The following is a 285,802-nucleotide window of genomic DNA, read 5'->3' as shown; positions in this document are numbered from 1 at the left end:
TAGCAGCCAGGTGCTGCTTATCAAATGCACTTGATTACTTGATCATCAGCAAGTGTGAGCACTTCTACAGAAGCAGAAGTTTTGGCAGTTAGCTCATCTTGCTTCTTCTCTGTAAAAAGAACATTGCAGCACGGCTTAGGTTTGCAAGGCTGCACCTGAACAAACCACAAGACCCCTGGAACAATGTCCTCCGGACAAACAAAACCAAATGATGATTGAGATTGATGAGATGTTTGGTCATAATGTACAGCACAACCTTTGGTGAAAACCAAAACACAGCATATCAGCACAAACACCTCATAGGTCTGGGAGACTATGCTGTAGTCACGCGAGACTTTGTGAATCTCGGCAGTATCGTTAATGGCGGCGTGACTCTATCAGCAAACATTTGCATGATTAGCCTTTTTTTTTCTCGCCAATTTATAACTAGACAGGCTTAAAACTAAAAAAAAATATAGGTAGTTTCTTAGCCTAACTTAAATTATTTTCAACAATCTGGAGGACGGTGGAGAGGACCTGGATAGTTTGCTGCGGTACATCGACGGGTGTTTTGAGCGAGTCGTCATGGGGAAAACAGACAAGACGCCGACTCCCTCCACCAGCAAAGCAACGCCGTCCACAAAAAGAAGCCGCCCAGAAGATTCCCCAGAGGCAACTTCGCCACCCACCACCAATATTGTGGACATTCTGGAGTCCATTAATAACAAATTGTCCAGCTTTGACGCCCGCTTGGCCCTGGTTGAAATCCTTCACAAGGAGTTTCAGGCCCTGCGGGAGTCAGTCGAGTTCAGCCAGCATCAGGTGGAAACACTGGCTGCTGAAAACGCTGTCCTCAGAGAGTCGGTGAATTCCCTCACCGAGGAAACGACCCGGCTCTCAGAAGAAAATAAGAAAATTAAAGAATCGATTATCGAGCTTCAGGCCCGCAGCATGAGAGAAAATCTTGTGTTTTCAGGTATCCCGGAGAAGGCAGAGGAGGACCCGGAGGCTACAGTGAAGGAATTTATCCAAACTCACCTGACGCTCCCGGAGGACGCCGTGAAGACCATCGCCTTCCATAGAGTCCACCGCCTGGGAGGGAAGCGACCCGGAGCACGCAGACCCAGACCGATCGTGGCCAAATTCGAACACTTCAAAGAAAAAGAGCTGGTGAAGAGCCGCGGCCGGGAGCTGAGAGGGACGGACTTCAGCGTCAACGACCAGTTTCCAAAGGAGATTCTGGAGCGACGCAAGGCCCTATTCCCCATCCGGAAGAAGCTCATGCAGGAAGGCTCCCGGGCTGTCATCGCCGTGGACAAACTGTATGTAAACGGACAGCTTTACCGAGACAAAAACACCACGCCATGGCTCAGCTGATCGATCAGGTGATCTGTGTCCATATTAACGTTCTTTTCTGAGTTTTTTTTTCAACTATCTAAACAGTACCATTAAATAGTCTAAATCTGTCTAAGTAGTACCATTAACGCCGACGAGTCAGCATAGTACCGTGATCGTTTGTTTGGTTGTTTGTTCTGTTTTGTTTTCCCCTCATCTAATTTCATTCTTATGTCACTTAGTTCACTTTTTACACGTCTTTTTTCTTTCTGCACTCAGCAATATGTTTACGTCACTTACAATGCTACAGTTTACTACACTAACATACAGCGCAGATGCACACACACCAACATACAGCGCACATACACACGCACACATCAATATAAAGGGCACACGCCAACATACAGAACATATGTACACACACACACACATCCTTAGTGAGCACACAACAGTCCATCAGTTAGTTTAAATATGAGCACACTCAGATTTGTCTCATGGAATGTGCACGGGGCTGGTTCGAGGGAAAAGAGACTAAAAATTTTTAATCGGTTAAAAGACTTAAAAGCAGATGTTGTTTTTCTACAGGAGACACATGTGTCCAAAACATCTGTGCTCACTCTTTCCTCTCCACAGTTCCCTCACACGTACTCAGCCTGCTATAACTCCAAACAAAGAGGTGTAGCTATATTGATTAACAAGAAGATAAACTTTAACATTAGCAACAGTACAATAGACCCTGAAGGTAGATTTATAATACTTAATTTATCTATACAGAATACAGATTTATGTATTGCTAGTATATATGGACCAAATGTTGATGACCCCTCCTTCTTTCATGCTTTGTTCACTTCACTCTCAGATCACTCTGACACCACACTTGTAATAGGAGGAGACTTCAACCTGGTACTTAATGCAGATATTGACAGGCTCAGTACAGCAGCGAGTCAGAGGAACTGGCAGTCTGCAGACATTCTTAAACAGTACATGAAGGATTTTGGACTTTGCGATGCTTGGCGTTCACATCACCCTACTTTGAGAGATTATAGTTATTTCTCACAAGTACACAAATCTCATTCCCGCTTAGATTACTTTTTAGTTAGCAGCTCCATAATGATGGATATCACAGACACTCAGATTCACCCTATCACTATTAGCGATCATGCACCGGTGTCTATGTCTCTGACACAGAAAAGAGTCACACCACCAATCAGGAACTGGAGATTTAATACATCATTACTTAAAGAAGAAGATTTTATTAATTATTTCAAAAAGGAATGGTCAGCATACTTAGAATATAATGATATTCCAGGAATATCACCATGTGTTCTTTGGGAAGCAGGAAAGGCAGTAATGCGGGGCAAAATAATATCTTACTGCTCGCATAGGAAAAATAAAGAAAAAGCACTTGTGTTAGAATTAGAACAAAAAATTAAATCTTTAGAAACTGCTTATGCCGCTTCACCACAAGAACATACAATTATCAGCCTGAGGAAACTGAAACTGGAGCTAAATGAAATAATTGATAAAAGGACACAATTTATGTTGCAGAGGCTGCGTTTGGAAAACTTTGAGCATGGAAATAAATCTGGAAAATTCCTGGCCAAGCAATTAAAACTGAATAAAGAAAAAACAGCTATTTTTTCTATTAAAGACTCGACTGGTATTATTACTCATGACCCACAACAAATAAATAACTCTTTCAGAGACTTCTATGAAGCCTTATATTCACCACAGATTAACCCATCTGATACTGAAATTGAAGAATTTCTTAATAATATAAATCTACCAAAACTAAATGACAGCCAGGCTGCAGCTCTGGATTTACCTCTTTCATTGTCTGAACTTAGTGAAGCCCTACAGCATCTCCCAAATAATAAAGCCCCAGGCCCAGATGGTTTTCCAGCCGAGTTTTATAAAGAATTTTGGTCTGAGCTAGCTCCCATTTTTTTCAGAATGGTAACTCAGATTCAGAATGACCACATCTTATCTCCAACCTTAAACTCTGCTAACATTAGCCTGCTTCTTAAACCAGGCAAAGACCCCACACTCCCATCCAGCTACAGGCCAATCTCTCTCATTAATGTAGATCTTAAAATAATTTGCAAAGCCCTTGCCAAAAGATTAGAAAGTATTACTCCATTTATTGTACATCCAGATCAAACAGGCTTTATCAAGGGTCGGCACTCAGCCAATAATACACGTCGACTGATAAATATAATAGACTATTGTTCTATTAACAAATTAGAGACGACAATCGTGTCTTTAGATGCAGAGAAAGCATTTGATCGGGTAAATTGGAAATTCTTACTAGCAGTTCTGCAAAAATTTGGATTCGGTTCATCCTTTATAAACTGGATCAGAACACTACACAGCTCTCCGAATGCGCGAGTTAGGACAAATGATCTCATTTCACAAAGTTTCAGTCTGCAGAGGGGCACTAGGCAGGGCTGCCCACTCTCTCCCTCTCTTTTTGTAATTTTCATTGAGCCGCTAGCAGCAGCAATCCGTCAAAATGCAAATATTAAAGGGATTCAAACTGAAAATATGGACCATAAACTTAGCCTTTATGCTGATGATGTATTACTTTTCCTTGGGAATTCACAAGGCTCTCTTTTGAAGACTATCACACTGATAGATAAGTTCTCATCTATATCTGATTACTCTATCAATTGGAGTAAATCAACAGTTCTGCCTCTGAATTGTAATTTCCAGAGAACCTCTAGGACCCCACTAAAGTCAGGAAATATTAGATATTTAGGCATAAATTTTTCCGCCAGGCTCTCAGACTTGGTACGATTAAATCATATCCCCTTATTAAAAACAATAGAGGATGATCTCACACGTTGGAACAGTTTACCTATATCACTTATGGGGAGAGTTGCTGCCATTAAAATGATGGTTTTACCAAAAATTAATTATCTATTTTCATTGATCCCTAATAAACCTTCTATTCCTTGGTTCAAGTCACTAGATTCAAACATCTCAAAATTTTTATGGAAAAACAAACCGTCAAGAATAAGCTTAAAAACTTTACAAAAGCCAAAACACAGTGGAGGTCTAGAATTACCAAACTTTTATTACTATTTCTTAAGCAGTAGATTGCAGTATATTTCAAAGTGGATCAAATCCAACTCATTAGACAACCCATGGCTGGATCTAGAACAGGCGTTTTGTGGAAAAATAAAAATCTCAGATTTACCTTTCATTAGTTCCAGTATTAAACATCATAACTGCTATAAAGTCCTTAGTATAAATACCTCTCTGACAGCCTGGTGGGAATTTTTAAAAATAACTAAGTCTTCACTCATCCCCTGTAAACTAACACCCATTTGGAACAATCCAGATATTTGTCAGAAAAAGAAAATGCTGAATTTTCCGTTATGGCGTGATAAGGGTATAAATAACTTAGAACATATTATCCAAGATGGAAATTTTATCACGTTCCAAGAACTTATATCAAAATATAGAATTGGCAACGGTAGATTTCTGGAATATCAACAAGTTAAGTCCGTCCTACAGGGAAGATTTAACCTTAATCAATTGAATCTAGAAATGCCTACTTGGGTAACAGAATTTCTTAACCTCTGTACCCCAAAATTGTTATCAAAATTATATAAATTATTAATAAAAACTGATGATTCAGTTTCCCTCCCAATTACAAAATGGGAGCGTGATCTTTCTGTCAACCTGGATCAAAATTTATGGACAGAAATATGTTTAAATATCTTCAAAATGACTAAAAGACCCCAAATACAACTTGTACAATATAAGATTCTCCATAGAACATACTACACTGGACAAAGGATGTTCCAAATGGGCCTTACACACTCAAACATATGCACCCACTGTACAAGCAATTCAGAGGATAATCATCTACACGCTCTGTGGTCTTGTGTACCAGTTCAGAGATTTTGGCAGAGGATTTGTGAAGATCTATCCACATGGTTTAGCTGTCATATCCCAACTTCCCCCAGACTATGCATCTTAGGTGATGTCAGTGAATTAATTATGGAGTTAAATATATCACACATAGTTCTTACTGCCTTGTGCATCGCTAAGAAGATGATCCTCATGAACTGGAAGACAAAAAATAAACTATGTATTACTCAGTACAGAAATTTATTAGTAGATCATGTTAGTTTAGAGAGAATGTCTGCTTCTTCTAAAAACAAATTGGAGGAATTTGACTCTCTTTGGTTCCCACTGCTCAGCTCCATTACTTAGTGGGGGTGGTGGGCTGCGGGCTCTGCTCCTGATGTGCTTTGTGGGGGGGTGGGGGGGACTCCGGGGGCCTGGGTAGCTGGTAGCCTCCTGGGGCTGGGGTCCTGGGGCGACCTTCTGGTGATGTCTGTGTGCCTGTCCTGGTTGATGGTGGTGGGGGCTTGGATGGTGCTGCCTTCGGTCCTGGGGTGTGGGCGGGGTGCTTGGGGGGGTGGTGCCGGCCCTCGGTCGGTTGGCTGGTCTTCCCTGTATGGCTTGGGGGCTGGGGTCTGGGGCCCCGGCACTGGGGCCGCGCCGGCTCCCGGTGGGCCCCCCCTGGCGCGGGGGGGGCCTCTGCTGTCCCGGCCGCGCCGCCGGGTGGGGTGGGTTGGCCTGACGTCGGGATGTCCGGTCTACGCTTTTGGGGCCCTGGGGTGCCTGCATTGCAGGGGGGTGGGGTGGGGGATGGGGCCGCGGTGGGGTGGTTGGGGGGGACTGGGCACTGCATTTCCATGCCCAGGCCAGTATGTCCTGTCGCCTGTTTGTGTCTATTGTTGAGTGAATGGGCATCTAGGAGGAGCGGGCCGCCCTCTGCGGTGGGGGCGAGGGCGCCAACCTCGGGTGCTGCAGTGCTCCGGGATGCTGTCACCGCGGCCCCGGGCTCACCTCCCCCTGCCCTGTGCTGGGGTGTGGGAGGTCGGGGTGCCTATTGAGCCAGCGGCCAGCTGGCTCTCTTCTTCCAGGATTTTTCCTGGTCATATGCCCCCCCCCCCTCCCCCTCCCCATACACAAACACACACACACACACACACAGAATACACATCACTCACAGATGTAGGATGGAGAGGCCACGTGGAGAGCTGCACCACCACTTGCCTCTCCGTTTTAATTGCACTTTAGTCATTATAACTCACAACACATACACACTTACACCCTGATACACATAGGACCTTTGGGGCAGGCATGTTACTCAGAGGTTGATGAGATGGGCCGCTGAGGTGGCCCCACTCGGATCCTCGTCACTGTCTGTCTCCAAATTTTATTTGCACTTTAGACATGGAGGGTTTTGGGGGGGCAGTGTGGGCAAGCGCTGACGACCAACAGTTGGCGCTTGTGGCATAACTGTCCCCTCAATTTTAACTGCACCCTATACACCTCATTCACTCACAAACATTAACACATAGACCTACAAGTTGGGAGGAGGAGGGGTGGATGGGTCATCTTACACCCCGATTTCTTGCGTCTCGCCCGGGGTAGGGGTCGGGTGGTTCCTTGGGGACCGGGCTGGTGGCGTCCTGGGGTCGCTGTTGGCCCTGGGGTGGTTTCCACTTGCCCCGCCTTCAGAGGGTGGGTAGCTATGGATGAATGTGTGTCTTTGTGTATTTGTCACCGTCTCCGTGAGTATGGGTGGGTGAGTGAATGTGTATGTATGGCATATCTGTGTGTGGGTAAGTATGTATGGGCATGTATGAGTATCTGTGTATAAATGTGTACACGGGTGTCTGGGTGTGTTTGTATGTATGGCTGGACCTGGGTCTGGGCCTTGTGCCTTGCCTCCTGGCCGCTCCTTGCTGGTTGCCTCCTCCCCCCTACCCCCCTGGGATGGGGGTGCCTCGGGGTTCCTGGGTGGGGCTGGGTGGTCTGGCGTGGGTACTGGCCTGCCCCCCTTGGGGTGCGGTGCGGGGCTGCGTTGGCTTCTTCGGCGTGGGGGGGGGCTCTGTGGAGGGTCGGGCGGTCCTTGGGTGCCGTGGGCCCGGGAGCCCTGCCGCCGGCCAGTGCAGGGGGCTGGCCGCTGGGGGGGGGCTGGCTTCTCATCGCCTTGGGTTCCCTGGAGCCCTCGCTCCTCGACTGGGGGGGCTCCGTCTGAGACCACCCTCTCCCGTCTGCTGGGGTAGGTGTGCGGTTGTCTTTGGACTGAGTGGCCGGGGGTCTTCCGGGCCCTTGGTGGGCTGCTGGTGGCCGGGGGTTCTGGGGGCTTTCCGTACCTGCCTCTGGCTTCTGATGGGTGGAGCTGCAGCGTTTTGCCCTCATTGGTAAGTACGTTCCATGACACAGACACAAACATGACACAGACACAAACGCCCACTCAATCACAACTCAACAAAATTGTTGGTGTGCGTAACATGCTTTGTTAGTTTTGTTTTTCACACACAAATTTATTTTTGCAAGTATTGATAGTATTTTTTTTATATGTTAAAGTGATGAAGTATCTGATTAATAGACTTGTGCTCTTTCCCCTTTTTTTTTTGCTCCCTTTCTCTCTCCCTTTTTCTTCTCTTTATTTTCCTCTTCTTCAGCCTGTCAGCTCTGGCTGTTACATAGTATGTGGAAAAATAACTCAGATAAATAAAATAAAGGGTTAAAACAACAACAAGAAGAGCCTATTGAGAACCTATAGAGCTCATCTTGAAATAGCAAATATGTTTGGCACAACAACGCATTCAGATCACAGTTCTGCTTGCAAGATCTACCAGACATGACAGGCTAAAAAAAAAAAAAAAAAAAAAAAAAAAAAAAACACCTCATATTAACTGTCAACCACAGTGGTTGTTATTACAGCTACAGGACCTCGACACCTTGCAATCACTGAGTCGACTCTGAACACCTCTGTGTACTGGAGTATTCTAGAGTCAAATGTGAGGCCATCTGTCCGACAGCTGAAGCTTTGCCAAAACTAGGTCATGCAACAGGACAATGAGCCCAAGCACAGCAGCAAATCTATACACAGAATGGATGAAAAAAAAATCAAGGTGTTGCAATGGCCCAGTTAAAGTCCGGCAACCTGACTGAAATGCTGTTGCGGGACCTTAACAGAGCTGTGCATAAACAAGTACCTGCAAACCTCAATAAACTGAAGTGACACCGTAAAGAGGAGTAGGCCAAAATTCCTCCACAACAATGTGAGAGACTGATAAAGTCATAGAGAATTTACACACTATTGCTTCAAGCTATTGCTGTTTAAGGTGGTTCCACAGCTATTGGCTTGTGGGGTGTACTTAGCTTTCACAGAATGCATCTGCATTTTGGCTTGGTCTTTGTTAGATAAATAATGACATCATATGTTATATGTTGGTGCTCTTTACTAAATTTCATGACCTGGCAAGTACTGGATAATGTTTCATTATGTCCTGACATGTAAAACCTTAAAACCAGAAGGTGTACTTTTTTTTTTTTTTCACCATGACTGCATCTCTTTGTCCTTGTATTTTTAGCCTTTCTTGAAATTGGGTGGAATTTGAATGTTCAAACAAACAGATCATAATGCAGCAAGAAAATGTCACAGAATATGTTTCATCTAACTTATAGTTGTTTGTGGTCTATAATCTGATGTGAATATGATTATTTTATATACTACAACAGACAAATGATAACCAGGACAAATCAGAAAGTAATTTGTCTTTTTATTTAATTGCTACGCTGATAAAAAATGAAGTAAATCTAACATAACTGAATCTGTGAAATCAACAATAAAAAATCAAGTTAGTATCTTTACACAAATATACATAGTAATGAGGTCAAAAACATTTGTTCAAGATACAAGACATTGTAAGTTTTTTTCAGAAAATAAATTGTTCAAGTAATAGGAGCCAATCTTTTTAAGTTCATCCACACAACAAAAAATAATCTTCTTATCTTTACTGCGTTTCATCTGCGTTGTTCACATGACGTTACACAACTTCCGTTTGGCCTCGATGCTGGGGATCTTTACTTCCTGTGGATGGAGTTTACACAGTCTAATACATTTGCCACAAATACGGTTTTAGGATATACTATGACATGCACACAACACGTTCAAAACTGGACAAAGGCTACAAATTCTTCATTGAACGTCATGGAGGTATGTGTTTTTGTCTTTTTCTACCTATTAATTAATATGCTAGGATAGCATTAGTCAATTTGTTAGCTAGCTAACATTACGTGACCTTTCTGCTTTGCAAATAGAACGTCTTTAGGCTCTAATCTTGATTAGGTCCTTATATTATAGACCAGTGTTGCAACATTTTATATATATATATATATATATATATATATATATATGAGCCCCCAGCTATTTAAAGATGGTAATGCATTTCTAAGATAAACATAAGAGTGAATAGTAGGTATTGCTTTCCATATATGCCTTGTATATTATCTTTGCCAATTTATGATAAAATTTTACTATTAAAATTTTCAACAGCTTAAACTAACTATTAAAAGAGTTATTTTGCATTACAAACATGTACAGGGAGGTGATTAGTGTGACTGTCATAGTATGAAAGGTCACATGACATAATGAAATCTATGTTGAAATTAACATATCTCACTTTGCAGGTCCTCTTCCATACCCTCACATCATGGCCAGCAGGGAGAAACACGTCCACTACCAGGGATATGCAAGTTGCTGCATGGACTTGAAGGGGATGAGGAGTTTATCCTCTCAATGAGACAGAGGCTCGATCATTTCTGTCATGACATCTACATGGATGTCTTCTTAAGTTGTAAACCCTGAGGAATGTAGGTTAATATTGAAATGCAATTGATATGCCTTTCGTAAATACATTTTCTCTGCCAATGCAAAATTGACTTAAATTGTGTATGTACTTCACACACACACACATATAGTTTTTTTCCTTTTTTTTTAAACAATCATTGCTCCATGTACAGTGTTTAATAGAATTATTAAATGTTTGCAATAAACTGCCACAGACCTTGTTTCTGCTCACAGTTGTTTTTGAGCCTGATTGGTTGTATTTTATGTTTCCTCTGTTCTATCCGTGGAAGCCACTTTAATCTCAGTGCTTTTATTTAGCTTGTATTTTGTATAATAGCTTGAGCTAGCTACTTGATTCATGGAAGTCGTGTTGAAGCCAGGGAGCAGAACTGAACACATGAGTCAACAGTTCTTTACTCTTTTGCCTGTTTTACATGTCAAATGTTTCTAGAAGATTCAAATGATTCATTCTCCTTTGATAGGAGAAAGTTTGGGGAAAAAGCATCTTTTTTTTTTTTATACGTGCTGTTTTGATTTGCTGTAGTATGTGTTTCTAATCTGATACAGAAAAAAGATCCTGATGGCTTGTAAGCCTTTCCTCCTTTTGTTTGTTACCCCTCTTTTTGCTTTCATACTACACATCTTTGTCAATTGGTCTGGCACTTCTAGGGGAGACAAAATTTCAGTTTTTTTGGTATGTTCACATGATATTTGCATATTCAAAATAAAACAAGTGGCTCAAAAAAGTGATAATTTCTGACATGAGAAATGCTTTTTTTCCCCCAATATCACTCCTTTGCTTATGAAGTTTTTGTCATTATCAGGCATGCAATTCAGATAAGATTGAATACATGTTCAATATGAAATGCTACTTTAAAATAAAAACTCTCATTTTGTTAGGAATAGTAAAATAGTGAATAGAATCTGTATTTGTGCTCAATCTGTTATAAATTCAATAAATTTCACTTTCAGAAATAATTTTAGATATCTAAAAAAAAAATATATGAATACAAATGAAATTAGCTGTAGCTCAGGAGGTAGAGCAGGTCACCTACTGATCTGAAGGTCAGTGGTTCGATTCCTGGCGGCTCTGGGCTGCATGCTAAAGTATCCTTGGGCAAGATACTGAACCCCAAGTTGCTCTCCGACGCAAGCATTGGAGTGTGAATGTCATGGAAGTGCTTGTGTGAATTGGTAAATGTAAACGTGTTGTATAAGTGCTCAGACAGAGTAGAAAAGTGCAGCTAGTCCATTTACCAAACAGTTTTGCTTTACATGTACCTGCAAAAATCAAGTTAATTCTACTTAAGGAAAATCATTAAATACATTTAACAAAATTAAGTAACTTATACAAAGGGTTTTTTTTGTTTGATCTACATAATGAAATGAAGTTGCTTTTACTTGCTAATTTAATTTACAACATTGAAAAAGTTGAGTGATTTATACAAAGTTGATTTTTGCTTAATCTACTTGACAAAATTAAGTTCACTTTACTTGGATTTTATATTTCATAAGTAAGTAAACACAGAACAGTCTTGCTTGATCAACATAAATAAATTATGCAAATAGTTGCCTTAATTTTATTATGTAGATAGGGAAGGATATTTTTATCAGTGTAAGGGCAAGAAATGAGGGTGTATATAATGTCTGTGGTATCATGGTTGATGTTTGTGTGAGGAAGATGTACCCAGAGAGGAATGACAACAATTTGTTCCTGTCATGAAAGTCAAATGCTGACAGGAACAGATGATTTGCATAAACAGAGTACAAGAGCAATAATTTGAGAAAGGATCAAAATAATCTAATCACTGCATAATATATTACCATTACAGCCCTGATAGCATTTAGATTGCAAACATTTATATAAGATGCAACAGGTGAAGTCATGTTTAATATACGTAGTATAAAATTTTGTTTCCTTAAAAGGGTTAAACGCATATCAGTGTGTAGCTTTTGCTTTCATCATCACTAGCACTAATAATATGGCCATCCTATTTGAAATATATACTTAATCTGAGAGCAAGACCAGCAGCAAGAGTAAAACTAACAAGGATAATAGACGTTAGCCTCAGAGTTCATAACTAATATTCAGGAACTGGAAGTTTTACAATTTGAAAGGGTAGGTTTGCAAAATGTAAATACCGGTATGTGTAAATCATCTTGTCCGACAAGCAAGAAACCTCAGAAGCTCCTTTTCATGCTTATGACGGGATTCTTGGTTCTTGACAAAATTGTTTTAAGTGTTTTTTTTTTTAAGCACACCTGTTGAAGCGCTAAGGGCACGCCACATCCGTGAGTTCTTTGCGTTGGATGTAGGATATCAGCTGGTACCATTCCTCAACAGATTTCAGTTATTCTGTATTCCTAAATCATCTACACGCACAGAATCAGACTAGCGTTACTCTTGGCTTTATCATGACGAGCTCTTAAACTCAACACTTCAGAAATCATGCTGTGAGATCCCTTCTAGAAGAAATGTGCTAATTAAAAGAGAGGAGCAGAGACAGAGCACAGCAGCAGTGAATTTGACCTCCATGAAACTGCTTCATGCATACTAGATCTATCAAAAAAGACAAGGAATACATCAAAGTTGCTAATAACATGTGTTTACAATGCTTGGTTTTGACACATTTGCCTGTTACCACCCTTTCTAATAGTGTCATGTGCTGCAGTTGGTTACCTTATATAATAATGGCTAAATAATTTACCCGTTTACACGACACCGGAGTGAAAAAGATGTGTTTCTGAAACAGGGTTCAGAGTGGAGCGTTTCAGAAACGCACCGGCCTGCGTTGTCGTGTAAACGGTTGAAAACGGGGTGATTTGAAAGCGGGTGACTCGCATATGCGCACTATGGTTGGCCACAGTTTTCCGCGCGTGTGCAAATTGATAAACAGTACTCGCGGATTCATGGGTGCTTCTTGTGCTTTTCTTGTGTTTTTACCGTTTTGTAATTCAGCGTTGTGTGCAGCAGTGATACAACCTCTTCATCAGTCCACACAAAACCTCTCACATTGTCCATTTTGTAAATAATGAACAATTTGGCGCTTTTGTCCCTCCACACATGCACGTCTTGGGTAAACAAGCTTTGCAAAGAAAATACCAACGCTAACTTGTGGCTTGGCATGGGAACGACATAATTTTCATCGTTTTACGCAGCGTCACCGTGTAAACGGAGATCGTTTCTGAAACGCTACCATGTAAACGAAAGGCTGAAAAGGCATCAAAATGGGGCCTATGAATATATTTGTTTTGAAAATGTGATCCTCTTCTCAACACTTTTATTTTATTAATTATAGCTGTATTGACACAATTTAATAGCATTCATGTGGTGAAAGCTTACATTATGCTGAAATTCCTGGTAATAGCTTGTGTCTACAGAGTCTTTCCAGGAAAGAACAATCACATACTTCACTTACTACATACTATATTGCCAAAAGTATTCACTCACCCATCCAAATCATTGAATTCAGTTGTTCCAATCACTTCCATGGCCACAGGTGTGTCAAACCAAGCACCTACAAACATTTGTTAAAGAATGGGCCACTCTCAGGAACTCCATTATTCCAACGTAAACTGTTTGTGGTATTGTAACAAAGTGGAGGTGATTGGGAAAGACAGCAACACAGCCACAACGTGGCATCCCATGTAAAAATCAGCAAATCAGTTGATATTGAGGCACGTAGTGCACAGAGGTCACCAACTTTCTGGAGAGTCAATTACTACAAACCTCCAAACTTCATGTGGCCTTCAGATTAGCTCAAGAACAGGGCGTGGAGAAATTCATGGAATGGGTTTTCATGGCCAAGCAGCTGCACCAAAGCCTTACTCCACTGCAAAGCATTGGATGCAGTGGTGTAAAGCATGCCGTCACTGCACTGTAGAGCTGTGGAGACATGTTCTCTGGAGTGATGAATCATACTTCTCCATCTGACAATCTAATAGATGAGTCTGGGTTTGGTGGTTGCCAGGAGAACAGTAGTTGTCTGACTGCATTGTGCCAAGTGTAAAGTTTGGTGGAGGCGGGATTATGGTCTGGGGCTGTTTTTCAGGAGTTGGACTCGGCCCCTTAGTTCCACTGAAAGGAACTCTTAATGCTTCAGCATACCAAGACATTTTGGACAATTTCATTCTCCCAACTTTGTGGGAACAGCTTGGGGATGGCCCCTTCCTGTTCCAACATGACTGCACACCAATGCAAAAAAAAAAAAAAAGGTCCATAAAGACATGGATGAAGGATTTTGGTGTGGAAGAACTTGACTGGTCTTCACAGAGTCCTGACCTCAACCTGACAGAACACCTGTAGGATGAATTAGATAGGAGAGTGCGAGCATCCAATATCTCTGACCTCACAAATGTGCTTCTGGAATAATGATTGCAAATTCCCATAAACACTCCTAAACCTTGTGGAAAGCCTTCCCAGAAGAGTTGAAGCATTAAAGCTGCAAAAGGTGGGCCAACATCATATTAAACCCTATGGATTAAGGGATGTCACTCAAGTTCATATGTGTGTGAAGGCAGACGAGCGAATACTTTCAGCAAAGTAGTGTAGAAAGTGATGCTTTTGATAGTACTGGAAGCATACTCGAGACTCTAATGACTCACCAATCTTTTCACACTGCACTGACTGAGTCACATTTTTGTCAATCTCTAGAGTACTACTGTGCAATATGTTTCTGCTTTACACATTACCCTAAGTGCCCCAAAAACATTTTGTAAGAAATTGATTTTGATAAAACAAAGTAAAAACTCCACCTTTACTTGCTGTTGTATACCTCAGCAGACCAGTGATGTTAAAGTTTACATCCAAGCCTGTCCAAGCTCATATAAAAAATGAAATGAAGTCTGAATTAGTTTAATAGAAGGATACCAAAGGTTGTGAAATATAGTCACAATCCTTTTTTCTGTGTTGAATTACTGAATTGTATAATGATCAGAAAAAAATGAAGTCATCTTTTGACCACATATGATATCATCATTACATAATTTTATCCTATTAGACATGTGTGTGAAATGTTGTCAAATTGTGACTAATAAACTAGAAAGCCTATCCTTGCCTATCCTAAATGAACTTTTGTTGCAAATTTTCCTGAAATGTTTAAGAACTATTGGATTTACATAAATGGGATGGACAGACTCCTAAATTTTAAATTTCATCTTTTTTTAAAATACAACATAAATATTAGAAATGTTCTAATATTGTGATTTTTCTCCATAGACTTTCTTGTAGTTGTTTTTAAGTGATCTTGAGCAATAATTCTAACATAAGTGATTACCTGAAAACCTGGCTTGTTCATTGGCATGATGTGTCCTTAGAAAATGGGAAGAAAATGTAGAGGACAAAAGAAGAATTTACATAGAAACAATCTACAGTAGATGAACAGTATCTGAACTTCATGTCCTCAAAAATGTGAAAAAAATCCACCAAAGACCTGACAAATGCACTTGGCCGCTGAGTTGATCCATCTACTGTTCACTGAAGCTTCATCAGAGATGGTCTCAGTGGAAGGATGGCTGTGAAGAAGCCATTCTTAAGGAAGGGAAACATGGTGAAAAGTCTGAGGTATGCCAAATTACACAAGAACTGGACTGAAAATCAGCAGTAACAGGTCTGATGTAGTGATGAATCATGGTGGAGGCTTTGTCATGGTTTGGAGCTGCATTTCAGCCAGTGGTGCTGGAGATCTTGTTAAAATTGATGGGACTATGAACACAGAAAAGTATTGTCAGATTTTGATCCACCATGCAATATCATTGTTTTCTTTCTTTATTACAGTGATCCCAAACACACTGCCAGTACAGTAAAATCATACCTGGATAGAAGAACACATATTGAGCAGGACTATATATGAAGTTAGCAGTCTGGGGAAAATGACTAATGATTCTCGTGGTGTTTTCCATGTGTAGAGAAAATTATGAAAAATGGTCTCTCACTGAAGAGTATAACTGAGGTAAATGCATCATTAAAGGTCTTAACATCACTGTAAAATCATGACTTCAGCTGCATCATGGGAGAAAAAAAAATGCCTTATACAATTTTGAGAACTTGCATTTGCAGACCAGACTGTTGGGAGATATTAAATGGATGGATCCGGAACAGGGACGTTAAAAGGGAGGGGAGACAGAGTGTGAGGAGAGGTTAATAGTGCGGAGAGGATTGAGATACAATAGGCTGGGCTAATGAGTCATGAGGCTGGCTTTACTGGTGCTGAGGCATTTCCGAGCCGCATGCCACTCTCTGTCATCGCAGGGGCACGCTCATTTGTGATGTGTTTGATTTTTTTTTTCCCTTTGTTGTTAGCTTTTTTGTACTTTTACTTGCCTGCTTGCCAGACTAGCAGTGAATAACACAAAGTAATTACAAAAAGGACAAAGATAAATGGAATAACGATTGATAATTAAATAAAACACACCCCTAAATGCACTGTTATAAATGTGACAATAGAACAGCTGACTTCAGGCTTTTTCATAAAAAGCTTTAATTAAGCTTACTTAAGTGCGCTGTTCATTTTTTCCCCTAAGAGAGCATATTTTTTTAGAAAAACAGTTTCTTGGATAGATTAGATATTCTCAATATATTTCAATGAGAACCATATTAAATTTACACATATTGTTCTATACTTTGCAGCTGTGGGAGAATTAAGCATGTGGGCCACAGACAGGACTAGACAGTGTCAAGTGACAGCCAAAGGCCAAAATTGTTTAAGTACATAATCAAATTTGACACTGTGTTCCCTGGAGGCCTCTTTGACATCATCTTTATTCTCCCAGATATTGAAAGATATAAATAATGCTGCGTTCAAACGTCACACTAAAATAACAGGTTTCCGCATGCTATCAGCTGTTGCATGGCCTCCCTCCCTCTTATACGCTCAAAATTGAAGACTCATCATCCATCTGTCTAAATGTTGTTCATCACTAGAGCACCATAGGGGCTGATATTGTTTTGTATCCAGTCGGTAAGTACTGCTTTGGCACAAATCCAGAGTAGATCTTTAGGGGCACCAGGGAGTGCTGTCCATCTCTGGCCTACAGCTCAGCAGCTGCCTGTCTCGACTGCCTGGCAGCTTAATAATGATGAATAAAATATCACCACACCCTTTAATTCTATATACCGCATAGGAATCATAAATGGCCTGCACATTTGAAGGAGAGAAAACCAAAGGATTAGATCGAGCTAGTTCAGTACTGATGTTTCCAGCGAGAAAGTTTACAATCTTAAAACAAAATACAAATCAGAAGCAATTACAGTTGTCATTTTTCATAATTTATTGTACATTGTCATTTCTTCAATTATCTTTATGCAAACTAATAAACAGTACAACATTTCCATTTATACAAAATATAAACTATAAGGGGGAACTGTAACATCAACCCTTCCCATATGGTTTCACATACAGTCATTTCCTGGGCCAAACCCTTGGATGAAGGGAGTAAAGGTGTCAATCAAACCCTCATCGTAAAAGACCACTGCTCTTTAAAAATCACATGGCAAAACTGACACATCCTGTGGCAACTTGTTTGCTACATACATTTCAATGACATTTCTAACAAAAAGACTGAAGAGACATTTTTTTGTTTGTTTGATTGCAAAACCAACTAAAGAGATCATCTGGCTCACACTCTTCTCAAACCTCCTACTGCATCTGCCAAACTTCACTTTAACAAACAAAACACATTCGGATATGAATTGCCAAGGTGGATCAGAAGCCACAAAAAGAACCGCTGTACACTCAAGTGGTCCGCATTTCAATCAAGACACGTGACATGAAAACCTGCAGCCCTGAGCATCTCCAAAATAAGTGATGGCATGACTAAGGAAATGCAAGCCAAAAGGGAAGCTAGATGCATCACTGTTCCTTTTGATTCCATGCAAGGGGCTGGAGGAAGGAGTTGGATTTGGTGGTGATCTCCAGCTGTAGGCTAACCCCCCCTTTGTTAAAAGAAATGTCTTGACTTACATATTTTAGCATTACTTAAGGAGGACGTGGAAGGTTGTAGAGCCCATCCATGTTAGTCTTGTGGTCTCTGAGAGAGGCTGGACTGCATGGGGTATTGGGATGGGAGGTGAGGTGAGGTGAGGTGGGGTGAGGTGAGGTGAGGAAAAGTGTTGAGGCAGAGAAGAGGGGGCTGTGGGCTCCGGGCTTCAACAGTAGCTCTGCAGGAGAGCGGCTGCCACGATGAAGGGGATCAGGAAAGAGAAGGTGCCTGTATGCAGTGAGACGCCCGCTCCAGTAGGCGAGGTGGAGTTGCTTGGACTGCCGAAGATGTCTGTGGCCGTGGTAGTGGTAGCATTGTAGGTGGAGTTCCCCCCTCCTGTCATGTCTGTGCTGTTTTTGTTGTTGTTGGTGGTGGTGGCTGCCATAGCAGTCCAGTGGACCACCTGTTGGAGGAAGAAGTAGAATAGGATGGAGGGTGAGGACTTAAATTTTTTCAGTAACTGTAAGCTTCTGTGAGGTCACTAAATGAATTAAAAAGAACAAGGAAAAAGACTTAATGAAACACACTGAGATTATGGTGAAATGAAATCATTAAAATTTAAGCCCGTGTTTGCATTTACTGCTCATCTGACCAAGGCAATACACTTTACTCTCAACCCCCCACCCCGCGTGTACAATATAGGAGAATTGGTTGGTGAGCAAAGAGAAAAGAGAGACCCAAGTTTCCGCGCGTGCGTGTCAGGTTTCGTTTGGCACACCGCATCAAAAAGAAACTTTAGATTCTTCGTCCACCTTTGCATAATGTAGACAGAGAGCAGCACCTGAATCATTAATCCACGCTGATCGAGAATTAAATTTCAAGTTTAAAAAAAACGAAAAGAAAGAAAGAAAGGCATGCAGTTTAATTAAAGACAAGCAACTAATTAGAAAGATGACTGACTCTGGTTAATTTCCCAAGAGATCTCCATGTCTAGCCGGCTGCAGTCCAGACTATCAACTACTTGATATCATATCTTTAAACATCGGTAAAGTCAAACTGTTACTGCGCTCTAATTTTTCCTCCCCAATAAGTAAAAAACGCAACCCCTCTAAGCCTTTGCGAAACACATTCCTACCACTGCCTGCTGATTAAAATCAATTTCATAGCTAAAATGTTGTTTAAATGTAACATAAAGATCATTTTACCTGTGTTGATAAACATATGGCGAGCAAAACCACTCCTAGCTGAACATTCGTCATTTTGCACATTATTTTCTTTTCTTTTCTTTTTTTCTTTTTTTTTGTTCCTTTTCTGTAACCCTGGCCAGATGGTTTACGCTGCCCACAGACGCTGCTTCTCTCTAGTGTGGAGGCTGCATCAGACGGAGCTTTTTATACCAGCTGCAGGTCTGTGACGTAAGGTTCCTAACGGTTACCGGACATGGTGGGAATAATGTTACAAAGTGTAAAATAATAACTTAAGTTGATTTGGCCGCAATTGTGCAATATTGACGTAATTTAGGTTAATTCTAAATACAGTATTAGGTTATTTTGCGGTGGAATTAGCGCGCATGCTCCATCCCGGTCCTGAGTTTGCCCACTTTCTTTTGCATGTGTAAAGACCTTGCTCAGCGGCGTGGCTCCTAATTCTCCACTTTCACCACCACAGGGGGCAAACTCTGTGAAACTTACTTGAATAAACCTTCACACTATTCCTATCCTCCTGTGTTGCCATGGTAACGGGCTGCCGATCGCATCAGTTTGGTTTGGGTTTTAGTTGAGATTTGATTACTGAGATGTCTGCTTTCAGATGAAGAATTCAGAATTGCATTGGCACGGAAAGTACGCAAATCCGACCAAAGAGCAGAAAAATGTAAAACTGATAAATTAATTGTGTCCAACCTGTTGAGCAGTCGTAGCACATTTGACAAAATGTGTGACAATAGCGACGCCTAGTGTTCAGGGCTGGGTAGTTGAGAGGGATAAACGTTTTCTTCTATAGAAGCCATGTCAGAACTTTCGGAAATACTATTAGAGCAACATATATTAGGGCTTTTCGCTACTGAAAACTTTTTCTCCTAATAGATAGGAAATCGTCTGTCTGTTTGTTATATTTTACTGAAGTCAAATCCTAAACCAAGGCTGCTGTCCTCTTGTTTCAGTTTGTCACTATCAAGATTAATTTTCATCAAGTCTGCCAATGTTCATCACTCCTGCAAAGAAAACAATCGTCTATAACTTTCTGTTGTTGGGTGTTGTTTTGTTTGCCCATGCAAAGTTGAAGTGATATTGGAGTGTCTTTCATATTTGCCTAACTGCTTAGTCAAATGTGAATATAGTTTGAAATTAAATCGTCTTCCACGGTACAAGTCAGTGTATTTAGTCAGGCTTGAAACGGAGATGCCCCTATCATGATTACTATATTTGCATGTAATTTGAGGCAGGGAAAACACCGGGCTATATTCACTTGCACAATTATTCAACACCAATGAGCAGACGTCGCCCTCTCTCGGTGAGAAAGTACCACATATAAACCACAAGGGGATCAAACTTTTTTTTTTTTAATGTCCCCAGCATGTTCGGCATGTCCATTAATGCTGAACACAAGACACCAAATTTTTCATCTTCTAAACTGCTGGGTACGTTCACTGTAATCATGTGACCGTGTACGGTAATGCAAGTAATTGTACACAAAGTGGACAATTTTTATGATTCGGTCCAGATGTTGAGGATTGTAACTTTAGACCTGAAGACTTTCTCTAGTCCTCTGTCATTTGTGTAAGTGGATTTCTGAGGTGCTCCTAGTCCACCCCCACCAATATCGACCCCACCCCCAGAGGAACCTGAAGGGACAACGCTCCCTGCAGAGGCACCAGATGTGCGCTGTTATGGAGAGCGGGAGAGAGGGGGCCTTTTGTGAGGCATCAGATAAGCCCTGTTCCCAAAGCCGCGCCGGATCGAGTATCATCATCGGGGGCGAAACCCAAGCCTTGCGCAGCCGGTCAGGTTTCTGTTTACACGAGCGTGGTCTCTGGATTCCTCAAACCAGAACAGACCAGGGGTAGACTGGAGACAAGGAGGAAAAAGCTTCTGAAATAACCCTCTTGTCACGGCTGTGCCTACCTGTCTGTCTTTCTACATAGAGCTTGGCGACATGGTGAGGTCTGCAAGATCGAGACTTTCAAGGATGCAGACGAGGAATGTATACCCCGTTTCCTAACATAGGCTTAGGCTCTATGCAAAGTATCAACATATCAAATGTTAATAACGGGCAAAATGAGGGCATTTAGAAAACAGTAAAAGTTATAAAATAAAGGCAGTTAAGGCTTACAGACTCATTTGTTTATGTGCGAAATGCAATTAGGTAACTTCCATGGTTTCATCAACAGCAGAGAAACATGATACGGTAATAAGTTCCGTGGCCTTCACATGTGGGAAATGTTTATGTTCATCTTTGTCTACACAGACAGGGACACACGCCTCCTTTCTTTCTACCTTTTTTTTTCTTTTTTGTGAATCCTGCCCTCTGGCATGTGGCACTTTTCCTCAAGCCAGGATGGCTCAGGGGCCAAATGTGGGCATTTTAGGTGTTCAAAGCAAAGTGTGCATGCATGCACTCACGCACACGCACACACACACACACACACTGGTGCGGATCAGACAGATGCCAATTCAGAAAGTTCCAAACATTCTGGTATCTTTTTTAACTCGCAGCGCTCTTTTCATCTCTTTATTTTAAGACAAGAGTCTAGAGACAGTGTTTGTTCTGTGTCCCCTCAGATAAAACACAGTCTTTGCATTCCTTATGAAATGTATCTGTTGAGATTTGGGAGGGGTGGGCGCCAGGTGTTGGGTTACATCAAATCAAAGCCCTCCCCTCACAGAGAGCGCACGAATGAGACCGGTAACCAGGCGGTGCGCCTTTCATAGTAAAGGCGGAAGATGCTTCAATAGCTATCATTTTAATAATACGAATAGGACAGGAAGAAACCTACTTTATAATAAATGGGTAACAAATTATATTTCCATAGTTTTAGGGCATTAACGTTTTGCAAGACAAATGCCACAATAAACATTAGTAGGTTGTGAGCAGAGTTAACAAACCGTGAGAGTGAACCGTGTTTCTCATCTTTCGTTACGCAGCCTATGATGTGTTTTGAAATGTTTTATTCTATACAAACACCGTTACATTCAAATGATGAGAAAACGAGTAAATGTAATTACATTTTGATGAGGAACGTTTTATGAATTCTTGCTTGCAGATCCTTTAGTTAAAATTTCTCGACGGGTTACCGCTTGCACTAGAGTATGCGGATTATGGCTAAAAAAAAAAAAATTTAAACCAAATTGCTGTTTTACTGTTTTGCTTTCGTTCAGAATTCATTTCAAAAATGTGCTTTTGGCGTTGTCGTACTTTGAAAGTGCCAACCGGAAAACGTAAGTTGGAGCTCGGCAGAACTTGACAGCGGTGGAGAGGAGGGAGTTGAGATTGTTCAGCGGCGGAGCCTCCAGCGCACAGTGCACGCATGTTCAGTGGACTCGAGTGGCGTGAAGCTTCAAATGAGGGACTCGGACGTCCGGGAATGACAGCCGCTGTCACCAGGAGTGACAGCTTTCATTCTGAGATACTCCACTGAAACTTCTCCAGCTGACACTCAACACCGATCCGCCTCGGATCCAGTCAGACCAGAACTATGCCAGAGATGGAGAAAGGGAGACCACCGGAAAATAAACGCAGCAGGAAACCCGCGCACCCCGTAAAGAGGGAGATCAACCAGGAGATGAAGGTGAGAGTGGGTTCGTCTATCACTGATGAATTATTACTATTATTATATTTTTATTTATTTATTTATTTATTTTTTTGTAATCGACTGAGACAGCGCGATAACTTCTCTGCGCACACGTCTTCCAACACGGAGCAGCGAGTGAGTCAGCTGCGCACATATCAGCGCAGGGGATACAATCAAATGCTATATTTGCTTTCAATGAATGCTTGCTTTCTTTCTTTAATGTAAACAATTATATCCTGCTGCGTGAAGCTGTATTGCAAAATAAGAAGCACAGGGGCCTGGAAGTTTCCACCCTTTAGGAAACAACAAGAAAATATTAATAAACACGTTTTTACCTCCTATGAGTTTCTCCAGATGTCAGCTATTGATTTGTAATTTTTCTAAATGGATCTAAATGGAAACTCTCGCAAATGCATACATGGGACATTTTGGTTATAGATATTAGTGCTGAAGTGTAGTCTGACCTCTGCCTTCTTGTGACGCCATGTCAGGCCAGCTGTGGCCGGACGCGCACACTGTCCAGCGGAGATCCAGATGTGCGTCAATTCTTCCCCGCTCCTGCGGTGCGCTCACTTGCTGTACCACAGAGGCTTGCCCTCACAAAAAAGAGAGAGGGCATTTATATTCTTTAAATAGCCCGCTTCTTGGGAAAGCTCTAAAATCACTCACAATCAAAAACTGTTTAAAAAAAATGCAAACATCACATTAAACGAAAGTTCCCGCTTGAAGTGCTCACTGATGACATGTCATTTAAGAATTTCCCCTCTGTTCTTTGTGTTAAAGAAGAGCCACTGCACAGGCAATAATAAGTTAAATCACAGTAACAGACATGACTCCCTCCCACTATTATAAGCCCGTTACTGCATGGAAACTAATCCATGGATTGCCTGCTTTGTTTGGGTTTGGACACTGGCTATTTGAGACTGTTGACTGCGGTGGGGTAAGGGATATTCGAGGCTTCTTCAAGCTGAAGCTGAGAAATCCAAAAAGTCATTTTCTTGGGGGGGGGTGGGGGGGATCCTGGCCTTCGTGAGAGAGGAAATGTGCTCTTTTTGTGTAAATGGTTTGGATTGTAGCGTTTGATATCCAGGGGAGGTGTAGTGTTACATCTTAACTAATTTTAATCAAAACATGTGAAACGCTATCCCCGCTTGATGTAAGCCTGCCTGGGCTGAATCTCAGGGTCGGCCCCAGTTTGTTGCCTTTGGCTGCAACTCTCTCTGTGGTTTGGGATATGGCTTGTCACTCTCGCAAAGCAGATGTTTGTCTAAACTGCCAAAAAGAAACAAAAACAACATTGTGGGAAGTGGAGGGGTGGGTGAAGAAAAAAAATATATATATTGCCCGTCTTTCGTTCACAAGAAAAGTAAAAGAAGAAGTGGCACTGGGTTGTGTGCAGATATAGTAGGAGAGTTGCCATTAGTGTAGAACTCCTGGAGAAGATCACAATACCAAAATTAGGCATGATGGGAAACTTATAAGATTTAAACTGTAGAGGAAAGATGTGCACCTTTAAAACTGGTCAAATGATGAAAAGGCAAAGGGAGAACTGTGGAAGAAATACAGGCAGGAAGGCTGGCAAGTTCTAGCTCAGCTGAGGTCCGTCCCAGTGTTGTCTCTGTAATACATCTGTTTCAACACCACATTCGGACCTACTCCCTCCACGTCAGACCCCGAGCACAGCACCAGACACTGGATACTTGACTTTAATCATCGTTAGGCATATTTAGCTGGATATGATACCCCTGCTTGCACTCACCCACACATTCTCCCAGACACACACACAGCAGAAAGTGAGCAAGCAAGGGAGAGATCCATTTCTTTGAGGCCCTAGTGCAGAACAGAGGTCGGAGTGAGGAAAGCAGGGGAAAGAATGTGCAGTCAGTACTACAGCACTACAACACCACCACCACAGCAGACTGGCTGTGCTGGAAAAGGGTGAAACCTGAGAGGCAGCGCTGTGTCGGGTGTCAGGGCTGGAAGGTGCTGGGATGGAGGGGAGGATGGTGAAGATGGAAGCTGGGGCGGGGGGTGGCATAGAGGAGAGAAAAAGAGGCAAGGGGGAGTGACAGAGAAAGCTGGAGAAAGAGAGAGAGTGGTGGACATTGGAAAGAGAAGAGCAGAGCAGAGTGGGGCATTTCCGAGAACCGTGGGACCTGGCTGTGGTGTAGGGTGTCCCTCTCTGATTTCTGCCCATTCCGGATCAGGTTTCTCCTCCAATCCAGTTCTTCCAAAGCCACAGAGAGAGGTGGGTGGATAGAAAGAGAGAGAGACCTTTGTATTTTTTTTTCATCTGGTCGTAATAAAAAAAAGAAAAAAAACTGAGACCACACATCCCATCTGTGGAGAAAAGTTTTCTTTCTCCCTCTTTTTTCCAATTAAAAGAGATAAACAAAGGATGATTCATAGATTTCACACTGGTGTTAGGTTTTAAACCTTTCCGTCTCAGATTTAGCAAGAGTAAACAACTTGAATACATCATGGAAAAAGCGTCATACTGTACTCCACTGTGCCTCTATTCATTTCTCCAACAGGGCTGGGGCTGAGAAAGAAACCCTCACATTGATTCAGAGTAGGAAGGTCTGATTATGTTTAACATAGGATAAAAAGTTCCATTAATAGCTCAAAGATGCATGCTCACAATTTCCTATTTGTAGGCAGGCTGTGGCTCAATTATCCTTACGCATAGATTATCACTAATCACTGATTTCTTTTCTTGTGCAGACTTTTGCAGAAAGCACCATGAATGAGCTCCTTGGATGGTACGGGTACGACAAGGTAGACCTCAGAGATTCAGAGGCCAACGAGATCAGGAACTACCGAGAGCGGCGTCAGCATGTGTCTGTGCTAAAAGGTGAGAGCAGCTGTTGAGAGTTCACTATTGGTACAGTGTTCTTAAATTTACACTAACTAACAGGTTTTTCAGGTTGTAATTCAGACATTGAGTCACTACACAAATTTGCTAAACATAATATCCTGTAGTCAGAACTTCTTGTCTTTCATTCATTCAAATACATCTGTTGTTTGTGCAAAAGTTATTATAGTATCATGTAAGCCACACTGCAGATTTGCTGCATAGTATAGTGTTACACGACAAATTCAAGTTAGCACTGGAATTTGTTTATGTCTTTCAGAAAACTCGTTGCCAAAACCCAAAAGCCTGGACACCAAAGTCAGCCACTCAGTCCTGCTGACCAAGAGCGGAGAGAGAGACCCCTCCAGCATCCCATCAACATCACCCTCCTCTTCCTCAACAAGTTCATGCCTAACGACCCTCAAGGAGCACAAGAGTGCCCCTGTCATTGTCCCCCTAATAAAGCCGTCAGCAGGTAGCAGGCTGTGGGAGCAAACATGAAGAGATAAAATGCTGTTATATTCATGTGCTAAGAGTGTAGTGTCAAGCTGCGGGAGATGGAGCAGGTTCAGCTTCCACCTCTTAGGCTCATGAGCAGCGATAGAAGCTCAGTAAAAAAAAAACTAAAGAGGCATTGTAATCATGTGACAAGTTTCCTTTACCATGTGCACTTTGGTTTGGTCCTTTAGGTAATTTTTTTTTTTAAATAATTACAAAATGCTGTGTGTGTTACAAGCTCTGAAAGAGAGATAAGCTGTGAAGTGTCCTGCAAAAGCTTTTGCTTTTAGTTTGAAGGGCTTAGCATCTCTGATGAACATGTGGGAATTGTAACTGTCAGTGTCCTGTTTTACTATTAAAATCTTTTAAGATCTAACCCAAGTTTTCTTCTGATTTCCCTCCTGCAGTGGAAGATGTACAAAATGTGCAAATAGTATGTGTTTGGTGCCAGAAGGAAGGTGTAAAACGCTATTCTCTATGTATGGGATCAGAGCTCAAGAGCTTCTGCAGTGAGAAGTGTTTTGCTGCCTGCAGACGGGCCTACTTCAAACGCAATAAGGTTAGTATGTATAATATACTGCACATCATCATTAAATTTGGGGGTCAAAAATATTTAATTTTGGTCTTTTGTTGGTGAGATGTGAAACAGTCAGTCTCACGCGTGCACATACATTCAGACAAGTACAGGTACCATAGTTTGGCCCAGCCTTGGCACTTCTCATCATACAAAGGGAAATGGGCATCAAGTGGTTTCTGGCAGGTATACAGACTTTCAGAAACAGATACTCCTGATCTGGTGAGGTCATTACTGATGGATTCATTTACAGAAATTTAAAAAGGGTGGATCTCTAAGAATACAATTCCTAGTGCATATGGTCAAGCCAGTTTAGGAATGGTGGGAGGGAGGTCAAAGTTTGTAGGGGACACTTAGTATCAGTTTCACGTTAATGGAGAAGGGGCCGGCCATTAAGTGGCTTTGGTCTGGAGGACAGGAAAGCTGCAATGACGGAGAGGCGCTCTGATGCTCTTGTTGTGATTTTTCACCCTCCATTACGACATGGATATACCTTCTTTAGAGATACAGGGTGACAAGTAGCTATATCAGCTTTCACCCTCAGTGTTGTTTATAGTGTGGTAGGTGTATTCACACAACAACAGACGCACAAAGGAGGGCTGAACCGACTGCGCGCAACAAGCCCTCCAGTTTTTCAGAGGCGGGGAGGAAAGCATTTCTGTTGGCTTGTTGCTGCTTGTCTGAGAGGAAGGCCAGGAGGCCTGGGGCGAGGTGTCCACTTTCAGTGCATACCTTACCTTCAGCTGCCTCATGTTTCGTAACTCAACACGACTCAATGGGTCACAGAGATGGGGGAGCACTCAGATCCACACCACATCAGCTTACACAAATCAAGAAGAATTTCTTACATTAATACTGGCAGGATCATTAATAATACGACAATACATCACCCGCATTATTTCCCCGCTTGGCTGTAGAATCGTATCTGTTTCTCAACTCAGGTTTTCCTTTGCTGTACTGACCTTTAAGGTTTTGGTCTTGCATAAAGTTCAAACTACTGCTGTGCCTCATGACAAGGCGATTTATTTAAAACTATATTTTTTACTTGTTATGTAAGAAGCTCAAATTTGGAGACCAGTCACCAGAGAGTGATTCCAGTGTAGTTTTTGTGGTCTGTGAACTGTGGTGAACCTGACTGACAGTAGTTCATGTGACGTTTGACACACTGTGGTTTTCCCCTATCAGGCCAGAGATGAAGATCTCCATAGTGAGAGATCCCCTCAGCACCCCCATACAGAGGACTCGCCCAGACTGGTGTTGAAGATAAACACCAGTGTCAGAGTAAGAGGACACTATCAATGCATCTTTTGTTTTCCATCGTGATATATTAATATAAATATGAAACTGACAAGGTTTAACATGTAGAACTAGTGGGAAAATTATCTGTTTCTGTACAAAGATCTGTTTTCAGATAGAATCTGTCACTCCAATGACCCCCCACAGTCTCTCTCCCCTGTGCCACAGGTATGCGATTGGTGCAAGCATGTTCGTCACACTAAAGAGTACCTGGACTTCGGATCTGGTGAGGAGCGACTCCAGTTCTGCAGCACCAAGTGTCTGAACCAGTACAAGATGGATGTTTTCTACCGGGAAGCCCGTGCAGCTCTCACCAGCACCAGTTCCAGCCCAAACAGAGCCAGTCAGGAGGGTAGGATAGACAGCAGTGTGGCAGGGCACAAGCTACTCACTCCTGAATCTTGGAACAACAACAACAGTGCAGGGGAAGCCCGTAATAGAAACCTCTCCCCTAAAGGGCCTGCACTAATCCATGGATTAGCAGAATCCACCTCCATCTCTCCCTCAGAAGGATCCTCTTCTTCTTCTAAAGTCCCCGTCTCTGGTCTGAGGACCCTAGATAGATCCATCCAGCCTCCTCCACCTCCCCCAACTGTGGACATGTCATCCCATCCTCCTCCTCTTCCTCCTCCGCCTCTTCCTCGCCCCCCTCTGGAGCAAAAGCCAGTACCTCAAATCCCCATACCCTTCATCAGGCCTCCTCTTCATGCTCAGGGGTTGAAAAGCCCCCTTGCCACTCCTCCCAGACATCCAGGCCCCCCTTCCAGTCCTATCCACAGACCTCCGCACTCACCTCACCTCCAGCCCCCCACCTCTTCTTCCATGAATCCCCCTGGACTGATACACCCCTTCCCAGGAGCCTACTTTCCTGGATTGCACTCCCCTCCTCTGAATATGATGCCAAGAGGTCCTGTCCCAATGCCTCCCATGATGAACTTTGGCATTCCTTCTTTTAGCCCTCTTCTGCCCCAGCCCACTGTTCTGGTACCTTATCCCATCATTGTTCCCCTACCTGTACCCATACCCATTCCTATCCCCATTCCGATCCCTCCTAAAGCATCCCTAGAAACTCCAAGTCACAGTGGAGTTATCCAGCCTGTACCAGAAGGGGTGGACAGGGGTCAATCCAGGTCTACCAGACAATCCTCTCCAGAGACATCTGAGGCAGACAGTAGATTAGTATTCAACAAATTGGGTGGAACTTTGCCTCAAGGTCTATCCTCACCAAGTGACCTGAACACAAGGGACATAGATTGGGTTAAATCAGAGAGGCAATTTCTGTCCCCAGCTTCCACACCCCAAAGTGGAGCATCGTCCCCCAGAGCCCAGTGCAATGAATCCCCCTGCTCAGCCCATGGGTCGGAGGGGCTGACAGATTATAAGCAGACAGAGCGACAAGTCATCCAAAGGGTTCTGCAAAGGACTCAAGTGAAGTTGGAGCCCAGTGCCAATGGAGTGGTAGATCTATCAGGGTTGGGCGAGTCAGCAGCTGGGCAGGTTAACAGATCAGGGATTCACAATATTATCAGACCCACCCCTCCTCTGTCACAGTCACCTTCACATGACACTGTCTACCAGCACCAGGATCCCCAGACTCCACCTTCTTGCACCCCAGCCAGCCCAAAGGAGGGCAGCCATCCACATGGTGCCACATCCTCTGCCCCAAAATCTCAGGACCATGGTCAAAATGGGATGTCCTCCTCACCTGCAACTGCCAGTCCGGACTACTCCCGACCCCAGAGATTACCAGCACCACCCCCTGACCCTGCACTTAGTGAGCTGGAAGCTATCAAAGAGAACAAGTGTTCTGTTGTTAGCCCGGTGCGGGTTGAGGGCCAAGTTAATCTGATAGAAGAGCCCTCAATAGTAGTCCGGGACATAGGAGAGGACTCCCATGTTCCTGATGAGGACCATGCCTACGCCCTGCCCACAGCACCAAAGATATGTGGGACCACCGGCCCACTGCTCTTGCCCAAACTCAGGGACAAGGGTAGCCTGCGGAGCCCTGCTAATGTGCCCAGCACAGTAGACATGGAACCAGCTCTGAAGAGGAGATGCCTCCGAATCCGAGATCAGAATAAGTAGAGGATGGAGGTAAGAGATTCTGATATAAAGTGAGGAAAATTTGCATTGCTTTCAATGGCTTTTTTTAGTTATCTCTGGTAACAACCAGAAATTGAACTTAGCGAGGTAAATGTCATAGTATACCAAGTTGACACCAATTGTATTTGCATTAAATGTTCTGTAGTATTCCACATTGGTTTAAATAAAAACCAGCAATTATTTTTAAACACCATTTAACCAGGGATTGGAAAATGTGTGCACACACACATTCACACATACAGAGGACAAGCTTAATCACAGGTCTAACAGTATGCGCATGGTCACTAAACAGCATGGCGCCAAAGAGAGAGAATCCCAGTAACCTGGCACTCCCCAGTGCTCTAAGGTTACACCAGGGGAAGGAGGTGGAGGACACAAGCAGTAAGAGTCACTTTGAAAGGTGATCACTTTGCCACAGCCTGACTGACAGTCACAATTCTTTGTTTGCATCGTAGCCTCTTCTTTAGGCTCACATTTGCCAAGTTCTGTGAGCATATGTCTGTTTTGGCCGGATGGAGAAAATGAACGTGTGAGAAAGTAGTAGGTTCATTGTCTTGTGCAAAGATAAATGCCTGCTTACTGAATCAAAAATGTGATCTTGAGGTTATGGGTTAGCTTGTCCAGAATGACATTCAGACTGAGAGACAGATCAATTTTCCGTGTGACCATAAAGTCAAACTGTTGCTCCTTGCAGTGTTAACTATGAGGCAGTGCAGACATCTTTCTGGGGTGCTGTAGAGACAGATGTGATTGTCAGGCAGACTAAAAGGCGCGGTGAATATGAGAGCCAGTCCTCAGCTGTGATAGAGCTCTGGGGCTTCATTAGGAAAACACAGGGGCAGAACTAGAGCGATCCGTTTACACATGTCATAATGACACCCTGTTCTGGCTTTGGCTCGTACCTCTCATATGTAGAAGTTTTGAACCTCCCTCCTTCTCCCTTTTCAATCCTTTCCCTTTTCTTCACTTAGCACTGCTGTCCTCTGCCAACCAGATGTTATTGTTCGAATGCAACAGGAAAGCCTCCTTACTTTGGACCAATCAAAGGCCCTCTTGATTTCACTTGTCACTAGTCCAAACGGCTGTAACGCCAGCCGTCTTCCTCACCAGCTGGTATCTCATCATAACAAGATCATGTTACCATTTTACTGTATGTCCTGAGATTAATCCGCTGATATTACAGAGGTGGTTTAGATTTCACCTGGCCTCGCATTTCTCTCCACGTTGCACTCCAAGTCTCCAAAGGCCAGGGGTCACCTTCATAATTATGTTTAAAAAGGATAGCTGTTGGTAGAGGATGCGCAACATAAACCTTTATCTCATAACCCAGATGTTTTGCAGTGAAACACAAGATTTCCTTTCACTAAACGAGTTCCCACTTCACTCTTTGTCATTTGTTGTGGCTCCACGCTTTGCCTTAGTAACCAATACATATGAAATCACAGTGTGCCGCTTGTGCTGTGCAGAAGGATTTATGGCCTTGTGTTGTGTGTAATGGGAGCTGGCTGTCGTACGTGAATGACTTTAACTTGCCACCTCTGTGCTCTGAGCTAAACATTGCTGTCCTGTTCTATTGTCTCCCCTTGCTAAAAGTCTTTTTAAAAAAAATCTCCCACACTGACAGAGTCAGCAGCCAACTGGAGGATTTCACCTCAGGAAACAGCCAGTTTTTTTGTCTCAGTTTTCTTTGCCTTTATTTGGGATATTTTATAGCCCCGTGTAATCCGATCCCACCACATGGGTATTCGCTGAGCGTTTGAAACTAAAACGCAATGGGACAGAGGGAGCACAGAACTCTGGTTTGGCGCTTACATGTGTTGTGTGAATCCGTGCGTGTGTGTGTCTGTTTGTGTTTAATACATGTGTTTGAATGAAAGTGTGTGCGAGAGCAAAAAAGGCCAGATGTTCTTAGTTTGATTGTGCCCTGTGAAACAGTTATCTGAGTGTTGACATGACTAAAAGCCTCATTCTCAGTGTTTATGTAGAAAGGGCAGGTTAAGGAATGAGTGTCCAGGACTGGAAGAGGTTGATATAAGATATGGTACAAATGGAAATTGCACAGAATAAAAAAATATAACATCTCACAACATATTCTCTCTTTCTCCTTCTCTTTTCTTTCTTTCTGTTTTTTTTATACTTCTACCCTCTCCATCTAATAAACAGACTCCCTGTTTAACACTGTACGGCAGTGCCAGATTCAGTGCTATGCCCTCTTGTGGACAACACCAGTGCTAACACCCTCTAGCCTGTCCCTCAGCCTGTCGATCCCACCAGAGTGCTGCTCTGCCTGCGGACCAGCAGGGTGCCAACCCAGGAAGAAGTCCAGATGGCCAAATCATCACAAGCCAACATGGGGGAAGAACACAACACAGTCACACATTTTGTCTTGGACCAAAGACTGTTGCTGGCTCGTGCGTGTTATATTGTGTTCAACGAGCACTTGAAAGTGAGCATCTCAGATCTTCTTCCTGTCTGACATTGCCCTAAAGTGTGTATGTATGCACAAGTCAGTGTGGCTGCCCAGATGAGCCGCTCCTCCTCCTCCTCCTCTCCCTGCTTCACACAGCAGGCAGGGCTCCGATCAGCCTTGTGTGGTCTGCTCAGATGGAGCCTGAACCTGATCTCTTTCTAGGGGAAACGGTTTGTTTTCTCTGCCCGGCTTGCACAAAGAGCCACATTGTTCCTCTCCCCATATCCCACGCTGACTCCCCACTCCAGGTTTTGGGTTACCTGGCCGACAGGGGCTCAGACTTCAGCAGCTTTTTATTTTTTTGACCGACAGCCAGGAATATAGTATATCCTTCTCTCCTCCACCTTTCCGCCCAATCTAAATACGGTACACACACTACACACACCAGTTCTGAGGTTTTATCCTTCACAAGGGATTGCCTGTGATTCCCTACTCTGCTTACTTCCTCCAAGGGAAGAAAGACAGTCTGCTGAAATTAAGACTTTATCCAGTTTACTCACTGAAGAGAGTCGGGCCAGGCTGCTGAGACAGATGATGGAGCAGCCTAACGATCCCACAGGAGAGTCTCCTCTCCCTCCTCTAAAACAATGTAAAACTAAACTGAATATATGAGGGTACACCTACTGATACATAGTAGCTGAGATGGTCTGTGAACACTTTAGTCGTCTTGATGACGCTGGTACATAAATGTGTGATTTACAGAGCCTCACTCAATATTCACTCGATCCACCAAATCTTTGATAGCAAATCAGAGTTTGAATCCCTTTCAGCGCCGAATGCCATGCATCTTTAGTCCTTGACATTCATGACTGAATGATCCTAATTCTGATTTTTCTTCTGTGTTATCATTATTATTGGCTTTGATCAGATGATTGTGAAAAGGAAAGCAATCTTGTAATATTACCAAATGTGGTATTGTACTCAAAGGCATCAAATGCTGTAGTATGCAGCGATCAGTATTACAGTTCCCGCTCTTGGGGATACCTATTGAGATTTGATCCAACTAGATCATTTAGCAGCTTGTCAACACTTGTTTCTTTGCAAGATTTCAGTTTTGTAGTCTACACAGATACTATTTGATGTTATATTAACTTATGAATGATGCATCTGTAGATTTTCACAAAAATTGCTTTATTTCTTCATTTGTTTTTGTTTTCCTTTGATTTTCATTTTGTGAGTGCCTAAGCTCTTAAACGCCTCTTGTCTATATGTTTATATGCTGTAGCCCCACTAGAGGGCAGTGTTTGCCTTTGTAACTTTGCACCTGAGAAGAAAGCACCAGGAGGCCAAAAAGGTAGTCTGCTGAAACCCCATGCAATCAAACAGCTGCACTCAGTGCCATCAGACTGATAAGACTGATATGCCAAGCAGACGGCTTTTCCCTCACATCTTGCCATTATTTTATCTTTGAATCCAAATATTGCCATTTACCACTCACAGCAGTGCAACACTCCCCTGAGTTAGGCAGTCACCGTGACCTGTTTGATGCTAGAATGCCTCCAGATGTGACCCACCCCTGCCATCATTCCAAAATCAGTTGCCTATCAACTTGCTGGTGTGCGTATGTGCATGCACGTGTATGTGGCAACACATTTCACCGTCTCCCCACTCATTCCAGCCCACTTCCCCCACCACAGATCATGCCTTTAAGTCAGTGTCATCCTCAGCTGGGACGGAGACTTTCTCATCATCCTGTTTGGCCCAGTGATGATATCACTTCATACAAATAGCTGCAGCGTCAACAGGTGATCTCCCTCTCAAAGGCCAAAAAGTACATCTTTCAAACTGCCATCATTAGTTTAACCGCATGTGTTTATTCAATGCCTTTCCTCACCTTATACAGTATGTGTGTCACTTCAAAGTTTTGACAGAAACCCCGTTTTACCAGATGTTCCGTTGCTTCTTGCTGACATCCAGAGGTACTTTCTAACTTTGCCTGTCAAACTCACTATCTGACATGGATTGTTTGTATTTGAATAAAGTATAAGTAACCAAGAGCTTTGGCGAAGACCTCTTTGTAAAGTAAAATAAATAAAAGTTATTCTATGAGCAAAAAAACGCCTGCTGTATTGTTTTTGTTTTAATTTAAAATATGTCTTTTTGTTTTATCTCAGGATTGATATTTTGTTGTGGGGCACTTATGTTGGCTTTGCAATTACCAAACTCATTATACAGCTGTAGACTGCTAACAGGCTCTGGTCAGTAAATTTCTATTTTTAACACCTGCCTGTCTGAAAGGCAGCGCATCAGCATTCCTGAAATAGTGGAAGTTGGTCGGGCGTCTTTGGGCTGACGGTAAATCCGATGAATGAGATAAGAGGGCAGGAATTCCGGCTTGGTGAAGGCCTGCTGGGAGCAGGAGGGCAGCGAGGGGGGGGGGGGGGGGGCAACTTCCAGGTTTTCAAGCTAGGGACTGAAACTGCAGAACGGAAGTTTTTTACAATAATAATATAGGGAACATGTGCGGGATTTAATTGCGGCAAGTCAAGTCTACAATTAAGCAGCGCAAACCGGATGTGGGATAATTCCATAAAATAAATGCATTAAACTTTAGAATATGAAAATATTTTATTCTTATTGATTTTTTAACAATGACTAAAGAAAAACATAATGCAGCAATTTAGTTTCAGTAATGTTAATTTAGCTGAACCCGGTGTGTTTCAAAATAAAATGTTTTAAACTAACACTGAAAGATGTGAAAAATGCTAGTGTCGAACACGATACATAATTAGTTTTACTAAAGTTTCTCGTTTTCCTTGTTTGGTTTCCTATCCAAACTATTCTTTTTTTTTTAAAGTTAAACTTTAAAATTAGTGTGCATTGCAGGTCTGGAAAATCAGATTTTAAAATGACTGACATTTTCTCAGCTTCTGTTTATTCGGTCATGTTTGTTTATTTTTATTTAGTTACTTTCGAGATTTAACGGTTTCTCACGACTTTTATGTTGACCGCTGTAACCGGAAGTCGCTGTTGTGCGCGCGGTCTAACTTGACCGTGCAATGCTCCACAGGTTGAACTCGTCGGGTCGACTCAGATTCACTTTTACCTGTCTGGCTTACAGCGAGAAGATACTTACCTGAAAGTGAAGTTTACCTCGTTCGCCTCCCGACACACGCTCGGTTTTCACTAATGAAAAGCGGGTGAGGCGGTTTTTCTGGGTACCAGATGAATAATTAACCAGACAACTCAAGCCGCAGTTCACAAGAGCAGACATGAGGAGCTAGTGCGCCTCTGTCGCCAGCCTGTTACCTGAGAGAAAACAACAGGCTCACGGATGTTTTTGTGCGTTAACATTTTTTTTTGTTAATGTCATTTGAACTGGATACACTTTATTGTGATCATGCTGGGAGCGGAGAGCAGACTCGAAAGCCGGCTGACGAAGCTGGAGTCCCTGATAAGGAACCCACAGTCGGCACTAAACTTGGCAACACTGCTGGTGAGTTTGTATTCACCCCGAGGCTCTAATACAGGTATGATCGTTAGACTGAGAGCCGGGGAGTGAGTTAGACACATATTTGTGAGAACTTATTCTGTCAGCCTCACAGATCATTTGAAAAACAGTTAAAACGAAAGCTGGAGTAAAAGTGACGATAATAATAATAATAATAAAAAAGGAAAATGCAACCGAAAGCGAAAAAAATGGGTTGTTGAATTGTAGGATTATAATCTTAATAATACAGGAGATAATGAATATCAAAGTTAAGCCAGTCATGTTCCTTTGGCCTTTAATCGGGCATGCAGCACAGGCCAGACCCCACCTTTCCTGTGTGGAATGCCATACACTCCCCTTTAAACCTACAACAGAATTACATGAAATAAAATTTGATTCAAACTCGCTGAAACTGAAAGTCATTCCAACGAGTGAATGAAATTCCAGTGAAGTTTACAATCAGCTATTAACTAAATTCCTACTTTCTCCACTCCATCAGGGCCTGTCTGTGATTACCTGTTCAGGTTCTCGGCCTGCGCTGAGAATGTATTCAGCCAACAGGTCACATGGCTCTCTGACACAAATTGAGTAGCTTTCTGTAATTGCCTTGACAGGATCTCACAGCAGGCCATTGTGTAAAAAATCTTTTCTATGTACTGCTGCACTTATTAAAAAATCCAAAGTGTTTTCATCTTAGCAACCCAGAGATGGCTTTGAGAACATGACCAGCCTGGATCAAGTTTTATAGGCTGCGTGCACTACAGAGAACTGTTTGCAGCCACACTTTGACTCAGCAAAAAGTCAATAGAGTCCATTTACTGTTTAAGTTATTCAGTTGCTTCATACAGGTGTGATATTAACAGGACACCTTGAAACATTTCTTATACTCAAAGTCTTTGGAGCATTAAAACAAATCATGTGGAGGGATCTACCTATCTAGATAGATTTTTTTTTTTTTTTTTAGATCAGAAGCTCAAACAGATGACTACATCAGACCAGTGCAGCAGATTTCATGTTGTATGTACCTGCTGCCTACATGAAGCAGCCCTTTGGTTCATGTCTATTCCCAGTACTGAGTCATGAGCCAAAAGTACAGTCTTCCTTAGTTGTACAACAACAGCCCCAAGTTATGTCACTGCATAATCAGACCAAAAAGTGATCAGAATCCATTTTAGCATGCGTCTGTCATCAGTCTAAATCTCTCTAATCATCATGTTTGATTTTTATATCACTACAGTCGGCTATAGCTGGTGTAGCTCTGTAGTGGCCATCATGCTGCCTAATGCAGGGAGCTACAACACAGGAAGGTGAAGTCACTTCCTGGAATTGAGATGGAGATAACTTGTTGTGATCTCACATCACCATTTCCTGTTTATCTACGCTTATCCTGCTTATGTACACACGAGTGTTTGTTTGTTTGTTTGTTTGTTTTGTACATTAAAATTGACCCTTTAAGAAAATAACCTGTTATCTTGTATATCAGCATTAATGATTTCGCTGGGTTAGTGATTGTAGCAACTGGCAATACTTTTGTTCAGTTAAGATGTTCCAGAAATTTCTCTTGATCAGATTGATTGATCTACTAGACCTGAATGTTTGAGGTCTGAGTTCTAGTGAGCTTACAGTAACTGAACCAAATAATGTGTTTGAGTCCCAAATCATAATGGAGAGCGATGTTCGTCAGTCAGTAAATTAACATCTAATTTAATTGTTGCGCAGTTGCTTGGTGTGCTGGAGCAATTAACTGAGCAATTAATTATTCAAGTTGTCAGAGAACAACTCCTTAAATGTCCACGTAAGGATTTAAAGCCTAGATGACAAGACAGGAGAATATATTCACATTTTTTGACAAATGCACAAGTAATTAGTTTTTGTAAATAAATAAATAAATAAGTCAGGCATAATCATTCCTGTCAGCTCCAGCAGTGTGCATTTACATCGACTTGAGAAAACAGAGAACTACACCTGGGCACTCACAGAAGTATTCTAAATGATAAAACTTAATGAGGACTCATTATTCTTTTCATTTTTTCTATCATATATGTATAAAAAAATATGTATACAGTAGTGGATACTCATATTAAGCATGGTCAAAGTTTCAGACTGCTTTAAACACCCCATTTTAGACAGTTTGTTTCCACTTTTGGATCTATTTGTTGTCAGAGAAAGCAAATATCCCTAATATGGTAATCTCAGATATACAGCTCTGGCTGTGCGTGCACAAGCCCCGCCCATCTGCTGCTAAATTCCCCGATTTGTGAGGCAGCAGCCAATCGGAGGAAAGTCGGTTTGAGGGAAGAGGAGCTAAAACAGGTTTTTTTTTTGGACAGAGCTTGAAATGATGGGCTGCCCCAAGGCTCGGTAGAGGATAAATAATAAGCTATTTTTAACTGTGAATCACGCAGAGTCTACTCTAGTACTGTTCAAAAATAAAAGTATGGGGTTAGAAAAGAGCATAATAGGCCTTCTTTAAAGAGCCCCTCAGGGGAGCACAATAATAATAATTTCAAACCAGGTACTAAAAATGCGATCATAAACAGAATTGTCTTATATGTGGTGGAAATGCTGAAATTGTTGCTTGCAGTAAAAAGAGTATGAAGTACTTTATATGGACAGAAGTACTGGGCCCACCTACACATCACACCTAAGGAGCTGCTTTCCATGGAAACCCATACTGTGAAGCTCCCAGCGCCCAGTTTTTGTGCTAATGTTAATGCCAGAGGGCGTTTGGAGCTCTGCAGTTATCGACCTCAGTGCATTATGTGCCGCAGCAGTCGACGCCTATAACAAATGCTCTGAGTATTCCAGTGAATGTTTTTTCCCAGTCTTAAGCATGATTGAAATTTTTGAAAATGCAGGTTCTTTTGTTTACTTTCTGAAACAGGAAATGAGTGATGGCCTTTGCAGTGAAGCAATCAGAGCTGTGTGACAACTCCCTAGTTAAGAATTTAAAAAACGTGTATGGATCAGACACCGTATATCTGGATCTGATCGGGCCATTTGCTTTTTTGATGCATTCGGAACAAGCAGATTAAGCCATTGTTGCTGACTGGGCTCTGTTGGCGGTATCAGCTCGTACTGAAGTTGGTGGAAGACGCTATCGCAGGAGGCAAGGACAAGCAATGAAGACTAAACTACAGGATCATGTTCAGATTTGTCCAGATTCCAGTGAAAGTTAAACAAGCTGGGTCTAATCGTTTTTGTCTCAGACTAATCTGAGACTAAAATAAGAGGCCACAAATTTAAATCTTAAATCTTTTACACCATAAAATATCACAGAGTGTCCAGAATGAAAGTGTGGAGGGTAACAAAAATGTTCAGCAATAAAAGGTTAAGGGGCAAAAAAACATTTTTTGGACATGTTTTAAATGTCTAATAGGATAACATGATGACGTGATGTTTTTATATATCCAAGAGGCTGAAGATGAGCTTCACTGCTTCATTGTACACCTTTCTGGCCATAATTCAAAATTTTGCTCTGATACTGAATTGGCGACACTAATCTTTGGTGCCTGTAGGAAAATCCCAGCTGAAAATAAGATATTAAAAAAAGATTACTTTTTATTTAGCTGCTCCAGTTTCAGAATCCATTGCCTTGCACAATTACAGCTCTCCTTGAATGGAATACAACTACTGTGTTGGTAATTTTTCATACAGTGACTGGAGATGGAATAATACGTTTTTTTAAATTAAATACTTGAAGCTGTGTGACTAATCAATCAAGGTGTGATGGACTTGGCTTCCACTTTAATATTGTTTTAAGATCACAGCTGAGCAAATCCCTGAATGAATCCTTTTATTGTGTATCTTTTATATTAGAAACAAGCAATGACAAAAGATTCAGGAAGTCATTTAAAGTGACACTCATTTAAATTTAGGTTCAGCTACCAGGAAGCAGCGGCCTGAACAAGTTATTTTATGATTTTAGTCACACATTGCTACAGACTACAGGGGAAACTCTGCTCGAACCTGCTAAAATTAGACTGGATTTGCACATCACCATCGCTCAAACTCTTTAAAAGAGATTTCCCTCGGTGCCGCCATAACTACGACCGTTACTCAGGCTGATCCTTTGTAAAATGATCACCTATCCTCGAGCTCTTAGCTTGAATCCAAGCCCCTAAGCTGTCTGTCCCACAATAGCTTCTGAGCCTTTAGGTCTATTTCCACCCATGTGTGGTTGGGGGGAGATCTCTCCTCACCGATGCTATTTAAAGGTGCAGAATTGTTCCACATGCCCCCTTTCCACCCACTCATATGTCCCAGAACAAACAGACAACCAGATACAGCCCTCACACACACCGACATGCTGGATGACTCAACATGACCCCTGTTTTTTAGGGAACAGAGATCATTGTACACTGTGACCCTCCCGTCCCCACCCTCCCACCATGACCCACACACTCTACCCCCGCCGAGCTCTGTCCTGCCACCCAGATGCTTTTGGATCACAGACACATTTTGATTCAACATGAAACACAACACTGCCGATTTAAGCACCAATGACACTGTTGATGTTCCAGCTTTTAGTCCGGCTCTCCTGTGTGTGGAGTTATGCTTGACTGCAGTGTGTGATGGAAAGTCTGTGTGTTTGGGCTAGCAGGCAAAACAGCATCACGTGTCTAATTTTTGTTGTTGCATGAAATGTTTTGTCTGTCTGTCCAACCTCCCATTGTTCTTTTGTGTTTGTTTTTGGTTTAGCAATCTGATTTTGTTTCCCCGCTTAAGAACACTCCAAAATGTAAACTGTTTCCACCTTTACTTCATTTAGTTTTATTTGCGTCTATCAGCCAGCACAAGATCGGAGCTTCCCAACTTTCACAATTTGCCTTGACAGAATAAAGTATGTTATTTCGATTCATATTTATCAGATTTTCGGTGAATATTACAGCCCAACCTAAGGAATATTTCCACTGTTGGATGATATTTGTGTTTCTATTGTATAAACTAGTTCAGGAGGTGACACTGTCATCAAATAAGATCCAGTTTTTTTTTTTTTTGTTTGTTTGTTTTTTTAAATTAAACACAATTTCTGAACGTTTGTTTCTGTATATTTCCTTCCTAATAAAAACATTTTTTTTTTCCCCTCTCTCCTTCAGGATTCCATGAGCGCACTGGTTCATGACTTGAACTATCCCCCCTTGCGGAAAAACAAAAACATAGAGGCCTTTCTGGGCAGATGTAAGTTCTCACGCGTGTTTTGTGTTTGTGTGTTTGTGTGTCTTAGTGATGAACAGCATGACTTTCCAGAGCTTGCAATAGTTGCCTTGTTGTCCAGCATCTGATTTGTGCTGTATGAGATCATTCACCGTGTGCACTGTTTCTTTCGAAGGCCACAAATGAGAGATAGGATTAAACATCTATGTATTCTGATTTACTTGTTTTTCTGTTGGTATTATAACTATTTTTTGGGGGCTTGACAGAATCTGTTTTCTTCTAAACTACCACAGGAGATGCCACTGGATTGGGAGAACTCAAAACAGTTTAAATGGTTAAAGCTTGATCTTTGCATTGCTGCTCTAACATGTGTCCCATCTGCAGATAAAGATTTAGTGAGCGAGCTGCAAGAACTTCAGATGAAGCTGGAGGACTTTGAGAAAGTCAAGTTGATCGGGAAAGGTGCTTATGGAGAAGTGCAGCTGGTGAGTTCAGAGGGGTCAATAAAAGGCTGTCTGACTGCTGTTTTCCACTATTTCATTTTAAACTGCATTCTGTGTTAAGTGCAATGCAGTGATATAAAAGGAGAATTTCTCCAGTTGTTCCTAAATTCAACAGCCATCATAAATCTGTAAACCACTAGAGGGAGTAGCAGTCTTTAAAAATACCAGATGTGTAACTTTTACAATTTGATTTCAGGTTGTTTTTTTTTGTTGTTGTTTTTTTTAATTGTCAGCATGCCTCAGTCTAAGTTTAAAGCAATCAGTAAATTTTCTCTCCCTGACTCCCAGTTTTCCCATGTCTGCATCTTGTGCTGGTAGAATCTGGTATCTGCTGAGTCTCTTGGTTAGACACAAGTCTGAACAGGTTCAGTGTGTGGGAGATGAATGTGAAGTCTGGTACGGGGGTGTGGATGGGGGACATGGTATGTTTGTGCTTGAAATCTTGTGTAAACATGTCTTTCTTATGGGTGTGTCCTATAATTATGGCTTCTATGTCTGTTTCAGTTTCTGTGTGTCTCATCTTATCTTGGTCATTGTGACCTTCTTACCATCTTGTCCTTATTGTCCTTGTTGAGTTATCACTGTTTACATTCTCACGTCTTTTTTTTTTTTTTTCTCGCCATGTCCTCTTCTGCAGGTCCGTCACAAGGCCTCTAAGAAGGTTTATGCCATGAAGCAGCTCAGCAAATTTGAGATGATCAAAAGGTCAGATTCTGCCTTCTTCTGGGAGGAGAGACACATCATGGCCTTCTCCAACAGCCCCTGGGTCGTCCAGGTGTGCACACCATTTTTTTTCTACAAGTGTTCAATGAATGTCTAGGCATGAAGGAGAGCATAAGTTTCAGTTGCCTTCAACCACAGTTTTTGCTAGTCATCCTCACACTGCAATATCCAGATTTTCACCTGCTAAATCTATAACCCCAATCCTGAAAAAGTTGGCACACTGTGGAAAATGTAACTAAAAACAGAATGCAATGATTTTAAAATCTCTTAAACCCATATTGTATTGACAGTAGAACACAGAAAACATATCAAATGTTTAAACTGAGATGTTTTACTATTTCAAGAAAAAATATTAGCTCATTTTGAATTTGATGGTAGTAGCACACCTCAAAAACATTGAGACAGGGGCAACAAAAGGCTGGAAAAATAAGTGGTACTAAAAAGAAACAGCTAGAAGAACATTTTGCAACTAATTAGTTTAATTGGCAACAGGCCAGTAAGATGATTTGGCAGAGGTTCAGCAATCTACAAAAAAACTGTGTACAAATTGCAGAGCAGTTTCAGAATAATGTTCCTCAATGTAAAATTGTGAACGCTTTGAATAGCTCACCATCTACAGTACATGTTGTCATCAAAAGAATCCAGGTATCTGGGCAAAGCTAATATTGCCTGTCATCTTCGGGCCCTTGGGTGGCACTGCATTATAAACAGGCATGATTCTGTCATCGAAATCCCTGCACGAGCTCAGGAACACTTCCAGAAATCACTCTCTGAGCAAAATTTGTGAGCCGAGTTTGTCATGTCATCTACAATCGCGGATTAAAGCTCTATTGTGCAAAGAAGCAGCCATATGTGAGCATGGTCCAGAAACCCTACTGTATTCTCTTTGCCAAAGCTCATTTGTAATGGACTAAGGCAAAGTGGAAAAATGGTTCTGTGATCAGACAAATTGAAATTTGATTATTTTTGGAAAATGTTCATCCTGCATCCTCCAGGCTAAAGAGAAGGACCATCTGGGTTGTTACCAGTGCTCAGTTCAAAAGTCTGCATCTCTGATGGTATTGCTGAAATTAGCAGCTTCCACACCAGGAAAGACAACATCATTGTTAAAAGGTTTATGTGTTTTTCAGGGAAGGCCTTTCATATTTCAGAAAGGCAGTGCTAAACTGCCTCCTGCATCTATTACAACTGTGTGGCTTGGTAGGAGACGGGTCCAGGGGCTGACAATATTTGGTGCATCATGAAATGGAAAAAAATGACAAAAATCCAGGACTGTTGAACAACTCAAATCCTATATCAGATAAGAATGGGGCAAAATTCCTCTCTCCAGAGTCCAGCAGCTGGTCTCCTCAGATCCCAGCCATTTGCAGACTGTTATTAAAAAAAGAGGGGAGGCTACACAGAGGTGAACATGGCCCTGTCCCAGCTTTGAGATGTGTTGCTGCCATCAAATTCAAAATGAGCAAGTATTTTTCTTTCCCAACAATAATCATATTAAAGCATTTTGTATGGTAAAGACTGTACAATAATAAACATGCAGCCACATAAAATGAGCTGCTGGTCTGTGACAGGCCCATGGCCAGTTCTTGGCTTATCCTCAGTCGATTGCTGGCTGGTCCTCGGCCATAATGACATCCCCCATGTGCCGTAGTCAATAACGCGCTGACTGGTTACGCCCCTAAGCAGCATGTGGGAAAACCAGTCATACTGTCTATTGTATCTACAAAGAGATGCAACAGTAATGAAAGCTCAAATATTTGATATTTATGCATTTTAAAATTGCTCAATGCAGCAATTATCATAGAATTATAATGCTGAACCTTTGTGTAGGGCATCAGTATAGGTTTATATTGATATAGATACAGAGTAATAACCTGGCATCATATAAGCATTAAGTTTGAGATAAAAATTCATACATAGATCTTTTTTAAACATGCTAAACACTGACTGTTCACTGTCTCGTAGCTATGCTGTGCTTTCCAAGACAATCGCCACCTCTATATGGTGATGGAATTCATGCCTGGAGGAGACCTGGTCACACTCACCATGAACTACGACATCCCTGAGAAATGGGCTCGCTTCTACACAGCCGAAGTAGTGCTGGCGCTGGATGCCCTCCACTCCATGGGCTTCATCCACCGCGACATTAAGCCTGACAACATGCTGCTGGACCAATATGGACACCTCAAACTGGCTGACTTTGGCACCTGCATGAAGATGGACTCAGTATGTCAAGTTTATAGTTGTGTTACAAAGCATGCCAGAACATTTGGAGTCAGTTGAATAAAGAGGAAATTGGCATTTTTATTTGTCAGGGCCTCAGTGCACCACCAGGTGTTCATATAATGAAGTGAATCTCTTACATCATGTTGTTTTGAAAGGCCTCAGAAGTTATGTGCTAAACAACCAGTCTTAAGCAAGGCGGCAGTCCCGCCTCTGCTGTGGGACAGGAAGTGTTTGTGATCCTTTTGTTTTTGACCACAGCAATTTCATAATAGCTTGTTTCACTCATTTGAGCTCTCTGAATAACTGCCAGTAGGCAGTGTGTGTCATGTAGTTTCTTCTCTAGTCTCATAATCCAAACAGTCTGGTCGAGTCAGACGAAGCTTCAGAGTCTTTAAACATATTTCCCTTGTGATTCAGATTGTAAAGATTTGTTTTCATACATGTTGTCTTAAATTGAATATTTATAAACATGTCCTTCTCACAGAAGTATTTCAGCGCAGTCAGGGAGGCTTATAAACAGCTTGTACTAAAAGAAAATATAGTAATCTGTATTTTTAAGTTAGTTTCACAGGTTCATTGATCCACAGTGGGATTTTTTAAGAGGTCAAATCATGAGGAAACTCTGCTGATTTCTGCTTTCTGCCCTAAAGTCGTTTCCAACCTTTTACTGTCACTTTCTCGTTATTACGTTGTGTATTCATCTGTCTGCAGACGGGTATGGTGCACTGTGACACAGCTGTAGGAACACCTGACTACATCTCCCCCGAGGTTCTCCAGTCTCAGGGTGGTAAGAGTTACTACGGCCCGGAGTGTGACTGGTGGTCTGTGGGAGTATTTCTGTATGAACTGCTAGTTGGTAAGTTATGTTCATTCAGTCGTTTTTATTAATAAACCAAACATGATTTAGTGCCCATTATATGTACAGTTCAGCCCAGGATTTTGGAGTGAGGTTGTAAACACTTGATGAGAGGGCTACTATACGATAGATAGATTGGGTTTGGTTTTCTTGCTCTTTGGATGCTAAAATTTGATTTCCTTTATATTAGACATTATAAGAATTTACAGTTTTTGCTCATAGATCTGTGTTTTGAGGGTTTGACCTCTCTCACTTCTTGTAGGTGAAACTCCTTTCTATGCTGAGTCCCTTGTTGGAACTTATGGGAAGATCATGAACCACCAGAATTCTCTCGTCTTCCCAGATGATATAGAGATGTCTCAGAATGCCAAAGATCTGATCTGTGCCTTCCTTACTGACAGGTTTGCACATGGAGCTATAAATTATAAACCCATATGTTTTGTGATTTTAATAAGAATTTGGTAGTATAAAGGATATTTACTGTATTAGAGACATTCCAGACCTTTCATACACAAATAATACTTGTTAAAAAGTTTGATTCCTTGTTAGTTTGTGGCTTTTATGGCATAAGAATAAATATTTGATATTTAATAGAATATTTGCCCACAATACGCACCTTCATAGCACCACCCTTTGCCTCCTTGGATTGAGCCTGCACTTTAGATTTCCTGCCTGACACGTAATTACTAAGCAATAACCACAATCACATCTGCCTGTGACTGACAAAGTGACTGAGATCTGTCATGTCTTCATGTGGCGTTTCAGTTTTCAGATTTTTTTCATTTTGCTTCTGCGACCAACTAACCAATCAGAATGTGTCCGACTAAGATACTTTAATATTTTTAGTAAAATCAGTTCTAAAAGTAAAAGCTGGATGAATGGGTGTATGGGTCATTATCCTGGTTAGTGTTCCATCCCCCTGGAAGAAACCATTTCCTGTTTACATTAGTAACTCCGCCCCTGACGCGGCTCAAACACAGGCCCTTTCTGCATCAGTACAGAGCAGCCTTTCATTTTTCCTCACTCGGTTTATTTACCTTCTCACTCACTACTCTCTCACCACAGACAGAATCTCGCATGTGTGTACAGCTGACCATACACCCACACACACACATCTTGAACACTGACCAATGACTGCATTCACCACTTAACCCACATGCTCTGTCACTGTCTCCCCATTGTGCTGAATCACTTCTGTAAGCATAATCACCCTCTCCCTTTGGAATTTTTTATCTCCTCTTTTTCACTGTGTTTTTCATCACTTCATTTGTACACGGCTTCTTCTACTTTGTCTTGGTGCCACTTTCCATTTCTTCATTCTCCCTTTTCGTCTATAAAATTCTCTTTCGCAGTTTTCTGGGCATTGAGACATGGCTTTTAAGCCTGATTTGGCTGCATGTCACTTTTTTCACGACGAGGTTTAAAATCTCTCCTTCTTTTTCTTCCTCCCCACCCCTGCCCTCTCTTCCCCTTGGCTGGATCTGGAATGTCCCACACGTGGCAAGCCCAAACTGCCGCACCCCTCTAGCCCTGTACCCAGGGGTGGAGGAGGGAGGAGAGGGGATGAAGCAAGAGAGAAAATGTGTGTATAGATTCAGTGAGGGAGAGAGAAGAGAAGGAGGGAAGGTCTAGCATTTCTTGATGTTCCCTCCTGGTATCCGATCCTCCTGTCTTTACTCTTTGGAACTTGGACTGAAGAGGTTTTCGGGCATATCCATTGTGCACCAGTGGTCTTGTGGTTCTCCATGCTGGTCAGTGTGGTCACTGCAGAGTGGTCACTCCACTATGTGTTTGGGATGACATGCTAGTGATTGCGGGTGGAGAGGAGGAAAGGGGTGTGCTGTACTGGGTTGTGTATTCACACTTAGGCGACTCTGCTCACCATCTGACTGCTTGCTCCTGTCATTGTGTGCAGGAAGGTTCGTCTGGGCCGCACGGGAGTGGATGAGATAAAATGTCACCCCTTCTTTAAGAACGACCAGTGGACCTTTGATAACATCCGTGACAGTAAGTGTAGCTTCTGTGGCTTTTTTTTTTTATTTTATTTTTATTTTAAATCCCACAATGCAGGTGCAGCCTACATTTCCATTTCTGGTAATGTGCAACTTTTTGCTTCTCTTATCATCTCCAGCCCATTCCTCTGCAGTTCTGTTTTACTTCAGTCTGAGTTGGAAGTTTATTTCCAGCTCCTGAGTCATTAAGCCTGCTTGTATGATACACATGCTCTCCATATGCTTGCCATTCATATCTGACATTATATGACAGGGTGCTGTGCAGTGCAGGAGAGAACATTATGCAGAAAAAATGGATAATCGGCCACCATTTAGTAGAAATTTAGTTTTCATTTTGGATACCACTCCAAAATCATAAAGTGGGGAGAAATGAGAATCAATAATAACTATAGTCTAATGATAGAGTGTAGCATTGGACATGTGAAACAGCTGGGAATTATATAGTTAATACTTCACTAGTATGAAGCACCAGTATGTTAATCTTTCACTAGATTGCACCACATGTATGAAGAAGACACACTAACACAACTGCATGGACAAAAGTCACAGCATGCTGTGGCTCAAAGACTGTCGGTATTAACATGTCTAAATTAAATAAAATGTCCATTTAAGTGAGACTTTTTGTGAACCTTTACTAATTACTTTTTAAATCGATAAACAACATGTTACATCTGATGTACAAGAATATGATACTGCTATGTTCTGTAAGATTATCTGATGCAGCTGAAATAATGAATTTAATTATTTTTATTTCAGGTTTAATTTATGTTTCTGAGGGGGGGGGGGAACAAAATGATGAAAAATGTGGTGTTGTAAATAAAAAATATTGATGTATATTAACATGGAATTCATTACTCACATGCATATTAGGAAATGAATGAAGTTGTAATCTTTCTGCATTAAATAAAATTCAAATCATGAAGGGAAAAATTCTTAGCTGTATAATACTGAAGTTATTGTCTATCAGTACCCGTGTTGGTCTTCTAGTGTAGTCCTTTAAATTTAGCATTTTAATACTTAGACTCTCTATACCAGGAAGGTGGGGGGGGGGGGGGGGTAAAGGAAAAGGATATATTAGAAATATGAGCAGGACTTCTGTGTCTGTATAATTAAATTCAGATTCTTTTTCTTTGCCTCGCCCTGTCTCTGCTTCACCTGGCTCTGATTAAGACCGAACTTCTGATCAGAGCCTGGCAGTCTGGAACATGAAACCAGGGCTGTGCCGCTCGGCTCATTTCATTTTTGCATGCGCACACGCACACTTGTACAGACTCTACAAACATGACCCTGCTACCATTGTGGTGTCACGCTGAGCTGCGCGTCCCTCCCAGCCCTCTGTGTCAGTTTAAGAGTGATATTACCCCCCGCTGTGTCTGGGCCCCGTCTCCAGCGTGTTATCGTCTGAGTTCTGTTCATGTTTATTAAGCACTGTGATGGTTTAGGGCAAAGAAACAAGCAGGATGGATGGGTGGATGGATGGATGGATGCGACTGGAGGCAGCACCCCCCCTTAGCGGCGGGCAGGGCAGGCTGTGCGGCCTGTGTGGACCGGTCTAATGAGAGGGGCATCCCAGTTCAGAGGGTTGCTCCCGCTCTCTCACTCTCACTGTGGCCACGGCTGCCTGTCATTAGTCGCCCGCTATCAGAGAGCATTCTGGGAAGTCGTGCCACAAGGGCCTCCATGGAGCGCCCCGAGTCTCTTTCTGTCTCACCACATTTTGGCTTTTTTTTTTTTTCTTCTGTCGCTTCTTTTTTATTTCCCCCTCATTTGTTTCATTCCTGTGCTTGATTTGGCCCTGTATTTTCTGCACCATCTTTCGACATTTGTCACGTTGGGGTTGTGTCTTGACCTAGTAGTAATAGGCTCTTTACTCAGAGCCAAAACTGCACTGGTTTGAAGAACTTGATCCATAATGGCATTTTTTTTTTCTTAATTAGGAACTATTTATAGGCTAAAGGGCTAGCTTAGTTTTATCTGATTGGCCCTTTGACACATTTTTGTCTGCAGACTTTTAAAGTTGCTCCTGTGAAAAGAGAGCGCAGAAGGAACCTTCTCTCCTGGCATGGTTTGTGAAAGGCGCTGTGTATGGGGCACAAAGCAAGCACTGTACAGGAAAAGGAGTGGTGTCAGGCTCACGCCAACCTGCTGACAACCAAAGCCAAAGTGGACATGCATTTATTCAAATTGCTGAAAAAAAATCAGTGTTCACAGGTTTTTGATGTATTTCAAATTTAAATCCCCAGACACAAGATTGTTTTCGGTTTGATTTTATGTAAAACAGCAGTTTTCACTTTCCTCGAACCCTCCTGCTTTCCACCTCCTTCTTTCCCCCTTTTCGCTTCATGACTCTCTGCCTCTGTTTCTGTCTTCCAGCTGTGGCCCCAGTTGTTCCAGAGCTGAACAGTGACATAGACACCAGTAACTTTGATGACATAGAGATTGAGAAAGGAGATGTTGAGACCTTTCCTCCACCTAAAGCCTTTGTGGGCAACCAGCTACCATTTATTGGTTTCACTTACTTCAAGGAGGATCAGTAAGTGCTTGAATCTCATATTTTCTTTATTTGAACTCTACTATTGTTTGTGGGGTATTTTATCTGTATTTGTGTTTGTGGTCCTTTTTTAGTTTTCATTTTTTGAAACTGTAATTTTTGTACTGAAAAGTTCAATGTGCATGTCAATATTTTGCAAAGCTTGCTACACTGAGGAAACGGCTTTAAGAACAGCACTGTGCTTAAAATATGAGAGAAAAAGACAGCTTCACACCCATGCCTCACCAGTCAGACACTGCAAGCCGTTGGGTTACATAACGTAATCCCTGGTTCTTTGATAACAGAGTGAGGTGTTTCACTATGGGAATCGCCTTGGCGTGACCAACTACGGAAGCTCCAATGACACCACGTCTGTCTGCGACAGACCTGCCAAGCCGTGCTCAGGGCCCCGCCCCTCCTACTATCACGGCTGACCAGCTCCTCCCTACTCATTCTAAGCAGATTTCTTTCCGTGCCCAAGCAAGGAGGGAAGTGATGGTGAAACACCTCACTCTGTTATCAAAGAACCAGGGATTACGTTATGTAACCCAACGTTCTTTTTCTAACTTCGTTCGGTGTTTCACTATGGGAGATATAGCCCACTCCCGGATTGCGCCAGCCCTCCCGAAGCTGTGCTCCAGTGCTGCCCAGGATCTCAGCTCAGACCTGAGGCACTAGACTCCAGGACTGCCTGAGCCAGGGATGACTGAGCGACATCCAGTCTATAAAACCGCACAAATGTGTGTGGTGTAGCCCAACTCGCTGCTGCACAGATATCCTGGACTGACACCCCTCTGAACAAAGCCCAGGATGTAGCCATGCCCCTAGTAGAATGAGCTCGAAGCCCCGATGGGGGCTGAGTACTCTTACAGCTATAGGCTAGAGTTATAGCCTCTACAATCCAATGAGACAGCCTCTGGCGGGACAAAGGCCTGCCCTTGTGGGGGTGGGCCCAGGAAACAAACAGCTGATCAGATTTCCTGAACCCAGCTGTTCTGTCCACATATGACCCCAAGGCCCGCACAGGGCACAATGTGTTAAGCCTGCGCTCCTCTACAGAGGAAAAAGGCGGGGGGTGAAATGCCAGCAGTTCTACTGTGGGGCACCTGTATGATGACTCTATCACCTTAGGGACAAAGGCTGGGTTTGGCCTCAGGCATGCTTTAGTAAGACCAGGGGCCAACTGTAAACAAGAGGGGTGAATGGACAAAGCCTGTAACTCACTAACTCGCTTGGCTGTAGTTAGAGCCAGCAGCAGAGCGGTTTTAAGTGAGAGAAATTTCAACCCTACAGCCTCGATTGGCTCGAAGGGGTGGTAGGAGAGTGCATCCAAAACCAGTGATAAATCCCATAATGGGACCAGTGGCCTTGAGACTGGGAGCTTACGGCGTGCCCCCTTCATGAAGCGACACACAAGAGGGTGCTGACCAATAGGTTTATCACCCAATCCCACATGGCAGGCTGAAATAGCTGCCAAATAGACCTTTATTGTGGAAAAAGCTTTCCCTCCGTCCAGCAAATCCTGAAGAAAACACAGCAACTCCACCACAGAGCACTGAAAAGGGATAACCTGCCTTTCATAGCACCATTCTTCAAAAACACGCCATTTACAACTGTAAAGAGAGCGTGTGGAGGAAGCTCTTGCATTCTGAATGGTGTCAATAACCTTCAGAGGCAGACCCGCAGCATTCAAATTCGACCTTTCACGGGCCAGGCCCACAGAGCCACCCGGTCTGGGTGAGGATGATATATCTCCCCTCGCGCCTGAGACAGAAGGTCCCGGCGGATGGGGAGCGGCCACGGTTCGCCCGCCAGGAGCTGAATTATTTCTGCTAACCAGTGTTTCGACGGCCACCGTGGCGCTATTAAAATTAGCGACAGCCCCTGATCTCTCACTCTGATTAGGGTTGGAGAGATAAGGCTGAGAGGCGGAAAGGCATATAGCAGTGTGTCTGGCCATGGGTGGGCCAGAGCGTCCATGCCCAGTGGGGCGACTGGGTCTGACAGGGAGAAAAACAGTGGGCAATGTGTGTTTTCCTGCGAGGCGAAGAGATCTACGGCAGCCCGGCCGTATTTCTGCCATATCTGCTCCACCACCTGCGGGTGAAGTCGCCAATCTCCGAACAACGGGTTCCCTCTGGACAGGAGGTCCGCCCCCCTGTTCAGAATACCCGGCACGTGAGTTGCCCGAAGGGAGAGGAATTTTGTGCTGCTCCACACAATTATTTCCCTGGCCAGTCTGTGCAACTGCAGGGAACGAGTACCACCCTGGCGGTTGATATAAGCAACTACTGTAGAGTTGTCTGTTTTCACCAAAACATGTCGACCCTGGAGATACGGCAGAAAATGCCTTAGAGCTAAGCGCACTGCGTGCAGCTCCAGTATGTTGATGTGAGCCCGAGAGAGCCTCCGAGACCAAACACCATTTACTGCCCTCCCCATCATGGTTGCGCCCCACCCTGACAGAGATGCATCTGTGGTCAGGGTCATCCTGGATGACACCGCGCCCAGAGGTACTCCCGCCGCAAGAGCTGCTGGGTTCCTCCAAGGTTGGAGAGCCGCTATACATGACGGTGTTATTTTTACACTGCGACCGAGATGGCGGTGAGGGCACAGACGTAGGGACGTGACCCAACGCTGAAAATCCCTCATCATAAGCAGCCCCAAATGCACCACATTTATTACCGAGGCCATAAGGCCGAGGAGGCGGAGACAGAGCCGGAAACGCACGACTTTCCCCACTTGAAAGAGGGAGAGGCACTGAGTGAAGGATGCGATCCTGCGCTCTGAAAGCGTGACACGATAAGATCTGGAATCTAAAATGAGCCCCAGATATTCCGTATACTGTGCGGGTTTCAAGCGGCTCTTTTCCAGGTTGATTTTGAAGCCGAGCTCCGTAAGGTGGTTTGCCACCACCCTGGAATCTCTGATCGCCTGCTCCCGCGATCGGGAGCATATCAGATAATCGTCTATGTAAGAGAATATTCTGATGCCGCTGTTCCTTAACGGAGACAGCGCTGCCTCCACACATTTGCTGAACACCCTTGGGGCTAATGATAGCCCGAATGGGATAGTCTGAAACTCGTATGCTGCGTTCTGATAGGCGAACCTGAGATATTTCCTGTGTGGAGGATAAATGGCGATGTGAAAATATGCGTCTGAGAGGTCGATTGTCACAAACCAATCGTCTGGGTGAACGGCCCGACAGAGCGCTTTGTGTGTGAGCATTCTGAACGTGTACTTTCTCAAGTGTTTGTTCAATACACGTAGATCTAAAATGGGCCGGAGAGAGGAACCCTCTTTTTTTGGAATGAGGAAATAGCGGGAGTAAAAGCCCTGCTGAGCCTCCTCGCTCGGGACCGCTCTGATCGCCTGTTTGCGTAACAGGGAAGCAATTTCGTCCTCCAATACGCTTGCTGACTCTCCCTTGGCCACTGAAATCAACTTTCCGTTGAATTTCGGTGGTTTCATTGCGAACTGAAGCCTGTATCCTTGGGAAATGGTGGCCATAACCCAGGGATGGACTGCGCATGCGCGCCATTGCTCCAGCCGCGCAGAGAGCGGGCCCATGAACACGTGTGACGTCACCTCTGCCTCCCGCATGGAGGTGTCCCCCTCGCGAAGAGCGCCAGCTCCCTCCGCAGGGAACGTAGTGACATGACAGTGACTTTCTTTCATTTTTTTCATTTTCTTTAAACTGGGGGGACATTCTGCCCTTGGCAAACTGCCTGGTTGCAGGAATGCACACTTTATTTCTTTTTGAACCCCCGAAACACAATGAAGTGTCTGAAAACTTTGGGCAGTGCTTGGTGACACTGATAGATTGCTTTGAAGTGAATAATGAAACCGGGGAAGTGCATGGTGACACTGCGACCTTTGACCCCACATCTCCTCTCTCTGAACTAGGTGTGGGAACCGAGAGAGGGCTCCTGATGAACTGGGAACCCCAGGAGCCTCTGAACCATGAACCCTGGGAGGTGTGGTTGCCTCTTCCAGCACCTTCCTCCTCTTTGAGGGAGGAGAGAGAGGTGATGCACAACGTTGCAGGCTTGCTAGGCTGAACGCTTCTTCTTCCCTTCCCCGGGGTGTGACGTTCGGTTCTTTGCAGCAGCTGCTGCAAAGGAGTGTTTGCCCCAAGGCCTTGGGTTTTCTGCCTTGACCTGGTGGGAAGGCTGCAGTCTTGCCGCTTGCCTCTGAACTTTAGCCCCACTCTGCCTACCCCTCACGGCTGCAGCTGCTGCTGCGAAGCCTACTCTAGGCACCTGGTGAGATTGTGGGTTCACTTTTCTGGGTAAGCAGAGATTGAAAGCTTCTCCCTCCTGCTTTCTGAGAGTGCTTGTCTCTCTCATTTTCTCCAAAGCTGGGCCAAAGAGACCCTTGGCTGGGTCATAGGCTGCATCCATGATTTCAGCCTTCTGAGTGTCTCCCAATCCTGACAGGTTTAGCCATAAAGCTCTCTCACCTGAGACTGCAAGACCCATTACACGCCCACAACCCTGGACTGCTCCCCTGGAGGAGCGTAGGATGAGATCGTTGACCACACAGATCTCATCCCAGAGGGCCGGGTTTGGAGACCCCGAGTCCAGTTGACGGCCCATGTCCTCTAAAATCTCTGCCTGATAAGCTGACAGCAGTGTAACCGCATTAAGGGAACACACCGACTGTGCTGAATATTTGTACATCCTTTGATAGATGGATGCGGTGAGGCGATCCATCTTACTGGGCAGAGAAATATTAGAAGAAGCTGAAACTGACCTGCGGTTAGGGTGAAGGTGATAAGCCACTGAAGGCTCAACTGCTGGGGGTCCGGTCAGCCCCAGCTCACCCATTCCTTGCATCTCCAGCTTAGAGCAGCCCTGGGTAGGAAGCTTGCTCTTAAAAGGGCTAGACCAATAGCGACTCATTTCTTTCATGCAAGCAGGCACTGCTGGCAGAAGCTGCTTTGCAGGTGGTGAGGCTGGAGGGAGCCTCTTGCCATCATACAGGTCACGTTCTGCCCCTTCAGCCGCCTGGGCTGCTGGCCATGTGATGCCCAGCTTGGCAGCAGCCCGTTTGCAAACATCATACAAGTTGCTGTCCACTGGGGGTACAGCTTCAGCCCCACTTGGGGGCCTGGACTGCTGGGCAGGGAAGGTGGAGTCATCCTCCTCTTCCTCCATGTCTTCTAGGCCGAGGAGGTCGGAGTTGGCATCGCCATCCGCATCCTCATCCGCCGGCTCACCCTCAGTTGGGTCGAGGAGCCCCTCGAACAACTGGGGCATAACCGGGGACACTTCCTCCATTATGTCCGCCCAGCTCGTTGTGGCTGTCGGCTGATGGATATCAATCGTAGCATTGTTGGCTGACAGACAGGGGTCCTGGCTGTTAGCCACTGCTACTCTCAACCTCCTTTCCAGGATTTTCTCTGGCATCAAGGCGCAATGAGAGCAACCTTGCGGGTCCGCCAGAGAAGTTTGAGCATGCTTAGCACCCATGCAAGCTATGCACATCGGATGAGAGACCCTGCCCGAAATGGAAGCACCGCATGATGCGGGGCATGGGCGGGATGCAGCCTCTTTGGCCTTCGGTTCTGACCCTTTGGCGGGGGTAGGAGCCGTAGCCATCGTGGTCGGAAAGATGGTGAGACTGAGCTATACAAGGCTCGTCGTGACACGTTAGCCTGTTTGTAGCTAGCGCTAGCAACGGGGTTAAGTCCGAGCTAGTCGCCGTGAGAGTCAGCTCGTCGTGACACGTTAGCTGAGCTCTACCAGTTGATCCAGCTAACAAATTAATGCTAACTGAAACCTAACACTGTTTAGGGTCGGTTAGCAAATTAATGCTAGCCAGACCTAACACGGTACTGACCCGCTAACAAGCTAATGCTAGCCGGACACCGAAAAGCTCGCCGTGACGCGTTAGCCCAAGTTACACACACACACACACAACGGCTACCCTGCTAATTAAAACCAGGTGACCGCTGAAGACAGCTCGCCACGACGCGGTCGCTGTCCAGGGTGTATAACTACCAGTACACTTCTTTCGAAGGACTTACTCAGCACAATCCAGACTGAAAACTGGAGAACTGCGTTCGGCGACGTACTCCTCTACGGGACGCCTGAGAACTGTTAAACAGCTAACCAAGCCAGCCTGGGCGCGCTGAGGGAGCCCGATGTAGTTTCTCACGGGAAGAAAGCGAGAATGAGTAGGGAGGAGCTGGTCAGCCGTGATAGTAGGAGGGGCGGGGCCCTGAGCACGGCTTGGCAGGTCTGTCGCAGACAGACGTGGTGTCATTGGAGCTTCCGTAGTTGGTCACGCCAAGGCGATTCCCATAGTGAAACACCGAACGAAGTTAGAAAAAGAACTGTTAGAGTTCCACACTGCTGCCTTGTTCTGACAGCCTCTTTAACTGCCCTTGTTGCCTGTGATGAATCCTGCTTTCTAAACCCTGCTTTTGTTCAGTAAAAAAAATAGAATGGAACAACACTTAAAAGTTCAACCGCCATTAAGTCAAAAATCACCCAAACAAAGCCACTTTGTTTAAAAATGGCAGTCTTTATTCTACAAATTATTATCTGGATGAAATTCACTTCATAAACAGCTAAAGCAAGTTGGCTGGGAAGATTGCAAACACACACACAGTTTTATAATTATCATATACCAAACCTAGTGCTCACAATCTTCCTAAATAGCTTTATTTGTATCCTTCAGAGGTCTGCCATAGGTCCACAAGTGGTAGCAAAAAAAATAAATAAAACCAAAACTAAGAAAAAGAAAGCAAAAAAAATCCCAAGGCAGTAGCTCAGATGCTGTACAACAACATAAACAAAGCAAGTAATTCATATTTACACAAATAAATCCCCCTCCCCTCCAATTAATATACAAAAATATGTTAAAATAATCAGTTTGTTAGTAGGTACCCCCGCCAGCTTCACACAGTCTGTAAGACGCCTGCAGATGAACCTCAGTAAACAAAGAATAGAAATAAACAAAATAACTAAACAACTTAAAGAAACAAACATGTCTTTAATGAGAGTTGCTCATCCACACTTCTGGACTTAATCAGTTAGATCAGGTTCGTGTAACTTTATTTGTACCTGTAAGTAGATTTGGTCTGGAGTAGGTGAGTCATCCATCCTCACATGCAAATTTTCAAAATAAACACAGACAACAGATATCCTGAACCTGAACCCTTTCTCCACTGGAATAAGAAATCATTCTCTCTCTTTTGCAACATCATTAGTGATCATTTTTCATAGTGTGGCCAACAGCTGAGCAGGATCTGTGCGTGGGAGACTGAGCCTTGAAATTTGTTCTGTAGTTAACCAGCAGATGCTCCTTATCACCAATCATTTTCCAAACCAACATCACTTCCATCTGGCTATGCCATAGTGCAGTGATTCCCAAATACCCCAGTGACTACTTCTTCAGTAGGCGCATGAAAAGATTAAAGTGAGTGGACCTGAACAGGTTTGAGCAGAAATGCTGTCGTTAGTAGGGTTAACAATTCAAAGTAATGGATAAGGAGTAGAAAACAGCAGTGCCGTTAAGCATCATTAAATTATTCTCTGGGTATTTTCAGGGACCGGCACTATGAGTACACTAGCTTGTGACCCCCTGAGGGTGAATTTGAATCTCGTCCCAGTCTAGAACCGGGAATCTTTCATGTGGAATAAGAATTATTATTGATCCCAGAGGGAAATTCATAAAGATGAATATAAAGCAAAAAAACATAAAGGTGAGTTCATAGAGGAAGATATTAATCAAAATTGCTGATAATATATAAAAACTAACTCACACCTTCTAAAGTCACCTTTAATTTGTCTGCAGTAAGCATGGGTGTTTTGATTTTAAGAACTATGAACGCACAAAAACTTGTCTCATAAAAAGGCGTCAGTTAAGTTGTTATGCAGCCCCTGTGGCCGAGTCAGTCAATAATTCCCATCGCTGCAAGCCCACCGAGATGGTTAACAGTTGGCAAAAAGTGTGTGGGTTGGAAGATTTCTGCCAAGTCGCCAAAAAGATCTTCACACTTCATTGCTTTTTCCACAGTGTATGGTTTCAGGATTAGGCTCAGGTATTGGTGTAAGTGCTTTCTAAGCAGTAGGCATAAAGTCATGTAACACTGGATGATAAACAGAATGGCTTTATGGATCTGGTTGGGACAAAATGTGTGTTACAAATATTCATGCCCTTCTCTCTCTCAGGCTGCTAAAGGGAAGTAAAGGCAGCTCTGTGAAAGAGTCAAAGGACTGTGAGGAAATCTCAAAGAATAAGGAGAATTGTTCAAACAGTAAGAAAGAGGTAAGTGTTTTTGGTTGAGAAAAGGAATGACAATCAGAAAATGTTTTTGTTTTGTTTTGTTTTTTTAATTTATTGATCATCGGTCTGTCAGTCTGAGCAGCTGCAGAAAAAAGTTGATCAACTGGAAGAGAAGCTCGACCATGAGATGCAGGCCAAAGATGAGCTGGAGCAAAAGTGCAGGTATGACCGGACACACAAACAGGAAAGTGGAGCACCATCATGAAATGTGATTGTATTTGCTGCACAATCTGAAAATGTTAATCTGTGTTTAAAATGTGTAGGTTAAAAGGGTTTTTCAAGTGCCTGTATTGGTATAAGTACTAAGAAAAAAGAAAAACAGAATATCACTGAAAGGATAGCTGGTTTCTTTCAGCCGCTGATGAGAATTTCATGTGGTGTGTCACGTACATCCGGATATATGGAAGTGTTTTGTAAAACAGGAAGTGACATCCCATCCTCAAAGCTGCTTTTAGAAATGGCAGATGTTAAAGGAAAAACAACAGTGGCAAAGAAAAAGACAAGTTTTTGCTCAACTGGAATAAATTATACATGTTCATAGCATGCAAATTTTCATATAAATAAAGAAAACATTTTAAAAATGTTCATAATTTGTTTAAAAAAATTTTTTTTTCCTCTGCCCAGAAATGCTACCAACCGTTTAGACAAACTGGTGAAAGAATTAGATAAGGAGGTAAGAGCAGATGGTTTGCAATCATGTACCTGATGGGATAAAGAAGGTCAGAGTTGGTTTGCACTCACACTGTGTGCGAATCCCTCTCACATCAGATGAACAGCAGGCAGAAAGTCGAGGCCTCACTGAGGCAGCTGGAGAGAGAGAGAGCTCTGCTGCAGCATCAGAGTGCTGAGAATCTGCGCAAGGTGGAGATTGAAACTGACAGGAAACGCAGCCTGGAGAATGAACGTGAGCATCTATGAACAAATATGCAGTACTATGCAAAAGTCTTGAGCTGCCCCTCATCTCTTTCTTATAAAGAGATTTTGAGCAGGATTTTTGAAGGTCTTTCAAAGGGTTTTACTTTGAAATTAGCTTCTTATTTTCAGTCTAGTCCTTGTACCTGACCACTTATCAAAGAATGTTTTTTAAATTTAATTTTTGTTTATGCCACTTAATACTGAGAGTCTTTTAAGCATAAAAAGGCACCTAACTCAAGGGATGAACCAGTGTTCCCATTTCTTTAGTTGAGCCTATGAAAAATGCCAAAGATAACAGTTTGATAGGCATAAAATAGAATTTCTGCGCCAACAAAGTGATTCCACAGTATGGGGAGCAGTGTCCCTAAAAAAAATCTCAATAAACTGGAACAAGTAGAGGACAAAAGAAGAAGTGGCAAGCCTAAAAATCTATCTACAGCAGATGAACAGCTTCTGAAAGAAACAGGAAAAAAATCCAGCAAAGATCTGACACAGGAACGATCCAACTAATGTTCATTAAATCCGAATCAGAAATCATTTCAGTGGAAGGGTGGCTGTCAAGAAGGCATTCATAAGGTAAAGACACAAAGAGAAAAGGCTGAGGGTATAGCAAGTTGCACAAGAACTGGACTGAAAGTCAGTGGCAACAGGTCTGATGGGGTGATTAATCCAGAATTGAAAATTTTGGTTAAAATCATCAATATGTAGGGAGGCGGTCAGGAAAGAGGTATATTAATGAGTGCTTACAGCCATCTCTAAAACGCAATGGAGGCTCTGTCATGGTTTGGGGTTGCATTTCACCCAGTCGTGTTTGGGCTTTTGTCAAAATTGATGGAATTATGAATTTATGAAAAATACCGTAAGATTTAGATCCAACATGAAACACCATCTGGAAAGTGTCTGATTGGCAACATCTTAATTTTTCAGCATGTCAATGATCCCAAACACACTGCAAATGCAGTAAAAACACACCTGGATAGAAACACACACAGTGGAACACTATCAGTCATGGATTGGACTCATCCAAAGAACGGATTTGAATGTCTTTAAAGAAGCCTGGAGAGCTATTCCTGAAGACTGTTTAAAGAAATGACAAGAAAGCTGCCTAAGAGGGTTCAGGCTGTGTTGAAGAATAAAGGTGTTCCTACCAAATATTGACTTTCAAGCTCTTTAGAAATGTAGAAATGCTGGGTTTTTTTTGCCGTATGTTCTATATTTCCATGTATGTTAGCTCACATTTCCCATTTTTCGAAGCAAAATCTAAAGAAATGAGGGGTGGCCTGTGACTTTAGCACAGTATCATATCTAAATATTATACTTGTAAAAATGCTTACATTTTGGATTCTTTGGTTGTCATCTGATTTTTCTAGAACTCAGCCAAACAGCTGTGTAATGATTATTTTTTCCATGTTCAGAAAAATTAATAATTTTGCTTGATGATTAACTGTAGAATAATATTCTGAAGCTTTAATGAACCTTTAGGAAACTATGTATGGATGTAATGCATTATATACAATACTAACTCTACAAATGACTGTTTACTCATCAGTGAACAACCTGAGGGACCAGCTAGAGGATCTGAGGAAGAAGAACCAAAATTCACATATCTCTAATGAGAAGAACATCCAGCTGCAAAAACAAGTGAGGGGAGCTTTTTTTAACATCACTTAACGTAATTTCACATAGCATTGTCTTTTCCTTATTCAATATTCCCATATTACTGTGCTTTTTTTTACTGTTTGTATCCATGTAATCATGCTAAATTTGTAATCCACACTCAGTCTATTAAATCACTAGTTCTGGTTCTCCACTGATGGAATATTTGCATTCAGCATAAAAACGATTTCATCTTACCTGTTTTTTGTTTTGTTTTGTAACCTAATATCTGCAGCTTGAGGAGGTCAATGCTGTGCTTCAGGCTGAGCAAGAGGCTGTAGCACGGCTAAAGAAGAGCCAAGTGGAGGCGCAGAAACAAGCTCAGAGCCTCGAGGTCAGCCTGAGGGAGATGCAGGAAAAGTGCAGCCAGCTTGAAAACAGCAAGATGGAGCTGGAGAAGCAGCTGAGGGGGCTGGAGGCCGAGCTGGAGGAGGAGAGGAGAGGCCGCGACATGGGAAAAGAAACTATTAATGACTTGCAGGGTGAGACATGGCTGTCTATTAACTTTTGACAGCAATAGGTATTAACATAGTCATAAGCAGATTTAACATGCCTTAAATTAACAATGTGCAGGAGAAAAATGTTATGTAAGATATGGATGTTTAATTTTATTTTGAACAATTACCTCATCATCAAGCGTTAATGTGTTTTTTTTTTTTTTAGATATTAAAAGGTCAGTAAATCAATAGCGATTAACAGTGAAAAACAGATTCACTGCCCTAACCAGAGGTAATCAAACTGATCTTTATTCACTCATTAAAAGTTACCGCAGTAAACATAGCAGGAAAAAAGATGTTATGCAAGTTGGAGCTAAAGTCTGAACATTGGATGTGAATCACTTTTCTGGATCAGGCACTGGGAAATGTCTGATCATAGGTGGAAACATCTGCTCAAAAAGCCCAAGAGTGAAGCAAGAGGCTGGAAAAGCCAAAGCAAAACCCAAGCCAGAGCCTTTTGTGAGAAACACTTTGGAAACTTAAACATGCTCAGTCCTGGCAGAGAGGCCACTCGCTGAGGTCAGAGGGGATGTATTGAGACAGCAGTGTTACCTGTTTGCTGTGATGGCTGATGATTTATCCCCCCCCCCCCCCCCCCCCCCCCCCCCTCCCCCGATGTCAAAATCTCCCTGTGGGTGGAGTTAGAGAAAAGAAAACCAAACATTGAGTGCAATGTTTCCTGCATATTTGAGGATGGATGTGGGCTGGGATATTATGTAATGTCTAAAGCTGAACGGTTCAGGTGCAGTTTTTAATTTACACAATGTTTGTCTCGAGGCTGTCTGTCTAATTATGGTAGCATCTCGATAAATCTTACAAATTGTCTAAAGTTCTGCATAATAAAGTTCTATATGATGATATAATAAATAATACTTGTAATAAATGTTATTCATTCCTTTTATAAACTCCCATTCCTCCACTACAGGACTCATCTCTGGCCTAGAAGAAGAGGTGAAAGAAGTGAAATCATCTCTCTCCAAGGTTCAGACTGAAAAGAAAGACCTACAAGCGAAGCTCAGTGCTCTTGAGAAGGTTGGTTTTCATTGCTAATTTCCAGTATGAATGAAAGAACGCAGTAGTATGAATGATAAAAATATTCCTCCTTAAAAACTTCTGTTGATTAAATAACAGATGCCACGACGCTAATATCCATTTTGACTCCACAGGAAAAGAGCAACCAAGAGATCGACCTGACATTCAAGCTGAAGTCACTCCAGCAAAGTCTGGAGCAGGAGGAGGCAGAGCACAAGGTTACCAAATCCAAGCTTGCTGATAAAAAGAAGACCGACCAATCCATTGAGGAAGCAAAGTCTGAGGCCTTAAAAGGTGGGAAAAAGGGAGGGATAAAAAGTGAATGTTGATTGGAGAATACTGTATGCAATGTAAAAGCAGTAGTTTACACCATTTTAAACTCACCTAACCAAACAGGCATTGCCGTAAGACAAAGCCAGTCATGAAAGTGAAAAAGTGGCTTCAGCTGTTTGCAAAAGCTGGTGAAGAAACAAACAAAGGGTTGATTGATCTTTGGCAAATAATTCCAGTTTGTTCCCAGCAATTTGACAGTAAACTCGAACAGCCTGGCCTTTAGTTATGCTGCTGATTGTCCCTCTCATGCTAGTCCATTTATTTCTTACCACAAGCAAGTTTACTGAAGGGCAGAAATGATTTTGTCAATACTCTAGTATTGAGTGCAGTGTAGATTGCCCTCCTGATGGTTTTCCCTTCAATTTCCTGTGGTATAGAGATGGAGTGCACCCTGCAGGAGGAGCGCAGCTTGAAGATGCAGGTGGAGGGAAAGCTGCTGCAGCTAAAAAAGGACTACTCCTTGCTGGACTGTGATTACAAGCAGACGCAGCACAAGCTGGATGAGTTGCAGGCACAGAAGGAGAAACTTTCTGAAGAGGTTTGTCTTAAACTGGGTACACTTTGGGTGGTCCCAGTTGAAACGTGAACAACAAAGTAATAACTGGTCATCGTTTATCAAATATTGAGAAGGTGGCTCAAAGTTTCCTATTTTAACGGTCTTCAAAACAACCACCTCACAGTGGCCCTCATTCCCTAGTAGTGTGTATGCACAAATCTGTGCGTAAATCGAGCACAGGAACATTTCGCACACAAATCAGTATTAATATTTTTGTACCTGAATTTATTTTTGTACTTTCCAAACAAATTTGGAAGTGCTTCTGACCATACATGCAAACAAATGATGGCCTGGCTGTCAGGAATTTTAAACATGGGTCTTTAAAATGAATACTACTACTACTACTACATTTTCTAACTAACCAGTAAAAATGAAATGACAACACTGGCAACTGTGTTGAAACAGGGAAAGCTAGGTGGGTGACCAACAACACCTTATAACGAGCAAGTGATTTTATTTTTAAGCATTTTATACAAAGTAATGCTCCGTTGTTCTGAAGCTTGAGTTATGCCTTCTGTATCGAACTAGCTATTAGCAGGGTTAACGACAGATTCTTATGTTTGCATGTCTGTAGGTGTTGCACCTGACCTCACGTCTGGAGGAGGAGATACACAAGCGGAGTATGAGCCAGAGTGAACTGAAGATGCAGAACCAACAGGTGTCTGTGCTCCGCTCTTCTGAGAAACAGCTCAAACAGGAGCTCAACCAACTGCTAGACATGAAGCAGATGCTAGAGAAGCAGAATCAGGAGCTGCGCAGGTCAGACACATACACACATTACATACTTGTTCATTTTTATTTCACTACCGCTACCCTTACGAAGTACTTAATACTGCATGCAGACTTCATACTACTTGTGAGTCCTCTGGTGTATGGTGTGGAGGATTGTGGATCAAAATGGCCTGAAAAGCATCATTGCTTAGATACTGCAAAATGCAACCACATGCAATTGGACATCTTGGTACATTTAACATACAGTGTACTGGAACATACTAAATCTTTTTCTAGCTAACTAAATGGGTACTGTGAGTATTGGAATGCACCCATGATATCTAATGAGTATAATATACATAGACAAATATAGCAGGAGTATTTGTGACTTTAATGCTGTTGGCAAATCTCATTCATTTCCTCTGATTTAAGGACGTTGCTTTGGCTCTGGTGTTCAGTTGGCCTGCAGCAGTGACTGACAGATTTCTGGTCTTGTTTCAGGGAGAAGCAGGAGGCTGATGGCCAGCTGAAGGAATTGAAGGACCAACTGGGGGAAGCGCACTGTTTCACAGTAACTCTTTTCTTTTTTTTGTGCATGCTATCTGCAAACAGCAGTGACAGCCAAATATTTGAAAGTCTTAAGTTTTAAATTGTCAGCCTTGTTTACAAAAAAAAGAAATCATAGATTTGTAATGTAAAGCATGAACACGACTTTCCTCCTTTAACCAACTCGTCACGTGTTTAGTCTCCAAATGTAACTCATTTCTAATGTATGTTCAAAAATGATCAAGTCTACATGTTTTCTTTATCCAAGACCCTTTACAAGACACAGATCCGTGAGCTGATGGATGAACGTGATGAGAAGAATAAGCTGTGCAAAGAGGCGCAGCAGCGACTGGCAGAATACCAGGAGGAAAGGTAACTGTGACTGCTACACTTTGATCAACTCACTCTGCATTGAGTATAAAAACACTGTAATAGGACACAGTAGAGCACGAAAATCACCAGATTAGTATGGAAATTGTCATAAGCAGCAAAAAAAGAAAAAATAGACAAAAACAATGCAAACTCAGTTTTACAGTTGTGGCAGTTATATATGTATTTCTCAACTCGACAAGATTCATATTATCTGTAATTTTAAAAATGTAACAGCCTTCTCAGATTAGTGTTATTTCCCTTGTTCAGTTTATCTCAGCCAAACAGAAGGACATGACCTTTCACAGACTGAGTGAAGCTGGGACCAGATTAGCAGCTGTCCCAAATGCATTAGAGCCAAAGATTATTGTGGACAAATTGTTAAATTTTGTTAAATCTAATTTTCACTTATAAATGCTTTAAAATTCTGTAAAGACAAAAAGGTCACTGAAATATCAGCGCATGGCAACACTACAGACAGCTGATTTCTGACTAATAACAGCAGGGTTTTTCTTGTCATTCTAGGCTTTATCCAGTTCTGGTAATTAATAAGATAATGGCAATTCATGCTCACTTTCCCTCTGCAGGGAGTCACTGACAACCCAGCTGGAAGAAAGTCTGACCAAAGCAGACACCGAGAAGCTGGCTCGTTCTGTCGTTGAGGAGCAGTTCTCCAGTCTGGAGAAAGAGAAGATTATGAAGGAGCTGGAGATCAAAGACATGATGGCAAGACAAAGGCAGGAGCTCAGCGAAAAGGAGGCCACCATCAGCTCGGTAAGATCAGCTCAGGGTTTGTTTGTTCAATCCAAGAAATGATTTAAATTTTGATATTCCTGCAACAAATATGCAGAGTTCATCCAAACAGCTGTAACAGTCACTAGACTTTTTCTCTCTTTTACATAAAGGGGTACTTTCAGTGTTACTCATAATGATGATGATGATACTTTATTGATCCCACAATGGGGAAATTACAGTTAACTGAAAAAAGGATATTAAAAGGGATGATGAGAGATGAGTGTCCTTGAGGTCAAATGAGTCTGTTCATCTAATTTCCTTTATCCTAAATCAAAATGGAGGGAAAAAAAAAAGCTTAAAGCCTTTTTAAAGCTCTGCATTGTCAACATTCCTGTTCTTGTTGCCTGTCTGTTGTTGCTACATTTGTTGCCACATAAAAACTGATGACCTCCTCACAAAAACGTTACACTATACCACTGGTTGTAGCCAGAAACTCCACAAGGTATCTTTAATGACTTCAGAAATATTTAATTATGTCAGCAGCAGTTTGCCTTTAAGGCTATCATTATACGACCACTGTAATAAAGCATCATAAACTATTAAAAACTGTAAGATCCACTCATGTTTAAGCTTTATTCTTACTGTAAAGCACAAAATACATTTTCTTTTTAAATGAGTTACAGACATTTTTTTTTTCTTGCTACTTGGCTACCGTACAGTATGCATCAGTAACATCAGCTCACCTCTAGTCTATCCACCTTCACAGCTGGAAGAGTCCAATCGCACTCTGACTGTGGACGTAGCCAACCTGGCCAGCGAGAAGGAAGAACTCAACAACCAGCTGAAAGAAATGCAGCAAAGTGAGCATCACTTTTCTGTAATGAGCAGCCGATAGAGCAGATTTCTAGAAAAATGTCATTTCCTCCAAATCGTAGAAAATGTGTTTAGAAAGCTGTGTGGTTTATCTTATTTATGAGGAGCAACTGATGTGTTCATCAACTAGTAGAATATTAGTCATGTAAATTGTTAGTTGCTTTTATGAAACTTTGGTTGGTGTTCATTTTTGCTATTTTTACAGAACTCCAGACGGCAAAGGATGAAGAGAAGCAGGTGATGGTTCTCAAAGAGTCCTTTGAAAAGCAGCTGCAGATTGAAAGAACGCTAAAAATTCAGGTGTGTGTCTGGGCGCCTACACAGGTCTGGAAAATCTGCTACCCTTTAATGTTTTTTCTTTTTTTTTTTTTCTTTTTCTACTCTTGTACTACTCTTGTGTCACATCAGTTGTTGTTAAGAATAATTTTTTGCTACAGGCTTGTGTTGAACTCTGGGCAAAATCACTGAAACATATTACATTTAGTCTTGCTGCAACATTGATATTCCTGCAGGCTTCCCTGTGAATTTACCAAGCTTATATCTATCATAAATAGATCTCTGTAAAACTATTTAATGCATTTTTTTTTTTCTTCATTTTTTTTCTCTCAGGCTGTGAATAAGCTGGCTGAGGTGATGAACAGGAGGGAGACGGTGCGGGGAGGCCACCGAAGCAACGACACCGAGGTGCACAAGAAGGAGAAGGAGAACAGGAAGCTGCAGCTGGAGCTGAGAGCAGAGAAAGAGAAATTCAACAGCACCATCGTAAAATACCAGAACCAGCTGGCTGAAATGCAGGCGGTCAGTACGCCCACACTGCCAGAAAATAAACACAAGGCGAATAAGCAGATATATTGGTATAAAAGAATCAGTGAGATACTGAGAGAGGCAGAATTTTGATTACCAATTAAAATTGAAACTGTAGAGAAGGATATAGATAAAGATACTGAAAAACAGACTTTAGCTCATTGTATTTGCTTGGATTAATATATTTTTTAAGTAATAGTATCGGCTACAGATTTTGATTACCTTTTCCAGGTACATTTTCCTGTTATGTATTCATCTGTTGATTTTTTACTTTTGTTTTAAAGCCTCAAGTTTATTATTGTTACCCTCAACATCTTGTTTGTTAGGAAGGTGCATCCATAGACTATATGGTTGCATGGTACAGACACAAATACCTACTAATTATTGCTAAGATTCAAAATAATACTCACTTTTACACACAGGTTGGTATTACAATTAACTACACAGCAAACCACAATGTTTGGCCAGTAATTGCATTGAAATGCTTCAAAGGGCGCCAACAGCACAGTCAAGAGGTCCATTTAGTGACTCAACATGAAATAGCTGCACTTGTATGCACCCACATATCAGAGTGGCCAAATCCCTGCTAGTGCACTTTAATTATTAATGCGATTTAAACCTTTTGTTTATTTGTGTTGTAAAGTTAGGCATTTTAGCAAGAGACTCTGTGCAGCTTGACTAACTTTTGAAGTCAGCGTCAAGACGCCATTCAGGGAAAAACAATTTTTGGTTGGTCGGTCAGGCGGGCCATATTTAAGATGTTCTAAAAATGTATTGAGGAAGCATTCGAGGTAGCTGTGGCTTAGGAGGTAGAGCAGGTCATCTGCTGATGGGAAGGTTGGTGGTTTGATCTCTGGCTGCTCAAGTCTGCATGCCAAAGTACCCTTGGGCAAGATACTGAACCCCAGGTTGCTCCTGATGCGTTCATTTGTGTGTGTGTGTGTGTGTGTGTGTGTGTGTGTGTGTGTGTGTGTGTGTGTGTGTGTGTTAGACAGAAGACACTTAAAAAGTGCTTGTATGAATGTGTGTGTGGATGGGTAAATGAGACATGCTCAGGTAGAGTAGAAAAGCACTATGTAAGAACCAGTTCATTTACACTCCTCCGTGTTGATCAAGCCCAAAAAGTATGCGTTTGAGCCACAAAGTATGTAGGTATTCTTTCAATTAAAAGCCTGCTCAGATTAATAATGCGCCTAAAAAAACCTGTTTGTGTTTGTTATTTAGCTGATAGCAGAAGAGAACCAGGTGCGTCTAGATCTTCAAATGACACTGGACAGTAAAGAGAGCGACATTGAGCAGCTGCGCTCCCAGCTCACATCTCTCAGCGTTCACTCTCTGGACTCCACCAGCATCAGCAGTGGCAATGACTTAGACATGGAAGGATACCCAGGTAAACTCGTCATCCCGCTGTTGTCATCTGCCTGAAAACACTTCTTTATACCTTTCCTGCAATCTTCTTTCTATTACTTTTTTCACTTTGACCTTTTCATCATTATCCCTTTTCCTTTTTATCCCCTTCACTTTAACTTCTCTCTTCATGGTCCGGTGCAGTGCGCATTACTCACTCTCGCACCTCAGAATCAATGTCCTTCACCTACCAGCGCACACACAAATCTGTCTGCATTGACACTCGTCCCAACCTTCGCTCGGCTCGCACTCTCTTTGACTCTGACTCTGAGGACGAAGACGAGTATGATGGGCGTGAGGAGAAGGGGCAGACTCCCCTGGCCCTCACCTATGAACCTTCCTCTGAGCCTGAACCTGAACCTGAGCCTGAACCTGGAGGTGATCCTGCATGGCAGTTCAAACCCAGGATGTGTAAATTAAAACTGCAGTTTTTGAAACAGCTTTTTACAATATTTATCCCTTAATATTTTTAGGGTTTTCATCCACCCCCCCCCCAAGTTTAGTTTAGAATGAAATAACCCTAACCCCTTCCTCAAACCTGCAAACTTGTAGCTAATCCCTGTACTCTGTTTGGGTCTCTCTAATCCTTTTTAATGTTGACTGAACATGCACAGCTTGATGCTGCACGGCTTTGCTGAAATTGATTCCACTGCAAGAGGGAGAGAGGGAAGTTTGTATGTGGAGTTTTGACTAAACTAATAATTAAAGGTTATTTTCTTAGTTTTTTATATCTCTACCAGACACATGTCATGTTTTGTGATTGAAGTTCCTTAGAATTCTTATAGTTCTCGCTTATTAGTCTGTTGCTATTTCTCAAACCAGGGAACAGGACATCCTGTCTCTTGCCCTTTTGATTTAGCGAGGAATCATTTCCTCTCTGAGTGATTTCTTCTAAAAGAAAATGCCACCAAAGCCTAAAAATGTCAAGGTGTGATTTTAAGTGATTCAGATAATTGAAGGCTCTTGTCCTTTTTATGTTAACACCTTCCTGTTTTCTCTCCCCTCATTAGACTCCAGGCTGGAGGGCTGGCTCTCGCTTCCTGCCAAGAACACGAAGCGGTTTGGCTGGGACAAAAAAGTAAGGAATCCACCAATAATTAATGCATCTAAAATAATAATAATAATAATAATAATAATAATGAGCTCATTTTTCCCGCATCTAAAAATTTTCCATTTCCTTTAAAGTATGTGGTGGTGAGCAGTAAGAAGATCCTGTTCTATAACAGCGAGCTGGATCGAGAGCAAGCTAACCCTTTCATGACCCTGGATCTTGAGTGAGTCATTAAAAGCAGCATTTGAGCATGGAACACTCAACTACTAAATAAGAAGTACTTCATGTACCTTATGAAGCAAAATGCTGGACAAATTAAAATTCTGATATGTTGGCACCAAATGAAAAGCTGTGGAAATTAGCATATGTATTATAATTCAGTGAGTATGTATACCAAAATTGAGACATTTTTCTCAAGCCTGGCTTCTATCAAATGGCTGTGAACAACGCAGGTTAACATGTCACCATCATTTCCATCCTATGCAATGCTCAGAGAGCATGGTGAATCACCACAAAGTTAAAGCTGTGCAGATTTTGGTGGAATATGATAGATATTACCTTAGAGAAAAGAAAATCAGCTGCAATAAAGGCCATGAAACTACTTCTAACTGCACAAAGCCAGTGGAATACAAGTCAGTTTTTAGTTTGATGTGCCCATCTGTGGAGTTTTCTCCTGAAACCCAAAGGGTTTAACAGTTAAAAGTGGAATTCATGAATATAAGAAGTTGCTCACATATGGCCATAAGAGCAAGTTTTGGCCTGCTTTTATTCTTACTGTATGACGGAGGTGTAAAAATCACATTTATCCTTCACACGCTAAAAGCCAAACCTGTAAACAGAAAGGAGAATATATCATATTTTCAACCTACCACTCAGTACTATCCCAGATCTTTGTCCCACACTTAGGTTTATGGGATGTGATCACTCTGATCCAGCAGCTGTTTAGAAGTTTAACTAAAACCAAAAATATCATATCATGTCAGTTGTTGGGATTCAGCCTCTTGGAATCATGAATCTTTGCACTAAATAGCATTGCAATAGATCTAAACAAAAAAACAGCATCTAAAAAAAAAAAATAAATACAGCTGGGTCAACATGAGAATGCACTAAAATCTGTGTAAACAATGGGATAAAAGTAAGATTTAATGAGTATTGCAAAAAACAACCACAACTGATCTGCTGTTGCATTTTAAGTAATTTTCTTTATAATACATTTGAATCACTTTATCCCCAAAGTAATAGTTTGTTCATACTGGGTGAGCACTAGACTTAACTTCTCCATCTCTCTCCCTCTTTCAGTAAGCTGTTTCATGTCCGACCTGTAACTCAAACTGATGTGTACCGTGCAGATGTCAGAGAAATTCCAAGGATTTTCCAGGTAAGTCTTTCACAGACTTTCAAGACAAATTAGGCACGTTATCCTCAATTTACCCATCCACCTCTGTGAATCTTCAATGTAACTGCATTTTGGTGCCTTTTCGCTCTCCAGATCCTGTATGATAATAAAGGCGAGAGTAAACGTGAGCAGGACGCTGCAGTGGAGTCCACGCCGTATGGTGATCGAACCTCTTACATCAGTCTCAAGGGCCACGAGTTCATCCTCACTCTCTACCATTTCCCATCCAGCTGTGAGGTCTGCACGCGACCTTTGTGGAATGTCTTCAAGCCCCCGCCGGCGCTTGAGTGTCGCCGCTGCCGTACCAAGTTCCACAAAGACCACCTGGACAAAAAAGAGGACGTTATTGTACCCTGCAAAGGTCAGCATGCTCACTCAGGAGTTAACAGAAACCTTCACCTGCATCCAAAGGTTTCCCCAGGATTTTGACTGAGTGTTTTGGTTCACACATCTGGTTAGCAGACAGCCCTGAGACATTAACATTAATTGCTGTCAAAATACTAAATTGAAAAAAATTGTAAGATAAGAATGACAGTGATTTTATCTACTCTTGGTCAAAGGAAGAGAATATCTCTCGTCTTTATCCTGCTTCTAATCTATTTTTTTCATCTGGTAATCTTTAACAGTGAACTATGACATGTCCACTGCCAAAGAACTGCTGCTCCTGACCGGCTCTCAGACGGAGCAGAAGCGCTGGGTCAGTCACCTCCTCAAGCGCATCCCAAAACATCCCACACTGAGTCCTCCCCCCACGGCACAGACTCCATTTGAAAAAGCATCCTGTTCCTCTCCACAAATTTCCCCACGGCCTTCGCCCACGAGCTCTCCTCACATGTCCCATCGCGGAGCTATCAAGATCCAACCCAGCAGGCACCAGCAGTCATCGGGGAAGCCTAGGTGAGAAACACAGAAAAACAAGTTGGAAAATTTGACTTAAAAAACTGTAATTTTCCCAGGTACCAGATCAGTTCACGATGTGAGCAACCAGCTTATATGCCTTAGGGCTGAAGGTCAGCAACGTGGGTTCGAGTCCAACTTGTGGCCCTTTGCTACAAGTTTTCCCCCGCTGTATTTCTCTACTTTCCTGTCTACTCCTCACTGTCACACTATCCAGTAAAGACAAAGGACAAAAATTAAAAACAAACAAAAAAAACCTTTAATTTTCCTTCACTTGGATGAGTGTTTACATACTGTATGGGGACATCTCCTTTACAGTCACTGGGCAAAAAAGTAATTTCAGGTTTTATCATAATCACAAACCTGTGCATGTTTAAGAAGCTTCACCAGCATAGAAATTTTAAGAAATAATGTAATCAAAAGTATAAAAATGCAGTTTATTCAAATACACAATAGCACTAATATGAGCATTTGCCATTTTAAATGAAATCAATATGCAGTGATTGCTGGTGCTCCTTGCGATCTTTTGTGTTTTGATTTGTACTTATTTCTGCCTTGTTCTTATCATTTTCAATTGTCTGAACCTTTTTCTGAGCTGTCATTAACACAAAGCTTATTTTTTGCGTACAATGAGACAATAAATGTCTGATTGTGGTGAAAAATGTAGGTAACGGTCTTAAACTGTGACCTAATCACACAAATCAGTGTAGCTAAATTTTCTGGCTTCTTGCATAGTTGAAATGAACATAAAGCTGTGGCTGACACGCAGTGTCTCGCTTTAAACTGACTTCTGAATCATTCTCATCGGCTTTAATCATGCAGCATTAATGATCGCACATAGCACCTCATCGAGCATCAGCAGTGACCTAATTGAGTAGGATATGACACCAAACCGTTTGTTAGATTAACTAACTATCTAGCTTTTTTCTTAGACTATTAATGCGGTCAGTAGGTTAAACTTTCAGCCACACCCTAACTTGCTTTTATCCTTCAGCACTGGCCCCATGCTCCGTATCATACTCCACTGACCCCCGACCGCTTCACCTTTGACCCCACCATTCTAACGTTTCTCATGCTGGGAGACTGTAAGTAGCGTAGCTTGGTGAGCCTCTCCACTTGCTGCATCACTGTGCTGCTGTGCCTATTAACCCTCTCATCATAGTAAGCAGCATAAAGTAACTCATGAACTCCTAGCTCTGTATTGCCCCCTGGTGAAAGTGGCATGTGCTGCTCACAGATTTGTGCATCACTAAAGGCTTTTTTTGGCCCCTCCTTGAACCCTCATATTTGATGTTTCAGACTGTTTGAGTTTGACCTGAAAGACTGGAGTTGGGCATTGGATGATGACAATAATGATGATGATGATGATGATATGTTCTTCTGAAGAAAGTTAAAGAGGAGGGACAGAGGGTAACTGGACCTCTGCATGAAATGTGTGGCTTTAATATAATGAGGCATGTTTTTTGTGTGATTTCTGCATTCACAGATGAGTTTGAATCTGTTTAAACCTGAAGCTCTAAGATATTCAGGATGATGTACTGCACAAAAAAAGAAGACTGGAAAAATTCTAGTTCTACATGTTTGGAAGAAGTAAATCAGTAAATTAATATGAAGGTGTTTACTTTTTAGCTGACAGAGTGGCTAGTTAGCCTAGCTTAGCACAAACCGCATACACGATCAGCCAAAAAGACCTCAAATTATTTCTTTTGCATGTCAGTTTTTGTACGAATGAGCAAATAACATATTTTGCGATAATTTGTGGGATCTATATTTACTGGTGGGTTATATTCAAGGGAAATGTGGGCTAGCTGTTTCTACCTCTTTCTTGCCTTTATTCTAATCTGTATTTAATCTAACCCTTTTCACAGCAGTCATTCTGACGCATGAAATAGCAGGTGAACACAACTGTTGATAGTCACAAAAATTGAGGCTCTGTAGCTTAAAAAGAACAGAAGTGAAGTCAGTAGCAACACATGTTCACCTGCTATTTTATGTCTAAACAAATAGGCTTCTTCCCCAAAATGCTTTAACATTTTTCTTTGGGCATATGTGCAGACCAAGAATTATTCCTGTATCTGCCTGCTTTTTTTTTTTTATTTTCTACATTTGCGCATGCATTGTGTGGTTATTGGGTAGCTTCCTTGATTATTAGCCTATGTGTGGATTTTGTGTGGGTGTGCCTTTGAAGTCCTGCCATACTGTTGGTGGCGTCCCAGGTTTTCTCATCTCCTTTTTTTGTATTTTCCTCTATCTTCACAGTTAACCCTGGCTAATATTTTCATCCATGTGGAGTAATGATGGTGGTCTGGAAGCGGTGCCTACGTGTGTTACTTTTTTCAGAGAAGACTGACAAAAGCAAAATAAATAAAAAAAAAAAAACAAAAAACACCAATATGGACAGAAAACTGTCTGGCTTTGTGAGATCCGGTTATTGTCTTTTGTCATTTTAACATAAGGAGAATCAGCACAGTCTTCACATTACAGTGATTCATCCAAAGAAAATGCATGTGACAACCTTCACTGCCCTCCTTTTTTTTTTTTTCTTTCTTAATGTTTGTAAAAGATTAGGCATGTGTTTGAACATTTGTATATACGATAAAGAAATCTCTGTGTATCGTAACATATAAAGTGTAGCTGATAGTCTTTATGATTGTTTTATTTTATGACTAAGTCAGCATCACATCATGCAGTATATATGGTTGTCCTGTAAATGTATGGGGTTCTTTGGAAAATGAGCCTTTATAAGTATATGTTACAACATATGACAGAATAATGTGAACTCAACTAAAACAATGTTTTTTTTCTTGCCATTAATGTCAATTATTGATTGTTCATATATGTTTAAAATCCCATGTGTAGAATTTTTGGGGTGATACATTAAAAAAATGTAAAAAAAAAAAAAGCAAGCCTTATAGCATTTCAGTCGGTGGCTCTGGTGATGGTGTATGTGGTGTATGTGTTGCATTGTGCATGTCTATTATTTGAAAGTTTTCAGACTTATGTGACTGTAGAGAGTGCATCAAAAGCAGTAGTGATGTTCTGTAACTAAGTTTAAGGATATAATTCTTCCATTATTATCATCGTCACTGCACTGTGTTGACACATGGCATTGAAGATGATAATTCTTCCATTATTATCATCTTCAATGCCATGTGTCAACACAGTGCAGTGCAGCTTCCTAAACTCTACTCCCACAGAGGTAGATTATCTCATTAATAATGTTACATCCTCACTGCATATGACTCTGGATACTGTGGCTCCTCTGAAAAGGAAAGTCTCAAATCAGAAGTGCCTGACTGCATGGTATAACTGACAAACACACAGCTTAAAGCTGATAACCCGTAAGCTGGAGAGTAAATGGCATCTCACTAATTTAGAATCTCTTTATTTAGCCTGGAAAAAGAGTTGTTGGTCTATATTAAAACCATAAAGCTAGGGCATCTTACTAGTCATCACTGATTGAAGAAAATAAGAACAGCCCCAAATTTCTTGCCAGCACTGTAGCCAGGCTGACAGAGTCAGAGCTATATTGAGACAAGTATTCCTTTAACCTTTACTAGTAATGACTGCATGAATTTCTTCACAAATAAAAGTTTAACCATTAGAGAAAAAATATTCATAACCATCTCTCAGATTTATCATTATGTACAGCTACTTTCAATACTACTGATATTTATTTACTCTTTCTCTCTGTTTGATCTTTCTGAGTTAACTTCATTAGTTTCTTCCTCCAAACCATCGTGTATATTAGATCCCATTCCCACAAGACTGCTCAAAAAAGTCCTTCTATTAATTAATGCTTCAGTCTTAAATATGATCAATCTATCTTTATTAATGAGATATATACTACAGGCTTTTAAGGTAGCAGTAATTAGACCAGAACAGCCATCATTCGACCCAGCTGGCTTATCTAATTATAGGCCAATCTCCAGCCTTCCTTTTCTCTCAAAAACTCTTGAAAGAGTAGTTATAAAACCGCTAACTGATCATCTGCAGAGGAATGGTTTATTTAAGAGTTTCAGTTGCGTTTCAGTCAAGTTTCAGAATTCATCACAGTACCAAAATGGCATTAGTGAGGGTTACAAATGATCTTCTTACAGCCTCTGACAGTGGACTCATCTGTCCTTGTCCTGTTTAACCTCAGTGCAGCTTTTGATACTCTTGGCTATAACATTTTGTTTCAGAGATTAGAGCATACCTTAGGTATTAATAGTATCTAATAGACTCCAATCTGTTCTTGTAAATGAGGAGTCTTCACACACTAAGGTTAATTATGGAGTTCCACAGGGTTCTGTGCTAGGACCAATTCTATTTACATTATAAATGCTTCCCTTAGGTGTTATTATTAGAAGGCACAGCATATATTTTTGTTGTTATGCAGATGATATCCAGCTTTATCTATCCACAAAGCCAGATGACACACATCAGTTAATTAAACTGCAGGAATGTCTTAAAGACATTATCAGCTGGTTTCCCAGTCATGGATTAAGCATGGCCCTAGACTAAAAGGAAAAAGTATTTAGTCCAGGATTAGACATAATCCCTGTACGAGAAACTGGGCCAAAAAGCCTAGATGATCTCTAATTTCTTGTTTCTAAATTCAGATAAAACTGTTTTGTTATTGTACTCAGCCCTACAAATCTTAGAACCATGGTATCTAACCAGATACCAGGACGGCATTACCTTGGCCTCCAGTAATGCTGTGAGAAATCTTGGCATCATTTTTGATCAAAATATGTCCTTCAATGCATATATTACACAAATATGTAGGACTGCTTTCTTGCATTTGCACAGTATCTCTAAAATTAGAAACATCCTGTCTCAGAGTGATGCTGAAAAACTAGTTCATTCATTATTACTTCTAGGCTGGGCTATTGCAGACCCGTCGCTATGGGCGGGCCGTAGGGGGCCGTGCCCGCCCACTCATACGCTTGGGCCCGCCCTGGCCCGCCCACCCAAGCCAGATCACTAATCAAGCTAATAATAGTGGTGCCCCCCTGTTGGATTTCATAAGCCCCCCTTAAGACTGAGATCTGGCGTCGGGACTGGGCTATTGTAATTCATTATCAGGTTGTCCTAAAAGCTCCCTGCAAAGCCTTCAGTTGATCCAAAATGCTGCAGCTAGAATCAGAGTACTGATGGGGACTAGAACGAGAGAGCATATTTCTCCTATATTGGCTTCTCTTCATTGGCTCCTTGTTAGATCCGGAATTAAATTTAAAATCCTTCTCCTCACATACCAAGGTCTTGAATAATCAGGCCCCATCTTATCTTAAAGACCTCAAAGTACCCCCAATAGAGAACTTCGGTCTCTGACTGCAGGCTTGCTTGTAGTTCCTGGGGTATTTAAAAGTAGAATGTATGATAACTTCCATAAGAATGGGAAGCAGAGCCTTCAGCTTTCAGGCCCCTCTTCTGTAGAACCAGCTCCCAGTTTGGATTCAGGAGACAGACACCCTCTCTATTTTAAAGATTAGGCTTAAAACTTTCCTTTTTGATCAAACTTATAGTTTAGGGCTGGATCATGTGACTGAACTCTCCCTTAGTTACACTGCAATAGGCTTAGGCTGCTGGGGGCTACCCATGATTCTTCTTTACTTACCTCTTTTCATTCCCCGTGATTATACACCATTCTGCATTCAATCATTGGCTCTCGTCCACAGCATGTCCCAACCAGTCACAGCAGATGACTGCCCCTCCCTGAGCCTGGTTCTCCTGGAGGCTTCTTCCTGTTAAAAGGGAGATTTTCCTTCCCACTGTCACCAAGTGCTTGCTCATAGGGGGTCATTTGATTGTTAGGTTTCTCTGGATTATTGTAGGGTTTCTACTTTACAGTATAAAGGACCTTGAGGCAACTGTTTTTTGTGATTTGGCACTATATAAATACAATTGATTTGAACTAAATCAATAAATTTAAATTAAAAATTGTGGAAATAAGGGTTAGTATTTCCACTAACAACCCCCATCCCCCACCTCCATCTTGTCCCTCTCAACTCATCATGTGAGGAAGGAGCTACGTAAGATCAAGGTGCGAAAGGCTGCTGGTCCAGACGGCATCAGCTCCAGGCTCCTGAGGTGCTGCGCAGATCAGCTGTGTGGCATCATGGGATACATGTTCAACCTGAGCTTGAAGCTGGGGAAAGTACCACAACTGTGGAAGACCTCCTGTGTGGTACCGGTACCAAAGACCAAACATCCAAAGGATCTTAGCAGCTACAGGCCGGTAGCCCTGACATCGCATCTAATGAAGACCCTCGAGAGGCTGGTCCTCAACCATCTACGCCTCATGGTGTCGTCTTCGTTGGACCCGCTGCAGTTCGCCTACCGGCCTGGCATCGGGGTGGATGACGCCATCATCTACCTCCTGCACCGAGCTCTGACCCACCTGGAGAAGCCTGGAAGCACTGTGAGGATCATGTTCTTTGATTTCTCCAGTGCTTTTAACACCATCCAGCCAGGACTTCTGAGAGACAAGCTGGAACTGTCAGGAGTGGACCACCACATCTCCGAGTGGATACTGGACTACCTCACTGACCGCCCACAGTACGTGAGGACACAGGGCTGTGTCTCTGACAGGCTGGTCTGCAGTACGGGGGCCCCACAGGGAACTGTGCTGGCACCGTTCCTCTTCACCCTCTACACTGCAGACTTCTCCATCAACTCCCCACGCTGCCATCTGCAGAAGTTCTCTGACGACTCTGCCATAGTTGGCCTCATCACAGGTGAGGATGACTCAGAGTACAGACAGTGGACTCAGGACTTTGTGGACTGGTGCCAGCGGAACCACCTCCTGATCAACGCCGCTAAAACCAAGGAGCTGGTGGTGGATTTCCGCAGGCGCAGACCCACCACACGGACACCGGTGAACATCCAGGGAGTGGACATTGAGATAGTGGACTCTTATAAGTACCTGGGTGTTCACCTAAACAATAAACTGGACTGGACTCATAACACTGATGCGCTCTACAGGAAGGGTCAGAGCAGACTCTACCTGCTGAGAAGGCTGAGGTCTTTTGGAGTGCAGGGGACACTCCTGAAGACCTTCTATGACTCTGTGGTGGCATCAGCCATCTTCTATGCAGCAGTATGTTGGAGCAGCAGCTTGTCTACAGCTGAGAGGAAGAGGATAGACAAGCTCATCAGGAAAGCCAGCTCTGTCCTAGGATGTCCTCTCGACTCAGTGCAGGTGGTGGGAGACAGAAGGACTCTGACCAAAATAACATCACTGATGGACAAGGTCTCCCATCCAATGCATGAAACTGTTGCTGAGCTGGAGAGCTCCTTCAGTGACAGACTGCTGCATCCTAAATGCACAAAGGAGCGTTACCGCAGATCCTTCCTCCCAGCAGCTGTAAGACTTTATAACCATCACTGCTCCCAACAAAAACCACAATAGCCTACACAATGTAGGATAATATATAATATACTGTAAATAGTCCAGCCTGTAAGGTTCAACACACAGGCACATCATGTACATTGTATATAGTGTTATTATTAGTAGTATTAAGGTTAATATTGTTTGTTGATTTTATATATATTCTTTTCTTAATAGTGTGAATTATTATATCTTTATTTATATTTATAATAACTGCGGCTGCTGTTACACCCAAATTTCCCCTCTGTGGGACAATAAAGGCTGTTTCTTCTTCTTCTTCTTCTTCTTCTTCTTCTTCTTCTTCTAGTATTTGGTTTCTAAGCCCATATCTCACATTTAACTGTATCTGAATTGTTAGTGTTAAAATGGGAAAGAAGCAGTTTATGCTGTATTGTAATACTAAACTATGAAACGGTACCAAACAAGCATGTTATAGTTATACTGAAGCCATCACTGGTTTGGTGCATTTTAGTAGACTATTTGAATTATACCAGAATAGGTCTGTCTTTATCTCACCTTTATAGGATGTGTAAAGGTGAGATAAAGTGAGTGGTAGTGAGCATTAAGAAGCTCCTGTTCCATAACAGTGAACTGGATTGAAAGCAAGCTAGCCCTTTGATGACCCTGGACACTGAGTGAGTCATTAAAAGCAGCATTCGAGCATTTAACATTCATTTGCTAAATAAGAAGTACTTCATGTACTTCATTAGGCAAAATACTGGACAAACTAAAATTCTGACATATTGGCACCGAATGAAAAGTTCTGGAATTAGCAAATGTATTATAATGTGTTTATGCAAAAAAATCATTCACAATCCATCTAATACAGGTTCCCCGTTATTTGCCCCTTGGCCAAAATGTAGAACAATGTCCTACATTTTGAATAACTCTCATTTTCAATCTAAACTAATCTAAAGGAAAGATGCTGTTCTCTGTGAAGGAAGCAGGTTAACCTCTCACCATTTCTCCATCCTATAATTTGCTTGAAAACTGCAGGTTTGGTGGAATATAATGAAAACTACCATAGAGAAAAGAACATCTGCTACAAAAAAAAGACCATGAAACTACTTATAACTGCACAAAGCCAGTGGAAGGGAAGTCGTTTTTCATTTTCATTTTTTTTTTTGCCCATCTGTGGATGCAGTTTCCTCCTAAAACCCCAAATTTTAACAGTTACTGATTTGTTTTCCATTTAAGTAATTTTCTTTGTAATACATTTTAATCACTCCATACCCAAAGTAATCTCTGAGATTAATCTCTGAGCTGAGCTCGAGACTTAACTTCTCCATCTCTCTCCCTATTCAGAAAGCTGGTTCGTGTCAGATCTTTAAGTCAACCTGATGTGTCCATGCAGCTCTCAAAGAGTTTCAAGGAGTTTCCAGGTAATGAGTTGTTTCCCCTTCTTTTCTTTCCTTTTTTTTCACAGACTTTCAAGACAAATGAGGCATGTTATCCTCAATTTACCCATCTGCCTTGCTAAATCTTAAATATAATTGCATTCGCCTTCTGTTCTCTCTCCTGATCCAGGATGACAGCGAAGGCAAGAGCAGGCGTGAGTGGGACGCTTCAGTGGAGCCGACGCCGCGCAATGATCGCACCTCTTACATCAGCCACAAGGGCCACGAGTTCATCCTCACTCTTTACCATTTCCCATCCAGCTGTGAGGTCTGCACACGACCTTTGTGGGGATGTCTTCAAGCCCCCGCCAGCACTTGAGTGCCGCCAGTGCAACGCCAAGTTTCCATAAAGAACCACCTGGATAAAAAAGAGAAGTTATTATGCCCTGCAAAGGTCAGCATGCTCACTCAAGAGTTCATAGAGAACTTCACTTGCACCCAAAGTTTACCCCAGGATTTTGACTGATTGTATGTACAACCCCAATTCCAAAAAAGGTGGGACACTGTGTAAATATAAATAAAAATAGAATGTAATCTCATAGGCTCGTATTTTATTCACAATAGCACTGAGAAAACGCATTAAATTTTTAAAGTGAGGAAATGTCCCTTTTTTTTTTCCCCATTTGATGGCAGCAACACATCTTAAAACAGGACAGGATCATGTCTATGCCTCTGTAGCATCCCCTCTTCTTTCAATAGCAGTTCATAAAGATCTGGGAACTGTGGAGGCCAGCTGTTGGATTTTGTGAGATGAATGTTGTCCCAGTCTTGTCTCACGTAGGATTCTAGCTGCCCAACAGTCATTGTATGTTTTTAATTAGTGAAAGGTCTGGACTGGAGTGTCTTGCTGAAAAATGCAAGGCCTTTCCTGAAAAGAAGTTTTCTGTATGGGAGCACATGTTGCTCTAAAACCTGTGTGTACCTTTCAGCATTGACGGTGCCAATTCCACAGACTAATGCACACCCATACCATCAGAGATGCAGGCTTTGAAACTAACTACTGATAATAAGTCAGATGGTCCGTCTCCTATTTAGTCTGGAGGATGCCGCATCCATTTTTTCAACAAAGAATTTTTTCCAATTAATAATTTCATTCATTTGACCACAGATCGGTTTTCCACTTTGCCTCAGTCCATTTTAAATCAGCTTTGGTCCAGAGAGGACAGGAGCATTTCTGGATTGTATACTAAAATTCATCTCTAAGATGCTCTTTTTATACCCAGTCATGTTACTGGCCCGCTGTCAATTAGCTAATTGACAGCAGGCCAGTTACAAACGTTCCTCAAGTGTCTTTTTACTACCACTTACTTTTCCAGCCTTTATTTCCCCACCTCCCAGCTTTTATGTGCTAATAATTTTCATGACATGAAACGTCTGTTGTGAATCAAATGTGGGTTCATGAGATTTGCAAAATCCTTACATTCAGTTTTTATTTACATTTTACACAGCATCTTAACTTCACACATCTGCTCAGCAAATGTCGTAGATTTTGTGTAGGTTGTGCCTTTGAAAGCCTGCTACACTGTTGGTAGCATCCCAGGTTTTCTCATTTCCATTTTTTTGTATTTTCTTCTGTCTTCACAGGCTAGTATTTTCATCCATGTGGAGTAATGGTGGTCTGGAAACAGTGCCTACATGTGTTATTTTTTCAGAGAAGACTGATAAAAAAAAACAAAAACCCACCACGAATATGGACAGAAAACTGGCGGCCATCATGAGATCTGGGTTTGCACAGTCATCCTATTACAGGGAGATTTCATCCAAAGAAAAAGCATGCTGCAAGCTTGATGGTTAAACCTCCTTATTTTGTTATCATCATCATAAAAAAGAGCATTTGTTTTTGTTGTGTTTGTTAAAAAAAAAAAAAAAAAAAGATTAGGCACATGTGTGAACATTTGCATATACACTGAAAGATCAGTCTGTGTGTTGTAGCACATAGAGTGTCGCTGCATATGACTGTATTTTTTATTTTCGGGCTATAAGTCAGCACCACATCATACAGTATATACGGCTGTCGTGTAAATGTATAAATATGATTTAAGGGGTTCTTTTTGAGTGGAAGCGTTTACATCTTTATGAGCCTTTATGGGTACGTCTATTACAACATATGACAGGATAATGAAACTCAACAAAAACAATGTTTTTATATTTGCCATTCCTGACAATTACTGATTGTTTAAAATGTTTAAAATTTCATGTGTAGAATTTTTGGGGTGATGCATTACAAAAACAAGACTTACAGCATTTCAGTCGGTGGCTCTGGGTTATGTATGTTGTGCATAGTGTTTTTTGTTTTTTATAGTTGTCACTTACTTTGATGTAGAATGTGCAGTAGTAGCAGTAGTGATATATAGCTGCTACCTTGACCAGGTCTGTAAAAGTAAATAAATTTCAAATCAATAAATGTGGGTTATGAAGTATAGTAGAACAAAAAACAAGGCTTAATATTTGGTTTCGAACCCCACATCTCACATTTGGCTGTATCTGTATTGTTAGTGTTCATATATGAAATGTTTTAATAGCCAAACAATACCAAAAATGTATGTTATAGTTATACTGAAGCCATCTTTCCTTCAGCAGTATCACATCTGACTACAGTGTATTTTAAGAGACCATTTGAACTATACCGGAATAGGTCCGTCTTTATCTCACAAGTGCATGTGGAGTGAGTGGGCTCGACTGAAATAAATCTTTCAGAACAGCCTAAAGCCAACTGGCACTCATCATACATAATGTAATAGTTCATCATGTTGCCCAGATGCTCAAATCGTATTTCATACTGCAGGTCTAATCCATTCTACTTATCAGCTGTGTGACTGAATGTTCTGGTTAAACTGCAAATGAATGAAACCTGGTGTACAGACCACTGAGGTCTCAGGTGGCATGCACCCTCCTCCCGGCATTTTCTCTCCTCCCCGTTAATACACATTTAGTCTTTTGATTGTATTTCTAGTCTTTTAATTTACATTTCAAAAAAATATTATTTGAGCCTAAAGCGTTATGTAAAATAAATGAGATATTTATTGTAAGGATGTAAAGCATACAGGGGTTGGACAATGAAACTGAAACACCTGTCATTTTAGTGTGGGAGGTTTCATGGCTAAATTGGATCAGCCTGGTGGCCAATCTTCATTAATTGCACATTGCACCAGTAAGAGCAGAGTGTGAAGGTTCAATTAGCAGGGTAAGAGCACAGTTTTGCTCAAAATATTGCAATGCACACAACATTATGGGTGACATACCAGAGTTCAAAAGAGGACAAATTGTTGGTGCACGTCTTGCTGGCGCATCTGTGACCAAGACAGCAAGTCTTTGTGATGTATCAAGAGCCACGGTATCCAGGTAACGTCAGCATACCACCAAGAAGGATGAACCACATCCAACAGGATTAACTGTGGACGCAAGAGGAAGCTGTCTGAAAGGGATGTTCGGGTGCTAACCCAGATTGTATCCAAAAAACATAAAACCACGGCTGCCCAAATCACGGCAGAATTAAATGTGCACCTCAACTCTCCTGTTTCCACCAAAACTGTCTGTCGGGAGCTCCACAGGGTCAGTATACACGGCCGGGCTGCTATAGCCAAACCTTTGGTCACTCGTGCCAATGCCAAAAGTCGGTTTCAATAGTGCAAGGAGTGCAAATCTTGGGCTGTGGACAATGTGAAACATGTATTGTTCTCTGATGAGTCCACCTTTACTGTTTTCCCCATATCCGGGAGAGTTACGATGTGGAGAAGCCCCACCTGGTGAAAGATTGGTTTGATGAACATGAAAGTGAAGTTGAACATCTCCCATGGCCTGCACAGTCACCAGATCTAAATATTATTGAGCCACTTTGGGGTGTTTTGGAGGAGCGAAACGTTTCAGGAAACGTTTTCCTCCACCAGCATCACGTCGTGACCTGGCCACTATCCTGCAAGAAGAATGGCTTAAAATCCCTCTGACCACTGTGCAGGACTTGTATATGTCATTCCCAAGATGAATTGATGCTGTATTGGCCGCAAAAGAAGGCCCTACACCAGGGGTAGGGAACTCCAGGCCTCGAGAGCCGGTGTCCTGCAGGCTTTAGATGTGTCCCTGATCCAGCACACCTGACTCAAATGACTGAATTACCTCCTCAGTCTGCAGTCAAGTTCTCCAGAGTCCTGCTAATGACTTCTATATGTGATTCAGGTGTGCTGGATCAGGGACACATCTAAAACTTGCAGGACACCGGCTCTCGAGGCCTGGAGTTCCCTACCCCTGCCCTACACCTTACTAATAAATTATTGTGGTCTAAAACCAGGTGTTTCAGTTTCATTGTCCAACCCCTGTACATTTGCAATAGCCAATCAACTTGCTTGACCACATCATCCCTGACTTTGTCCTTACTTTGCTTTTTACTACCTCTGCTCTCCTCTGCAAGTGTGCTTTATGAGGATGGTTTGGTAAGTGGATTGTTTTTCATTCTTTAGTGGTATATATATATTTTTTTGATCCACAACATAATTTCAAAATGTGACACCCTATATTTGGCAATCTTACAAAGTTCAGTAAACTGTAAACACTTATTACAAACAAGTTATACAGAAGAGCATCTCTGAGTGTGCAACACATCAAACCTTGAAGCCGATGAGCTACAGCAGCAGACCACGCCTGGTTCCACTCCAGTCAGTGAGGAACAGGAAATCGAGGACAGACTCACCAAAATTGGACAAAAGACCATTTAAAGATTTATTTCAGTCAGCCAGTGGGGTGCCACAGCAGGTCATTAGCAAGTCATCTGCTAATTGGAAGGTTGATGGTCAGATTCCTGGCTGCTCCAGTCTGCATACCAAAGTATCATTGGGCAAGATACTGAACCCCAAGTTGCTCTGTGATGCAACCATGGGAGTATGAATGCGTGTAAATGTTAGACAGTAAGCACTTAGCTGTAGAAGGAAGTGCTTGTATGAATGTGTAAATGCAAACATGTTGTATAAAGTGCTTTGAGTGTTCAGCTAGAGTAGAGAAGTGCTATATAAGAACTAGTCCATTTACTATTACTACTAATGACTTTAGCTGGCAATTTTTAAAATTTTCACTTGAAGTGGACCTATTGTTTTTTTGTTTTTTTCATTTCTGTCATAAACTTGGCCAAAGTTTCAAATAGGGCAGGTATAAGGTCACAACCATTATTATGGTTGTGACCTTAGGTCACTGGTGAACTAATCACAGGTGAACTGTGAATTATGCAAGTAGTAGTAGAGTCTAAGAATACAGAACTAGAAATGAGTAAATTGGCATCAGTGTGCTTCTGTATTTCTGACATATAATAGTGGCAGGCTGATAAATGGAAAGAGGCTATAACATTTAAACACTGTAGTATACACACACACACAGACACACAAGATATAAAATTCAAAGTACACATATTTTTGGTAGATTTTTACTCTGTGGTAACCAATAATATATTTTATTTGCTGTTATTAATGCATAGATTTCATCCTATTTCAGAATCAGCAGCTTTTAGTAGAATTATAGTATTTTCTTCTTGTACTTTCCCATGAGGTATGAGTTGCTCAGTCTGTTGCAACTGCCTGTCCTTGACAAATGTCTGTGCAGCAACAGATCCTTGTTTACACAATAAGTAATGATTAGACTGGGAGATTTGCCTCCCCAAATGAATAATTTGGAAGTGAGCAGTGCTGAATCTGATGTGAGGAGCAGTCTGCGAGTGATACAGATTCAACTACAAAACAACAGTAAGTTTTTTTTTTCTCCCATTGTTATTCATGATTCTGCTTACCAAGTACTGATAAAGAGTTGTTACTCGTAGTAGTTTTTGTGGTTAAATATTTTACAATGATGCAATAACTTCTGTGTATTTAATGTCACTTCTACTTGTTTTCTCTTCAAGATATGAAGCCCTGGTGGGTTCTTGTTTTTCTATGGTTGGCATGTTTCTGCCATGGAGCTCTTTCCTGCCCAATCTCTGCAAATGTTACCCTAGAAGAAATGAGGTGGTCTGTAATGAGGTTCCCCTGACAGAGTTCCCCTCTGAGGGTCTCCCGGAGAACACCACCCTGCTGACTATCCAGTTCACAAACATCACCTCCATATCCAAAGAGCATCTAAATGCCATACCCATGCTGCAAGGGCTCCACCTGTACAGCAAACCAGTTGCACAGCCTTCCCTCTCATCTCCTCAGGGGTGTTCCTCACCTCAACACTTTGGATCTCACCGGAAACAAGCTGAGCGATCTGCCTGCAGATGTCTTCAGCCATGCCCCACTGCAGAGTTTGGTGCTGAAGAATAACCTGATTAAAAAAGCTGATGCAGAGTGGCTTTCTGATAATAGCAGCCTGACCTGGCTGGACTTATCTGAAAACCAGTTAACAGAGGTCCCAAGTACTTTGCTTCAGAAACTGCCCCACCTGGAAAATCTGGACCTTTCCAACAACCGTCTGGAGAAGATACCAGTAAATTCTCTGAACCCACTGACCAAACTCGAGAGGCTAAGCTTGCAGAACAACAAGCTCAACACGCTGGATGCATCTGTATTTCAGAGCATGCAGAGCCTCACGCATCTCTTCCTCACTCAGAATATGCTCAGCAAACTGCCCCAAAACCTGTTTCAGGAACTCGCTCTGCTCAGACACCTGAATCTGGATGAAAACCAGCTAGCCACATCCCTCCAGGTTTGCTGGATCATCTGCGCTCGCTCGATGCGGACGGCCTGGACCTGACTGTCAATCCCTGGCTCTGTGATGAGAAGGTGGAATATCTCTGGAGATGGCTTCAGAATAACAAGAAGAAAGTTTTCATGCCAGAGATCATCGCGTGTGCTGGACCTCAGGCTCTAGCAGGGCGCTCAGTAATGTCACTAACAGCAAATGAACTGAACCTTCAGTCTTAATATTCCTCATGCTGGTTATTATCTAGCATGAAAATAGATCCAGTTCAGCCTGTATGATTTCAATCTGTGAAACATGCTCATTTTGTGTGACTATAAATAAAAATATAAATCTAACATTTAATTACTGTCTTTATTTAATTGAATGAATTTTGTATTTGTTAAATTTGAGATTGTTGAGATTTAAATGAGAAGGTCTGCATGACTATCGTGGACTCTATGCTTAGCTTCACAAATAAAGAGATCACTTGGTGTTGGCTCTCACTGCGGTATTGTATCACTTCCTGTTCCTGTTCCGGAGCACAGTCATGTTTTGCTGTTTGTTAGCTGTTAAATCTGTATAGCTCGATCTATCTGGATAACAATATATTTTAGTGTAATCTTCACCTACTTTATCTAGAGCACACTCTTTACTGAATCATCTGTGTTCACATTATTGACTTTATTTGTTTTTAGAAATTCGCTAGCTTAGCGCAGCTAGTAGCTTAGCCCTTAGCCGACTCACTACCAGCATGGCTTCTTCTCCTGTCTCTCCTGCACTTTCCTGCTCTGGGTGTCACATGTTTAGTTACTCCTCAGCCTCCTTTAGCAGTAACGGTACTTGTAATAAATGTAGTCTGTTTGTAGCTCTGGAGGCCAGGCTTTCTGAATTGGAGACTCGGCTCCGCACCCTGGAAAATCCTGTATCTAGCCAGGCCCCTGTAGTGGGTGCGGACCATGGTAGCTTAGCCGCCATTAGCTCCCCCCCAGCAGATCCCGAGCAGCAGGGAAAACAGGCCGGCTGGGTGACTGTGAGGAGGAAGCGTAGTCCTAAGCAGAAGCCCCGGGTACACTACCAAACTTCTCATGTCTCTAACCGTTTTTCTCCACTCTGCGACACACCCGCCGAGGAACAAACTCTGGTTATTGGTGACTCTGTTTTGAGAAACGTGAAGCTAGAGACACCAGCGACCATAGTCAAATGTCTTCCAGGGGCCAGAGCAGGCGACATTCATGGAAATTTGAAACTGCTGGCTAAGGCTAATCGTAGATTTGGTAAGATCGTTATTCTCGTTGGCAGTAATGACACCCGGTTACGCCAATCGGAGGTCACTAAAATTAATATTGACTCGGTGTGTAACTTTGCAAAAAACAATGTCGGACTCTGTAGTTTTCTCTGGGCCCCTCCCCAATCAGACCAGGAGCGACATGTTTAGCCGCATGTTCTCCTTGAATCGCTGGCTGTCTGAGTGGTGTCCAAAAAACGACGTGGGCTTCACAGATAATTGGCAAAGTTTCTGGGGAAAACCTGGTCTTGTTAGGAGAGACGGCATCCATCCCACTTTGGATGGAGCAGCTCTCATTTCTAGAAATCTGGCCAAATTTATGAACCCTAAAACCTGACTACCCAGGGTTTAGACCAGGAAGCAGAGTTGCTGTCTTACACGCCTCTCTGCAGCTTCTCTCCTCCTGCCATCCCCCCAAAACCCCCATCCCCACAGAGTCGGTGCCTGCTCCCAGACCACCAAAAAACAAAGCTAAAAATCAGCAAAAAGCTATTTAAGCATAAAAATTCAAAAACAATAAATAATACAGCTTCATCAACTGCACCAAAGAATAAAACAATTAAATGTGGATTATTAAATATTAGGTCTCTCTCTTCCAAGTCCCTTTAGTAAATGATTTAATAATTGATCAACATATTGATTTATTCTGCCTTACAGAAACCTGGTTACAGCAGGATGAATATGTTAGTTTAAATGAATCAGCACCTCCGAGTCACAGTAACTGTCAGAATGCTCTAAGCACAGGTCGAGGAGGAGGATTAGCCGCAATCTTCAATTCCAGTTTACTAATTAATCAAAGACCCAGACAAAGTTTTAATTCTTTTGAAAGCCTGACTCTTAGTCTTGTCCATCCTAATTGGGAAACTCAAAACCTGTTTTATTTGTTATTATCTATTGTCCACCTGGTCCCTACTCAGAGTTTCTGTCTGATTTCTCAGACTTTTTATCTGATTTAGTGCTCAGTTCAGATAAAATCATTATAGTGGGTGATTTTAACATCCATGCAGATGCTGAAAATGACAGCCTCAACACTGCATTTAACCTATTGTTAGATTCAATTGGCTTCTCTCAAAATATAAAGGAGCCCACCCACCACTTTAATCATACTCTGGATCTTGTCCTGACATATGGCATAGAAACTGAAGACTTAACAGTATTCCCTGAAAGCCCCTCCTGTCTGATCATTTCTTAGTAACATTTACATTACTTTAATGAATTACACAGCAGTAGGGACTAAGTTTTATTACAGTAGAAGTCTTTCTGAAGTGCTGTAACTAAGTTTAAGGATCTAATTCCTTCATTATTATGCTCTTCAGTGCCATGTGCCAACACAGTGCAGAGCAGCTACTTAAACTCGGCTCCTAGTGAGGTCGATTATCTCGTCAATAGTTTTACATCCTCACTGCATACGACTTTGGATACTGTGGCTCCTCTGAAAAGGAAAGCCTCAAATCAGAAGTGCCTGACTCCGTGGTATAATTCGCAAACGCACAGCTTAAAGCAGATAACCCGAAAGCTGGAGAGGGAATGGCATCTCTCTAAATTAGAAGATGCTCATTTAGCCTGGAAAAAGTTTGTGCTCTATAAAAAAGCCCTCTGTAGAGCTAGGACATCTTACTACTCATCCTTAATTGAAGAAAATAAGAACAACCCCAGGTTTCTTTTTAGCACTGTAGCCAGGCTGACAAAGAGTCAGAGCTCCGTAGAGCCAAGTATTCCTTTCACTTTGACTAGTAGTGACTTCATGGATTTCTTTACAAATAAAATTTTAGACATTAGAGAAAAATTATTCATAACATCTCAAAGATTTATCTTCATGTTCGGCTGCTTTCAGCACTGCTGGTATTTGTTTAGACTCTTTCGCTCCAGTTGATCTTTCGGAGTTAACTTCAATAGTTACTTACTTCCCAAACCAGCAACATGTTTATTAGATCCCATTCCTACTAGACTGTTCAAAGAAGTCTTTCCAATTATTGATGCTTCTATCTTAAAATTATCAATCTGTCTTTATTAGTTGGCTATGTACCACAGACCTCAAGGTGGCTGTAATTAAACCTCTGCTTAAAAAGCCATCACTTGACCCAGCTGTCTTAGCTAATTATAGGCCAATCTCCAACCTTCCTTTCTCTCAAAGATTCTTGAAAGAGTAGTTGTAAAACAGCTAACTGATCATCTGCAGAGGAACGGTTTATTTGAAGAGTTTCAGTCAGGTTTCAGAATTCATCACAGTACAGAAACAGCATTAGTGAAGGTTACAAATGATCTTCTTAGAGCCTCTGACAGTGGACTCATCTCTGTACTTGTCCTGTTGGACCTCAGTGCAGCTTTTGATACTGTTGACCATAACATTTTATTACAGAGATTAGAGCTTGCTATAGGTATTAAAGGTACTGACTGCAGTGGTTTGAATCATATTTATCTCATAGACTCCAATTTGTTCATGTAAATGGGGAGTCTTCTTCAGACAGTAAGGTTAATTATGGAGTTCCACAGGGTTCTGTGCTAGGACCAATTTTATTTACATTATACATGCTTCCCTTAGGCAGTATTATTAGAAAGCACTGCATCAATTTTCATTGTTATGCAGATGATACTCAGCTTTACCTATCAATGAAGCCAGATGACACACATCAATTAGTTAAACTGCAGGAATGTCTTAAAGATATTAAGGCCTGGATGACCTCTAATTTCCTGCTTCTAAATTCAGATAAAACTGAATTCTTGTTCTCGGCCCCACAAATCTTAGAAACATGGTGTCTAACCAGATACTTAATCTGGATGACATTACTTTGGCCTCCAGAAACACTGTGAGAAATCTTGGAGTCATTTTTGACCAGGATATGTCCTTCAATGCACATATTAACAATATGTAGGACCGCTTTTTTGCATTTGCGCAATATTTCTAAAATTAGAAACATCCTTTCTCAGAGTGATGCTGAAAAGCTCATTCATGCGTTTATTACTTCTAGGCTGGACTATTGTAATTCATTATCAGGCTGTCCTAAAAGCTTCCTGAAAAGCCTTCAGCTGATCCAAAATGCTGCAGCTAGAGTACTGACAGGGACTAGAAAGAGAGAGCATATTCTCCCATATTGGCTTCTCTTCATTGGCTCCCTGTTAAATCTAGAATAGAATTTAAAATTCTTCTCCTCACATACAAGGTCTTGAATAATCAGGCACCATCTTATCTCAAAGACCTCATAGTACCATATCACCCCAACAGAGACACTTCGCTCTCAGACTGCGGCTTACTTGTGGTTCCTAGGATACTAAGAGTAGAATGGGAGGCAGAGCCTTCAGCTTTCAGGCGCCTCTTCTGTGGAACCAGCTTCCAGCTTGGAGTCGGGAGACAGACACCCTCTCTATTTTTAAGATTAGGCTTAAAACTTTCCTTTATGATAAAGCTTATAGTTAGGGCTGGATCAGGTGACCCTGAACCATCCTTAGTTATGCTGCTATAGGCCTAGTCTGCTGGGGGGTTCACATAATGCACTGTTTCTTTCTCATTCACCTTATTTACTTGTTATACTCACTCTGCATTTAATCATTATTGATATTAATCTCTGGCTCTCTTCCACAGCATGTCTTTTCTCTCCCCTCAGCCCAACGGTCGCGGCAGATGACTGCCCCTCCCTGAGCCTGGTTCTGCTGGAGGTTTTCTTCCGTTAAAAGGGAGTTTTCCTTTCCACTGTCTCCAAGTGCTGCTCATAGGGGGTCGTTTGACTGTTGGGTTTTCTCTGTTATTATGTAGGGTCTTTACCCACAATACAAAGCGCCTTGAGGCGACAGTTTGTTGTGATTTGGCGCTATATAATAAATTGAATGAATTAATTGAATTGACTAAAGGAACAGGCAGCCTGGCTTTGTCTAAATAGGAAATAATCCACAACCAGAACCTCTCGAGATCCCTGGGATCCCTCTTTTGTCGTGTGTTTTTTTTAAATTCAAGCAAAGAAGGACATTTTTGATGCAGCTCTCTGAACAGAGTCAGGCCAGCCATTTCACCTGTTTAAAGCTTCTGTGCTATTCTATGATAACCTGCTATTCTTGAGAGCACTACTTATTAAGCTGTTAAAAATAAGCACATTCCTAAAATTATTCCTTTAACAAACTGTGTGTTCTTTAGAATAAGAGTCTCAAAACAACAGATGTGATTGTGAAACTGAATAAAGGGCAAAAATAAGCCTAATACCACTTTGTTTTTTTTATTTTTTTTTTGCACATTAATTAATAACATATATATGTACCCTTGCATGTTTGCTCTTGAACGACTGAAAAATAAATATTGATTTATGTGTGGTAACATCAACTTACTTTTAGAAAGTACAGAAAGCAGTAACCACTCACTTTGTTTGCTTGGTTTGTTTGCCTTTTGCAGCGTTTTGTCTGACTCATTGCCGGGAACAAATATACTCAGAGTTGTATAAAATCAAGTCTGTGATCAAACCTGAAGGAATTTCTGAGGTGCCTTCAGGTAGGAACACATTTATGATCGTAAATTTTCACATTTTGTGAAATTACCTGTTAATCATTTATACTTGTTTTCCCCCCTCGTCAGTGTAATTCTTTAAAGATGAACCTGTGGCTGCTTCTGACCTCACTGCACTGGCTGAGTGTGGTTACCAAAAACGAGGCACCCACTCGTGCCCAGATCTGTGCTCTTGCTCTTTTCTACCTTCAAGCGCAGAGGTGGTGTGCAGCCAAGCTCTCTCACGTATTTTCTGTAGATGCTTTACACCCCAACATCACACGGCTGTCCGTCCAGTCCGCAAACCTCAGCGGCGTTACAGCCAGTCATTTTAGTGTCGTGCCCCTTTTAAACCACCTCCAGCTGTATCACACTAATCTTTCAAGCCTTCCTTCAGACCTTCTGGGTGTCGTTCCTCAACTAAACACGCTGGATCTCACTGGTAATCAGCTGGTTCATCTGCCCCCAAAAGTCTTCAGCCATTCCTCACTCCGTGATCTAGTTCTGAAGAACAATCTAATTGAAAATGCTCATGGAGAGTGGTTTTCTGACAACGCAGCCTCAGGTGGTGGATTTGTCTGGGAACCGTTTAGCAAGCATCTCAGCTGATCTGCTTCTGAAGCTGCCTCATTTGGAAAATCTAGACCTGAGTTATAACTATCTGCAAGAGGTACAACCTGACACACTGAAAAACCTGCACCACCTTGAGACACTAAACCTCGCTGGTAACAAATTAATCTCTCTGGAATCCTCAACCTTTGGCCACAGCTTGAAACTGTCCCGCTGTTTCTGCAGGAGAACCAGCTCCAAGAGCTGCCAGTGACCCTCCTCCAGGGTCTGCAAAACCTCAAACTTCTGCTGCTTAATCAAAATCAGCTACGGTATCTCCCCTCAGGTCTGCTGGATGGGAGAAACTCCTCTTTCAGATAATCATAACAGGGAACCCTGGCAGTGTGATGCCAACCTGGAGTATCTGTGGAAGTGGCTCACTAGCCATCCTCAAAGCATCTTTTTGCAGAGGAGGTGGTTTGTGATGGCCCCGACGCTCTGAAACACAAACCAATTGTTTCTTTAACTGACACTCAGCTTGGTCTTAATAACAAAGAGTCACAACAATAATGTGAATGTGAGGTGGATGTTTTGCTTTTACTCTGTCAAATAAAACATTTTTTCCCACATATTCCAGTGTGTTTCTTGCGATCTGTCATTTATTTCTCTATTGTTGGATACTGTCCAGCCCACCGGGTGGCGTAAGATACTCAATCAATTTTCTGCCCAGAGGGCTGAACAGGCAGCACAGCTTATTTACACAGTATATCCCAGCCAAAACATGTTAAGCTAAATGCATTTACTAATATATTCTCATTATATTGATTTTTAAAAAAACTTAGATTGATAATCTCACATTGAGACTGGGTAAAGGTCTATTAAAGTATAAAAAAAAATGCTCTCACTCTCATAAGCATTTAAAGTATTTTCATGAATAATCAGCACACAGTCCAGCATCCATCCATGGTAGAAAAGAAGAGCAGGAAAACAAAGAGCTCTGATAGGATTCTTATGGTGCATGCTTGCACCTATAAATCTGTCTCACTTGTTTGTTGCGTTGCAGATTGCGGCATTGTTTCAGTTGTGCCCTTTTGTTTTAATGATGTTGAGCACGTGGGAGTGAGTGGGCAATGCAATGGCTCAGTCTTGCAGCTGACCTCTTCTGGATGTGTTTAAACATCTCTCTTTTTCCTTCTTTAGGTCTCTTTTTTTTCTCTCTTTCTTTTGTATTTTATATGGGTATATATCTTCTGCATGCCCACACACCCCCGTACTCACGCCTTGATCACAGTGAGTGCACTGGACTGTAATTTATTACTCTTATAGCATATAACACTTTGCAGCGTCTTGAGGTTGTTACTTATGAAAATTAAACCTTCCTTCTAAATGTTCCCCAGAGAGAGGAAGGAGAACTCAAAAGGACTGATTTATGTCTTTCATTCCACCTCTCTGAATTGTATCCTGGAGGCTAAAGGTCAAGGAAGTGGGCTTGCTGGTTTTAATCCTAATTCCGTTTTATGAAAATTCTCTCAGGCTGTGATCATCTATTTTGGGAAGAGTGCACTCTCCTCTACCTTGACAACTTCTATTGCTGTTTGGGTAGGAAATTTAATCTCCATATGCTTCTGCGACCCCCGGGCTCTGAAGTTTAGAAGTGTGTGTGGTAGCGGTGGGAATTACTTTCCTTCGAAAAATGTCCCTATGAGCATGGAGGGATGGAGTCAGCACCCTAGCACTGCTACCAAACTGTCTCCTAATGCTGAGCACTAAAATCTAATGCAGAGGCTTTAACACACTTGAAAATTACTTTAGTCTTTCTGACTTTGTGCTCCAATAAAGGGGACAGGATTTTCTTTGATAGCTGCTAATTACCACATATTAGAACACTTATTATTGGGTATTAAACTTAGCAAATTCTTCCTTTCTAGCATTTTAATTTTATATTTTATTACATTTTTTTCCATTCATTTCATTGTGTTTTTTTTCTCTCTGCAACAATACCAGAGTTGATTTCTTTTCTTCAGTACTCATCAATGAATTTCAACAGCTTGTTCAGGTTCACATTTTATTCTGAACTGAGAGAAGGAAAAAATACCTTGACTTTTCAAAGGGATCTTTTTTTTTTTTACTTTGTAGAATAGCTTTTTCACTGCAATGATTTATGTTTAAAATTTTCGATAAGGAATTAACAGATAAAATTCTGTTAATCTTTTGCATTCATATCCATTTTCTTAACCCCTCCCCCCTTCCCAGGGACAAAGGTGAGCACACACACCTCTGATCAATTGAGAGTCCTCAAATAGCCTAACAGGCAGGTCTTAGGCAAAATTATCATTCATTTACAGATTAGAAGAGAGCGCGAGCAAGAGAAAAAGATGTGGTTTGGTTCAAAATGCAAATTTAGATTTTTTTGTTCTGTTTTTGGTCTCCACCAACTCCCCACAGAATGGACCTTTTTTTTAGAATTTGCTTCTGTCTGTGGAATAATGAGTTTTTTGGAGCCAACATGATGATGCATTGGGATCGGTATTTAATTTTGGACTGGAAAACCAAAACAATGAGATTAGTGATACTACAAAACTGAGCTGATGTAAAATGTAAAGTTAATAAGTCTGTGTTGATTTGGCCTATTTTGCCATTCTTGTTATCTCAGTATTTGAACACATCTGAAGACGGATATTCTTTAGAGTTTACTGAAACCAAGCCATTATTGATTCTGATAGGTCTGATTGTTCATCAGTCTGCTTACTGATACTTCATCAAATTCTGTGGTTGGTGGGGAAAAGTTTTAGCATCAGGGAGAGAGTTTTATTATCACTGAGTCTGAACAGAGTGTAGAAACAGATTAGAAAAAAGGCTTGCATGTGACTCAGATGTGCAAAAGCTGCACTGCCATGACTTTGACGTCATTGTTTTGCAACTGTCAGTAAAACATGCCAGCATTGATAAAAATGAATTGATAAGTTTGGATGCATGTGATTCAGATGAGTTGAACAGCTTGGGACCAGTTCTCGATTCCCATCCTCACTCACAGCAGAAAAGAATTAAGTTCTCACTTAATGTCATGTTTTGCAATACCTTTTTATGAACTGCTGCCCATAACTTTGCATAGTGTTAGTTGAACATCTCAGTGCCACCTCCTATGCATCCTATTGCAAACAGGAACTACTATTCAGGCTGATTTAGCCTTCCCCACAGTTAGCCCTCCAATCTTCTTTGTAACCCACCTTCTCCCGAACTCCTCTTTTTCACTCTGTGTCTGACTTGATCACTGCAATATCTGTTCTAATCGATGCCTGTTCTGCTCTGTGCTGGGGCTTTGCTGCTCCTCTTGCAGCCTCTGGATTTGCAAGTATTTGAGGAGTAAGAGCAGGCAGGTCCCAGTACAGAGGTACATCCCCAAATATCAAAGGTCAGAGCTAAACAAGAGTTACTCAAAAATCAAAAATAAAATTCGAAGATTAAATTTTCACTAACACAAGATACACATTAAAACACCTGTTTTTGGGTTTGGTTTTTTTCTGTACTGATGTTTTGCACCTTTATTCTTCAACCTTGACATTTCATAGCCATACTAACCTTTTTATGTAGTGTGTGTTCAAGCTCAGACTGTAATAAGAAAAAAGGTTGTAAGACTCGTTAAAAGCTTTCCTCAAGGTGGGTGAAAGAAGTCACGCTGTGGCTGCCTTCAAGAGCCTGAGGCCATTACCGTGCAAGCACTTAACAAAAGTAACACGCTCCCACCGAGTCCTTTAAGAACCTTCCCACGTTTTTTGCCAGTGATTGACAGGTGTTGTTTATCCCTCAAACCCGTTCATGTTTAGGATCAGCATGAATTCCTTCAGCACATTTAATCAATATCATAGTAGTTAAAGGTAATGGGCTTGGAATTTTTAAATGCATCAACCAGCAGCTTTGTTTATCATAATCCTGTATGGATTTATTCATTTTATTTTCCTGCTCATTTATCGCATCACTACTTGACAACATAAACATGGTGAAAGAAATGTGGTGTAGCCTTTGTGTGTTATCCATTACTGGCAAAAAGAACTGGAGCTGCTTCCCCTGCTGTATAATTGGTTGTTGTAAATGGCCTCTTATGCTCTCTGGAGAATTGTGCTATTAGGAGGCTCTGCCTAGATGGATGCCATGTTTAACACTGTACCACAAATCACCACTGTTTTACTGTAGGAACAAAGGTTTTGCTGGAGGTTACCTCAGTATCCCCAGACATGGAAAACAAAGAAAAACAGCATCTGTCCAACCATCAAAGTGGCAGTTCGCAAATAAAAATGCAGGCACGGTGGAAAAAACTGTGAATGTGGCACCGAAATATTAAGATAATATCAACTTAATAGCACCACAATCAATGAAGAAGATAAAACCACAGTGATGATAGCTGCTAAGAGAGAAGACATCCTTTTAGTGTCTAGATACCGCAGATAAGTAAGGCCAGTAAAACACCTGTGGGTATAGATTTGATACGTTTTATCACTTCTCAATTTCGCTTTTAATTTGTAAGAGGAAGTGTGGTTCATGCTATTGTGACGCTGAATACACATGCAAATAGGCAAAGTGTGATCTTTCCTTGACAAACTCTTTCCCACCTTTAAAATAGAGAGATTATTTACTCCTTTCCCTTCAGACTGTACACATCCAATCTGAGTAAAGACTGCAACGATGCACTGTGGGATCAGAAGCTGCTGTAAGAGCTTTCATGTCAGTACTACTCCTGCCATGTCTCACTCTGTAATATTTTTTTCTTTCCCGATTGATTTCTTGATCGCAGCTAATCTGCAATCACCTACCGTGACACATGCAGAGGACAAACAGTCTCGGGGAGTTTAATTACCTCTGAGCACAAAGACGAGGACACGGCATTTCATCACAGTCTGACATCTAAATCTCCTCGAGGATTCCTGGCATCCTCTGCCATAAGTTTTCATGTCTGCTCGCTGATGTTCTTTCTCTGAGCTCATACGGATTATCATCTGGCTCCATCTGTCCCGTGAGGCTTTATGCAGTGCTTATAACAGACCTTTCACCTGTTGTTGTGGCACTTGGAGTGGAGTCACACAGAGCTGCCTGCAGCCACTGAAGCATGTTCACAGCATTTAGAAACAAGGTTAAGACCACTGAGGAATCATGTGTCAGTGACAGGCACTGAGATTAGTTTAAGTCAACTGTTTCTAAAGGGAGCTTTAAAAAAAGAAGAAGAAGAAGCTTTAATTCTAATAATCTGAGACTTCCTTTACCACATATAATAGAACTTCTGAAGAGAAAACAGTCTTTAAAATCTTTTTTTTTCTCTAAGGAATGCTTGTGCATGAGTGTGGAGGATTAGCCAGGAGCTGAACTCTTCCTACTAAGGCTCACGTTCTCTTTGGTCTATCCATAAATCTTCAGCTTTTGTAAAATAGGCTCTTAGGTTTTTCACAAAGTTACTGTAGATGAGAGGTTTGATACCACCTTCCTATAAAAACTGGCTATCTGAGGCAGAAACATTGGGAAAGAGGTACTCTGTATCTGTTCAGCAACCAAAGTTTAAAAAATGGGATTTCCCATTTTACTGAGGCCCGTGTCTTCCTGTGCACTTAACTGGCTGTATCTGTATTTAAAGAATAGTGGGATCAATCTTCTAATCCTTCAAACTGTGTTTGGCCCATGGCCATGATTTATGTAGGGATAACAAACAAACTGGGATTTATTGATGCTCTTAAGCTAATCTTTATTCAACTAAAACCTTTATTTGACTAAATAAAAGTGTGTGTCTGAAGGAATTTCAGGAAGAGATGTTTGGGTTTATTGTCATGCATTACCAGTTCACCAGATCTTTGCTGGATTTTTTCTGTTTTTAAGGGCATAACTTTCAGATACTATTCATCTGCTACAGATAGTTTTTTAAGCCTGCAGCTTCTTCTTTTGTCATCCACTTGTTCAAGTTTCTCAAAAGTTTTTTTCAAGGACACACTGTACACCATGCTAAGATATACAATGTTTGTGGCTGACAGCTCTTTGGGAATCAGCTTCTTGGTGCAAAAATTTTATTTTTTGCCTGTCAAATTGCACTAACTTGACATTTTTCATACATTCAACTAAATAAATGGGAACAAATTGTGAGTTTTTTGTGATAGGCTGCTAGTAGCAAAGTGCCTAAAGACACAGTTTATCACCTCATGATTTAGGTACCTTTTAGGAGCCGTCTTTATGCTCCAATGTGGCCGATAAATGATTTTCCATATTCCCCTATAAATGGTAAAGTACAAGGACTAGACTTTTGTCAAAAGTAAAAATTACATCAAAGTCTGGCTTCATAGAAGCAAAATATAAGAAATATAAGAAAAGAAATGAGGGGCAGCTCAAGACTTTGGCACAGTACTGTATTTGTATAAAATTTCACCTAATTTCCTCTGGGTAGCCTCCAGGGGTAGAAGGTCCAGGCTGGATATAACACTGCAAAGCTGTCACAATTTGAAATATGGAAAATTCATGTTTGAGCTATTTCATGACAGAGACAGATCTTGCAACCCAGAGGAGGTATACATCTGATAATAAATTCACTAAATATTGTTTTTATGACCTGCCAACCTAAATTGATTTTAGTCATTCTTGGAATCCACTACAGGACAAGGATGTTCCACTTCATAAAACTTCATTGCCTCTGGATAAGATAATCAGCACTGGCAACTGTATCAGTGGGCAGGTCAGATCTATCACTCCAGCTCCGGTCTCTCGGGGGCAGTTTCCTTAATTAGATATCCATACATTTATCAGTAGAAGTGACACAGGGACACTATGAGATGCCCTTTGTAAGCCATTTTTAAAGAGAGGGCCATCAGTAAAGAGCATCAACTAATTGACTAGGTGAGCAAAGAAAAAACAACCTGTGCCAGACAGAAAGCAGACAGTTGTACTTCTTTGTAATGCTGACTATTGTACACAATAGAGCCTCTTCTTTCTTTTATAGGCAGCTTTTTATAGCAATCTAATTTAATTAATTTGCTTTAAAAAAAATCATGCAGTGGGTGGGCTGATATTTAAACAAATGGAGGCAGCTTTAACGAGCTTTGGCTTTGAAAAAGTTATTTGAAGCTGTCCGAAGCCCTGATCAAAGCAGTCAGCGCAACAGTAAAATGTAAAGTTGTGACAAAGAACACAGCCATAAAATGACAATTCAAAGACCATGACACAATGCATAAGAAGTGGGTAACAACAAGAATAAATACACTTTTAATTTACATATTCATATTTGCTGAATGAATGTTCATTTTACTGTGGGGGGACACAGCAGTGTCAGTGTGAAAACAGCGGAATATAAAGAAGAGATTACACATTGTTTTCATCCCCTTCACTGAGGCTGGTTTAAACAAAGCCTTCAGTAGCTGAATGTACGCATTGTTTGTACTGATGTTTTGCATTTTCAAAGGAATGGCTCAAAAGTCTTCTAGGACTTAAGATAATAAAAAAAGGCAACTCAGAGGTCTTTGCTGTATATTAAATACTGTGCTCAAGCAAGGAGGCAATTAGCCTGGCTTAGTATAAGGACCAAACCCAGGGGGAGATAGCTGACCTTTCTTTGTTCAGTTACATAGAGTTGCTTAGGTGAATATTTTGGACATTTAAACTTGAACACCATATATGAAGTCATGTCTGTAACCGGCCATACTTGCCATCCTGCCCGCTCTTATACCTCAATTCTCCTCTGCAGTTTATTACAACCTATCAAGTTTCAGTTTTTACCCTCTTGATGCTGATGAAAGGTCTGACTTTATTTGAAACCATGAAAAAGTTGATTATCTTGAATCTAGAATCAAATTAAACTTAATGTGATTTTTTCTTTTTAACTGATCAATAGATAAAATGATTTATTTTCAAAGAGAGAACACATGTCTAAAAAAAAATAACCAAAATGTATTATGATATAAAATGCAAAGTCCTTTACATAGACGTTCATCAGTTTTAACTGAACCCGCTTAGAGACTCTTTGATAGGTGGCAAACGCTCACCGGTCACTTTATTAGGTGCATCTTGCTAGTACTGAGTTGGACACTTTTTTGCCTTTAGCTCTGCCTTAATTCTTTCTTCTGAGATTTTGTTCCATATTGGTATGATAGCATCACACAGTTGCTGCAGAGTTGTTGGCTGTACATCCATGATGAGAATCTCCTGTTCCACCCCATCCCAAAGGTGCTCTATTGGATTGAGATCTGGTGACTGTGGAGGCCATTTGAGATTATTTGATCTTTGTGACATAGCAAGTTGTCCTGCTGGAAGCAGCCATCACAAGATGGGAGCACTGTGGTCATAAACAGGTTCAGCAACATTTTTCAGGTAGGCTGTGGCATTTAAGTAATTGGTATTGAGGGTCCCAAAGTGTGCCAAGAAGATATCCCCCACACCATTACCTGTGTGAACTGTACCCTCAGTTTCCTGTTCTTAGCCGTCAACAGTGGCACCCAGTGTTGTCTTCCTGCTGCTGTAGCTCTTCTGCTCTTCTTTAAATGCTCTTCTGCACACCTTGGTTGTAACAAGTGGTTGTTTGAGTTACTGTTGTCTTCCTCTCAGCTCGAAGCAGTTCTCCTCTGGTTTTTGGTATCAACAAGGCATTTTCATCCAGAGAACTGCTGTTCAAGGGATATTTTCTCTTTTCGGACCATTTGGGTCTGCATAAAAATTTCCGTAGATCAGCAATTTCTGAACTACAAAGAGCAGCCCATCAGGCACCAAGAATAATGCCAAATTAAAAGTCACTTACATCACATTTCCTCCCCGTTCTGATGTTCGGTTTGAACTTTAGCAGGTTGTCTTGACCATGTCTACATGCCTAAAAGCACTGAGTTGCTGCCGTTGGCTGATTAGAAATTTGTATTAAGAAGCAATTAAATAGGTGTACCTAATAAAATGGCTGGTGACTATATAATGGTATAGATACCCAATGAGTCTGACATGCTGTAATAAATCTTAAATCATGCTTATATCATAAAAGCACGGTTTTGAACAAATACAAATACTAGATGGTCCAACATCTAGATGAGTAAAAGCTTCACAATAAGAAAAGCTCACGTTGACATTCAGAGGTTTAAATCTGTCACCGTGAAATTAAATTTCCATCGTTTGAATTTTCTAAAACGCTAGCACGGGAAACTAAATGGTATAATTAAGAAAACAGAACAAATATTTTCATAAGCAGTGAGATATAGCGTAGTTTGCATTTCAATTGCTTTTTGGATTAAGGCTCACTGGGCAGGCTTATCATCAAGGCATGCTTCATATTTATTCAATATTAAGATTCTAAAACAATAGCTACCAAAACCAGTGAGAGACTATTAAACTAATATACTGAGTTCATAAACATTTTGTTGTACCCTTTGGTTATATATAAGCAATAAAAAATCCATTCATCCAGTTTTTGTTTTTTTTATGCTCATCCATCAGGGTCACAGGGTGCTGGAGCCTACCCCTGCTATCTTACAGTGAGAGGCAGGGTGCACCCTGGACAGTTGGCCATGCCATAAAAGGGAGAGTGTTAATAAATCACATACTCTCACACCCAAACCTCAGTCCAAATAGCTAATTTACAATGCCCACTCACCACTGAATAAATCAAGATGTTTCCCAGAAGACAAAATCTGATGCAACTTTCCTGAACCCACATTTCTCAGCAGCGGGGGCCCGCCACAGAACTTTTCAGTGAGTTAAGGCCACAGCAAATCACCTCCTTGAAACTCACCATATTACACTGTGATGGCCTAGAACCACCCACTCTATATTTCACATTAAGAGGCACTCCAAAGGGCCTCCAGTTAACAACCTGAAAAAAAATCAGGTCATAACTTGCCTGACCAATCTCAAGATACTGAGCTTATACTGAAACTAAGGGTGGTATTAAACTCTTGACACATGCTCTTTTTTTTTTTTTTTTTTTTCCAGCAGCTCTTTCTAGCTGAATGGTTGTGTGAAGACTGGTAGCTTTACAGGCATGTGCAGGAACATCCATCACAGTTCATGTTTCCACTCTCTGAGCATGAATCTTCATTTTTATTGGTAAAAAAAAGATCAAATGGTGATCAAGTACCACTGCAATCTACTGGGATAGCTAGTGCTAATTTTTTTAAGTGATGACGTTTACCTGCCTCTGTATTAGTGCACCCATAGTTATCACTCAGTATTCTCTTGCAGGTGTCTTCTAGCAGATTTGTAGCATTTGCAAACCTTGCTTTATATCTCTGCGGGAGTAAAAGCTTTGCCTCAGACAACATCTCTCTTAGTCCCTTAGATACGAAAATTAAAAAGAAAACTCACCAGTGCGAACTAGTCTACAGGTGAATCATTTTTCTCATAATGCATTTTCAGTTATGTTTTCAATTCACTTTTTTTTTTTAGTTCGGTTTAATATACCAGAAGCAAAGGGCTGTATTGTTTTCACTGTTTAGCACTTCACATTGGCACCTTGCAAGGTTTTAACACAGTCAGCTGCAAAGCTACTAAGTAATACATTTTAAATAATGCACTGACTGAGCACAGGTTATTTGATATTCCAATTAAAGGTCTATTATTTACTTCAGGATATATACTGTACATTTCTTACCAGTGTTCTTATAAACCCACAAGACCAGATGTGCAGATGTTTTGCAAAACAGCATTCTGTAAAAGTGGAAAAAAGTGATAAAGGCAAAGGAGGGGAAAGTGCTTTGAAAATCATTTTTGCAGATAGGTTGAGTGGGATCAGTGCATCATTACATTCTGCTATTTTGTTGAAGGTCAGATTTAATCTATGTAATTATTGTCGTGCAATTTTATGCAGCTCTGCCTGAATCAAAGTGCTTCAGGGTACACCTACGCAGCGTTTTAAACGTTCCTGTTGGAAAAAAAAGATGAAACTCGCAGGGGTACACAATCTTGTGAAACATGTTTTTCCTCTTTTTTTCTGAATCTAACATCAGGGAGATTACCTTTTCCTTCTCCTGCAGCTGAAAATATCTCTCACGCAGAGATAGTGCTCACTGGGGTGGGCTGTTAAGCCTTAGCGTACACATTCGTATTCAAATGAAGGCATTTGACCATCTTCTGCAGAATATGAATCTATTAAAATGCATCCCATCTGAGCAGTTTCGGCGTCAAAGTTATCTGCTTTTAGTGTGATCCTGAGCACTATTGTATCCTTGATGATTTTGAAAATCTATGCGGCATTTGTTTTGTTTTTCTTTATTTTCTTTTTCCTCTCCAGGTGTGATGTTTTCCACTCAAATGCAGATTTAATGGTTCGAGCAAATAGATTTACATCATTTATCTCAGTGGCTTCCTGTTTTCTACAAAGCAGAAAAATTGGCGACATATGTGAATGCAGAAAATTACAATTAGACTTGTGTCCACCATGCAGTACCATATAGAAAGCATTTTGACTGGCAACACCTTCATTTTTCAGCATGACACAGTCACACTGCGAAGGTACTCAAAGCATACCTGGATCGAAAAACAGTGGAAGACTATCAGTCATGGATTGGCCTCCCCCAAGCCCAGACCTCAACGCTATTGAAGCAGTGTGGGATCATCTTGAGAGTGAATGAAACAAAAGTCAGCCAACATCTAAAGAAGAGCTCTGAATGTTCTTCAAGAAGCCTGGAGAACTATTCCTGAAGACTACCGAAAGAAATGACAAGAAAGCTGCCAAAGAGAGTTCAAAGAATAAAGGTGTCCGTATCAAATACTGACTTTCAAACTATACTGTACATCCATTTATGTTGGCACATGTCACTAGATCACTGCACTTATTTCCCATTTTCCTATAAAAATATTAAGACATATGAGGGCTGGCTCAAGAGTTTTGCACAGTACTGTATGATCCAGTTTGTAGCCATGCTTCAGGTGAGGCCCTCCTGGATGGGGTTTATATCTGCAGTAGGTGATGCTTTTGCCATCAGGGTTGTTCAGCTGTGTTTGTATATTTTCTAGTTATTTAACTTTACCTGATTTTTTTTTTCTGCCTTGCTGTCTTGTTTTCTGTTTTATTTTTACTTTGTGGACAACCAACACACGATACCAGGGGGGTCAATAAATGATTTTACTATTAAAATCACATTTCACAATAACATTAAAGAGCAGCAGAGCAAACAGCTGCTTTGGGACATGTAAAAACATATTTAGCCTTAGTTTGTGTTTCATTTGTCTACACCATTTGTATACAGGATACCTACAGGGACTTCCCTATTTTTAGATGGGGAACGTCTGCATGATCCCTGTTCTAAAGGTCAAGGGAGTGGAGAAATGGGAGAAGCATCAGTGTGCCCATGCTGTCATCAAAATTTTTGGGTGTAACTCGGTACTAGTGTGCCGCTGTATGTCTACAGTTAACAGTTGGAGCTGGGAGTCAGCTGGGACGTGTGAGTTTTAGGAATCACTTTGATTTCCTGAAACACGGGCAGATTTGGCAGGTGACAGTCAAGCAGTTCATTTCCTAGATGTTGCTTTATTTCACTCCACAAGCATAATGCATGATGTGATACTAGCTATAATAAAACCGTGAGTGATATATGAATACTGTGTGATATAGAGCAAACAGAGCATGCTATATAGCATTTATTGTCAATCTGTCTTTTCCACCCTCTCTGCATGGTGGCGTTGCCTTTTTTAGTGTAGATATAGTAGGTGAGAATTCCAATTTACCCACAAAATCTTAACAATTCTTTATATAGCACTGATTTTTCTTCATAACATGATGTCTCTTGGATTTCACAAGTAAAAAAAGAAAATATTGATTCAGTGATAACAAGCATTAGTTGGCTGGATAATAATTGGTACTATGTTGGAGAAGGGATAACGAGTACAATGCTGTGTAAATGCCTATCTTCAAACCCACTGAATGCAATGGATGACCACCCTGTGGGTGTAACAATTGGCAACTGGTCAGCAGATCACAGCAAGTCAGTGCAGAGTAGATCACGCACGATCTGGAGTATATGGGTGAACAACTGTGTATATGTGTGAGGGCAATTATGTGTGAGCACTTGTAGAACATGTAGGCGTTTTTTTTTTTTTTGTTTTGTTTTTGTTTGTTTTTTTGGGGGGGTATATGACAGTGTATTCATGTGCTTATGTGTCTAAATTTGAACATGAGCATACATGTGTGTTTGCATGTGCTGTAATAACATTGTTCCATTGCACAATGAATGCCTTTGACATTCCAGTCCCACCTGTCAGTGTGAACAAAGGCCTTTCTCCCAGGCTTTGACATGTGCGAGTGTGCCGCCGGCCGGGAGAGATAGCGGGCCTGTGTAGGACGTGTGGGAGGACAGCCTGGAGAGTCCTTCCTGACCTTCTCCACAGGCTTTCTTTCAGGTTGCAAACTTAGACTGGAGCTAAGTGGAAAACACTAGTGAAGATGTAGCTATACAGAAGGAGTGCCCTCTTTCTGTTCAAACTGACACCTTCTAATATGTATCGAGCGATGTAGTAATGTAGTAATCACAATGCTTGAGATTAACATGTTACTCTGTATTTGTAACTTACCCAACAGGTTTTAATCCCAGGTTTCAGCTTAAAACAACTTCACCTCTTCATTGCACTTCAGAGATTAATATGAAAACTGGGATTCTTTCATCATATTTTCTTTATGTGACTAATTTAACTAACATTTCAGGAGCTGAAAATACATATTTTTGTTGCTGGACAGTTAAGTTTAGGCTCCAAGAACCGTACAGCAGTGATTCTTGATCATAGGCATTTCAACAGTTAAAATGTAGGCATGCTTAATTGTTTTGTACATGCAGACAGTAGTTAACGCTGGTGCCTTCCAGTAAGAAGGTCCTGGGTTCAAATCCACCTGGGCCAAGGCCTTTCTGTGTGGAGTTTGCATGCTGTCCCTGTGTTTCTGTGGCTTCTCTCCATTTATTCCTCCCACAGACATGCAGTTAGTGGGGTTAGGTTAGCTGGTGATTCTAAATTGCCCATAGGTGTGAATGTGAGTGTGAACGGTTGTCTGTCTCTCTGTGTTAGTCCTGCGACAGGCTGGTGACCTGTCCAGGGTTTACCCTGCCTGTGGCCCTATGGTAGCTGGGATAGGCTCCAACACCCTGAAAAGTGGATGGATGCCTCGCTAATGACTTAAGATGAACATAGCCACCTTATAATGCCTAAAACGAAGCTGATCAAGATTTATTTCTCCCACAAGATGATTTATAACTCCCTGTACAACTGTAAGAGATTCAGATGCATACAGCCGCTATATTTTGGAGAAAATTCAGGAAACTGAGTTTTAGTTTCACCTTGGAAAGTCATGCACTGACATTCTTGCTGCTCTTACACAAAGACACAGGATTATCATCCACAAGAAAGATTTGCTGTGAAGGCTATGAGCTTCACAGTCCTTCATACAGATCTTTATTGTGGATTAATGATGTCTGCCTGTAAAAAGCAACAAGAACCTCATGTTATAACAATCCAAAGTGAAACTTAAATATGAGCAGTTTGTGGTGACTCTGTGCATCGGAAGTTTTTAAAGACAAACCAGACTGTTTCATAAATTATTCAGATAATAACTTCTGTAGTTTTATGAAGGCCAGTTTCTCCAAAATAAATAAATAAATAAACCACTTCGACTGCTGGACAGTTTGACTAAGTGAGGAGAAGACCTTAATAACAAGAAGTTTTAATGCTGAAATGAGAATTGCATCGACATCAGTCTTGAGGGCAGTTATAATCACCCATTAACAAGCCCAACCCTCTTCCAGGGCACCATTTCACAGTCAATATAGGATACTTAAAGCATTTGCCTTAATGCCTTTATTATCTTCAACTGTTCCATTATTGTTCAGAAAAACTCTCTCTCTCTCTCTCTCTCTCTCTCTCTCTCTCTCTCTCTCTCTCTCTCTCTCTCTCATATGTTTATTTCACAAAAGAATGGGCAAAGATATACAGTCTTGACATAAATCATCCCACAGGATGCATTGTGGCACATTAGACGTGACATTTGAATGAAACGTGCCAGATTTTAATTAGAGCTCCCCTACTGTGCCGCCTAATTTTTCTAAGGACTGGTCTATTTGTGCAGCAAATTTCATGTCACTCAGACTAATGGCGTAGGAGCTGACACCTTTCAAACTGTGAAAATGTAACCTTTAAAAATAGCCCCCATTACGGCGATTTAAGAGTTCACTTTGAAAGGTGTGAGGCAGTGTGGAAATATATCACGGTTTCAAGTTTCTTCAAAATCCATTACCTGCTTTCCAGACGGTTCTGTTATATAATATATATAATATATATGATCGTTTTTGTTTCGTCTCTTGCCTGTTGCTTCTTTCCCTCTTCCACAACTTGCTGGTCAAGTTTAATATGTCAAATATCTGCAGAGCGATGACAGCGGCTGTAAAGACTGAAACCCATTACCGGAACATGTCCTGCAGCCAAGGAAGCTTCTGAAGTTCCGAAATCGGCAACACGAGCTTAACGAGAAATTCAGTCCAATGACACTGACGCCGCATTTATAATTCCTGCACAGTAGACGGGCTTTATATTTGATACATTACCTCACAATCATATAGTGTCAGTTACAAAAAAATTACAATGATGCCATGAAGATTACAGGCAGCAGCAAAAAATAACAACCCCTTCCGTCTTATCCGTCTTATGTTGCTTTATGTCCCCGTATCACACCTTTGGCTGCAACACGTTGCAGTGATCCAGTCACCTACCTCATTTGAATGTATGGCATATGGTCTGTGTTTTTTTTTTCTTTTTATGTCTATACACTCTCATAAATCATGGGTTCATTATATTTCTCTTTCCTTTTGACTAAACTGGCCTATTTTCATTATTAAAGACATTTCTTGTGATACATATTTCTGTACAGAAGACGAAGCTACAGTGCGGTCTACAGTGTAAGTGTGAGGACTATGGGAGTGTTATATAAGATGTCTACATGGGGGAATCAGTGTATTGGCTGTTTAAACAGAACCCCTCAGCCTACAGGGAGTCACTGCGCAGTGGCACAGCTCATCAATTCAATATCTCACACATATGTCTCTTTAACAGCCGCAATTCCTCAAATGCATTTAAGGTCCTTGGGAATCATTAAAGCGTTCTTCTATCCGCGAGGCTATTTACATTCTCGAGTCACGGTGGTGTCATTAACCCAGACTAATTTTGCTGAATAATTAATTTCGCGTTGTTTGTGTTTTTGCTGACTTTTTTTTATGGGAGGGGGTTCCTTTTCATGAGTTAAAATGTTCAGTGGCCTCGGCGGTGCTTTCAAAGCTTGTGTCCATGCTGGGGGTCTGGATGCCTGCCCCTCCCCTGGGATCCTTCAGTAAGGGGATGAATGTATCGCTGTGACCGGAGTGCATAGTGTTGTCCCAGGTCCCTGCACCGCAAACATGTTTATGGGAGCCAGGTGCAGCCTTCAGCTCGCCGTCGCCGGTGCGCAGTGCCATCAGTTCAATCTCATGCTTGGCCGCAGTCTCTAGCACCTGTTGCTTGTTATAAAACAAGACAAAATTGTTTATGATGGGGTGTATAGGCAGGGCTATGGCGATGACCCCACACAGAAAGCTGATGGCCGCGTTACATCGACCTAAAGTGGTCTTAGGGTAGACGTCTCCATACCCCACTGTGGTCATTGTGATCACTGCCCACCAGAAAGACTGTGGGATGCTGGTGAACAACGTGTCCGGGTGGTTCTGCTCCATAGTGTAGCCCAGAGCCGAAAAAAGGAATACTCCCACACCCATGTACATGAGGAGCAGCCCGAGCTCTTTGAGGCTGCTCTTTAGGGCAGATGTCAGAGTCTGGAGTCCAGATGAATGGCGTGCCAGCTTGAAAATGCGCGCAATGCGCATTATGCGTAAAGCTTGCACCGCTTGCTGCACATTAGCCAGCTCCATCACTCCCGCGCCAAAGGAGGTCAGAATCAGCACCACAAAGAAGGGCATGATCGCCATGAAGTCGATTATGTTCATGAAAGCTAGCACAAATTTTATTTTATTTGGGGAAGAGATCAGACGTAAAATGTATTCAATAGTAAACCAGCCAATGCACACGGTTTCGATGACCTCCAGGACTGGATGCTCCGTGAGGTTACCCTCCGAGTCCTCCACCTGCAGGTCGGGGATGGTCCCGACGCACATTACCACGGATGAGATGAGGATGAAGATGAAAGAAACTATAGCGATTATGTGAGCAGGCAACGATGATTCTGGCTTCTCCATCAACCTCCAGAGGCATATCTGGAAGCGCTGCCAGCCTCCTGCAGATGGATCGCCTTCTCTGTCGACCAGGATAGTTCTCACTTTCTCGGCAATCTCTGCAAGTTCATCTTCTACCTCTTTCAGGTGGCTTTTACAGCATTCATCTAGAAAATCCGATCCAATTTTCCAGAACTCCATCTCCTTCATAAAGCAAATTGGACAGATGCCTCGTTTCATGTGTATCTCCCCATAATAATACAGCTCAATTATGCACTTAAAAGCTTCGGGGTCTCTGTCAAAATAAAATTCTCCTGTGTCAGGGTCGTAATCGTCACATATTAATGAAATTTCTTCAGAAGATTTAAGTGAACTGTCCACCAGCTCTGCCAGTCGAGTCTCCGGGTAGCGAGTTAACACGTCTCCATACAACACCTGTTTCACCCCGCCGATATTCACCACAATCTCCGTCTCTTCACTGGCCTCAGAGCCGTTGCAGTCTGCATACCGCGTCCTCTGGAAACCCCACATTATGTTGACAAGTCAGCCAGAAAACAGCCAAACCAGTCGAGGTTTAAACAGCCGTTTACTGACAAAGTAAACGCAAGTCACTTGAAGCTGTGCGTAAAACCTCCAAACCTTTTAATTTCTTTTTTTCTAATGTTTAAAAAAATGTGTATGCTCCGAACTGAATGCAGCGTGAAGTCTTCTCAGTTCCACTCAGCTGTGTTTGGCAGTGATCATTGCGCCTGTGCGCTCTGAGAAAGTTGGCAATGAAGTGCGCCTAATGTCAAGTACGCAATTACCAAACCAAACCGAGACTTCCAGGCTTAAATTTCACAATAAAACACTTACATTGGTAGCAGAGAGGTGAAAGTGTTGTAGGCTATTTTTTTAATGTATAATTTAAAGACATTTGCGTTATCCCCCAAATTGTACGAGTTATGTCAAACGTTGGCCGCTAGTTCAATATAACATAATAATAAGAGTAGCAAATGCAAAATGCCATTATGAATCATATATTCGATTAATATTACTGTATTATGCTAAAAGTTCACTCAGCTGACAACGGCTCCGAAATATAATCTGTGCCGCGCATGCTTTTATTTTTTAAAGCTCACTGGGTGTCTTCCGCTCGTGCAGTGCAGCCAGGCGCAGAAGATGATAAATTTCCGAGGCATGTGATGAATTGTGAAGTAGTGGGGTCATCGGGGATAGGTGTGCCGCTGGGTTGGGTTGGGTTGGAGAAAAGCAAGAATTGGTTAAAGTGCCACTTACTGACATCATCCCTTTTTACACTAACAGCTGATGAAGTCTTAACCTAAACGGATGCCTTATCCATCATCTATTTTGAATTCATAATCATGCAGCGCAACAGTTCGGCAAACAGAGGCTAATTAATAGGTACCTGATATGAGGAGGAATCAAGACTCTTTAAGTGACAAACGACTGCGAAAACGTTATTGGCTCGAGTGAGGTGAACTGAGTGAGCTTTGCAGTAATTTGTTTTTCTTACACTATCAGCCTGTTTATGGACATTTTCAGAGAACATTTTATTTTATGTATTTATCATCTTTTTACAGGGTGGACTTCAATTACATCTGATCAGTTCTGCAGTACCCTGCACTAACTAATTGACTGCTAGAATGGCTTTCAGCATGTCTTGTTCTTTGTCTCCACCTACTGACAGTATTTTCGAAGGGCTTTCATCCATCCATCCATTTTCTTCCGCTTATCCAGTTCGGAGTCGAAAGGCAGGGTGCACCGTCGCCAGTCTGTCACAGGGCAGACTCATAGAGACAGACAACCATTCACACCTATGACCAATTTACAATCACCATGCATACCACCGTGCCACTTTTCTGTAAACCATGATGCAATCCATTGAGAACAGGAAGCAATAAGTAAGAAAATATTGTTCAATATAATGAATCCCAGTGTTTGTGAGTTACTAAAGCAAAAATGTGTGTGGTAAAATCATGCAGTAAGTCAAACTTTGGACTAGAGTCCTGCTTGAAGGACTTCTACTTTATTAAGTGCATCTTACTAGTACTGTGTTGGACCCCCTTCTGGCTTAAGAACTCCTTTAATTCTTTATGGCACTGACACGAGAGCATCACACAGTTGGTGAAGGTTTGCCAGCTGGCGAGAATCTCCCGTTCCACCACATCTCTGAGGTGCTCTATTGGATCGAGATCTGGTGAGTGTGGAGGCCATTTTTTTGTACAGTGAACTCACTGTTCAAGAATGTTCAAGAAACCAGTTTGAGATGGTTTGAGCTTTGTGATGTGGTGCATCATCCTGCTGGAAGCAGCAATCAGAAGATGGGCATGTCATAAAGGGATGGACATGTTCAGCAATAATAGTCAGGTAGGGTGTGGCATTTAAACAATGCTCAGTTGGTACTAAGGATCTCAAAGTGTGCCAAGAAGACATCCACCACGCCGTTACCTGTGTGAACTGTAGCCTCAGTTTCCTGTTCTTAGCTGACAACATTGGCACCCAGTCTTCCCGCTGCTGTAGCTCATCTACTTAAAGGTTCAATATGTTCTGCTCAAAGCAGTCTGGCCATTCCCCTCTGACCTCAGCATCAGGAAAGCATTTTTGCCCAGAGAACTGCTGCTCACTGGATAATTTCTCTTTTTCGGCCCATTCTAGATATAGATGGATTGCATCAGGAAGGGCATCCAGTGTAAAATCAGTGCCAAAATCCAAACATGCAGCTCCATCTGCTGTGGCGACCCTTTGGGAAATAAGGGAGGAGCTGAAAGTACCCTTTTCTCTGTAAACCCTAGAGAGATTTGTGTGAGAAACTCCCAGTAGATGATCAATTTCTGAAAGACTCAGACCAGCCCATCTGGCACCAACAACCATGCCACATTCACTTAAATAACCTTTCTTCCCTATTCTGATGCTCAGTTTGAACTTCAGCAGGTCATCTTGACCTTGTCTACAGGCCTAAATGTATTGAGTTTTTGACTTGTGATTGGCTGTCTAGATATTAGCAGTAAGGAGCAGCTGTACACTTGTACTTAATGAAGTTGTCAGTGAGTTTCTGGATCAGTTTTGTGCCTTTGTACACTTAAAAAAAATGATGAAATATTGTGTAAAACACTGTAGTTCAAACTGTACCATACTATACTATTAAAATCCAATCCAATGATCCAATAATCTAATGTACTATACAGTAACAAATAGATACCACAGTTTTTATTCATAGTATTTTACGTTTTTAGTCTATATTCTTATTCTTTCAGTTTGAAAATATTAAAGATCTGTGTATCTCTGTCTAAATAAAGTGTTATTTGAACTGAAAAGTATCACTTAGCTTTTAAGTTGAGACTATGTTTAATATAGATACAGTTGCATTACATCTCTATGTAGTGAGTCAGCCTTGTCACAGATCTCTTACTGCAGTTTACAATGTGCTGCTTCCTTTCTCCTCCGGCTCTCTCCCGTCTTCACTGTACCGGTTCCATTAAAACTACACGGCGCGTGCTGATTGGCTGAGGCTAAACGTCGGCACCAGTGGACCAATCATTGTGGGCCACGGTGAGATTTTTCTGTGTACTTTTCTGAGAGACGCAGCGGCAGCGGGCTGTGTGTTGTTCTAACTGAGGAGACGGACGTATAGAGGCTGTAACTATGAGGCTACTTTTACTCGGTGAGTGGTACCAGCAGGTGCATTTCTGCTTATATTAAATTTGATGTTTGCGGGTGTGTTAGCTGAACATGCTTTTGGCGGCGTTTTATTTATTTTTTGCTACTCTGGTTAGCTTGAATAGCTAAATTAAGGTTCAGAGAACAGAGCCAGGCCTTCGTTTTCGTTTAATGAGTGAAACCATTTTCGTTTGTTGTTACATAAATGTGCTTGCTGCATAAACTGGGGTGCGTGTTTCAATAAATGAGCCTCCGTTGCAAAGAGTCAGCCTTTTCCCTTGTCCTCATGTTTTGTTTCAGGAGTGCTGGGCTGCTCGCTGGTCCTCTCTGTCCAAGCTTTGTACTCCGCTAGTGATGATGTTATCGAGCTCACTCCCTCCAATTTCAACAGGGAGGTGATCCAGAGTGACAGTCTGTGGCTGGTTGAGTTTTATGCTCCCTGGTGAGTCTGTATAACTGTGCTGGGCATTTTTTTTTTTTTTTTTTTTTTTTTTTTTTGCAATGGTAACAAGTGTCTTCAGATCAGCCAGTTTAAATATGAGGTTCTTATCTGTTTTTTATGATCCAGTCATCTGTTTTACTTCTCTGCTTGTGATCGGAAGAGACTTGTATGCAAAGCTGGTAGCTCCTCCTTGAGTTGAGCCCCAGCTCAACTGAGACTTAAAATGAGAATATTTTGTGTGTAGATGCACACGGTCTGCACGCTTACGTGCTAAAGCAAAATTCAGTTCTGTAACAAGAGGCAGTAAGTGGAGACAGGAGCGCACAAAATATGCAAATCAAAAATGTGAAATATTCACTGGCTATTAATGCCAGAACATTTTGGTTCAGTGACTAATACGAGTGCAACATAGATTCATTAGAATGAATTTGTGTCTCATCACTAAATGTGGATTTAGGTTTCACTCTCTCAATTTTCTCCACTTGTCGACAGGTGTGGCCACTGTCGAAACTTGGCTCCTGATTGGAAGAAGGCAGCCACTGCCCTCAAGGTAAACAAAATTTCTTTGGTCATCTGTCTGTTGGCCTGTAGACTGACTGACTGACAAGCTGTTTTCTCAGCTGAAGGTGTCTACTTCATTAAAAATGCCTACATCTGTTGCTGAGGAGTATTCAGCTGTGGGCTTTGCTGACTTTATATTTCACTGTAAATTTAGTGACCAGCTCTGACAGCACATTAGCAGTCAGAGGACGGTTACACGTGTGCTTTCATTTGATATTCAGTGATATAAGGAACAATTGCTTACTAATGAAGAAAGCGGCACTGTCTACTTTACTTTTCTGTTCTTAAAAACTAGAAAAAAATGTGACGTGAGCAAACCTAAGATGATGGGATTCGGATTAAAAACACACTGTTTCTTTCATTGACGGTGCTTTCCTTTGTCAGCACAGTATTCTTAAGTCCTGCAATGAAATACACATTTAATGTAAAGCAGTTGCTTATTTATTTGCATGCAAACTAGAATTTTTATTTTAAGCCGAACAAAATGTGATTTGACTCTAACCTCCGAGGCTGCATGACTCAACCTGTGTGCTGTGACCTGTCCTCAGGGTATTGTCAAAGTTGGTGCTGTGGACGCTGACCAGCACAAATCCCTGGGTGGCCAGTATGGTGTCAGAGGATTCCCTACCATCAAGATCTTTGGAGCTAATAAGAACAAACCAGAGGAGTACCAAGGTACAGAACAGAGCTGTGCTGCTGCAGCTTTGCTATTTGTAAATTTGAATTATTTTCTATAGTAAAATTGAGTCCTACCAAAAAGATAAGCTGAATGTAATATTTAGTAGAAAAAGGGATGCTGCTTTAAAATCTTACAAGTTAACTTGACTGATTCAGAAGACTCCAACAATTTAAACAGAAGCATTTGTATTAGCTCTATCAATGAGACACAAACAGTAATAATAAAAATCATATTGTGTAATGCCATCCAATTCTGAAGGTCCTTTTCCTGGTACGTGTACTTAATTCTGCACAAGGTCACTTTCCCAAAGTCGGTGGTATAAGTATTTTATTCCCTCAGCTGCAGGCTCAGTCCATCATATCTTTGACCTTGTTTGCTCATGCTTAGATTTCCTGTGAACAGGGTCAGCTTGAGTCTCTCGTGCATGGCTGTGACTTCAGACAGTAATTTATTGATTTCATAGCTAACTTACAAGAGAACTGTGGAAACTGTATTTAATAAGGATATTTGTTTCATAGCTTTCAAGGCCTTTCTGCCTGTAGTTATTTAGAGGCAGCAGTAATGGTGTTTCAGGCTGCGTTAACGGAACTCTGCATGTCTGTCAACCACGCAGGCGGACGCAGCAGCCAGGCCATCGTGGATGGAGCCATGAACGCCCTGCGCAATCTGGTGAAAGACAGGCTAAGCGGCAAGTCTGGTAGCTCTGGCTACAAACAGGTAGGTTTCCTGTGCTGGGTTGTTTTTTTTGTTTTTGCACTTATTCAAAATTTCAAAGATTTAAGGGGAAAAGAGTGAATTGATTTAAATCAAAATAACTGTCTTGTAGCAGAGCAGTGGTGGTGACAGCAGTGGTGGGAGCAAGAAGGATGTTGTTGAGCTCACTGATGACAACTTTGACAAGATGGTGTTGGACAGTGATGAAGTGTGGTTGGTGGAGTTCTTTGCCCCCTGGTGTGGACACTGCAAGAAGTGAGTTTTATACCTGAAACGGTTCATTTCAAGCTGTAGGGAAATGGTGAAATCCTCACTGTAACAATCTAGTGCAATTGAAAAAGACGGCATGTCTTTTTCTTGTCCTAAACCCTGTTAGCAAACCCGTTGTCTGAATGGCACTGTTTCTTGTAGGAAACAATAGCGCAGCAGGCCTGGATAAGCTGCAGACCTCACTGAAAATCCTTCAGTAGAATTTAATCCCTCTCAAAACTGTTCACTGAGGTCTGAGGGATTTTATTGTACTTTACTGTTTGAATACCATTTGGAGTATCTTTGGATATGAAGAAAGTAAGGTTTCTATGTTTGAATTAAGTGTCAGTATCACAGAAGCACAATGCTGGAAAATATATTTGCTGTGTTATAAAATAGTTGGACACCTGTTGGGCTTTCTTAAGAACAGTCATATTAAAAGAAACTGTACCAGCCTCTTATTTTCTCTGGTGATTTTAATACTGTGGACGAAACATTTTTAGTTAATGATGAAGAAAAAATTTCCTTAAGCACGTCTCTCTTCCTTTGACAGCCTGGAGCCTGAGTGGGCAGCTGCAGCCACAGCTGTCAAGGAGCAGACCAAGGGCAAAGTTCGCCTCGGAGCTGTGGATGCCACTGTACACCAGGTTCTGTCCAGCCGCTACGGGGTGAGTAAGAACGAGAACTTAAAAAGGTGCATTTTTTTGGATGTCCCAGAAAGTAGACATTTTGGGGTATATGTTTTGTTTACCTATCCCAACTAACTCAACTACATTTAAACACACACATTAGTTACTGTGCGCAATGATCCACTGGCCTCTTAGCCTTTGTTACTTTCTAAATCTCGGGCAGTTTGTAAGTCTCTGTTAGACTTGCATGTCCTTATTACTGGTGCTGGATACTGAACCAAAGCATCTGCTGCTTTTTAGCATTATGTTAAGGTTCAAAGCTGTAAAGCAGTGTTTGTAGTTTGTAGTGTGGGCTTAGGTCATACTAATTAAATCAGAATGTCTTTGCCTGAGGAAACTTAGCTTCAAAGTCAAAACTGCAAACCTTGGGTTTTTGTTTAATACTCACTTCTCCCTTTATCACAGCTAGAGTTGAAGTACTTTTTTTTTTTGTGTGTGTGTGTATGTTTCTAGATCCGTGGATTTCCCACCATCAAGATTTTCCGCAAAGGTGAGGAGCCAGAAGACTTCCAAGGAGGTCGCTCCCGTGGTGACATCATTGAGAAGGCTTTGGATCTTTTTTCTGACAATGCTGCTCCTCCAGAGCTGCTGGAGGTCAGTACACTTCTATATGTATGATAGTCATACATAGTTGTTAATCATGATATTGGATGCAAATCAGAAGATTAGGTCATAATACACAAGGTAGTTGTCTATTTTAATGTATATTTTGTAAATGTCACTGGGCAGAATAGTGAATTAAGATGTTGAGTATGAGTAGTGACGTGTCTGACTGGACAAGCTGCAAGAAAACTTCCCAAAACTGTTAAAAAGAGTTCCCTCCTTAGCACCACAGCCTCAGATGTTTCTAAAACTGGTGCCATAAAGGGGGAAAATAACATGCATCATACTCACACTCTCCACAAAGACTTAGTGGCAATATATCTTCATTTTCTAGAAAGTTAGAATTAAAGCCTTTTATTGTTATCATACAACGCACAATATTGCAGAGCAGCTATACCTTCAGATAAATGAACAAACACGCAGTCATTTACACAGTAAATATAAAGCACTATTTATTAAAATGACTAAATATATAGGGTGTATACATGGTATGGTTATAAGGTCATTGGTAACAAAAACCAGTCATGCTATGGAGTAGCATGATGGTGCAAGTACAAAAATGCGCTCAAGTTCATGTCAGACATTTGTGTTTAATTCTTTGTCAGATTATCAATGAAGACGTCTTGAAGAAAACCTGTGAGGACAGTCAGCTGTGTATAATTGCTGTCCTGCCGCACATCCTGGACACAGGTGGGACTACACACATCTGACTCTGACTCTAATTAAATTCTTTGTTTTTTTGTTTTTACTGTTTTGTCACAATAATCATGAGTTGAGTAGAAATGTGACTTAACTGGCCTCCCTGTGCATTTAATTTACTAAAAACTTTTTTTTTTTTTTTTGCATGTAAAAGTTCAGCCCTAAGCTGTAAGGTTATGCCTCACGATAGGTAGCACTTGGAGGAGTTACCAGAAGCTGTAGCAGTTCATTACTGAATTACTCACCATCAGCTCTTATGTCTCAACAGGTGCGACTGGTAGAAGCAGCTACCTGGATGTGATGATGAAAATGGCTGATAAGTACAAGAAGAAGATGTGGGGGTAAGCACCCAAGACCAGTCATGGATTACTTTGCAAATTATTAAATATGACTGTGACTAATGGCCTACTCTCTCTTTTCTCAGCTGGCTGTGGACTGAGGCGGGGGCTCAGATGGAGCTGGAGGCTTCTCTCGGTATTGGTGGATTTGGCTACCCTGCCATGGCTGCCATCAACACACGCAAAATGAAATTTGCTCTGCTCAGGGGTTCCTTCAGTGAGACTGGTATTCATGAGTTCCTCAGGTAGGGAGATGTAATTTAAAAAAAATAAATAAATAAAATTATTCACACACAGCTGAAGAGTAGGTGTCACTCACGTAAACTGATTGTTTCAGGGAGCTTTCTGTGGGCCGTGGCTCAACTGCCACATTGGGAGGTGGCACCATGCCCAAGATTCATTCTGTTGAACCATGGGACGGCAAAGATGGACAGGTGAGAGTGGGAATCACAGTGGTCTTGTGGTCAGGCTGTGTAGCACTGCATGTATTCACAGAATTGAGGCCTTTAGTCGAACAACCTTCATGGATAGACACATGCTCAGGCAAATCACAAAGTGGGTACTCAAACTTAACAGTGGCTAAAATAACTGGACATGGTGACTAATGGTGGGACAAACCATTAGTCTGGGGCGAGCAACTTGAAGTTAAAATGTAACTTTTTATGTCTGCTTGGCGTGATAGAATAAACCAGCTTTGTACTGCAGCTGTGCACTCCTGCATTATGTGATATTTCACTGCTCTTAAATCCAGATACCTTCTTGTTTCTTTAAATCTTTGAAGAGGTTTAGTCCATCTCAGTCATTGCTAACAACTTGTCTTTATTTTACACTGTCATCCTCAGCTTCCTGTGGAGGAGGACTACGACCTCAGTGATGTGGAACTCGATGATTTAAAGGATGAGTTATGAGTCCAATCAGGGCAGGACTGATCCAGACTGGCTCCATTTGGTCTGGTCTGGTCCTGCGCGATTCACCTCCCCTCTCCTGTGGACGAATGGGAGGCCTGGTCGCCCAGTTACTGAAATACTCTCAAAGACACACGAGAGACACCTGTAGTTTCTCACATCATCTGTCAGTCACAAGGGGGACAGGAAGGAGGGGAGCGTGTGTCGTGTCCTCAGAATGAAGTCTTTCTCACATACCTGCTGAACGCTATAAGCCACATATTTATACAGCTGCCGCCCACTGAGGAGAGGAGGGAGGAGCTTCCGAATGTCACATTTCAGTTGTCGATTCACTTTTTAAAACATTGCCTTTCCTCCCCTCTTCAAGCACCTACTTTGAGATGTGGACTTGTCAAATTAACACTTAAATGTCCTACCTAATGTGACTAAATGTGTCTTCTCTTTTTAAACCGGTGAATGAGAATGTTGAGTTTGCGTCATGTCTGTCCAGGACAAAGGGGGGGGGACTTCTCGTGTAGATTTTTCTTACACAACTTTATTTCAATTGTGTGAAAACAAAATGACATTTTTGTTACAAAAATAAAAAGAAATAAAAACAATCACTGCCTCATTATTCACATGGACTGTAAACGCATTTCAATGAGCGCATGCAATACCAAAGGCATAGAGGGCTTGTTAAATACAGCAGCTTGTGTCTGTTAAAGCTGCTGTTATCTTGAACCACAGTAAGCCATATTTTAACAATTAAGTTGAATAGAATTAAGTGATTTAATTAGTTTCCTTTTAGTATAACATAATGAGAGACATAATACTGGAAAGTATAATTCTGTAAGCATAAATAAAAGATATGGCACTTAAAGCAAACGGGTAAAAATCACGAGCAATTTTAAAATGCACAAAAAAAAAGGATGCCTCGACTGGAAAGCACGTCATAATTCACAGAGGAATAAGCCACACTGAACAGAGAAGTGTACATTAATGTAAACATTAAGACGTGGAGTGTTAAAATGAAAGGAGGAGAGGGGCTGTGATGAAGATCGGGCCTCTGTCAGAACAAACAGCACAAAGCTGGAGGGATGTAGGTGTGAATGTGTTGCGGGTTTTGATCCTCCCTGTCCTCAGAGCTGACGGGAGGCTCCCTGATCTGACTGCAGCAGTCTGACAATGGACGGGTCACTCTTGGCACCTTTAATGAACTCCTCCAAAGACAATCTACCTGTGAAACGGAAAAAAAAAAAGAATCTTAGTCATGAGCAGTGAAATATGAAGGAGTGAATCATGCAACAACTACCCACAAAAATCTGCTTCTGATGTTTCCTTTGAGCTGGTGACAAATAACCACTGCTGCTCTACATAACACAGAATACACAAAGTATTTTAAAATAACTCAGAACTTGTATTCACATCATATTATTCATAGCTGTCATGTCTCGTGTCCAGCAGGTGATGCTGCTGTGCTACTCATGCAACTCCAGTAATTCTTTGGAAGTGGAGGTCAGTGCCATTGACTCACAGTTCCACATAATCCTTATTTATCTTATTCTGGGTCTTGGTGCAGAATAAGATAACCAAGGATTAGTTCATTCTTTGTCTGAAAACAAGCTGTTTCAGCTCCTCTCCCTTCAAGGACATGCTCCCTTTGTGCTTCAAAGATTTGAACAGCTGGTGGCGCTGCTGTGCTCACAGCAAGAGTGACTGAGATGATGATGAGGAGGATTACAGTTCTCTGTGACATCACACAGAGCCAAAGGCAAAAAAAAAAAAAGTCTGAAACCAAACCTTTGCCTCACACAGGGATTACTTGCACATGTGCTGACCTCATTATTTGAAACTTTAACCATATTTAGCCTGAGCATCCACCACTCTAATAGTATACATTTAACAGATGTGATAGAAATGCATAACTGGTCCCCTTTAATTTTTTTTATGAATCTACCAAAGTTATATGAAACAATACAAAATGAAACTGTTTCTCTCTCTCTCTTTTTTTTTTTTAGTGTAACACCAACTTTCCTTTACATAATGGCATTAGAGAAGAGGGTCAGTCTCACTCAGTATCCCACTGTGTCTAATGTGACCAATCACAGAGCCTCTACTACCACCAATCGTCTGACTAAGAGGAGGGCATTGGTTGCTCAATATGAATTCCTGCTGGCCCACACCAGGCAAGAATCAGGTAAGAATCCCCCGAGCTCCTCAGCAGTCTTGATCTTGGATTAGCTGGTTACCTAAACAGCCATCAACCCAGACTGGTTAGCTCTATGGGCTTGGCACATGAGAGGCTAGTTTAAAATTTCTTACGTCTCCTTCAGGACCATCCACAGACACATGTTCACTTCAGACTATCTGAGGACAAGTGGCTTGTGTTTGAGAGACTGCACAGCCAGGCATGTCTTTTTTTTTTTTTTCAGAGGACCAGATGGGTTATGCTTTCAGTAGAATTTGCTAGGCAGCTAATTGTAAGGCTTTTTTTTTTTTCATTAAATTGTTTTGGTTCTCAAAAAATGGAGTATGGCAGTTCAATGCACTTCCAAGCTCGCATGTGGATGTGGAAGAAACACTCATGAGCATCTCTGGTGCAGCCTGCAATTTACCCTCTACGCTCCTCAGCAGCTGTGGTTTCAGGCTTGGCATATGGCATCCCATGATGTTCAAAACTTCAGTCTGAGACACGGCTTAACCTTCACGATGTCAAAAAATATATATAAAAACACTCCTGCCTAGTGCTATAGCTCCAAATATTTTGAGCTCTGACATGTCAGATTCAGTCAGAAAAGTAAGATTGTTGCATTTTTGGACACATAAACAAGTCACACTAAACATCAAACTATTTATAATTAGCCTGTGGATGAACAATCTGGGATGCCAATCACAACTGCTTTTTATTCATGTTCATGTGACATAATGACATGAATGCCCAATGTGTTCTGCAAGATATAGTTTATGATGTGAACAGCTATTAGATAACTAATCTTTTACAATAGAATAGTGTGCAAAACTCTTGAGCCACATGAGCCCTAATTTCTTTATATTTTGATATGAAAATGGAAGGTATGTGCTATGATTTATTAAAACGTACAAACAAAAATTGAAATACATGCATAAGGCATGCATAATATATATACATATACTGATCAAGCATAACATTATGACCACTGACTGGTGACGTGAATAACACTCTTCATCATGCAATGTTAATGGGTGGGATATATTAGGAAACAAATTAATATTTTGTCCTCAAAGTTGGAAAAATGAGCAAGCATAATGATTTGAGCAAGTTTGACAAGGACCAAAATGTGATGGCTAGAGGACAATGTCCAAGACCAAAAAGGTCCAAGAATGGAACAGTGGTCAACCAGCGACAGGATCGTGGCCAGCCGAGGCTCACCGATGCCCGTGGGGAGCGAAGGCTGGCCCGTGTGGTCCAATCCAACAAATGAGCTACTGTAGCTCAAATTGCTGAAAAAAAATAATGCTGGTTCTGATAGAAAGCTATCAGTATAAAGAGTGCATCGCAGTTTGCTGTGTATGGATTGGTGTAGATACAGATATAAGTACAAAAGGCAGAATTTTTGAAGAGAGTATGAACAAAGTTTGAAAGCATGAGAATCCGTATTTGGTATGACCACTTTTGTTCTTCAGCACAGCCTGAACTCTCTTAGGCAGCTTTCTTTGCATTTCTTTAAGGAGTCTTCAGGAATAGTTCTCCAAGATTCTTGAAGGACATTCAAATTTCTTCCTAAGCCTAACCGAGTATTTTATTTAGTGCCCACACCCAACCAAGCAGATAGTGAAAGCAAAAGTAAACAGTGAGTTAAAACAAAACTCATATGGTTTTACTAATGCTACCCCACCTTTGTGAACTTTCTCAAAAGCAAGCTAATGTAAACATCAGATCTACTTTTATACTAGTTATCTATATAATGTTTAAAGATGCACTACACGGCATCTATTAGACATTTACAAAGTTTCACCAGCATTGTTTACAACTTTACAATAACCATCTAAACAATGTTTAGCAGGCGTTTACAAACCAAATATTCACTCACTGGCCACTTTATTAGGTACATCTGTTCAGCCAATCACATTGCAGCATCTGGGAAGAAGTGATTGAATGCAGCATGGCTGTTGGTGCAGGACAGGCTCGACTGAGTATTTCAGAAACTGCTGATCTGCTGGGATTTTCCAGCACAACCATCTCTGTGGTTTACAGAGAATAGTCCAACATTCAGATGTTAGGGTGAGAATTTGGCATAAACAACATGAAAGCAAGAATCCATCCTGCCTTGTATCAACAGTTCAGGCTGCTGGTGGTGGTGTAATGGTGGCACACTTTGGGACCCTTAGTGCCAACTGAGTATCATGTAAATGCCACAGGCTACCTGAGTGTTGCTGCTGGCCATGTCCTTCCCTATATGACCACAGTGTAGTCAACTTCTGATGGCTGCTTTCAGTAGGATAATGCACCATGTCACAAAGTTCAAATCATCTCAAACTGGTTTCTTAAACATGACAATGAGTTCTTTGTACTCAAATGGCCTCCACAGTCACCAGATCGCAATCCAATAGAATACCTTTGGGATGTGGCGGAGCAGCAGGTTCTCATCATGGACGTGTAGCCGATAAATCTGCAGCAGCCGTGTGATGCTGTTGTACTGAAATGGACTAAAAATTCCTCTCTGAGGAATGTTTCCAGCACCTTGCTGAATCTGCCCCACCATGAATTAGGGCAGTTCTGGAGGCAAAAGGTGGTCCAAATTGGTGCAAACAAAGTGTACCTAACAAAGTGGCTGTGAGTGTATTTTACTAAGTTTTACTAACAAACAATTTACCACTAATTGTTTACAGTTATTATAAAGTGTTGACTATTCTTCACATATCCAAAATGTCCATCAATAGCTATGTAACACTGTAACTGAGGACCAGTTTTTACATTCACAAAAGTCTTCTTATTTATTTCCTGTGAAAAGAAAAAAATTAGGTTCACAATCTACATAACACATGCAAATATCACACCAGTCTTACCATCATTGTCAATATCCATCTGTCTGAAGATCTTATCTGTCCTTTTCTCTGGTGTTGATTCATCCTCGGGCATTTTCATCACCGATGACACCATCTTGTAAATTGCCTATAAAAGGGGCAATAATGAGTGCTGTGATGTGCGTATTGATTTTGTTGGCTATGTGCGTGGCGCTTTTAGACAGCACCAATGAAAAATAACTGTTCCCATCGACATCATCTTACTTGTATTGTCTGAAAGCTCTGACCTGTTCGCTGTAGCCGCCATTAATGATGGTGATCTGACAACAAAAGATCCCGCTGTTTCACTCGTAAGCCTTTCTGAACACACTTACCTGTTTGTGTCATTTAAAATTAGACCTCGTCATGAATGATGAGAAAAATATGTAATTCTGGAAAACAGAAAGCTTTCTGCCAGCTTTGACAGCATGGCCTCTGTTGTTTCCCCACATTTGTTTACGTTTGTATTTGTTTCTTTGTGCGGTACCTTTATTTGGTGTACAAACAATAATTTCAAAAACATGTGTGGTCCTAGAGGTCGTTGGTATTGTCACTGCTGTGATCCCATTGCAAGATGGTCTCTATTTTTTTCTTTTTTTTTCACATTCATTTGTATCCACAAACACGAAGGACCGAGCCAATTTCCAGGCTGCTCAGCCCACCATATTGGAAGAGTAAATATAACCACAGTGATAAGGAAAACAGAAAGGGCAGCCTGCATGCATGATGGGAGCAGAAAATAAGAACTCAGACCTGCAAGGGACTGCTGAACCTAAAAACAGACTTTAACAGCAGGCTACAGTGTGTATAACACCAAGCGTTAGAGCTTTAATTATTTACTGATTAACTGTCAGAAAATAATCTTTTTAGTTATTACATATATTGAGGAAAAATGGAAAACAGTGCAGTTCTAAATGCTTTAATTTGGCTTATATAATGTGTTTTATGTCAAAAATATATAAATATATATATGCATTGTTTGACAAGAAAAATTGTTCTGCTTTCATTGTCAATAAAGACAATAATTAAAAGAAATAAAATTATCATTCATTGTAGACTCTTCACTTATTCTCCCATTCTTATGTTGTTATTCATCTATTAAAATGTGATAAGCCTAAAGACAATTTCCTTTCCATTTAAGATCTTTAGTACATATAAATAACTAGTAAAAAGTTTGAAATTTTCATTCTTCACACTTCCTTAATGCATCCATCATTTCATTTCAGCTACATTTATATATCAGATGACGCAGAGTAAGACTCATTCTAAATCAACCCAACAAACTTACACATAAAGCATATATATATTCACATAAAACCTCTCCTCTGTAGTATCAATCACACAGCACAGTAGGTCCTCACCTGAACTATCTCCAGCATCTCTGCCCGGCTGATATAGCCATTCCCATCCAGGTCATACATGCTGAAGGCCCAGCGCAGCTTCTGCTCCAGCCCACCACGAGACGTCACACTCAGGGCTATAATGAACTCCCTGAAGTCGATGGTGGCATCACCGTTGGTGTCGAAAGTGCGGAAGACGTGCTCGGCAAACTTTGAGGCATCTCCGTAGGGGAAGAAGTTGGCATAGATCTTCTTGAACTCGTCCACAGTCAGGTGGCCGGTGGGACAGTCCTTCAGAAAGCCACGGTACCACTCCTGCAGCTCATGGTCGGTGAATTCTGTGTTTTCTCTCAGGTCGTTCAGGACCTCGGGCCGCAGCTTGCTGTTCTGTTTCCCCATGACAAAGCACCTTCACAGGCAGGACGATAGCAGGGCTGGTGTTCCTATCCTCTCTTTTCACTTCTCCACTCTCCCTGCGCTTTTACTTTCCAGCTTCCTCTGCTCCTACAGGGGACCAATAACTCTCATTAATATCCCTGTGTGAACAGCATAAATGATTCATGGGGTCAATAATTCCTCTCAGTTTGCAGCTGCGTTTCATCAGAAAACATGTTCTGAAGATGTTTTTCAGGCAAACAAGCTGAGCGGAAAAGTCGAGATAGTTGTGACAGTGTCCATACACAGGAAAAAAAATATATATATAGATAAGATTACAACGCGGATGTTACCAGAACACTATGTGTGTGTGTACACATGTGTATGTAGCAGGGGGGTGGTCTGGTCTCCGTGGATACAGTATTAATTGTCAGGCACGGTGATAATTTATCGACCTTTCACTGCATGGTAGAGGGACAAGTGTCCTGGGGCATTGTAATTCTCAATAAAGCCACTTTCTAAAAGGTCAGGCTGATACTGACTGTTGTTACGGAGAAGGCCAGACATTCACTTTGACAATAATCCTTACCTTCATGGGAAAATTAATCTCCTGATTTTAATATGGAGGAATTGACATCGTGATTAAAGCAGTAAATCAAAGAGCAAGTAAATCAGTGTCCAGGTCTGTGAAAACAACCCTAAACTGATTTTCACTTTAAAGATAGTGCTCACCTATAAAGCCTGCACAACTAACTATACATGCCATGATTTCTTCTTATTGTGTAACCGTTTGGGGCCAAATCAGCAATAAAACCCAAGTTTTTAAAATGTGGGACCAGAAGCCAATATAATGACAAGACTGACTTTGATATTCTCGACTGTTCTTCTATGTCTTGTTTCAGTCATTGTTAATATTATAATACCGTTTGTTTGTAATGACTTTATTTATTGTCCCTAGGAGTCCTCTATATAATCGTTTCATTTTACTTAAAAGCAGCGATGCTTATGTGTATCGTACCTGTTAAACTAACACATACGCACAAAAGATAGCTATAAATATATACACAGAGACAGTGAAGCATTTGACCACCTGGTTCTATTCACATTTGCTGTGGTTTGTCTACATTCTGTTTCCATGGTTCTGCTCTGCAAAATCTGTTTATTCATGTGTACAGGGGTATTCATGATTGGAGATATGAGGATGCATAAACACAACACATCCAAAATAAAACCTCCTGCATGCAACTCGCTAATGAAGCAGTGTGTTTGTTGGTAAGCAAAAAGGTTGTGACATTTTCAGAGAAAATGTGACGTAGGTGTCACCGAGCACATCTGCATCTTTATTTGAAGTTAGCAAGGTGCTAAGAAGGTGCCAGACTTCTTCCTCCCCAAAAAAGGCAGGAGAAAACAACTTTTTGTGTGTGTGTGTGTGTGTGTGTGTGTGTGTGTGTGTGTGTGTGTGTGTGTGTGTGTGTGTGTGTGCGCACAAAGAAAATGTTCTTATTTACTGGCCATTAGCAGGAGCACCAATAAGTTATCTGTCTAATCCTATGAATTTTTTTTCAGCGTCACTTTTTATAAGAGAGCAGGGTTAGATTGTGGCAATGTGTGACAGACAGACAGGGAATTTCACATTTGTTATGACGAAGTACAAAGTGTATGAAAACCAGTGAGTTTCTGGAAAACTAAGGAAAAACTGGCCAAAACCTGAGCACATGCATCTGGTAAAGTGTGAGTGGGCGGGACAGAAAGAGAGATGCGCGGGGGCAGGGAGGAAGAAAGAATGGAAAAAGTATGACACATAGAGGAGAAACTATTTCCAGTTATACTATGTGAGCCACTTTGCTAATACCCACAGTGCAATTATATAATAATCTTTCTGAATAACACCTCCACTCTTCTGTGTTGCATGTAATGAATTTATGGGCGAGAAGCTTTGTACCCATGTTCTCGCTCTTTCAATTACTGGGATCCCAGCGCTCCAGTCTTTCTGGCAACCGAAGTGATCCATCTGGCGATGAACAAACGAGAGTGGCGTGAATTTGGATGAGGTTCCATATTTCTCATAATTGTCAGACAGGTATAATTTCCTGTAGGTTTATGAATCAAAGTCACAGAATGACATGGAAGCCGAGCGGGTTTGTGACTCAAACTGTGAACAATGTCACTCGGACTGCTGGACTGGTATATAGTACTAGTACGAGGTTGATGAATATGTGGACCTTTCTTTGAAAGTCATACATTTATTTGCTGTTCAGACGTCTCACTCAAAAAGAGAAGTGTCAACCTTTTGGTGTAGTGCCATGTTTGATAATCCCACCATCTATTTTCTTCAGATTAGCCAATTCAGGGTCATGGGGTACTGTAGATGGAACCTCAGCAGAGTACACCACGTACAGGTCACCCTTCTATCTCAGGGCTATCACAGAGAGACAGCCCATATAAAATTGCCAACTGACCTAACGAGCTTGTCTTTGGACTGTGAGAAAAAAAGATAACCTACATAGCCACAGAGCGAACATGCAAACACCATACAGAAAGTCCTCAGCCTGTCCTCCTTTAAAAAATGACCTCATAGGTCGTTTGTACACACATATTTTTGCAACCAATACCTACATCTTAAAATTAAGTGACCTCTGGCAGTTGTAGATGAAAGGGTGTGTGAATAATGAGTTCGGTTTTCTCCGTCAAATTTCGAAAAAAATATGTAAATATGAATTTTCACAGATTTCTGAAAAGTCTATGGGGACTAAATGGCATTAGATGCCACAGGAAAAGCTTGATGGACTATAGCAGTGGTTCCCAAAGTGTGGGCTGGGACCCCCTGGTGGGCTGCAAAGGTACTCCAGGTGGGCCGCAGTAATAACAGAAATTCTGTTTGAAATTATTCACAAGTATGTACAGTTACATATTTACATGAATTTATTTATTTATATAAAAAAGTGAATAGGAGGTGGTTAGTTTGTGATATTACTCATTACTCTGACTTAAATTTACTGTTCTTGTATTGAAGTTTGAATTGGCATTAGCGTTTTACATATGACTGGGTAGCATTATCAATTTATAGCCAACAACCTGTGTTGTTTATGTTTTTTGAATAAAATTTTCAGCAAAATACATCACTTTCTTGTACGTTGATTAGAGTGAAGATTTAAGATTGGGTGGAGCCCCATGGGATTTTCTGGTTTTTAAGGGGGCCGCAGTACTCTTGACTTTGGGAATGGCTGGACTATAGTAAACGTAAATGGGCTGGTTCTTATATAATGCTTTTCTACTGTACTTGAGCACTCAAAGTGCTTTATACAACATGCTTCATTCACACCCATTTATACAAGCCCTTCAGTAGCCACATTACACACTTACAGCTCACGTTAAATGTTACAATGCATGCAAATTTTATGTCACAATATCAAGTCGCGTTGTCTCCTGCCACCTGCAGGGGGTGCTCATATGGGTCGTGTAGGAACAAATGACTGATATCATCATTCAGATTGGAGGACATGGATATTGGAGGCTGGTGGACCTTCTTGCTGTGAGGCAACAATGTTAACCACTCCACCACAGGGCTGCCCTAAGTCAGGTAATCACTGAAGTCACTGGGATTCATCCTCTGGGATGGATTTTAATAAAAAATTTAATGGAAATCCATCCATCAATCAACCAAACAACCAACTGCCCCAGAAGCCCAGCTGCTATTACTGCTTAAACAGACTCAGAGACTCAGAGTCCAGTATTGCATTTTGTGGTGTCTTATCTACTTCAACATTTCACGGCAGCACTGACCAACTAGAGAAAAAGCGATTCTCATTTAGAGAATATATTATCATGTCTGCTGCCTCTGTTTTAACTAGGCCACAGCATAAATCACGCACTGCCCCACAGGCCTGACTATAGTCCTTCCGCTCTAACATACAACAGGATGAGGAAGCGGCAGTATCTCCTCAGCTCTGTGTCACATGGACTTTTCCAGGACAGCTCAGCATGCAGGCAGAGCCGGAGTAGACACAAATATGGGCGTTGCTATTTATTCCCTCAAACGCACAAAGCCACATGAAACACAGCAAATTTTAGACTGGAAAAGTGAAAAGCGTTACCCTCGTGTTTCAAGAAGCTCTGAGGCTAAGAGATGATACTCATAATATGAAACAGTGTGTGTTCTAACATAGTTATGGTACTTAAAGTAATATAAACATGCTTACATAAGGCTGTGGGTTGCAAAACAGTGTTACAGATTGCAGTGGCCTCTAAAATATGCTCATTAAAACCTAAAACCAAACTTGTGCTACTGCAACTAGGGCCTATTATTTATGTGATGTTTTCTTTTTAAGATAACAGAGAGTAATTAATTTGATCTTTGGGCATTTGATCAAATAGATTTCTCTGCATTATAATTGTTTATTTAACTACATTAAAAGTATTGTTGAAAAAATAACTGTCGAAGTCCTGGTTCATCTTTTTTGATACCTGCTGCAAGGTCCTGCATAATTAGCTGTACAGTAGTGCTGATAAAATGTAACTGACTCCTACTTGTGCATCCAACCTTTTGTCTGAGAGTTCAAAGGATGTTTTAATAAAGCTTTTTTTTTTCTTTGTTGTGACAAAGCGTTACTCAGGAAATGAGCTGTTTCACAGAGAGAATAAAGTCCTCCCTGCACTGACTGCTGGAGATGCAGAGCTGGTGAGCCGAACACAGTCTCATGACCGTTGCTTGATACACAGCAGCCGCTTGAGATTTCCATTTCACATTCAGTGTTTGCAATTCCCCTCAATTACACAGCAACAGATCCTGTCCTTGTCCCCGGCTCCCATAGCCTTCTCTGTTCTGTACGGTCCACTTTTTTCCAATGGGTTCTCCACCTAATGAGACCTTTTCACACAAGCTCTGATGCAGTATGCATCCCCCTCCCCAAGGCTGCAGCAGGGTTCCTGTAAACCAGTTTCACTGCTGTTTGCCATTCTTAGGCCCACCTCATTTCCTGAGTAGGGGCAATGTCACAACAAAGAAAAAAAAACTTTAATCTTTTTCCACATGCTCATTACTTCATGCAGGACAGGGAGGAAACTATAATGAAAGACAGAGATTAAGGGCACATATGTTTAGATACATCTGTGCTAAAAGAGCTATGCTTCTCATGAAACACCAGTTAGTTAGTGTGGGAATCAAAAGACAACTTCTGTTACAGTTTATATCTAAATCTAAAAAAGTAATTTATTATTAGAGAAAGGAATAGAATCAAGGAATCGTTTAGTTAATTTTGACACAAAGCTTCTAATCTGTCAATATCCATTAGTTTTCTTAGTGAATACTATCAGGTTTTCAGCTCTCTAGATAGATATTTTTACAGCATCAATGAATAAATTAGCCATTCACTGCAGTTTGTCAGTCAGTACAAATACAACTGACATCCCCACTCCTCCTTTTTTCAAAGTAAGAGGGCTCGCACTGAACTCTTTCCCTTCATTAACTCTGGATAAACACGCCTGAGAAAATGTTTTTAATGCTCTCTGCATCGTGCCTCCTTTAAAGCGAATGCAATCCAAACAACCTGATATGGCTCAGTGCACAGAAAGAAAGCGCGCCCATTTTAGGCGTGCATGTAGCCTGCTGCGCCGCGCTGCAGCCTTGAATACGGCAAATTACTGGTAACTGGGACTGCATCAGGTGGTTGAGGAGTTGGTGTGAGGTATTTATAAGCTACAGAAAAAGAGCTCTCCTGTTATTCTCGCTTTCAGCGCAGCTTCGTGGCAGTCTCTCTGAACTCGTGTCAGAGAAAATCATTGCAGTGGATCAGGATGAGGTCCCCTGACACACCAGTAGTCAAGGCAACAGCATAGTAGTGCTAGAGCTTATGAGGGGAAGGCAGTGTAACTATCAATCTAGGGCACAGGCAGGGCAGAAGATATATTGAGACTCGAGTGTGTGTGTGTGTGTGTGCAAATTTAATGTTTGCTTGCTTTTAAATCTGAAAGTTATTCTCATTAGCATTATATCTAGCTGTTCTGCAAGCTCACGCTGACAACAGAAAAATTATTGTGTGTATTTTTATTACTTTAACACTTGGTGAGTGGGTGTGTTTAATTTTGGATGCGTACTCTTCACATGTTGGCTATGGTCCTTTTTTTTTATATTAAAAAAACAGTGAAATTAACTAGAAAAACGGCAACAACAGTGTGAAATAGTAGATGGAATGAGTGGGCTTTCAATATTTGGCAAGAAAGTGTTTTAGAGTATCTATGGTATCCTATGATAAGAAAAAAAAGCTAAACACACCATATAGGTTTTCTAAAGAGTCATACAGTGATTATCAGAATCAGAATCGGAATACTTTATTGATCCCAGAGGGAGATTTCTGTTGTTACATTATATGAACTTATATTACTGTTCTACTAATTTTCCTAACATTTTTATGCAAGCTGTGAATTAAAAAAGTTAGTTTGATGGCACTTATTCATGAAATCCTTAAAAAAAAAGAAAGCAAATTACATGTTCACAAGATTTAAACAAGAGTAATTAACACACAACCACATTCTCGGTTTATAATATCTACTGATATTTTGTCCCTGTGATGAAGCACTGATCAGTTTCTGAAACGTTTTATTTACTTTACGTGCGTCAAACTGTCATTTTATTATGTGTTATAATATTATTTAATGTCCTTCCCCCCGGACTGCCTTTCTTCAGCTAGATGTATGTTTTACATTATTAGTATATTACGTGTGTTGAAGGTTTCTTTATAGCATAGACTCTATGCCGCTAAGCGGCATTTTCGAAGCTGTAAAATATTTTAATTTAGCAACTTTCCAGGGCAGATGTGAATGGGTGTAGTCCTGTCTTGGGGAAATAATTGTCACAGCAGTCCAGGGTAGAGCAGCCACTGAAGCACAGTGGACTTTACAGTCACGAGTAATGTTTTCATAATTTCATATAAACTTACCTTTTTTTCCCCCTCCTTTAGGTATTTATGGGTCTTCCGGCTGAGAAATCCAACGTTTAAAGCCCACGTTTCTCTCTGTAAGGCGTCACCAGCAGCCCAACTTCACCGTTAACTTACAGTTGTTTAAGTTAACACCTCCTCCCACCGATTAAACACCAACACGAGAGAAAATGAAAGTGAGCCTTACACTTTTTCAGACAAAAGAAGAAAAAACTTGGGAAAGCGTAGAAGTATTTTTCTAAGTCAGTTTTTTTTTTATTGTTATTGTTACTAAGTCTATCCTGCTTCCAGCTCCCGGCGTAGCGGATTTATCATTTAGTGGAAGATGTGGCGCAGAGCTCGCTTTTCATCCGACTCGGCCATATTACTTCTGAAGGGGTTTCTTTTCTCCCTGAGAAATTAAACCTTCTACGTCAAGTTGTCGAATTGCTTTCCATAGTGATTAATCGAGGGGGAGACAGAGTAATAGCCAGCATATGTGCTACAGGTATTTATAAAGCATTTTTCCTGACTCGTAGGCTATAAGTAGTAGTTTAACCCCCCCCCCCCCCTTTTATACTGAATGGATCCTTCCACACTCGCTGCTTCGCTGTAGGAACTGGCGATACAGAGTTCAGTGGAAAATTAACACTGGTGACTATTATTAGCTCAATATCTAAAATAAACGTTTCACATTTGGGAAATCGACAGAAATAAACTAAATAAACATTTCTACGATAAAAATATGATGACAAAGTAATTCTAGAATAGGGTAGGGCATCCTGTAGGCAATTTTAGTGCCTTACTTGTAAATACCCAGGAAAATTGATTTTACGTTTTAATATAGAACAGTTGGTGTACTTTTATTCCTTTTAATTACACCCGTATCATTACAGCGAGTGTATTTACAAGTCCCTGCAATGCTGCTGGACAAATTGCACTGCACTACACAATTAAATATTGATAATGTAAACTTAGCACAAAAAGTAAGGAAATTTGTGTTTGGTTGATTATTTCTTTGTTGTAACGAAGCGTCTTGGCAATAAATCTTATACAATTGGAAAGCCTGTGCATTTTCTCTTTAATGGTGCCACATTCGTAAGGAAAATGCATTTGTGGGTTGAGCAGCAGAGTTGTGTATGTGTGTTGCACCCATGAAAAACTTACCAGATCTTCTCTGCCAATGCCAAACAGCTTATTCTGCTACTGACTCTTGTTTGGTGTTTAATTATTGGATTGGATAATTGAAGTTGGAAGAAACAAGAGACTGGCAATGTAACAAATTATTCATTTAACAAACAAGGGCCTCAGTACCTTGTGGAAGAACCATACACAGTTACAATAGCCCGGCACCTCCTCCTCATGCTGGTCCCCTGCTTGGTCATACACTGCTGTGGGATGGCATCCCACTCTTCAACCAGCAATGATCCAATCCAATAAATGACACCAAACAAGAGTCAATAGCAGAATAAGCTGTTTGGCACTGGCAGAGAAGATTTGGCAAGTTTTTCATGGGCACAGCCCACATACTCAGCTCTGCTGCTCAACCTACAAATGTATTTTCATAACAAAATAACACAATTTATTTATTTGTTTATTTGGGGGGGGGGGGGGGGGGGGGGGCAGTGGTATAAAATTGATTGCCAAGAAGCATTGTTACAACAAAGAAATAACCAAACACAAAGCTCTTTCCCTCTGTACTGATGCACACTACTCCATCAGCACCAATGACGCTAACTTCTCTTGCATTGGTTAAAGTGACACTGAAGGCAGGATGGTGTGTCTGTCACCAATTCACTGAGGAGATAAATAATTAACTGTGTGTATGTGTGTCTGTGCGTCTTCCTGAAGCCTGACACCTGTTTCTATAAGCACATGGAGTGTTTATCTTGACCTCAGACCGGGTACAATGCAGAAAGGGGTGGGGTGGGGGGTGAAGGCAGTGATATAGTAGTCCGAGGTTACTTTTGTTGCTGTTGCCAATGTGCAACTCAATACTGAAAACAAAGCTATGGGTGCTGGGCTGTACAAATGGAAAGGAAAACAATATTCATTAAAAAACATTGTTTTGGAACTGGATATATTACTTTAAAAAGTGATAAAGCATAGGTTATATTGGGGCCAAATAATTTTAAATGTAATATAGTAATCAATGGATAGTGGTGCAATTAGAACAAGCTGTGCATGTCAAATCAAACATCGTGGCCAGCTAAAAAACACTGTGTGTACTGAATTGTAAGCTTTAAATATATAATATGTTACACATTTTAAAGGCGCTACAGCAGAGCAAAGAGGTAAAAGAGATGGGCACAGTCATGCAGGGAGGAAAGGTTTCTCGCTTCTGCGGAAACGTAATAATCCACCAGAGGTCACTGACAACCCTGAAAACTGCAGGTACTGTACTTTTGATGCGTCAGTCTTTTGTAAAGCTTAAAGTAGGCTGATGGGTGGTTCACAGGTTGAGACCAGTCTGTTTATCTGCTGTGAAAGCATTTCTATGCACAGTCCTCTTCTAGTTCATTATTCTGTGTCTGGATGTAGCAGCATTTTATTTTTGCTTTGCTGCTTCTTTTTATAGCACTTCGCAGCATGTTGTTCCTACAAAAATATTCATTTTTCAGTCCACAAAATGCATATATATATATATATAATGCATATGTAAACACATAAATATGCATGGCGCCACACAAACACTTCATACTCCACCCAACATGTTTAATTTTCCTGCCTTCTGTGTTCCTTTTTCTCTGTCATCACGATTAGTGTTAGCTGTCTTTTTCTTTCTTTCTTGTTTTTTTTTTTCTTTCTTTTTTTTTTTTGCTCTTTGTTTTGTTTTTGTTTTTTCCATTTTAGTTTACTTTTCTCATGTGTCTTGTTCTAATGTTGCTTCTGGCTCTTTTACCTCCTTTGTGCTTGTCTGCATTGCCCTCATTAGTTTCATTTGTGTTTGATTGCTTTCTCATCTGTGACTAATCCCCAATCCCTGTGTGTATACACTTACTGGCCACTTTATTAGGTACTCCTGTTCACCTGCTCATAAACACAATTATCGATATCAGTCAATCATATGGCAGCAACTCAATGCATTTAGGCATGTAGACATGGTTGAGTTGACTTGCTGAAGTTCAAATAGAGCATTAGAATGTGGAAGAAATGTATTTAAGTGACTTTGAATGTGGTATGGTTGGTGATACCTGATGAGCTGGTACAAATATTTCAGAAACTGCTGATCTACTGGGATTTTCCTCCACAGGTTTACAGAGAATGGTGAAAAAAAGAGAGAGAGAGAAAACATCCAGTGAGCAGCGGTTCTCTGGAGAAAATGCCTTGTTGATGTCAGAGGTGACAGGAGAATGGCCAGACTGCTTTGAGTTGGCGGGAAGGCAGCAGTAACTCAAGCTTGTTACAACCAAGGTGCGCAGAAGAGCATCTCTGAATGCACAACACGTCAAACCTTCAAGCAGATTGGCTACAGCAGCAGAAAACCACACTAGGTGCCACCCATATCTGCTAAGAAAAGGAAACTGAGGCTACAGTTCAGCTCATCAAAACTGAACAATAGAAAATTGGAAAGACGTTGCCTGGTCTGATGAGTCTTAGTTTCTGCCTTGTATCAACAGTTCAGGCTGCTGGTGTTGGTGTAATGGAGTGGGGGATATTTTGGCATATTTTCTTGGCACACTTTGGGCTTCGCCAACTGAGAATCATTTAAACACCACAGCCTACCTGAGTATAGTTGCTCAACATGACCACAGTGTATTCCTCTTCTGGTGGCTGCTTCCACACACCAGGTCACAAAGTTCAAATCATCTCAAACTGGTTTCTTGAACATGTCAAAGAGTTCACTGTACTCAAATGTCCTCCACAGCCACCAGAACTATCAATCTAATAGAGCTCCTTTGGAATGTGGTGGAACTGGAGATTCCCATCAAAAATGTGCACCTCTTAAATCTGCAGCAATGGTGTGTGATCAAAATCTCAAGGATAATGAGGAACCTGAAGATTGTTTTCAGCACCCTGTTGAATCTGTCCCATGAAGAGTTAATGTAGCTCTGAGAAGAAAGGGTGTCCAACCCAGTACTAGCAATGTTTAATGAAGTGTGTGTTGAGTGCAAATATTGGGTCATTATGGAAGATTGCAACTCTGTTCAATGAGTTCATCCTTCAGGAGGTTATCAAGGTTATCTTACACTTTAGACTGATTAGCAGGCCTATATGCAAAGAACTAACACAGAGAAAGAGAACAGAATTAAAACCATTTCTCTTTTTTTCACATACTGCTGGTTACTTCATCTTACTAATCTCTAATGAGTGGGCCAAGAGGGATCCATGCTGTTATCATGTGAAAGTATTAGATCATTTGAAGTTCAAGTCTATACATGTTCAAAAAAACATAAATTCATAAATTTTGTAGACTCTCTGTGCTTGTTCTTCCTCTGGAAATTGAACCCTCTGCATGATCTGTGACAAGTGGTGGCCCACCGCTAAAATATCGATCTGTCTGTCCTTACATTAACTAGAGTGAGGGGCATTGCTCCTGTCTATAGTCCTCTGTCAATATTTAAGGAACACAAGCTACAAGGTTTAACTTGAATGGAACATTAATATGGGTTATTCCATGAAAAACCAGTGAGTGCATCTAACCTGGCCCTCTCAGAATCATCAGATTTTTTTTAATGTCAACTCTGGTATATTTTGAAGAAGGCGCAAGCCCTCAAACTAAGGCTGGGCTGAAATCTGTTGTTTTTTAAGTTACCTTATTTTTCCAGCCTTTTTTTTTTTAAGCCTTCATAATATTTAAACACAGGAGCTAGCCACATTAAATTTTCAGTGCTGAAAGACAAATCAATTTTGCACTTAATACAAGGGTCACAATCTAAAGTTCTTGTTCAGAAGGATTTTCTCTATAACCAACTTTGTGCATCACTCAAATATAAATATATTCTTGAATATAAAGAGGGGAATGCTCAGTGTCTCACTGAAGGAGTTGACAAGGAGCGGGTGGGTTTGGGGGACCCCACAACCCAAACCCAGATATATATGGATGGATGGATGGATGGATGGATGCATGGAGGCTAATTACCTAGATATTCCATTGAATTTTGCCTATATTTCTGAGCTCATTAAAAGCTATTTGTTTAAAGATATGATATCCTCAAAGGACAGCATATCTTTTATAGAACATGGTGAATTTCTGTAGATTAAACAGATTATAAGTATTTAAACTCAGTTCAACCTGAAACAACCTCAGCAGTAATGTTGATCCATATTTTTGTGCTATTTGCCAGTAATACAGTTTTGCATGCAGAGCTGTGTTTCCACTGTGTTTTCTTGCTACTTTTACTAAAGGAATGGTTCTAAAAAAAAAAAAAAACTCCACCAGCAATTATTGCCAGTAGATGGTAAATATTTAACTATAGATGAAACAATATTTTAGAGTTCTTCAGCCAGGAAAGAATGCAGAAAGATGAAGATGTCTATTCAGAGTGCAGTAAGTTGCAGGAGGCTGCCAGCATATATAAAAGAATAAATGAAGTGGAGGAAGATCTTTTTTTTTTTAATCACATGCAACAGTTATACTGATTAAGGACTAAGTGAATTTCTTTTTGGCTCTGAAGCTTACTGGAGAGCTGCAGCTAAATGATTTAGTATTCAGGTCATACTGTAACCTTTTTGGTTTGTCACTGCTCTTATAAACTGCAAGAAGATGAAATCAGCAACTGTTGAACATAGCTGACCAGCTAAAGAAACAGACATTTCCTGAAACAGATGGTTGAAATCTTTATCTGCCCGATGTTTGAATTGGTTAAGTTTTCCAACAAGTTTTCTTTATCACTTTAAAAGTGAATAAACACTGGTCTGCCAAAATATTAAAACCACCTGTGCAATTCTGTGTTGGACTCCCCTCATTCCACAAAACGTCTCTTTCACATCAGGGTATTGACTTCTAGGGGTGTCCTGTGGTGGTGCAGGTTGGATACATGGAACTTGAACCTGAATTTTGGGTGATGGGCAACAGGGTGTGACTCTTACTACAAGTCAGACTCCCTAGAAAACTCAATAGTGAACACTTTGTTAAGATGTTTATGGGCTACATCATTATGTTCAAGTCTTATTTTATGTCAAATATTGGTTGTTTTGTAAAATATGTTGCCATTTAGAGTGAAATGGATGATAAAGCTAAGCATTAGGGTGATGCTAACCATGTTTTTGACAAATTGCATGTTGAATGATGTATTATATTCTTTCATGAATTAAAACAGAATAATTTTGGTGTTGTTGTTTAAACACATATTAAAATGCATTCGGAACTACAGCTCTTGTATTAATGGCTGTGACCACATAGTCTATTTTTTAGCTGTAACCACAATCCGACATAAATATAGTTTGAGAATTTTTATAATTATTATTATTATTATTGTCAGAAACTACAGGAAATAAAGTTCTGCTTTTCAGCTTCCTCCCCTGATTTCGATTATACTATCCCCTTTTTGTGGAGAAACAGTATAATTTTTCCTTTTTATGGCAATCTTCAGAATATGCATATGAAATACAGTAAAGGTTTTTAGCACTGGCAGACACATCTCAACAATCTTGATTTGATCTTTTAACCTCCTAAGACCCTGCCCCCACCTATGGGGACATTACATTTTAGCTTTTCTGCATCTTGTACTTCATTCTGCTCAATAGTGTTTTATACTTTGTTAAGCCATTTTGACTTTGCTGTGTTATGCTTTAAAATAAAGCCATTGTCCCCATCTGAGGACATCTTTTTATAAAAAAAAAAAAGTATGCAACAACCATGCAACAAAATACAGCTTCCTGTTCGAAGAGGAAACTCAGTTTATATACATATCAAGTCCATCTAATCACAAATATCTAGAAGAAATTAAAAATGTATTGCAAACAGGAGCTCAGGTCTCAGGAGGTTATAAAACATATGCAGGCTTATTGGACATGATACAAGTGAAAAAACATGATGGTGCTGCACAAAGTGCACGATTTGCTGATAAGGTGCATGTTTTATTTGCGCTACCTCACTTTCATTTGTGCTGATAAAGGCAATGCTGAGCACACCTTTCTAGAAATTTCTAGGTGCAATAACAGTTTGTGGCCTGATGAAAATGACCCCTTATTGTAGTGTTAAATGTGTTTTTACTGGCATATCATCACCTTTTTAAAAAATAATGGTCTAAGTCACTTTTTTTCAAAAAAGACAAAAAAAAAAAACTTAACCAAACATTGAAAATATGATGACTTAGGCAAAAATAAAACTTTTGTTTAAAAAAAAAATGTTTTAAGAGGGTGACATAACATTATTATTGATTTTTTTAGGTGCTGAAACAAGCAAACCACTCTCAGATGTTAAGAACATAACACTGGCTTTTACCAGTGGTTCATTTCAACACTGGTGTGTTGAAATGAACACTGCATGCAGCTCTGAGTCATTAATGTGGACTTGCTGACACATTTATTTATTTATTTATTTTTTGCATTAGATTTCAATTTCTCAAAGGCAAACCAGACTTAATAACTAAACAATTTCTTAATCTGTTCCCTTTTAAAATTTTGTTCAACTTCTGGGCTGGGTCTTGCACCAGTGTTGCCCAATTTTAGACTTTGTCAAACTTTGTCATCTTTTCTGTTGAACATGTCACAACCTGTCCCAGCTGCCATGGGGCAAGAGGCAGGGTAGAAGTTGCAACCATTCACACCTAAAGCCAATTTTGAATCACCAGTTAACCTAATCACACTAACTGCATGGAAACCAGAGTGCCCAGAGAAAGCCCATGCAAACATAGGGAGAGCATACAAACACCAAACAGGAAGGCCCCAGCCAAGGTGGATTTGAACCCCAGACCCTCTTGCTGTGAGGCATCAGTGATAACCACCACACCATCATGCTGCCCCGTACAATAATGTTAAAAAATTTACCATTTATATGCTAATTATTTAAGATTTTATGAACAAAATTCAATTCAAGTTTTGTGATGCACAATATGAATTAGAACCTGACCAATATATCAGCCAAAAGATCAGCTGATTTTTGTTATTTGCTGATATATTGGTGTTAGCATTTATAATTGCGGGTAAATAAAAATGAATAAAGTAAAGAAGAGACGGGAGAAACACCTTTCAACCATGTATGGAATGTTGATGCTGTATATTTTGTCCACCAAAGAGCATTGTGCAACTTCTCAGTTGGCAGCATGTGTTTGAAATGCCACAAACACAACCAGGCGATCGAAGCAGAGTCAAGCAAAGTGTAAACAAGTAATCCACGACGTGTTGTGACAATAAAACAAGATTAAACTTCATTGCCATATAAGGAATCATTAATAGCTAAACATAACAAAGTTTGAGAAATCTGTTTATGTTTTATGTGTTGATATATCATCAGATATGTCAGAGTTTTACATCACCAAATATTGGTATCAGTATCAGTCTTCAAAATCCTATATCAGTCAGGTTCTAAGTATAGCTAGTACTTGGTCCTATGATACGCTCGATAGTAAAAGCTTTGGGTTTTTTGTGCTAATAATGTCGAAATTTTTGCACATGGGAATATTTTATTTTTGTATATTTATGATGAATTTTGTCCTACTGGAATGGTTCTGTCAGTGAAGTTAGGTTTGATCTAAACTGCTATCTGCCATTTCCTGACAAAGAAACTGACAAAGAATATAACTTCCAAGTGATCATGCTGGTGTATGACACAGCAATATTCTGTGCATGACTTCATTGTCTGGACCTTCAGGCAATGTTTAAACCATCAGATTGACTAATAGGTCAGTAATCTGTAGCTGAGTTTATTGCAAACTGTATTACGCAATCAACAGTGTTACAGGATAAGTTTTTTCTTCAAATGCAATCGACATTTCTGAATGACGTTCTCCCCCGTGTCTGCATGTGTCCTCTCTGGGTACTCCGGCTTCCTCCTACAGTCCAAAGACATGCAGTTAGTGGGGTTAGGTTAATTGGTGAGTCTAAATTGCCCATAGGTGTGAATGTGAGTGCAAATGGTTGTCTGTCTCTGAGTCAGCCCTCCAACAGACTGGTGACCTGTCCTCCTTCTCTCACCCTATGGCATCTGGTACAGACTCCATTTACTTCTCGTGATCAAGATTTTTGATGTAAAAATCAGTAGACACGATGTTTTAATTGTGCAAAAGAAAAAAAACTGCTTTCTGAGATATTTGTTTCCTTCTTGTTCTACTGAAAGTGCTTTCTTATTTTTTTGCAGTTGAGTAAATAATATTTCTAGACAATACAAAGAGGCAAAGGGGTATTGGAGTAGCACATGTTGATGGGGAAAAAAATAAAAATAAAAAACTGAATATATAAATAGCACAATACAAATAAAACACATTCAAAAAATAACCTAAAACAGAGAAACAGCCCTGTGGTACCCCATGGGAGATTCTTATAGAATAAAGCAATCATCAAAGTCAAAGCTGAGAGGTTTAAATACTATTAAGTGATTACAAATCTACCAGATTGCAGTAATAAAATATTTTTCTAGTAATTTCATTGTTTTCACTTTTTACTTCTGGCTTTCCTTTCAAATAAAACAGCACAAAGTACAAAATAGCCGGCAGTGTACATGTACATATAGATGGATAAACATGGCAAACCTGGAAAGCTCACAGAGTACATGCTGATAACAACTGGCTACATCAGTTACTCTTATACATTACGCACACACACACACACACAAATCTAATTGTGATGTGCAGATTTATTAGTTGTTAGTTAAAAGTTGTTTTCCGATCATTTTAACAGTTGTGCTTAATGTAGCAATATTCATAGCTTACGTGGAAAATGAGTACCACCATCTATACTGTTTATTGGGAAATGTGATCAAAAAGTCTAAAGATGAGCACTGATTACACAGAACTAACCACAAAGGTCTTTCTTTCCCTTTTAAATTATCCTGTGGAGTTTATTCATTACTGGGAGGTTAGATATCCTACACTGTAACATCTAACAAGAAATAAACAAATATATAACAATATACCTGCAATGGGATCAATCTTTCTGCCAAACAACTGGTTGGGCAAGAGTGCCTACAGCTACTGATGATTGCTACATACGTCTGGGTCACAGATATTAGAATCACTTTTATTCACTAGTATTTGGTAATGATCTGGTTTTAAGGATACCAGAAATAGGTATATTCATCCTCTGGTGACTCCAGAGTGCTTTCCTTCTGTGGCTTCACTGTCTCATTGTTCTTGATCTGATTATATTTTCCATATGCAGACTTATGGACTGGTTATTTTTAGAGTCCCTGGGTAGCTGTACAACATTACACTAACATTACACTCAGGGGGGTGTAGAGGGGGGTGTAGAGGGTTCATGACTGAGAGGACCCTGGTTCAAATCCTCGGGCTGGCATCACTGTGGGTCCCTGAGCAAGCCCACCCCCCCAGGTTGCTCCCCGGGCGCCCTTTGGCTGCCCCCTGCTCCATGCTGTGCTGTGTGTACTACATACTCCATGTGTGTGATGGGTTAAATGCAGAGAATGAATTTCACTGCATGTATATGTATGTGACAAATAAAGCTCTTTCTTCTTCTTCTTCTAAGACAAAGACACCCCGGGTTAAAGAAAAAGAGGAAGCTGTAATAATGTAAACATAGAATTATTTAGAATTAATAACACTGAATGATTTTATATTTGAAATATTGCTGTTATGCACATTGCTGATTTTGTGTAAGAATACCAATAACAGCTAACACTGAATATATTATATTATATTGTATGAATTGGTAGTCCCTTTAGAGTACACAGAATTACATCAAGGATCTTTTGGTGGTTCATGTTGTGTAACTGCTGAACAGCTGGATTGAGAACTTCAAACAACTTCTGCCATGTAATCCCTATCAGCATAAAATATAAAGAGACTCTAAAAGATTGCTGACAGTCTGCAGTCGCACTGATCTTTGTCTAAATGCTTCTTGAAGCATTCAGTGAAGAGGACTTTGCCCAGAACACTTGCATGATTTAGAAGATCATAAGGTTTAATTCAGTTAGAATAGTACTACTGCAAAAAAAAAAAAAAAAAGAAAGAAAGAAAGAAAAGAAAGAAAGATAGAAAGAAATAAAAAAGAAGCTGTATTTATTCATATGTTAAGACCTGGACACTCTCTGCTTGATATCTTAGTGTTCAGGAGCCTTAAGTTCCCTTTGGACTCTGTCTGTGTACATGTTAGTGCAAACATTATCAGTATCCAACAAAAAATGCTGGTCAGGATATATTGCAACAGGCCATTACACAATATTTAGATGTAACTATGTGATCAGTATACAAAAAAATTGAAAAATTACATATTTTCAAAACTATAGTAATGGCAAATGTTTGATAAAATAAAACTCATTGAAGTGAACTCCAATAAATAAAAGATAAATAAATAAGGCTTAAGCAGTCCAAGGTTATTGCTGTTTATTTATTGCATGTGCCTTTCATACCCCAAACAGAACTGCAGGCCTTATTCAAACAGCAAATCAAATTTTGTAGGAACCTTTGAAACTTTGAAGCTCAAAGTTCAGTGTCCCAACCCAAATTAAGGTCTGCAAATGTTTTCGCTGTTGTCATTTTGGGCTGTGGAGCAGAAAAACAAGCATCTAACATAATTACAGGGTATTACATTGTAAGTACTATAACTCAGATTATTTATTTTTTTAACTGTAAAAACTAGCAACATTGCCATTTTAAATGCAGAGTGTGGTGCAAATGTGTGCAGTACTGCCCTTATCAAATGTGCTTAAAAATGTTTTGTAATATGTGTAATATGAGACTTTTGGCTAACTTGGGTGCCTTTAAAGTAGAGTTTAATAATGTGCACTTTACCTGATAATGAACCAATAAACGTAATTACCAACAGTATAAAAAATTTTCATAAGAGAGGAATTGTTGGTATAAGGTTTTTGTTTTGTTTTTTCTTGGTCAATATTCTTAATGAATAATGCAGCTGATAAGTTTGCCATCCATGTCCTGGGAGGACTTTGTGTTGGGAGCATGCAGCAATCACTCAGTATTAACAAAGTGTCAGTGACCTAATCATGACTGGAACTGTCACTTGTTAACTGCATGGACTGACTTTATTTCTTTTTTACACCTGGCCTTCAAAAATATTAACCTCTGCCTATTAACCTGAATTTGATTTGCATAATATTTATATGTATTGAAAAAAGTCTCAAGCATTTTATTCTAAAGAAAAGCCCCTTCCATCTATTTCTTTATCATTTCAGCATTCACAATCATTGACAGTAAATTGCAAGAAAAATAATTTGTTGTTTGTGCATAAATGGCTTATTAACAGGCTATTAATGGTGTGCAACAGTGTAAAGACTAAAATCAGTGTGAGCAGTAATTAGTCGTTATCTTACATTGGAGGATTAGGAGGTATTATAAAAGCAGATAATCTGTTAAGACTAACTTTTAATCTCCAAACAACCAATTGAAAAATGTATCAATAAAACACTTATTTTTAATATTGTGTATCAGTTTTGCAAGCCTGTTCTTTGAGCTATAAGTATCTTTTTAAACTTTTCGCCTTTGTCACGCCACACAGGAGGGTGGGCTGGACTTTGAGCATTCAAAACACTGTGTGTCCCCCAACAGGGCCCAGCTGAGGGTATAAAAGCCTCAAACTGAAGTGAAGAAATCAGTCTCATTTCTGAGTGCTCGCTGACCCAAAGGGAGAGGGCTTTAACGAACCCATCATGGGGGGCTCAAAGCTCTGCCTTTTGCTGCTCCTCAGTACGTCTGCCTTGACTTGTGAGTAGTTATTAAAGCCATTCCCTTTTTAAAAAAATGTTACACTACTGAAAGGGTTGCAATGGATACAAAGTAGAAGTGTTTAAATGCCTGAAAGCTATAGAAGCACCAAAGGTCAGATGCTACCCATCTATTTGTGAAGCCTTGCTGGGCTATTATTATGACCTAGGCCTTGTGGTTGGGTCTAAATTATAGTGCATTTTATTTTAGTTGCATTACAGGTGCTAAAAAATAAATGAATAATCTGATTCTTTCCAGTTGCCCAAGATGACGATCAACCAACATGTCTGCGTAAGTTCATTTCAGTGTTGACACCCTGTTTGCACAGTTGCAGTACTTTCCAACAGATAATGATTTCTCATGTTGCTAATCTCCTCTCTTCTAGTGGCTCAAAGGTACAAGAGTCTACACAAGTATGAATATCAATATGAAGCTGAATCTCTGAATGCCATCAATGGAGCCTCACACCTCAAGAATGGACCCAAAGCTTCCTGCAAGGTATGAGAAATACTGCTCAGTGATGCTTAGTGATCCCCCCCCCCCCCCCCCCCCCCCCCCCCCCCCCACCCCCCCCCCTTTCCATCTCACACATTTCACATTCAGATTTCAGAGAGTAAAAGAGAAAACTTACCTTCTGTCACAGGTTGAAATTGAAGTGCCTCAGACTTGTAGTTTCATTGTCCGCACCACTGGCTGCAGGCTGAGTGAGGTGGTTGACATGGATGCACAGGGTAACCCTGTGTTTGCCAACTCCCCGAGCTCTGATACTTTTGCTGCCGAAATGGAGAAGTATGTAATTTTTCTATGAAATATTGTACCCTAAAAAATCAAAACAAGTGGTATATTTAGAGAATGTGCACTTTTTTTTTTTTTAAAGGTATCCCCTGAAGGTTGTGGTTGAGGGTTTGTACGACGTGAAGCTATACCCCGAGGATGGTGAAACAACAACCACCCTGAACTTTAAGAGGGGTATCATCTCCGCCCTGGCTGTTCCTCTGCTGGAAGAAAACAAGAACAAGAATATGGTACAATAATTTGACAAGGAAATACATGATTCCCCAAAGCTACACTGTTAAACCACACTTCCCTTTTGTTTATAAAAAATGCTTGTTCTATACTACATTATAAATATGTATTCATTTCCAGCCTACAATCCATGGCAAGTGCAAGACTCATTACACTGTCAATGCTAGAGAAGACATTGCAACTGACGTGAGCCTGAACAGGGATCTATCCAGATGTGACAAATTTGTCCCAATCAGCGATCACACCAGCCCCCTGGCACTTATCACCGGCATGGTAAAATATAAAATATGCAAATATACTAAAATAAAAATATTAGTAATGTCTTTACTGTTGCAAAAATAAGCAACAACTTACCTACATAAATATCCACAATGTTAACATCCTTATCTATCCTTTTTTAAGCACTACCCTCTTGCTCAGCTCATCAGAAGCTCCCAAACCTGCAATTACAGGTTTGACAATGAGAAAAAACACATGACCTTTGGGTCCTGCACTGAGAACCACATCCTCATTCCCTTCTCACATAAGTAAGTCAAACCTTGTACTAGATTCTACTGGATGTTGTTATGTAAGTGTGCTTACTGATATGCATTTACTTATTTACTTGTTTTGTTTTTTCCTAACTGTGTTTTCTCTAATTAAGGGGAGAATACGGAGTTACCAATGTTGGAAAGCAAGAGCTGACTTTGGTTAAAGTCTCCCCTCACAACGACAGAGTCTTTGTTCAGGGTAAATATTTTTGTTTAATTTGGAATGTGCTGATTTGTTGTAACTAAAGTAGCTCAGACTCATCACAGTCTTTATGTTTGTCTGTTAAGGTGTCATTGTCAAGGATCTCCACATGGAGGCTGTTGAGGACAAGAGTGCTGTCCAGGATAAAGATACAGTTCTGAATCATCTGAGAGAGCTGGCTGCTCTGCCTGAGAACGAGGGTGAGAGGAGGGCCCCCCTCTTCCACAAGCTTGTCTCCATGGTCCGTGGAATGAAGACTGACACCCTGAGTTCGGCACTTAGCGAGGCTCTTGCTGTGTCCCGAGTCATCACCTACCAGGTTCTGGCTCAGTGTGGAACTCCTGAGTGCAGTAGTGCCATCATGAAGCTCCTCAGGACCTTTGACACCAACGCCTTTGAAGTTGATGCGACTGTTTTTGCTTTGGGACTCGTGTCCAATCCTTCTAGCCTCTTGATCCACGATATGCTCGAGATGGCCAAATATAAGCCCAGCAAACCTATCATGTATGCCCTAAGCAATGTTGTCAAGAGGTAAGTGAATTGAAGAACACATTATTCAAGGAGTAATATTTTACAGATTCTCTTTTTTGTGGCATACATTTCAGAGGCTTTTTTTTTCTCTTTTCAACAGGTTTTACAAAGCTGAAGGAAAATTAATTCCTGAGATTTACTCTGTTGCTGAGTTTATGGCTGCCCAGTTGGGTGACTGTTCTGGAAACCAAGACAAGACTTTCATGACACTCAGGGTCAGTATCTTGCCCATTACGCAAAACTAGAACTAATACTATGATTATAGAAATAAAGTTAGTGTTAGAGAATTAAGTAGAAGCACTTGTGTGATGAGTATGAGTATGAATGTTTGAATTGTCCAACATCTCAAGTATCTCAAAAAATGTTAATTAATTCCCAAACTGGATTTGGCTTTGACAGGATCAAATATTTTGCAGAAATATGTTTCACCCTTTGAAATACAAGAACGTATTGATCAAAATTGTAGTTTTCATGACATTTTAGCCTGAATTTAGACAAAAAAATAATGATCATGCCCATGCCCATATCCTTAGCATTTTATGGTTGCTAGGCAATGTGATGTGTTATAATATAATCATATGCATATCATAATATTCAAGATTTGCTGATATAAATTAGACATTATTGCTGTGAAATAAAATGATACAATGTTTTTATGATGTGTTAAAGCCATATAAAATGTCATTTTAGTCCTTTTATTTGCAAGGCAACACGATGACATCATAACATCTGATCTAAATAAGAACTTTGAGGGTCCTCAGATGTACCTGTCTGCCATATTTGGTTGCTCAACTCCTGATTCTTTAGGAGGAGTTTGCAGCCAAAGAAGCAAGCAAACACAAAGACAGAGATTCTGTGTATCATAGTAAACAGAAATGGTATGATATATATTTGAAGGATGGATCCTTGACAGTAACAGGCTACAATTCCTCATTACAAACCAAAACATCACCCGAGCTCACCTGAATGATCACTTGAAGCATGTCTGAAATTAAATTCTTCCTGGTGCAGATATTATTTGCTTTACTTTTAATCTTAGGTTATTGGAAACATGGCTCAAGCTGTGATGCCTGCTGGTCCGGCGGTCAGGGCTTCTGTGATCCAGTGTATGAACCAACCTGCAGCTTCCCCGGCTGTACAACAGGCTGCAATCCAAGTGTACAGGCTGGCCCCTGTCCCTGAAAAAGCAAGTGACATTTTCTTCGAAAAATTCTTGAAAAAGTAGCTGTCAAACATTTAACTGGTCACTTGCAGAGGAATGGTTTATTTTAAGAATTTCAGTCAGAATTTAGAGTACATCATTGCACAGAAACAGAATTAGTGAAGGTTACGTGTTAGACCTTAGTGAATACCATTGATCACAATAATTTATTAGAGATTAGAACACACCGTAGGAATTGAAAGGAATAATGTGTAATGTAAATGGTGAGTCTTTTTCACACATGAAAGCTAGTCCACAGGGTTCTGTGTTGAGACCAATTCTACTTACATTATGCATACTTAGATTATGCATGCTTCCCTTAGGTAATGTTAGAAAACTGCATATAGTTTCACTGTTATGCAGATGATACCCAGCTTTATTTATCTATGAAGCCAGATGATATTTAGTTAATCTACAGACATAAAGGCCTGGATTACCTCTAATTTCTTACTTGTAAATTCAAACAAAACAGATGTAATTATATATTTGGCCCTAAAAATCTTTGAAACATGGTGTCTAACCAGACACTTACTGTGAATGGCATTAACTTGGCCTTCAGTAATTCTGTGAGGGATCTTGGAGTAATTTGTGACCAAAATACATCTTTCTACATGGATATTAAACAAATATGTGGGACTGCTTTATTTCATCTGCAGAATATCTAAAATTAGAAACATCCTATCTCAGAATGATGCTAAAAATCTAGTTTATGCATTTATTTCTTCTAGGCTGGACTACTTGGATAGTTGGTACAGTGTTCTTAGGTCTGAGAACCTAACCTTTGATTTTGGAGCAGGAGCTTCTTTCTTGATCACCACCATCTCTGTCCATGGTGATGCAAAATTCACTTCACCATGGACAGTGACACAAGTGTTCCAGCAGTTTCCAGTTCATGGAAACTGCTGACAGTTTGGGTCTTCTTTCAGACCTTGGCAAAGTGGTGACACATCAGAATAACTTGTACTTATGTACAACTGTTTAAACCGATTATCCTGGAATTTGCAGTTGTTTAGAAACTGCTTCATCAGGCTTCTTTAGGTCTTCCTAAAGCCCAAACTTACCATGAAATTCATGCCCATGATAAGTGTATGTAAAATTTTGACCATAACTGTACTACTGCAGCATGTCATTAAATTCCACTCCCCCTCTCCCTTAGTTTGTATTTATTTCTGTCAGTTTCTCCTTGCTTCTCTTTCTCCGGACCCCCAGCCGGTTATAGTAGATGACTGCCCTCTCTGAGCCTGGTTCTGCCACTGGTTTCTTCCTGTTAAAAGGGAGTTTTTCCTTCCAAGTGATTGTTGGGGTTTTCTCCAGAATACTGTATTGTCTTTACCTTACACTATCAAGCACCTTGAGATAGCTGTTGTTTTGATTTAGTGCTACATTAATGAATTGAATTGAATTGAATTGAATTGAATTGAATTGAATTGAATTGAATTGAATTGAGTCAAATAATTAGTCAGGTCTACATAAGGAATCATCATTTTTTTAATGTATGCTCATTTTGTTGATTTACTTTGGCCACAGGACAGAAAGGAGTTTATGCGAGCTTTTATGGACACCAATAACCCCATGCAAAAGCGTATTGCTGCATATCTGATACTTATGAAGAACCCTCAGCCAAATGAACTTACCCAGCTGGCGAATGACTTGCCGAATGTGCAGGACCAACAAGTCAAGAGCTTTGTCACCTCCCACATTACCAACATTTTGTCCTCATCTGGGTCTGAGACCCAAGAGTAAGTGAAAAGAAATGTTAGTAAAGAGAAAGATATTGTCCTGATTTGGTCATAATCACTCAGTTGTATTCTTTTCTTTCCTTCAGGCTGAGACAGAAGATTCAGGATGCTATTCAGGGTAATGAGATTGGACCCATTTTGAATCCCACCAAGTTCTCTCGCAACTACAAGATTGGGTCTTTGGAGGGCAACATGATCTTTGAGGGGCCCAGCTACCTGCCCAAGGAGGTCATGCTTGAAATGACTCTCAAGGCATTTGGCTATGACATTGACATGATGGAGGTAATGATTTTTTGAGCCATTTACCACAAATTGTGACACTGTTTTGAAAAGTTAGGTTAACAAATCTGTCACCTTTAAAGATTGGTATAGAGGGGAAAGGATTCGAGCCGAGTGTTGAAGCTTTGTTTGGAGAGAATGGATTCTTCCCTGACACCGCCATGAAGACTATGTATTTTGTCTCTGACAATATGCCAGAAACAATCCGTGAAATTCTGCAGAACATGATGCCTACTTTAAAGAGGAACGGCATAAACAGACAGGTACTCAGAGCAATGTGTTTTATGCACATTAATCAGACTGAAAATTAAGATAAGCGTTTTCAGAAGAGGAATCTTTAAAATTGTATACCTGTATTGTGGCCTCTTAGAACCTGATCAAGGAGATCGGACGCAACTTCAACAAGCTGGTGAGAGAACTAAAGACCATGCAATCTCCAGAGGCAATGGTTTATCTGAGACTTTTGGGAAATGAGCTGGGATATCTGAAGACCAATGAAATGGAGGAGATGGTCTACTCTGCTGCTATGATGATTGACAACATGTTCAAGATGTTCCCAACTGATGTAAGTTAAAGGACATCATTAATGGTGAGCAATCAATTGTTAATGATTTCAACGTCCTATCATATGTATGTTTTTATTTGCCACAGCTAATCAGAGCACTGATGATGAATGTTGACAACACAATCTTTGCCCACTACATCTTCATGGACAATGAGTTCTTCCTGCCTACTGTCACTGGTGTTCCTCTGAGGATCGCACTCTCTGGTACTTTCACACCCGGTATCAAGGGTGGACTGAGACTGGCTCGTGACATGGTAAATATCCATAAATACATTTAAATGCCACCTGTCACCCCCCACCCCACACACACACATACATCATTGCAGCTCCTAACATTTCTCCTGCTTCCACACAGAGTGAAGTGACCTTCATGCCCTCTGCTGGCATTGAGTTTGTAACTCAGGTTGGCTCTCACATCCCTGAATATGTGAACTCTGGATTAGAAATGCACACTAACATTTTCCATGAGAGTGGGCTTCGTGCCAAGATTGCCATTGGTCGTGACAATATTAAGCTGACAATACCTGCTCCAACAAGCCCAACAAAGCTCATCAAAATGACGTAAGCCAAAGCATACCTTTCACTCATTATGTCAAATTTCTCCAACATGAATGCTGAAAAAACAGCTGATTAAATATGCATTGCACCATTGGTTGCAATGCAATCTTTAACTTAGCTTGAGGTATAAATTGACAATGTTTGTCAAAGAAGAATTAATATAGCCATGTTTCTGTGTATCTTTAATTAAATTCAAATAAAAAAAATAATTACATTTCTCCTTCGCTACATTTCCAATTTAGAAATAACCTTGTGGCTGTGACTGGATCAGAGGTGAAGACTATCCCTCCTGTGGTGATGGATAAGGTTGATGTCAGCGAGTGCACTCCTGTCTTTGTGGGAATGAAATACTGCACTCAGCTGCAATACACTGATGCTTTCTCTCAGGAGACAGCCCCCTACTTCCCCTTCACTGGAGACAGCAAGTGTGTAAAATATTCTTAAACACCAGCAAGTAACTGTCTCTCAAATTAAATTATTTAATAAATAAATACTGTCAACTTTACTTAACAGATATGTTGTGGAGCTCCACCCAAATGGCGAAGTTACTGAGTACACAGCCACTGTTGCCTATGAACTCCTCAGGGAGGGAGATGATGGCCGGCAGAAAGTTGACTCTGTGAAGTTTATTCTGAAAGCTGATGGTAATGTATAATATTGTTTTGCATTGGCTCACAGCTACGTTCATAATTTGTTGGATAAAGACACAATTTTTTATAGTTTTGCCTCTGTACACCACGATAGTGGATTTTAAATGAAGCTGTGACTGTAGTGCAGACTCTTAGCTTTAATGCAATGGGTTTAACAAAAATAGGGCATTAAGTGTTTAGAAATTACAGAGATTTTCATTCACAGTCCTCCATTTTCAAAGGCTCAAAATTAATTGGACAATACTATACTATAAATATAATGATTGTTTTTAATACTTGGATACTTTGCAGTCGATGGCTGCCTGAAGTCAAGAACCCATGGACATCAAATGCTGTGTTTCCCCCCTTGAGATGCTCTGATAGGTCTTTACAGTAGATACCTTCAATGGGTGCTAGCTTTTGATTCTTTCTGCGTTAATTTTTTATTTAATAACTGAAAAGGATGCTCTGTTGGCTCTTTTAGATGTTTTTTTTTGGGGGGGGGGGGGTTGCCAAAGTTTATCTGGCCTTCTTGTTTTTGGGTGTAAGCAGTGGTTTGCACTGTGATGTAAGTCCTCTGTGTTTTCATTTATAAAGATGTCTCTAGATTGTAGACTACCTCCTCGTGAGTGTTCTTGACTTTTAGATGTTGTTAATTTTTTATTTTAACCATGGAAATAATTCTGTTATCATGCACTTTATTGTCTTCTGAGGTCTTTCAGCCCTTTTGTGTGAGTTGGCCAGTGCGTCCATCCTTTTTAAGAATGTATCAGTTGATTTGGTAACGCCTGAAGTTTTTGCTATCTCTCTGATAGGTTTATTTTGTTTTTTTCAGCCTAATGATGGCTTCCCTCACTTCTGCTGACATCTCTCTCATATTTAAAATTACAGAAAAAAGCTATAAAAACTAATTCAAGACTTTAGCTATCATGTTTGCTTCATTTGTTGTGTAACAACTAGAGAACAGGCCCCACATGACCATGAAACTGTTTACCAGTCAAGTGTCCAGTTAATTCTAAGCCAAATCATTTTGAGCCTATTGGTAGTGTACAGAGGTAAAATTACAAAAATTGTAACTTTGTCCAACAAATTATAAACCTAACTGTAACTTAAAGATGCACTAAGGTTATTCAAATAATTGGTCAACAACAGGTGCAGAGACAACCGAAGCCAGAGCAGTCATGAAATATAACAGAAGGAGGAATGTCATTAACGTCGACATCCAGATCCCTGACTACGATGTGGAGGCTGGAGTTAGGCTGGGTGTTGTTGATGGAAACACAAAGGGCAAAGGAACTCACTCCATCTCTCTCGATTTTATAAACAAGAACGTTCCTCAGCTCTCCCTGGTTGGCCGTGCCAAGTAAGCCACTACAGAACACGCACAAATCTCTATTAATCTCACTGCTATGATTGACAATAAGATGTTTGTTTTACAACTTTCAGTCTGAAGGCAATGAAGGAAGGTATGCTCCAAGGCCAACTTCTGGTCCCATCGATCCGTGCTGATGCCACTGTCACAGCTGCAATAAAACGTGATGCACAACTGGAACTGGAACTTGCGAGTGAAATCAGAATCATGGATGCCATCTCTCACCAGAAAATCGCTATGAAATATGGTAATCTTTGTTTTCATTTACATTGTCTCATAATATCCCATCAAATGTCATTTAACAGATGCATGTCATTTTTTTGATTGTTTGTTTGTTTTAACATAGGGGCATGAAAAATTCTGTCACACTGAATGTAGAAATATCTGTCACTGCAAAAACAAATCATAGTTAACAGTCTAACTTTGCTCTGGCATTAATTCAGTGCTCTTTTCTGTATCATTTCAGATGCTACAAAAATTGAGGTTGAGGTCAAGTCTGATGTGAACGCTAAGGCCACCATGTTGCCTTATGCTGACTCTATTGAAAATTATGGCAATGAGATTCTTGACATGCAAATAGGACAAACTGACATGAAAGTCCGTCATATCTTCAAGAAGTTTGTGGAGGTATAGATCTTTGCTCAATTATTATTCAGATATTCTTTAGTAAAAATGTGTCCTGTGTATACAATAATGCTTATCTGTTTTCAGGCAACAAATAATTACATGGAAAAGTATCGTGCTGAGTACCCTGGCATTCAGAACTTCAGAGTGCCTGACATGCCAGAGATTTCCCTTCCAGAGACACTATTCCTGAATACGTAAGTGCGAAAAACATGGTCAATATTAAAATGGCCACATTTTTCTACCTAAACGTTCACATATTTGCTTTTGTCCTTTTAATAGTGAGGCAAAGGCTGTCTATTACATCAACAATGATCGCTTCATAATTGCTATCCCTGTGCCTCTTGGAGGAAAGTCAACAGAAGAGCTTAACTTCCCACCAGCTTTGACCACTCCTAGCCTGTCTCTACGCCAGTTTGGACTGGAAATCCCCTCCAAGCAGATTACCATCCCAGAGTTTGTCTTTCCTGAGAGCTTCAGTCTGTCTATTCCACTGTTTGGTAGAGCTGAGGTCTCAACAGTGATGAAAAGTAACCTATATAACACGGAGGCCTCTGTGGCTTTTGGTGTAGATCGTGAAGAATCACAAACCTACTCAGCTCAGTTTGGCATGAAAGGAACCTCCCCACTCGACATTCTTTCAATAAAGCTTGAAGGTATTTAATACTGAACTGTTGAATTCAAAAACAATTTTTCTTGGTGGAATAGTTTTCAGTTATCATTTGTGACTTAGTTTCTTCTGCAATGTTCTGGTAATGAATTTTACAAAATTATTAGTGGATTTTGGTTGTATGTATGAATATTGTATACATGCAAATGACTCTTTTGTGGTAAAATACTCACAGTGAAGTGACAAGTCAGCAATAATGTGTGTCTTTTTCTCCTTTTGTTTTTTTATTTAGGCTCAGGAAAGGTGGCCACCACTGATTCCATCACGGCCCAGTTCAAAAGCTCTTTGGCCCATAAATTCATTGAAGCCAGTATTAGCATTGCTGAGGATGCAATCATCTCTGACACAATCAATTTGAAATCAAACAGCAAGATAGAAGCCAGAAGTCCATTAGGTCTCAGTGTTGTCGCAGAGCACGTTGGAATGGCTGGAATAACCCAAGAAGAAATATCTGCTGACAACAAATTTGAGGGGGTGTTTAAAGCTGGACCCATTTATGGCAAGACCATCTCAGCCCAGTCCTTTACCATCTTCCCATACAGGCCAGAAGCAAAGATCGATTCTAATTTTCAGGTAGATTCCACAATTGTTAGGGTCCAGAATGCAATTACAGCAACCTTAATCAACGGCAAAGTCTCAGTTGTATCTAACACCAGTGCCTTTGAAGACATGTTCACTCATAATGCGGAGCTTTCCTTCAGAGACAACAGGTTGTCACTGATAGGTACTACCAATGCCCTTGCTCTTGGCATGAAGATATACAACCAGATGGAAGCCTCTGCTGGTGCCGGTGAAGTCATCTTGAGGATGGAAACAAATACAGACCACTCTGAAAATCGTGTTTACTCTTTGGTGACTGCCTCCCTTGATATCAATGGTCTGACTGTAAATAGCGACGCCAATGTGAAGCTCCTTGAAAATGAGGCTACTCACAAGGTCTCTCTGAGAATGAATAAGGACGGTTTGGCCACAAGTGGAACAACTACTCTTCAGAGCCTGCTGTCTATGGAAAACACCTTCACTGCAGAGGTTGATGCTACAAAAGCCATTCTGTCTATTACCAACAAGGCTTCAATGTATGAAATCAAGGTTGATAATACCAACAATTTGATCATAACTCCCTCCAGCCTTAACTTCAAGTCAAACGCTGAAGCCTCTGCAAGTGACTACGACTCTTATACTCATGGTATCACCTTTGAGCTGAGCCCCTACAGTGCTTCTGCAAATGTTAACAACAACCTAAAATTTCTGGGTGCCAACTTTATTAATGAGGCACAGCTGCAGGTAGGACTTTATAAGATGGATCTGAGTGGAGTACTGAAAGCCATCTATGGTGAGGACGAGTTCAAGCACACCTATCAGGTCATTTATGGTGATATGATTGCTAATGTGAAGTGCAGCACCACTGGAAAATTCCTTGGAACTCACATGAGCCACAATGCTGAAATTGAAGTAATGGGCCTTACTGCTACAATTACCAATGATGTCCGGTTCAACTCACAGCCAGTCCGCATAAACCATGTTGTACGTTGCAATATTATTCCTTTTGATTTCACCTTGGATGCCATATTGAATGCTGAAGGAGATATGACCATGTATGGAAGCCACAGTGCCCAGATCTACAACAAATTCCTCTTCAGAGCACAACCCACGGTTTTTGCCAGCTCAAATGAATGCAGGGCATCAGTAACCCAGCAACTGAATAATGGGTTTTCCCATGAGACCACATTGGACAACAAGATAATTACTTCTCTGTCACTCCAAGAGCAAAAGACCAGTTTTAAATTGAAGTCTAAAATAAATGAGCATGCCTTTGATCAGAACATAGAAGTTTATAACACTGCTGAGACAATTGGAATGGAGGCATCTGGCACTGTCCTTACAAACATAATCAACACAGCTTCCACAGAGAACCAGGAGTTCACTGTCTCTGGTTTGCTTAAGTACAACAAGAAAACAGATAGTCATATATTTAATATTGAAAATCTGCCTGTCCTCTTGAAACAATTCAAGGGATTTGTTGTGTATGTAGCAGAGGCACTGCATGACTACATCAGCAATGAGCACATAACGGCTCAAATTAAGGATCTTCCTGACTATGTAAGTGATCAGATTACTCAGATGAATATAGAAGGCACGCTAATTCAGCTGATACAGTATTTCAGTGATTTTATCCATAAATATAATGTGTCCATGGAGGATGTGGAAACATTGTTGAGGAACCTAAAGGTTACTATTGAGAAACTCCTGGACAGTCTCTTTATTGACATCAAACACTTTTTTGATATGATTTCTGGTGTCAACTTCCCTGAAGCCACGATTCAGCAGATCCAGGAATGGCTGAATGATCTTAATGAAGAGTATGATATCAAGGCTGTAGTTGTATATGTGATTGAAACCATAAGAGAAATCACCCAAGAGTTTGATTTGGAACCACTAAAGGGCAGCAGCTTTGCATTCCTGCATGATATTGATGCCAAATATGAAATCAAGTCTAAACTACAGTCAGTACTCAGAGAGATCATACAAAAAATTGAGACCTTTGACTTGAAAGAAATTGCTGCTAATCTAAACAGGTTAATTTCATCCATTGACTTAAAAGCTCACATTGAGGAACTAGTGAGGCACATTCCCAAAGAGATTCCCAGAGAAATAACAGATTGGATACGAAAAATTATTCAGGACCTTGACATCCTAAATAAGATCAATACTTTAAATGCCAAAATAAGAGAATTGATTGCAAAGCTTGAGGTTGATAAAAAGGCTCAAGCTGTCTTAGAATCAGCTATGGAGCTCATTAAAAAGTTCAAGATTGAGATCATCACTGATCTAGCCAGAATGATAAAGGAATTTCATAGAGTTTTAATATCTGACCTCCGTTTATTTATCAACAACTGGAACAGAGAAGACGTGAAGGATTTCATTGAAGACATTAACAGTTTTATTCAAATGTTTGAGGATGGATTTAATTCTTTTGATTATAAGAACTTTGTGGAGTTTGTTAATTTCATGTCTGATCTGTATGCAAATATCATCAATTCGATGATCAGGGAAGATGAAATTTCACAAAAGCTTGAGGCAATGCGTGATTTTGTCAACAGGGTCTTATCTTTTGTTCGAGGCTTTTCAGAAGGCCTAAGAGAAATCAAAGTTGCTGAATTTTTAAAATCTCTAAAAGATATCTTTGATGACATTGTGGTTGATACTCTTAAGAGAGTTGCTCAACTCGTTAAAGAGAAAATTACAAGTCTCAAAATTAACACTGAGATTACCTCTTATCTTAACTTTGTGATTAAATACTACAAAGGAGTTCTAAACATTATGAATGAAATGGCCACCGCTGTTTTAGATATCATTAAGAAGGTTGTACCTGACCAAAGAATCATCAGCGAGATTCAGCAGGTCATTAATGGACTTTTCACCGAACTTAAGAAAGCTGAGATCACCATACCATCATTCACTATTCCTCTAACTGACCTTGCTGTGTCTTCCAAGGAATTCAGTCTAGATAAGCTGGCACAGTTTGAAATCCCAACTCAAATTGACATTCCTGAGTTCACCATTCTGGGCTTGCACACTGTTAAAACCATCACAATCTCCACTGATGACATTAAGCAGAGAATTATTGAACTTATTGATTTAATTGTAAACTTTGAGATTAATATGTTTAACGTGGATGCTTTCTTTGGACACATCACAATGAACTACTTTCCTTCCATGCCTGAGATAACCCTCCCAGAGTTCACGCTTACTGAGATCTCATTCACGAAAATTCCATTATTTCCTGAAGAAAAACTTCAGGTTTTTCGTCAGTTTCTTCAGGTCCCCAATATCAGCCTGCCAACCATTTCAAGTGAAATTGTGGTACCATCCTTTGGTACCCTCCGTGGCGAGCTCAAACTCCAGACTCCCATCATCACAATCGACACAACTGCACAGTTTCAGAACGCAACTGAGAATGCAATGACCCCTCTGTTCAAGGGGTTTTTCATTTCTCACGGAAAATCTCCAAGTTTTGAAATTCTCAATTACAAACTGGAATCCACTGCTCGCATTGCAATCCCAAAAATGAGACGTGTTGTTGTTGGAGAGACTGTAAAGTTCAGCCACCTTGCTCTTGGAGCTGATCATCAGGCATCTGTAACTTTCTATGGCCTATCAACTCAAGCCCAAGCAAAGACTGAAATTAAGGTCACTACTGCACCTTACACTTCTAACTTTGTAAACAGTGCCTTTATTGCTATGGAGAGGGGAATGACTGCTTCTCTTGATACGACTTACACACATTTAGTGGACATTCCAATTGGCAATGTCAGAAATGAGGTCACTCTAAAACAGAAATCACTTGTTCGCCAAGATGGCTACACACTCGCTCTAACAGTTGAAAATGCAGGAGCGTTTAATGGGGTTGATAACCACAACAGCAACTTAGATTTGTCATTTACTCCCAGCAATACCACCATAACTTTCATTGGTGACACAGACTGTTCCATGTTAAAAATAAAACAAAGTGTTACTGCTGAGATTGGCACATTTTCCTACTTAAAGTTTAATGTCCGCAATGAGGCAGAGGCACCACTCATAAAGAGCAGTCTTCTTGTGGCATCTGGATTTGCAAACCTTCATGATATGAAGGTTGAGTTGAAAGCAAACCAAGACACAGAACTCTATGGTGCAGTTAGTGGTAGACTTTCCAATGCAGCGAACATCATAGCCCACCCTGATGAGTTTTTCTTTGAATTCCAAAACAAAGGAAATGCCAAGGTCAACATTTTTGAATCTGTGACTGCTAAAATAGAACTGCAGAATGATTACTTGGTCAACATCAATCCCGACAGTCAAAAGATGAACACAGTCATCCTGACTCGTCTGAACCAGTACAAAATGTTCTACAACTTCACTCTTGACAATAATGTACATGAAGCTGGAATCTTTGCTGCCATGGAAAGTGGGGCCAGTCTCGACTTTCTGAGATACTCCATCAGTATTCCAGAGATTGATCTGCCTATTGTTGACTTTCATACTCCAGCCATCAATGATCTCAACTTGTATGAGCAGACTGGACTGGACAACATTTTGATTACCACTGACCAGACTTTTGATGTGGATACTAAGCTTGTTTACCAGAAAAGCAAGGCTGCCCCACTTGTTGATATAATGGGCCTGATTCAAATTCCCTCATTAAGAAATCTGATAACAGAACTGTCTGTCAAATCTGCCATAATTAATCTGATTGCTAATGCCAGATTACATACAGAAGATGATCTTGTATTCCATCTTGAAGCTACCACAACTTCTGTGTTTGAGGACCTTAAAGCCAAACTTGTTGGCACCACCAGTCTTACCACCAAGAGGGGAATCAAGATGGCTAGCTCCCTGTCCCTCGAAAACCCTCGTATTGGAGGAACTCATGATAACACCATCAGTGTGAGTACTGATACTTTTGAAACTGAACTCTCTGTGGCTACAGTTGCAAATGTTGCCCTGCCTATGCTAAGCCTGCAAGCAAACCAAAAACTGGATGCAGACACAAAAACCAAAGCAAATGCCATTTCCAAGTTGAGTGTGAGTAGTAATTTCAATATTCCTCTGATCAACGCTGTTGGAAGGGCTGATGCAGACCACAGTCTCAAGCTGGAAGGAACCTCTGAATATATTTCCATGGAGTCCTCTACTAGAGCAAACATGGCTGGCACAGTGTACGAAGACTATCGAGTTTTTGGATTGCTGGATAATGAAGCTACTGTGTTCCTGAATGAAGAGGTCCTGCGCTCAACTTCTAAAGTTATTGCTGATGCCAAGCTTAACCATGGTGCAACCAAAGTAATTGGTATGGATGTAAATGAGAATCTTTCCATTGAAGCCTCCACAAGCCGTGTGTATGCAGTGCTGAAGTATACTGGCAACAATGAGGCAAACCTGTTCAATTTCAAAACCAGAGGGAAGCATACTGCCCAAGCTAAAGTGGACTGTGCACCAACTTCTTCCTTGACTGTTGATATTGACATTGACATGTCTCAGCCAACCAACCGGGGTGACTTTTCTGTCTCTCAGAAGACTTTTGCTGAAGTAACAGCTGCCAAGCAGAACATCTTTACTAATACTACACTTATCACCTCACTGTACTCCACAAGCATGGCAGCTGCAGTAGAAGGCAATGCTCCTGTCATCAAAGCAGTTGTTAAGTCCTCTGCAAAGTCTGCTGCTGTCATCTTGGAATACAACATGGATGGTGAGCTGATGAAGATTCAATAAAGACCTCTATCTGATTGAGGTTTCAAGCACTGTTGAGTACTAAATTTCATGAAATTTCTTTAAATAGCTTCTTCTACTGCGAACTTTGAGAATGAAGCTTTCAACATGATAAGCGAAATTGCTTTGACGCATGCTGACCTGACCATGGATGTCAACCACACCATTACCCAATCTTTGAGGTACTATTCAATGTGCATGTTTTAGAATGTAGTTATTTTAGGAGAAGGCACCAAGCTGATGGCAAATGTTCACTCTTTGTTGTGCATGCTCATGTTTAAATGTGTATAAATAAATTTCTTGTGCATTTTATAACAGACTGAGATGCAATTATGATTTTTTTTCTTTTTCTTCTAGTACCAATGAACATACACTGAATGTGGTCATCACCAGTCCTACTTTCACTGATGCGAACCTTCGCTATGCTGCACGCGGTGATAGTGCCAGGGCCTCGATTTATTTTCCAGCCACTGGCTTTCTGGGCCTTCAGTTCAATGGTGCAACCCCATCCCAGATGAGTGCAAGAGTCTATGGCCGTTCCTCTGTGAGTATTATTAACAAGACAATTTTGATACAGCTGATGCTAAGAAAGCGGAAAAGGACTTCCTTCAACTGGCTAGGCAGAGAGATTGAGCTGTAAAGGATCTGCAGCCGGTTAGGGTAATTAAGGGTAGAGATTAAAATGTGCAAACATGAGAAGAGACTGTGTTGACAAGATGGAAGTATACTTTGAGGAGTTGATGAATGTAGAAAATGAGAGGGAGATGGTAGTGAGACCTGTTATGATGTATGGTTTGGAGACAGTGGCACTGATAAAAAGACAGGAGGCTGAGCTGAAGATATTAAGCTTTTAATTGGGAGTGACCAGAATGAACAGGATTTGAAATTAATATATCAGAGCGACAGCTCGAGTTGAGCAGCTTGGAGACAAAGTTAGAGGAGCACGGCTGAGATGGTTTATAGAGAGAATAGAGAATGCCTTTATTGTCATTATGCAGGATGTACAATGAGATTGGAGGGCCACTCCTGTTCAGTGCCATGTAACAGAAAATCAAACTCTCTAAAATGAAAATAAAAATATTATAAAAATATTATAATCTAGTATAATCAATATGATCAAGAGATATACAGAAAATAAACAATGTGTAAAATATACAAAAAATAGAATGTATAAAAATATATACATACATACCTACATTGGTGCATCTGTACATTGTAAGAAAGTAAATGCGTGTATACATATAATAATGAAGATGATGAATATTGCACTTGGTGAATGAATATTGCACTAGTGAATGAATACTGGATATTACACAATATAGGAATGTTAGATATTGTTCAGTATGAATGATATAATATTGCACAGAGATGTGGGTGTTGCACAGTTACGGTGGGTGAGTGTGTGAGTTCAGGGTGGTGATTGCTCTGGTGAAGAAACAGTTCTTGAGTCTGTTTGTTGTGGCTTTGATGCACCTGTAGCGCCTGCCAGAGGGCAGCAGGTCAAACAGGTCAAAGCCAGGGTGTGAGCTGTCCTTGATGATGTTCCTGGCTCTGCTGATGCAGCGGGAGGTGTAGATGTCCATCAGGGAGGGGAGAGGGCAGCCAACGATTCTTTGTGCTGTCTTGACTACCCTCTGAAGCCTGACCCTGTCTGCCTCAGTGCAGCTGCCGTACCATACTGTGATACAGTACGTCAGCAGGCTCTCAATGGATGAGCGGTAGAAGGTCAGCAGCAGGTTTGAGTCCCAGTTGTTCTTCCTGAGGACCCTCAGGAAGTGAAGTCGCTGCTGAGCCTTCTTGATAACAGCTGTGATGTTATCTGACCAAGAGAGATCAGCAGAGATGAGGACACCGAGAAACCTGAAGGTGTGGACCCTCTCCACACGCTCGCCATTGATGTAGAGGGGAGCTGGGTCAGTCCTGTGCTTCCTGAAGTCGATGATGATCTCTTTGGTTTTCATGGTGTTCAGTACCAGGTTGTTCTCTGAACACCAGGCTATCAACTTCAGGACCTCCTCTCTGTAAGCTGCCTCATCTCCCTTTGAGATGAGTCCGACCACTGTGGTGTCGTCAGCAAATTTGACGATGAGGTTGTTATTGTGGGCCGGACTGCAGTCATGGGTGTAGAGGCAGTACAGGAGGGGGCTCAGCACACAGCCCTGTGGGGAGCCAGTGCTCAGTGTGCAGGTGGAGGAGAGATGGGGGCCAAGTCTCACAGTCTGGGGCCGGTTGGTTAAGAAGTCCTTGATCCAGGAACATGTGAGAGGGGGGAGGCCCAGGGTGTGCAGTTTGGTGGTGAGAATGTCCGGGATGATTGTGTTGAACGCTGAGCTGTAATCCACAAAGAGCATGCGAGCGTAGCTCTGCTGCTGCTCCAAGTGGCTCAACACAGAGTGGAGAGCTACAGCGATGGCGTCCTCTGTGGATCTGTTTGCACGATGGGTGGTCCTGAGGCATCTCAATGCGAGCAAAGAAACAGTTAAGTTCCTCTGCTAGTGACACACTCAGGTCTCCTGCAGTCACATCACAGCCTCTGAAGTTTGTGATGTTCTGAATGCCCTGCCACACCTCCCGTGTGTTATTGCTGGACAGATGGGACTCTATTCTCCTCCTGTAGTCCGTTTTGGCTTTTTTAATTCCTCTTTTCAGGTCAGCTCGAGCAGCACTGTACAGAGCTCTGTCGCCTGACCTGAAGGCAGCATCACGGGTTTTGAGGAGTGAACGGACTCCTCAAAACCCGTGATGTTTGAACATGTGCAGAGGAGGGATAGTGGATATAATAGACAAAGGATGTTGAAGATGGAGCTGCTAGGCAGAAGGACCTTTGGGTTCATGGATGTAGTGAAGGAGGGGTGGTGTGACAAAAGCGGATGCCAGGGAGAGTATGAAATGGAGCCCGATGATTTGCTGTGGCAACCCCTAAAGGGAGCAGCTGAAGAAGAATTTTGATGCAATGATAAATTAAGCCCTGAATTCCAAATTTTGCTAAAATGTAGTTTTTGTTTTTTGTTTTCCTTTTGTCTAGTCTGACCCACAGGTTGATGTTGACATCTTGGTCATCAGATCTTCTCCCAAGGATAATAATAAGATGAATCTTCAGATTGCTTACAACATGGAGGCACCCAAAGCAATGCTTTCTCAGATCAAGATGAAACTCCCTTCCATCATCTCTGCATTCGAATGGTTTGCCCTCAAGCATTATGTCACAGGGTTCGTGGAAATGTTGAAGGACTCTCTCATTAAGCACATCAATGAAGTCTATGATGCTGCAATCAGTTATGATGCTCAAATGAGCGAGCTGTCGGTTTTCTTCAGAAACATCATTGTACAGTACCAGAAAACTGTTCAGTTCTTCCTAGATGCTGTCATAAAGGTCTTAACGGAGACCAGGTTCAGAGTCCCTGGGTCTGATGAGATGATCACTCTGCCTGAGGTCCTAAAGACGTTAACCAGCAGTATAGCTGCTATGCTAGAAGTAATCATTCAGATTATGCATGAGAACATGGAGGCTGTCTATAACTTTTTTGCTGAAAAGACCAGCAATGTGAAATTGCAGATGCCGGTTAGTGATGCAGTCACTGGAGGGGAGATCTTAGATCAGGTCAAAAAAGCTTTCAAGAAAATCTTTGAAGAAATTGTGGAGTTTGTAAAACATATGGAGAGTCTTGACACAATGTTAGTGAAAATAGGTGAGACCCTGGATGCTATTGTTCAGAAATCACAGGAATTTGCAGACTCTCTCAGCTCAGACTATTTAGATGCAGTGTTTGTCAATATCAATCAGCTCTATCGTGACTTTGTCACAACCCTAAAGAATGTAGTTGACCTGATTGACAATTTGGAGTTTAGTAGTGTGTGTGAGAACATCATTAATATGTTCTTTTATGTATTAGAGCAGTTCAATTATGCTGTTCGTGGGGTTCTGCAGCAAGCTTCAGAGGACGTTCAAGCCCATGTGAGAGTCAGAGATGGAAAGCTTGAGATTGACCTTCCATTTTACTTCCAACAGTAAGGAACCCTCAGAGTGAGGCCTAAGTACATAGGAAACACTACCATCTATTCAGAACACATTCTTGGACAGAGTATGGACAAATAGCTCAAATATTTATAATAATAAGTTCAATAGAAACACCTGTAGATGGTTTATTTTGTAGAAACACTGAACATAAAACATGTTACTAAAACTCACCTTCCAGCAAAGACTGAGAAGCATTAATAAAATTACTGCAATCTCTAAATGTCTGATTTATTGCTTTGTGATTTCTGGAATTCATACCCAAACTTTACATAAATAAGGCAAACTGTCAAACTACGCAAAAATATTTATGTTAAACTGTAGAAAAGATAAACATTTGTATCTTTTTAAGCTTACCACACATGGCTTTTCAAATGCAACATTAGTTTCACTGAACTTTTGCATGCATGCCTGTATTCTACAACTAGCTAAAAATAAATAAATAAATACAAGTACTGGATGTAATTAGCATTTCCACTTAATACAGAGAATCAGTGGTGGAAAAGACCTACAGGGAGCCTGACTCCCTTAATCTGTTCTCTTCAAAAGAAAGATTTGCATCTGGCTCATCATAAAGTACTTACAGCTTTGTCCTTAAGTAATCCTAAGTAATGGAAATGGAAATAGGCAAAGTAAAAGCACAAACTACCACTACTTTATCACTACCTATTCAACATTCTCAAAACAGTGGAACAAAATGTGCATGTTTTTGCAGAATAAGAAGAGTATGTCTTCTTATGTGTGGAAAGTTCTCTTTGAGAGAAGAATAAAACTCCAGCAGCGATACAGTAGTGAATCCAAAGTACAAGAAACTGTCTGTGATTCAGTGCTCTTGCCCTTTGTAACTCTTAGTTACAACATCACCAACATGGTTCACATTCAGCACTGACCTACACAACATCTCTGGGTATACAAGACAGAGAAAAAAATACCCATTTCAGCTGGGTGCATGTCACTCACTTTATCTTGCATCCACTTCAAAAGTCCAACATTTCCTCCTGTCAGAACTGGACAGCCATCAGTTGTAACACCTGCCAGTTTGTCCCATTTCAGACCCACCCAGCCTACTTAAGCAAGCGGTTACCTGTGTCACAGGCATCACAGCTCTTATCCAAGGAGGAAAAGTAAAAATTGTCTACTTTGCTTGTCAACTGAAGCTCCAGATTTCCCGCAATGTCCACGATCCATCTTGTTACTGTTTGTCTAGAGAGGGGGAAAGTGTTCAAATGCTTTTTTTCCCCTCAGGGTATATTAGTGTGGCAGTCCACTAAACACTCTTTAATAAACACCCCATTAGAGAATTCAGTTCAGTTCAATTAAATTTTATTTATATAGTGCCAACAAGTGTCACCTCAATGTGCTTTTTCTTGTAGGGTTAGGCCCCTACAATATTAGAGGGAAAACTCCAACAATCAGACAACACACTGTGAGCAAGCACTTGGTGACGGTGGGAAGGAAAAACTCCCTTTTAACAGGAAGAAACCTCCAGCAGAACCAGGCTCAGGAAGGGGCAGCAATCTGCTGCAAGTGGTTGGGAGTGAGGGGAGGGTGACAAGAGCAAAAGGAGACAGGGAAAAAAAAAACAAAAAAAACAAAAAGAGCCAGAGATGACTAAATCACTAATTACTGATGATTTAATATAGGTGTATAAACACATGGAGAGCAAAAAGAGGAGAGTGAAGAAGAAATGCTCAGTGCATCATGGGAAGCCCCCCAGCAGCCTAGCCCTATTGCAGTGTAACTAAGGGAGGGTTCAGGGTCACCTGATCCAACCCTAACTATAAGCTTTATCAAAAAGTTTAAGCCAAATCTCAAAAGCAGAGGGGGTGTCTGTCTTCAGAATCCATACTGGGAGTTGTTTCACCAGAAGAGGAGCCTGAAAGCTGTAGGCGCTGCCTCCCATTCTACTTTTAAGTAATCTAGGAACCACAGCAGTGAGAACGAAGTGCTCTATTGGGACAATATGGTACTACGAGGTCTATAAGATATGATGGGGCCTGATTATTTGAGAACATGTACGTGAAGAGAAGGATTTTAATCCTTGTGCAAGTTTAAACACATGCACAAAGCTCCATCCTGGAATGTTATCATTGATGCTTCATATCTTTAGAGTGACCCTAACAGTATGTAATTTAACAGATACAGTTAATCATTTTATTTCTACACTATAAAATAAGAAAGAAAGAAAGAAAAAATGGAGAAGCATGTCATATCCTTTTGCTTATACAAACATTAGGCAATGAAAAACATTTCATTTTCTATCAATATACACTCAAGGTTGTGACTGAAGGAGTGCACAGTGTAAAACTGTACACTGAGGATTGGGAGGCAAAAATAATTTGGAAAATAAAATGTTTTGTTGTCTCCTGCAGTTCACCGTCTTCTAAAAGAAATAACTTTTTACTGTGCAACTGCAAAACAAAATCAGTTGTTTTGTTTTTTTAAGTGCTCCATTTTTCTGCATGACAACTGCTTCCTCAAACACATTCATACCCATTTCAGCTACACATGGCTTTTCAAATGAAACATTTATTTCATTAGACCAATGCATGCATGGTTGGCTAAAACAAATAAACACTGCACTGCTCTGTAGTACATCAATGTTTTCTGTGAAGAAACAACCACATACTTCTGCTTCAAAAGAGAGAGAGAGAGCAAGTGAACAAGATTCCCTGCACCACCAGCAAATAAGTCTTTCTAAAATCAATTACCTAAGAATATTGGTTAATTGATTTAATTATCTAAGTAGATTTACTGTGGAGCTCCACTCTACTGGCAAGGTCCCTGAGAGCAAAGCCAGGCTCTGTGATATTTATAATGAGGGGTTCGGATTGTGTATAACATTGCTGTTTATTCATAGTATCACAGTCCTGATTTTTTTTTTTTTTTTTTTTTTTTGGTAGTTAGGCAATATTAAGCTTTTGCACTGTCAACAAGAAGTCCCACTGGAGCCAGAGCAGTAATGAAGGAAAAATGTTATCACAGCCAGCATCCAGATCTGTGTGGAGGTTGGACTTGGCTGGGTGTGGAATTACAAAGGGCAAAGGAGCTCAATCCACCTCTCTCTTGTCCCTCATTATGGATAGTATCCCAACTAATGGCTACATGTTTCAGTCTGAAACCCACAAGCAAAGGTATGGTTCAAGTGAAACTTCTACTCCCCACAAGCTGTACCACAGTTATATGTAACATAAAATGACATGAGGAATTGAGGCTGGAACTTGAAGTTTGTGGAAAATCCATGCTTGAATATTTTCACTTTAATTAATTCAACAACTGGTTAATTAATGTTCAGCCTTAAGGTGTTACCATTTTCCTTATGCTACTTACACCTGTGAACAGTGTTTAAACAAAGGGATGAAACATGAACAAGTCTGGAGATTCACAAATGTAATGTCTACTTGCAACCAGAGGGGGTCACTGGAACCTTTTCTTCATGAAGTATGCAATGACAGCGCTACATGGCTGCGAGAGCTGACATGTTGAATTAATGAGTACCAAAAATAGACTGGGCATATGTTTTTGTTTGTTTCATGGGGATGAGGTAGTACGCCACAATACTTATTTTAAGATGCAGCATTAATTTGCATCTTAGCATGTCACTCACAAAATATTCTCCACAAAGGAAATTCACCACAAGCTCAGATCATACAATGTTCAGAGGAGCTGCAAAAAAAACCAAGAGCTATAGCTCAGACTCTACAGGCCTCAATTATTATACCAACCATCAAGCAAGGTGGTGGAGGGGTGATGATTTGGGCTTGTTTTGGAGCCAAAGGATCTGAGCAGCTTGCAGTCTCTGCATTTAACTCATCACACATGCAGTATGTAGCACACAGCACAACATGTGCAGCAGGGGGCAGCTAGAAAGCTAGGTCCTTAAGTTAAGGGCCTTGCTCAAGAGCCCACAGTTCAAGGATTTCAACTAGCATCCTCTCATCCTCTAGGCCACTGAGTCGACCATGAACTCCTCTGTATACCAAAGTATTCTAGAGTCAAATATGAGGCCATCTATCCAACAACTAAATCTTGTTTAAAACCGGGTCATGCAACAGGACAACGATCCCAAGCAGAGCAGCAAATCTACAACAGAATGACTGAAAAAGAAAAGAATGAAGATGTTGCAATGGCCCAGTCAAAGTCCAATCTGATTTAAATTCTGTGGCAGGACCTTAACAGAGCTGTGCATAAATCAATGCCCGCAAACCTCAATGAACTGAAGCAACATTATAAAGTAGAGCGAGCTAAAATGTCTCCATATTGATGTGAGAGACTGATAAAGCCATACAGAAAATGATTACTTCAAATTATTGCTGCTAAACGTGGTTCTTCAAGCTACTGAATCATGGGATGGACTTAGTTCTTCACACGCTACATTTTGGCTTAAATTTTATTAAATAAATGACATGGTGTAATATGTCATGTGTTGTTCATCTGAGGCTGTATTTAAACAATTTTAGAACCTAGTAAGGACCAGATTTCTTTTTATGTTTTGTTACATAAATCTTTGAATTAAAAGAGTGAGTAGCTTCTTTTTTCACATGATTGTAATCCAGATAAACATAGTCTGTGTATTTTAATTCATCAACAATATTTTAAAGATTTTTATATAAAATTAGTGTAAATAAGTCAAGACAAACCAAGCATAGCTTCACCTCTGATAAAAACTTGCCAGAAACTGAAACCTTTGATCCATGACTGTTTTTCCATAGCAGTACAGGAACATGTTATCAAGTTCCTGAAGATAGTAGAAGACACTCTGATGTAGGGCAGTGTTTTCTCAGTGCTCTCCTCAAACAAGCACAGTACAGTAGTTTCGACTTGCAAAACAAATCAAGCCTCTTTTTGGCAATAAACACATGTGAATAAACATTACAGGACAAAGCAAGTCACCATTATGCAATATTTTGCAAGAAATCAGACATCTAGTAAACAGTAGTTACAATTATTCATCAACTGTCAGGGATTAATATGCCTGCCTGGCTTTTCTTTACATGTTGCACACCCTCATTTGGTTTTGTAGGACTCGTCCTAAGCCACAGTCAACAAGTTCAGTCTTGACCAAAGCAAAGAAACTGCAAAAACATTCTCCTACGGCTCCTATTTGTGCAATATTCCTGGCTCTCAAGCTAAAGGAAGCTGAGAAAACAAATATTTGGTTATTGCTATTGCCATTACTATTCAATATGAAGCACACATCCACAGCTGTTTGACACCCAGATATACCTACATGTACATGATTGCATAGAAAATGTTTGTAAAAGACAAACACAGACATTACTTAATAATGACCATCTGTCTCAATGATGCAATTGATAGTGTGTTATTCATCACCTGATTGGAATCAACACGATTCATGTGTTGCACATCCTCATCCAGTGTTGCAGTGGCCACCCAGAGCCACTGACCACAAGTTCAGTCTTGACTAAGTCAAAGAAACTGCAAAGATTTTCTCCTAAAGCTGGTTCATCTGACACTTGGGTGACTTCAGATATAGGAAGGACATAGGTCCAGTACTAATGACACATCAGATTTTTTTACTAAAAGTGTGATTAAAATTATTTAATATGTGCTTAAAAATGATTCTTAAAACATTTTAACATGAGGACCATTCCAAATACTCACACTCAGAAAGTATATACTCTAAACCTGAGACATCGGCTTAATGTAGGCAGTGACACAATGAGCCAGTGTGATGAAACTTTCATCTGTTTAAAATCCTGTGCAATTTCATTCATTTGCAGGGTGAAAAATAATGAAAGGAAGCGTAGAAATAAAGAAATCTGAGCTCTGGATCTTTCCATGACTAGTATGAAAATAAAGTGCAGATATACTCACCTAGTAACATGCTTTATTTGAGGGTAAGACTGCAACATGCTGCCTTACTCGCAGGTTGTTTCCATAAAATTTAAAAAATTAAAGCATTACACATTTTAATGATGCCTTAATAATGCAATTTCCTTTTATAAGCCAAAACATCTGGAGTGAAAACTTACAACTTATTGTTGTTAGGGGGTTATAGGGGGTTAATGAGTGCCATTTTATAAACCAGACATTTTATTAATTGCACATTGCTAGTAGCACCAGGTTGGGCCACCTTTTGCCTTCAGAACCAATTTAATTCTTTGTGGTATAAATTCAACAAGGTGCTGGAAACATTCTTCGGAGACTTTGGTCCATATTGACATGACAGCATCGCACAGTTGCTGCAGATTTGTCAGCTGCCCATCCATGATGCAAATCTCCAATTTCACCATCCCAAAGATGCTCTATTGGATTAGGAGCTGGTGACCGTGGAGGCCATTTGTGTACAGTGTACTCATTGTCATGTTTAAGAATCCAGTTTGGAAGCGGCCATCAGAAGATGAGCACACTGTGGCCGTAAAAGGATGGAGATGGTCAGCAAAAATACTCAGGTAGTGGCATGTGTGGCATTTAAATGACGCTCGGCTGGTATTAATGGGCCCACTGTGTGCCAAGAAAACATTCCTCACACCGTTACGCCACCACCTTAGCAGTTCACACAAAGCAGGATGTTTTTTTCCAGTCTTCTGTTGTCCATTTTTAATTAACCCATGTGAATTGTAGTCTCAGTTTCCTGTTCTTAGTGCCACCTGATGTGCTGCCACTTGTGTCTAAACAATACTGGCTCATTTTTAATATGATGGTAGCAACAAATTTTTAAATTTGAGACAGGGCCATATTTACCACTGTGTAGCATGTGGAGGAGATGAATGTTGTTCCATTCTTCTCTCACATAAAATTTTAGCTGCTCAACAGTCCTGGGTCATCTTTCTCATATTTTTCATTTCATGATGTGCCAGATGTTTTCAACTGGTGAAAGGTCTGGCCTCCAGGCACGCGAGTTCAGCACAGGGACTCTTTTACTACATTGTAATAGCTGTAGTATGAGATTTAACATTGTCTTGCTGAAATATAGATGAAAAACATGTCGCTGGGATGGGAACACACTTTGCCCTAAAACCTGTATATAACTTTTGGAACTGATGTTGCCTTTCCAGATGTGTGACTCAACTTTGCTCAGTTGATTTTAACTGAGCTTCATGCCCAGAAAAGGCATACGTTCACTACAGTGATAGTATGTTTTTAATGTTATTGCTTTAGATGTTAGATTCAACTCATTGTCATTGTGCACACAACAAAATAATCGTTCCAGATCACTCATCCAGAGTCAAGCATCTGCAGGGACAGGGGTTTGAACCGGCAACCCTCTGGTTACAAGGCGAGTGCCTACCCACTGCACCACTGTGCTATTTTATGCCTAATAATAAAATCTCCAGCAATGCCATTTCCCTCTTTTATTCTCTAAATATCTGGTCCATATTTATCACATGTGGGCACAAAAAGGGAGCACTTAAATCTTTTGAACCTTATTGATTTGGTGTTCTCAGCTCAGCAAATGATCACTGTTGCAGACTGAACTTTGGCTTGAGCTCAAATGTCCATTAAATAAATAGGAGGTAAAAATTTTCCCCTTTATTTAGGAAATTAGCTATATTTTTAAAGTGACTGATACATAAATGAAAATGTTTGCAAGATATCTTCAGGTTTCAGTGATGGTCATAAATTCTTTCTGATCAGTTTATTTACCATAATTCATGTACTGCAAATACTTGTAGCAAATAACAACAAGCCAATGCAGAAAAGCTTCAACCCAGATTTTTAATTGCTGTTTTAAATATCCCCTTTTTTTCTCTTTTTTTTTTTTTTTTTTTATTAAACTCATAGCAACCTTACTGTCTACTACTGTACTGTTGCTAAATAAGATGATTTGTTAAATTTAGTACAAAGATGTTAGAGTGAAGAATGAACGTTTCTCTTTTCTCCTGACATTAATGGGGCTTAAGCTAAAGAAACAGAAATATCAACATGAGCCATCACTGATTTTTTTTTTTCTTTAAAAAAAGTTATTCCCTAAAAATGACTTTTAACTATCACATTTGCTCCTATTTCCATAAGTGTATTTCATCCAAATAGGCTACAGACTGTACTGTAACCCCTTTGCACAGTACTGATGTTACTCTTGTGTAACATCAGCTAGTTTCCTTGTGTCTGATTGACTTATCTTGAATTTGTTTCTGCTGTAATCCTTATTCAGCAGCCTTCACGGGCTTCTCTTAGGAGGTGAAAGGTTAGACATAAATACTGAGACGCCACTGCTGAGCTTTCTTTGCATCCAGCCCGGTTGCCACTGGAGGTGACCAAATCTCCAAGGGGTTCTTCCCCACAAGATGCTATGAAATCTTGCCACAGTCACACCATTTAGCCCGTAATTCTGAATGCACCACAGTGAGCTAGAAATATTGTCAGTAAGCAGGTTATAAATTACTGGCTTGAAGCTTGATGCTATGTTAGATGCTACAATTACGCCACACCCAAATCCTAGACTAAATTGTTGGAGTTGGGGGCTGCATTGTATAAAATGGAAGAGCCAGCGTGGAGAAAGAAAAGAATGGAAGGATAAAGAAAAAGACAGAACATTTATAGTAGCTCTGCTGCATGGATTTTTATCTATTCCTTTAAAATTTTCCTCTTTCATCGCATATACTATATATGTAGAATACTGCAGTTTAAATGTACACTAATTGTTGTGATAGTGCACTAATTGTGCCATAAAAATCCTGTTCAGGGGAGTTATTTTGACTTTTTCATTCAGGTATTTCAGTAATCCAACTTCTTCTGGAATCAAACTTTTTAGGAAACTGAAGTTCAACTTCCTCCCACCACACTTTCCACCCCAGTCCCAGTGATAGAGGAAACTGCTTATTAAAAAGGATGCAAATTGAATTTGAGTCAAATAGCTTCGCAGCTTTTGTTCATTTTATTACATAAATCATATGAATTTTTATCACTTTCACTATATATTTTCCCCTGGATGCCTAAGTCCCTCCCTGCAGTCCCAGTCTAGAGGTCCCACCAACCACTCTGAGAACCACTGTACATGGACAGAATTTCTGATGACTGGTTAGGCCCATAAGAGCCCTATCTACTATGTCATAAAGGACCTAATGTTTTAAGGCATTTTAATATGTGCTGATAACACACTTTAGACAGCTGCACACTAGCAGCAAGTGACATGGGTTCAAGTGCTTAAGGCAGTCATGAGGCAAAGGTGAGAATAATTGTGTGAAGGAGGCCTTTGTCTATTTGCTGTAGATTTTAGTGCGAAAACTATATTTAAAGAGCTGTGCTTTTGTGTTGTGCAGTCACGGGTTTGAAACTGGAAAAGTCAAAAGTGAAACCTAATTCAGTTAGCTGAACTGACTGCCTGTTAGAATGAAAAACAAGATGGCACACACTATTGAAATTAAAGCAAAATAAACCCCTGATAGCACAAAATGTTTTTGAGCACTGAGCTTTGAGAAAAGCAAAGTTGTTGACTGATGAGTAATAGTAGTTGTTTAATTTCTTTGTTGTTATTGTCTTTAGATAAATGTACATTCAGTAGGAGAGATGCTATCCAGCTTGTTACCAAAATGACCAAAACACACCGCCTTGTTTAAAGTGCCCCCACCCTCAGCCATCTCCTAGCAGCTGAGTGCAGGAGCAAAAGGGTTAAACACTCATATAGATTTTTTAGCATTACCTACTAATGACCTCAGGATGATCTCAAACCCTAAATAATAAAACAACAGGTCATTTAGAATAATCACTGGCCACCCCCACCCAGTGCTGACAGACAGTCTTTTTACCTTTGGCCTGCCACAAGGACTGCTCAGACTTTGGAACCAGGGCAACACATTTGCAAGTCCCTGCAATCACATACAGTATAACTGGAAAGCTATAAAAGCCAAAAGCCAAACGGACAAGGATTAGTCTTCAGAGAAACCAGGGGGACTCTCCTAACCTTAAGGCTTCCAGGAGCTAAACCCATTATGTGGGGTCCCAAGCTCTGCCTTGTGCTGCTTCTGGGCACGTACACACTAGCCCGTAAGTACTGTACTTTTATTCAGAAAGTAGTGGAATTTTAAGAGTTAGATTTATCTGTGAGTGTAACCTATTTGTTTAAGAAAATGTAATGAATGCTTTTTTCTCAACATTTAAAAAGTTGGCAATTTCATTTAAATGGGACGCATGTATTTCACAAATTCATGACTATGAAATTTGGTGCTGCTTTATGTCTCTTTTATTATTATTATTATGATGATGATTATTATTATGATGATTATTATTATTATTATTATTATTATTATTATTATTATTATTATTATTAAGAGCCAGAGTTCACTTCTGCGAGAAGAGGACAAATGCATTTGTGTTCACATAAGGGCATTTGGCATAAAAATCGAACATGCGGCACTGCCTGCTTTGGCACCCAAAAGTTGTATAATTATTGTATTTAATTGTTTACTATTGTGTAGTTGCATTGTAACAGCAGCTTGTGGGGATTTTTATTCATATTTTTCAGAGCAAGATGCAGGAAGTGTTGAGGAACCATCTCCAGTCTGCTTTTGTGAGTTTCTTTTTAAGCCTTTTGTTGTCACTGTTTTATGAGTAAACATTTTATAAGATGTCAGTCAACATGATAAAGCTGCGAAAAAAAAACAAAAAAACCCCCCAGAAATCTTGAAATACTCATTGATAATACTGATTATTTTTCTCACTTTCCATTATGCCTAAAATATGTACAGTACTGAGCATTAAACTTAAGCCTCAGTTTCATAGAGGTGGAGGAAGTCTGGTTCTACATGTAAAGGTTTTGTTTCGGTGGCCTTATCCTGGTATTTGGTAAACTGGTCGCTGATGTTCTAACTAGTTCTGTAAATGCTTTAATTTCCTTTCAGTGGCCAAACGATACAGGAACTTCAGACGATTTGTGTACAACTATGACGCTGAGACTTTCAACACTGTGAATGGAGCTACAGACAATAAGAGCGGCCCCAAAGTCTCCTGCACAGTAAGTCTCACAGCTCAGATCACTACTGCAAAACAACAATCTCGTGACCCCGAATGTAAACGAGAAGTATCAACAAACTGTTTGTTCTGCTGCACAGGTTGAGGTTGATGTGCCCCAGACCTGTAGCTTCATCCTACGCACAACAGAGTGCTCTCTGAGTGAGATTGTTGGCGTTAATGATGAGGGGAATCCACTGTATCGTCCTGCTGCTGGAGCTGAGGCTTTCAAAGCCGCCATGGCAAAGTAAGCCATCTCAGAAATTATCGTGCAGTGTAATTGAGGAAATAAAAGAGTGACCCGAATGACAGGCTGTAAATGATGATCTGTCCACGTCAACAGAAACCCTCTAAAGATCACAGTCGAAGGACAGACTAGTGTCAAGCTCTACCCTGAGGATGATGAGCCCGTCAACATCCTGAACATCAAGAGGGGAATTGTCTCTGCTCTCATGGTGCCTGTAATGGAAGAGGAGAGGAACAAAGAAATGGTAGTTCCCCTGTCTTTTTATTGCTTGATTTACTAGTTTGTTTGTTTTTTATATATTTTTTTTCTAAGTTCATAGTTAGCAGTTAAATCAGGCCAAGTGGAGCCTGATTCAATTTGCTGTTTAGTCATGCAAAGATAAGTTGCACAAGGAGCAGATAAGCTGGCCCAGTCACCTGTGATAAATACACTGCTATAACATAATGTTCCAACAATGACAATCTTCAGCAGCAGGTCAAAGTCCTAGATAACTTTATCTTGTTATTGGCATCAGCTGCTCTCATAATGGGGGGCAATCTATCAGGATCATTGATTACCTGACTGAGGAGATAAGCGAAAGGACAAAAAGCACGTCCACTAGTCCAATTCTTGCAGCTTCAATATTGAATTGTTCTGAACATCCTCATCGTTTCTAGCCCACCGTGCACGGAGTGTGCTCCACCGACTTCACCGTCAACAGCAGAGAGGAAATTGCCACTGATGTGACCATCAACAGGGATCTGTCCAGATGTGACTGGTTCACTGCCCGCAGGCAGGATACCAGTCCTTTGGCTCTCATTTCTGGCATGGTAAGAGTTCAAACAACAATCTGGCACTGCTACTGCAAACTCAAGCCACGAGTCAAAGCATCAGCACTCAGTCTTCAGTGGAAGAAAATATGTTTTCATTACATTTTAAAAAGCACCCAAGCTTTATTTTCATTGTATAAAACTGGACATATACTCTACAAATCAAATACCCATTCTATCTTTCACACATCATTCATAGACTACATCTACTTTTTTTTTCCAGCAATCTGCTTCCTCCCGTCATCTAACAAAACATGAATATTTTCTTGTTGCCATTCTGTCAGAAATACGGCCTGTCCAAGCTGATTGGGAGCACTCAGAGTTGTAACTACAAGTTTGACAACCAGAAGAAGCACATGACCAGTGGAATCTGCACAGAGAAACACATCTTCCTGCCCCTGTCCCACGAGTAAGTGTTATTTTGACTTTTTGTATATTTGTGTGGATAGTTTTGTGAATGATATCAACATTTAGTTTCTTGAAATCTAATCTTGGGGGGGGGCGGGGTATCTCCTCTTCTGCAAAAAAAGGAATGAATATGGAATTTCTGCTATGGTGAAGCAGACCGTGACTCTGAGGGCGACTGCCAAGATCAACGACAGAATCTTTGATTACAGTGAGTGCTTCTGTTTTGTGAAAACAAATTTTGTAAGATATAAATAAATAAAAAATAAACATCCAGATTCTTATATCTTTCTTATTGCTTGTGCTTTATTTCTGTACAGATGAGGACAATGTCAGGCATTTGCACATGGATGTTGCTGAAGACAAATCCCCCGTGCAAACCATGGATGCTGTCGTTGCCACAATGCAGGAGCTGCACTCACTGCCAGAGACCACTGAGGGCGAGAAGCGTGCCGGCCTTTTCCGCCAGCTGGTGTCAGAGTTCCGTGGCCTGAAAGGTGACATCCTGAACTCTGCTATTGTTGAGATGACTGACATTTCCTCCTCTCTGACATGGCAAGCTCTGGCTCAGTGTGGCACCCCAGAATGTACCAGCGCCATGCTAAAAATTCTCAGGACCTTTAACGAAGATGCTCTTGAGGTTGATGCTGTTGTCTACGCCCTGGGGCTACTGCCTAACCCTTCCCACCTCATGGTGAAAGACTTGCTGGCAATGGCTCAATACAAGCAGAGCAAACCCATCATGTATGCCTTGAGCAATGCAGCCAGAAAGTAAGTGAACATATATATGAAATCCTCCTCAATGCAGTATCTGTTGTAAAATAATACATAATCCCTAATGTCTGTCTTTGCCTCTAGACTGTACAAATCTGAGGGAGTCACCCCAGAGATCACTGCTGTCTATGAATACATTGCTTCCCTTCTGGGTGCAGACTGTGCTGGGGAAAAAGAGCTGACTTTCCTGATCTTAAGAGTAAGTAACCAGCTGTGTATTTGTTTTTTTGTGGGAACATTTAATTGCATGATTTATGGTTTGCTTTAATATTCCCTCCAGGTTGTCGGTAACATGGGAGATGCAATGGAGGCCGCTGATCCTGCTATTAAGACCACCCTGCTCAAGTGCATGAGGCAGCCTACAACCACTTTGTCTGTGCAGCTGGCCGCCATCCAGGCTTTCAGGCGCATGTCTGTGACAGATGAGGTAACTAACCAAATTCCCCTTCCACATAGACTTTTTCCTTACTTCCTTGATTTATAGTGTAGGTAGACTGTAACTATAAAGACCATTAAGTCACTGTTGGTTTTCTGTCCAGGTTCGTGTCAACCTCCAGCGGGTCAGCCAGTACCCCAAGGGTGCTGTGCAGAAGCGTCTAGCAGCTTACCTGATGCTGATGAGGAACCCCGAGGACAGTGACATTGAGATGGTGAAGAAGCTGCTTAAACAGGAGCAGAATGAGCAGATCAAGGCTTTTGTGTCCTCCCACATCTACAACATCATTTCCTCAACTGATTCAGAGACCAAAAAGTAAGCTTAATGTTTTGTTCTGTAGAAGTACAACACTGATTTCAGGACACGTCTATTTACATGTACTTTGATTTTCATTTTACTCTTAACCTTCACTTCAGGCTCGGTGAGAAAATAATGGATGCCCTGCAGGACACAGATGTTTCCACCCACAACGACTACACCACAAAGTCTCGCAGCTATGAGCTGGGAGTGGCACATGAGAGCATGGCGGCCAAAATTCAAGGCGATGTCATTTTCGATCCCAGCAGCACATTGCCAAGGGAGGTCTTGCTGGAAACGACCCTGAAGGTTTTTGGCTACAGCATGGATATTTGGGAGGTATGTATAGTGCTGGTCATGTGCAAATATTAAATGCCATTTTGAATTGCAGTTTTACACCTACTATGCTAATATATGCATTAACTTTATTCATGGGTGTCTTAATATTATTTGATGGGACCTAAACCTAACAATTCCTGGTTTGTACTGTATTCATTTTATTTAATTTTTTGGCAGGTTGGCATGGAAGGAAAAGGCTTTGAGCCAACTATTGAGGCTTTGTTTGGCACAAATGGATTCTTCCCTGATACAGTGTCCAAGGCTTTGTACTGGGCTGAAGACAAGATGCCACCAAAGATCAGAGAAGTTCTGGAGAAATGGGTTGCTCCCCTGAAATTAGAAGGACAGAAGGTAAATCATTTGTACAAGTATTTATGTTAAACACTCTTAATCTGAGTAAATTTATCATTTCCACTCTCACCAACACATCTAATATATTGGCCCCTTTTTTCTAAGGTTCCTGAAAATCTTGTAAGAGAAATTGTTTTCAACCTCAACAAGCTGGTAAAAGATCTGCAGAACCGAGAGTCCCCAGAGGCCATGGCCTACCTGAGGCTTATGGGAATTGAGCTTGGCTACATCAAGAGCAATGAACTGAGGTCTATTGCTGAAAATGCAATAATGTATGGAGAAATTTTCATGAAAATAATGCCTACCCAGGTAGTGTTTTGTATTCCTCTTACCAATTAATATAGTGGCTATACAGATCGTTTTCTTTACCACTGAAAAATTGTATTTATTCATTGCTCCTGTCAGGTCATGTCTAACCTGATTTCAAGCACTCGTAATGAGATATTTGCCCATTACATCTTCATGGACAACAAATTCATGATGTCAACAGCATCTGGCTTGCCTCTGACATTTGCTCTATCAGGCACCTTTGCTCCTGGTGCAAAGGGAGGACTCCGCATGACTCCAAACATGGTAAAGTTTCCATCTTTGTGCTTAGAATCCCAATAAAATAAGGTTGAGTTGGTGCCATTTTAATTGTTTAACATCTCTCAAATGTCTGTTAAAGTAGAATTTGCAATAATAATAATAATCCCAATAAGGTAGCAGTGCTTTTCATTTTTTCACACACCTATTAATTTTTCTGTGATCTGTTTTGGTTTCCAGAAGGAGCTGGTGTTCATGCCTTCTGTTGGAGTTGAGTTCATGACTCAGATGGGAATCCATATGCCTGAATTTGTTGTCTCTTCAGTTGAGATGCACACCAACATGTATCATGAGAGCGCTCTCAGGGCAAAAATCACCATGGAGCGGAACCAGGTCAAGCTTTCCATCCCCGCTCCACAGGGCACCACAAAGTTTTTGAGAATCAGGTAAAAATTTCAGAAAACCCATTTGAGCATTACATGAATAAAGTAAATGCTATTATTTGGTGTTGATTATGTAATTATAATAATGTTAATAATAACAACAAAGAAAGCCCACTACCAAGGGAGCATATTGCATTTCATATATTCTATGTGTTCAGTAAAACTGTTAGAAGTTGTAATCTAATTTCACTGTTCTTTGTTTGAAATAGCAATAAAGTTATGATTTTGGGTGCTGGACACAATACAGTGATCCCACATGGACTGGGTGACTCAAGCTGCAGCCCTCTTTTCTCTGGAGTCAAATACTGCACAAAAACACTTCATGGTGACACTCGTGGCAAGACGGCTGTTCCTTACTTCCCTCTGAATGGAGAGACTGAGTAAGATGTTCTTTAAAAAAATTTTTTTTTTTTAATGATAAATGGAAATGGAGATGTGGGTAACGATGCCTTGAATTTGATAATGTGACATATTTCATGTTTGATGCAGAATATTGTTGGTAAAGTGGGATACGGTTCAAAAAAAGATGGGCAAATACAGATAAGAATACCCAAAATGTGGCATCACCTTACTTCACCTAATTGTTAGGTGCTAGGTCAGGTATAGAGATGGAAAGATTTTGGATCATGTGAAATGGTGTTTTTACTTGGATATGTAAAATTATAATTATTTGAGTAAGAACAAAAGTACTTTTAAGAAATTTTGATACTTTGTATGATAATACTGCAACAGAAAAAAAATAGAAAATTTACCAGAGACTTTATTTTACCCCCAGGTTTGCTCTGGACATCAAGCCCACTAATGAAGTCTCTGAGTACACAGCCAGTATCACCTATAGCGAAGAAAAGGACGGCCACCAGAAGGTTCATTCTGTGAAGATGGCCCTGAGAGCTGAAGGTATGAATATTATTTTTGATAAAAAGCTTTTATTACAAATTAGCTGTAGCTTTTATTTCATTTTGTTGAGTCATACAGATCAGAGATCAGCTTCTTCTGATTTTGTGACTTCAGGTGCTCAGCCTACTGAGGCAGCAGTCACCATGGAATACAACAGGAACAGAAACACGTTGACCACTCAGATCCATATACCTGACTTTGATGTTGAGGCGGGTGTTAAAATTGGCATGGCAGACAGCAATGCCAGAGGCAAATCCATTACCCTCGAGATCTCCAACAAGAACGTGCCACAGCTCACTTTGACTGGCCGTGCCAAGTGAGTAAACCCAGCGCTGCCTTTCTTTAAACTCTTACTTTACTATAATTCCACTGATTTCTATACAGGAATTAACTGCTTTTGTATTATTGATCACAGACTTCAGGCAATGACTGATGGAATGCTGCAGCTTCAGCTGTTAGTCCCCTCTCTCAGGACAGATGCCACAGTCACTGCTACCATGAACAAAGTTGAGGGACTCACCATCAGTAGTGATGTCAAGCTCCCAGAGATCTCCTCCATCCATGCAGTCACCTTCAAATATGGTAACTTTGCTCAAGAGTGGTAATGGAGCTCAAGGATTGATCAGGCACAGTTCCAAACACTGTCTCTTTGGTCTCACAGGTGAAGAACATGCTGAGGTTCAACTGATGTCCAACATGAACGCTGACACTAAAGTCCCATTGCATTACACTAAGGCCCTCCAGGCCTGGCTCAGGAAGATTGCAGAGGATGTTATGGACCAGCAGGTTGTCAAGACTGATATGAAACTACGTCACATCCTCAACAAAGGAATTGAGGTAAAAAAAAATATATATTGCACTGACTTAATTATTATTTATTAGTTCTTAGTTTTTCCTGACTAAACCATAAGAAACATGTTGTGTTTTCATCAGGCCAGCAATATCTGGATGGACAAAGTCTCAGCTGATTGTCCCTATATGGAGAGCCTGAGGAATAGCATAGCTATGATGGAAATGCCACCTGTGCCTGAAAACCTGTTCATGAACCTGTAAGTGAAGCAAAAACGTTTCTTAGTATCTTCATAATTGTTTCAGTAATAAGAATCTTTCAACTTTATCCTGAGTAAATGCAACATTTTAACAAGTCTTCTGCTTTCATCATTTCAACAGAGAAAGCACTCTTAGATACCAGTTCAACCAGGACCGTATGACCATCAGTATCCCACTTCCTCTTGGAGGCAGATCATCTAAAGAGCTAAGGATACCTCAAACGGTCACCACTCCACACATTTCCATGCCTGAGTTGGGCGTAGATTTTGCCCCACGGGGAATCCAGATCCCAACGTTTAACATCCCATCTGAATATGATCTCACCCTGCCCCTGATGGGTATGGTGGAAATGGCTGCCAAAGTCAGCAGTAACTATTATAAATGGGAGGCAACAGTATCTGCTGGTAACAACACTGCAAATTCTCCTAACTATTTGGCCAAGTTTAACATCGTGGCTGACAGCCCAATCAAACTTCTCTCCTTCTCAGCTGCAGGTAATTTTATCTTTATGCTTACAGAATTATACATTTGTTATTTGATACAGCAGAAAAATATAAATAAAAGCTAATACAATGTTTTTTTTTTATATCTGTCTGTTCTAAAGGAGCAACAGAAATCACTGACACAGCAGAGGAAACTATGGAATTCACTCTTGATGGTTCCCTGAATCACATGCTCATCACCACAGGTTTTAATGTTCAAGAAAGCATTTCAGTCACAGATGGTGTGATGTCAAGAGGCCGCTACAACGTGCACGCTGTCGCCCCTGTGGGTCTGGAAACCTCCCTAACTATCACTACCCAGATGACCTTAGATTCAAGCAAGCTATTTGGAGATGTTAACACAAATGGAAGTGTCACTGTTGGGCCCATGACTGCTGCCACCACCTATCTCCACACGTTCTCCATTGAGCCAGCGAAGAAAGAAGCAAAAATGCAGAGTTCACTGAATGTGGTGTCTGAAGCCCTGAAGGTTGAAAACAAGATGGAAGCATCATATGCAGAGAAGGAGCTTCTGTTTGACTTTAAAACTAATGTGAACAGCGACCCCATATTGCACACCACCAAAGTTAACCTCAGGTACAAGGATCTCAAGTTTACCATCCAGTCCAATTGTGAGACACATGCTGATGACAGGATGCTTCGGAGCCAGATGGAATTTGCTGCCTCTAGAGGCCAGGCCAGTCTCAGGATAGAGAATCAAGCTGATGATACAAGGAACCGTGTCTACTCACTGCTTACTGGTTCCCTTAATCCCTCTGGCTTGGAGCTCAATACTGATGCCTCCATGAACATCTTTTCAAGTCTCGCCTCTCACAAGGGCGCCTTTTCCCTGAACATGAATGGCCTGACCACCAGCTGTACAACAACCGCCCAGCACAGTCCATTCACATTTGAGAACATTTTCCATGGTGCAGTTGACACTTCCAGTGCCACTATGTCGCTCACAACAAAAGGAGGCATTAAAGAAAACAAAGCTGAGCTCACCATTGCAGGAAAGATTGCAACAACAGAAGTCTATCTCAACAGCAACTTTGAGGCTAACCTCTTTGACATGAACAGCAGGAACAGAGTGAGCTTCAGAATGAATGAAAATGGCTTGACCCTCTCTAACAACATGGTTGGAGCTTTCAAAGAGATGAGGACTGAAAATACCAATTCACTGTCTCTTACACTGAGCTCTTTCACCCTGCAGTCCAAGACTGACAACGTACTTGACAGTAGCAACTCTTACAAGCATGACATCACAGTCAACATGGGCCTCTCTGCTGCCTCATTTACTGTGAAAAATGACCTGAAGATAATGGAGATTAGCTTTGTGAATGATGCCAGGTTCAAGGCAGAGCCCTACAAAATGGAGCTGACTGGAACAGTGACGGGAGCTTTCTCAGAAGAAGAGCTCAAAAACACTTATGAAATCAAGTTTATTGACATGGTCCTGTCTGCAAAGTCCAATACCAATGGTAAACTCCTGGGAACTCACATGACACATACCACTGATATTGAGGTTGCTGGCCTGACCATGAAGTTCAACAATGTGGCTAGCTTCAACTCACCATCTCTTCACCTGGACAGCAAAGTCACAACTGTTGCTGAGCCCTTCACTCTGAACATTGATTCCATTTTCAATTCAAATGGTGAGGTGCATCTGTATGGACAGCAGAGTGGCGAAATATACAGCAAATTTCTCCTGAGAGCAGAACCTATGCTTTTCACTCAGTCATTTGAGTACAGAGCTTCAACCACTCACGAACTGGAAGGCAGGCCCACCATTAAGACAAATATGGACAACAAGTTCAGCAGCATGCTGAGCCTCCAAGAGCAAAGCGTCGCACTGAAGATGACATCTAAAGTAAACGAGCATGCCTTTGAACAAGGAATGAGTGCCTACAACAATGCAGAAAGAATGGGTATTGAAATGACAGGAGCAGTCTCCACTCCCCTCTTCAGTGAGGCCAGTGAAAATTATGCCATCTCTGGATTTGTGAAATATGACAAGAACAGTGACAGCCACTCTCTCCAGATCCCATTCATTGAGCATCTGCCCGCAGTCATTGAAAACATGAAGAGCACAATGATGGAGCTGATGGACCGCAGCATTGAGATGCTAAACGAAATTAACAACAGGTATGAGATCAGTGCCAAGTTCCAGATGAAAGTAGCAGAACTGAAGGAGGCCATTGACAACTTTGACTTCAACCTCTTTGTCCAAGACCTGAGAAAGTTCATCAGTTCGATGGAAAACATCATCACAAAACTGACAACCAAGCTCCAGACTGACAAAGTCATGAAAATACTGAAATCTATCAAAGACACAATCATGACTTGGATGAAGAAACATGACATTGCAAACAAGTTCAACATGATTTATACCAAAATAGAAGAAATTCTCTCCAGCTTTGAAGTTGAAAAAATGATTGGCGCCTTCATGGATGAGGCTGTTATAATTATGAAGCAGTATCAGGTCAGGGAAAAGATTCAGCGTGTATTTGATGCTCTCAGGTCAACTGACATCAAGCCTTTGCTGAAAAAAGTAATGGTACCTCTTCAGGAGCTTGTAAATGAGCTATATGCCTTTGACTTCAAACAGCTAATTGATGACATGAGTGACTATTTTATGAGAATGGTCCAGAAAGTCAGATCCTTTGATTATGACACACTCACAATGAAACTGCAAGAGAAAGTGGCAGATATAAGCAAGATCCCCTGTTTTGGAAAACTTTATGGAGAGTTCAGAGTTACCTCACCTCATTACAAACTCACAACCAATGCTGACCTGAGGAACACCACAACAATTTCAGACACACCAGAGTTCAAAATGAACCTCAAATCACAGGCTACATCTACTTTGCAAATCCTTAACTTCATTGTGGATGCCAGTGCACATTTATCTGTGCCCAACATGAATCATTTGTCCATCTCTGAGGTCATCAAGGTTCATCAGTCATGTCTTAAATTTGACCATAAGGGCAAAATGACCCTTTATGGTCTGACAGCTGAAGCTTCTGCTGAAACTAATGCAACAGCAACAACTAAACTCTACTCTGCAGCGCTTGTCAATAATGCGGTCTTCAACATGGAAAATGGAATTTCTGTCACCGTGACCACTAACTACAACCATGACCTCAAATTGCCTCCCCTCAACATCTATAGTGAAATTAACATTAATGAAAAGGTAGTTTTCCTGCTTAAAGATGGCTTCATCCATCTGACCCTTAATAATCTGGCCAGTGAAAAATATGCAATTCAGGACTTCTCAGATGAGGCAAACCACAAGAGCGACTTGGAGATGATCATGAATCTCCACACAACCAAAGTGAGTTTTACCGGAGCAACAGACAGCCGCCTCCTGAAAATGAATCACAATGTTGTCGCTGATATATGCATTTTCAGCCACGTAACTGTTGATGCCAAGGCTGAGACAGAAACACCTTTCATGAAAAACTGTGTTGCAGAACTCAAGCTTGAGGCAAAGGTTGAAGACATGAAAATTTATTTCACTGCCTCTCGCAGTGTACAGCTGGTTGGTCAGGTTGAGGGAACTCTCTCAAACTCAGCCCTTGTTCTGATCACACCTAAAGAGCTTAAGTTTGATACTAAGAACATGGGAAATGTCAAAATTGACCTTCCATTCAAGGTGTCTGGAAAGATCGATCTCCAGAATGACATTGCTTTCACCATGAACTCCAAAGTGCAGCAGGCTAGCTGGACAGGTCTTGCTAGATTCAACCAGTACAAATATTCACATTACTTTGCCATGGACAACAGTGAAACTGAAATTAACATATATTCCCAGATCAAAGGAGATGCTAATCTTGATGTACTAATGCAGCCTATCACCATTCCTGAAATTACTTTGCCATTTGTTGATATGAAGACACCAAAAGTGAAAGACTACTCTCTGTGGGAGGACACTGGTCTGGGCAACCTCCTGACCACAACACAGCAAACATTTGATATGAACTCCAAGCTGACATATACTAAGAACCATGAGATGATCACCATGGACATTAATGTGGATCCAGTCATCAATGCCATTAACACCAACTTCAAGGCACTGCACAAGAAAATGGTCAATGGAAAGGCCAGGGTTGCAGCCATCCTCACTACATCATATGACAAAGCAAAGGAAGAGTATGAAAAGTATAGCATTGAGTTGCCTAAAACTATTACTGTCCCTGCCTATAAGGTTCCCATGATGAATGTTGAGACATCTACTTTCACAATTCCCCTGCCTGACTTTAGTCTCATCACAATGCCCACTCTGCATGTGCCCTCCGCCCTGCACAAGATGACTCTTCCAAAAATCACCCTGCCAAAAATTCAGAGCGTCAACATCCCAGTTATGGGCGATGTGGCCTATGAGTTCTCCGTGAAGACACCAATGATCACTCTCAAAACTAATGCCAGCATCCTCAAGCAGGACACCATCACCATCAAACTTGTTGCTTCCTCAGCGTCTGAATTTGAGATCCTGAATGGAGAGATCGAGGGCAACACCAACGTGAACATAGTGGGTGGATTTAAAATGGCCTCTCTCCTCACTGTAAAACATTCAATGCTGGAGGGACACCATGACAGCACAGTCTTCCTGACTAGTGAAAATGTAGCTATTGCCATCACAAATACAGCAAAGGTCAATGTACTTGACCTGACCATGGAACTCTATCAGGAGATTACTGGAAATCCAGAGGAAGGCCTTATTGTCTCAGTGTCCAATCCATCTGCAGGACTCATTGCAGTTCAGATGCAGGCTAAGCGGCCAGCACAAGTGAAAGCAAGACTCTATGGTCGTTACCCCGTAAGAGAACATTTTATTATTTTCCGCTTTCTAATAAAAGCTGATTTTTTTTTTTAATATTTCAACTTAAATGGTGTATTTTTAAATAATTAACCTATTTGTTTTATGTGTTCTTTTTTCAACAGTCTGAGCCATCCACAGATATCGATATCATGGGTCTAAAGATGTCTGTGATCAACTCTGAGAAGCTGACCCTTCAGACAACTTGGAATATGGAAATGCCATACGAGATGATGCTTGGAGTGAAGAAACATGTGCCTGCAGTGATGGAAAAAGTGTCTGAATCTGCTGTCATAACATACAACGAGGTTAACAAACATGTCAGAAGCCTCGAAGGTTCCTTTGCACAGGTTAGAAAACAGGGTAAAGTGATGTTCAAGAAGGCTGTTAACAGCCTTGAAGCAGTAAAATCTTCTAAGTTCGTGACAACTGTCACAGATAATACTGTTTTCATCCTCAAAAAGTACCAAAAGAAAGTTGAAAGGTTCCTTGATGCACTTGTTAAATTTCTGAGAGAGACCAGGTTCAAGGTTCCTGGCTATAAAGAGAAGCTATCTGGGCTTGAGGTCTATCAGAAATGTAGTGCTTTTGTTGCTGATGTATCTGAAGAAGCTGTCCAGAAGATTCCAGAGTACTTTTCTTCCATGTTTGCAACCGCCCTTGATTATTTCAAAGCCACTGAATTCACCATTCCAGGTTCCAATCACATTGTCAGTGGAAGGGCAATTCTTGATGATTTGTTGGTAGCCTTGAAGAAAATCCAGTACCAAGTGATTGTTACTGTGAGAAAACTTGGAGATATCCAGCTGGAGGACATTATAGAGAAATTATCAGCAATCATGCAGTTTACCATCCAACAAAGTGAGAAGCTTCTCCAAACTCTAAAATCTCAGAATCTGGAGACGCTTTCTGACTTTGTGAGTGCTGTGTACAATGATGCCATGAACTCTCCTGTTCTGACTGATGTCACCAAGCAGGTCGAAGAGGTGCACAGAATTGTTCTGGAATATCTAAAAGCTGTGGCAGCTAAACTCCACAGTATTTTGGCCGATCTGTCTAGTGAACAGCTCACAGCTGATGTCCAGTCCTGGATTAACTCAATGGTAAAAGGGATTAATACTTTCCACAACAATGTCATTTCAACCTTGAAGGAAAAAAGCAAAAATATTGAAAAATATGTGAGAGTAAGTGACCAAAAGGTGGAGGTTGACATTCCGCTGCCATTTGTTGCCTAATTCAACTAAGTGACCATAGCTAACAAGGACAGTGGTTGTAATAACTTTCTGTATTTTGTAACCAACAATGCAATAGTGAATCTATTTTCATAGCACCAAACAAAACTGAACAGTAACAATGATGTCTGTATAATGTTTGTTCCTTTACTAGTTTTCAAATTGCCAATTTTGTTTATTATTTCACAGCAGGTTCCCATTGCTCCCTTTGTGTCTTTTACTATTTAAAAAAAATCCCTATGTGAGGGTATCAATAAATACAGTTTGTACTGCATTTGTGTCTGTGCATTCCTTAAATGTAATTTAGCATAAGTGGTTGAAAAGAGTGCAAGCTAATGGACTATGAATATTGCTCCAACTCATTGGCAGTGTCATGTTTTTCCAAAGCATTCGAGTTGAAATAAAAGCTGTTTCCACAAAGCTCAAAACAATACACCCCTGACATTAGTCATTTCTATCCTCGGGTCTAAATTTAGATGAGACACAAATAGCTCCTCTCACACACACACAAGTTCTTATAATAAAACAATCACAATAAGTGCAGAAACAGAGTCATTTTGACCACAGTTAACAATAGTTAAAAGCCCAGCCTTAAAATGTACTCACCCTTTGGAATAATGGGCTTATTTTGTCTGGGGACAGCTAAAGGCCGTGTGCCATGAGATGTGGTGGAATAAGTATACGGCTCATTGCTTCCAGTAAAGTAGCGGTGCAAAAATAAATCATTATAAGTACAAACGAGAAGAAATCTTCAAAAGCTATGCAAATAATATGAGGATAAGTAAACTGTGAGACTCTTAAAAGTAAACATTCATAATAATGGAAATATAATTATGAATTTTAAAGAATGCTGTCTACAACCCTTAACACATTTATTAGACCACCTGTCATAAAAACAAGAGAACACAAATATTTTAAAAATCAATCAAAAACTTCTTTACAACTAGAAATGATATTATTTATTAGGCAAATAACAAACTCAGTTCATGTTTTTATACCCAAATTTAAGCAGACACACCAGACTTCTCTGTCAGATACTAATCAAGCATAGCTTTCAACCACTAAAACATTTTTTTTTTCTGTTCAGTAATTCATCTTAATCCAAAAATAATAATGGCTTTTACTCTTTTTTTCTGCATTTTTGTAAACTGGTAAATTTGAAAATCCCTGGAAAACAACAATAATCATATTTTAGCATTAAAAATATCATTTCGATTAAATAGTTTGGGCATACTGGTGGATGAGCCATTACAGAAACATAAAGAAAGACTTTGGTAATTACCAAAACTGTTTATTTAGGGCAGCTGTGGCATAAGCCTTACATTGGATGGTGGTCTAGTAATTTTGTTGAGCACAATACTGTTGGGGTATAATTATTCATTTTCACTTAGACAAAGCTGTCACTGGCTGGAAAGGAGTTCCAACCTTAATTCTGATTCAGTAAAATATATAAAAGTATAATACAATGCAAATACACAAGTAAAATAGCTCAGATTTATTCCTGATTAAAGGGACTGATTTAAAGTGATGGGTCATCAAATCCTGATTAAAGTAAAAAACTTCAAATAAAAAAATAAATAAATAAGAATTATGTAGTGAAGATGTAGCACCAAGTTAAAATATTTATCAGTAATACATGGATTTTTAAAAAAATATGATGAAAATAAAGGCAGCTGAGAGTGAGGAAAATAACACAAAAGAATGGAAAAGTGTAGCTGGTGAAACACATTGATTTTTTTTTTTTATTGACTTTCCCAGAACGGTACCACTTGTTCCCTTACATTCTGTTTTTCCTCACAAAATTTCCACTGTTTTAAATGTACCGTTCTTCCACAGAAAGCACTGTGTGCAGTTACACCAATGGCATCAAATAAATGCTTACAAAAAGAGAAGTTTGGCACATTCCACAGTTTTTCGTTTGTGTGTTTTAGTTAAATAAAAGAGATGAAAAACTGTACTGTCTTCTCATTTATACTAACCTAACATCATTGCATTGCTAATCAGAGGCACATGAGGGGGGCCAGTGTTGGAAAATTAACCAGTCCAGCACAATGCATTCCCTTCCTGTACGTCAGCAAAAAAAAAAAAAAAAAAAAAGCCCAGCAACAGACAGCAGACTGGAGGAATGTGACTTTTAATGTCACCATGACTCTGGCTGGATTAAAAAAAAAACAAACAAACAAAAAAGAAAACTCTCTTTAAACTCAGATGTACCTGTAGTGCCGTTTCTTAATGAAATGCAGACAATGTAGGTATTTAAAGCAAAAATCATCCAACTTTTTTTTTTTTTTTTTTGCTTCCAATAACAGTTAAAAGTACAAAATGTGAACAGTAAATCTACAAGGGGTTTCACCCTTAGCAACAGTCTCTGCAAATGATGTTCACAGTCATATGAACAAACACTCCTACCATCATGCAAGAGGACAGTTACACAACTCTTATGTAGCCACTGAACAATCTGAATCCATTTCACAAGAATGTAAAGTTAGCTCAATACACTGATTTCAGCTTTCAATGTTTTTGAACACATCAATTTAAAAAAGGTACATTCACCGTCATAATGGAAGACATTGAGATTTAAAAAAAAAAAAAAAAAAAAAAAAAAAAAAATTGTGTCTTTCTCAACTATTAATTCTGTTTAACAGCTCTATACACCTTCATAAAGCATTAGTACTTCACATTTGACTTTTTCTCATGTATTAGTTAAAGGGAAACCCTCTTGTTTAAGTGTGTGTAACTATTACGTAAGTGTGCTAATAATAGGATTGCATGAAAAACTTCCAATAAAGTGTTGCCATCATATGGTTTAATCCCCCATAGGTTGGGTCACAAACAGCAGTTTCATGACACTTTCTGAGAAAACGCCCTTTACAAAGCTCACATGCCAAACCATCTCACATGCTTAATCCTCTGTGAGCAATACTGTCTGCATCGCTGTAAACGAAGCTGTACCTAAACAGAAGATTTCAAGCTGTTTTTTGTTTTTTTTCCAAGTCTTTGACAGAGCAGAGAGCCTGAGGGAGATGGACTGTAGTACTGTATGTGCTTTAAAAGATGCTGTTCAGGTGAGCTGTACAGAAATCTATGTGCAGAGGACAGTGTCTTTGTATAAACTAGCCAATAATCACAGCTGAAGATATAACCTGTGGTAAAAGCATGCTTAGCAAACTTTAAAAAAAAAAAAAGAAAGAAAAAGCATAAAGTGTCTGTCCACTTAACTGTGACAGAGGCTTTGCCTGAAAACCTGCAAAACTACAAGACATTGTGGTTAGCCCTTTTCAAGACTGGCCCATGTGTATTTTTGTAAACCTAGAGTAAAATTTGACTGGTTTCATAATTTAATAAAATTATTAAAAAAAGAAAAGAAAATGTAATACTGTGGGATCAAAAAAACACTTTTTAGGTGTGCTCTAACTAACAAACACCAGGAAAAAAAACTTAATTGTAAACTTGAGCTATGAAATGTCTTTTCCAAAGTGCCCTAAACCACCACAAAAACCTATACAGAACAAACTGGCAATGACTTGTAGTTTTACCAAGCTTTTTAGGAGTTGCTGCAGCATCCAGGTGCGGTGCAAGGTCAAACTTCAGTCATGCCATAATAAAAATAACAGTGCATTTGTTTTTGTTTTGCTTTTTGCTTTTTTTTTTTTTTGCTTTGCTTGTTACAAAGTATAACCTTGGCAATAAGGCTGCGACCTACGCAAACTTCTAAAACACACACACAAAAAAAGAGCAGTGTAATCTTGGCTCTTCAGCAGGCCTTTGAAAGGCCACGTCCACATCAGAAGGGGATTTAAAAAAAAATAAAATAAAAAGTAGCCCACTGAAATCAAACGGTTTGTGGTTTTCTTTTTAACCCTCTACCAGTCAGACTGGGATCACGTGACCCAAAAAGAACATGCTGTATCCAGTGCATTTCCCCCCAACAAACACCCCGATATCAGTTGATATTCGTGTGTTCCAATCAGCTTTGTTTGCAGTCAAGCAAAGGCATCAGACTTCAAGGGAGTGTCCAAACAACGGTCACTGCCCTCACATATCCAGACACAGACCCCGGAGGAAACGTCTCGTCTTGCGCTTCTCAGTTACCCCCACCTCCCCACCGACAGTCAGTTCACATCAAAACACAGCATTTCAAACAGCCATCCTGGTTTGTTTGACGTTTCTGTAAAGCTGCTCGTGTTGCCGTTTCAAATACTTCCCAAATCCCCTCCTTGGTTTTAGCTGAGCACTCCAAATAGTCATATGCGCCAATGCGCATGGCCATGGCCCGGCCATCCTCTGTTTTCACTGGCTCCAGCTTCAACCGAGACAGCTCGTTCCTCACGTTCTCGTCGTTGCGTAGATCCTTCTTGTTGGCCACTAATATGATGGGTACATTCGGGCAAAAGTGTTTGACTTCAGGGACCCACTTTTCAGGGATGTTTTCCAGCGAGTCCGGGCTGTCCACTGAGAAGCACATCAGAATGACGTCGGTGTCCGGATAGGAGAGTGGTCGCAGCCGGTCGTAGTCCTCTTGTCCGGCTGTGTCCCACAAAGCCAGTTGGACTTGCTTGTTTTCCACTTCTATGTCCGCCACATATGTCTCAAACACAGTCGGGACGTACACTTCGGGGAACTCGTCTTTGCTGAATACTATCAGTAGACATGTTTTCCCACACGCACCGTCTCCCACCACGACAAGTTTCTTTCGTATGTCTGCCATGGCTGCCTTTCCTAGTTCTCTCTCAGGCGCGGCTCAGTCCAAAACCTGCAGTTGTAATCTGTAGTCCTGTCAACTCCAGCACTTTTTATACTTGAAATAGACGCTGGTCAAACTCGTCCTGCGAGCCTGTCCTTTCTTCTAACTCCACAGCCTTTGCCACAAACTACAGCAATCTCTTTATAAAGCATAGGGCGTTTTCCTAAATATAGCAATCCAATCGGAAATGGGGAGGTGAGATCACCGTCTGTAAAGGAAGAGGTGATTGGATCACGTCGGGTTTTCTTATATTAGAGGAAGGAGAGTCACGGACCACGAGGACCCACCCGACCGAGAATCAGCCGAAATCAATCAAATATCACAGTACGATGACATATATACACTAGTTCTTATTTGAAGCCTCTCCCTTCAAATAAGCCTCCCGGAAACATTGCTTGTTATTTTTTTTACTGGGTCAACATTGTTCACAAAATATAATCAGCCGGTTATCTAATAAACATTAATTCAAACTAACCCAGCTTATCCCATGAAATGTTACCGTATTTTTAGGTGGGGAAGGGTCGCTGAGACTGATTAATAAAATACCGGGAAGTATGATGAGCGCAAGATTTGGTGCGCTTAAGGCACGCCGGGAAGGCGAATTTACACTGACATTGTTATACGCATGTCTACGTAGTTCACGCTATTTACAGGGAGGGGGCACTGGCGTAGGCAAACTCTTAGCTCTGACTGCCAAGCTTTGCTAAATCACCGCTCTCTCCAAGGAAACAAAACAATATAGAATCGGGTTGACGGCGTGCAACAAGCATAGATCCTCTCTCGACACGACAACGCGTGAGTATCTCCTGATATCTGTTCACAACCAAAGCCAAAGCTGTGTAAGGCGACTGCTTTGAAGGCGGCCGTCGCGGTGCGAGTATTTCCCCTTTTGTTTAGCGGTTAAGGCCCCTCTGTTTGGAACTTGAAGGGGGGGCCATGTTGTTTAGCCACTCAGTGTTTGGCTGATGTTTTAGCTAACAACAGCAACATGGCTATTAGCGTTTGTTAACTCCCGGAGATGGCCGTAATGTGTTGTAAACAGTAAATATTGCATATAAGGTCAAGAAAACGTGTTCGATTTAACACGGAAACCCACTCACTGGCTGCAAAACAACAGTGAGTAAACGAATTTCTTTGATGTCTAACCAATAATAAACACAACAGGCCCTTTGCGGTTAGCACTAGCTCGTTAGCTACAGTGAACTAATAGCTGGCGTTAATCATCTTGGATTTCCGATAGCAGGAATACGTAAGAAAAAACTAAAAGAAACAAGACAGGAAACCGCACGCCACAAACCATCTTAAAAATTAAACGTTTACGCAAATGCCCGCTTGAAGCCGTCAGGTTAGCTTGCTTATTGTAGCAGCGGCTTGCTTGCTGGTGGCTAGGCTAGGCTAGCTAGGCAGGCAGGCTGCTAATCGATGTGCCACAACGACTAGTTTGTACTGTTGAATGTAACGTTGCAAGCTCGTTACATCATTTAAAAAAATCAGCCGTGGTTACTGTTGGATAATTGCATGTGTGTTTGTGTTCGATAGGCCTTGCAATACAAACGGTAGCGTCGGTTTTATGGTCACCAGTTAATATTTAGCTAACGACAACGTTACCTAGCAGTGTTGCTCTTACAAGCTCTTACAACATCCATGCCAGTCGCTTGTTTTGTTCTTGGCCCGATTATTCTAAATCAGCCAAACGTTAATGGTCTGTTGTATGACAATTTGTTTAGCAGAATCCGACGATTATAGCACTGGCCTGTTGTTAGCACCACGGGAATTAGTCGTGTCCCGGGTAGTAAAATTAAAAGCATTCATTATCCTTTTATTATTCTTTCGCATGAATGTCTTTTATGGGATGTACTGCAAAAGTTGATTTGTCTGAAGACTCAGAGAGGATTTAAGTCAACAATTATAGCATCATCATCATGATGAAAAGCCCATCGTGATACTGTAAACACTACGTTGTAATGGGTGCTACTTTACCTTATATAATTAACTTAAAATCACATCTGAGTCAATATTGTGATAGTGTTTGCGGTTAGTCAGTTATATGTAATTATGCAGGACATCCCAAAAACTATGTCCTCGAATAAGAGTTCTTTCTCTAAACTTTACACAAGTAAACTTAAAATAAGAAAAGCAGCATATTTCAGTGACTAAATCCTACTTTATTGTCTGTTTATTAGGCTTTCCCGTGGAATGAGCGTTCCATGCAGCATCCTAGGTATGAATGACGTGGCCTGGCAGGAGACAAGAGGTGGGATGCTGCATGCAAATGGTGCTCCTGAGTCTGGGGGTGTTCGAGTTCATGGTGGAGGGCCCCTAGCTGCAGTTGGAGGAGCTGGTCAGGCTCCTGGAGGGCCACATATACAGGGCATGGACAGAGTTCCTAACCCTACCCCAGGTACCCCGCAGCCTCCGCTGAGCGGGAGGTCTCAGGATGATGCCACAGTAGGATACTTTTTTCAAAGGCAGCCTGGAGAGCAGCTTGTGAGTTGCACACCTAGCAAGCATCGCTGGCCCACCGGGGATGCCAATCATGTTGATCAGGTAGAGTTTGGAGGGGGAGTGAAGTGATATACAGTTTAGTGCACACCAGATAAGCAGACAGAACAAATCACTGATTATTATATTGATGTAAACAGCATATAAACAATCTTTTACATGTAATCCTTTGTCAGTGTTGGAATTACAGACAGGTCTGTTCAGTCATTTGCCCAATCAAACATGAGATGAGGGTTGGCGTACAGACTAAGAAAGCAGTAGCACTACTTCTGATTTGGAGAAGATATATCAGCACGATTGGGTCTTTGGCCATTGTATCCGCACAGCAGGGATGTGAATCATATCATTTATCTGAGCCAGGGATGTAATAGGAAGTGTGGTTATTAAATAATTGTATTAAATACTGTAATTCAGTTGTAATGACGAGAGCTTGTGTTTTAATTCTTTTCCCCTTCAAATTATTCCCCTTCTGCACCCACAGACTGCTGCGCTCGAGGCTTTCAGTGATCAAAGCAGCGTAGTAAGTCTTCTTCCATTAGTGGTCTAAGGGGATTTGTGCTTTTCTTCTTCACTGTTAGATCAGATTTGGCTGTAGTAATGTTACTTCATTGATGCTACATCCGGAAACCAATTCTCTTAATTTCAAAATGCATAAGCATCACTATTTAATAGCCACACCTCATATCCAGTCTCCACAGTATTATGAGCTGCTGTGCAGCATTGTTGGTGTTCGATATTAAGCCCCATCTTGTTTTTAAGCTTATTTTAAGTCTTTTTCTTTTAAACTTTATTCAGGTTATTCCATTTCATTCAACCAGTGTTCCCTGTAAAGGAACAAGTGTAATCCCCCGTCTTTACAAATGATGATGTGGGATTTGTGTTTAGCTGTGCATAGACCCTACTTGATATTTTTTTTTCTTGTTTTAACACATCCTGTAGAGGAAGTTGTTTTTTTTTTTTTTTTTTTTTTTTTTTTGTTTTTTTTTTCCCTTCCTCTTAAAAATGTAAAAAGGTGTTTCATGCAATAACCAATGCTCAGTGATTGTGTTAGATGTGTTTGCATTTCACTTTCACAATCAGTCAGGGCTAGATGCATCATGTAAAATAACTTTATTAAAGAACAGTCAGTTATTGGCTGAGCAGCTTTTTCACATACTGTGTAACCCATAAGTCATGTCTGGCTTAATTCACAAAACCAGAATGCTAAGTAATGTAAAAATTATTAAACAAAAATTAAGAACAGATGTTAGTTTGTTGTTCTTTGCCATGAGTATTCATGAATTTATTTGAAGTGTCACTTGTTTTTATAAGAAGAGCTTTTTTGCATTTTGGGTAAAATCTTAGTTGTCTCCAAATGTTGTTAAATCAATGCTGTTTCATTAAAAATGTTAATCAAAAAACTTTTTCTTTTTTCTTTTTTTTTAAATCCTTTGTCTTAGGTCCGTGTAGTGGATGAAATGAACTATGACTTTCAAGCTCTTGCTTTGGAGTCGAGGGGGATGGGAGAGGTAAGGAGGGTTTTGTCTGAACATCGGTCTGTCTTCTCACTCTTGTACAGTTTTCTGTGATTTCATTTTTTTTTTTTTTTTTCCTCTTGACTTGAAAAGTAACTTTAAACATTTTACAGAGAATAGATTGAAGTATGGCTGTCTTCAGTCATGTGTAATAACGCACTGACATGCAGTTTAAATTATTTTTAAAGTATCCCTGTTTAGAACACTATTAATTCTAAATATTTAAAATACTGACTTATTGTAAACTAGCTCACGTTACCTTTTATTTAAATCCATCAACCCCCGCCCTTCCATTTTATTAATGATATGCATATGTAGAATACAACAAAACTTTAATATCTATAAATGTTTGTTGGCCCCAGAGGCTTCACTCTTTCAAAAATATACTGTTTTTTCATATATATTTGTCATTTTATAAAAAAGAATAAAATGGCCGATTTACTTAAGTAATCAAATTCATCACTTAGTACTTCTTTACAGCACCACTTGTAGTAGAGAGAGTTGCCTTACCAATGACAATTCACCAATGACAAGTCTTCTTAGAAGTGATCCTAAAAGCTTGGCACAGCTTTCCCAGAAAGCTCAACCAGCCTTTTTCCTGGCAGCATGGATTGGGTCATTGTCTTGTTGAAATCTAAACCTAAGCACTCTGGAAAATGTTTCCAGTCCAAAATTAATCTATTTTAAGAGCAGTCTGAAAATATTACACAGGTTATACAGATTCTTTTCAAAAGCACTGAACAGACTTTAAGCTCGCTGAGAGTGACTGATCAGCCTTTCGCACTCTCCTAGACATCACTGTAGCCAACCAATCCAGCTTTTACTAAATAATAGACATATTAATCTGGTGTCAGTATTAAATTCTTATGAACAAGTAAAATCAAAGGCTATATAATGACAAATGCCGTCATTCACTCTGTGAGGTGCCCTTCCCTCCTGTAAACAAGTAGGAATACACATAGACGAAGGAAGCAAAAAGTGTCATTTATAAATGAGGTTGGATCAGGGACACATCTAAAACCTTCAGGACACTGGGCCACGAGGCCTGGATTTGAGAACCACTGCCTTTACTCTCATAGTTTGTAATCCTAAAAGCAAATGCATTTCTATGCTGTGCAGAGATGTTGAAAAACCTTTTTTTTTTCTTTAGCTTTTGCCAGCAAAAAAGCTCTGGGATTCTGATGAGCTGGCCAAGGACGGCAGGAAAGGAATACTTCTTGGAGAAGAATGGAGAGACAATGCATGGGGATCATCTCGTAAGTGGCCTCTATAATTTGTCTATTACTATATTGTAGCTTTTCTTTTTTCTAGTGACTTCATTGTTAGATATTTGGGCAAAAAAAAAATCTCTTCCAGTGTTTGGAAATAGCATACCTCAGTTTGCACAGGTGCCTGCCAGCTCTACGTTTTTTAATGTATACACTATTAGAACTATATAAATACAGTGGCAAGAAAAAGTATGTGAACCCTTTGGAAATTTGTAATAAAATGAGGTCAGATTTTCATCTGAGTTACAATTATAAACAAACCAGGTATTTTATTCTTTTTCTTCTTTTTTTTTTTAAGTATGTAATGGCACACAAATCCTCTCAGAATTTTGTCCATGTTTGAGGCTACAACATGGTGAAGATGAGTCTACCATGCATGAATCATTGCGAATTAGAGCAGTAAGGAGAAGGCCATAAAATCATCCCCAATGTTTGCCAAAGAGTGCTGTGATCCTCCACAACACTGCTGCAAAAATGTTTGGTTGAATGATGCTGCTAAACATCAAAGTAAATTCTGTGACTTCCATTTGGCTCATTTCCAGCTCCATATTTTTGTTCCTGGGCTCTGTTAGAGCAGCTTTCACAGTTCAAAGTAATCCTCGTTTATCTCGTACTGGGCCTTGGTGCAACCCCTCAGTTCATCTGCTGTCTGAAACAATTTTACCTCCCTTCTTTCTAAACCAACATTGTTCTGATTGGCTGCCCCTTCTAAACAGTAGGTTTGAACAGCAGGATGGTTGGGCTGTTGAGCTCACACCAAGAGATGTGTGCTTGAGATAACTATTGAGGATATCTGCTCTCACTGACATCATACAGAGCAAAGAGTAAAAAGAAGTGTTTGAACAGTTTGAACCCTGAGCATTTGGCTTACTTTCTGTGTTTTCCAATTTTAAACAGTTGTTTAATATGAGCATTCATCATTGCGCCCATTCATATATGACCACAACTGAGGAAAAGCATAATGGCTCCTTTACAAGAAGAGAGTCTAATGGTGCTGTCAGAGCACAGTCTCTTAATCCAATAGAGATGCTGAAGAGTGACCTCGAGGGTCATTCACACCAGCCATTCATTCCTATCAATCTGGCTGAAGTGAGAGAATTCTGGGAAGAATGATTCACAGTTCCTCCTAAACTTGGCTACAGAAACCATTTGAGGTTCGGGAGCTTCAGCCATTGTGTTAAATCCAAGGGTTCCCTTACTTTTTCCACTAGCACTGTAAATTTTAAACAGGGTGCTCCTTAAACAGACGAGAGATTGTTTCTCTGGGTTCAACACCACGTTTGTGTTTACTTGTGACTCAGATGAAGAGTAAATGACATTTCATGACCATTGAGTGCAGAAAAGCAGGTAATTCCACGGGTTCGAGTCTCTTGCCACTGTATTTGATTACAGATTTTCGTTCAGATCATTCAGTGTCTCAGCCAATCATGGTGCAGCGGCGGCCAGGCCAGGGTTTCCATGGGAATGGTGATGCCAATTCTGTGCTTTCACCTCGCTCAGAAGGTGGAGGCCTTGGCGTGAGCATGGTGGAGTACGTCCTGAGTTCCTCCCCTGGTGACAAGATGGATGGTCGCTACAGGAATGGTGGCTATGTAAGTTAACCCGTTCTATCTCACTGATCTTGCCTAAAGTGAGGTTTGCCTTTCTTTTTCTAAATTTGTTCTTATTTATACAGGGTGCAGGAGATGCTGACCAAGATGGGAGAGAGAAGAGTGATGCACAAGAGAAGGTGTCGCCTTTTGAAGAGGACAAAAGCCCAGAGATGAAGGTGGGAGAGGAGAGTGATCCTACTAAAGCCAATGGAAGAGGTCTGCTAAACGGCATGGACAGAGACTGTAAAGACTTCAAGTAGGTTTTCCTTTTACAGAGATACAAGTTAACTGATAGTCACTTCATTTTATTTAACCTTTTTTTTTTTTTTTAAATAATAAATATAACTATCTTATGTCTCTGGTGTTTGAGCAAGTTGCAGCCTTTCAGTTCAAGAACTAAACATAAAAGATCAGGATGTGTTTGATATTGTGAACATCTACAGTTTCTTAAATTTAATTTGTTTTCCAGCCCAACTCCTGGAAGCCGTCAAGCTTCTCCCACCGAGGCTGTAGAGAGGATGGGGCCCAGTCAGACAGGTTTAGAGATGATGGGGGCGCACCACCCTCATGCTCTCCAACAACAGAACCCTTCCCAAAACAAGATCCCAGCTGAGGACTTCCAGAACCAGGAGGCCCAAAACATGGGAGGCATGGAGCAGCAAGCTGGTGTGGAGTCCTTACAGTTTGACTATGCTGGTAACCAGATTCAGGTGGACTCTTCAGGGACTCCAGTTGGATTGTTTGACTACAGCTCTCAGCAGCAGGTCTGTTAAATTCACAAATTTTTAAAAAAAATCAAGCTCTTAATTTGCTCAGCAGGTTGCAGCATTATTTTTTTTTGTTTTTGTTTGTTTTAGTTGTTCCAGAGGTCTAATCAACTGACCGTTCAACAGCTCACTGCAGCTCAGCAACAACAGTATGCGCTGGCTGCGGCTCAGCAGCAGCATCTTGGTGAGATAAATTTGTTTGCCCTCCTCAGTGTGTAGTACCTTGTGTCTTGCAATGCTTTTTAACTGCTTTGTCTCTTGGTTTTCTCTGTTTGAGTCGCGTAGACCTTTGAATGAGACTTAATGTGGAAATGTGAGTTACATTGCTCTTCCTCCAATTACTCAGCTGGCCTTGCTCCTGCATTTGTGCCAAATCCTTACATCATTAATGCTGCCCCACCTGGAGCTGATCCCTACACTGCCGCTGGGCTGGCAGCAGCAGCCACGCTTGCAGGTGATCGCATATTCCTATTTGCATTTCACTTTAGCTTCTCATTGAAATCCAGCAGATTTAAAAAAAAAAAAATAATAATTTTCAAGGCTCTTCTGCCAAGGTCCAGTGTATAACTTCAGAAATATTTCTCCTTTAGGTCCCACAGTCGTTCCACCACAGTACTACGGCGTCCCTTGGGGTGTTTACCCTGCTAATCTTTTCCAGCAGCAGCCCGCATCTACTGCCAATCACTCAGCCAATCAGCAAGCATCCAGTCAGGGTCCAGGGCAACCACAGGTAGGAATTATTTATAGAAGTTGTCCTGACTGTTTCTCACCAATTTTAAGTTTAAATATTAATTCCATATTTAATTTCTCCTGTATGGTTGTATAAGAATGTAATTCAGGAAGCAGTTTCAGTCATTTTTCTGTGACTGGTTTTCATGTGTAAAATGTTTAAGACAACAAGCCCTAAAAATAAGTCAGCCATGAATACACAAAGACCTGCTGTTAAATTTTAGAGAAGTTAAAAGTTTCTGTGGAGTGGAACCAGTTGTACATTTACTTCATAACAGTTGTGGGGTTGGTTGATTTATGTTTCCAAGCAACTTTTGAAATCAAACCAAACAGTTAGGGTGAAACACGAGTTAAATCTTAGCTTTTCGTCATTTAGTCACATTTATTGTAAGTTGTGAAGTCAAGTTGAAATGGGCAATCGCCAGTGACAATATTTTCAACTTTTTCTGCCAGGTGATGCGCACAGGAACCAACCAGCGACCTCTTACACCTGGGCAAGGCCAACAGAGCCAGCAGGAATCTTTAGCTGCAGCAGCTGCTGCAAACCCTGCATTGGCATACACAGGAATGCCTGGTTGGTACTTCATACTTCTACTATACCGCAGTTTTTCTTCAGTGTTTTATATTAACTCTCTGGGGCTGACAGATGCTCCAGTGTCCCTGAATGGCGTTGTTGATTTAAGATGGCATAGCAGCAGAACACTGCCTCACTGAGTCTCTGTTTTACTTGTGTGGAAAGTGCATACTTCAAACAGTGTACCAGTTTTTCAATTGTGTTGATAGACCAAGTAAAAAGAGAGTTGTCAAAAATCTACGCCATGCTTTTTCCTGTATATCGTCCTCATGTTAGATGTGCATTTGGTGCAGGAGGAAACTGTAAAAACAGGATCTTCGCTAGCAGGAAGTGCTTGCCAGCCAAAAAAAAACAAAAAAACTAAATCATAACATCCCCTTTCCTATTTGTGGAAAAATGCACCACATCAACCAATCAAAAAATTATATGGCAACGTGCATTTGATTGCTGAGGAGCCTGTGAAAGGTGTGTGTCAGAGTGACTGGGTGATAGCGAGTTTTAAAATTTGAAGTTTTTTTTTTTTTTTTTTTAATTTACAACTTGTATTTGTATTTTAATTTATCAAAATATACTCAAAAATATAAACAATATAAATAAGATAAAATGGGAAATTTTTTGTGCGTTTGTGTTTTTGTTGAGTGTAGTTCATGTTTGTGGTTTTCACAGTTACAAAAATCTTTTCTACTTAGATTTAATGTTTTTTGTGTGTTAGGTTAATTGCATTAATGCGGTGTGTCAAATTGAAAAGATAACTGTACAGTCACATGTGAAGTTGTGCTGAAAACAATGATACCAAACCAGGCAAGGTAAACAGTTGTTAAGGTGAAATATAAAGGTAAAAATCAAAAGCGGTCCAAAATGGCCAATTATACTCCAGACCTCAGAGGGTTAAGTGGGCACAATGTGGAAGTTGTTATTAAAAAAAAACACTCTTTTATTTACTCTTTTAACACTCTTTTATTATGTTGTTTATTAAAAGTAAAGTGTAATTTCTGACATTTATTTATTTTTGTGCTTCCTCAGGATATCAGGTTTTGGCCCCTGCGGCCTATTATGACCAGACTGGAGCTTTGGTGATGGGCCCTGGTGCTCGAACCGGTCTGGGTGGCCCAGTTCGTTTAGTTCAGACCCCTCTTCTTATCAATCATGCAGCAGCACAGGCTGGTAAGACCTTTTTTTTTTGTTAATATTAAGGAATTTTTTCCCCTCCAATGTCACCAACTATGAAATGGCCCTTTATTTTATCTGATTAAAATAAAGTTGGTCATCTGACATCTGCTTCAAATTTGCAACTATATTATTGGAGGCCCGAATATATGTAATGCCGATTTTGAGGACATTCATTACCTTCAATTCATTCCTAAGCCTCTTACCTCGATTATTAACCACCACACATAAATACCAAACGAAGCAGTTACCTTTAAATAAAGGTGGAAAAAAATGAGTCTGCCAAAATATCCTAACTTTTATAAAGTGTTATTACTCGGATGGTTTAAACTGCAGTGTGGCTCTCACAAAGATAGCTGTATATGTCTTTATTTAATTCTGCATTTTTAAAATGATTTATATTTGGGCTGGTCATTTGTCTTTACCTGTTATCTGTGGCAAATTAATTGAAAGTTATTTGGAGGAGCAGAAATCTGCCAAATCTCCATGGCCACCTTTGAACAGACACAGTATAGCACAAGTGTATTTGTATAGCTGTCCTCCTATGAGTGCTTGCATGTAATGTGTTTTAGCAGATGATACAGTGTGTGTGTGTGTGTGTGTGTGTGTGTGTGTGTGTGTGTGTGTGTGTGTGTGTGTTAATAATAGGAACAGGATTATTTATTTATTTAAAGTGGCTACTCCATGAAATGCATTGTCAGTTCTCAAATACCAATTTTGCATAATTCTATTATGTTAGTTTTTGTTTCCTGTTCTTACTTGATTAGTACCACTCACATAGTTCATGTGACCTTTCCTCACCTTTGACCCCTCACACTGCTTATCTCTCCATCAGCAGCAGCAGTGTCTGCATCTGGCTCTGGTAACAACATGTCTGGTCCTCCTGCCAATGGGCTGTACCGCTCTATGCCTCAGCCTCAACCTCAGCCGCAGCAGCAGCAGGCTCCTCCACCCAGCAGCGGCCTGCCCTCGAGCTCATTCTATGGCTCTGGATCAGTCCCTAACACCTCTCAGAGCAGCTCCCTTTTCTCACACACCTCTGCTGCCCCACCACCACCAAGCTCCTCCCTGGGTTTCAGCAGCACTGGTGGCTCTCTTGGCGTTGGCCTGGGCTCTGCTCTTGGAGGTTTTGGCTCTTCTGGTAAGTTGCTAAACATGTTGCTTTTACATAGACAATGTCTTCTTTTTTTTTTTTTCCCTGATGACCTTAAGTGGTTGTGCGTTACCATGCCTAATTCATAACAATGTTTTGTTAGATTTTGGGTGGGGGGTGTTTGTTTGTTTTTGTTTTCTTAAAGGGCCTTGTCAATTATTTTTCTTCCAGTATCCAGCTCTACCAGTAGCAGTGTATCCCGCAGGGATTCCCTGTTGGCAAATTCTGACCTATACAAGCGAGGTGGCAGCAGTTTAACTCCCATTGGGCAGCCGTTTTACAACAGCCTGGGTTATTCCTCTTCACCCAGCCCCATTGGCCTTACACCAGGTCACTCCCCACTCACTCCTCCACCATCTTTGCCCTCCTCCCATGGATCCTCTTCCAGCCTTCATTTAGGTAAGCCCTAAAGATGCTTTGAATATATGTGAATGCAGCCTTGTAGTGTCAAACTCTGTACATGTCTAATTTTGGATTATGCTTCCCTCTCAATTTACATTAAAACTTATTTGGAAACAGATGTTTTAATGGTTTGAAAAGGAGGATGTTTGTATCTGAATGTTGTTTTTTAGTTAAAAATTGAAGAAACATTTGAACCTTTTCTTAAGTGAGAAATAATTTTAAATTGTGACTTAAATAAGAAATTTTGCATTAACATTGTCATGAATAGTCATTTTTCCGACTAAAATAGTGCTTTCTGTTGTAAATTGGATCTTGGATCATTAAATAGTCAGTGTCAAAAGAAAATATGTCTCCTTCTTTACATTTGATGTAAAGTTCAAAAGCTCAGCAGTGTCTAATCATGAAATGTATTTATTTATTATTTTTTCCCGTGTAATCCTCCTAGGTGGCTTGACAAATGGCAGCGGCCGTTACATTTCTGCAGCTCCTGGAGCTGAGGCCAAATACCGGAGCACAGGCGGCACATCCAGTCTGTTCAATTCCAGCAGCCAGTTGTTCCCTCCCTCACGGCCCCGCTACAGCCGCTCCGATGTCATGCCGTCTGGACGCAGCCGCCTATTGGAAGACTTCAGGAACAACCGTTTCCCAAACCTTCAACTCCGTGACCTGCCTGGACACATGGTGGAGTTCTCTCAAGACCAACATGGATCCAGGTGACAGACCTAATTTTTTTGCTTCAAAATGCCCCTTTATAATGGCTTTTGAGGAATGATGATTTTTCTCAGCTTTTTAGATCTCATAAAATGTAAGCCTTAACAAATCTACATTGCAGTGGTGCACTGAAATTTTTATTGTGTTTACTCTCTGAAGTGTTTTTTTTTTCCTCTGCTTTTTTCCTTGAAGATTTATCCAACAGAAGCTAGAGAGAGCCACTCCTGCTGAGAGACAGATGGTGTTTGGAGAGATTTTGCAAGCAGCATACCAATTGATGACTGATGTATTTGGGAATTATGTCATCCAAAAGTTCTTTGAGGTTGGGAATGTTAAAGTTCATTCTTGTCTTTTCAGTAACTGTAACTAGATTTAAGTTTTTGCAAAATCTATAATAAAACTTTTGTGTTTGTGTCATGCAGTTTGGAAGTGCAGACCAGAAGCTGGCTTTGGCAACGCGTATCCGTGGGCACGTCCTTCCCCTGGCATTGCAGATGTATGGATGCAGGGTCATTCAGAAAGCCCTGGAGTCCATTTCCTCAGACCAGCAGGTAATTGTAAGTGAGATTTCACTTCTTTTTAACATTTTTTTATTTTCTGTTGGAGGGCACCTTATTAATGCTCCATATTAAAGGCCTTAATTTTAAACTGTCTTCTTTTACAATATAATTTGACCCTGTTTTCTAACTTCCTCCTTTCAGAGCGACATTGTCCGTGAGCTTGATGGCCATGTGTTGAAGTGCGTGAAAGACCAGAATGGGAACCATGTGGTGCAGAAGTGCATTGAATGTGTCCAGCCTCAGGCCCTGCAGTTCATTATTGATGCCTTCCAGGGACAGGTGGGTTTTTGAGAACATTTGAGCTGGGTGGAAGTAGGAATGTAACTTCCATCTGATTATAGATCAGTCAAGAGTTAATTTTTGTAGAAGCACATGATCTGTAGGGCTGCCACGGTTAAGATCTACAGCTTTACATTCACTGGTAAAGCTATACTTTTACTTTATGGTGCAATAAATACTCTTTTTATTTTGTAGGTTTTTGTGCTTTCCACACACCCCTATGGCTGCAGAGTTATCCAAAGGATCTTGGAGCACTGCACCCAGGAGCAAACTCTGCCCATCCTGGAAGAGCTTCATCAGCACTCTGAACAGCTCGGCCAGGTGAACACTTCAGTTTTCAACCTGTCCCATTTTAAACTCTGCACTGACTGCAGATGTTCCTTTTTGTTTGTTTGCTAGCTGTGACTGTTGACATTTATCTTGCATATTTGCATGTATCCTTCATGTTTGACATTTCATATTTTTAGCCTGCCATTGTTCCTGTGTAGATGTGGTCTGCTAAGTGTAAGGATGAATGTAATTGTACTGTTAGCTGTCATTACATCTGACATATGTGATTATTTAAACATCCATCCTGCCCCCCTCACTTATTCCATCTAGAAATATCAAGGCGTATCATTGGAGATGACACCCAAAACATATTATACAGTGTCCCGTGATGCACTGTTCAAGGTCAGAGCAATTTGCCTCTATCGCGGATGTCCCTGTGCTCACTTCCTTTTTCCCTCTTTTATTTATTTATTTTTTTAATCTTCTGTAAGGAATCTAACATTTTAAGATAGTTGTCCAACTCCCAACATTTATAGTCCTTTCCTAACCTACTGAGCCGCCTGTTCTTCCAATTTCCTCCCTTCTTGCTTGATGCCACAGAAGATTTAGGGACATGCTTAACTGTTGTCTGTTGATCCCTCTCTTGCCTACAGCATTTTCTGATCAATCTGTTTTTCTCTTCACATCCTCATTTTACTAAAATTATCAATGTTTGTTAAAGTCTAAGAGTTTGCAACTCTTTTTATAATTATATAGATCATAAATAGTGTTCCAAAACCAACATAATGCAAGTTCATGTTAAAACAGATTGACAGGAAATGGTTTGGAAGGCTTCAAAATTAAAGGTGGAGATCACATTACCTACCCAACAAATTGCTACTTTAACAAGCTTGGCTGTTGAGTGGTGTTATTTGTTGCTTGGTCAGGTGAGTTCTTGTCTCCATTTTGTCGCATTACAATTACACCCATAACTGTCTATCACCCATTTCTGAAGGGGCAAAGATGTTGTTGGTTGTGTTGCCTGGTCAGTAACACAAACCAGCAGCATCTGTTTTGTCTGACCTTCCGCAGTGATGACGTAAGGGTATTCGAAATACTACAAATGGGGGTGTCGCTCATTCGTCAGCCAATCATTGTAGAGATGCATGATCATCCTATCAAATAAGACCAATGGGGAAAAAGTAGTGCATGAGTATCAGTCATGTTAAATTGTATCTCACTGTTTCTTTGTGATTCATTTGTTGAAATGACTTTACCTTGCACTTACATGTCTGTTGCCTCCTGCAGGATCAGTACGGTAACTACGTCATTCAGCATGTTTTGGAGCACGGCAGGCCAGAAGATAAGAGCAAGATAGTGGCAGAGGTGCGTGGGAAGGTTCTTGTCCTGAGCCAACATAAATTTGCAAGGTAAGCTAAGCAATCTGTATGAATCAAGTTACCACTTGTGGGCTTTTTTTTTTGTTGCAGATTTTGACCTTAACAGAGCAGAGAGTGAATACACAAAATTTGATTTTGTAATTGAATAATTAAAAAAAAAATAAGACTGTGAAAATTAACATTCTGTTATGGGGAAAATAGTCACATTGCTTTGTGGCAAAATTAGAGCAGCTGTGTTGCTTCGCACTTCAGATGCACTACTGCTGGTGTGAAGGATTTGTACTAGCATAATGATGGAACATAAGTTGATGCATATCATCTGAAGAGCAGATAATCTTTTGTAGTTCTAGTACATCTTTCAGTACAGTTGATAGTAGGTTAATAACCTGCATAAGTTAGCTTAACAACTCTAGTTTGTGTCTCCAAAAATATTTAGTAATATAAAATTCCCACATGCTTGGGTCTGGCAGAAGATCATATTTAGGTTTGGAATAATTTATCAGTAACTATGTGGCAGGAAGTTCATAACGCAGCTCTCCCTCGAGTCCAGCAGGGTGGGGATTATTAATTGTTGGTTTCATTATTTCCTTTTCATGTTGAGGAAATGAAAGTTCCTTGTTTTTCAAAGTAGAGATTGTGTAGGCCAACAAGTGTCCATTCTGCATAGCGTGGCATAATTCATTTTGTAATTTATAGGTGGGTGTCACGGTGGTGCAGTGGTTAGCACTGTCAGCTCACAGCAGGAATATACCAGGTTTGAATCTCCTGGTTGGCTCAGGCCTTTCTGCATGGGTTTCCTCCAGCTTCTTCCCACAGTCCAAAGATAATTTTAGGTTAACTGGTGTTTGTAAATTGGCCATGTATGTTAGTCAGATAAAGTGCTTGAAGTGTATGGAATTAAAGCACTGTTCGAATGTATGGCTAAATGAGTCTAAAGTGCTTTGAGCGGTCAGACTGGAAAAGTGCTTTATAAATGTGAATACAAAAGGCAAGTAGATATTTTGAAAGGCATGTCTACATTGAAGTAAATGTATCTGTTCAAATATTCACAGCTGTCTACACCTATTTGCCTTTGCTCTTGTGTCTTGTCTAATTGTTTTTTGAATAATCAAACGTGACTTTTGGACAATTATATTGAATGTATTGGACAAAGGATGTTGAATGTGGAGCAAAAGGAAAATAGGAAGACCCCAGAGAAGATTCATGGATGTAGTGAAAGAGGGTGCAGAGGGTTGGTGTGTTAGGAGAGAATGCTAGGGATGGGGTGAGCTGGAGGTGGATGAGCCGCTGTGGTGACCCCTAAAGGGAGCAGCCGAAGGAAAACAACTACAAATCTTAGACTGGGGGTCAGTATCAACAATACAAGTTTAACAAACTCCCACATTCAGTCCGTCCGAACAGTCACACACAAGTGGTTATCTACTTATTGTGTAATACAAAGTCTATCTATGAGTGCATTACCATTAAAAATAGTGGCGTTGGCAGCCTACCATTCGTAAACATGCACAAGTCTGCCGGCAACAGTGGTATATTTTACTAATTTAAAAATAGGCTATAATATTTGAAAAATTTAAGATTTTTCGCTTAACCCTCCTAATTGGAAGGGAAGGCGAAATGTCAAAAAAGTAACTTAAAGGGCCAAACTGTATGTTATTTTTGACATCAATTTGCGGACCGGAAGTGGGCGGGGCCGGATGCGGGCCGCAAGTTTGGAGACCCCTGGTTTAGACAGTCTGAAAACTAGATGCTCTTATCACCGAGGTCAAAGGGGGGAGGATCTTCTGGGAATGGTAACACAATTTTCCGTGAACAGTAGGCAGTAATGTTGTACATGTTTAATCTTGTATGTTGAACTGTTCCTGAGCAGGTCTAAAGTGTGAAAAATGGACCCCACTAAGAATCCACCTTTTTGTATTTCTGAAATTCCAGGTCAAAGCTGAAGTTGGCTTACAGTTATAATTTGTGCTCTTTCTCTCTCACACACACACTCACTCACACACAATGTAATGCCCCAAATAAAATGTCCAAAAAGCAAAAGAAAAGGATTTGAATATCTCAGGAAGCCTACTGGGTAAATGAAGCATCCCTGGCATCTCTCTGCTTCCATCTGTTTGGTTGTCAACTTGAGTAACAGAAGCTTATTTTTTTTCCTCAGTAATGTGGTGGAGAAGTGTGTGATCCACTCCTCGCGTGCAGAGAGAGCTCTGCTGATAGATGAAGTGTGCTGCCAGAAAGACGGGCCCCACAGCGCCTTGTACACCATGATGAAAGACCAGTACGCCAACTATGTTGTCCAAAGAATGATTGACATGGCAGAACCTGCTCAGCGGAAAATCATCATGCACAAGGTGAGTCACAATGTGCTCATGTTAGATAATCTTGTTGTTGTTGTTAATGTTTGTGCTAAATGAAAACGTGTGGCTAAGGAAACCTCTTTTCAGGTTTGAGGGGGTGGATTTGTTCTATCTGATCCCATGTAATCCATCTACTAATGATACCAGGTGTAGTTTTTCAGGCCCTATAAGGTGCAGCAAAGCTTACAGTGACGTGTTACTCAAATCTGTGTCCATAGTGTCTGTCAAAGGCTCAAATCGGTTAAGCTGGTAAAAGTTTACCTCTGACGGTTTGCAGTCGTCAGAAAATACTTGCACAGCTCACATTTAGATCACAAAACAGCCGTGTGAAAATAAGTGCCTGTGTTAGTGCTTTCAAGGAGCCTTGATACATGAAATATGACCAGAAAGGCCTGTTTGAGTGATGGTGACGGCTGTGCCACTCTGTTATGCCAAAATGATTGTACTGTATACAGTGTTTGTATCTTGGATAAAAACAAAGTAATCTACCAAGGGTGTGTGCTTCCATGTATATCAGCCAGCATTGTGCCCATTGTTTACTCTTTTGTACAACACTGCAGGTTTTTGTGAATTTGAGACTTCAGAAGCAGGACTTTGCAAACCATTGGTTTGGCTACTTCTATCGTTGATATACAGTTAACGATTTTTATTTATGCAGAACTAAAGTCAATCTAAACCTTTGATTTGGTCATATAATTTGAATTTGCTTTGATCTTTATCTTTTTATATTCTTCCACAGCTTTTCATCCTCCATGAAGATTGTTTTGAGCACAGGCGTGTCATATTTTGCTTCTTTTAGATATGTTAAAATAAGCTGTGCTTCGTCAGATTTTTATACACGAATATCATCTTCTTTTCTTCCTTAGATCCGGCCTCATATTGCTACTTTGCGTAAGTACACCTATGGGAAGCATATTCTGGCCAAGCTGGAAAAGTACTACATGAAGAGCGGCTCCGAGCTGGGTCCGATCGGCGGCCCCACGAATGGTCTCATGTAGTCACGTTGACATCCCAGGTCCCCTGAGCAAGTGGAGGAGTAGGAGCCCCAAACCCCCTGTTCTGTCTGTGAGAGATACTCCTTAGCCATAGGGGTTAGCCTTTGACACCCTCTGTCATCCCAACTTTTGTGGGGGCAAATTACCAAAAAAAAAAAGCAAAACAAAAAAATAAGACAAGACAAGTCAACTTCACCTAAGAACGCTGTGACAACTGACTCCTGCCACTCTGCCACCCCTGGTGCAGGTCCCCAGCGTGGCCCCCAGGGGACGCACAGTCAGCAGGCTGTTTTTGTTTTTTTTTGTTTTTTGGGGTTTTTTTTCCTCTTGTTTTCCTGGGTAAAGCACAAACCCACTGTTAATGATGTAATTGATGTATTTGACTGGTTTTCATATTATCTTGTACATTTAGTTTTTTACCTTGTAAATTCTCTGTAGAAAAAGAAATTATTACACATTTGCTGAAATTTACACTTCTTACAATTAACACCAGCAAGTGACTTTATAAAGGCTAAACTGAGTGATCCTTTTAAAATACAGTTCCATTTGGTTTTGTAACCAGACAGCTGTTCTTATGAAGTCTAGGCAATTTATTAAAAATATTTGTATATTATCCCACACATACAGTAGAAAGTGTTTTCCCATGCCAAAGCAGCTGATGGATTAGTTTTCAAATAGCACTACATAGTATGGATGGATGGAAATCTCTCATCCACAAGCAAGTACTATGTGTCACGTGCCACAGTCACCCAGAGGTCTTTGAGGCCACTTTGCCAGCTCGGGGTTGGAGATTGGTGCTTTACTCTAGGGTAGTGTTTGCCAGTGGTGGCTTTTTCTTGCCTCCTTTTCCACACTTGGTGGGAGTGTGTCGGGCTACTCCAGCAGCTCGTAGCCTGCATTGTGTTTTGGTACTAACAGACTGAGCTGCTGCATCCACCGAGCACCGTTTGAGCTGTCTTACTCTCTCCTCATGCAGGTGATCACTTGATTTTTATGCAGGAAAAAAAAGCTACCGTTTAACTTAAAGAAGCAGAGCATGAGGTTTGGTTGTACAGTGGGTGTGTGACCTGGTTTAATATTAACATAATATGACCATAGCTGGGGGGCTTTTTTTTTGCAGGGATAGCAGGGTGGGAGCGGGGTATGCGTTGGCATGCTGTAATAGGTTTTAATCCTTGGAATGATTTTTTTTTTTTTTTTTTTTTTTTTTCTTTATCATGTTTTGTGTAACATCTTATCTGTCTTGTAGTTTGAGATGAACACTGCCCTAGAAAACAGTATCTTTATGTACTGAATAATCATCTCTTGCGTAGAAGTAGTTGAGCAATGTATAGCATCTTTATGTATAAGTAAATTGTTGCTTTTTGGTTGAGGGGCTTGCAGCAGTGATGGGAACCCCCACCGCCTGAAGGTCAGAGCAGTCCAAATAAATTCTTTTTCTTTTTTATGGAGTTGATTACAGGTTTATTTACATCAGAAGTGTAATAGATGTAGCTGAAGAAAGGGATGTTGAAAGAACCTTTTTAATGGTTCTGGTTTTTTGTTTTGGGGGGTGGGGGCAGTTATATTTTTTTTTTTGTTGTTGTTGTGTTGGGTTTTTTTTGGTTGGGTATGTAAGTGCATTGGTGGAGGCCGGTGGGGCCATCAAAAGCTATACAATTCACCTGTAATGCTCGTAGTGACGGCTTCTTTGCTTCATATGAATTGTAGAATAAATGTAGTATATGTGCAGTTAATAAGTGTAAGATTATTAGTTTAACTGAAAAAAAATGTCTAGTCGTGGTGTTTGACAGGCCTTGCTCTAAATTTGTAGTGATGCTTTTATTTGTCTGTACAGTTGTACATTTGTAAACGTTTATGCTGTAAATGGGATGTCTTTTACACTTTTTTGGGGGGGAGAAAAAGGCTAATGTGCATTTTAGATGTGTGTATATTCATCACTCCTTTCCCCTTGAATATAATGTATACAGGTTTTATTTGATCAAGTGTTATTTTAAAGAAAACAAAAACTCTATGGCTTCACAATCTGGCATGGTTTTTGTTTTTTAATCTGTTATGGGCCAGCCTCTATTTGTACTGAAGCTGTAACATCCACTGTTGATAGTCTTTCTGATGTGTGACAGTTTAAAAAGGAGAAAAAAAAAACACTCTGTACTAAAAACTGAGGCTGCATTTAGTCCTCTCCGCTACCATGGAAACTTCACAGGATATGACGAGAATTATTTTTGTACAGAAGAGTGCTGTATTTTGGAACAGCTACTACCTTGTAAGCAAAAGCAATGTAAAATATTGTCAATTATATAAATATGAACATATGAGTTTTGTCACACTGTCAAAGTCATGTACATTTTCAGGTGGCCTTATGTACATTTCCAGATGTTAGATGAAGAAAACAAACTCCTTTTTCGAAGCAGAATTGTGACATTGTATGATTAAATTGTTCTTCTAACATTTGACCTTAACTGTTGTGGAGTTTTTTTTTTTTTTGTTTTGTTTTTTCCCCCCACTCATATAATAAGGATTTTCACATTGTTTTACGAATCTGGAATTGGTGAAATCTGTGCCACAAAATTAAGTTGGTTCACATGTGTGTGAATTAGGGTCGAGAGGTTTAGCCCCATTGAAGATCAAAAATTAAATTCCTCTTCACATACAAAGTCCTGAGTGATGAGGGACCCCCTCTTTTCACTCTCCATGCATTTGAGCCAGTGTTGACTCTCTGTATTGCTGTTTGTAGTCTTCGCTTCTCTGCCACCTTCTTGCCCTCCCTCACACCCCCAACTACGTGAGGTGGATGGATGCTGGGGCGGCCGTAGCTCAGGAGATGAGACACTGCTATCTGGATGGTCGGTGATTTGATCCCCGGCTCCTCCAATCTGTATGTTGACGTATCCTTGGGCAAGGCACTCAACCCTGATTGTCCCCAGTGCATTCATAGTGTGAATATGTTAGTCAAGGTGCTTAGGCATAAAATAAAGCACCGTATGAATGAGGCTTGATGTACAACCCCAATGCCAGAAAAGTTGGGATGTTGTGGAAAGCGTAAATAAAAACAGTGCAATTATCTGCAAATCTCATAAATCCCTGTTTTACTCACAATAGAACAGAAAACAGTGAATGTTTAAACTGAGATATTTTATTCTTTCATGAAAAATATTGGTGCCATCAAATTCAAAAGGAGCTAACAAAAAAAGTTGGGATGGGGAGGAAAAGTTGGAAATATAAACAGCTTGGGAACATTTTGCAAGTCAAATGGCAACTGGTCAATAACATGACTGGGTATTTTTTTAAAAAAAGCATCTCAGAGAGGCAAAGTTTCACCAATTTGCAAAAAAAAAACAACCACTTTTTGGAATAATTTCAAAATAATAAGAATACTCTGAATATCTCATCATCTACATTACATAATATCAAAAGATTAAGGGAATCTGGAGAAATTAAGAAACAATTCTGAAGATCAGTATTGGATGCCTGTGATGTTCAGGTCATCAAGGAAGCACTGTTAAAATCAGGCTCGACTCTGTCATGGAAATCACTGCATGGGCTCAGAAATGCCTCCAGAAATCATTATCTGTGAACACAGTTCACTGTGCCATCCGCAAATGCTCTGTGATGCAAAGAAGAAGCCATATATAAACAGTATCCAGAAACTCCACTGTCTTCTCTGGCCCTAGAGAGACCATCCAGCTTGTTATCAGTGCTCAGTTCAAAAGCCTTCATCTCTAATGGTATGGGGGTGCCTTAGTGCCTATGGCATTGGCAGCTCGCACCTGCATATGCCTTGCATCAGTGCTGCAAGGCATATACAGGTTTTACAACAACATCTGCACCCATCCTGGTGAAATCTATTTCAAAGAAAGCCTTACATATTTCAGAAGGACAGCCCTAAACTGCATACTGCATCTATTAAAACAACATCGTTTCACAGTAAAAGAAACCGGGCCTGCCTGCAGTTCCAGACCATTAACCAGCTGAAAACATTTGGCACATCTTTACATTACAATATAACACACCCTGAGATGTGGCTGTGAATTATTGCTCTATATAAGCAAAATTGATTTGAACTAAATGTATTTTAACTGAACTATCGCACACGAATAGATGGAAAATACATGGAGAAGAAGTGACTTATTATCTCTACATGCCAAAGCATGAAAAATTCTTTCAGTTCTTGTAACTGTAGGTTTTTTTTTTTTTTTTTTTTTAGTTTTAAAGCCTTATGGGTAAAATTGTAGGAGGAATTAACACTTTACAAAAGTTATTTATTTATTTATTTATTGTCTCACACAGGCGTCTGGCGCCTGTGTTTGAGCGCTGCGACCTGTTATCAGCTGCAGTTCATGCTGTAATTCATATTTTATTGATGGGCGGGACTTTGGCAGCGTGACAGCGAGAGGCCTAAAGTTCAATCAAAACACCTTCGTAGCTCCCGTGAGGCGTAAAGTGAACACGAGCTCGGCTGAAACATGCGGCTGTCTTTGGTAGCTTCTTTATTTTTCTCTCTGGGATTAATACATCCAGTCTGGACCTCGGTAAGTCATTTTCATCTTGTTAAAAGCCTTTTAAAAATGAACGACAAGTTCCTCGGTCTCGCGCTCACCTTTTCCACTTCCTGAAGTGCGTTAGGTTTTCGAGCCACCGCTGTTGAGCGAAGTGGGTGTTTTGTTGTTTGAGTTAACTCAATCTAATTTATAGTGTCCTAATCGAATTTGTCCCGTCTACGCTTTATGTTTACGAACTAAAATAATATTTGGGGTCACGGGGATTATTCTTAGTCCTCAGACGACGACACACGCTCTTCACTGTAATAAATAAATCAATCCACAAGGCATGCTTGTTTATATTGTTGCATGGTGTAATGTAAAAGCTGATTATTATCAGATTATTATATCTACATAACAGATTTTTTTGTTTCAATAAATTGTTCAAACCAAAGAAACTGAAATGATGATTTAGTCACTTTATCAGATTTTCCTGAAGCTGCTTCTGGGTTTCATTTGGACCCTGAAGCCTTGATCTAACTGGTCCTTTTCATATACTCTCACTTGGGTTTGGGTCACAACTCAGAATTGGCCTTCAAACCATTGTTTTTCTTCTTTTTTTCAACCATTCTGTTGCTGATTCACTTGTGTGCTTTGCGTCATTGTCTTATTGCAACATTCAACCTCACCTGATCTTCAAGGACATAGACAGCTGCCATGTCATATGCCTGAAAAAAGGTGTTTTGATGTAATCTCAAAATTCACTATTTTCTCAGTGATTGAAAGGCATCCAGGCTCGGGGGGTAGATGAGCAGACCCAAACTATGATGGTCCCTCCACCATAGCTTTACCAAGATGTCAGTGTGCAGTTTCTCATTTCCTTTAAACATCATGTACCCCATATTAAGACGGGCTTTTGCAAAATTTACATTTTATTTTATCTTTGAGATTGGTTTGCTTTTTCTCACTGAAAATACATGAACAGATTTTAGTGAGGTGTAGAGGTTTCAGCAAGTATTTTTCTCCTAACCACTGTTTCTTTTTACCCCCTTCTTAAAGGCCATCCACAATTTAGGAGAGCAGTTCTGAATTCCCTCCATAATAAGACAGTTTGTCATACTATGAACTGATGAACACACAGATGATTAAAAATGATTTTATTCAGTGAAAGTCGTTCATGGCTCACACCAACCAACCTTTCTTGAGAAAAGCAAACTTTCCCAGTACAGACTTTGTATGATGGGTCATCTCCACTACCCACACTCCAAATCTCATCTCTAAAATTGGAACTCCCAAATCCAAGTAGGTTTTGGAGGTTGTGTCATAGCTCGGTGGAGTCTCAGTTTATCGGTTTAGTGGGATTGTGTTTGCCTGTAATTGGGACTTAGATGAAGATCAGGCCACATTTTATGACTGTCAATGCAGAAATCTTGGTCAAAGAGTACACAAACTCTTTCTTACAGCTGTAGGATGTCTTCCTTATGAGGCTTGAATCAGTTTATTACAAGTAAACAACAGAGTATATACACTTTTTGTACTGATGTGATGAATTATGTCCTTCTTTTAGGCCATTCACTGATCACTGAAGACTAAACATTCCTGTTGGATTGTTTTTTCAATAAAATGAAACAAAATGTCTCTTGTGTTTATTTTATTATTTTACTTCCTGCTTGCATCTTAAGTTTATTGACTTGCCAGATGGGTGGAGTTATATTACTGCTTAGTCTCATCTACTTGACACTACATGACACTTTACTGGCGTCATCATGGGTTTGTCAGCCAGTGTGCATTTCAGGCTATGTTTTTTTTTTTTTAGTGGGACTTTGTATCCTTGATATGATTCATGTCTTTATTGGCTTCTTAAGAAAAGTACCTTCGTCAGCTTCCTTCACCTCTTGTATGTTTTTATATCTGACAATAGAGCAGGAAACAGGATTGTAGTCTTTAAATATCCTCTTGTTTTTTTTTCCATGACACTAGCTTTTGGTCCATCCTGAGGACTCAGAGGGGTCAGGATATGACCTGGATGGTTCTGGTTCTGGTTCAGGAGATGGGTCAGAGCAGGGTAATTCTCCATCTATAAAATGTTAATGACCCACTTTACATAATGTCTGTACTCACAATATGTTTCATCCTCTCTAACTGGACTCCTGCCAGGTGAAACTGAAATCGTCAACAATCAGCACATCAACAACAACAGCAGCAGAGCAGAAGGGACCAAAAATACCCCGAATGTATGGCTTATTTCAGTGACTCATATGATTTCTTCACCTGTTGATGTGGGTCGTGAAGCAGGAAGGGATCTTGTGTAACTGTCCTTTACTTTTGCTTTAGGGTTTTTCGGGCAACACCTTTGGCGACACAAAAACGTTTGCTATAGATGATTCTGAATATGTTTTTGTAGCAAACAGCAAGAGCTACTTGGAGAACAAGGAAGTAATTACAGGTACTTCTCAACATTATACAACGAAAAAGATATGAGCTGTGAATTTCTGTCGTAGCTCATTTATGTTTATGTTTACAGTTGTTATTGCAGGGGGAGTAACAGGATTGGCTCTCGCAGCAGTTATGGCCGGAATATTAATCTACAAATGGCAGAAGAAAGATGAGGAGGACGGATACATTCTGGGCCAAGAGAAGGTTTCAGACACTGACTATCAGAAACCGGGCAGGGAAGTAGTCTTTGTTTAACGGCACCTGCTTCTAAAAACTACAATGCCAATTTGTCTGATAAGTTGATGCTACTGGGCCAATTTGTGTACCTCAAAATCTACTTTAAATGCATTCTTTACTCATGATCTCTCGAGGTGGGGTTAATGTTTTTCTTATACTTGATGTGAAATGTGCCTGTTGTTGAATATTAATGTATTTATATTTATGATACAATATGAAGAAGTCTTTTATTTGATGATCTTTCAGGTGCCCGTCTTTGATAGATACTTGCAATTGCATCATCATACACTGAGTAGCTGTGGCATTGGGGCTGTATCCACTGGGTATTGGGGGGGGGGGCAGAATAAAGATAATTGAAAACATTTGATGATGATGATGATGATACTTTATTGATCCCACAATGGGAAAATTACAGCCACCTCTACAATCTGATTTGCCTTCAGTGTGTGTGGTTGAATGAAGATTCTAGCCTACAAAGATGCATCATGTAATATGTGATTGTTGTTTGTTTTAAAGAAGTAGCTTCTTGTAGCATTTACTTTTGCCTATTTTAAAGGCAAAATACCTACTACACTTCTAAAGAAATGACACGCCTTTTTCACGCCAGACATTTTGACATGTCATAGTACAAAAAACACAGGGACACATGAACAAATGAAAACCATTGTTAACGTTATCAGAGAGTGATAAAATGTCTGTAACGTGGTAACCACTGATAAGCTGGACAGCCTGTGTTATTCACCATACTTTAAACTATGTGATCAGTGTCATATGAGATATGAATTAAAGGGGCAGCTCATTTAAGAGTGTATAACACTACTATAGCTGCTGTAATGCAACATAATGTTTTATGTTGCCTATATGTATGCCTATTTTTTTATTCTATAATTGATAATAAAAATGCTTTGTAACAATTAAACTCATTTTATGCTTTCTGTGCAGTTTATGTGAAGCACACAGTCTGTTTATATTTGCATAAGACAGTTTATTTGAGCATTTTATTGCATGGTGTGTGTTACTACTGTAAGATGATCAGAACTGTAGTGCTTTGTCAAATTGTTCTCACTTATTATTAATTACATTGATTTTTGCTTGATTAAGTACAAAGCCATTTAATACACTGCATCCTGTATGCTCAATAGAAACTGAAAGACTTTAGACTAGATTGTAATACCCTGGCCCTGCAACAGGCTGGCGACCTGTTCAGGGTGTACCCTGCCTCTCGCCCTATGACAGCTGGGATAGGCTCCAGCCCCCCCGCGACCCTTAACAGGATGTGCGGAAGCGAATGGATGGATGGATGGATGGATGGATGTAATACCCTGATAGGAGAAATATCCTCTGTAAGCTATTCCCTGTTGGTGAGCTTTAGTGTTTGCAATGTAGTATTAATATTATTGTCATTATATTATAAGAGAGAGACATGGCACTCAAAGGCTCAATTTCTGAGACGTATTAATCTTAGTCCTCGACTAAAAATCTTTTCAGTAGGGATCTTCATTGAATTTTCCATTTAAGGTGTGATTTAATCCATGTATCAAAATCCTGAATTATAATCCATGGGAGAATTCTATCACAGCACATGCTGTGGTAGAATCATACTTCCATAATACTGAAGTATTTTATTTAATCAGATTTAACTTGTTAATTCATTAATGTTTAAGAAAACAAAACCCACCCTAAACAAGCACCTGGAGCTATTTCACTGTGCCTACCTACTTTTGAGACTGTCTTCTATAAGGACAGATATTATTATGTGAGGCTAGTGTAGGACATGTATGAGGACAACTGTGATGAGGTATGCGGTAGGAGTGACAGGCTCAAGGTGGGTGTGGGATTACATTAGGGACCAGCTCTAAGCCCCTTTTTGTTCCCTATGGCGATGGGCAAGTTAAATGATGAGGTCACGTAGGAGTCCCGGTGGACTACGGATATAGGGAGCTGGTAGAAGAAAGTCCGGAAAGATTGAGGGCTGCTCTGGAGAAAAGGGATGTGAGAGAAGGACAGCAGTGAGAGTAAAAGGGAAGGTTTACAAGATGGTAGTAAGACCTGCTACTATTATGTATGGTTTGGAGAGGGTGGCACTAACAAGCATGGTAGCAGAGCTGAAGATGCACAGATTTTCATTGGGTGTGACCAGGAGGGACAGGATTAGAAATTACTATTTGAGAGGGACAGCTCAGGTTGAGCAGTTTGGGAACAAAGTTAAAGCAGTGAGGCTGAGATGGTTTGAACATGCGCAGAGGAGAGTTAGTGGATGCTGATAATGGAGCTGCCAGGCAGGGTTGGTGTGACAGAGGAGAATGTAGGGGCTAGGGTGAGACTGTGGGAGACGATCCGCTGTGTCGACCCCTAAAAGTAGCCCCTGAAAGAAGAAGATTTAAGCTGATTTAGTTGTGGAATATTCATTAAGGTAAATCTATTTAGGCCTTCACCTACTGATTTTGTAATTTCGCTGCGGCCATTGGTTGAACCCGCTGTCAATCGAATGGGGGGGGGGGGGGTACACCCGCCTTTTCCTGCCCGTCAGAGCGTTTGTTTTCATGCGCGGTGGGCGTTCCTCCGCGTTCGTTCGCTGACTGTTGATGCTGAGAAGAATTTCTCCTTCGTGACCAGCTCTTCCGATGTTTCTCCCTACGCTCGTAGAGGACATGCATCATTTCAAGCCCAGTCGAGACAGATTGTACACCACCAGGTGTTGCGGGTGCTGCCACGTCCGAACGGGGACCATCATCCTGGGAACATGGTACATGGTACGTTACAGTGGTTAGCAATAATAGGGGTCAGTAAGCTAACGTTAGCTAGCACTTTGCCAGTTCCGTTAAGTTCCCAAAAGTAGGAAGTTATGCAACGAAGGGTGTTAATACAGAGTTAAATGGCACTGAGAATTTGTTGTAATTGTTTTTAGGAGCTAAAATATTAACTACGTGTTGCTCTGGAATGTTTACGTGTCGAGTTCAATGTTAACAGAAGGCTAAGGTTAGCAATAGCCCGCTACCGCTGTCATGTCGGGTTTTGCTTTCTGTTCGTTCAACTCGCACAAGTTTGAAAATGCGGTTAGAAAACCGACCGACAGACAACAGGTAGTGGTTTATTTTATTGATTTTTCCAAGACACCAGCAACTGGCTGGAGGGTTAGATGTTTTAAAATACGTGACATTTGACTTAAGTAGCTGACATTCCGCTAACTTGGGAACATAACGGTTGTTAAAATAAGATTTACTGTGAAATATTCTTTGTGTTCTAATATTACCATATTACTGGTGCTATATTATGTTTCTTATATGATGATGGTGATGATGGTGATGTTAAAGCAGTCAATAGTAAAGTAATGGAGCATGCCCACGTAGCTAATGTTAGCTAACTGTTTTTGCGCATCTTGGTCCTGCAGCTGTCCTGGGTGGTTAGAGCTAAATCACTGAATTAATCTTCTTCTCCTTTCCCCACATCACGTAACAGATGTGGCAGGCTTTGGTTGCGTATGTAAATCCTGTTATGCTTCTTTCTTGTTTTCTCTCTCTCTCTCTGCAGCTGTACAAAATTCGTCTGGTTTAAACACGTGAACTGCGACTCCCAAATCACAGGTCGTGTCTATAATACTCTCACCTGCAGTCGGCTAAATGAATAAACACTCTCGTACACGACTGGGGTGTCATTTTACATTATTAAATCCCGCAGTTACAACATAACAGATCAGCGTCTGCTAGACAGTTACAAATTAATGTCTACATTAGGCGTTGCTCTTATTCGTTTTTTTTTTGTTTTGTTTTTTTGGGTTCAAGCTCAAATATATAGAGATATACAGGCGCTCTCTACCTGCTTCTCTATTAACAATATTTAAATAGCTTGAGGAAATGAACCGCCAGAATAAAAGGAAAGATGGTTGAGAGACTGAAAGGTGCCAGTCAGGGGCCAAGTCAGTCAAAACACACGCACTTAACCTGTTCTATATTGCTGTATGTAACTTACATTCACTTTCCATGAATGTGTGTGTAATTTTGGTGATAACTTTGCTTGACTGTAAAGATAAGTTCATTAATAGCTTTTTTTTGTCTTCCATTTTTAGGTTTAATGTTGTAAATAATTGTTTATTTAAATACTTTTGTACATGGCAACAGACTCGCTCTCTCTCTCTCTCTCTCTCTCTCTCTCTCTCTCTCTCTCTCTCTCTCTGCATTTGTCTTCAAAAAGAGACAATAAATATAAAGATGAAGCTGAGTGTGCGGCCTGAGTGTTCTTGGATGGAATATTTTTTTTCAGTCTACCACTCTTTGTGAGGCGTTGAATACTTTTAGTCCACCATAGTATTACTCACTATTAGGGGTGGGTGATACAGCCTTAAAATTATATCACAATATTTCAAGAAAATTTGCTATAACAATATTTTTGATATAGAAAGAAAATACTGAACAATGTTGTATTGATGCTTTCAGCATTTCTGAGTTTAAGTAAATGAAAGACATTTTCCATTTGTCTTTTCCAATGAGCTCCTGTCATTGATGACACACTTCCTAATTTGAAGTGTGTGTCTATTGGAACAAGATGCTGCTAGCAGCAGTATAGTGCAGTAGTAATCTATCGAGTGACAACGCATTAAAAAAAATGTAAAGTACAAAAGTAGCCTAGGTAGTTTTCCCTGAAAATGTAGTAAAAGAATAAAATAACTGCTTTAACCATAACTAAAGTAGCTTAATTTTGTAATTTTTCGGGCGCTGTCTGAGATGTTCTATCATGGTTTGAGCTTTTTGGCCAGCTGCTTTTCCACCAAGTAACCACGTCAGCAATTTCCATCCGCAGTTTTCTCTTCTCATCATATTGAGTGCAACTAGTGAGTGCTCCAGCAGTGCTTGGTGGAGTAATTTGTTTACATTTAGGGTGCACCTCCCCAGCGGTTAGTATTTCCTCCTTTGTAGCCTGGTTGTACTTATTTATTTATTTTAAACCTTTATTTTACCAGGTCAAATGTTTGAGAAACAGTTTTCATTTACAAATATGACCTTGTCATGTTTGTAAATGAGAAGGTGTGTTTTTTTTGTTTTTTTTCCTTCAAGTGTGTTTCCCATGTGTTTTTTCTACATTTAACAGAAAAGTTTAATAGCATTTTTTTTTTGTTTATTGTGCTTTGTTGGAGATTGTTGTAGCTCCCTTTTGGGGTACTAAATTGTCATTGGAAGCTGACATGCTGCACTTGTTTTCAGACATGCTCGGGCTTGTCTCCTTGTTGCACACTGGGGAATGGGAATGCATGGTATTGCTATAGCAATAATATTGGAATTTAATTCACATTAAAATGATTTTTTTGTGTTATCAAAGAACTTTGAGGCTACATAACAGAGTAAGTAAGTAATAAGAATAAGTTGAAGGGCACAGGTGTAATCTGTACAATATCTGGGAACCATATGCAATATTTTCTAAGTGTTCTTAAGTAGTTGGGTTTAAATATGTGCTAGATTACCAATTTTGAAAGCACCATAAAGAAACAAAAACAGAACACAGTTTCTGAAAGATAACGATGTACCTTTTTGAATCATGATAATACACAGATAAGGCAGGGAAGCACAAGTAACTCTAAATTTCTCCAGTTTTGCAACCTTGTTGTCATTTTTATCCAGTCATATAAATTTATTATTTCTTTAATGTAACCAGTGGTTTCATTTTTGTTTTTTGTTTTTTAATCAACAATATACTTTTTGTGGTGCCTTTCAGCTTTAGTGTTTGCATGTTTATGGAATCTAAAATGTATTCCAAAATGGTTGTTTATGTAAACGTACATAGTAATTGTATGTTCAAATGCTTTTAGTAGAGTAATACTTCAAAGCCTTTTTCCACCTCTCTGTACTCCACTCAGGTAGTGAACCTGTTGATGGGCATCCTGCTGACTGTTGCTGTTACCCACCCAGAGAACGTGCCCACTATTGACCTGCAGTATGAGGTCATTGACCACTACTTCGCTTCTGACAGGATGTCTGGTAAGTTTAAAAAAACAAACAAACAAAAGATGAGTTTCAAACAGAACTGGGTTGTATTCTATTTAGTTTATTATGCACCAGTATTAACTTAGTTTTCAAAGGTCGGTCTTTGAATTGTGTCATTTTGTATGACAGGGCTTGCTCTCTAAAATATCAGTGAAACATCAGTTCACTCCATTGGAATAAATAGTGGAGCCGCGCCTTTTCTGTTCAGGACTTTCCACTAATTCGTGAGTTGCTTTTATTCTGTGGTCAATCATGTGATTCATTTTCCACAGGGAGATCAGCTCCACACTGACTGCAAAACAAAATTCATGAGGAGAGCAAAACACTGTTAAGCTGTTTGCATGTCATCTTAAAATGTAGTTTGGGGTGTGGTCCCACTGGTGCGACTTCCTTTATATCTCCTTGAGGATTTATGTTTGTTTAGATATTTGTGTGTGTGTGTGTGTGTGTGCGCGCGCGCATGTGTGTGTGTGTGTGCGTGCGCTAGGGCAGAGGTGGCAGAATTGACTGCCTGTTCTGTTTAGCTGGCGGTTGTTTTGTTGGTTGGCTTGGTGAAGGCCTCTTCATTTTTCTAAAACAGTGACTCAGCAGGAGAGGAGAGGCCATGTCAGCCATGGGGTGACCTTCCCATAACAGGCCTGTGGCAGCACACAGGACATTGGAGGATGTCCACTGCCTACAAAGGCAATGTTAGTATTCAGACTGGTTGAGTTGTCAAAACTCCTGACTGTTAGTGCAGCTTCATCAGCCTCCACTCATTCAGCAGTCTGAGTCATTTTTTTTTAAAGTTTTGCAGCTGATAGAAAGAACATGTGAAAATGGCTGTGGTTTTGAGATTAAGGTTGTTTCTTCAAATACTCTGCTCAGACATGTTGGTAGAGATAAAAAATACTGATCTGTTAATAATATCTGGCATGTTGTTTTCCTTTAAATGTATAAGTTGATGAAATTTTATCTGTTTCTCTTCCTGCCTTAAAAAATTAGTATGTGAATATGAAGAAAGCTTTCATTTGAAAAGTTTGAAGAGGTCTGAACTGTGGCAGTTGGTGTGAAGTAGGAAAAAAACAAAGAAAATAGCAATTTGTCTGGATGGCATTGCTGTAGTTGCTCTTTCACAGTATTTCCAGTGCAACAGGCAGAACATTTTAGAAGAGAGACAGAGTGAGTGATGTGGGGAGAGAGAGGGAGAGAGAGAGGAGGATATGAAAGGCAGACCTTTTAATTATCCCAGACTGAGTTTCATTGCGTCTTTACTGACAGAAAGCGAGAGGCTTAATGCTCCCCAGAGTTGGCCTTTAAAATGAAGTGAGCTGGAAAGAAAGAAGCCCTGGAGACTGTTCACTTAACACTGTATGTAAAGGACAGCTGTCTCAAAAAGTACAGGCAAAAATCCAGTCATCCTTTCTCACTGTATATTTTAGATTAATGCCAGAGCTGCTGTAGTAAAATTATGATTCTTTAACTGTATTTATTCAATGTATTTCTTCTTTCTTTTTCTCATGTAGAAAATGCCTGCGTTGGATTTGCCATCTCTCTGTTGATGCTCACGATCAGTGCCATGATGGTGTATGGAGCCATTACTGTAAGTGTGCACTAGAGAGGTGGTAACTTTTATTTAAAAAAAAAAAAAAAAAAAATCTTTTTGACAGCATGTAATATATTTAAAGCACTTTATGTAATGCAATCCCAACCAATGTGTCTATAAAAAGAAATAATAGAAAAACATGAACGGTAACCAAGAGAGAAAAATATCTGTTCAGTAATCCAGATGTCGTTGGGCTGTGGCACACAATACTGTGTTCTCACTGCCTGTCATTTTTATCTCACAGGCTTGCCTGATGGCATCAAGACTGACAGGTTTGATAGCCTTTTGACGTGGACCTGTATTTAGCTGCTAGTGTGGATGACTTGCACAGTTATGTGTATAAGTATGACACCCATGTGTAGGCTGGGTACAACTGAGAATGAACAAGTTATGCTTTAGCTGTGCAGGTGAAAACCCTGAGACAAATGTAGCAGATGCTCTTTTCCGCTCTAGTATGGCAGCTATCCCTTTTAGATATCCCTAAGTGTTTGATCATAATATATCAAAACAGATTTCCTACTTAATGTTGCAGTAAAGAAGAGTTTTGTCAGAGAGTACGCTGTGCTTTGGTATAAAGAATATGTATCAGAAAGGACCATTTTGTTGATTTAAACCTTCTCCATGCACAATACATTCTTTTATCAATGGGTGGTTGTTGTTGGCCATCTGTTTCGTTTGCTGTGAAGCACATCGGGGCTCTAATCCAGGAAGCACGTCTGACAAACTCAGAATTTAAAAATAAACTCTGAGTTGATTAACTCTGAGATAAGCAACTCCCAGTTCCCTTTTCCAGAACAGCTGATCAGAGTTAGTTAAATCAACTCAATATGTTCACCTTGGGTTAAGCGCATGTGTGAGTAGAGAAAGAAAGCCATCATCAATGGAGCTCTGACGCAGCCATGGTGAATCATTGTTTACCATGGCAACAGGTAAATAAAGAGCAGAGCTGCCATTTTAATCCAGTAGACCGAGGAATATGAACACGTGTCAGTGCTGACCGGAAAAGAAATGTCATTTTAATCAGCTCGTTTCACTCTGTCGTCATGACAGACAGACTAAAATTTGATATCAAATATATAATTTTTATACCATCTTACATTATTTACCCAAATTTCGATTAGAGGCTGGATTCCTAATTTTACAACAGGACAAAATGTTGGTGCCAGAAACTGAAGATGAAAATCTGGAGAAACAGATGAGCCACAATTTACTGACAAGTCTGTGGTATTAGTGACCCATGTAGCAAGAGACTCAGGAGTGGATCGTCCTGAGTTTTTTTTTTTAATTATTAAAAAACAAACAAAAACACTTTGCTACAGTTTATGATCATTTCATTTTTCAGTAATTCTTCAGTCTTCTGTCTTTAAATATTGATAACTGAAGCATTGTAAACATGGTCATGTGATGTACTCAAAATGGCAAACTAACATGTAACAGAGATTTTGGTGCTTGAAAACATGTAAACGTCTGTGAATTAATTCGCTCCCCAATGCACTTTGATAGCGACTGTAGAATAAATCCTGAGCGTGTTACCCCAGCAGCGTACTCAGAGTTGAAGTTAACTCTTTCTGGAACAACCAGCTGTTTCCCTCATCTCTGTCTTAACAAACTCAGTTATGAGCTAAACCTGCTTCCTGGAATAGTGCCCAGATATCTCAACCCGAGTAGCAGTAAACTTTTAAACTTGGAAGAAGTCTCAGAAGCTCTGATTTTTCTTGCTTCTCAGGATCTGAGTTTTATACGCGCAGCTGTAAGATTTTCAAATCTAAATCAGTCCTAACCCAAATTGGTATTTTAATCAAGACGAGCGTCTAGAGATAAGGTTTAAATATGCATTATGGTCCTTCTATAAAGGTTCTGCCCAAGTGACTTCATCTGTTTCTTTTTTCTTTAGCATCGTGATGGCTGGCTCATCCCATTTTTCTGCTACCAGCTGTTTGACTTTGCTCTGAGCTGCCTGGTGGCCATCAGTTCTCTCACGTACCTACCCAGGATCAGGGACTACCTGGACCAGCTGGTTAGTGTCAACAGTCCAAAGTCTCTGATGTTGTTGACAGGATCTCATTCTGACCGCACCCTTCCCATTTGCCAGTGTCTTTACAACTTTCCACTTGCACCTCATCCAGTGTCACCCTCCTTCCTCTCTCTAAAGTGATTCATATCTCAGCAGGAAACTGAGATTTTCAACACTTATTAGTCCTCATTTTACATAAGTACTGACAGCTGTTAAGCGAGTAGTGTGCTTTTGTGTCACTGTGGAACTCCTATAGAAACTACAGCGTATAAATGTAAACACTCAGATGGTAAACAGTAAATGTAATGCACTGCATAGTTTATAGGGAGTCATGTCAGATGCAGCAATAATCACTGAAGCAACAGGCAGCAGTTGTATCTGCAGCTCATGCTATTCTTGTTACCAGGGTTTATTTGGAAAAATATTGCTATGATTTTATTATAGGATTTATCTCTGCACATACAGAGATTGTTTCCTCTTTAAAAGAGAATACCTTTGGAGTTTAAAGTCTACATTAAAAGAAATTTAGGAGAAAGAATTTGAGAAAGCAACTTGGCTAATTGTTTTTCTGTCAATAATGATGCTTCAAAGGACAAAAAGACAAAGCTTGGTAGTAGTATTTTTTACATTTAAAGTGTGGAAGTGTTGATAATGATGCGAGCAAGACTTTGAGGACCCAACATTTTGTCTTCTTTTCTTCCTCAGCCGGATTTCCCATACAAGGATAACCTCCTCTCTATGAACTCCAGCTGCCTGCTGCTCTTTGTGCTGGTCTTCTTTGCCTTCCTCATCATTCTCAAGGTGAATTTATCAGTTATTCAGTGAGATATGGCGTTATTAGCATGTTTGTTAGTTTTTGGCATGTGTGAGGAGACGGGGGAACTGTTGACTGTAGATGTACAAATAGTTCTCTCTCTGCTTTCCAGGCTTACTTAATCAACTGTGTGTGGAACTGCTACAAGTACATTAATAACAGGAACATGCCAGAGATCGCTGTGTACCCTGCCTTTGAAACCCCTCCCCAGGTATGTAAACTACCTCAGCGTTTATTAGCAGGAAGTGCCAAGACCCTGGCACCGTAATGCTGTAGCTGAGGCAGCCGGCAACACAATGTCTCCACACCGAAAAGCTGAGACATGACATGCTGAGAGGATATGCTTAGATTAAATATGCTCTGTTACATCTTTAAAGAAACATTTGATAGTTATAAAATGTTCTATTAAGTTTACACAAAACTTAAGTCCTCTCACAGTGAAATAAACTCAGAACTCGGGTTAAAATAAACTTTTATGAGTTTGTTTGCCAGTTATCTTCTCAGTTAGTAGCTCAAAAATGTGTCTAGATACAAACAAAAGCAGCCAGCATTCACATTTGAAAAGCTCCAGGTCATTTTGTGCATTTTGCTTGATCTCTAATCGAGTTTCAGAATAATTTCACACTAATTTGAACTTCACTGGTTCTGCTCTGCTCAGAATGTGCTGAATACTGTAGATGGGCCAGAGTTCCTGCGTCATCCCAGCTTAATTTAATTTACTGATGTTTGTATCAGATTTTAATAACAGAACATGACTGTTTGAATTTCTTTGCTCAGAGGCTTTGCTGTTTATTACAGAGGGCATGTAATAAACCACGTCCCTTTACGTGGAATCTAACTGAATGTTTCTCTCTTCTTTAGTACATCTTGCCCACTTACGAGATGGCCATGAAGATGCCAGAGAAGGAACCGCCTCCTCCTTACATGCCAGCCTAAGCACCAGCCCTGTTGCCAAAACATGCACACACACACGCGCGCACACAGCCATCATATGCATTCCTTCATACCCTCACCTTGCCCCTGCCCCCTCTGACCTACTGTGTACTGTAAAGACCACTGAAGATGTTTAGTTTAACCCCACCCCACCTCCTAACGATGAGAAGAGAAAAGTGGCAAAGGAGAGCATGTCTGAAAATGAATGAGTTTAAAAAGAGGTGCAAGTACCCCCACCCCCCCATTTCTGCCAGCATTTTTTGTGTCTTAGTAAAAGGGATATATGTGAACGTTAAACTGCTTTAAATGCTCTTATCAATCCAGCATCATCCTATTAATAGATTGATATATGAAGTTTAAAATAAAAAAAAGAACAACTGACAATCTACTTATTATAGCACTTATTGTTACATTGTGTTATGGTTTTCCCCCACTTGTTAATACCTGAATTATTCTATCTTGGTCTTGAATGGAACAATGTGTTTTGGTTATTTATTTAGCTTTACTGTAGTTAAGTTTCACCCCACACCTTAGTCATGATCACCACTCTCTGCTGCCCCAGTGTGCTGAGGCAGTGAACTGTTGTCCAGCTGAGAGAGAGCGAGAGAGGGCAGAGAGCACTGATGATGCATCATTTTCCCTGCTTCTTTTTTACCCGGCACCTGCAGCAAACAGCCTGTCTTGTGAACATTAGTTGTTGCATGCTTATTGACACCCCCTCCTCCCATTCCTTTACTGGTTATATGATTTATCCTGGAGGAGTTACGTTTGACTTCAGTAAACATTTCAAAACTATTACGTCTTGGTTCTTTGATTTTTTTACATTTTTTTTTTTTAATTTCAGATAAAATCAGGAGATGTAAAGAGCAGGGTGCTCAGTAGAAGTCTTAAAATAGCATTAAGAAAAAAAACAAGTTCAGCTATTTTTAGTTACCGGCAAATCACATGATCTTTAGCAGATTGAGTTTGGAGAGAGGAAAAACAAAAGATATTTTTTTACATACTTTCCATCCATGTTTGCTGTGAAGTTCTGAGAGTTAAACTTTATAGCTGAGTGTAATGCCACCGGCCTGCTCATCAGTAAGGTCACAAATATGACAGGAAAAAAACCAAAACCTCACCACAGTGACGTGTCAGCTGTAATGTTGTTTTTGACCTCATTGCCTTCAGTATGTTGAGCCACATGCAAAAAGCAAAGTCAAAGTTGAAAACAGGCAATATGACGTCTAATTTCTAACTAGAACCTTTTTAAAGAAGTGTTTAAGATTTTGACTTTACTGATAGATGTTTTGTAAAGGCTAAGCTGGAAAGGATCGAAATAATGCCATATTCAGGGCAAATATTTTTAATCAGCTTGTGATTGAGAAAATCTGAGTATGCTGGAAGATCCTTGTAACATTTTCTTCTCCACGTGTAAAAGCATCACTCAGCTTCATAGTCTACATGCAAACGTGTTAATGAATGTATAAACAATCTTTACAGTTTTACAATCTTACATAACTTAGGATCTAGCACATAGGTGTTGCTAATACCCATGCTCCATCTAGTGTCCGCAGGTAGTAGTACAGGTAGAGTTTGGTGACAGCACAAAGGCAGTACTGCAAAATTCCTGAGTTAATTAATACTGGTAATTAATGTGTTAATGTATTATAGCTAACATTAACATTCAGGTTAACATTCAGTTGTTAAAAGCCTGGAGATTGTTGGTAGAGTATATTTCATAGGGGATGTTTAGACCAACAATATCACATTTATCACTTTAGAATTTCAATTTTTGTTCATTGTGTTGGAACAAAATTTGTATATTTACAGCATTATTGTAAAAATATGAAAAAACTAATGAGAAACTGGCTCTGTGGGTTGATGCATACAAATGAGACAATTTGAAGGATGGAGTAATATGTTTGTGCCCTGAAGCTCATGTCCCACCTTTGGATTGGCCGACACTTTGACGTGCTTCACTTATGTCTCCTCCTCCTTGGAGAGGGTTTGACCCCCTGATCCTCACAGACAGAAAGTATTCAGAGCGCAGACCACAGAAGGAATTCTGCATACTGAAACGATGAAGCCTTTTCACTGGCTCCTTGCTGCACTGCTGCTGTCTGATACACAGGCCACATACCACCTTATGGCGGGTGATCCACCACTCAGGACCCTCAATCCAGCAAGTGAGTTTACTAAAGTGTTTAATTTTTAGTAGTATAGTTCTACATGGTAGTCTAACAGTGGTGGAATAGGTAGGCTAGGAACAAAAATGCAGCAGGTTTTGCATTTGCTACTTTAGTTTTGAGCTTTATGATTGAGCCTCTCACTCCAATATTTTTTTGTTTTACAGCTTCATTTTTGTATAATCTTGTTAAATTATTTAAAATAATTATAAAACTTCCCAAAGATGAAACTAACTAGTAAATGCAATTATCTAATATTTAACAAAATAAAAACAATTAAAAAAATAAAAATGAAACAGAGAAGAGTTAGCATAACTGTTCAGATTTCAACTACAGTATAATGCTACACCCAAGTTTAATAGACTAGATTAAAGTACATGATATTTACAGTACTTTGTCCACCACTGCTTTCTAGGCACATTAGTTCATTTTGTTAACATAAAAATAAAGCATGTTTTTTTTTGTAGTGAAAATCGTTCATTTTTAGATATTTCAGATCTTGCAGATATTTCATTCATAATGATTCATTCTAACAGAAGGATTTTACCCTCTTCTCAAACACATCATGCATGAAATCTCAAATCTTGACCGGGTGTTTCACAAGCTCTGTCCAGAGCATAATTGAAGCTTGTCTGAAACAGCCCAGGTGGCTGAATGCGTATACTAATAATTTGTCTGTGTTCCTAAGTAAACAAAAGGGATTATTGTACAGTATATTTACTACACAATATCAACTTACACAACTTTCCTGTTTACCTTCTATCAACCTACTAATTTTCTCCATCACTTTTCCTTTCTGGTGGCCCTGTAGTTCACAGAGGTGATTACACGTATAGAGGACGGTATCACTACCACTACCAGCCACCAAGGATCCCTCCACCGGTAGTATATCACCCCATTCCCCTATCTCCACCAGTGACTTACCACAGACCCCCAGTCCCCATCTACCCCTATCACCACACATTCAAAGGCCTAGGTGCACCACATATGCATCACACACACAAAGGTCTGTCTCCACCATTGGCTCATCATCCCCAACATGGGGTCAAAGGCCCGTTCCCTTACAAAGTGAAAGGTCCGTGCCCGTCACCTGTGGTGCGCCCCCCAGCTCTCCCAGAACCAACAATTCTGCCAACCCTGCAAGCAACCACAGTGGTACCGGTGACCGCCATGATGCCAGTGTTGGTGACCACTGTGCCGCCAGGGGAGACCGCCGCTCTTGTGACGCTACCGGTCAGTACCCAAAGCGGCTTCATCACCACCGTCAGTCCTGTGGCGACAGGTAGAATTTTACTAGTCAGGTTTTCTTTCCAAACCAACCAGTGCTCCCTAATGTTTTCCAGGTCAGATCTTTTTGTTTCACTTTAATCAGTGACATTTCTATAAAGAGGTAAACACTTCAGAAATTATGCAGTTTAGTATATGTAAATAAGACTGGACTGGAAAGGATTCTAACTCTGTCTTCATGTTTAGGTGTGATGTCATTTTTTCATGTGTTGGGCACTGAACATCCTTTTCATTCAGGAAAATGACATGAAAGGATGAAGCATGTTTATGATGGACTGTTGAATCCATGAAATGATGCACAGTATGTTACATAGCATACAGTATCATTTTAGAAGAACCACACTTTGTTTTTTGTTTTTTTTAACCACTGTGGTGATGCACAGCTGTTTCACTGTGTGCATCCCAAAGTGTTGTGTGCTCTTTTGTGGATAAATAACTGTATAACGGTCTAAATAATGAATGTTTTGGATAATGAACTGAAACCAGCTTAATCCTGCCATGGTCTGATCACAGCAACAGACTCTCAGTGCAGAAGCCGTCCCCTGGACCTGGTCTTCATCATTGACAGCTCTCGCAGTGTGCGTCGTGGTGAGTTTGAGAAGGTCAAAATATTTCTGGCCAACATGGTCGACACACTCGAAGTGGGCTCAGATGCCACCAGGGTGGCTGTGGTCAACTACGCCAGCACGGTCAAGATTGAGTTCCTGCTCAAAGACCATTTCGGCAAACTAGACTTGAAGAAAGCCATCTCCCGCATTGAGCCCTTGGCAACTGGCACCATGACTGGCCTCGCCATCAAGACTGCAGTGAATGAAGCCTTCACAGAGCAGTCTGGAGCCCGGCCTCACTCCAGGAATATCTCCAAGGTGGCCATCATCGTGACAGACGGGAGACCTCAAGACCAGGTGGAAGAAGTGTCTGCTGCAGCCCGGGCATTCGGTATTGAGATCTACGCTGTCGGGGTGGACCGTGCGGACATGCGCTCCCTGCAACTAATGGCCAGCATCCCTCTGGAAGATCACGTCTTCTACGTGGAGACCTACGGCGTCATCGAGAAGCTCACGTCCAAGTTCAGGGAGACCCTGTGCGGTAGGACAAAGAGGGGCCTGCACAATATTTTCCCACCATTAACCCTGGTTCTAGTTCCTCAGTAAGGGGCACCTACAGTCCACAGGGGGGAGGCTGTTGTGGGTCGTTTACAGTGTTACTGTTGAAATCTGAAAAAAATGATTAGAGCAGATGGTCTCAGCCCCCATACGGACTGCAGATGTCAGCACTAGAACCTCCTTGTAGTCGCCAATTTAAACCCACAGAAAGTCTTAGGGCCATGTGGCCCTAAGCTTTCAGCTTCTGATTAAAAAGCAAAAACTTTATATGGTGGTCATTAGTGGATTGTTTTGCTATCAAAGCATCCTAATGCTTTAACCTTTCCATCTGTCTGTGTTGAAAATAATTTAAATGTGAAGTAAAATCTCAAGTTTTTAAACACTAAAGTGAAAAAAGGATTAGAAAGCATTCAGATTAGCATAAGTGGAATCCCTCAATATAGGCTGACTTTATTCTTTTTTTGAAATGTCTGCTTGCATAAAAGAAACTGCAATTTTTAGGAAAAAATGATCAATACTCAAAAATAATTTACATGTTGGAGTGACTGCTCTTCAATGATGTCCATGTACTAAAATTTAAAGATAAAGGTTTAAAAACTGAGGTTTTGCTATAATTTTACTGACATATATTTTTGTTTCTTTGTTTGTTTTTGTCACATCATTTGTGAAATTGTGTGTCTTTGTTCAAAACTGTCCAAACTTTAGGATATTACCTCAGTTGCAGAAGACACAGAAGTTCACATCTGTGAAGGTGTTTCCACCATATGTACGGTCAAGTACAAACACCTGAGAAAAAGTTTCCAGCCATATTTTTTTTAACTCATACATGTAGAAAAGCATCCTAAAACTGAAGGAATGATTGCAACATGTGAAGTAAAAGATAGCTTATTTTTACTTCTCTATTTCAGTATATAGTGTACTCTTCATCAGAAAAACTTTCCAATAACCACAAACTAGTTTTGTACATTTGAGCAATGCCTTACCTTTCACGAGCTACCCACTTACTCACACACAAAACTGTACCCGTGCTGCCATCCCTTAATCCCGGCTTATTCTAGGTGTGGACCCCTGTGCCATGGGACATGACTGCGAACATATTTGTGTCAACAGCAACGCCTCCTATTACTGCAAGTGCCGGAAAGGCTATATCTTGAATGCGGACAAGAAAACATGTTCCCTCAAACGTAAGGACATACTGTGCAAATTCCTGCAGCTCTTTGGTGTCATACTAATGCTGCTCAATAGGTTAAAGACATGTAGGAAACAATAAGTTACCCAGACTGGCTCCAGAGCAGGGCTTCATAGCATCACATAACTCCTGAGTCTAGAACTCATTGTTTGTTGGACAATTACCCCTAAATCTGTACTTCTCAACCTGCCTCGTTCATTTGAGCTTTGTTTTTGTTCTTGACCAGCAGCCTAGTGGGGAAAAGTAGCGTGGGTGGTTCTCTGTGTGCTTTTTCACTCTTTATATGATCTGCTACCCTTATGTGAAATTTGCTCTCCCCCTGTAAAGAGGTGAAAGTGAAGGTGGTGGAGGATCCCTGCAAATGCGAGGCCAGACTGGCTTTCCAGAAGCAGACGCAGGCGACCATCCAGCAGCTCACAGCTAAGAATATCCAGTCTGTTGTTTCAGATGGATGACAGTCTCTGCAGCTGACAGCTGGTGGTTTCTACATGCTATTATTGTTACTGTTGTTATTGCTTCATTGTGTAATTATCAAAAAAGTTTCCTTGACTCTTCAAACTTGCTGATGTGACTGGGAGAATAGAGCGCCTTGAGAACCTGGTGGGTCATGCCTAAAGCTTTGCACATGGGTAGGGGTCAACTTTTTTTTCCTCCATGATTGGTCGTAAAAGTATCCCACCCACTGTGAGCAAACTGACCTCTTGATTATTTACTTTCTGCAGAGCCAGATGACTCAAGTTGCTTCCCCAGACTTCAGCATCATGGAGAGGAGCTTCCTGTCATCCACCGTCTGTAACTACAGGACAGACTTCAACCACAGATTGACGACACCCCCATAAATGTTACTAAACATCACTGTTGTGTGTGCATATTAAAATGTATAGTAACCAATTATTTTGTTATTGTTTCATTCCTTTTTGTATTGTATGCCTTATAGGGTAAACTTTTAGTTAATTTGTAACTTAAATTTAACTAAAAAACTAAAGGTGTGTATATATCATGTCATATATATAATATAGATATTATTTTTTATTAAGATGCCAAATTACAGTTGTTCACTTGCATTCCTGAACAGAAACGTTTGGTTTAGTGGTCGAATGTTATGCTTGATTAATTTCTCAATTCTCAGAGAAGTCCAGTCTGGTGGCTCAAATTTGGTTTTAAAAAAATGTGAATTCAGTTTATTTGCCTAATAAATAACCATTTAAATTTTTGTTTTATATTTATATATTTTACTTTAGTTGTTGACAGGTTTCTAAAATATTTGTGTCCTTGTGTTTCTATATGTGTATATATATATGATAAAAGTATGACATTAAAAAATGACATTAAAATTGCATCACCTATTTGTTTTTATTTTAATTCGTGTGTAGTATTTATTTTTATTTTTGGTTAACTAAAGTACTTTTCACATAAGAAATAGAATATGATGCTGACATGAAGAATAGAATAGACCAGAGTTTCATTGTGAGTGTTTATGAATCAATAAAAAACAGTTTAGGAGCTCTATGTGTGAATAGAATAGAATAGAATAGAATAGAATAGAATAGAATAGAATGCCTTTATTGTCGTTATACAGGATGTACAATGAGACTGGAGGGCCACTCCTGTTCAGTGTCATGAAATAGAAAGTAAAACTCTCTAAAATAAAAATAAAAATATAATAATTTAATATAATTAAAAATATAAAGAAAATAAAACAATGTATAAAATATACAGAAAATAAAATGTATAAAAATATATACAGAAAATAAAATGTATAAAAAATAAGAGAATGCATAAAAATACGTTGTAAAAAAATTCATTAAGTGTATACATATAATAATGAAGATGGTGAATATTGCACTTGGTGAATGAATATTGGATATTACACAACATAGGCGTGATAGATATTGTTCAGTATGAATAATATAATATTGCACAGAGATGTGGGTATTGCACAGTTAGTGGGTGAGTGTGAGAGTTCAGGGAGGTGATTGCTCTAGTGAAGAAACTGTTCTTAAGTCTGTTTGTTCTGGCTTTGATGCACCTGTAGCTCCTGCCAGAGGGCAGCAGGTCAAACAGTCCAAAGCCAGGGTGTGACAGCAAAAGACAAAACTAGATGAGAACATACTGTAGATACAATGAGGTAGCATATACTGAATAATACTGCAAATGATTACAGAGTGCAAAGAAATGAGAGTGACATAGTTTATGCACTTCTTTTATACCACAGTCTTGGGGAGGGTGAGTGGGGGTCCTGTGGGAAGGAGCTGTTTTTTAATCTGTTAGTTTTAGTTTTGAGTGACCCCGTTGGAAGTCCTTTCTCTTGTCTGCTGTGCAGCTGCTGAACCACACCGTGGAGCAGACAGGAGGTCAGGATCTCCATTGCAGACCAATAGAAGCTGATCAGCAGGTGATGAGGGAAGTGAGCATGCTTAAAATTCCCAATCAAGTTAGCCTTCCCCACTTGATGTGTGTGGTCCTGGTAAGGTCAGCAGAGATGTGAACACTGAGGAACTTAGAGCTCTCTACCCTTTCTCCTTCCTCCTGACAAACAATGCTTGTTATTTTAAACTCATTATTATTGTAAATTGTAAAGGAAGGCCAGTGTTCAATGATTTTTTTCAAGTTTAAATTAAATCAATTACAGTTAACTTTGTCAGACTGCCTGTATCTTTGCAAAATCTTGTAGTGCTCTCAATGAACATACTTTCAAATACTTGAAGGTATTTGGGAAAGTATCTCTGCAGTTATAAGAGAGGCATTGCATGTGTCTTGGATAACTGTACGTTTCTATGGCATATATGTATTTCTGTGTCAATATAGAAAGGCAAATATGAAGGTAAAGCTCTAACCTTTCTATTTACTATGTCAAACTACTCAAACATCTGAGGTCAGGGGAGACCATTTTCTTTTGTACCGTTATATTTTACGCCTTCTCTGTTGCCAGAAAAACAACAGACAGAGGTCATCCTGTTACTTCTGGAATGACCTGGCTTATTTGCCTCGAACAGCACTGACAAACAGAGAGTCTCTGTCTGTGGTGTCTGTGTGAAGCAGAGAGTCAACATGCCAACGTTTACCTCTGGTCTGCTCTGGATCCGCTCCCTCCTTCCTTTAACCGGACAGCTGTTTTATGTTTGTTTGCCATTTCAGTTCATAGTTACCACACACACACACACACACACACACACACACACACACACACACACACACACACACACACACACACACACACACACACACACACACACACACACACACACACACAGACACTCAGAGAGGTGCGCCTACCAGTGCTTCAGGGGGAAAAGATGAATGGGACTCACATGCTGCCGAGAAGTGGAAAAGACAGAACAATGCATCCCTGTTCAGGAGGTTTAAATAACACTTCTGCTTCGATTCATTATTCAGTCTGTTATTTTACAGGTTACATCCAGCCTAATTCAAATGTTTTTCTCCTGTATCCTCATAATAAACTTTTTAACATTTCTTGCAAATATTAAGCTGGGAAATGTTTAATGGAGCCATATGTGTTTGTAAAAGGGGCATTGCAGTGAATTTGCTGCTAGAATGGAAAATGGACTTTGTCTTGTGTAACACCCAAATCTCACAATAAACAGTCTATGTTTCTAAAATGTATGATTGTAACAGTGCACACAGAGTTGTGCATCAGTTATACCTCACACGAGCACCACATTGTCCATGTTTTTCATCAGAAAACATGTTCTAAATCCACGTTTGTGCTGAATGATGGATTGCTACTCAGTCCAATGAAGATATGCATAAAAACACCCCAAAAGGCAACAATATTAAGCAATAATAACAATAATATTCTTGCCAATCACAAATATAGCCCAAAATAAGTTCCCTAATTTTCAGGGGAAATTTAAAAAAAATAGGGTTAGGTGTGATAGATGTCTGTCCTGGTTCTGTCAGACCAAAATGGTCTTGGATGCTTTGTGTTAAGTCTCTCAGCAAACAGCAACATTTGGGATGATAAGAAGCACCAAAGCTGAAATTTCTGAACATAATCTTTTCTTCTTTGGTGCCAAAATAAAGCGGGTAAATAAACTCAATTTGAAAAGGAAAAAAAAAAAAGAAAAAATATTTATTGATGAACACAGAAGGGCCTGTGCTTTTGTGACAAATTTTGTGATGAGTAATGGAGTCTGTGATAATTTAGCACAAATAGCATGGCTGACTCCTTTCTCTTTGCAGTTATTGATAGTGTGCAGCCTTTGGGGACCCTTGATTCCTGCAACGTAATAATTCACAGTTACACAACCGTGAAAAGCAGTATGCTACATCCATTTTCTGAATAGTGTTAACAGGCAGTGGCCTACATCCACTTCCTCAGGTCAAACCTGACTCTGTTTGATCTGTTTCAGCTCATCCACGTAGTCTGGAGATAAATGGGCTGTAAATGAAAAGTGCACAGCTTCTGAATGACCTTTAGTTCTTAGGGAGATTGCCTAAGACCAGCTCTTCTCACCAGTTCTTCTATGTGTTGGCTTCTTGTTGTATATTTACTCCAGTAAAGTTTTCACATTGTCTTGTTACTGGTTTTTTCTTTAAAATATAAATTTTTAAAAAAATTTTTTCTTTAAAATATAAAAAACATCTTTATTATAGATATCAAGCATCTACCTGGATTTCTATAATAAAGATGTTATACTTTTTACAGATATAAGCAGTACTATTTTCACTGACTACATCATTTACTTTTTAAATGAAACCTAAGTCAAGTCTGACACCTGCTGTTAGAAAAAGAAAATAGTGTTTGGTAAAACAATAAAAAGATGATCTCTCTCCCACAAATGTGCGCGTACATATGAATAAATAGGTAAAACAGAGGAAGCTGGGATATACTGTTGATGCTGAATTAATGAGAAGGTCAGGAGTTGCACCTTTGTGGATTTAGAGACAGTATATGATAGGGTGCCAAGAGCAGAAATGTGGTACTGCTTGAGGAAGTCAGGAGTGGCAGAGAAATATGTGAGGGTTTTACAAGACATGAGGACAGCGAGACAGCGGGGAGGCATGTGGTAGGAGTGACAGATGGGTTCATGGTGGGGGTGGGATTACATCAGGGATCTGCTCTGAGCCCCTTCTTGTTAGGGACAGGCTAACTGATGAGGTCAGGCAGGAGTTTTCGTGGACTATGATATTTGGAGACAACATTGTGATCTGTAGTGAGAGTAGGGAGCAGGTGGAAGAGAGGATGGAGAGGTGGAGGTATGCTCTAGGAAGAGACGAAATGAAAGTCAGTAGAAGCAACACAGAATACGTGTGTGAATGAGAGGGAGGCAGGTATAACAGTGAAGATGCAAGGAGCAACCCAGGTCAACCATCCAAGGTGAAGAAGAGAGTGCAGGCACCGTGGAGTGGGTGAAGATGAGTGTCAGGGATGTGACAGAAGGATAGCAGCAAGAGTGAAAGTGAAAGGTTTACAAGATGGTAGTGAAGCCTGCTATGGTAGCAGATGAAGTAGTTTATACTACAATATAATTAAGCTACAAAAAAAAAACTGTGGAGAAATGTGCACCTATGTTGCTTGATAACTATGCAAAACTATGAAAACTATTTTTAAAAAGTAATAAAGGTTTTAAAAGGAAGTTACCCCATCACTGTTCAAAGGTCACAGTGCCCGCTACCAGAACCAGCCACACCCACTTGTGAATTCTGATTGGACGGTTTGGTGCGTAACGTCACATCCGCTGTTAAAGAAAAAAAATAAATAACATGCACATATGGAGGACAATATTTCCCAAATACTGGAAGATGCCCACGCCGAGTTTAAAAGGCAGAATTTTAAAATGGCAGAGGAGCTGTACACAAAGTTTATCTCTTCCTGCATACAGACCAGGTATCGTCTTTTTTGGAGACGCTAAATCAGCCAGCTGCTGTCACTTATAACCTTAGGTGGTGTTACGACATATTCTGTTATACGTTAGATTTTGTGACCCGTTTATCGCTAACCGCTAGCTCATGTTAGTTCTTTTTCTCTACTTATGTTGACATTTGACTGCATTTCCTGGTTTAAAAAGTTGTTGTAACTGTGTAATATCTGAACAGGGAACGTGAAGCTAGCAGTTTGGCAACTGCTTATAACAACCGCGGACAGATAAAGTACCTCCGAGTGGATTTTTATGAAGCAATGGACGACTACACCTCTGCAATACAAGCCGACAGCCAGTTTGAAGTACCTTTCTACAACAGAGGACTCATTCATTATAGATTAGGTAAGACGAGGCAACAAGTAAACGATACATACAATTTATCAGCGGCTTGCTGAGCAGGGTAGCCCAACAGCAAAAAACTACTTCCGCCCATTACCTTCAAAATAAATGCCTATTTTTCTGCTTCGTTTTTATTAACTTCTTTAGGTCCAGTTGAAAAACAGTCCTATAAAAATGTAAATAAGGATCAGAGATGGTTGGTGACAGAAGTCATTCAATTAATATATATCATATAAAGGAGCAGAAGTGCACATTAGGGTTTAATCCCGGGATCCGGGATTCCCGGGTAATGCGATCAGAACCATTTCCCGTTTCCCGGGAAACGTTAGACGGGAAACCGGGAAAAAAGTCGCGCGCGTCGATTTGACTTTCAGAAAGAAAAGAAAGCTTCAGAATGTTAAATTTAAGGAAATATTGAGAGAAGGGTTCGTTTAATGCGAAAAGCATTACTCTTCATTTCAGGCACGTTCAGCCTCCGTTTAAGGCTTCAGCCTTCATCTCAAGCGTTTTAATAGAGGTATTACACAGTTGTACTTTTTTCCTCTTTAATTTGTTGAAATCGTAGGCAATGTGTTTACCCTAAGGTATTTTGTATTATATAATTTTATATTATATATTGTTATATTGCATTATATAGCCTATAAAATATGCCTGCCCTGAACAATAAAGAAATATCTGTTTAACTTCGAGTGTTTCTTTTCCTCGTTTGCAGCCGCTTACTAACAATCATGAATTAGGATACGGGCCTAATGTGTGAAGAAATTATCATGAAATAGATTGCTTTAACATATTTCGCTTTTAAAATGGAGTTGAGTAAAATGTATATTTTTAGGCTATAAGGAATGGCCAGTTTTTCAATAGACGATTCACAGCGAACGTACTTTAACCCTCAGACACGGTGTTATAAATTTGTTGTTGCCAGAATGGCAATGACCAAGTCGTAGTGCATTACTCAAGGCCCTGTGTTATGGCATATTATAGTGTAGTACGGTAGTTAACTTTTCAATGACTATTACAGCGTTCCACTGGTGGAGATATAGCGCAACAGATGTCGCCACGACAGCGTGGCTGAGCCTTTATCAATGCTGTGGAGATGAACCGTATTGTTTTGCACCAGCAGTTGTAAAATAGCTTGTTATAATTCCATGTACAATGGAGGAATATTCGAATTATATTTGTTAAGGGAGTGTTGAGGAACGATACAACACCGCATAGCTCGAGCACTCAAATGCCGAGATGTAGGTTTTATTGCGTTAATCAAGCCGACGTTACCCCCTACTGGGCATAACAGGACATAGCTGGAAAGCTACCTCTACAATATCACAATAGGTTAAGGCTGACACAGGCTACAGAAGGCCTAATTAAAATAAAAAAATAAATAAACTTTTTTCCCGGGATTCCCGGGAAATGGCTCGTCATTTCCCGGGATTTGATTCATGTCATTTTCGGGAAAAATATTAAACCCTAGTGCACATAGGTTACTGTGTATTCATACACATTCATGCACAAAGTCATCATATGCTATGAACATCTCCTGTATGGCAGATTTTGCATGTGGTTCCTCATAACCATCATCAAAAACACAAATCATACCTTTCCTGTTAGAAGAATGACATTACTCCCTCCAGTTGGGTTGTAGAAAAGGTGTAGTGAGGTTTTATGATAAGTACCAATAAGGTTTCAGAACCAACCATAGCACAGAAACAGCTCTTATTAAAGTCAAATTTTTTTGAGGAGCATATATGAAAAGTCAGATAAATTCTCAACCTGACTCTGAGAAATTGGTCCATACATTCATACTGAGTTGTTACATTTTGACAACGTAACAACTCAGAAATACATTCAGTTCAATTCAGTTTTATTTTTATAGTGTCATATCACAAAAAACAGTCACCTCAAGGTGCTTACATAAAATGTCTCTGTATGTAAGTGTGAACGCAAGCAAGTAGCAAGAGTAAAGTCTCCTGAAATCATCAACCTTTATTCCTTTGGTGCTTTTTTCTAAGACACTAGATGGAGCTCTGTATTTGCAATCAAAATGTTTGCCAACCCTTTAGCTATTAGTGCCTGACAAAAATCCAGCCTGGCAGTATACTATAAAAGATAACCTTATAATTAATCTTCATTTACAATTTTTATTATCCTACAGGCTTTTTTGACAATGCCAAAAGTGACTTCCAGCAGGCATTGAAGCTCAATCCAGATTTTGAAGATGCCAAAGTGAGTCTGCAACAGACACTTCTGGACCAGCAGCACAAGATAAACAGGGGATACTGACAGCTTCTGAACCTACGAGTCATATATACCCTGTAATCCTGCTATTAACAAAGTGTACACCAATGTACTCAATATCAGTCACTGTCTATTTGTTTTGGGATTTTTTATATATATATATATATATATATATATATATATAAAGTAGTCTGCACAAACAGACAGACAGAACTAAAAATCAGATAACTGCAAAATACAAAATAGATATTCCACTGGATCAGGTGCCACAGTTGATGGATTTTTATTAAGAAGAGCATTTATATTCCTTTTCCACAGTGACTCAAGATCGTCTCAGTTAGTAAAAAATTGATTTTGTCTCATAAGTAGCTGAAAAGACTGTGACTGGACACTGCAGACTTATCGACCCATCAGGTGAAAGCCTGATAAATGTTAGAGTGCCCCACTGAAATTTTCAGGAGGAGCTTTGTGACTTTAAATGAACCTTAATCAGAAGCTGACATAAAATAATAATGAGGAATGTCTCAGCTGCATAAAACACACTTTGTGTCCTAAATTGAAGCTCAGGCACAGCTTATGTTTTTCTACAAGGTGATGTGGTTGTAAGGAAAAGGAGCTGATCAGTAGAGAAACAAACACAAAAATGTGTATATCAAACACAGATGTAAAATAAATTCAGAAATCAATGATTAATAAATTATTTCATGACACACTTCTGGTTCACGTGTATTTATTCACACACACACGCAGATTTTCCAATATTTTACAAGAAACACAAGAGACATAACCTGAGCTCCTCCACAGTGAGGAGGCATCACTGATGTGCTTCACCTGTGTAGAAGTGATTAGCTGCTATATAAAACAGCTGCTGATGGCTCTGTGAAGCTGTCAGCCCTTTCACTTCAGAGTTAGTTTGTTGGTGGTTTGTATAGCTGGGGTTTCAATGCTAACCTCTGACAGTGGTTGGTTCCTTTAATTTTTTTTGGTTGTTGCATGTTACATTCACACTGCAGCATGTCGAGGCTTGAGAACATGTAAGTATATGGTTTAATTTTCTAATAATTACATTTATGTTTCTAACCTGTGTATTTTCCCCTCAAGTTTATTATGGAAGCTGGTGGCTGCAGTAATTGTTTTGGGGCAAGCATGGCCAAATACGAAGCTTGCTTCACAGTCAAGTAAGGCTAACTCATGCTGAACTACTTTATATCAAAGTCGGAGTGCACTACCTGACTATCGTGTACTTTCACAGGCAGTGGTTTAAAGACAGACTGCTTAGGAAATCTAATGAGGCTGTCGATGGATGAGGCTCTAGCAGTGGGGAACCAGCTTGTAGTGGAAGCCATCAGTGAGTTAAAGAGCTAATTACAAGTAGATTGACTCATTGCTTTGAGATGTGATCCCTCATGTTTGTATGCCATCTCCAGATGGCACCCAACCTGTTTTGTTGACACCCAGCCTGGCTGCTCAGTGTGGATACAGCATGGAGTCTGACCCCTGGGGTAACACCAGAATCTACACGTCTCTGTTGGGCTGCTTTGTGGACAACAAAGTATGTTGAGCTAAGGTTATTTTTGGTGAAACACACACTTTAAGATGCATATCACTTGAAGTTAATTTCTTTTTTTTTTTTTTAAATGGTTTAAATTAATGGCTGAAGTCAAAACTCAAAGTATTTAAATTTTAGGGCAGCAGACTTTACCTTTTTTAAATGTACAGCAAAGGGCTATAAATGCTAAACTACCTGGAGTGGCCTTTCTAGAGAATTTTCACTTATCACATCTTTAAAACTCCTTTTACTTGTAGAAAGATGCAACATTTAACATTGGCTTGAAGCTCCGAATGTACAGCCAGAGTCCATCAGATGCGGTCACTCATGATGTGAGTCAGACCTGCAGCTATACTCACTGGGCCCCTAAAGAGGTTCTCTGTGACAGGAACTACATGGAAGTAGGTTACTTCACACTGATCGTTGTACTCTAATAACTGTGACGCTACAAATTGTACTACCAGCTTGTCCTGTGTCCTTTTTTTTTTTTTCGTTTTGTTTTTTTTAGGTGTCAAACTACATGGTGAAATCTAATCCCCAAACTAAGCGGCCGGCTCAGGATCGTAATGATGACTCCAATCTGCTTGAGGTCCCTTGTTTTAAGTTTTTAAAAAAATCAAATGCAAACAAGTGGAAGCTGAGATTATTGTTCCTTTCTGCTGCAGGCTTCTAGTCTGGCACATGGTATCTGGAAGATGACGTTTTTCACCCCTGAACCAGTAGTGATGGTGCTGAAGGAGGCTGAACAAGCTGGCCACAGTGCTATGATTACGTCAAGCCGACTGGTTATGCGAAGCCCGTACAATACAGCTGAGACCTTCTCAGAGACTGTAAGTACTACTACTGTCAATTGTATGACTACCACTCAGTAAAATTCCAGTAATTTTTTTTTTTTTTTTTTTTTTTAATTGAAAAGGTGGCTGGAGTCCCCATGGAAGTCTTCAAGGTGAGCATCTACTACAAGGCAGAACATGGTCTGGGGATTGTGAACTTGGCAGCTGCTTGTCCCACAGGTGGGCCTCACACTTGAGGATTTCATAAGCATTTAAATTGTAGAGTTGAGTCAACAAACTGGTTTCTCTTTAAAAGGGGGTGTCATCTTCACTGAGGATGTGATCTCTTGGTATGTACCTCGCCGTGTGACCCCTTTTATGGATGGCCCATTCAGAATTGTAGAGATGCACATGGGCATCAATGGGTTGCGGCTGGATAGGTCTCAGATGGCTGCAAGAGGATACATGCTATCTACCACAGACTTTCACATTGTTGTTGAGATCCCAGTGGGATCACCTGATGGCTACTACAAGGTTTGGAAGTCTAGGTCAACATGTGACACATGGTTCTGAATGTACAGTATGTCTTATTACAATGCCATGAATGATTGCAGAGCCATGCCCCAGAATACCAGTACCATGTCACCTACACTGTGGAGCCAATGCTTGAAATACTGTGGCGGGCAGATGGTACCCAAGATGACATCAAATACAAGATTTTGTTCCCCATTACTACACCTCTGATGCCTCGACCTCCTCATGCTGAAGACTGTAAGTACCATGTAAGAGTAAAGGTCTTAAATTCAGGGTTGTCCAAGGCCTAAACTCATGACTTGTTCCTCAGATACTGTGCCAGAGGACAGAATGTTTAATGTCAGGTTGGGGACCTTCCTTCATGATGTGGAGCTGAAGAACATCACATTTTCTACTCATGTTCTCACTGTGGAGGAGAGCAATGCCAGAGGCTTCACTGTCCAGGAGCACATCTACCCCAATGGCACAAAGAGCTTTTCTTTAAAAGTGGTCTTTAATGCTGCAGTTGTGCTGAAGACTGTATGTAACAAGAAATTGCACTTATGGTACAGGATGGTTTCCACTGCCTAATTTGACTTTGGCTTCTTTTCTTTTTTTTTTTTTTTTTTTTTTTTTTTTTTTCCTCTTATATAAAGAATCCTGAACCCTTGGTTACAACCTACACCCTCCCTCTGACCTTTGGGCTCATCATCCGGCCTGAAAGAACTTCCTTTGTCCATGAAGTAGTGTTGCAGGCATCTCTGCAAGATATTGGTGAGTCAAGCTCTTAACTGTCCCAAAATTGAACATGGCACAAACACTAAATGGCTATCCTTTCTTTTGTAGTGCTACCCACACTTGCTGGCACCTGTGATCAAAAGCAGTTTTACATCTGGGTGAAATATGGCAGTCTGGGCCACAACTTTGAGACTATGATTGGAAATCGACAGCTAACCCCTGAGCTGGCTAAAGACTACAAGCTGCAAGAAAATGGGACACACTTCCACCTTGTTGTTCCCTACACTGCTCCAGACACAAACTTTGAGGTATGTCCTTTAATTTTGCATTAGAAACCTAATTTTTTTTTTTTTTTTTTTAATGAAGCTTAGTGCTTTGCATGGTCAGGGAGGTAAATGATCTGCACTGAATTACAACTTCTCTTGCAGCTTGTTTCCTCAGCTTCCATCCAAGCCAGACTTGACATCCTGCTCTGGGAACCAAACAACCAGTGGGTACTTGGTGACCTCTCCCTGGCCTGCAACTTCCCTTTGGTGACAACTAGTAAGCTGTTTCACTTACTACTTCAATATACTCAGTTTGTGTATATACATAATCATAATCACTCTCGGGTTTTTAAGAGTGCTACCCCAATGGAACAATAACTGCTGTGGCTGTGAAGCTGGAATCTGTGCCCAACCTTGTCCCAAGTCAGCTAACTTTGAAGGACCGGTCTTGCAGACCAGTTTTCAGCAACGATCGCTTTGCTCACTTTTCTTTCACTGCTGATTCCTGTGACACGACTAGAATGGTAAGTTAACTTTATAATGTGCCACACTTTTGGTGTATGTGTGGGGTTTTTTTTTTTTTATTTTTTATTTTTTTGGGTAACTTATTTAATGTCCTTTCTCTTTAGTTCTCTGACAACTACATGCTGTATGAAAATGAGATCAGCCTGTACCATCAGAAAGGGGCAACCTACACATCACCTGCAGATCCTAAGTACAGGTAGGGAGACTTGGTCAGTATACTATCCTGATGAACTGATTCTTGAGGATTACTCATAAATTTTCTATTTAGGCAAACTATTTACTGCTACTACATGGTCAACAAGACTCAAACTGTCACATTCAGTCATAAACAAAGAAGCTACAATCCCAGAGCAGAAATTGGGACAGGGCAGCTAATGGTACAAATGAGACTTGCCCAGGGTAAGTTTGACAGTCACTTGGCCAAAAGTTGGACAATTGCCACTCCATTCTGTACATAAACTTTTGTTAGCTCAATTTTCAAATGGAACTGATCTCCCTTAGATTCTTCATATGACCACTTTTACCAAGCAGAGGATTATCCAGTAACAAAATACCTGAGGCAGCCTCTGTATTTTGAAGTGGCACTAATGCAGTCAGACCCACAGCTGGAGCTCATCTTGGAAAACTGCTGGGCTACTCTCCAAGAAGACAGGACATCTCTACCCAGTTGGGACATCATTGTGAACAGGTGATGGCATCAAATATTAAAGTTCCTACTTTAATATCTGCACAGTACTTTGACTAATGCCATCAATATCATTTTAATGTTCTAATCTGGAGTAATGGGTTAAATTTACTCCTGGTAAACAGTGCAGCTCAATATTACATTTAATGTCTATTCCTTCACTAGCTGTGAGAACCGTGGTGACACCTATGTGACAGTCTTCCATCCTGTTACGGAAAACGGCATCACCACCCAATCCCACATCAAACGCTTCTCTGTGAAGATGTTCACCTTCACTAATAATGACGAAGTTCTGAAAGATCAGGTGAACTTGGCAGTCTCAGTACTGTTTTAGATGACCTCATATCTGTAAACATGCTAAACCTTTGTTACCCCCACAGATTCATGTCCACTGTGATGCAGTGATTTGTGATCCAAGCACCCCATCAGATGGGATCTGTGGAGGCCAGTGTGTGCATCCCACAGGCACAAGGAGCTCTAAATATCAAGGGCTAAAAGGTGCAAAAAGGGGTAAGTGTTAAGACTGGCAGGGGAGGGAGGAACTTTGAACTAAAAGTGCAGTTGGTGACCTGTTTGTCTTGCATTTCCAGAGCAAAGAAGTACAGAGTTAACCCACCAAAGTCAGCTCTCCTCTGGACCAATCTTTCTATCAAACAGACTTTTTCAATAAATGCATTTCTTAACTAAGTGCTGTGTGGGGTTTTTTTTGTTTTGTTTTTAAAATATAAAAACCCTCTCCCATTGCTTTGCAGATGTACAGATTTAGTTACCTCTACAATCAGTTTAATCTGTGAATACACTAGACAGACATTTAAAAGTTTTATTTTTATTTTTTTTTTATTTGGACAACTCTGCCTTTAGCTGGCTATGATGGTGCAAGGAACCTTGGTGTTAGTGCTTTAAAATTTGATAAGCAGACTAGCTCTGTAGTGTGTGGGTTTTTTTTATATAAATGATTTGCATGTTTTATCTGTACAGAACTTTGGCCAATGGAAGTTAATGTGCTATAGAAATAAACCTTGACTACTTCTAACAGAAGTGCATTGAAATGAGAACTCTGGATCTTAGACCATCAGGGACCAAGCTTAACATACTGAAGTTATTGTGCAAATCCCATTCAAAAGGGTGTACCAATTATAAAGTATAGCAAATATGGTACTTTGCAGATGGGACTGCCCCATCCACAGCTTAAGCTAGCTGATGTGGTTTGAGCTACAACTTGATCTTTTAGTGAAATCATTCTTGCCTTTTCTGCCAAAGGCTCATAAATGCAAAGTAAGCCTTAAAGTACCATTGCTGAAAACATTAACTGTAGCTAATGCATTCCCAGGTATGCTAATTAAATGCCTCTTCTGACTTGCACTCATTTGATACTTGACAAAACTGTAAATGTCTGACTTTGTGGCAAACTACACTTTAACCCCACCCTCCCATTCATATTTTAAATACATAAGCATCCAAATGTGCCCCTCCTCAAAAAAAAATTTAAAAGTCCCTTAATGGGTCTTACTGACTGAAACATGTCAACAATGACAATGTGCCCTGTACACAGAACGGACAAGTCACTTTATACCAGTGTGTACTTGGTACTTTATTTCCACCCCCACTTAAATTTCTGTACTTTAAACTAAAATGATGTGAGTTGTGATGTAGCATGAGCTGCATCATCGATGTTCAGTAATTTGCTTAGTCCCATCCTATATTTAATCCTTTAGTTTCAAGAGCCTTAGCACTCAAAGGAAAATTAAAATTAATATTAAATTCACTGATTTTCATTGTGTAATTGTGAAAAAGATAACAGTCAGTGGAAACCAGAATCAACCCCTTCAGAGTTGAAATTATACCAAAACTAAATAGGTTTCATTGTCTTCCAGTCTTTTTCCACACTGTCACAAAAGGCAGAGGTTGGTCAGCACAGATCAGATCAAACCATAGCCCTATAATTTATGCAGTCTATAAAATATCTACCATAAACCGACACCGTATCATCCATAAACTTCCCATTTAAATGTCAAAGTGTTTAGTGGAGTACAATTCCAAATGCATGTGGAAGGGAAATAAGGACAATCACTGGCTAAAGGGACAGCCACAAGTCCCAGTAATGTTTTCCTGGACAAATTGAGCCACTTTGACTGCCAGAACAGTGAGGTCAGCATTCATCCTGTACTTTCAGGAAATTCAATTTTATTTATATAGCGCCAAATCACAAGTCACCTCAAGGCGCTTTGTATTGTGGGTAAAGACCCTACAATAATACAGAGAAAACCCAACAGTCAAAACGACCCCCTATGAGCAGCACTTGGCGACAGTGGAAAGGAAAAACTCCCTTTTAACAGGAAGAAACCTCCAGCAGAACCAGGCTCAGGGAGGGGCAGTCATCTGCCGCGACCGGTTGGGCTGAGGGGAGAGAAAAGACATGCTGTGGAAGAGAGCCAGAAATTAATAACAATGATTAAATGCAGAATGAAAAGAAACAGTGCATTATGTGAACCCCCCAGCAGCCTAGGCCTATAGCAGCATAACTAAGGGGTGGTTTGGGGTCACTTGATCCAGCCCTAACTATAAGCTTGATCAAAAAGGAAAGTTTTAAGCCTAATCTTAAAAATAGAGAGGGTGTCTGTCTCCCGAATCCAAGCTGGGAGCTGGTTCCACAGAAGAGGCGCCTGAAAGCTGAAGGCTCTGCCTCCCATTCTACTCTTAAGTATCCTAGGAACCACAAGTAAGCCAGCAGTCTGAGAGCGAACTGCTCTATTTGGGTGATACGGGACTATAAGGTCTTTGAGATAAGATGGGGCCTGATTATTCAAGACCTTGTAGGTGAGGAGAAGGATTTTAAATTCTATTCTAGATTTAACAGGGAGCCAATGAAGAGAAGCCAATATGGGAGAAATCTGCTCTCTCTTTCTAGTCCCTGTCAGTACTCTAGCTGCAGCATTTTGGATCAGCTGAAGGTTTTTCAGGGAGTTTTTAGGACAGCCTGATAATGAATTACAATAGTCCAGCCTAGAAGTAATAAATGCATGAATTAGCTTTTCAGCATCACTCTGAGAAAGGATGTTTCTAATTTTAGAAATATTGCACAAATGCAAAAAAGTGGTCCTACATATTTGTTTAATATGTGCATTGAAGGACATATCCTGGTCAAAAATGACTCCAAGATTCCTCACAGTGTTACTGGAGGCCAAAATAATGCCATCCAGAGTAAGTATCTGGTTAGACACCATGTTTCTAAGATTTGTGGGGCCAAGTACAAGAATTTCAGTTTTATCTGAATTTAGAAGCAGGAAATTAGAGGTCATCCAGGCTTTAATGTCTTTAAGACATTCCTGCAGTTTAACTAATTGATGTGCGTCATCTGGCTTCATTGATAGGTAAAGCTGAGTATCATCTGCATAACAATGGAAATTTATGAAATGCTTTCTAATAATACTGCCTAAGGGAAGCATGTATAATGTAAGTAAGATTGGTCCTAGCACAGAACCCTGTGGAACTCCATAATTAACATTAGTGTGTGAAGAAGACTCCCCATTTACATGAACAAATTGGAGTCTATTAGATAAATATGATTCAAACCACTGCAATGCAGTACCTTTAATATCTATGGCATGCTCTAATCTCTGTAATAAAATGTTATGGTCAACAGTATCAAAAGCTGCACTGAGGTCCAACAGGACAAGAGCAGAGATGAGTCCACTGTCAGAGGCTGTAAGATCGTTTGTAACCTTCACTAATGCTGTTTCTGTACTGTGATGAATTCTGAAACCTGACTGAAACTCTTCAAATAAACCGTTCCTCTGCAGATGATCAGTTAGCTGTTTTACAACTACTCTTTCAAGAATCTTTGAGAGAAAAGGAAGGTTGGAGATTGGCCTATAATTAGCTAAGACAGCTGGGTCAAGTGCTGGCTTTTTAAGTAGAGGTTTAATTACAGCCACCTTGAAGGTCTGTGGTACATAGCCAACTAATAAAGACTGATTGATCATTTTTAAGATAGAAGCATCAATAATTGGAAAGACTTCTTTGAACAGTCTAGTAGGAATGGGATCTAACAAACATGTTGCTGGTTTGGAGGAAGTAACTATTGAAGTTAACTCTGAAAGATCAACTGGAGCAAAAGAGTCTAAAGAAATACCAGCAGTGCTGAAAGCAGCCGAACATGCAGATAAATCTTTGAGATGGTTATGAATAATTTTTCTCTAATGTCTAAAATTTTATTTGTAAAGAAATCCATGAAGTCACTACTAGTTAAAGTGAAAGGAATACTCGGCTCTACAGAGCTCTGACTCTTTGTCAGCCTGGCTACAGTGCTGAAAAGAAACCTGGGGTTGTTCTTATTTTCTTCAGTTAATGATGAATAGTAAGATGTCCTAGCTTTATGGAGGGCTTTTTTATAGAGTAACAAACTCTTTTTCCAGGCTAAATGAGCATCTTCTAATTTAGTGAGATGCCATTCCCTCTCCAGCTTACAGGTTATCTGCTTTAAGCTGTGCGTTTGTGAATTATACCACGGAGTCAGGCACTTCTGATTTGAAGCTTTCCTTTTCAGAGGAGCCACAGTATCCAAAGTCGTACGCAGTGAGGATGTAAAACTATTGACGAGATAATCGACCTCACTGGGAGCAGAGTTTAGGTAGCTGCTCTGCACTGTGTTGGCACATGGCACTGAAGAGCATAACAATGAAGGAATTAGATCCTTAAACTTAGTTACAGCACTTTCAGAAAGCCTTCTACTGTAATAAAACTTATTCCCCACTGCTGTGTAATTAAAGTAAATGTAAATGTTACTAAGAAATGATCAGACAGGAGGGGGCTTTCAGGGAATACTGTTAAGTCTTCAGTTTCTATGCCATATGTCAGTGGTGGGTGGGCTCCTTTACATTTTGAGAGAAGCCAATTGATTCTAACAATAGATTAAATGCAGTGTTGAGGCTGTCATTCTCAGCATCTACATGGATGTTAAAATCACCCACTATAATGATTTTATCTTAACTGAGCACTAAATAATAATAATGCATTAGTCTTACTGTATATAGCACTTTTCTAGACACTTTGCAATTTCATGCACTATTCATTCACACCTCACTCATACCTGGTGGTGGTAAGCTACTAATGTAGCCACAGCTGCCCTGGGGCAGTCTGACAGAGGCATGGCTGCCAATTTGCACCTCCGACCACCACCAAACACACAACCACATTCACACTTAGGCAATTTGGGTTAAGTGTCTTGCCCAGGGACACAATAACAGCATGCGCTCAGACGGGGACTCGAACCAGCAACCCTCCAGTTGCAAGGTGAGCACCTGCCCACTGCGCCACTGCCACCCACTAAATCAGATAAAAGGTCTGAGAAATCAGACAGAAACTCTGAGTAAGGACCAGGTGGACGATAGATAATAACAAAACAGGTTTTTGAGTTTCCCAATTAGGATGGACCAGACTAAGAGTCAGGCTTTAAAAAGAATTAAAACTTTGTCTGGGTCTTTAATTAATAAGCTGGAATTGAAGATTGCAGCTAATCCTCCTCCTCGACCTGTGCTTCGAGCATTCTGACAGTTACTGTGACTCGGGGGTGTTGATTCATTTAAACTAGGATATTCATCCTGCTGTAACCAGGTTTCGGTAAGACAGAATAAATCAATATGTTGATCAATTATAAAATCATTTACTAATAGGGACTTGGAAGAAAGAGACCTAATGTTTAATAATCCACATTTAATTGTTTTGTTCTTTGGTGCAGTTGATGAAGCTGTATTATTTATTTATTTTTAATGCTTAAATAGTTTTTTGCTGATTTTAGCTTTGTTATTTGGTGGTCTGGGACCAGACAGGAAAGAAAGAGACCGCACATTTACAGCAATACCAGGTCAGATCCACCCTGCGCAGAATAAACATCAGCAAAGTGGACCAGATGGAGTTACTGGATAAACACTGAAGACCTATGCAGACCAGCTAGCAGGCATCTTCTTTACAAACATCTTTAATTTCTTCTGTAGAGAAGCCTGCAGTTCCCATCTGGCTCAAGGCAGCCACATCCAGTTTCTCTAACACCATCACCACCAAATGTTTTTGAAAGACTCATTCTTACTCACATCAAGGCTGCTTTTCCTGCTGACCTTGATCAATCAATACCAGTTTGCATACCAGACTAGCAGGTCATGTGGTTATAACAGCTCTCCACATAGCCCTTACACGCCTAGATGAACAGAAAACTTGTAAGGATGCTGTTTGTTGATTTTAGCTCTGCATTCAACACCATAATTCCCCACAAATGGGTTCATAAACTGAGGCTTAAACAATTCATTATGCACATGGATTCTGGATTTCCTAAGAAACAGAACCCAAAATGTCAGGATGGGAGATCATATCTCATCAACACTAACACTGAACACAGGAGTGTTCTTATTCCTCTCCTCTACTCCCCCTTTTCACTGGTCCCCTGTTCACCACGCTTATCATTAAATTTGCAGATGACACCACTGTAGTTGGACTTGGACAACAAGAGCTTACAGGGAGGAGGTTGAGCACCTGGTGTTCCCATAACAACCCAGACCTGAATCACAAAAACAAACTAAATATTAATTGATCTCAGGAAATCAGGGCACACTGAGTAATCTGCCATCTGTATGCACGCAAGTAAAGGGTTTAAAATTCCTTGGTGTATACTTCCCAGCAGACCTCACACAGCACACAAACATCCCCCATCAGGTGAAGGCTGGCCCAGCAGAGATTTACTGAGAAAGCTGCTGATCAGGTTCTACCGTGCCACCACTGAGAGCCTCCTGTCATATTGCTGCACTGCCTGGTACAGGCACATCACAAGACCAGCAGAGGGTGGTGAAAGCAGCTGAGTGTGTCATTGGAACCACACTATGACCCCTTACAGACATACACTGGCCAAGGTACGCAACACACCCCCGGAAACTGGTCGTTTTCCCCCCGCCCCGCTAGAAGCATCAAGTCGAGAAAATATAGCTTTTATCCAAGAGCAGACACTGCCATCAACCCCAGCCCCATGATTGAAGGACTGCAGTATGACTGAGCTTGACCATTGCACTATATGCACTTTGCACTGATTTTAATGTATTCTGCTGCTACTGTTCTATTTACTTATGTTGCATGCTAATGAAGAGTGACTGAATGGCCTTTTGTGAAAGTGTCTATCCTTAATTTTAAGGTGTATAAAAATATTTTTGCCTTTGCTTAAGTGTGCACAGATATGCACTCATCCAAATTCTAAGCCCAGCACATTACAAAATCACACTTTAACCTGTTTATGACTCAGAAGCTCCAGGTGGTTACAATATGCTCTGAAAATATGTACAAGGCAACACTGGGCTGCAAGAATGAAGTTTTATAGTAAACCTACATAAATTTTTTTTTTTTTTGGGGGGGGGGGGGGGGGGTTGCACGCACATAGATGTGTCCGTGATCTAACACACCGGAATCAAATGGCTGAATTAACTCCTCAGTATGCAGTCAAATTCTCCAGAGTCCTACTTCTGTATTTGACTCATGTTGAAGCAGAGACTCATCTGAAAGCTGCAGGACACCAGACCTTGAGGCCTGGATTTGAGGATCCCTGCTTTACACCTTCTGTCACACCAGCTCTCTGCACCACATCCATGAAGCTTCTCTGTAGCATTCCTCTCTTCCTCCTGCCTGGCAGTGCCACTCAGCATCAACATCCAGCGCCACCATCCCTCCTGTCACATCTCAGCCTTTCTTCCAAGCTGTCCTGCTGATACTCACTTCTAATCCTGCCCATGCTAAGATTTTCTTTGAAGGAAAATCTTCATGTCCAAAGCCTTGTCAGTGTCACCACCTCCAAACCATACATAGCACATTTCACTACCACCTTGTAAGACATATCCTTCCGCTCTTGCTGCCATTCTGATGCATGTACATTCAATCATGTCAAGACAGGGTTCTCTTGAAGAGCAAATAATTAGAATCCACAAGTGTGAAGTTTAAAAAAAAAAATTAAGTCTTTATTATAATCAACTTATAATTACTGGTCCAAGTGACACAGATGACTTGGAACTGGGTTCCTCTGGATCATCATGTCTTTTACCTGTGGGGAGGGGGGGTGGGGGTGGTGATGAGGGAGAATAGGGAAACCTACTGATGTCAACAGGTTGGAGAAAGTTTACAGTCTGCAATATAAGTACTATGGCACATTGTGCTCTTTCCTGAGAGAAAGCCTTGAAACAGTGTTCATCATAAATGATCTTATACTATACCTTTCCTTCTGTTCTTTGGGTTTGAACATTGCCCAATACAAACTCCACCTAATGGATTTCTGGCATCACAGATCACAACATCACAGTGCATGAAGAGCTGAAAGACAGACATTTATTGGCCTTTTAGTGTGTCCAGTTTTCTGAACCATGAAAGGATTTGTTCCTACAGTTAAATGTACCTGGGGACTTAAGGCTTCTTGGTTTTCAAAGGCAAACATCTGGACCTCAAAGCGCTTTAAGTGAGAGGGATAGCGAACTCTGGCATCAGTCCACACTGGATGGAAGACCACCTGGTATGGGTCTGTGTTTGGACAGCTGGACAATTTCAAAGACAACAGGCAAGCATGTTCAAAATGATGCAGTTCCTCACCCTTGCTTCATCATGATGGCAAAGCCCATGTTATGACAGCTCAACTAAACACCAGCTGAAAGTTACCCATTAATAATGAAATCCCATCTGGGCTGAGACATCTTGTCCTCAGCCAATGTTGCCCAGCAGTTCTCCAGCTCCAGTGATACTCGGGGATTTGTTGAACTCATGAGCTCCACCTCAAAATACAGCGGCTGCTGAAGATATTTCACAATGGGAAAGTCCTCGAGCCTGTGAAACTCCTTAAAGGAGTCATCTGAGTGCAGGGAGACAGCACAAATTGACACATTAATGCAAGAGTCAAACATTGGGAAGAGTGTGTGGAGATGCTGGAAATGCTGTTTAAGCATGCTGCATTCACTAGCAATCACCATGCCAGGCAGTTATGGGACATACATGGACCCAAAAGTTACTATGGAGCTGGCAGCTTACAGAACACCTGATTCTTATCACAGATCTCAATATCCAGAGTTTCAGGGCTGCTGGAGTAAAAACCTCAAATCACATGATTCAGTGAACTTTATCAGCAAGCTTAGCTACTTTAATGAAGCGCTGCTCCTAATAAGAAAATGTTCTTAAATTTCATCAAGTTATACATTTAAGACCAATTCCTTGTATAGAATATTCAAAGCATCTTAAGTTATAGAAGCTTTCCAATCCTAAACCCCTCTGTTACAGGGTGAGCTCATTTTCCCAGTTTTTGGAAAATATGACCTTTAATGACTGCCATAGTGTTACCGTCAGAGCAGTTAGTGTTGGAAACAATGAGAATGCACTTAATTTCTTACCTAAAGCAAGTCTCATTGCCACTTGCAGCTGGCCTTTTGCATTTTCAGCATATGGTTTGCTCCTGCGAGGTCTGGTGTGGAAGGACACAGCATGGGTTGTGTTGAGGTCATAGTAACATGAAACCCGAAACCTAGAAGACAAGCCATGAGATTTGAATGCACTCAGGTGCAAATATTGGCCACAGATAAGACTTGTGTCAAAAAAAGGAGAAACCAAAGCTAAAGGAGAGATTTTAAAAACAAAAAGAGCATCTAGCTTTAAAAGACAGCAATGTGTTGGGGTGAACATTGTTTTAGTTCTGATTGAGACTCACTGATATTCTGGTTCATCAGAGTTTGCGTCGCTCGCCATTTCAAGGACATCTGGCAGAGCGATGTCATTTTCGTAAATCATCACATTATGTACAAACTAAGGGAACAAAGTTAATGATCAGGTCAGGCTCAGTGTCAAGTCTGCATCAGGCATCAAGTTGTGCAGTGATACCTTTCTGATAGTCCCACAGGAGTTAACAGTGAACACAAAGTAAGCATAGCGGTCATCACTGTAGACTGGACCACAGGTGGGGTCATGCAGGGTGAGCTGACTGGGGTTCAGACTGGGAACTGACTCCAGTTTTACAGCCAGGGCAGTCATGGTACCATTAGGGAAACACTCTGAAAGGGAGCCAGACAGTGTTACCATAAATTCAGAAATTTAAAAACACACACACACACACACACACACACACACAAAAATACAAACCAGTCAGTGGTGAGAAGAAACTGCAACCCAGAGAGAAGTCAGTGATGGACACGTTTGTTTCTGGGTCCATGAGGATCACATCAAGTCTGGTCCTAATGGAGGTTGACTCAATAGCCTGAAGCATGGTTAAAGGTTACAAAGCAAGCAGTAACAAGTTAAATAGAAGCTTGTCTGTCTACAGCAGACAACATACCTCAAATGCAACATCAGGGGCAGCAAACGGCACTATGAGACTGAAATGCGTTCCATTCTCCATGAGGTCATATTTCTGAGCCAAGCCTGGGGTCAGCAGTCTTTTTCCCACCATAGTCTGAAATTTGAACTCTCTGGTTCCATGTTTCACAAGGACATAAAAATTCTGATAGTCACAGCCTCCAGAGACAGAAGGAGGAACTGCAGATGGAGGAAAGAGAAATCAAGGAAACGAATCTACAGTTGGTCCAAGGTTAAGTTGCAGTAGACGTTTGTGTGCTGTCTCGATAAATACACAGGCATACAGACCCATGTCTTCTATAGTGGCTTCCAGATAAGCAGTGTGAGAAAATGGAGCAAATTCATTCAGCACCAGCAAACCAAAGGTCAGGTGAAGAGAGTAGACTGTAAATCCCATCCCCCTCTGGTGGGGAAATGCAAAGATTAGCAGCCAAATTAAATATGCATTAATATTTCCCCAAGCTGAAATCAAATCTCACCATTTGTAGAACAGCAGGGTCTGTGAAGGGCACTTCAAGTGTAAAGGCCTTCAAGCTGCTGTTAGAGGACATTTGCTCTTTGATGTTAAAGCCTCTGGCATAGCACTGTGCCATAGTCAAAACCTCAGAGGGGAAGGTAATGTTTATTAGTGCCACATCAGGGCCAAAATGCCCAAGCACCATCCTAAACACTTGCTGCTTGGGAACAGTATCTGTGGGCCAAGAGAAGAGGAATGAGGGCAGTTTGCATTTTATACATGCTAGCCCAATGATTTTTTTGTGGGGGGGCAACACTCACTGTCAAAAACTTGAGGATCCAGTGACAATAGTGGTGTTGTGATGGGAAACAAGACTTTGTATCTTGTGTCTTCTCCAGTAGCTTCAGTCCAAAGCAACTCCAGCATTGGTTCGATTGTGTAAGAGAGAAGATACCGATTTTGCTGAATATGGCTCTGTTAGAGAGAGAAAAAAAAAAAAAAAAAAAAAAAAAAAAAAAAAAGTGTAACTAGTCCTAATAGTGCATATCTATACATCTAAAACTGAAAATCTGGGTAAACAGTACTGGCTTTAATGCTTCTAGAGTAAAGCTTTTGTAGGCTAAACCTTAGAAATAGTCTCATTTAAAAAAGCACCAGGCTTATGACTTTCGACCACCTTAGAAGATAATATAAATCTTGGTTTCTCAGCAGAATAAGGCTCTTCACCTTAAAGTATCCACCATTAGCCCCAACAGGAATCTGAACAATGATGTACGAGTCGTCGGCAGACAGCCTGGCCGATATCTGAGCAGGATCAAGCCTCTGACCGTTGATTCCCATGTGCACCTCCAAGAGTTGAACTCGGCTGGAGGAAATTAGAGGGTCAATGCGTTGGGGCAGGCGCCAGGTGATCATAGTGGGAGTGAAGGAAACACTGTGACCTATATATAAGGGAAACAAAAATTAAGGGGCGGGGGCTCACCTGTAAATGACTTAAGGACATCGAGGCTGTCAACTTAATACTATCTTTTAGCTAATGACACATCTAAACTACGGCAATGAAAGCCAGAATACATTTCTGTAGCAACTTAAAATGATCTGTTACATTAGTCACTTAAGTCCCAGTGGAGCATCATCCTAGGAATTATAGTCTGGTGGAGAGAGTATGCTAGAAACATGCCTGTGAGACAGCCACTAAGTTTTAACTGCAGACTGCAAACTCTCCACAGATTGCCAAAACCCTCAGGGTTTTGGACACACAATGAGGACAGGTTCCCTGCAGCTTTCAGAAGATTAGATTTTAATTACCATCTAATAAGGGGCAAGCAGCTGCTGCAGCAATTCGAGTGGCCAGCCACTGCTTCTCAAAGACTGTTGAGGTTTTGAACACCTTCATGGGCACCCCTGCTACCTGCAGAGAGGGAGATCCATTTAATTCTTTGAACACTTTAAAAAAAACAAAAAAAAACCAAAAGACAGCTCCTTAGGATGTGGTAATGCAGCATAATGGGCTGTATGTATTCTACTATGCCAAGTGGATTTGAGACAGTGTAATAAGTTTAAAAAGGCAGTCTGATCACATAATTTAATCTAAATCCAATTGGTTACTGGCTGCAAGTGTGAGCAAGTAGAGAGCCATCTAATCGGCTGCAAGTAATTTAACCAGAGCCTGTCTGGAAGACGAGATACAAGTTCACATCAGTGTAATGCATGGAAAGCTACAGTTTACTCACAATTTGGGTGTACGTTGCCAGACCAGTCTTTGAACTTCGCAGAACCAGTCTCGTGGGAGTGTTTCCTACCCCGTATCCTCGCTGGTGGGCCTCAGTCACCTTCATAGGCCTCTCCTCAGGTGTGAAGAACACAACAGTTGTGATTCTGTATCCTGCATCTAGAGGGCGTTTCTGTAATGTAAATACCAAACCATGACCTTCATGCAGAGGGGAAGGTTCTGAGAATATCTGGGGGGTATAATAAAATAAAATACCCACACGAGCTCCTCTAACCTCCACACCTCGTCGAAAATAAGCAAACTCTGGGCTGCCCCGCCGCATGGGATGTTCAGGCAGGCTATAGTCATCTGGAGCTGCCCTCGTCACAGACACCTAAAAATGAGGCTCTTCAGTCAATGATAATCTGTCACCTCTGCAGGGAGGTCAGTTGCATTAGCCTCGATGCTCATATGAGCTATAGAGTCACTTATATAGATTGAAATATGACCATTGAAAGTCTTGCTGCAGTCACTTGCCTCCATGTAGTTGTGGTCACAGATGATTTCCCTGGAGGCCCACGGACTGTAGCGACAGGTTTTAACCACCTGGTACACCTCATCTTCAAACAACTGGTTTCCATGCAGTTGAAGCAGTAACATTGTTGTGAATTCTTTATCATCCTTAAAATAACCCCCCCCCCACACACACACACACATACATTAATCTTGAAAGCATAATAAGACACATCAGATGTTATTCTAAACAATTCTGTCTTGAGCTTTGTTACCACATTGTGAGCAAAACAGTTTTGAAGTGAGGCATAAATCAAGGCATTTCCAAGCAGGTCTATCTTCACACTGATGCCACACTGAGAGGCTAAACTTGGCGTAAGAGGTATGGCTGAGTTATCTGAGGAGGGAAAAGGGGGAGAAGAGTTTAAGAGATTGAGAAAGATGCAAGAAGAGACGCTGAGTTTTCAACTCACTCATGACAGCAGTAATTTTCAGAAGATTGCCTCCAAGCGGACCAACATCCACACGCATCACGTTCTCCAGACATTTAGAGGTGATATCTGGGATTTGAGATTTGTGAGAAAGTAAGGTGATTAGTGTGATCAAGTGACAATGCTAAAGAAAAACAGCAACAAAAAACAAACTTACTTAAAGGGGGCCTCTTATGAGCCTCTGTGGAAATAACAGCTATGAAAAGAATGAACCACCTGAAAAAGAATTTAGTCTGTTAAAGAAAAAAAAATTCCAAGTAGGAAAATGATTTAAATAATTTAATAAAAAAAAAACCACAGCTACAAACCCCAATCCTAATAAACAACCCATGGCACAAGAGGTGGGGAAGTCACAATCTGAGAGTTCCTGTTTTTGCCTTTTTAAAGAGGTTTGCAGTGGGCCTAATCTCTCCTCTTTGGCCAGGATGAGGGAGGTTCCTGCGCAACCAAACAGCTAAACACAGGTGAATCCTGTTGAAGCTTGATGGGGTTAATTAGGTGGGAATGAGTTTTAACCTGCTCTGCAAAGAGGATGACACAACTTGTTGTACTGGACTTATGATGAGCTACTGCAAAAGCAAATGATTAATAAAATGAAAAAAATTCATCATCTTTCACATGCATGCACATACACATATCTATCAAATCACAAAATTAAAAAGAAGTCAGATACAGTAGCAATGCGGACTATATAGAATAATACAGAATAAATTAAAGAATAAAGAAATAAGGTGTTGCATTTTTGATACAATCTTTCAATAACCTGCCTAAGTTGAGATGATTGGTGTAAATTTAAAATGTAACAAATTCACAATAAAACCAATTACATTAAAAAAAAAAAAAAAGATTTACAATAAAGCTGGAAACTTGAGAAGTGTCACTGTGGTCAGAAGATTGTGCCGGTGCAATTTGGCAGTCAATAATGCGCAGCATAAAAGCAGATTAACTATCAACAACCCCTGTGCTGAGAATGGTACACAAATGTGTTTGCCAAAAGAAAGAACTTGCAGATATTAAAATAGATTTTTATAGCATTAAAGAGTACTGAGCACTCGGGAAATTGTCTGTGTTTTGGGGAGATGAAGAAACAGTTTCTTTAGAGGGTCAAAACTGCCAAAATCAACAATAAATAAATAAATGACTTTGCAAATCAATTATCATCAAATGCACCATAAAATATTATTATAGCTCATTTAAAAAATATGACATGAATTGATATTTCTGTATTATTTTGCTTTGTATCAATTCCCATATTTAATGTATACTTTCCATTTCATTTTCTAATTTATTTATAAATGTGCAATTTTTTTATTTTCCCTTTGCATTTTCCCTCATATATAGTTCATAATTGAGGCAGCAGCAGACTTTTATTTTATTATTTTTATTTAGTTATTTGTATTTAATAAACTAATTAATTAAATTTGAATTTTCCTCTATATCCACAATGTAATTGAATTTATTGAGTCAGATATTGCCACTTTTGATCCTCCATAAGGCCTGCGGACCTGCTGGGAGATGCTGAGGTTGTTTTCTTTGAGGGGATAAAAACTAGTGTCTAAATGCTGGCTGCAGCTGAACACACAGCTGTTTTATGAGGCTATGCTTTATTTCCCCGTCGATGCCAAATACAGTGTTAGAGTCTAGTTTGGCAGTTCGCCTGCCAGCAGTGCTTTCTAACAGAGGATTCAAATGTCAGGCAATACTTTGCTCGATCCAGCCAGCGTGCAGTCTCGCTCGGGTTTAACTGCAGCTGTTGCACTCAAGTGAGGTTTGTGAGGAACAGTGAGTACATTTGAAGTGACTGCAGGTGCTAATTTTAAAGAGGAAGTGAGTGATATTCCAGATATCGCAGAACCATAACATTATAGGCTCTTTTAAAATAAAGCGACTAGGCTATAGGACCGAGCATTTTTATTCATTTCTCAAGAGGTGTCTCTACATCTTTGCAGCCTCTCTCGCTGCCCTTTCCTCTCCTCTCGCCCCTCCCTGTTCCCTGCAAAAGGGAACAAACTGCCGCCGTGCCTCTGTCCCGCCTCCAGCTCTTCATGTCCCGTACGCGGAGCTGCGGCACTTCACTCCCTCCGCTGACCGGCTCTTTGCAGCATTTCAGGAGAATATGAAAACCACACCAGCAGGATAAAAGTTACTGTTCATGGAAAGAAACGCTCCAAGTACAGGTATGTTTTTTCACCTTTGCATTTTGCCTTTAGGACCCCGTAAGTAACACACTTAAGTATTTGTTTAAAAAAAAAAAAAAAAGAAAGAAACTTTAATTAAAAAAAGTCAGCAGAGTAAAGTCAAAACAACTCAGTGCCTATGGTTCAGCTGTTAAAGAATATTTACAGAAAAACGTAGACATGTGCTGGAAATCAGTCTGTAATATGATTTCTTTAATGATTATCCTGTACTCCAGCCCTCCAAGAAGTGACAGCACCTCATGCCTCTCACTCCAGTACAAGCCATTTCCTGTGTGCTGTATTGATCTCTCCCCCCTTCAAAAGACTAATGTATTCTACAAACAGTGCAGTCAAATGTGTCTTAATAGAAACCATCTATATAAATGTTCCTGTTAGTCCTCACTGGAGGCTCCTTGGGGACATTTTAGTTGTCATTAAAAATATCTGCTAGAATGAACTGACTTCACTTTAATTGTGTCTTCAGGATCATGGGGTATGGGCAAATCCTCCACCGGCGTGGGGATGAGGAGGGCCAGGTCCATCTCAATGTGGGAGGGGTACGGCATGAACTGGATCCAGATATGGTGCTCCGCTTTCCTCACACACGCCTGGCTCGTCTGCTGTGCTGCCAGAGTGAGGCAGCAATCTTGGAGCTGTGTGACGACTACAGCCCGACTGAGAAAGAGTACTACTTTGACAGGAATCCCCGGGTTTTCCTCTGTGTGCTCAACTTTTACCAGACGGGACAAATCCACATGATGGAGGAGCTGTGCGTCTTTTCCTTCAGCCAGGAGATCGAATACTGGGGCATCAAGGAGCTCCACCTCAGCCCCTGCTGCAGCAACTGGTACCACGAGAGGAAGGAGTACATCGAGGACAGAGACTGGGACATCCGGAGTGAAGACCAGCAGGAGCCGAGCTTTGACTCTTCATTTGAGGAGCTCTCTGCACTCGATAAAGACCTCGCCAAGTTCAAAGGTGCCTGGTGTGGAGAGGTTCGCAGCTACGTGTGGCTCAGATTGGAGGATCCAGGTCACTCAAGAGCCTCAAAGATCATTGCTGTGGCTTCTCTCAGCGTGGTGTTGACCTCCATCATTGCCATGTGCGTTCACAGCATGCCAGAGTTTCAGCGTGTGGATGACAACGACAGGCCCATTGAGGACCCCGTGCTCACTAGACTGGAGGAGGTATGCATCGCTTGCTTCTCCGCAGAGTTCATCATCAGGCTTATTGTTGCTCCCTCTCGAAGGAAGTTCCTCGGAAACCCCTTAAACATAATTGACGCTGCTTCGATTTTGCCATTTTATGCCACTTTAGCTCTGGAGACAGCTGATGAGGAGAGCGCCGAGGAAAACGAGGACATAGAAAATGTGGGAAAAGTGGTGCAGGTTCTGCGCCTCATGAGGGTTCTCAGAATCCTCAAACTGGCTCGGCACTCCATCGGACTGCGAGCGCTGGGTGCTACCGTCCGCCACAGCTACCACGAGGTGGGCCTGCTCCTTCTCTTCCTCTCAGTGGGAATCTCCATCTTTTCTGCCCTCATCTATTTTGCAGAGAAGGAAGAGGAGCACACAGATTTGGGGAACATACCTTCAGGCTGGTGGTGGGCCACGATCACCATGACGACAGTCGGCTATGGGGACACCTGCCCGGTGACACTAGCAGGAAAGATAGTGGCCACCGTGTGTATTATCTGTGGCCTGTTAGTGGTGGCTCTTCCCATCACCATCATCTTTAACAAGTTTTCAAAGTACTATCAAAGAAACAAAGCCATGGAGGGACAGTGCATCACCAAGCCTGAAAGACAAGACCCAGAACTCCCTCATTATAACATCAGGGAGTTGTTAGCAGGAAGTGTGTACCCCTTTATAGGAAGCATTGCCTTTAGGAACAGTGGGAGCAGCGGAGGGGACGATACGGACGCCTCCAGTCTCCAGGACATTGAGGTGTATGATAATGACGCTTGTGAAAATGGAGCAGCCAAATGAGATTCCTGTCATTTCACTGAGCATCACTCCCTTTATGACTGCGAGTCACTCTCTGCCTCTCAGGGCAGAGCCCTCTATCACCGACCCTGCCTTCCTGCACTGTCTTCCCCCTGCAATTTGACAGAGAAATATTGTGGCCATGAAGGTTTTCGCTCTCTCTCTCTCTCTCTCTCTCTCACTCTCTCTACCAGGGAATAGCTGTGGCTGAAATATACAGCGTCACTAAAACCAGGAAATCTAAAGGGAATTATCTGAACCTTGCTCAGAGGTTTGAAAGCCCATTTTCTGCTTGAGAAAACTGCAATGATGCATGTGGGAGGCCATAATGTTAATGTTTTTCAAAGTAATGTCCTTCATTGATTTCCTGCTTGCTGAAAGTTCAGACTGAGAGTTTGCCAAATGCAAAAGTCTAGAATGACAACAACGCAGTTTGATGTTTAAAAATGGTGTTATAGATCTCCATGTTGACTGTTCTTATGCAGCCTGCATGACCAAAAATAAATGCATTTTGAAAGAGAGAAATAAAAGAAAATAGAATTATGCAAACGCTCATCAAGAGAGGCTTTACATTTCTCTCAGAGCACCGTGGAAAACGCTGATGTGCCTGGTTATGAGTTTTAGTTTATTTTTTGACAATTGTTCTGGCATGTTGGGGAGAGGGGATCTCACATGGACATGAAATAAAACTTAGAAGAAAGGGGCTTCTCATTTGTGCCTGTTCAGATAAGCTTAAGGTTCGGGCTTTTGTATTTTATTAAGACAAGTTTAAACTCACATCAGGTAAACAATATGCAAAGCGTACTCTCCGAGCAGAGCAACACTTTGAAAGTGCGAAGAAGCCTTTCTTTCTTTGCCATTCTTCAGGCTTTTCTCTTCCTGCATGTATTGATCTCCTGTCCCCTGTTATAATTTCTACTTGGATGAGCGTTGCCCTACAAAACTTTTCTCTGCAGGGGTCTAAGGTGCTCATGCAGCCGACCAGAAACAACTTGAACTTGAATTTATTGACAGTTGAGGAAATCAAACCATGTAAAATCACCTTAAATGACTCTGTGGGAGGTTGGGTTCTGCTCAGACAGGCAGACTAGCTGCAGCTTAACCTGAACAGATAAACCCCATTGCTGTCTGATTATTCTTTATAAGTAATAAATGAGTTTCGATCACTTGGCTTCCTGTATCAGGTGTACGTCAGTAATCAGATTAGCATATTGCTTATTCTACACTTTGCGTTTATTGCCTTTGTCAGTTGCCATTTATTGTAATGACAGAACTGGTGCAGACACCTGCTGATTATCAGCAAATTTACATGCACAAGTGAAGAGCACAGCTGATGCCATACAGTACGTGACTGTGACTTTGTAGGAATGCATGCAGTGTGCATCTTCCCAGAGGTATGACTATACATATTTTTCAAAATATCTTTCTATAAACAAAAAAAAAAAAAAAAAAAAGTGAGGAGTCACCAGATGAATAAAGGGAAATGTTGGATGATTTCTGCTCTCCATTCAATTCTTGTTTGAACTACTCGCATCTCATGCCCTTCACTGAGAGGTCGCAATTAGACATCATTCACGTTAAGGCCCCGCAACGCACTGCGACGCATCCACTGCAGTAACAAAATAAAAGGAAGTAATTACCTCATATATTTGAGGCATTGCTAGAATAATGGCCACAATGAACCGATAGTGGATGCATGTGACGCTCATTACTGCTGCTATTCAGAAGCACTGACTGATGCTGTTGCTATGACTATTTCACAGAAATCGCAGCATTGCACTACACACAAGAGTCAAAGTTCTGTCATTTGGCCATGATACAAATTTGTTATGGCTTCTAGCAGCATCCAATAGATGAAAATACATATCAAAAGAACACTCTAAACTTTATATAAATAAAGTATGTGTAAAACTGAATTTTTTTTTTTTTTTTTACAGAAAAAAACATGTACCGACACATATATGCAAATACACACACACACACACACACTGTCTTTACACATAGTCGGTGAGGACAAGGTTTCATTGAAAATCAATATGGAAAGGCTCTTGGGACAAATCTGTAATCTTTATTCAATATTTATGCAAACATGGATATCAGTGTATATGCCCCGGGACGTTTAGATGACAATGCAGCGCAGCTGGCAACAACGCGTTCCTCACCATTACTCACAGCCCTGTGGCTTTTGGGCATTAGTTTTGAAGAGGGAAGTGGATTTCAATATACTTTTGTGCTAGAAAAAAAATGGATTTATTTACTGTGCTTATGTCAGTATAGGCTTCCTATATAGCTCATTTCCCACAGTAGCTGGTATCTCTCATCTGTTTGTTGCTTTGTTGTTACTGTAGCTGTTACAGTTGAGCTTGCTCTGCAGAATGACAACAGCTGCACCCAAGTTGATATCTTTAGCTTATATTGCACTTACATTGCACATATTCCTACATGCATTTCCATTTATAGTACTCAAATAACAAATAATGATAAGTTACACAAGTTTTTATTTCACTGTAAAGGCCTGGATGCCAGAAAGTGGCACAGAGGAAGCTGAGCTACAACTGGCTGGCAGAACCTGCACAGTTTATTATTCAGCTCCTGTCTCATAACTGTTTGCAGGCTATTCCATTTTTTTTTTCTGGAGACCTTTATATCCCCTTATTACTATTTGGACTCCTTCCTTCAAAGGTCAACACAGTAAAGACAAACTGTTATAGAGACAGAGTGCATTGAAGTCATTACTGCTAAAAGAGGAGAAAACTGCATGTGCTAGTAAAAATGATGTATACCTAAGAACTTCTGTGTGATGGGATCAACTAAAAACAGTGTGAAGAACACAGAGCTAAGTTTTTATATTGTTGAACAGAAAACTAAGCCTTTCATCAGGGGACTAAGTGGATATTACTGACACTGAGGCATTAGCAGGAAGAAATGTAAAACAGAGGGACTCTGATGAAGAGTCATATATTTTACAATTATCTTATTTTACAAGTGTCTTAGTTAACTGCAGTAGTTTGCTAAGAAATAGCTAACATTATGTTTGTTGGGTATCAGCTAACTAAATGTGAAGGGTGTACACACAGAAACAGAATATCAGTGATGTGTTGACCAGAGAAATTTCATTGAAATTCAGCAACTTGCAACAATGACACACAGAGAACTTTGTGTGTCATTGGTTAATCTCTCATCAGTGATGAGGGTTAATCTCTCATCAGTGATGCATAGACTATATATAAGGGAGACATATACGCTATGACATCACCCATATATTAGTGCAGTCCTGTCATGAAGCCCTGAGCTGAGTGTTTTTGGTGTTTTGAAACCAAAGGGCACACCTGAGTGTGGAACCTCATTGTTGGGTCCGGAGTAATGAGCTTACCCTTGGATATTCCTTTTTTCTGACTCTCAGAGTAGTCATAATTTACAAAATGAGGATCATGTTTTATTCAGTATGACCTGAAGGTAGCAACCCAGCCTGTAAAGTTACCAGGAGAGGGTTTACTGAGATGACAGAGCAAGGGAGCCACAGATTTCTATACAGGTGGAACCGGAGCAGTCGCCTCCTGCTGGCCATTGAAAATAACTAGTGCATGCCCATGCTGCAGTTTGTTTGGTCTGTGATTTTAGTCCATTGTTAGGAGGTTGATAAGCAACGTGAGATAATAGTGTATCATGCATTAATCAAGTTTTGTGGACATAAATTAGATGCTGCCTTCGTGAAATTAAAAATTTATTATATTATAGATTTTAATGCTATTTTTCTAAGGTGTATTGTAGGTGTATAAATGCTACAAATGGGTCATTTTTGCCTGTTGGTGGGTGGCTGCTAGACAACATAATGAAATAATATGTGATAAAGACACATAAGATGCACCTGTGTACGACGTTTGGTTGCTGAGCTCCAGATCGCGTAGGAGGAGTTTGCTGGTGAAGCTACTACCAATGGGAGTGACAAGAACCACTGATTGACATGTGACAATCTTTTCTAGGCAACTGGATGTTTATGAGCTATGATGCATGATGTGCAATTTGCTTTATATATAAAAGTTATTGTTAGCATTTCATCCCTCATTTATGACACCTGGGAGTTTCTCTGGTTTTTCCTCTTTCATTAAACTTTACAGCAATTTATAGCGACTGCTCCTCTCATACAATCAAATCCATAAATTGTGGCAATACAACTGTATTTTGTCATTTTATATACCTACAGCTTATTTATGTCTTAGCTGCCCGAGCAGTTTTTTGTCTGGCACTGCATCCAACCGCTTACCTGTTAAGGTCACATTGAGTGTGTCAGCACAAATGTCACTGCTGCAGGAAACACTAAGAGAGTTTCAGACTTCCCCTTTAGGCTTTTTTTTTTTTTTTTAAATGAAAAAACACCTTCATTACATTAAGGCTGAAGTGAAACTGCTTACCACAATACTTCTGCTGGGCCAAATGAAATCTTAATCCGAGCTGATGCGGAGCATTAAAGCACCAGTATAAAAGGTGTCAGTGGACAATTGGATTCCTGTCAGAAACAGTGTGATTACTTTCATGGGCTGGAAATAAAACTAATCAATAAAATGTATTTAAGGTGCCCCCCCTTTCTGGATTTATAGCCATAATCGCCAGGCAGCACTTTGATGTTAATTTGAAGTGAGTTGTCTGTGTGCGGTAGAGACAGCGATGTCAGTGCTGTCAGGAGAGGATACTTCTGCAGCATCTCGTGGACATTAAAGTTAAACAAAAGTCACCGAAGAGAATGATGGAAAGAAGTAGAAGCATTGCAGGCTTTCCCACTGATCCATGCGTGTGGTGTCAGAATATTTCAGCATTTTGAAGGGAAAGCAGAACCCTTCACTTGAAATATCTGACATTTGTTTTCACATATGATTTTGAACTTGTATATTAAAAAAGCCTGTGGCTCTGTAAAGGCATCTGTCAGTGAACCTCTCACATGAGGAAAAGGTCATCGCACGCAGTGATGCATGTGCAAAAGGCAAAGGGGAATTTTTATGTGCTGCGAAATTCTGCTGAAGCCAGCTGCACTAGACCAGCATGCATTAAAAGTTAGCCTAGATTAGAAGTGATAAGTAACAGTGAGTTAAGAGTTAATGAAACATGTAAACATGTGTGTGGCTTTTAAATTAAAAGAAAATACACATTTTTAACATGTACAGTCACAGGAGTCTCTGTAGTGATGTGGAACAATGAGTAGATCCCATGGTTCAATAGCTCATCGAACCACCTTCAGCAGGAATAAGTTGAAGTAAACGTTTTCTGTATGACTTTATCAGCCTCTCACATCTTATGGAGGAGGTCTTAAGGTCCTCTCACAGCTTTTCAGTCAGGTTGAGGTCTGGACTTTGTCTGTGCCATTGCAACACCTTGATTCTTTTCATTCTGTTGTAGATTTGCTGTTGTACTTGGGATCATTGTCCTGTTGTATGACCCAAGTTCAGCCAAGCATCAGCTGTCAGACAGATGACCTCACATTTGATTCCAGAATACCCTGGTATACATGACTGCAGGGTGCCAAGGTCCTGTGGCTGCAAAACAAGCCCACATCATCACCCCTCCACCATCATGCTGGCAGTTGGTATGAGGTGTTTGTGTTGCTATGCTTTTATTACCAAACGTGGCGCTGTGTATCATGGCCAAACATCTCCACTGCATAGAGTCCTGTGGAAACTTTCTTTCTCACGTGAGTGCAGGTTTTTGTGGTGAGATCTGCTGACTGTGAAGCATGTGATAGCATGTGATTCACACCATTTTCATACTCATCAAAACATTTAATGAGTCTTTATGCCCTGTGGATGAGGGTTTTGTCATCCTGAAAAAGATGTTAAGGCCAGTCACTCAGAATAACTTTTTACTGACTTTTTACTAACCTTTCAGTGGCCCGTCCCTGTAAGGAGTCCAATGGATCCTAATCATGGCTGGAAAATGCCCCCCCCCCCCAAAAAAAAAGCATAAAAGAGCCACTGAATTTCCTCAACGTAGGCGTCAAGGGTTCTTGCTTCCCCATTTGTCACCCCTTTGCGTGTTTGTCACTTCATTAAAGTGCTGCTCATAGCAAGGTTAACTGTGACTTTACATTATAATTCACAGGAAAAAAATGCAATATACCACAAACTGTAACCATTATGGTTGTAGCCATTAGATAAATTTATCAAGTTGGCATTACTGTTTATGGTCCCCCGGGCTGTTCTTGTGTTATGGATTATTTTTATTATTGAGTCTTTGGTTCCTTTTTTTAATTTTATAGTTATTTTAATGATGAGTTTCAGTTTTTGTGATATTATTGTGTCTTCATCTTATTATTCTCTTCCCAGTGTTTCCTTGTCTGTGCCTCCCTCTGCCTGCTTTCCATCTTCATGCCTTTCTCCTCCAGTGTTCCTTTGTCTCTGGCTTCATATTTAGTGTGTGTCTTTTAGGTTGTGTCCTGTTTTACTCTGATCATGTTGTTTATTCTTTGTTTGGGGATTTCCTTCCTCCAGTGTCTTGTTTTGGTTTTTACTTCCTGTCTGTTTGGGCTGTCTTACTTTCAGTCTGTCTTCTTCTTCTTTTAATCCTCAATTAGTCCTCAATGTATACACAGTATTATCTTGTCATTCTCTTTGTCATTCTTTGATAATTTGCTGTGACTTTCTGTGTTCTTTGTTTCTGTGAACTTCCTGTTTTGCAGTGTGAGCTTTAGGAATTTTTTAATGTTTTGGTTCACCTTTAGTTTAGCTGCACTTTGATTATCAGTTTTTAAATAAAGCTCACTTTTTCCCCCATCAAGCAGATAATTTTTCATTTGGGTCCACATCTTAACTAACCATGACACTATTATGATAACAATTTAGAAAACAAAAGTTTACGCACACAAACAGGTACTTTCATAGAGGTTAGGAGTCACGTAGTAGTGTTAACTGTTGTGTAGCTAATAGAAATAAACGATAAAGGTAATGTTAATTCATCTCAAGTCAGTTTAGTTATAAACATATTAACAAACCTTGGAAATTGACCAAAATGTTCTATATTTAAAAGAATATGCATCCATCCATCCATCCATCCATCCATCCAACCACCCACCCATCCATCCATCCATCCATCCATCATTGATAGTGTCACTCATGGAAAGCTTTTACTCCCATCGTACCTTGAAAGTTGACTGTTTTTAGGCTGGAGTACAGGCATTTTTTTCATTTATAAAGCTGTTTTAACTCACCCATATCTGTGCCTAGATTTAATTTCCAAAGCTCCCCACCTTGCTTTGTGGTCTTTGGACTATTTTCATTAACTGTTCTGAAAAAAGGTGTCAAAAGGCTTTTATTTATGGTGCTCCATATCCACGAAACATTCTATTTAATGGCTGAAATCTCAAATTGCTGGTTTCGCTTGGCTGATTTAGTGAAATGGATCAGCACTCTCATAAATGAGATTTTTGATCTCACCAAGACTGTACTGTAAAAGAAAATTTTAATTTAAGAAAAAAAAAATCCCAGTGATAGACCATGTTCCAAATTTACAAAGAATTATCCATTTAGCTTGTTAGTGGCCATCTAAAATGGTGGAACAGCTCTCCACAAAGTGGATCCTCTGGTACATTTCCTTGCAGCAGATTTGCAAAGTTTCCACTGACTAAAACATTATGCTTAAATCTGTTTTAGTAAATTAGTAATTTGAAACTTGCTAGTGTTTACTAACAGCTTGAATGTCAACTTACTCTGCAGGTCGATGACCAATTATAAAAATCTATAATGAGAAAGAAATGTTTGGAGACAAAGTTAGAGAGGCAAGGCTGAGATAGTTTGGACATGATGAGGAGGAATAGTGGATATAGTGGATGTTGAAGGATGTTGAAGATAGAACTGTCAGGCGGGAGGAAAGTGAAGTGTAGGGTGAGATGGAGGCAGATAGTGATAGTGTAATGCAGTAACTTGTGCTACAACACCATAATGAGCAAACTCTAAAATAAATATATAACTTTAATGTTTGCACATTTGTGAAATGTTAATGAGTTGGGACATGATTTTGTCAAGAGCAAAATAGTTTTTTTTTCCTAAAATGAATCAGAGACTGCAGCTAGAAAAAAAAAATTGTTTTAACATTTCCATTAGATCCTGCACTCAAATGTATATATGATGTTTTGATCAATCATCACATGGTACAGCCCACCACAGAGTGCAGCCAGATCACTTTCACTCCGCAGCAGTGGTTTCAGCTAAGGTCAGCTATAACAAAGAACCCACACTGTTTAGAGTTCCACGCGATTTTTCCCTCTTGTGCACGTTTGTTGCACAGAGACTGAGTGGAAACTGTTATTGTTCACACCCATAATCATTTATTACACTGACAGAGGTTTAGTGTTTAGCATGAAATCCCATAAATCATCAGCAGTTCACTCGATCCAGTGAGTATTTTACATTCTGTAACGTTTGCTTCATTCCAGATTTAGAAAAACTTTTTATATTTGATATTGATTATTAAAAGAGTATCCAGAGCTAGGCTGCAATGCTGGCCAACAGATAGGTTGTCATTTAAAACGCAAACAGGAAACCTCATTGTGCTACATTTTTTTTTCCTTTTTTCCATTTTTCAGTATAAATTTATTAGCGACTACATGACAGATCTGACAGAATCTATATATTGATCTCCCGATCAGTTTTACAAAATCACATTCCCTGATGATCAGCTAATTCAGCTGTTCACTTAGTGTGGCACTTCCTTGAAGCTTTCAGTGCTGTTATGTTAAAACCAATTGAGGACATAGTTTGCTAAGTTGACATGAAGATGACTTTGAGGTCAATCATTATTAATTCATACACCATTAATAATTCAGCCTACTGTCTGTATTCAAACCCTTCATAAGGTTGAAATTGTCGAGCATTATAAATATTTCGAGCTCTGTCTGGATACTAGACTAGTTTGAGACCAGTGTGGAGTAATGCTGAAGAAAACTGAAGCTATATACTGGCCTTTCTTACAGAAGCAAATCTGCCAGCTCTGTTTTTGTGACAGATAAGCCAGGACATAAGTGTATATACACGTTTACATATTTCTGTGTTATATTTTCTTGCTGCTGTTTCTAAGATTTACAGGGTACATGTTATTTATTAATGCCAGTTGCACTGCTATTTAGTAGCATTCTCTTTTTTGCGCAATCTCAGGAAAGTACTTTTCACAGACATAAAGTGCCTGATACCAAAAGAAAAAACATTAAATGAAAGCAAAATGATAAAACCCATGCATAAACACAAGGTCAGACACACAATTAACCAAATGCCTGTCTGACAAAGAATATTGTTAGCTGTTTGTTTTTTAAGCCTTCTTTTAATCAATAAAATGAAGGGAAGAGAGCAACACGTTCCAGAGTTTTGGAGTCATTACCCCAAAGGCCTGATCTCCGCGTTTTAAAACGAGTACAAGGCACCAGCAGTTATTTCTGCTGCGAATACCTAAGGGACCGGTTGGTCAATAAAAGGTGTAGGATTTACTGGGGTGTCTTAGTGTTCAAAGCTTTAAAAGTAAAAAAAAAAAAAGAAAAAAAGAAAAAGGATCTCTTCCTGGAATTAGTTAAAAGACATGCACCTGCATTTTGAACAGACTGCAGCCGATTTAAAGATGAATTGTTAAGACAGGTAAATAAGCAGTTGCAATAATCCAAGCAAGAACAGATAAAAGCATTAAAATTTGCACCAATTCCACTGAAAATAACATGTTAATGTAGCGGTGCTCTTTAAATGAAGAATTAAGCTCAAGTCAACTTCCTGAAGTGACAGTCTAAGTCCAGGATGACCCCAAGGTTATATGAGATGGATTTAACAGAAGAACTTACAGACCCAAAGCATTGTTCGATCTTTGGGACGGTGCTATGCAAAACAATAAGTCTGTGCTCTGTCAGAAGTTAACTGGAAAATTATCATTCAACCAAGACTTGATGGTAATCAAACAGATATTTAGTTCAGCGAGTTAGAAAGCTTGTTAGGTTGGAAAGAATGGAACAGCTGGGTGTCATCTGCATACAAATGGTAAAAAATGTTTTTAAAATTAGCAATTATCTGTCCAAGAGGTAACATATACAAGCTAAACAGTAGGGGTCCCAAAACTGATCCCTGTGGAACTCCACAGGACAAGGCAGCCTTTCCTGACAAGAAATGATTTCCAGAGACAGAAACAGATTATATTTGTGTAAAAGCAAATTTGTTTAGTGTTAACTGACTTTTGATTCCTGTTTAAAAGTTACTGATATTCTTTCTTATGTTTTTACTGTTTTCTTATCCCCAGAATTCCCAGAATTTCTCTGTCTTTCTCTCCCTCTATCTTGTCTATGACTACATGTCTCAGTGTTACGGTACTATTTTGTCTTTTGTCTATTTCCTGTTTTTAGTTTCATAGTTGGTTTACTTATGTGTTGTTTTTGTTTCCACCTGTCTTTGTCTTCTCTTCTTTGTGACTCTCAATTGTTTCCATCTGTTTCCTTCTCTTTGTCAGATCTTCAGTTGTGCTGAACAATTTGTACCCTCCTGAGGGGTACTATGAAGAAAGTTCAACATATGTTCAACAAAACCTAAAACCGCAGTCAGAGATAACAGGTATAATAATCTTGGTTCTCACATGTCTTTGTTAACCCAGGCTTTCTGCTTTAGGCTCTGTGTGTGCTCTCATAAAAGGGGTGTTTGACATGTCATCTGACTCTTCTCAGACAGGAAATGGATCGATTGAGTGATGCTTACTTAAGTCAGAGGCATTATCAGATGACTGGGTGATAAAGATCTTTTCAGAACATTAAAATATATTACAGTAAAATGTAATACTGTTGCTGCCAATAAGACAAGAGTAATTCTGCAGAAAATCATAAATCTTGTAAATCTTAGAATATTATCTCACATTACATTTATATAATGGCTTTGTGTGCTCTTTGTGCTGCTTTTATTTTCTGACAGCTTCATATTAGAACTCGGACACTTTTGATACATTAAAATGTTAAATGTGTGTTCAGTGTGTTCAGAGCTAACTTTCTCACACAGCCTGATAAAGGAAATGTAGAAATCACTTAAGGTTGCCACCAGATCAAAATTAAATACATTTTATTGATTGAACCAGTGACGTGCAGTCAGGGGAGGCAGGTGAGGCACGGCCTCACCTGTCATCGTGGAAATATAAAATTAAAAAATAAATTAAATGGTTATATTCATTCAGTGATTTGTATTTTAAAGTTCTTTTCCATTTAACTACACCATTTTTAGATTAGTTTTTTCAAAATCGCTGAATTTTCGCATTTGCCGGTCAAATACTAAGAGACGAACGGTGAGGCACCAGCCCGGCGAGCCGCACCACGGATTGCGCAATCCGTGGTGCGGCTCAGTATAGTCATTGCCAATGACTACTAACTGTGCTGGCATGCTATGCAGTGAGACCGGATTACTTTCCGGTCTCACTGCACTTTTACTATATGAACTAAATTTCCATATTTTAGCTGGTGTATATAATGCACAGTTTATTTTTTGTTTTTTCATTAACAACTGTATGTGTGTGTAATGCATTCTTGTGTTGAGCGATCATGAAACTGCTGCGAAGAGACACTAGGTGAGGCACGCAGTTCTCGTGCCTCATGGTAGGGGGCGCTGGTGATCCCAGGGACTCTACGACTCCTCGGCGGCAAGCTACCATAAACAGTTAGCAAGGCCAGTTAGTTTTTCCTGTTGCTTGGCCTTATGTTCAACATGGAAGATTACATAACTCAACTGAAAGAATTTTCTAAACTGGACTTTCAATCGAAGCAGAAGATAATAATTAAAGGAAGACCAACACCGGAGCTAAAAGGTTTGCTTCAGACTATGTTAATGTTAAACAAAACAACTGTTGCCAATCAAATGGTGAATAAGCTATATGTTTGTAAATCTGATGTGATGACGTCAGTGCCTCACCAGTCACGACCCTCACCGCACGTCACTGGATTGAACAAGTATTCTTGGAGATTCTTGGAGGAAATAGCCTATAACTGTAAGTGAATAATTGTCTAATCTAGTCTAGTAGCTGCAATTCCAGCGATGTAAATAAATAAATAAATAAAGACTTGGAACTGATTGGAGCCAAGCATAAAAATATTTATTTTCTGCAGCACCATCTAAATAAGAGTAAATTCCAGCGACAATGCAACGCACAGTTTGTGCTGCTTTAGCTTTACAGCTGGCCCTCATTTGGTGTTTTTAGTGAAGTATGGCTTAACAGTTTGCTTACATAAAACCCATTCCTCCAGCAGAGTCTATTTAGTGCTTAAACCATCCTGTCAATAGAATCTGTGCAAATGTGGCACTTCCAGATGATTTTAAACTAAAGCTCTGAACACAATTTGTTCTTTGCTTACTTTGGATTCCTGTTTTGTTTTTGTTTTTTTGTTTTTTTTATTCCTTTTTGATGCTTTTGTTTTCCTTTTTGTTTGTTTGTTTGTTTGTTTTTTGTATGGTTTATTTTTATTTCTCTGATTTTTTTTTCAGCCAGTTCTTTTGGTTACATTTCTTTCCTGTGCCCTGCATTTGGGTCCCCTCTCCTACACTATTATCTTTTTATTTTTTTCTTCAGGCTTCAGAAAAGTAATAACAAGTGTCCTGCTCCTGTATATGAAACAGGTAACAGACACGTCATGTGTACTACCAGCTATAGGTTGAGACTTCTGTCACCTTCTGATACATCATTTGCCCATTTTCTTTTTTTTCTTTTTTGAATCTGTGAACATGTGATCTTCCCCAACATCCTAGCCCTAATATCCCTAATATCCATTTCCCTTCAAAAAGAGCAAAATGCGACACAATGAAACCCAGAAACCAAACACTCAAGCAAGGATAAAGAAACAACAGCAGGCAGTGTGGTGATTTATGTTGTGAGGACACCTCCGGTCCCACCAAGGTCGCCCGAATCACCAGAGTCCAAATATCAAAACACAGAGCAGTGATGAGAACCCATGTGAGCCCAGAAACCCTATGTGGCCACAATCAACAGCACAGACCAAGCCAGTGGACATAGTGGACCCCAGCGTACTGACCCAGAAACATGCAGGAAGGTCTCCACTAGTACCTGACGCCCCTGCCCTAACCCAACAGAAGCCAGACAACACATCCCAGTCCCAGGCAGCAGGAACACCCAGGAAGAGGAGCCCACAGCACTGCAAGAGCCAAGGGACAGCGAACAGACTCAAAGCCCAGGAAGGACATCAGCTGGCATGACCAGGGTGCAATGGCACATCCCCAGCAGCTACCCAGCCCCACAGGGCACCAACCAACCCACCATCCTCTGACAGAGCAAAAGGCGCCCACCGCCCACTAGAGGGCAGGATGTAGAGGCCGGGCACTGGGCCCACAGAGAGGGCCCCAGGCGTGCACCACACAGGCCAGTGCATGGCATGGGGGCAGACCAAAGGAAAGAGAAGGGAAGGGGAGAAGGAGAAGGAGAAGGAAAGCACCCCCCAACCCCATCTACACCCCACACCAAACCATGCTAGTCAAGGCATGGAGGGGGAAGCACGGTGCCCAGACAAGAAATGCCTTTCCATAAGTTTCCCAATTTCAGGCAACCCAGCTCAAAGCCCCACAAAACCAAGCCAGCAGGATCCACCAGCCCCTCACCCATCAAATGCCCCCCCCCCCCCCCCCCCCCCCCCCCCCCCCCCCACACACACACACACATCCAGCACTACACCCACCCCACCCAGAGTTAGGAGACAACACAGCAGAAAAAATATGGAGCCCCCATATAGCACCCATGGCACCTATCCCACCATAGTAAGGAAAAGCACACACATAATTTCCAAATTATGGGTGCCAATCCAACCAAAGAGTAAGGCGTTGTTTTCCCTTTTATTTTTTCCTTTTAAACTTAGTAGATTTTGATGTTTGGTGGGCTCTGGATGAAAATCATCTAGTTTAGACCTTATGCACAGCAGCAGATTTAACTTGTAGGCAAACACAAATGATGCTGATACCTATTAAAAAAACAGAACCTTCATTAATGTAATCAGTGCATTAATATAAATGAGGAAACATTAAATAGGTGACTAAGATATTAAGTTTGTTTCTCATGATTAAACTGAATTTAATCATTAAAAAAAAAACACGGATTCTCAGCTGCAGCCAAACTCCCCTTCACCCCGTCTCAGTCACTGTAGTGTGACTTATCCAATTTAGAGCAAGAGGAGACCGAAGCATTTCAGTAAGCTTTTTTGGTCATGCCTTCTTCTCTACCCGTTCACTCATGCCCAGGAAACCCTCAGTAATTATGAAGGCATAGATAAGCAGATAATCCAGAGTCCCATGTGCAGCCTGCTGTCTGTCTCAGAGGGGCCTGACCTCAGTTCTCAGCTCCAGTTTGCCACTCACACTGACAGCATTTGCTCCTCCAGGACCTGTGGTATTTGCCTTTGCAGACAGATACAATTTCTGTTTGTCTGGACAGGTTACGTAAGGTCAAACCCAAAACACTGCAAGGTTGCTGCAAAGCTTGAAGCACTGTGATGCTCAGATTCACAGAAGTATTGTATTTTCAGTCTAACCATAGGTAGTTATGGGTAATATTTAAGACATATCTACTTGCAGATTTTCAACTTTTGTTTACTCTTTTGAGATTTCAAGGTTGTTAAATATAATACACATATTCTTCATTTGGCTTGTTTAAGCTCTTTGGTGATGGAGTATAATGCTAGCAGAGTAAAATATTTAAGACCACCACATGATATTTTTATGGATTTACCACTATGTCGAGTGGAAATACTTCTGTGTTTTGTGGATCATGTTGCACAACCTCAGGATTTTGGGGATCTCATGAAACAGCTGAAAGTTTGTCTGCAGAGTTTAAGTTTGTAATACTGACAGATGGCAGACTGATGCTTTACTGATCCACAGTACATGTTTTCTTTAGCTAAAAATCAAGTTCAGAGGTCTGTTGCTCCTCTAACCTACCGTTTTATTCTCACAGTGATTTGGCAGTTTATCATCCTCCTGGTAAACTACTCTGATTTACTTCTGCTTAGCATTTAAACTCTCACTTGTCTGTGTGCTCAAGAATTTCACTCACAGCGGTCAAAATTAACTGGGTAACGATGCACATTTACTCCTGAATTAGTTTTTATAGGGCGCTGTTACTGGTGGTCTAACTTCATTAATTACCGTAGTAAAAAATGTGTACTTTTAAACAAATATTTCCTTATCTAATTTTGATCTAATGCAGGTAGAACAGGCATAATATAGTTATCTATGAGTTTAAGACATAGTGTATTTCTTGTACTGTTAATCACAGGCTCATAAGCATTATATGAATTGAATTTAAAGACTATTAATGTGTCCCAGTGTGACAGAGAGCTGAGCTGGGAAGAGCTGGACCAGGCCTTAGCAAAGATAAAGTGAGGATGAAAATGTCAAGAACATGGTTGCAAGCTCTTAGCCTGGATGATGAACTGATGCTCTTGTGATCAGTGGAGAGTTGCAATGAGGAGAGCAAGGATTTAATGGAGGCAGTAAGAGAAGGCAGGTGAGCTCTGAGTCCTGGTAATGAATCAGTGGAGGAGAGAGAAGGAGAGAGAGAGAGAAAGAGCAATGTTTTCACCTGAAGTACTCAGAACTTTTAGTTTCAAGTGATGAAAGACATAAAAACACCCCAAGTTCCGCAGAGCACCACCACAATAGTGATCCTCAAATCTTTGTACTTGTGTGAAGGTGCAGAATGCTGAATGCACCCATTTGACATGGTTACTAAAATAAATTGTAACACTGTGAAAACAGCATAGAATACCAACATCTGTGATTTGTATGTCTGTAGTTCACACTTATTTATGATGGCCACCTTGCCTTTAAAATATAAAATAACAATTAAAAATATCCATTTCAAGTTTCCAGACTTTTTTCTTTTTTCATTTTTGCTTGGAAAAATCAAATAGCAACTTCCATTAAAAAAATTAAGATGCTGTTGAAATCACAAAAAACAGGATGGTCACTCATCATAGACGTCCAACTTTAGAGCTGAAATGAAACATGTACAGCCTGGTACAAAAAGCCAAACTTTAAATATTTGTATGAAACTGACCTGTTTTAATCATTTTACAGCTGCGTCCGCACAGGAAGCGATTTGCTCTTCGCATCATTTTGTCACTGCCAGTGTTGGCATCATTACTCAATAAAGGCAATATATTACACATGACTCGTTACTTTTCTTTAAAGTACTGCAGTACATTACAGACCAGCAAAAAACAATTTAATCATTAAAATTCATAAAGAAAGAACAATACAGCATTCTCAACTGCACCAAAGAGTAACACAGTTAAATGGGGATTTTTAAACATTAGGACTCTCTCGTATAGGTCCCTTTCAGTAAATGATTTAATAATTGATCAATATAT

The 285,802-nt window shown here is 40.6% G+C and overlaps 16 protein-coding genes and 1 pseudogene across 37 annotated transcripts; 12 read left to right on the top strand and 5 right to left on the bottom strand.

The window, feature by feature from the left end:
• Positions 1-17,244: 17,244 nt before the first annotated feature.
• LOC115774691 (transcription factor MYB120-like) lies at positions 17,245-19,779 on the bottom strand. Of its 2 annotated transcripts, none has more exons than XM_030722061.1 (2): positions 19,597-19,779; positions 17,245-18,368 (listed from the first exon to the last, which is right to left on the bottom strand). In XM_030722061.1, exons 1-2 carry the CDS (start codon positions 19,637-19,639, stop codon positions 17,962-17,964), a joined length of 450 nt encoding a protein of 149 aa, XP_030577921.1. In that variant the 5' UTR covers positions 19,640-19,779; the 3' UTR covers positions 17,245-17,961. The 2 variants fall into 2 exon arrangements, with proteins under 2 accessions (XP_030577921.1, XP_030577922.1); XM_030722062.1 differs by lacking the exon at positions 19,597-19,779 and adding an exon at positions 19,111-19,255.
• Positions 19,780-22,422: 2,643 nt separating this feature from the next.
• On the top strand, positions 22,423-34,531 carry LOC115773863 (sine oculis-binding protein homolog). 2 transcript variants are annotated; one of them, XM_030720783.1, is made up of 7 exons: positions 22,423-22,691; positions 25,419-25,548; positions 25,829-26,023; positions 26,454-26,605; positions 27,806-27,901; positions 28,085-30,010; positions 32,183-34,531. In XM_030720783.1, exons 1-6 carry the CDS (start codon positions 22,599-22,601, stop codon positions 29,999-30,001), a joined length of 2,583 nt encoding a protein of 860 aa, XP_030576643.1. In that variant the 5' UTR covers positions 22,423-22,598; the 3' UTR covers positions 30,002-30,010; positions 32,183-34,531. The 2 variants fall into 2 exon arrangements, with proteins under 2 accessions (XP_030576643.1, XP_030576642.1); XM_030720782.1 differs by having other exon boundaries at positions 28,064-30,010.
• Positions 34,532-35,427: 896 nt separating this feature from the next.
• Positions 35,428-83,448, top strand: LOC115774038 (rho-associated protein kinase 2-like). 4 transcript variants are annotated; one of them, XM_030721055.1, is made up of 34 exons: positions 35,428-35,925; positions 41,019-41,100; positions 41,461-41,561; positions 42,217-42,354; positions 44,268-44,528; positions 45,240-45,384; positions 45,647-45,785; positions 47,300-47,391; positions 49,770-49,929; positions 58,110-58,206; positions 58,298-58,386; positions 58,849-58,897; positions 58,993-59,128; positions 60,689-60,780; positions 61,031-61,277; positions 62,218-62,324; positions 62,459-62,618; positions 63,035-63,195; positions 63,788-63,972; positions 64,426-64,495; positions 64,739-64,842; positions 65,427-65,613; positions 66,341-66,434; positions 66,653-66,747; positions 67,057-67,245; positions 68,476-68,641; positions 69,669-69,736; positions 69,844-69,932; positions 71,009-71,087; positions 71,199-71,466; positions 71,732-72,002; positions 80,683-80,759; positions 80,905-81,168; positions 82,359-83,448. In XM_030721055.1, exons 1-33 carry the CDS (start codon positions 35,830-35,832, stop codon positions 80,907-80,909), a joined length of 4,299 nt encoding a protein of 1,432 aa, XP_030576915.1. In that variant the 5' UTR covers positions 35,428-35,829; the 3' UTR covers positions 80,910-81,168; positions 82,359-83,448. The 4 variants fall into 4 exon arrangements, with proteins under 4 accessions (XP_030576915.1, XP_030576917.1, XP_030576916.1 ...); XM_030721057.1 differs by lacking the exons at positions 80,683-80,759; positions 80,905-81,168; positions 82,359-83,448 and adding an exon at positions 74,262-74,381; XM_030721056.1 differs by lacking the exons at positions 80,683-80,759; positions 80,905-81,168; positions 82,359-83,448 and adding an exon at positions 72,997-74,222.
• A 2,957-nt stretch (positions 83,449-86,405) lies between these two features.
• LOC115774696 (leucine-rich alpha-2-glycoprotein-like) lies at positions 86,406-87,766 on the top strand. The gene is given in 4 exon segments (XM_030722069.1): positions 86,406-86,497; positions 86,653-86,908; positions 86,910-87,417; positions 87,420-87,766. Coding segments are annotated over 3 exon segments (966 nt in total). The 5' UTR covers positions 86,406-86,497; positions 86,653-86,683; the 3' UTR covers positions 87,653-87,766.
• A 5,315-nt stretch (positions 87,767-93,081) lies between these two features.
• Positions 93,082-94,313, top strand: LOC115774804 (leucine-rich alpha-2-glycoprotein-like; annotated as a pseudogene).
• A 14,301-nt stretch (positions 94,314-108,614) lies between these two features.
• On the bottom strand, positions 108,615-111,523 carry LOC115774707 (potassium voltage-gated channel subfamily F member 1-like). The gene has a single exon (XM_030722092.1). It carries the CDS (start codon positions 111,415-111,417, stop codon positions 109,918-109,920), a length of 1,500 nt encoding a protein of 499 aa, XP_030577952.1. The 5' UTR covers positions 111,418-111,523; the 3' UTR covers positions 108,615-109,917.
• A 2,917-nt stretch (positions 111,524-114,440) lies between these two features.
• pdia6 (protein disulfide isomerase family A, member 6) lies at positions 114,441-121,024 on the top strand. Of its 2 annotated transcripts, none has more exons than XM_030721246.1 (13): positions 114,441-114,550; positions 114,847-114,988; positions 115,481-115,538; positions 116,098-116,224; positions 116,842-116,945; positions 117,058-117,197; positions 117,745-117,859; positions 118,334-118,474; positions 119,089-119,173; positions 119,451-119,523; positions 119,607-119,765; positions 119,858-119,954; positions 120,363-121,024. In XM_030721246.1, exons 1-13 carry the CDS (start codon positions 114,532-114,534, stop codon positions 120,426-120,428), a joined length of 1,326 nt encoding a protein of 441 aa, XP_030577106.1. In that variant the 5' UTR covers positions 114,441-114,531; the 3' UTR covers positions 120,429-121,024. The 2 variants fall into 2 exon arrangements, with proteins under 2 accessions (XP_030577106.1, XP_030577105.1); XM_030721245.1 differs by having other exon boundaries at positions 117,055-117,197.
• On the bottom strand, positions 120,941-134,403 carry hpcal1 (hippocalcin-like 1). The gene is made up of 4 exons (XM_030721247.1): positions 134,098-134,403; positions 126,809-127,291; positions 125,451-125,556; positions 120,941-121,641 (listed from the first exon to the last, which is right to left on the bottom strand). Exons 2-4 carry the CDS (start codon positions 127,184-127,186, stop codon positions 121,544-121,546), a joined length of 582 nt encoding a protein of 193 aa, XP_030577107.1. The 5' UTR covers positions 127,187-127,291; positions 134,098-134,403; the 3' UTR covers positions 120,941-121,543.
• Positions 134,404-145,687: 11,284 nt separating this feature from the next.
• Positions 145,688-167,274, top strand: apobb.1 (apolipoprotein Bb, tandem duplicate 1). Of its 2 annotated transcripts, XM_030721491.1 has the most exons (29): positions 145,688-145,728; positions 146,703-146,858; positions 147,117-147,149; positions 147,244-147,356; positions 147,502-147,647; positions 147,736-147,883; positions 148,005-148,157; positions 148,287-148,411; positions 148,528-148,613; positions 148,703-149,147; positions 149,248-149,362; positions 150,187-150,333; positions 151,876-152,087; positions 152,174-152,369; positions 152,450-152,629; positions 152,737-152,931; positions 153,018-153,185; positions 153,287-153,492; positions 153,732-153,914; positions 154,003-154,133; positions 155,271-155,481; positions 155,565-155,737; positions 155,957-156,117; positions 156,202-156,311; positions 156,397-156,770; positions 157,017-163,016; positions 163,107-163,218; positions 163,394-163,580; positions 166,062-167,274. In XM_030721491.1, the coding sequence occupies exons 2-29, from the start codon at positions 146,804-146,806 to the stop codon at positions 167,046-167,048; spliced, it is 11,352 nt and encodes a 3,783-aa protein (XP_030577351.1). In that variant the 5' UTR covers positions 145,688-145,728; positions 146,703-146,803; the 3' UTR covers positions 167,049-167,274. The 2 variants fall into 2 exon arrangements, with proteins under 2 accessions (XP_030577351.1, XP_030577352.1); XM_030721492.1 differs by lacking the exons at positions 145,688-145,728; positions 146,703-146,858; positions 147,117-147,149; ... (7 more) ...; positions 149,248-149,362; positions 150,187-150,333 and having other exon boundaries at positions 151,900-151,952; positions 152,349-152,369.
• A 9,613-nt stretch (positions 167,275-176,887) lies between these two features.
• LOC115774127 (apolipoprotein B-100-like) lies at positions 176,888-191,345 on the top strand. Its single transcript, XM_030721216.1, has 26 exons — positions 176,888-177,002; positions 177,481-177,525; positions 177,857-177,969; positions 178,067-178,212; positions 178,309-178,456; positions 178,869-179,021; positions 179,306-179,430; positions 179,552-179,637; positions 179,747-180,197; positions 180,285-180,399; positions 180,481-180,627; positions 180,740-180,951; positions 181,053-181,272; positions 181,450-181,623; positions 181,729-181,932; positions 182,029-182,196; positions 182,389-182,594; positions 182,801-182,971; positions 183,367-183,488; positions 183,603-183,804; positions 183,904-184,070; positions 184,150-184,325; positions 184,422-184,537; positions 184,659-185,032; positions 185,143-189,839; positions 189,965-191,345. Exons 1-26 carry the CDS (start codon positions 176,948-176,950, stop codon positions 191,072-191,074), a joined length of 9,903 nt encoding a protein of 3,300 aa, XP_030577076.1. The 5' UTR covers positions 176,888-176,947; the 3' UTR covers positions 191,075-191,345.
• Positions 191,346-193,660: 2,315 nt separating this feature from the next.
• On the bottom strand, positions 193,661-197,481 carry LOC115774129 (rho-related GTP-binding protein RhoB). Its single transcript, XM_030721232.1, has 2 exons — positions 197,424-197,481; positions 193,661-196,023 (listed from the first exon to the last, which is right to left on the bottom strand). Exon 2 carries the CDS (start codon positions 195,777-195,779, stop codon positions 195,189-195,191), a length of 591 nt encoding a protein of 196 aa, XP_030577092.1. The 5' UTR covers positions 195,780-196,023; positions 197,424-197,481; the 3' UTR covers positions 193,661-195,188.
• Positions 196,447-216,493, top strand: pum2 (pumilio RNA-binding family member 2). 13 transcript variants are annotated; one of them, XM_030721221.1, is made up of 24 exons: positions 196,447-196,610; positions 197,999-198,362; positions 198,799-198,837; positions 199,757-199,825; positions 200,982-201,087; positions 202,492-202,691; positions 202,775-202,947; positions 203,161-203,455; positions 203,549-203,642; positions 203,805-203,912; positions 204,049-204,188; positions 204,641-204,761; positions 205,785-205,925; positions 206,764-207,069; positions 207,253-207,480; positions 207,929-208,196; positions 208,387-208,516; positions 208,617-208,745; positions 208,896-209,033; positions 209,229-209,354; positions 209,634-209,705; positions 210,591-210,712; positions 212,838-213,030; positions 213,903-216,493. In XM_030721221.1, the coding sequence occupies exons 2-24, from the start codon at positions 198,012-198,014 to the stop codon at positions 214,032-214,034; spliced, it is 3,681 nt and encodes a 1,226-aa protein (XP_030577081.1). In that variant the 5' UTR covers positions 196,447-196,610; positions 197,999-198,011; the 3' UTR covers positions 214,035-216,493. The 13 variants fall into 13 exon arrangements, with proteins under 13 accessions (XP_030577081.1, XP_030577086.1, XP_030577088.1 ...); XM_030721219.1 differs by having other exon boundaries at positions 196,449-196,610; positions 206,767-207,069; positions 208,617-208,751; XM_030721217.1 differs by having other exon boundaries at positions 196,450-196,610; positions 208,617-208,751.
• A 7,228-nt stretch (positions 216,494-223,721) lies between these two features.
• laptm4a (lysosomal protein transmembrane 4 alpha) lies at positions 223,722-232,738 on the top strand. The gene is made up of 7 exons (XM_030721682.1): positions 223,722-223,938; positions 227,034-227,154; positions 228,666-228,742; positions 230,640-230,762; positions 231,465-231,560; positions 231,686-231,784; positions 232,435-232,738. Exons 1-7 carry the CDS (start codon positions 223,810-223,812, stop codon positions 232,507-232,509), a joined length of 720 nt encoding a protein of 239 aa, XP_030577542.1. The 5' UTR covers positions 223,722-223,809; the 3' UTR covers positions 232,510-232,738.
• Positions 232,739-234,503: 1,765 nt separating this feature from the next.
• On the top strand, positions 234,504-239,363 carry matn3a (matrilin 3a). Of its 2 annotated transcripts, XM_030721904.1 has the most exons (7): positions 234,504-234,674; positions 235,486-235,956; positions 236,475-237,050; positions 238,126-238,251; positions 238,584-238,682; positions 238,816-238,885; positions 238,979-239,363. In XM_030721904.1, the coding sequence occupies exons 1-6, from the start codon at positions 234,569-234,571 to the stop codon at positions 238,869-238,871; spliced, it is 1,434 nt and encodes a 477-aa protein (XP_030577764.1). In that variant the 5' UTR covers positions 234,504-234,568; the 3' UTR covers positions 238,872-238,885; positions 238,979-239,363. The 2 variants fall into 2 exon arrangements, with proteins under 2 accessions (XP_030577764.1, XP_030577763.1); XM_030721903.1 differs by lacking the exon at positions 235,486-235,956.
• A 4,591-nt stretch (positions 239,364-243,954) lies between these two features.
• LOC115774163 (uncharacterized) lies at positions 243,955-252,447 on the top strand. 2 transcript variants are annotated; one of them, XM_030721291.1, is made up of 21 exons: positions 243,955-244,107; positions 244,317-244,483; positions 247,965-248,060; positions 248,140-248,264; positions 248,519-248,662; positions 248,770-248,850; positions 248,927-249,091; positions 249,178-249,274; positions 249,351-249,568; positions 249,649-249,805; positions 249,879-250,087; positions 250,204-250,321; positions 250,394-250,593; positions 250,714-250,828; positions 250,906-251,075; positions 251,181-251,272; positions 251,345-251,475; positions 251,578-251,764; positions 251,927-252,065; positions 252,142-252,271; positions 252,352-252,447. In XM_030721291.1, exons 1-21 carry the CDS (start codon positions 243,992-243,994, stop codon positions 252,429-252,431), a joined length of 2,937 nt encoding a protein of 978 aa, XP_030577151.1. In that variant the 5' UTR covers positions 243,955-243,991; the 3' UTR covers positions 252,432-252,447. The 2 variants fall into 2 exon arrangements, with proteins under 2 accessions (XP_030577151.1, XP_030577152.1); XM_030721292.1 differs by lacking the exons at positions 243,955-244,107; positions 244,317-244,483 and adding exons at positions 247,712-247,746; positions 247,814-247,890.
• Positions 252,448-259,737: 7,290 nt separating this feature from the next.
• Positions 259,738-265,672, bottom strand: LOC115774309 (uncharacterized). The gene is made up of 21 exons (XM_030721518.1): positions 265,595-265,672; positions 265,444-265,502; positions 265,269-265,355; positions 265,071-265,192; positions 264,820-264,963; positions 264,563-264,676; positions 264,305-264,475; positions 263,880-263,982; positions 263,298-263,512; positions 262,892-263,045; positions 262,594-262,805; positions 262,403-262,517; positions 262,095-262,294; positions 261,902-262,016; positions 261,644-261,813; positions 261,474-261,568; positions 261,160-261,290; positions 260,438-260,627; positions 260,181-260,316; positions 260,002-260,098; positions 259,738-259,832 (listed from the first exon to the last, which is right to left on the bottom strand). Exons 1-21 carry the CDS (start codon positions 265,615-265,617, stop codon positions 259,759-259,761), a joined length of 2,727 nt encoding a protein of 908 aa, XP_030577378.1. The 5' UTR covers positions 265,618-265,672; the 3' UTR covers positions 259,738-259,758.
• Positions 265,673-267,381: 1,709 nt separating this feature from the next.
• Positions 267,382-269,528, top strand: LOC115774310 (potassium voltage-gated channel subfamily S member 3-like). Its single transcript, XM_030721519.1, has 2 exons — positions 267,382-267,463; positions 267,948-269,528. Exon 2 carries the CDS (start codon positions 267,952-267,954, stop codon positions 269,449-269,451), a length of 1,500 nt encoding a protein of 499 aa, XP_030577379.1. The 5' UTR covers positions 267,382-267,463; positions 267,948-267,951; the 3' UTR covers positions 269,452-269,528.
• Positions 269,529-285,802: the final 16,274 nt, after the last annotated feature.

Source organism: Archocentrus centrarchus, chromosome 24 (genome assembly GCF_007364275.1).
Source record: "Archocentrus centrarchus isolate MPI-CPG fArcCen1 chromosome 24, fArcCen1, whole genome shotgun sequence".
NCBI lineage: Eukaryota > Metazoa > Chordata > Actinopteri > Cichliformes > Cichlidae > Archocentrus > Archocentrus centrarchus.
The sequence above is the reverse complement of the archived record's forward strand: the minus strand, read 5'-3'. Positions and strand labels throughout refer to the sequence as shown.

Excerpts from the sequence above, each read along its gene's own strand:
- LOC115774691 (XM_030722061.1), bottom strand. The coding sequence starts at position 19,639 with ATGGCAACACAGGAGGATAGGAATAGTGTGAAGGTTTATTCAA. Across the intron at positions 18,369-19,596 it reads TAGTGTGAAGGTTTATTCAA|GTGGTCCACTGGACTGCTAT; the intron begins GTAAGTTTCACA and ends TTCCTCCAACAG.
- LOC115774127 (XM_030721216.1), top strand. The coding sequence starts at position 176,948 with ATGTGGGGTCCCAAGCTCTGCCTTGTGCTGCTTCTGGGCACGTACACA. Across the intron at positions 180,952-181,052 it reads ACTGATTCAGAGACCAAAAA|GCTCGGTGAGAAAATAATGG; the intron begins GTAAGCTTAATG and ends CCTTCACTTCAG. Across the intron at positions 184,071-184,149 it reads TGCAGTCACCTTCAAATATG|GTGAAGAACATGCTGAGGTT; the intron begins GTAACTTTGCTC and ends TTGGTCTCACAG.
- LOC115774129 (XM_030721232.1), bottom strand. The coding sequence starts at position 195,779 with ATGGCAGACATACGAAAGAAACTTGTCGTGGTGGGAGACGGTGCGTGT.
- LOC115774163 (XM_030721291.1), top strand. The coding sequence starts at position 243,992 with ATGGAGGACAATATTTCCCAAATACTGGAAGATGCCCACGCCGAGTTT. Across the intron at positions 248,663-248,769 it reads GTGACAGGAACTACATGGAA|GTGTCAAACTACATGGTGAA; the intron begins GTAGGTTACTTC and ends TGTTTTTTTTAG. Across the intron at positions 250,088-250,203 it reads CTGCAGTTGTGCTGAAGACT|AATCCTGAACCCTTGGTTAC; the intron begins GTATGTAACAAG and ends TCTTATATAAAG.
- pdia6 (XM_030721245.1), top strand. Across the intron at positions 114,989-115,480 it reads GTTGAGTTTTATGCTCCCTG|GTGTGGCCACTGTCGAAACT; the intron begins GTGAGTCTGTAT and ends ACTTGTCGACAG. Across the intron at positions 119,955-120,362 it reads GGGACGGCAAAGATGGACAG|CTTCCTGTGGAGGAGGACTA; the intron begins GTGAGAGTGGGA and ends TGTCATCCTCAG.
- hpcal1 (XM_030721247.1), bottom strand. The coding sequence starts at position 127,186 with ATGGGGAAACAGAACAGCAAGCTGCGGCCCGAGGTCCTGAACGACCTG. Across the intron at positions 125,557-126,808 it reads AGATGCTGGAGATAGTTCAG|GCAATTTACAAGATGGTGTC; the intron begins GTGAGGACCTAC and ends CCCCTTTTATAG. Across the intron at positions 121,642-125,450 it reads GATGGATATTGACAATGATG|GTAGATTGTCTTTGGAGGAG; the intron begins GTAAGACTGGTG and ends TCCGTTTCACAG.
- LOC115774038 (XM_030721055.1), top strand. The coding sequence starts at position 35,830 with ATGCTGGGAGCGGAGAGCAGACTCGAAAGCCGGCTGACGAAGCTGGAG. Across the intron at positions 62,325-62,458 it reads AGCTCAGTGCTCTTGAGAAG|GAAAAGAGCAACCAAGAGAT; the intron begins GTTGGTTTTCAT and ends TTGACTCCACAG. Across the intron at positions 64,843-65,426 it reads GCAGAATACCAGGAGGAAAG|GGAGTCACTGACAACCCAGC; the intron begins GTAACTGTGACT and ends TTCCCTCTGCAG.
- apobb.1 (XM_030721491.1), top strand. The coding sequence starts at position 146,804 with ATGGGGGGCTCAAAGCTCTGCCTTTTGCTGCTCCTCAGTACGTCTGCC. Across the intron at positions 149,148-149,247 it reads CTAAGCAATGTTGTCAAGAG|GTTTTACAAAGCTGAAGGAA; the intron begins GTAAGTGAATTG and ends TCTTTTCAACAG. Across the intron at positions 152,630-152,736 it reads GGAACGGCATAAACAGACAG|AACCTGATCAAGGAGATCGG; the intron begins GTACTCAGAGCA and ends GTGGCCTCTTAG.
- LOC115774707 (XM_030722092.1), bottom strand. The coding sequence starts at position 111,417 with ATGTGGGGTTTCCAGAGGACGCGGTATGCAGACTGCAACGGCTCTGAG.
- LOC115773863 (XM_030720782.1), top strand. The coding sequence starts at position 22,599 with ATGCCAGAGATGGAGAAAGGGAGACCACCGGAAAATAAACGCAGCAGG. Across the intron at positions 22,692-25,418 it reads AGATCAACCAGGAGATGAAG|ACTTTTGCAGAAAGCACCAT; the intron begins GTGAGAGTGGGT and ends TTTCTTGTGCAG. Across the intron at positions 25,549-25,828 it reads GCATGTGTCTGTGCTAAAAG|AAAACTCGTTGCCAAAACCC; the intron begins GTGAGAGCAGCT and ends TATGTCTTTCAG.
- pum2 (XM_030721217.1), top strand. The coding sequence starts at position 198,012 with ATGAGCGTTCCATGCAGCATCCTAGGTATGAATGACGTGGCCTGGCAG. Across the intron at positions 198,363-198,798 it reads ATGCCAATCATGTTGATCAG|ACTGCTGCGCTCGAGGCTTT; the intron begins GTAGAGTTTGGA and ends CTGCACCCACAG. Across the intron at positions 208,517-208,616 it reads TCATCCAAAAGTTCTTTGAG|TTTGGAAGTGCAGACCAGAA; the intron begins GTTGGGAATGTT and ends TGTGTCATGCAG.
- LOC115774309 (XM_030721518.1), bottom strand. The coding sequence starts at position 265,617 with ATGGGTTGTTTATTAGGATTGGG. Across the intron at positions 265,503-265,594 it reads GGTTGTTTATTAGGATTGGG|GTGGTTCATTCTTTTCATAG; the intron begins GTTTGTAGCTGT and ends ATTCTTTTTCAG. Across the intron at positions 263,983-264,304 it reads TGGCAACGTACACCCAAATT|GTAGCAGGGGTGCCCATGAA; the intron begins GTGAGTAAACTG and ends CCCTCTCTGCAG.
- LOC115774310 (XM_030721519.1), top strand. The coding sequence starts at position 267,952 with ATGGGGTATGGGCAAATCCTCCACCGGCGTGGGGATGAGGAGGGCCAG.
- matn3a (XM_030721904.1), top strand. The coding sequence starts at position 234,569 with ATGAAGCCTTTTCACTGGCTCCTTGCTGCACTGCTGCTGTCTGATACA. Across the intron at positions 234,675-235,485 it reads CAGGACCCTCAATCCAGCAA|TTCACAGAGGTGATTACACG; the intron begins GTGAGTTTACTA and ends GTGGCCCTGTAG. Across the intron at positions 238,683-238,815 it reads CCAGCAGCTCACAGCTAAGA|TTGCTGATGTGACTGGGAGA; the intron begins ATATCCAGTCTG and ends GACTCTTCAAAC.
- laptm4a (XM_030721682.1), top strand. The coding sequence starts at position 223,810 with ATGTTTCTCCCTACGCTCGTAGAGGACATGCATCATTTCAAGCCCAGT. Across the intron at positions 227,155-228,665 it reads CGCTTCTGACAGGATGTCTG|AAAATGCCTGCGTTGGATTT; the intron begins GTAAGTTTAAAA and ends TTTCTCATGTAG. Across the intron at positions 231,785-232,434 it reads CCTTTGAAACCCCTCCCCAG|TACATCTTGCCCACTTACGA; the intron begins GTATGTAAACTA and ends TCTCTTCTTTAG.